The 240703-nt window shown below is 45.1% G+C and overlaps 3 protein-coding genes and 2 long non-coding RNA genes across 10 annotated transcripts; 2 read left to right on the top strand and 3 right to left on the bottom strand.

Moving 5' to 3' along the window:
- Nucleotides 1-88773: 88773 nt before the first annotated feature.
- Nucleotides 88774-191970, bottom strand: ADD2 (adducin 2). 6 transcript variants are annotated; one of them, XM_023618941.2, is made up of 17 exons: nucleotides 191539-191865; nucleotides 190355-190499; nucleotides 138364-138481; nucleotides 132200-132416; nucleotides 130246-130384; nucleotides 123008-123159; nucleotides 122467-122547; nucleotides 118764-118913; nucleotides 117176-117319; nucleotides 115186-115284; nucleotides 110165-110341; nucleotides 105926-106183; nucleotides 104979-105098; nucleotides 104010-104099; nucleotides 101945-102092; nucleotides 100439-100564; nucleotides 88774-93594 (listed from the first exon to the last, which is right to left on the bottom strand). In XM_023618941.2, the coding sequence occupies exons 4-17, from the start codon at nucleotides 132380-132382 to the stop codon at nucleotides 93287-93289; spliced, it is 2175 nt and encodes a 724-aa protein (XP_023474709.1). In that variant the 5' UTR covers nucleotides 132383-132416; nucleotides 138364-138481; nucleotides 190355-190499; nucleotides 191539-191865; the 3' UTR covers nucleotides 88774-93286. The 6 variants fall into 6 exon arrangements, with proteins under 6 accessions (XP_023474709.1, XP_070092368.1, XP_023474708.1 ...); XM_070236267.1 differs by lacking the exon at nucleotides 191539-191865 and adding an exon at nucleotides 191247-191357; XM_023618940.2 differs by lacking the exon at nucleotides 190355-190499 and having other exon boundaries at nucleotides 191539-191970.
- On the top strand, nucleotides 135954-138369 carry LOC138917841 (uncharacterized). The gene is made up of 3 exons (XR_011426391.1): nucleotides 135954-136088; nucleotides 136733-136861; nucleotides 137784-138369. It is a non-coding gene; the product is annotated as an uncharacterized lncRNA (long non-coding RNA).
- On the top strand, nucleotides 173063-204336 carry LOC111768067 (uncharacterized). Its single transcript, XR_002800073.2, has 4 exons — nucleotides 173063-173307; nucleotides 193165-193371; nucleotides 200407-200514; nucleotides 202689-204336. It is a non-coding gene; the product is annotated as an uncharacterized lncRNA (long non-coding RNA).
- FIGLA (folliculogenesis specific bHLH transcription factor) lies at nucleotides 198209-214279 on the bottom strand. The gene is made up of 5 exons (XM_005615074.4): nucleotides 214015-214279; nucleotides 210967-211119; nucleotides 209107-209331; nucleotides 198535-198569; nucleotides 198209-198285 (listed from the first exon to the last, which is right to left on the bottom strand). The coding sequence occupies exons 1-5, from the start codon at nucleotides 214213-214215 to the stop codon at nucleotides 198270-198272; spliced, it is 630 nt and encodes a 209-aa protein (XP_005615131.3). The 5' UTR covers nucleotides 214216-214279; the 3' UTR covers nucleotides 198209-198269.
- Nucleotides 214280-223803: 9524 nt separating this feature from the next.
- CLEC4F (C-type lectin domain family 4 member F) lies at nucleotides 223804-235270 on the bottom strand. Its single transcript, XM_014731102.3, has 6 exons — nucleotides 234995-235270; nucleotides 233969-234085; nucleotides 230441-231547; nucleotides 225841-225992; nucleotides 224842-224960; nucleotides 223804-224216 (listed from the first exon to the last, which is right to left on the bottom strand). Exons 1-6 carry the CDS (start codon nucleotides 235053-235055, stop codon nucleotides 224066-224068), a joined length of 1707 nt encoding a protein of 568 aa, XP_014586588.2. The 5' UTR covers nucleotides 235056-235270; the 3' UTR covers nucleotides 223804-224065.
- Between the last annotated feature and the right edge of the window lie 5433 nt (nucleotides 235271-240703).

Below are 240703 nucleotides of genomic sequence, written 5' to 3'. Positions count from 1 at the left end.
TAATAACCCAAGGACAACTTTCTGAACCTTCCTGATTGTCAATTTTCTTACCTGGAAAATGGAGATGATTGCCACGCTCAGCACATAGAGTCATTAATGAAGATTAAACGAGGCCGTGTGTGTTAAGGGTACAATCAGAGCCTGACACATGGAACCCACTCCATGCATGGTGGCTGTCACTGCTGTGACTTGCAACTATGTCACCTTGTATGGAATAGGCAGTTGCAGCGTTTGCCTAACTCGGGCAGATGGGGGTGAACAGGTGCATGTGTAGGACTGGCAAAGCACAGCTTGTAGGGGCAGAGGTCTTCCGTCCCATGCCGGCTTGTTCTTGAGTAACTACCGTAATATCAGTAACTATCCAGGTGGGTGCACATAGAAACCTTGGGAAGGGCTTTGCACTCCCCACCTGACCCTGCCCTGAGAGTCTGAGGTCCTCTTCTTGCAGTGTGAGACTGAGAATAGCCACCTGTGATAAGAGATGTCCCCAACAAGGGTGTGGTGTGCCTATGAACGGTATGCAAGGGGGAAGGTGAGACCACTAACTTATATCCATGTTTCCATCCTCTGCCCTGTGAGATCTAACCCGTTACTAACATCAGTGGAGGCAAACGTCTGAAGTGACATTTGCTTGTCATATCCCAGATCCTAAGGATTCGTCAGTCAGCTCTTTCAGGGATGCTATTCAGAGTTGAATCTCTGAGGATCTGACACCAAGCGGTGGAATAGGCGTCCAAGGGGCGGCACATTCCCACTTCTTTTTATCCACTGAGTTTTTATTGGCCAGCAGCAGGAACATAGGAAAAAAGTAAGCGAACAGATTTTAAGATAGAAGTAAGATGACACAAAGAAAATTCCTAAAACTTAAGCCCTTCCATCACTCATCACAAACATTTCAGCGTTCCAGTGGAAACAAGCATTTATTCCTAAAACAAGTAGATGAGTTATTTTTAGAGCAGACGGGACTGCTCTGAGAAATAATCAGAAGCCAAAGTCAGTAAGAACTTATTTGGAGGTCCGTGCTTTGAGTGACAAGAGCGGTTCCTCTGGCTGCACGCTGACTTTAGAACTTTCTGTTGCTCCTCTTTCCCTCTTTTAGCCTGCCCTCATTGCCGCCTCACAGAGCCTCTCACCTTGCCTTACGTTCCTGGCCACTTTTCCTCCCTCTTTTCCTTACTCTCTGCCCATCTCTAACTTTCTCTCTCTGTCTACCAGCAATATGAAAAACTAAGCCTTCAAATGATTTTTTTGTTTAATTTTTTTTTTTTGAGGAAGATTAGCCCTGAGCTAACATCCACTGCCAATCCTGCTCTATTTGCTGAGGAAGACTGGCCCTGAGCTGACATCTGTGCCCATCTTCCTCTACTTTATATATGTGGGATGCCTGCCACAGCATGGTGTGCCAAGGGGTTCATAGGTCCACGTCTGGGATTTGAACCGGCAAACCCCAGGCTGCCCAAACGGAGCACGCAAACGTAACTGCTGCACCACCGGGCCAGCCCCTTTTTTACTTAATTTTAGTGAATGAGGTTTTATATTTTGTCCTTAGTTTTAAGAGAGTATGTTGCCATTGTATCTTTTTTAAATAAAAAAATCTAAATTTAGTTGGCCTTTGTTCAGATGTGAGTCACTTAATTTTTTTCCTTTCAGTATGTTATATCATTCTCAACTAGCAACAACAAAAATCCTTTGACTTCTGTCCTGTTCTGAAAGATACTTTATCCTGTCAATTTATTTCTGAATAAAAAACAAAAAATCTCAGATAACTGGACCTCCGGTTTTAAAATATTTTCTTGTGAGCATTCGTATAAACTGGATGGCGCGGGTTTACAAATATAGCAGTGAACAGCTCAGCATAATCCAGTTCCCGCCCATGACCCAGCCTTTACCTAAGTCCTGAAACCACACCCCAGATCTAAGAGCAAAGGCGCCTCCTACGGTGTCTCTTGCCCTGTCCTTGACTTCAGGATCACTAGAGGTCTAGCCTGCCCAGTCTCACAGGCCTCCTGATGCCAGACAGGAATCTGCCAGGCGACCTGCTTCTCCAGTTGAGCGAGACCTTGGAATTCCCCTGGATGGGATCTCCTCCATGGGACAGGTTCTCCGGTGTTGCTGTTGGATCACACTGAATTAGATAAACATTTCCTTTCCATGGTACCACTTACAAAGAGCTTCTGAATAATTATCTGGTTTGATCCTCACATCAACCGTATGTGGTGAAGCTACCAACGTGTATCCCCATTTTACAGATGTATCGACTGAGATGGACAGACAACTAAGTGATTTGTCTAGGGTCACACAGCTAGAAAGCGTCAGAGCAAGAATCTGAACTCTGGCCTTCTGAACTCCCAATCCGGGGCCTGGCCCAGAGTGGACTCGGGAACATGTTCCTCCCATTACACCTGCCAAAAGTCATTGCTTCTCTTTGGTCATTAACACCACCAGGACCCTTTGCAAAGAGGAATTAAAGACCCGGCCTGTTGTGATATTAATTATTCAGATCTCAGAGGTCTTTTGGCCTCTTTGGATTCTCCCTGCCAGCTCAGCCGATGAGACTGCTGTTTTATGTACTACCTGCATGAAAAAGAAAAGAATCTCCCCATCTCTCACAGAAAATAACAGTCGGGAGTCCTTGTCACAATATAATAGAAATGTTAGCAACTAGATTTATGTAAGGATTGAGTGGCCTTTGTGAGTTGCATCAGACTCTGCACTGCTCACAGGCCACGTCACCCTCTCTGCAGTTTGCTGGGTAGAGGATGGGTAAGAGAAATAATAGTTTCTGACGATAACCAAGAAGGTTTTTTTTTTTTTTTTTTTTTTTAACTAACAATGGAATTAGCATGATTGGGAATGAAGACAAAACTTGGAACCAAGTTAGAGAAAATGGAGTGTATGCAGAAGGGGTGTTGAAAATGTAAAATTTGGTTGCATTATTTGTGGGGGCTCAAACTTGGGAAGGTTAAATACTATCATTTTTTCCATCTGTTCTGCATTTTGATTCCGAAAGGAAAGCTGGCTTCGCCCATTTCTTATTTTACAAAACTTGTAAAAAAAAAAAAAAGAGAGCGAGAGGAACAATTTTTTAAAACTGTTTGAAAACATTACAGCCAAAAGAAGCTACAAAGGAGCTAAATAGAGAACCTAGTGACTAAGAGGATGAGGAATGAGGAGCATGCCTTCCTTTTGGGAGGGGCTCCACCTGTGCAGAGCTTCACGCACAGGAATCCGACACCAAACGTGTTCTCGCATGTATGGTGGTGGTGAATGATTTGAAAGAAATCAAAGTCAGAACAAAGACGAGTCTGGAACATGTTTAATGATTTACCTCTGTCGATCATTCTAAACAACCTAAAATTTGGGCGACATCTCCGAATTCCCTGGCTCTTACAGAATTCAGCTGGGAAGTAGAACCAACACCTGTTCCCTTAAGAACGTCTCCAAAAGTCCCAAGAAGGTAAGAAATATCTAAACATGAGATTTAGTTGACGTAGCCCTATTCACCAAGCTATACTCGCAACTAAAATGTCATCCTTCTAATTCTAGTAATAAACTTCCGACTCTTACTATATTCTCAGAAAACACACACACACACACACACACACACAAAACCTTCCATGCCACCAAGTCTGAGACTTTCCTGGTTAACTCCTGACTCCCCTTCACAGATCAGCCTAAACATCACTTCCTCCAGGCAGCCTCTTCTGATTCCTCAGACATGACCAGGGCCACCCAGGGACTGGGACAGTACCATGTAGACTTCTCAAGGCCTCTTGTAGCATTTCCTTTGTCCCCAAATCAGGGTGTTTTGTCTGACCCCAAAGTACAGATATGGAGCTCCTTCCACCCCGCCCTACTCCTCACTAGGTTCTCCTGGGCTGACAAGTATTCTGGGGTAAGTGGAAGGATCCCCAGAAGGATGTGGAGGCCAGGGACCTCCTGGGTGAGAGTGGGAGCCAAGGTGGACATCAGAACCATGAGAGATCAGGGCTGGAGGGGAAGGTTGCTGATTCTGTGAGCCCCACCATGTGACTGCATCTTCTCTGGAGTGGTAAGGCCTCTGGTAGACAACTGCTAAGGTGCCTGTGGGGTCTAGGCACTACAACCTCAGGCCCTTCAGTGGAGGGTCTCATGATCAAGCTTGGATGTAGAAAATGGAGCCTCCAGAAGAACAGCTGCTCCTGCAGGGCAAGGTGGGCCAGAGTAAGGGTCAGCCGAGCGGGAGCCATCCAGCCTGAGGGATGGGGCCTACCCTATTCTCCTGGATGACGTGGGCTCAAGGACAGCAGGGATCACGAGGGTGAACTTCATCAACCTGGGCAAGTGGCTTCTCAAGCAATATTTAATTAGACCTAGGAAAAGTAGAGGGTCTTTTCTTTCATCTAAATTCATAACTATTATACCCACACCACAATTATAGCTACATAAGGACTTCCAAAATTGTTGGTTTTATGTCTGCCTTCCTCCGTTAGAAGTTGTAAACCCAGCACCGTCTAAAATGCAGTTGATTCTCAATATTCATTCAATGAATGAGTGAATTAATCTTGGAAAAACTCCGTAAATTTTCCAGTAATCCCAAACCCTCTTGTCAGAAACTTTTACCAAAACAAAGTCATAAGACTACCACTAGCCAACATGTTCTTGAGAAATTTCTGTCAGCTTTGCAAGTCTGAAATCACAATTTTTGAAAACAGCTTTTCTTTAAAAGGTAAGAATAAAGGCCCTTTACCAGGAGTAGCCCTCAGCCCCTATGGATTAGGTACCTTAATCACGGGCTCACCCTCTGCCTCTGGTGGGTCCTACCAGACCACCCCTTTCTCTTGTATTTTTCCTGCTTTAACTGCCTGATCAAATGTTTTTGAAAGAGTAAACCCAGGAAGGAGATTTGAGAAACAAGCAGCCAAGACTAGAGTTTTCACTTTGCAGAGGACATCGAGTGGAGGTCTGCGTTCTGGGAGGTTTCAGCTGATGGAAAGACAGTGGCCCAACTGTTAAAACGTGACTTGTCAAGAGACCGGGAGAGGAGAGATAGGGTAGGGAATCTCTTTGTGCTGAAATTAATGCCGTGACCTCTGATGTGGACAGAGAAAATCAAGTCCTGAGTAAATAGCTCATTAAAGTGACAAGATAATAGAATTCTCTGAGGTTTGCATGCTGTTTCTTTTGTACTTTTGTTTTGCTGAGGAAGATTAGCTCTGAGCTAAAATCTGTTGCCAATCTTCCTCCCTTTTTTTTTTTTTTTACTGAGGAAGATTAGGCCTGAACTAACATCTGTGCCAATCTTCCTCTATTTTGTATGTGGGTTGCTGCCACAGCATGGCTGCTGAGTGGTGTAGGTCTGCACCCGGGATCCGAACCTGTGAACATGGGCCATCAAAGCGGAGTGTGCCAAACTTAACCACTACACAACTGGGCCAGTCCCAAGTACTCTATTTCTTTATGCCATTCATGACCTACTAAAAACAAACAGTCCTGAGGCCAGCCTGGTGTCACAGTGATTAAGTTTGCATGTTCCACTTCGACAGCACAGGGTTCGCTGGTTTGGATCCCAAGTGCGGACCTATGCAAGCTGCTTGTCAAGCCATGCTGTTGCAGGCTTCCCACATATAAAATAGAGGAAGATGGGCAAGATGTTAGCTCAGGGCCAGTCTTCCTCAGCAAAAAGAGGAGGATTGGTGGCAGATGTTAGCTCAGGGCTAATCTTCTTCTTCTTCAAAAAAAACAGTCCTATTTCACAGACTTCTGGCACCTTGCCTCTCTCCCTAGTGATATATCTAAACACTCACATAAAAATAGGCAGCCATAAAGAAATGACTTCTTGCTTTAAATGTGTATGAGGCAGCCTCTTCCAGCTTTCCTATGATATTCATGAGAACAAAGAAAAAGACAGGAATTCAAAAGAACACTAGAAACTTCAACCCCATCAATGTCTTAACCTGATTCTAGGAGGCATTTTCATTAATGATAAAGTGGGACACATTGGATTGGTACAAATCTATCCAGCTTATGTCTCATGTAGTAGAGGTCAATTGGAAGCCAGTTCATACAGAGATTCAAGGTCTGTACCAAGTAGAAGAGGAGGTGGATCCCCATATGCCAAGAAAGTGTTGCTTTTTGAGGATGCTACACCTATTTGGAGGTAGCACCTCCCAGGAAACAACTGGTCAGGAAGTGTGTATGGTATTTGGGGTTGGGGTGGGAGGAAGGAGAACCAGCAATTTTGTACTGTATCCTGGGAGATGCAATATTTACAAGTTAAGCACTACAGGCAGAGGTGGGGACAGGAAGATCCCTAATAGCAGCACACACTATCAATTGCAGCTTTGCAGGTGACTCCATGGGTCAGAATAGAGAATTAGGTGGGAAAATGTGCTACCTCAGTGGAATGGGGCCATGTTACGTGCACACCTGCCAGAAACAGAATTGTTCTGGACACCATGCACATCAACTCATGCTTCAGGTCTGAAAAGGAAATGCTCATTACAGAGGGAACCGACAGTGTGGCCAAGGGCAACACACGCTCACTGATGACCAGCATCCAGTCTAGAAAGACTTCATCTTATTTGGAGATGATAAAAAAAAATCCTACTGTTCACATCTCAAAACTGGGCATATGTTAAAAATCATACAGAACAAGCAAAAGGGAATATAATTCTGAAGACCCTTTGAAACAATCTATTGTAGAACCAAAGAAAAATTCAGGAAGGTTATAACTTCAATAAAATGTAAGAAGATGTAGTATTTATTAGGGTGATCATTTAATTTATCCTATTTAGAGTGAAAGGGGGCACTATTAATAATTATGCCAGTTATAGGTTAATATCTTTCATAAAAATAGGTTAAAACTTCTAAATAAAATTTCAGCAAATAGAACATAGAAAATATCTTTTAAAAGATGATACATCATGACTAACATGGGATGTATTCCAAGTGCGGTTGAACATTGCAAAACTCAATGCAATTCATGTATTAGCAGAATAGAGAAAAAATAAACTTCAATAGATGAAGAAAAATAATTTGATAAAATTGAACATAGATTTGTGATAAAACTCTCAGCAAACTAGGAATAGAAGGGAACTTCTTTAATCCAGTTAAAGACTATCTCAGAAAATGTATGGTTATATTGTAATTAATGGTGAAATAATAAGTGATTTTCCTCTGAGATTGAGAGCAAGGCAAGGATGTCCACTGTCACCATTTCTATTCAATGTAGTACTTGAAGCCTTGGTAGGAGGGTTGGGTGGAGTATAAAACTTGGAAGAAGAAGTAAAATTTTGATTATTTGTAGAAAACGTGATTGCATATGTATAAAATTCAAAAGAATATACAAACAATTAGAATTAATAAGTGACTTTAGCCAGGGTGCAGAATACAAGGTCAGTATAAAAATCAGTTAATTTCTATGTACTAGCAGTAAACAATTAAAATGAAGTAAAAATACTAGGTACAACAGCATCAAAATCATCAAATACTTTGAAATAAATATAACAGAAGATGTTCAAGATCTCTCCACTGAAAACTAAAAAATATTGAAGACAAAAAAAATTGTGAAGACCAAAATAAATGGAGAAATATACCATGTTCATGGATCAAAACACATAATATTGTTTAGCTGTCAAGTCTCACCACATTGGATTGCAATCTCCATCCAAATCCCACATGCTCTTCTACAATGTGACTGCCACTGACCCATCAATACACGAGGTCTAATTTTCCTTTCTTTGAATCTAGAGGGGCTTGTATGCTGCATGACTTCCTAGGCAGGTCATAAATGGCAATGCAGCTTCAACCTGGATTACTGGAATACTCACTCTTTTAGACTCCAGTTGCCATGTAAGCAGTCCAATTGCACTGAGATGCCATACTGTGAGGAAGCCCAAACTAGCCTATGTGGAGAGATCACCTAGAGAGGCCTAAGGCTACACGAAGAGAAAACTGAATGAATGTCTGGCGAGCTCCCAGCTGCTCTTGTTCCCTGATATTCCAGCTCCAGCCATCATCCAACTACAATTGTATGAGACTCCAGAAGCATAGAGCCAAGTCCTTCTTGCATTCCTGACCCTCAGGAACCAAGGGAGATAATAAAATGATTGTTGTTGTTTTAAGTAACAACAGTATTTTTTTAAAAACCATTTTATTGAGGTATGATTGACATGTAAAAGCTGTACACATTTAATGTATACAACTTGAGTTTGGAAGTAAGTATACACTTGTGAGAACACCATACCATCAAGGCCATAGACATATCCATCACCTCCCAAAGTTCCCTCCCACATCCATTATTATTATTTTGTGTATGTGTGTGCATGTGGTAAGAACACTTAACATAAGATCTACTCTCTTAGCAAGTTTTAACTATGCAATACAGTATTGTTAGTTATAGGCACAATACCATATAGTAAATCTCCAGAACTTATTTATCTTGCATAACTGAAGCTTTGTACCCTTTGACCATCACCTCCCCATTCCCTCCTCTCCCAGCCCCTGGAAACTACCATTCTATTCTCTGCTTCTATGAGTTTGACTATTCCACATATAGGTGAGATCATACAGTATTTGTCTTTCTGTATTTGGCTTATTTCACTTAGCTTACTGTCCTCAAGATCCGTCCATGTTGTCCCAAATGGCAGGAATTTCTTCTTTTTTAAGGCCGAATAATATTTCATTGTATGTATCAGGCTGCTATAAGAAAATGTCAGAGACTGGGTAGCTTATAAACAACAGAGATTTATTTCTCACTTTGTGGAGGCTGGCAAGTCCACAATCAATGTGCTGGCAGATCCAGTGTCTGGTTAGGATCCCCTTCCTGGTTCACAGTTGGTGTATTTTCACTATGTCCCCACATGGAGGAAGGGTAAAGGGAGTTTTCTTAGTCCTGTTTCATAAGGAAATCACATCCCAAAAGGCTCTACCTTCTAATACCATCACGTTGGGGGTTAGAATTTCAACATATAATTTGGGGGGGAATGCAAACATTTGATCTATAGCAGTGTGTGTAAACCACATTTTCTTTCCTATTTATCTGTCAATAGACATTTAGGTTATTGCCATGTTTTGGCCATTATGAATAATGCTGCAATGAACATAGGAATGCAGGTATCTCTTTGAGATCCTGATTTCAATTACTGTGGATAAATACTCAGAGGTGACATTGCTGGATCATATGGTAGTTCTATTTTTAATTTTTTGAGGGATCTCCATACTGTTTTCCATAGTGGCTATACCAATTTACACTTCTACTTTCAGTGTACAAGCGTTCTCTTTTCTCCATATCTTCATCAACACTTATTTTTTTTTTTAAATAAAAGCCATCCTAGCAGGGGTGAGGTGATATCTGATTATGGTCTTGATTTGCATTTCTATGATGATTAGTGATGTTGAGAACCTTTTTATAAACCTGTTGGCCATTTGTACATCTTCTTTGGAGAAATGCCTGTTCAGATCTTTTGCCCCCTCCTTTTTTTTTTTGCTTGAGGAAGATTAGCCCTGAGCTAACTGTGCCAATCTTCCTCTACTTTGTATGTGGGATGCTACCACAGGATGGCTGATGAGTGGAGTAGGTCTGCACCTGAGCTCTGAACCTGTGAACCCAGGCAGCCAAAGTAGAATGTGCAGAATTTTAAGCATTCGGCCGCGGGGCTGGCCCTCTTTTGTCCATTTTAAAAATCTGGTTATATTGGTATTATTATTATTTTTTACTGTTGAGTTTAGGAGTTCATTGTATATTTTGGATATTAACCCCTTATTGTAACCAAGGGACCAGTTCAGGCTGGCCTTATATCAATAACAGAATGTCAAAGTGATCTTATAGGGGCAGCTAGCCAAAACTGCAAGTCATGTAGCTGAAGCATGCATAGAGGAGAAAATTTTGACCTGAAGTAACACAAAAGCTTCCCCACTATGGAACCAAAGGACTGGGACACAACCAGAACTCGAAAGCTGGAAACTTTTCATGAGTAAGGGATCCATTGTCCAGGAAGATCTGGTGGTAAGGCCCCTTTTCATACCTTACCGTAAATGGTCTTTTTTAAAATCCTGCCAATCAAACTCTGTCCTGCCAGCACTTCTGCATACCAGCCTGCCCCCCCTAATCCCTTAAATTTTACCCCAAACCCTGGATAGGAGAAATAGATTTGAGAACCTTGCCTCCTGTCTCCTTGCTGGCTGACCCCAGAATAAAGCTTTTTTCTTTTTTCTAAAGCCAGTGCCATGGTAATGGCTTCTACGCATGTCGAGCAGCAAGCCCTTACTCAGTAACATTATCAGTATATGGTTGCAAGTATTTTCTCCCATTCTGTAGCTTGCCCTTGCCTTTTCATTTTGTTGGTGGTTTCTTTTGCTACATGGAGGCTTTTTAGTTTCATGTGGTCCTACATGTTTATTTTTGCTTTGGTTGCCTGTTCTTTTGGTGTCTTTTACAAAAACCCATTGCCAAGACACATATCAAGGAGCTCTTTCCTGGGGATTCCAGTCCAAGATAGCAACATAGGAGGGTCCTGAACTTACCTCTTCCCATGGACATACCCAATCTATAGCTACACATGGATCAATTACCTCTGAAAGAAATCTAGAAACTAGCCGAGTGACTCCCACACGTTGGGCAAGTGAGAAAATACTCACATCTAAATGAATAGGAAAGGCTGAGACACACTCTCACCATAAACCTCACCCTTGGCACAGTGACATATACTTAGGAGGGAGCTCATAATTCCCAGCTTCTCCCTTTGGATCCAGCATCTAGTACCACAACTTTCAAGACTTCCACCTGAAGGACAGGCCCCTAAAACACCTATCTCTAAAAACCAGTGGGGCTTGCATCCATGAGACCCACAAGACTATAGCAAATAAAGAAACAGATCTTAACGGGCTCATGAGGACTCACTGTGGCTATCTCACCAGGGCACAGCACAGAGGGGGCAGACAGAAATGCCTGTCTCCCAGTCTTTCTCTGAAAGAAGCCTATTTGCATACTTTAAAGGCTGCTGCCTGAGGGTCAGGCTTCTGATTTAGCATACATCTAGGCTGACTGTGAACCTCTCTGAGAACAGGAAAGCCTGTGGATACCATCTCTGCACTCTCCATGAAGCTCACTCCAAATTGCCAATAGCTCTCTGGAAGGAGCTTGTACACACAACTGATGCCCCAGCATTTGTGACTGCCATGCAGGGAAAGCATCCTTGATCACCTGGCTGTGGTGCCACATTTGGACCACATTAGACCAGATGGTCTTAACAGACATTTACAGAACATTCTATATAACAGCAGCAGACTGCACATTCTTCTCAAGTGCACATGGAACATTCTCCAGGATAGATTATATGTTAGGGCACAAAACAAATCTTAATACATTTAAAAAGATTGAAATCTTTTCCGACCACAATGGTATGAAACTAGAAATCAATTACAAGAAGAAAACTGGAAAATTCACAAATGTAAGGAGATTAAACAATGTGCTACTGAAAAACCAATGGGTCAAAGAAGAAATCAAAAGTGAAATCAAAAAGTATTTTGAGACAAATGAAAATGGAAATACAACTTACCAAAACTTATGAGATGCAGCAAAATCAGTTCTAAGAGGGACGTTCATAGTGATAAATACCTACATTAAGAAAAGAGGAAGATCACAAATAAACTACCTAACTTTACGCCTCAAGGAACTAAAAAAAGATCAAACTAAGCCAAAAATTAGTAGAAGGAAGGAAATAGCAGAGCTAAGAGTAGAAATGAATGAAATAGAGACTAAAAAGACTAAATAGAAAAGATCAATGAAACGAAGGGCTGGCTTTTTGAAAAATATAAATGAAATAGACAAACCTTTAGTGAGGCTTACTAAGAAAAAAGAGGACTCAAATAAATAAAATTAGAAATGAAAGAGAAGACATTACAGTCGATACCACAAAAAATACAAAAGATCATACAGACTATTATGAGCAATTATATGCCAACAAGTTGGAAAACCTAGAAGAAATGGATAAATTTCTAGAAACATACAACCTACCAAGACTGAATCATGAAGCAATAGAAAATCTGAACAGACCAATTACTAGTAAGGGGACTGAATCAGTAATCAAAAACCTCCCAACAAAGAAAAATACAGGATCAGATGGTTTCACTGGAAGTCAAACAAATGGTGAATTCTACCAAACATATACAGAAGAATTAATACTAATCCTTCTCAAACTCTTCCAAAAAATTGAAGAGGAGGCAACACTTCCAAAGTCATTTTATGAGGCCAGCATTACCCTGATACTAAAGCCAAACAAGGACCCTACAAGAAAAGAAAAATGACAGGCTAACATCCTCGCTGAACATAGATGCAAAAATCCTTGACAAACTATTAGCAAACTGACTCAACAATACATTAAAAGGATCATATACCATGAACAAGTGACATTTATTCCAAGGATGCAAGGATGGTTCAACATTCATAAATCAATCAACCACATTAACAAAATAGAGAATAAAAATCATATGATCCTCTCAGTAGATTTAGAAAAATTATTTCACAAAATTCAACATCTATTCACGATAAAAACTCTCAACAAAGTGGGTATGAGGGTAACATACCTCAACATAATAAAGGCCATATTGACAAGCCCACAGCTAACATCAGACTCAATGGAGAAAAGCTCAAAGCTTTTCCTCTAAGATCAGGAAAAAGACAAGGATGCCTGCTCCCACCACTTTTATTCAACATAGTATTGGAAGTCCTAGCCAGAGCAATTAGGCAAGAAAAAGAATAAAAGGCATCCAAATTGGAAAGGAAGACATAAAACTGTCTCTATTTGTAGATTACTTGATATTATATGTAGAGAATCCTAAAGACTCCCCGCAAAAAACTAGAACTAATAAACCTATTCAGTAAAGTTGCAGGATACAAAATAAATGTATAAAAATAACCTGTGTTTCTATACACTATAACAACAAACTATCAGAAAGAGAAATTTAAAAAATTTACAATAGCATAAAAAAGAATAAAATGCTTAAGAATAAATTTAATCAAGGAGGTGAAATATCTATACACTGAAAACTATAAAACATTGATGAAACAAATTGAAGAAGACACAAATAAATGGGAAGATATTCTGTGCTCATGGATTGGAAGAATTAATATCATTAAAATGTCCATACTACCCAAAGCAATCTACAGATTCAATGCAATTCTTATAAAAATTCCAAAGGCATTTTTCATGGAAATAGAAAAACAATCCTATAATTTATATGGAACCACCAAAGACCTTGATTAGCAAAGTAATCTTCAGAAAGAAGGACAAACTGGAGGCATCATATGTCCTGATTTCAAACTATATTACAAAGCTATAGGAATCAAAACAGTAGGGTATTGGAATAAAAACAGACACGTAGGTCAATGGAACAGAATAGAGAGCCCAGAAATAAACACATGCATGTATGGTCAATTGGTTTTCAACAAAGGAGCCAAGGATATACAATGGGAAAACAAGAGTCTCTTCAATAAATAGTGTTGGGCAAACTGGACAGCCACATGCAAAGGAATAAAACTGGACCTCTATCTTACACCATACACAGAAAATCGACTCAAAATGAATTGAATACTTGCATGTCAGACCTGAAACTGTAAAACTCCTAGAAGAAAATATAGCAGGTGAGCTTCTTGACATTGATTTTCGCAATGATTTTTTGGATTTGACATCAAAAGCAAAGTCAACAAAAGCAAAAATAAACAAGTGGGACTAAATTAAACTAAAAAACTTCTGGTTAGCAAAGGAAACCATCAACAAAATGAAAAGGCAATCTGGAATGGGAGAAAATATTTGCAAATCATATATCTGATAATGGGTTAATATAAAAATATATAAGGAACTCATACAACTCAATATCAAAAAATCAAATAACCTGATTAAAAATTGGGCAGAGGAGAGACATTTTCCAAAGAAGACATGCAAATAGTCAACAGATACATGAAAAGGTACCCAACATCTCCAATGATATTCTATCTTAAATTTTTTTTACTGAAGTGATCATACATAAAATGTTCAATAAAAGAAAATTTTCACTGTTTCTTCTGTCATTATTAATATCATTTGTTTCATTTCATGATTATTACTAAAAATAATTTCATTATATACAGGAGAGAGGATTTAAAAAAAAAGCCCAGCTTGTTCTAAGTATGAAGTATACTAGATACACAACTACCAATATTTTCAGGACGTTATGCTAGTAACACAGCTTTCTCTGAGGATCAAGCCCGTTACGTTGATTCCTTCTCTCACAGTCTTCATTATCTGCACGGAGCTATAATACTTTAAACCAGCATCAGTTTCACATAATTCAGATCCTTGACTGTTCTTTTTTTTTTAATTTTTAATTTTTATTTTATTTTATTATTTTTTGTTTGAGGAAGATTAGCCCTGAGCTGATATCTGCTGCCAATCCTCCTCTTTTTGATAGGGCAGACTGGCCCTGAACTCACATCGGTACCCATCTTCCTCTCCTTTATACGTGGGACGCCTACCGCAGCATGGCTTGCCAAGCGGTGCATAGGTCCACACCCAGGATCCAAGCCGACGAACCCCAGGCCACAGAAGCAGAACGTGGGAACTTAACCGCTGCACCACTGGTCTGGCCCCTCCTTGACTGTTCTCTTTGAATGTAGAAAATGGCTCTTGTTTCCAGGAAACCCCATAACCAACTTTATTGGGAACAGTCTTAAAGGGTCAAACGCAGCGGATGTTTAAGCCTTAGATGTGTGTGTGTCAATCCTCTGCATTGTGATATGATGTCAAGGTTATTTTCCTAAGTCATAGTTGTCTCCCGCAACAGCGTCTATCATGACACTTTGACTTATGAGTAATAAAGGCAAACTTTCAACCTAGCACAAGTGAACTATTGAATGAATACATACATGTTAAAGACAGCCTACACCCTTGAATACCCACCATATTCTTCCTTAAATGTATGTGCTGCACAAAAATAGGGTGACCAATGGTCCCAATTTGCCTGGGACGGAAGGTTCCAGGGATGCAGGACTTTTAGTGCTAAAACCAAGGCGGTCCAAGCACACCCAGATGAGCTGGTCACCCTAAATGTAGGAGGAGCTCACCCAGATGAGCTGGTCACCCTAAATGTAGGAGGAGCTCCCCTGTCCCATACATATATTTGTAAAGCTTAGAAATGCTTTTGGGTGGTTAGTAATAGAAAACCCTCTCAACAGTCATTTAATCAAAGCAGATATTCATGTTCTCACATAACAAGCAGCAGGAGGTGGGCAGGCCAGGCTGCTGTAGCCGCCCCACAATCCCATTCGTGTTCTAGGACCCTTCTGCATTTCTGGCTCGCTGTGCTTCACATTTTTTCTTTGATTTCATGGTTGCTAAAATGCCTGCTCTACCTCCAGGCATCCTTTTCAGTCCAAGCAGGAAAATGGGGGAGGAGAGTAGGATGGATGAAACCAGTGGACTTCTTCCTATGTCTCACCAGCCAGACTGTGTTCCTTGGGCACCCCTGGCAGCATGAGCAGCTAGAGAATCTGGAATTCATGCTACAGCCCCCAGAGCTGAAGACGGCCAGAGAGAAGGGGCTGGAGATGGGCTCTGAGAGAGCAACCTACATATAAGCTTTGCCACAATATTCAAAGCCATAAACGTGCTCATCTACAGCGTCTGATTCTTTAGCAGACTGCAGAAACCTGAAGAATGAACGTATTTTGAAAAATGTTTAGAATAGGTTTCATAGCACAAACCATGTCTAAATATGACTCTCAGAAGAGATGTATTTAACCGTTGGGTCTTTGTGGCAGCTTGCAGACTTTAGTGTATTATCACACAGAATAAACATTTCTGCAGTGGAAGTAACAGCGGAACATTGGGTTATATTCCTTTCAATTTGTTGGTGATCCACAATTATACGCAGCCATGTTGAGTTTATGCCCTGACGTGGAATGACTGTAGTCACTTCCATATGCACTCAGAAAGCCTTCTCATTGGGGACACCTTGATGTTTATGAGATGAAAGAATAAAAACTTTCAGCCGCTTGTTGACTCCCCTCGCACAATGTCCTGTCCTCTCTGATTATTGGAAAACGTGCTAACAGCACTCAAAGAGAGCCATAACACTCAGTTTGATGTACTACTATCAAAAAATATCAAAGTTCATTCATTCACTCATTCCTTCATTTGTCAACGTCAGGCACTTATTACGTACCAGGCACTGTTCTAGTTGCTCAGTACACAGCAGCGAACAACAACAAAAACAAAGATTCTTACCCTCATGAATATTATGTTCCAGTGGGGAAATAGATGATAAACAAATAAAATACGTAATAGATGCCAGTGATAAGTACAATGGAGGAAAATAAAACCAGGGAGGGGAGAGGGAATGGAGCAGGTGAGTAACTATTTTTAAAATGGTGGTCAGGGAAGAGTTCACTAGGAGATGACATTTGAGCAAAGATCTAAAGGAGGTGAGGGAGTAGGGCATGCAGATATGTGGGGAAGAGTGGTCCCCGCTAAGGGAAAGTGAGGGCAAAGGCCCTGAGGCAAGAGCACGCCCGCCCTCTCTGGGGACCAGCAGGAGAGCAAAGGGAAGCAGCGGGAGGAGTAGAGATGGAATTGGTGGTGGAGGGTGCGCTGGGACTTTGCCTTTTATCTGAGTGAGTTGATGGGAGCCATTGGAGGTTTTAGGCAGAGGAGTGACATGACCCGATTTATACTTGAAAAGGATCACTCTGGTTGTGGTGTTGAAAACAAAATGTAGGGCCTAGCCTGTGGCCAAGTGGTCAATCTTCCTCACCAAAAAAAAAAAAAAGCATACTTAAAAAAAAGAAAACAGAATGTAGGGAGCCTAAGGAGACACAGGGAGATCAGGGAGAGGCTTTTGCAATAATGCAGGTGGAAGAAGACGGATACTTGCAACAGGGTGGTACTGTGGAGTTGATAAGAAGAGGATAACTTTTGGAAAAATAGATATATATTTTTTAAAGATTGGCCCTGAGCTAACATCTGTTGCCAATCTTCCTCTTTTTTTCTTCTTCTCCTCAAAGCCCCCCAGTACATAGTTGTATATCTAGTTGTAGGTCCTTCTAGTTTTGCTATGTGGGACACTGCCTCAGCATGGCTTGATGAGTGGTGCCATGTCCGTGCCCAGGACCTGAACCTGTGAAACCCCGGGTGGCTGAAGTGGAGCGTGAAAGCTTAACTACCTGGCCATGGGGCTGGCCCCTGGAAAAATACTGATGATAGGGATGGCAGGATTAGCTGATGGATGTGTGAGAGAAAGCGAATTTTGGCCTGAGCAACTGGGAGGTTTGAAATGCCATTTACTGACATGGGGAAGACAAGGATAATTATGTGCCAGGCATTGTTCTAGTAGCTCAGGAACTAGAACAGGTTTTTGGGGGAAAGTCAGTTTTGGACAAGCTACATTTAAGAGTAGATATCTAAGCAAAGATGTCAAGTAGACAGCTGAATATACCACTCTAGGCTGGAGGTATGAATTTTGAACCATGAAACAAGAGGATCTGCTTCTTTAGCTGGGATTTTGTCCTACTCATACTGAAAACAAGCAGGAAAAGACAAATGATCACCTCCATAATGAAAGGTTTTAGGATTAGGTGGTTTAGTTTCCATCGCACAGCTGTAAATAACAGATCGCATCCATCTGGGGTTCCACCCATGCTTCAGACCACAATTGTGTTAACCTCAACATCCACAGAAATTGCTCTATTGCTCTGTAGCACATTGACATGTGATCTAGAAACACATGAATAGCCAGTTTTTAACTAACGGGACAGCAGTGAGTTAAGTCCAAGTGATGCGGCTGAAGATAAAAAATATCCTCAAAACCAATGCATTCTGGGAAGTCACCCACAGATGCTATAGGTCTATGTTATAGCACCAGACTCATCAGAAAAACAAACTAAAAAATTTTAATATTATGCATCAACTCTAAAATTATTTCTGTGCCTTTCTCAGACGTTTTCCCTATTAGAAAAACCATGAGGATCAAGGTCAAGGTCACAGACCCTTCAGTAGTCTGTGGTGGTTGTGATGGATATGCCTGTGGGTGTCTCCAGTCTCAGCCCTGCTATCTCTGGCTTCTAAAGCCTGGTTTGGGTATGAAGCGCAATACTAGGGTTCCCTGAACACAACTGTAGCTTGTAATTAAGGGTGACCCAAATGACAATTTGGCAGCCATGATGGTTGTGCTGCCACCTGAAACTTATGAATAATCACTTTCCATATTCCTACCAGCACTCTGCAAACAATGTTTTCACCTTTGTCAACTTTTAATTTGCGTTTCTTTGTGTACTAGTGAAGTTGATCATTTTTAAAATATATTCATTGGCTGTTCTCATTTTTTCTTTATATCCTGTCACTTTCAACCAAAATTCTTGATATGCGTAGTCTATTGGTTTTATTTCTAGTAGATCATGAATTGAATTTGTCTGTTCTGTAAGAGCTTTAGTTTGTTCTGTCCTGTTCTAAGTGGTCTCTGAATAAATCCTGATTACTCTCTTTTGAACATTTTATTTCATTTCTGGTAGTAGCAGTCTTTAGGTGTGTGCTGATGTTTTAGAAAAGCTAATTTGTCAACCTCCTCTCCATGCAGAGCTAACTGGAGTAGAGGAAGAAGTCTTCCTTCTAATCTCCTCCAATATTGCTCCATTTGTGGGGTTTGTGTAACCCAACCAAGATATCGTGGTCATCTCCTTCTCTGTATGGCCTCATGACAAGATATATCTGCACAACACTGTTTAACCTTATCAACTTTTGCATTCTGGGGGAAATAAAAAGCTCTTTTAAGCAAATCAATCACACCCTTGCTGTCACCCTAGTTTAGGTGTTTCCCAAACAGCTGATAGCAAGCTACCACAAACCCTACAAGCTCATTTGGAATTGGCTGTCTTTGTTCAGTTGGGATGGTTGTAACAATAATCTGGCCTCTACCATCACACAGAGTCCACACCGTGCTGCACTGTTGCATATCGGCTCCACAGTCTTGCTGGGGTTGTAGATACTGTCGCCCTGGGGTTTGCTAAAACAGATACGCCAATGTGGGGCAGCCTGACACCATAATTTAGGCGATGCCACAAACGAATTAATAGATAAATGTAGCACTCTTTATAAGCTCTCTGGGATGCTGTTGATCACTTGCTGATAGCATGAAAAGGGGCAATTGAACAACAGTAACTAAATCCATCTTTGATCACCACAGCAGAAAGGATGGAGTATTAGAATCTCTAACTGAGGGTAGTTCTGCGTTGAACTGTCAATCTGACTACCTGGTGCTAAGAGAGAGGAAAAAAAGTGGTTGACACTTTAGATTCAGAAGTCACTTTTCAGTTTGGGAGTTGGTGCTTAGAAATGCCCTGATAGGACATCGATGGGGCCTGGGGAACCCTCCAGTCCGGTGAGTCCCATAATCAAGTCTCTTCCAACAACTCCCATTCTGCTGCTTAAAGCCACTTAATTCGACTGCATAAAGTTGACCTTTATCTGCCATATACGACAAACCCATAGCCAACATCATACTCAATGGGTAAAAACTGAACGCCATCCCCCTGAAAACAGGAACGAGACAAGGATGCCCTCTATCACCACTCTTATTTAACATAGTACTGGAGGTCCTGGCCAGAGCAATCAGGCAAGAAAAAGGAATAAAAGGAGTCCAAATAGGGAGGGAAGAAGTGAAACTCTCGCTGTTTGCAGACGACATGATCTTATATATAGAAAACCCCAAAGAATCCATTGGAAAACTGTTAGAAGTAATCAACAACTACAGCAAAGTTGCAGGGTATAAAATCAATTTGCATAAATCAGTAGCATTTCTATACTCCAGTAATGAACCAATAGAAAAAGAACTCAAGAATACAATACCATTCACAATCGCAACAAAAAGAATAAAATACCTTGGGGTAAATTTAACCAAGGAAGTGAAGGACCTATATAATGAAAATTACAAGGCCTTTCTGAGAGAATTGGATGACGACATACGGAGATGGAAAGACATTCCATGTACATGGATTGGAAGAATAAACATAGTTAAAATGTCCGTTCTACCTAAAGCAATCTACAGATTCAACGCCATCCCAATCAGAATCCCAATGACATTCTTTACAGAATTAGAACAAAGAATCCTAAAATTCATATGGGGCAACAAAAGACCCCGAATTTCTAAAGCAATCCTGAGAAAAAAGAACAAAACGGGAGGCATCACAATCCCTGACTTCAAAACATACTACAAAGCTACAGTAATCAAAACAGCATGGTACTGGTACAAAAGCAGGTGCACAGATCAATGGAACAGAATTGAAAGCCCAGAAATAAAACCACACATCTATGGACAGCTTATCTTTGACAAAGGAGCTGAGGGCATACAATGGAGAAAAGAAAGTCTTTTCAACAAGTGGTGCTGGGAAAACTGGAAAGCCACATGTAAAAGAATGAAAATTGACCATTCTTTTTCACCATTCACCAAAATAAACTCAAAATGGATCAAAGACCTAAAGGTGAGACCTGAAACCATAAGGCTTCTGGAAGAAAACGTAGGCAGTACACTCTTTGACATCAGTATTAAAAGGATCTTTTCAGACACCATGCCTTCTCAGAGAAGGGAAACAATAGAAAGAATAAACAAATGGGACTTCATCAGATTAAAGAGCTTCTTCAAAGCAAATGAAAACAGGATTGAAATAAAAAAACAACCCACTAACTGGGAAAAAATATTTGCAAGTCATATATCTGAACAAGGCTTAATATCCATAATATATAAAGAACTCTCGCAACTCAACAACAAAACATCAAAGAACCCAATCAAAAAATGGGCTGGAGACATGAACAGACATTTCTCCAAAGAAGATATACTGATGGCCAATAGGCACATGAAAAGATGCTCATCATCGCTGATCATCAGGGAAATGCAAATCAAAACTACACTAAGATATCATCTTACACCCGTTAGAATGACAAAAATATCTAAAACTAATAGCAACAAATGTTGGAGAGGTTGCGGAGAAAAAGGAACCCTCATACACTGCTGGTGGGAATGCAAACTGGTGCAGCCACTATGGAAAACAGTATGGAGATTCCTCAAAAAATTAAAAATAGAACTACCATACGATCCAGCCATCCCACTACTGGATATTTATCCAAAGAGCCTGAAGTCAGCAATCCCAAAAGTCCTATGCACCCCAATGTTTATTGCAGCACTGTTTACAATAGCCAAGACGTGGAAGCAACCTAAGTGTCCAGCAACAGACGAATGGATAAAGAAGATGTGGTACATATATACAATGGAATACTACTCAGCTGCAAAACAGAACAAAATCATTCCATTTGCAATAACATGGATGGACCTTGAGAGAATTAAGTTAAGTGAAATAAGCCAGCGAGAGAAAGATAATCTGTGTATGACTCCACTCATATGAGGAATTTAAAATTATGGACTAAGAACAGTTTAGTGGATACCAGGGGAAAGGTGGGGTGGGGGGTGGGCACAGAGGGTGAAGTGGTGCACCTACAACATGACTGACAAACATTAATGTACAACTGAAATTTCACAAGATCGCAACCTATCAATAACTCAATAAAAAAAAAAAGTTGACCTTTATCCTGCTGTGTAGCTTGAAAGCAGTTCTTCGGCTATCCATTTCTGCACTGTGCCAAGAAAAGAAAGTACACATTTCTAAACATATATATATGCTCACTCTAAATATGTTTGTAAAAATATATATTCCCCCACTTAACCGACCTATAGAATAATAAAAACATGTTTTCTCCCAAACTTTAAGCAAATGTTTAAAATCTGCAGGATAGTTTTATTTCCAAACATCACCCAAGTGTAGTAGTCCAACGGGAAGCATAAAACTCATAATTTCCCCTTCCTGTGATCAAAGCTGATTCAGCAATGCTGGGTGTAGAGTTCTCGGTAAAGAGGAGAATCTGAAAACGCCAAATCAGAATACAAACCTAGAGCTTCTTAAAAACTTCCTGAGTTTATGTGCATCTTTAGATATGTTTTTGGAAAGAGTAGCCATAAGCCTGACATTGGAAACCCTGGAATGTCATAGGTGCTTTGATTTGTTTTTTCCTGAGGAAGATTTGCCCTAAGCTAACATCTGTGCCAGTCTTCCTCTATTTTGTATGTGGGATGCTGCCACAGCATGGCTGATGAGTGGTGTAGCTCTATGCCCAGGATCTGAACCCATGAACCCAGGCTGCCGGAGTGGAGCATGCGAACTCAACCACTACTCCATGGAGCCAGCCCTGTGCTTTGATTTTTTTAAGTGGGCTATGGTGTCACGTACAGAACGAGGCAAGTCTATGAATTATAATAAGGTGTTACACAGGGCGCCTAAGGGGCTTTTCTAACAGCTTTCATCAAGCAGAGGGCCACCCTTCCTCTCTCTCTTCCTTTCTCCTTCTCCACCCCTCCACCTCATCATTCACATTTTCCAAATGTTGAACTCTGCAATTAATTGGTTTCCCATCAGTTGACTCCTCTTAGAATGCAGACCCACACTCGATGTGTCTTTTGCAAATTATAGGTGCCAGCCTGACCTGCTCATCTTTCTCAAGCTCCTTTTGTGCTCCATCCTTATCTTCACTTAGTCCTTCTTTGACGCTCTTCCTTTCTTTATGTAGATCTGAGTTTCTGACCTATACTATTTCCCTTCTTTCTAAAGAACTTCCTTTAACATTTATGGCAAGGCAGATCTCCTGGCAACAAATTCTCCCAATTTTTGTTTGTCTGAGGAAGTGTTCACTTCTCCTTCACTTTTGAAAGATAATTTTGCAGAACGCAGAAATTTAGGTTGGTGGCGTTTTCCTCTCAACACTGAATATTTCACTCCACTCTCTTCTTGCTTGCATGGTTTCTGAGAAGTTGGATGTAATTCTTTGTTCCTCTGTAGGGATGGTGTTTTTTTTCTTCTGGCCTCTGTCAGGAGGTTTTTCTTTACCTTTGCTTTTCTATAATTTGAAAATAATACACGTAGGTATAATTTTTTTTGGCATTTATCCTACTTGGTGTTCTCTGAACTTCCTGGATCTGCCATCTGGTGCCTGATGTTAATTTGAGAGAAATTCTCAGTCACTATTCTTTCAAATATTTCCTCTCTTTCTTTCTCTCTTTCTTCTCCCTCTGGCATTCCCATTGTATCTGTTACACCTTTTGTAGTTGTCCCACAGTCCTTGGATATTCTGTTCTGTTTTTTCAGTCTTTGTTCTCTTTGCTTTTCAGTTTCGGAAGCTTCTGTTGAGATATCCTCAAGCGCAGAGATTCTTTTCTCAGCTGTGTCTGGTCTCCTAGTAACTCCACCAAAGGCATCCTTCATTTCTGTTATAGTGTTTTTGATTTGTAGCATTTCTTTCAGTTCTTAGGATTTCCATCCTTCCGCTTACATTCCCTATCTGTTCGTGTTCTTGCATGCTTTCTACTCTATCCATTACAGCCCTTAGCATGTTAATCACAGTTGTTTTAAATTCTTGGTCTGATAATTCCAACATGCCTGCCATGTCTGGTTCTGAGCTTGCTCTGCTTCTTCAAATTGTGTTTTTTGCCTTTTGGTGTGCCTTGTAATTTTTTCTGGATAGGCAGGCATGACATACCGGGTAAAAGGAACTGCTATAAAAAGGCATTTAATAATGTAGTGGTGAGGTATGGGGGGAGAAGAGGAATTCTACATCCTATGATTAGGTCTCAATCTTTTAGTGAGCCTATGCCTCTGGACTATGAACTTTACAAGTATTTAAAAAAATTCTTCCCTCCCTTTAGGTGGGAAAGGATGGCTACAGTGGACTGGAGTTGAGTATTTCCCTCTCCCTAGGTTAGTTAGGCTCTGATAACACCCACCAGATTAGGCTCTGGTTAACTAGTTTCTCCTGAGAATGGGCCTTATTAAGTTCAAAGGGGTTCCTTTTACCCTCCCCCTGCTGGAAGCATGAGGGGATTTTTCTCCAATATTTACTCCTGGAGGTAAATCTCCAAAATTGTGACTGGATCCCCTGGAGCTTTTAACTCTCAGAGTTGTCCACACTGAGCCTCCAGCAATTCATCCAGTATGGTTCGGGTTTTCCTATCCTGGCACCAGTTCCCCTGGTGGTTTCCACTTGTGAGTCTCTGCTCCAGGAAGCTGAGACCCCCTGTATCACCTGCCTGTCTCTCCAATCTTGGGGGCAGTGGTTTGCCCTGCGCCCTCCCTTCTCCTATGGATCTGAGAAGAGTTGCTGATTTTTCAGTCTGTTCAGCTCTTTACTTGTTGTTAGGATGGAGTGGCAATTTCCAGGCTCCTTACAGTGGAACCAAAAAGAGTCCCCATCTTCGTTCTTATAAGTGTTCACGATGAAGCAGCTACAGCAGGACATTGTAGAATTGTCTTTATTTCTACTTTTCTGAGGTTTTTAAAAATCAGAATCTGTGGTTTCACGTTAGGAGTGTGAAGTGGTTTTCTCATCTCTTTGGGAAAGTGGGAAAGCTCCGAGGGGTGTACCTGAGCAGGGGCCGGTGGAGGAAGGGAAGGGGTGCCGAGTCCGAGGGTTTACACTTGGTTTAGACGTCAGCTTCAGGCTGCTGCTATACGTTTTTCTGAGGGTTTTGGATCTACCATTTCCTACTTTTCAAGTCTTTGAGAAGGCTCTTTCTTTTATTTTATTTTTGTAAAAAAAAAAAAAAAATGTCATCCAACAGCCAAGATGAGAGAGAGAGAGACAGGAAGAGACGGTGGTTTGAGGCTGGTGAAACTTTAGATTCTGATGTAAACCCCAGAGGAAGTTCAAACCTTTTCCTGGGCTTTATTTCTGCTTTCGGAGGGTTTCCTCACCACTCACCTCCACAACACCCCCGGAAATAGCAATTTCAGACTTAAGGAGGGTGAAGCATTTTCTGAGAAATAGGTTGGGTAATGGTAGTTTTGGTAAAATCTTTCAACAAATTAGGAGGGTAAGAGACCTTAAACGTCTTGGTTTAGTTTAAACATAATGGCTGCAGGCTTATTTGTGGAATGAGGATTAAAAACTGTAACCAAAAGACACTTGGGGGAGTGGGTTGAAGTGGGTAGTTGATTAAGGGATTAGCTTGATGATATTAACATGAAAGTTGCGGGGGAGGGGGGGCATGACATGACAGAATTAATTACAAGCATATGGCCAGTATAGTATGCTACAGAGGCATTTTCACAGTCCAAGTCTTCTCTTCCTCGTTAGAGAGTTAACATGAAAATAACTCCTCAGGATGGAGTCATTCCTTCCGCGCCTCCTTGGTTCACTGTATGCATTCAGCAACAGGACAGAAGCCTCACTCCCTGAAAGACTGTGGGGGAGAAGCAAGCATTGGCCAAGACACACATCTCTATTTCAGGACCCAGGAAAATTGTTGCATCTTTACAAAATTCTGCCTGCCTCCATTGCATCCCCAAATGCCCTGGACAAGGACTTGGGAAGGCTTTTGTTGGCCTCCAATTACTGCATGAAGGATTTCTGCCTAAGACACCCAGCACTTCTTACAAATCAGTGCGATGTGGGGCTGACATTGTTCTTGCTTCATCATTGCTGACCACGGTGAGGTGAGCAAGACGTAAAATCTTCTATTTTCTAAAAAACTTATTTATCTGCAGTGTTCAAGGGTGGATCATGGGTCCCATCCTCTCCTAGGCTTTGATGATCCCTGGTAAACTGAACTAAATCATACTAAATGCTCATTCAGGAGCATGTTGCCCACCTTATTCAAAAGATGCTTGCAAAATGTGTGGGTGGAGATTGACCTAGCACAGTAGCCCCCCCCAGGCAAAGCCAGGGCGTGTTATCTCCTTGATCTTCAGCCCTGTACAGTTTCTAAACCTGGGTGAGCCTGGATTCTTTAGAACTGGGCCTGAATGAACAGGGAACAATGTTGTAAACAGTTAAAAAAAAAAAGGTATGGAGGCAATGCTAACCTCAAAGATGATCAAGAGACACCCTAGCTGAGGCCCCATAGGAAACAGAAACCTAGGGAAGGAAGGGGAGAGAGGGGGAGAGTGACGCAAATGGGCATGATTTCTTTTTGAGGTGATGAGAGTGTTCTAAAATTAGATTGTGGTAATGGTTGCACAGCTTTGTAAATTTACTAAAAATCATTGAGTTGTACGCTTACAGTATGTGAATTTTACCGCAATAAAGCTGTTAAATGAAAAAAGAAAGAAGAAAGGTAGATCGTGGAGAGGTATTATAGATGCAGAGTTGTTGCTTCTGTTTCTCTTGTGGGATGCTTCCGTTTCTCTTGTGGGATGGACGACTACTGGCGACCCCAGCGGAGCCCAGGGCCACATCAGAACAACTGGAGAAGCTCCATCCTCTCTGACCAAGCCCAGTGAGTGGCCATTCCAGGGATGCAGATTCTGCGTTGATATTACAAGGGGCCTTCTGACTGTCACAAAGGCCCAACAAGAGAAAAGAATGCTTTTTGGGAGGAGTGCACTCCCTGGCCCTGGGTTCAAGCACAGTACTCTGCCAGGGACCTCAGTGCGCTGGGAGATAGATGCCTCCTGAGATGACTTCCAGCTCTGACGTGCAGGGACTATAACTTTGGGGATGGGGAAATCCCCTTTTCCCTCTGAGGCTCAGTTTGTTCATCCAGAAGCCGGGACAGTCTTTGCCACATTCCTAATCCACCCGGAAGGGGATGTTTGTGTGCTGCTCAGAGATTTGCTGATGAGGAGGCCAGAGGAGCACAAGGACTCGCTGAAGACTCAGACATAGGTAACAACAGGAACTCGGCAAACGACAGACTGCAACTGTGCCTCCGTAATAATAGTAATTAATGCAGAAATGATAACTTCATTTTCTATTTCCTATTGCCACTGCTGTTGGGCACCTCACAAGCTCAACACAAAGAACTTTAGCCACTTCTGCGGTGTGACCTTAGAGTAGTGTTTTTATGTTTGGTTTACCATTTATGGGTTTTAAAAAAATTATAAAAGTGCTATGTTGCCTGTAAGAAATTTAGAAAAGGCAGAAAGCAATGAAAGATCATATAAATTAAATGAGAATCCCACAAGCCAGTGATAACCACTATTGACGTGTATCTTGTTAAACACTGGTTTACAAAAATAAAAATGTGGTACATGTTGTTTAGTAAACCAATTTTTAATGTAACAATATATTGTAGTCTTTCCAAGTCACTGAGGATGCTTCTAAAACATTATTTTTAATGGTTGAATAGGATTGTATTATACAAAGTATATTTATGTATTAATATATAAAGTATATTAATACTTAATCCATTCCCTATTGTTGTAGATTAGATTGCTTCAAATTGTTTTTGCTATTGGCAAGGAAGTGTTTTAAGTCAAAGCCTTTTTTTGAGGTCAAAGTGCATATTTTTAATAGATACCCTGGACATGAACCCTGCACATAGAATTTCTGGTTCAAAAATATTTAAACATAATTCAGGTTTTTTATATTTGTTTCCAAATTGTCCTTCAAACAGTTTGTGCCTGTTATACTCAAACCAGCCAGGTATGAGGGTACTCACTTCCCCATGTATTCTTTATTCTCGGTATTATTATCATTACTAAATATTTGTCAAATTGGTAGGTATGTAATGCCATGTCATATTTTTGAATTTGCATTTTCCTGATCATTATTGACCTTTACCTTTTTTTCAGCATCATTTGTTTGTATTTCTTCCTCTGTGAATTGCACACTCCTATTTGTTCATTTTCTGTTGGGCCATTTGTCTTTTTCCTATTGATTTATAGTAGCATTACATATATTATGATATCAGCTCTTTGCTTCCTCTACAAGTTGCAAATATTTCCCGCCCCCCAAGTTGTTGTTTGCCTGTTGATTTTATTTAAGAATTTTTTGATATACACATTTTTTTGTATTGTCAAAATTTAATGATCTAGTTCTTTTATGATTTCTGTCTTTGTTATCATTCTTAGAAAGTACTTCCCCACCCCCAAAAAATGTATGTATAACTATTTCTTTATTTTCCTTAAAGATTTTTATAATTTCGCTTTTTACATTCACATCTTTAATCTATCTAGTGATGATGTCTATTTATTGTGTGAAGTAGGAACTTCATTTTTTTCCAAATGGCATGCCATTTGACCAATTATTGAAAATTTTAATCTTTATTTAACTGATTTGAAGGGTCACTGTTATCAGGTATTAAAATGTTATGTATATTTTGTTCTGGTTCTGGACTTTCTAATTTTTTTCATCAATCTCTAAGTCTTAGCTTTTCTTGCTCCCAGACTATCTCAACTAATGTTATTTATTGTAACACACCCTGTTTAGTTGTACAATGTATTGTCTAGTTAGACAAACTGCTGCTTATTTCATATGAAGTGTATTCTTAGATAATTTATAATTTCTGTTACTATGGCAGTTGGGAATCTTTTTTCCATTAGATATTTTGAACTAGTTATTGCTGATATATAGTGAAACCCTTGATTTTTTAATATATGTTTTAGAACATCACAAATAAGCACTCTCTTATTAGTTCAAGTATTCTTCCATAGAAAGCAGAAAAATAATTTATTCCAAAAGATAGCAGATGAGTCTGAAGATGGAGTTTGGTAAAATTCCACAACATAGAGAAAGATATTCCCTGTGAACATATTGTCTTTCTGATTGTCCCCCTGGAGTCTGGAATAAAGCTTTATCTGGACATTGGGTGGTATATTTAAAAAATATATTCTTCAAAAAGACTTGCTAATATTTTATTTAGGAATTTCCCCCTTGTGTTGATAAAACAAATTTCTCTCTAATTTTTATTGTCATTTTTGCCTTTAGGGCTATGTTAATTTTATTTGATAAATTGAGTTTTATTTTATAAATCAGAAAGCCTTTTACAATTTTGTATTCTCTGGAGAAGTTTTTGTAAATATTTTCCTTAATTATTTTTTTCTTTAAGCCTTGAAATAACTCTCCAGTAAATTGTTTGGATCTGTGCTTTCAGAACATTACATCCCAAGTCACTGGTGAGCATCCCTCATCAATGTGTTCTCCTATCCACCCTTATATTTTGCATCCCCAGGTCTGAAATCTTCAAGGTCCACTCCCAGATGTGCTCCCTGGTTCCTGCCAGTAACTATAACGTTCAGGTCCTGCAATTCCTACTGGACCAAGAACCATATTTCTATCTCCAAGTTGGTCTGAGACACGATCATGGTTGTTGGCCCATAGATAACTATGAGTGACAAGGGTCTATACTGCAAGGCACCTGTCTCAGGTGAAGACTTTGCAGGGCTGTCAGGCAAGAGCAGACTGCTCTCCCTGATAAGAGGAGTCAGGCTTTCTCCTAGTGCAGGCAATTCAGGTGAATTTAGAGGTTCAAAATTATTAGAGTCATACATCTAAATGTTCCCATCCCATGTCACACAGATTCACTCTTTTTGTATCAGGGCCCTGAATTTAACATATGACACCTATTTTGGATACCTGTTGTCTCCTTTTCTATTTTTCTACCTTTACATTTAGATTCTGGGCCTGCTTTTGGACATGGTATGACCTATAGATGCTAGAAATGAGGAGTCTCGCTAAACACTTCTAGAGAAGCAATCCAGCTGACACAGCATGCTTTGTGTGTTGAGAGTTGGCTGTCCTGATTTCATCATTTTCTGTTTTCAAGACTTACAATGCAGGTAACAAAAGCTAGACAACTTCAAAATCCTTATAATTACAATTGCCTCCAATAGTTCAGGCACCACCCCTCTTTCTAACACAACACATCACCTGGCACCTGTGCCTCATCCCAGTCAACCACAGGTGACAGTCTTAGTAATAGTGATGTCAATGCATGTTAGGAGTTATCACCACTCCACTTACCACCAGCTATCAGGACCTGATGGCCATATGGCCTGTGGCAAACCCATCTATAAAGACTCACCCTGAAGGTCCACTTTCTAGGACCGCTCCCAGTGCCAACTATCTTAGCTTGGGTTCCCCTAAAAGCAGAGCCTATAAGTACAAGGAGAAATAGATGAATCCATTATCGTAGTTGGAGACTTCAACACCCCTCTATCAGAAATGACCAGTTCCAGCAGGTAGAAAATCAGTAAGGACATAGTTGAACTCAACAACACTATTAATCAACCAAATATAATTGACCTCTATAGATGACTTCATCCAACAATAGCAGAATACACGTTCTCCTCAGGGTCACAGGGAACATTCACCAAGATAGACCACATTGTGGGCCTTAACACACCTCAACAAATTTAAAAGAATAGAAATCACATAATGTCTGCTTTCAGACCACAATGGAATTAAACTAGAAATAATGACAGAAAGATAACTGGAAATCCCAAAATATGTGGAGATTACACAACATGCTTCTAAATAACACATGGGTCAAAAAAGAAATCTCAAGAAAAAATTTAAAAATATTTTGAACTAAATGAAAATGAAAACACAGCTTATCAAAATTTTTAGGATACAGTGAAAGCAGTGCTTAGAAGGACATTTATATCATTAAATGTGCATATTAGAAAAGAGGAAAGATCCAAAATCCATAATCTAAGTTTCTACTTTAGAAAACTAGAAAAAGCAGAACAAATTAAACCCAAAGCAGGCAGAAGAAAATAAACAGAACTAGAGAAGAAATCAGTGAAATTGAAAGCATGAAATCAATAGAGAAAATCAATAAAACCAAAAACTGTTTTTTTGAAAGATCAGTAAAATCAATAAGCCCCTAGCCTGGCTAACTAAGAAAAATAATTTAAGAGGATAAAAAATACTAATATCATAAATGAAAGAGAGTACATCACTACAGATCCCATGGATTTAAAAGGATAATAAAGGAATACTGTAAACAACTCTATGCCCACATGTTTGATACCTTAAGTGAAACAGACCAATTCCTTGAAAGATACAACCTGTCAAAATTCACACAAGAAGAAATAGACAATCTGAATAGGCCTATATCTACTAAAGAAATTGAATCAGTAATTAATAACCTCCCAAGACAGAAAGGATGAGGCCCAGATGGGTTCAATGGTTAATTCTACCAAGTATTTAAGGAGGAAATTACACCAATTCTCCACAATGTCTTTGAGAGGTTAGAAGCAGAGGGAATACTTCCTAACTCATTCTATGAGGCCACCATTACCTGAATATTAAAACCAGAAAAAGATGTTACAAGAAAAGAAAACTATAGAGCAATATCTCTCATGAACATAGATGTAAAAATCCTCAACAAAATATCAGCAAATTGATTCCAACAATGTATACAAGAAACATACACCATTACCAAGTGGGATTTATTCCAGGTATGCAAGTATGGTTCAACATTCCAAGGTCAACTAATGTAGGGGTGGCCTAGTGGCATAGTGGTTAAGTTTGCATGCTCTGCTTCAGTGGCCCAGGGTTCACAGATTCAGATCCCAGACATGGACACAGCACCACTCATCAAGCCATGCTGTGGTGGTGTCCCACATAAAATGGAGGAAGATTGGAACAGATGTTAACTCAGTGGCAATCTTCCTCAAGGAAAAAGAGGAAAATTGGTGGCAGATGTTAGCTCAGCACCAATCTTCCTCACAGAACAAAAAAAGATCAAGTAATGTAATCCATCACATCAACATACTAAAAAAAAATCATATGATCATATTAATAGATGCAGAAAAAGCATTTGACAAGATCTAACATCCATTCATGATAAAAACTCAGTAAACTAAGAATAGAGGGGAATGTTTTCAACTTGATAAAGCATGTCTACAAAAAAACCTACAGCTAATGTCATAGTTAATGGTGTGAAACTCAAAGCTTTCCTACTAAGATCAGATAGATGACAAGAATGAACCCTCTCATTGATCATTTTCAACATCATCTGGAAGTCCTTGCTAATGCAATAGCAAAAGAAAAGAAAATAGAAGGTATACAGATTGGAAAAGAGGAAATAAAATTGTCTTTGTTTGCAGATGACAAGATCGTCTATGTAGAAGATCCAAAAGAATTGACCAAAAAAACCCTCCTGGAACTAAATAAGCAATTATACCAAGGCTGCAGGATATAAGGTTAATATACCAAAGTCAATCACTTTCCTATATACAAGCAATGAATATGTGGAATTCAAAATTTAAAACACAGTACCACTTACCTTAGCACCCCAAAAATAAAATACTTAGGTATAAATCTAACAAAATATGTACATAATCTATATGAGGAAAAGTCACAGACTGGGAGAAAATATTTGCAAAAGACATATCTGATAAGGGATTGTTATCCAAAATATACAAAGAACTCTTAACACTCAACAATAAGAAAACAAACAGCTCCATTAAAAAATGGGCCAAACACCTTTACAGACACGCTACCAAAGAAGATACACAGATGTCAAATAAGTATGTGAAAAGATGTTCCACATCATATATTATCAGGGAAATGCAAATTAAAACAATGGGACACCACTACACATCTATTAGAATGGCCAAAATCTGGACCACTGACAAGGATGTGGAGCAACAGGAATTCTCATATATTGTTGGTGGGAATGCAAAAAGGTACAGCCACTTTGGATGACAGTTTGACAGTTTCTAACAAAGCTAAACATAATCTTACCATATGATCCAGCAACCACACCACTTGGTATTTAACCAAAGGAGTTGAAAACTTACATCCACACAAAACCCTGCACACAGATGTTTATAACAGCTTTATTCACAATTGTTAAAACTTGGAAGCAATCAAGAAGCTGTTTGGTAGGTGAATGGATAAGCTGTGATACATCCAATGAACTATTATTCAGTGCCAAAAAGAAATGAGCTATCAAACCTTGAAAAGACATAGAGGAAACTTAAGTGCATATTACTAAGCAGAAGAAGCCAAAAGGAAAAGGCTACATACTATATGACATTCTGGAAAAGGTAACACTATGGAGACAGTAAAAAGATCAGCAATTGTCAGAGGTGGAAGGTGGGGGGGAGGGATGAACAGGCAGAAAACAAAAGATTTTTAGGGGAGTGAAAATACTCTCTATGATAGTTTAATGATGGATCTGTGTCATTACACATTTGTCCAACCCATAGACTGTATGACACCAAGTGTGAACCCTAAGGTAGACTATGGGCTTTGGGTGATTCTGATGTGTCAATGTAGATTCATCAGTTGTAATGAATATATCACTGTGGTGAGTGATGCTGATAATACGGGAGGCTGTGCATGTGTGGAGGCAGGGGTATGTGGGAAATCTCTGTACCTTCCTCTCAATTTTGATAGGAACCTAAAACTGCTCTAAAAAAAATAAATTCTTGAAGAACAAAAAGGACAAATATTATGTTGATATAAACCCAAATATATTAGTAATTGCACTAAACATAAATGAATTAAATACTTCAATGTAAAAACAAAGATTTTCAGACTGAAAATAAAGTCTGAGCCAGCTAGAAAAAAAGAAAAGCAGAGCCTGAGACTAAGGCTCACACGTGATTGTTCATTTGGGAGTACAGATCTAGTGGTTGGGATAGGAGTGAGGGAAGGATAGGGAAATGAAACAGGGAAAGAGGGAGAGTCAAAACAAGGATGTGTTACCAGGTTGACTAACTGCTACAGGGTGCTCCATCCCAACGGACAAGCTGAGAAACTAGACGTGCAGCTCAGGGCCTTGTTCCTGGGGAAAGAAATGGGGAAACATTTACCCACTGGCTCCCCCTACCCTTGGTGGAGAGTTGCTCCAAAGCACATTAACTACTTCTTGTCCAGGTGAGCAGGCAGGGCCCCACTGGGATCCCACACTGAGGGAAGAGATGAGGCCCAGAAGATTCCGAATGGTGCCCAAGAGGTGTCCAACAGACCATCCAAACACTGTGCCTGGAAGTTTTCTTCTACAACTTTTAAAATTTCTTTAAAGATTAGTAGTGTAATCAGGTTTTCTACCTCCTGTTGAGTTCATTTTGGTAACTTACATGTTCCTTTGAAAATCGTCTAATTTCATCACGATCCTCAAATAGACTAGCATAGTTTTTTTTCTCCTTTTTTTTTTACTAGACGTCTAGAGTGTTGTCTAATTTATTTTTGGTTTTTGTTTTTGAGAAACAGAAACCAGATTGGACTTTATTAATGATATTTTTCGGTTTTTCAATGAATTAATTTCTGCTTTCATTATACTAGTACCTTTTAAAAGCTTTACATTTATTTTATATGATAAAAAACTTTCCTTCTTAGTCTAAAATAGTCAAACTCATAGAAGCAGAGAGCAGAATGGGGGTCGGGGGAGGAGGAAATAGGGAGGTATTGGTCAAATGGTACAACGTTTCAGTTATGCAAGTTGAATACATTCTGAAGAGCTACAGTACGGCATGGTGACTGTAGTTAACAATACTGTATTGTATACTTGAAATGCACTAAGAGGGTAGAACTTGTGTTCCCACAACACACACACACACAAAGAAAAAGAAAATGGTAACTATATGAGGTGATGGATATGTTATGTAGCTTGATTGTGGTGATCATTTCACAATGCATACATATCTCTGAACATCAAGTTGTATACCTTAAACATAGACAATTCTTATTTGTCAATTATACCTCAAAAAAGCTGAAAAAAAAGAAAGAATATGTAGACAATGAAGCCTATTGGATAGGGTCAGGTGAATAAAGAGATGAAGCCACCCTCTCTAATTACACAATAAACAGACAAACAAAAAACAAACAACAGAAAAACCTTTCCTTCTTGAGATGAATACTTCATTTATTTTCATTATTCTTTTTTAAAAATAATGGTGTTTTGGAATATGATCTTTTTTCTGAGTATAGCTCTGTCACATGCCAGAGGTTTTGAAACTCGGTATTGTTATTATTGTTATTTTCAAAACACTATTTAATTACATGTTTTATTTCCTTTCTTACTCAAGAGTTATTTAGAAAAATATTGCTTAATTTCCTGGCATTTGGATCCCATTATTTAATATTTTTCTTACTAATTCTTTGTTTTGCTGGATTATGGTCAAAGAGAGTTTACACTTAAAAATTTATTGAAATTTTTTTTTATGACCTAAAATATTATCTTCGTTTATAAATGTCTGATGGCTATTTTAAAGCGATATGAATTAGGTATTTGTGGAATATAAATGTTGAACAGCTTATTGATTATATTATCTAATTCCTTTATTTGTGTGTCTACTTGATTCATCAAAGAGAACAAAGAAATGGTAAAGGTTCCCATTAAGCTTACAGCCATATCAATCATATCTTCTTGATTTCTAAGATTTTTATTTTTAATATTTAGATGCTATTTTATGCAGAACATAAACATTCAGGAGCCTTAGATCTTTGTGATTTGCATCTTATATTGAGATAATATCCTATATAATGTTTTTCTCTTGAATTCTTCATTTGATATTAATAATGCCATCCCTACTTTAGTTTTTGCTTTGTTTTGTTTTCATTAATATACTATATCTTTGTCATCATTTTAAAGGAGAGCTTTATGGGTCACTCTATTTTAGGCCTTCCTTTTGTAAACAATATACATTACTCAGATTTCTGTGGAGAAAGTAGAAACCACCCTACATGATTCAAGCGGGAAGGGACTTCACACAGGGAATAGGTGCTTACTGAAGCATTACGGGAGTCTGGAGGAGTGGAGGTTGGGGGCCTCTGCTGGATTATTGATTCCAAGTTACTGCACTGGGGTCAGGAAGCTATTGATGCTGCTTCCAGCACGACCACCTCTCACCGTTCCAAGCTGAAACACAGGTCTAGCCACTGCCATGCTCCTGTCTGCTCAGACTTGTTTCCTGTCAACTGGCACTAGGAAAGTGGCCTCCACCTAACCTACACCTACAAAGTAGTGCAGCTTCCTCAAAGGCATCTTATTGGCCCAACCTAATTTACACCCAGCACCGTCCCTTTGAAGACCTTTGAAAAAAGTGATTTTTAGTTTTATGACCTCTCCGATAGGAGGATGGAATGGAAGTCAGGAGAGCCAGTCCAAGAGTCTACAGTGCAGAAAGGGTGCTGGGTTTATCCTTTAGAGTTCTGAGAGCCCTTCTGTTTTAAATGGGCAGTGTAGCCCCATCATATTTATTATGATAACTGACAATATTGATCTAACTTCTTTATTCTTATGCTAACGTAGGTTTCTACTCTTCTTCTTTTCCTATCTTTTGGTATATTGATCAACTTTCATTTGCTCTTTTTTTGTTTAGTAATTAGTAAGTTTTACATCCCATTTTATTCTACTACTGATTATCTTTAAATTAAATATACATAAAGGAATATATAGATTACACATATATTTAGCTTAAATATATATTTACCTTTTGATACACGTATGTGTATGTACATCTTTTTCAAGATCAAGCAGAAATTAGCATTTATTGACAAGTGTACTAGTCAGGGCCCTTGTTGGCAAATGAGAATAGCCCTCTGCTAACTTTTAGGATTTCAGTGGAAGCATATTTGGTAGATTATAGAATTGGTGAGGGGCCTGGAGGGCGAGGCTGGGGAAGTGGGCAAGAGGCCAGGAACCTCGGCCGAGGTCACACCCAGGACCAGCCTGTTTAGCATCCTGCTGCTGCCATCACAGCCCCAGGACACAGGCCTGCCCGTCTTGACTTCCCATCCTCCGGGTTAAATCCTGGGCAGGGCTTCCTGTTAGCTCAACTTGGGCCACCCACCTGGGCTGTAGGACAGTATGTGGCTTTTTTAACTTCAGTCGAGAAAGACTGGCCTCATCTCCCACTCTTGAACCTAGGAAGGCGTCAGAGGCTGGCATTCCCCAAACTGAAGTGTCTGTGGCACACACCCCTCCTTGTGAAAGATGAGAGGTTTCCCTTCTTTCTTCTCTGTAGTCTGATCAACAAGCACTTACTGACAGTCTTCTATGAATCAGAAGCTGTTATATGCGGGACATATGGGAATCAAAAAGCCGGTTTCTGTCCTCAAGGGATGTACGGACTGATGTGGAAAGCTAAATACTTAAAGGTGTTGTTTTAATATCATGAGACACATGCTAGAAACATGTGTGTTCACAAGGTGGGGTTGAGCAGAGAACAGGGATGCTTAGCCCAGTCTGAGTGGGAGAGGACTAAAGACGGACGTGATTTCAAAAGAGGGGCGTTTTCCAGGTGTCCAGGGGGAAGAAAGACACAAGGACCTGTAAATGTGGAAATTTCCAGTGCACAGAAAATAGGAGCACTTTGCTGTTGAATGAAATACAAGGTGGGGCCAGGGCAGCTGAGGCTGGAGGGGTGACTGGAGCACCTCACACTCAAGGCGGGTGGCCCAGGAGAACATGGAGCCTCCTCCACCAAGGTGGGGCCTGGTGACTCTCTCTCTGAGATTTGCTGAGTCTTTGGACCCACAGAGCTTCTAACCCTGCTGGACTCTGGAGAAAGTGGTGGCAAAGAGACGGCAGAGCTTCTAGAAGGGTGCCTGCCGGACAGCTGCACCCCCGCTGTTTGGCTCAGCAAAAATATGAGGGTTTCCCACAGTTCAGTAGACACCAGAGGAGGTGGCTAGGCTTGAGCCATCTTGTAGGTGAGGGGACCCGAGCGGCATCTTCTGAGAGGCGAACAACCTGAGTCAGAGAACTTGCGTGGAGGAGGCCTTACTGGCCCAAGACAGGACAGCATTTGGGTGTCTGACCCTCAGAGGCCACCAGGGGCCCGTCAGTGTTACCTAGAAGAGTCCCCACAGAGGGACCCCAAGGGGGACCTCTTCCCTGTCTCCTCTCAGAGTTTGGGTTCAGAATGGCAAGAGCGGGAGTGACTGGGGAGGTGGGCCCATCCCCAGCCCATCCCCAACTCCTAGCTTCTGGGGCCACAACTTTAGCCTGCCCTGGAGTGTTCAGCACTGGATTGAGACTGTTTCAAAAACTACAGGTGTAAAAAAAGTTCTGGAGTCTTGATGAGCTGTGGATAGGGGAGCTGCTACCCAGTGGGAAGGGGGAGTGTGACGGAGCACACAGTTGGAGAGCAGTTATTTAAAAAAGTAGAGATGCTTCATGTCCATACTCCAGCGAGCTTCTCAATAAACTAGTTTGGTTGCATTTGCTGGTGGCTAATTGAGGACACGGAGGAGGGAGTTCATTACACAACATGTGACCCTGCGGTACTTCCCAGAGTCTCCTGAGAATCTCTTTCTCCTCCCAGCAGCTGCTCAAGCTCCCCATCCTCTTCCACCACCCCCTAAATCTTGTTCCTTCTTGTGTTTTCTTATGTAAAGCAATCTACCACTGCAGTGGTTCATCACCACCCACCAAACCTGTCTTGTCAGGATCTGACCTCAGCAGGCTGAGTCACACGTGCATCATCGCTGAGGCCCAGGTCCGCATCCCGCTTCCGGCCCCAGCCCCACGGTTAACTCCTCAACCCACGATTAGCTCTGTCAGGTTCCCTGAGGGGAGCTGCTTTCTCCTCCACCTTCTGAATTAGATTCCCCAACGGCAAGAAATCAGGCTTCCTGGGGAAATCTAAGTTTGCTCATGAACTTGACCATTCATTAGTCCTCAGTTATCTGAGGCAGCTCTTCCTGCCTTTCCAAACAGCACTCCGCTGTGCCCTTGAATGAACTGCTACAGAAGTCCTTCGGTCCTGACCACACACCCTGTTCCCAACCCCCCTTTCCCTTGACATGCAGCAGAGAACTCTGAATTCCAGCACGTCTCCGCTCTGCTAGGGCTGGCAGGCCTTCTGCCAGAGAGCTGGTCTCTGTGGCTTTGCATCCACAGGTAATTATTCAGCCTGGGCCTCACATACCCTCTCAACCTCCTCTACTTCCAGCCTCCGGGTCCCCGCCCCCTGCAGAGTTTGGAGGGGTGTCTAACCACACACTGGACCTATGTGGTATAGCAGGTGGTCTGTTTGATTGCTGGCCCCTCCATGACCTTCTACTCTCCAGCGGCCTGATGGGGGTTCTGAACATGTCCGGTCATGCCTGTCCTTGACCTCCTCATCCATGAAAGGTCCTAGTATCTGCAGAACTTGTGCATTTGTATACAATACAGAGCTAATACTAATTCCCAGCCTGCATCTCCTGACAGACTTTCTTAGACTCAGCCTAGCTGACATAAGTGTGGTTCTCCATTTCACACATCTGGGCCCTGAAGTTCCATGCCCCCATGGTTCTTATTCTGATTTCAGAATAGCCCCCATTTCCCTCTTTTTGAAGGAGACTTTCTAAGGATTGCACAGTTCCTGTTGGGCCGACCTCTGTTCCCTTGCACCACGAGCAATTGGATGGTCATCGTGAAAGCTCATTCTTGTCACAGTTCTAAGGAGGTAATTTATCTAAAGGTCCAAAACCCAGACAAACCACTAAATAGGACCTGAATGTTCCAGGCTGCTTTGTACACCGTTGCCATGGTGTCACACCCAAATAAACATAAATCCCACCTTAAAAAAAAAACAGATTGATAAGTAATGCAGATCATAACTGAAGTTTTCTTCTAGACTCCGAAGACAGGGTTACATAGCATGTCATACAAAAATGTCCTGAGATCCTCTAAACAATTTTTCTTATGCCCAAATCTGATTTCTCATCAATTTCTGATGGTAAGTGCTCTAAATCTAAATCTCTCCAGTTTTTCCTCCTTTTCTCTCCCTCTCCATCCCTTTCTATCTTTCTTTCTCTCTGCTGCTTTTTCTCTCTGCTCTGTGTAATTATTTTCCCTTAGCGTTTCATCACATCTACTTCTCTCTTCAACAAAACAAAACCATCTTCCCTGAGGTGCCCTCGAAGGGGCAGAGGGATGAGTTGTTTTTTCTGTACTTGTTTTTTGATTAAACTTTTTCTTTTGAGATAAATGTAGATTTATCTGCAGTTGTAAGAAATAATGCAGAAAGATCCCCTGTTCCTTTACTCAGTTTTTCCAATGGTAACATCTTGCCAAACTATAGAACAGTTTCACAACCGTGATATTGTCATGGATACAGACAGAACATTTGCATCACCAAGGATCCTCCACGTTCCCCTTTCATAGCCACACCTCTCCAGTCTCCTTTTTAGCAGTGGCACCCATTAATCTGTTCTCTATTTCTATAATTGTGTCATTATTTCAAGACTGTTATATAAGTGGAATCGTACAGTATGTAACTTTTTGGGATTGTTTTTTATCAGCACAATTCTCTGGAGATTCATCCGGGTTGGTGCTCTTAGCTGTATTAATAATTCCTTTTTATTGTTGAGTAGTTATCTTCATCCATTCAGGCTGCTATAGCAGAATACCACAGACTGCATAGCTCATAAACAGTAGAAATTCATTTCTCACAGTTCTGGAGACTGGCAGTCCAAGGTCAAGGCGCCAGCACGGTCTTGTTCTTATGAGGGCCCACTTCCTGGTTCATAGCCAGTGCCTTGTCCCTGTGTCCTCCCATGGTGGAAGCGGCTGGGGAGCCCTCTGGAGACTCTTTTGTAAGGAACTAATATCATTCATAAGGGCTCCACTTCTGTGACGGAAAGCACCTCCCAAAGGCGCCACCTGCTAATACCATCACCTTTGGGGGTTAGGATTTCAATATATGAATTTGGGGGACACAAACATTCAGATCCTAGCAGTAGTATTCTGTGGTAAGGATGTGCCACAGTTTGTTTAACCATTCACCCCTTGAAGGATATCTGAGTTGTTTCCAGTTCTTGGCTATTACAAATAAAGCTGCTATAAATATTCATGTACAAGATTTTGTGTGAACATAAGTCATCATTTCTCTGGGACAAATACCCAGGAGTGAAATTGCTGGATCGTATGGTAGTTGCACGTTTAATTTTTAAAGAAACTGCCAAATGTTTTTCCAGAGCAGCTGTACCATTTTCCATTCCCGTCAGCAGTGTGTCCGGTTTCTCTGCATCCCTCCTGCATTTATGGTGTCACTATTTTTTATTTTAGCCATTCTGATAGGTGTGTAGCGATATCTCACAGTGGCTTTAATTTGCATTTCCCTGATGGCTAACAATGTTGAACAACTTTTCATGTGCTTATTTACCATCTGTACATCCTCTTCAACGAAATGTTTCTCCACGTCTTTTATCTAATTTTCTAATTAGCTTGTTTTCTATTTTACTGTTGAGTTTTGAGAGTTCTTGATATATTCTAGCTTCTAGTTCTTTGTCAGATATGTAGTTTGAATATATTTTCCCCGACCTTTGTCTTTTCATCCACTTAACAGGATCTTTCATAGAGCAAACAGTTTTTATTTTGATGAAGTCAAATTTATCAATTTTTCCTTTTATGGATTGTGCTTTTGGGGCCAAGCCTAAGAACTCTTTGCCTGGGTCTAGATCTCAAAGATTTTTCTCCTGTGTGTTTTTTTCCTAAAAGTTTTATAGTTTTACATTTTACATACAAGTCCATGACCCAGTTTTGGGTTAGTTTTTGTGTAAAGATGTGAGACTTAGGTAAAGGGTCATTTTTTTTCTTTGTTGATTATCTCCAATTGTTCCAGCATCATTAGTTGAAAAGGCTATCTTTCCTCCATTAAATTGCTTTTGCACTTTTGTCAAAAATGAGCTGAGCAAGTTCGTGAGGGTCTATTTCTGTGTTCTCTGTTCCATTCTACTGATCTATGTGTCTGTCCCTTCGTCATACCAATACTGTCTTGATTACTGCAGCTAGATAAGTCTTGAAATTGGGTAGGCTGATTCCTCCACTTTATTCTTCTTTTCCGAAATTGTTTGAGCTATTCTAGTTCCTTTGCCTGTCCATATAAATTTTAGAATAATCTTGTCTATCTCTTTAAAAATCCTGCTGAGATTTTGATAGGAATCCTATTAAACCTATATACCAATTTGGGGAGAATTGACATCTTCACTGTGTTGCATTTTCCAATCTATAAATACTTTACGTCTCTCCTATTATTTAGGTGTTCTTTGATTTCTTTCATCAGTGTTGTGTTGTATTCAGCATAGAAGTCCCGTACATGTCATGTTCGATTTACATCTAAGTATTTCTTTTCTTTTTAGTGGTTATAAATGGTATAGTATTTTTAATTTCAACATCCATGTGTTCATTGCTAGTATATAGAAACATAATTTTTATATGTTTATATGAGACATTACTGAATTCATTTATTAGTTCTAGGAGGGTTTTTCTAAATATTCCTTTGGATTTTCCATGTAGGCAATCACGTCATCTGCAAACAGGGACAGTTTTATTTTCTCCCTTTCAATCTGTATGATTTTATTTTATTTATTTGTTTTTGCCCTATTCCACCTGATAGAACTTCAAGAACTTATTAAACCTGAGTAGAGAAGACATTCTTGCCCCGTTCCCAATCTTAGGGGGAAAGCATGCCGTCTTTCCACATTAAGTATAACGTTAGCTGTAGGTTTTTTGTAGATACTCTTTGCCAAGTTGAGAGTGTTCTCCTCTATTTCATTTTTTCTGAGAATTTTTATCAAAAATTGGTGTTGAATTTTGTCAAAATTGTTTCCTGCATCAATTGATACGATCATGTGATTTTTCTTCTTCAGCCTGTTAATGTGGTGGATTATATTGACTGATTTCAAATATTAATCCAGTCCTGCTTACATTCCTGGAATAACCTCCACTTGGTCATGGTGTATAATTCCTTGCATGGATTGCTGAATTCTATTTGTTAATTTAATTTTGTTAAGGATTTTTGTATCTCTATTCATGAGGGCTCTTGGTCTGTACTTTTCTTTTTGTATATTATCTTTGATTTTGATATCAGCGTAATACTAGCTTCATAAAATGAACTGGGAAATGTTTCCTCCTCTTCTGTTTTCTGGAAGACATCGTGCAGAACCGGTGTTAAATCTTATTAAATGTTTGGTAAGAATTCTCCAGTGAAATCATCTGGGCCTAGAGATTTCTTTCTTGGGAGTTTAAAAATTACAGATTCAATTTCCTTAATAGTTATAGGACTGCTCAAATTTATTTTGTATTGGTAAGTTGTGGTAGTTTGTGCTTTTCGAGGAGTAGTCCATTTCATCTAACATGTCGAATTTGTGTGTGTAGAATTGTTTGTAGTATTCCCTTATTTTTTGCTGTCTGCAGGGTCTCTGGTGATATCCCTGTTTCACTCCTGATGTCAGTAATTTATGTCCTCTCTCTTTTTTCTTTGTCAGTCTTGCTAGAAGTTTGTCAATGTTATTGATCTTTTCAAAGAAGCAGCTCTTTGTTTCATTAATTTTTTCAAGTTTCTTTCTTTCCTTCTGCTTGCCGTCAGGGAAGGGTTGGCTTTGAGCCCAAGACCAGACACCTGGTCCTCTGAGTCTGAAGAGATGGAGGCAAAGATGTGTATGTGTAGGGTAGGGGGGTAGGGGTGGGGGGGAGGAGGGAGATATGTGAATAAGTTTGTAGGTGGGAAAGAGGAAAAGGAAGTAGTTTACAGGTACCCACCCCAATTATCTTGATAACGTGGGTGGTAGATCCTTTGCTGGCATAATAGAAGGGGGTTGACTGAATAGGGAGCTTGGAGACAGTGCTGAGGACTTGGAAAGAGAGAAGGTACTGACCATGGGTGAGGTAAACAGTCATCAGTTGGGTCTGAGGAATCAGCTCGGGTTGGACATGTGAAACCAGCAGTGGTAGCCACACTCCTAGGACTAAAGTGGTTTTCCAACTGAAATCACAGGTTAGTCTCAGCTATATTTTGATTCATGACATGCAGGCCAGGACAGATATAAACAATTGGCAAAAGAAAGAAGTGAATAAGACATTTTAGTGATGTTCTTTCAACACAGAAAAAATGTTACTGTGAAATTTGGTCTGTAAGACATCCATTTACAAATAGCACTGGTGTCAGGCTTGTTTAGCTCGTGTTGTGTAATTATCGTGAAACAAAGAAAGAAAAGAATTCCGTGAATTGCCTATATTTCACTGCTTGGGCACAGAATCAACCGAGGTCAGGTAATAATAAGCAGTCCTGCCACCAGCTTAGTTCATCTCATCATGTCTTATGCTCCCAAGACAATGTTCCTCTTTATGCCACGTGGAGGCCCAGACTCTGTGATTGTAGGAATTCCCGCCAACTCAGCACTTGGCTTGGTGACCCAAGCGTTCTTGGGCCACATCATCAGAGATGGCTGGTGCCATGGACGCATCCGCTGCCTTGCTCCCCACACGAGACCCATTGAAAGCCCCATAGCGGGGACTCACTGCAGAACCCCTATTCAGTGTGTGCAGAGCCCCAGGGAGGGCAGGACTGACGTCAGCCTGGGAGCTGAAAGGCCCAGACCCAGAGAAGGCAGGCTGTGTTCCAGGACACGACAGTTTCTATGGAGAGAAGATGTATGACCCGCTTTCTGCCGGAGTATGGCTGAAGCTGGAGGAGCAATGAAGATAAGCCTTCTGAGGAGTTCATGCATTATTCAGGAGATTGCCGAGAAAGGCTGAGATGGCAGAGGGTGAGGAAAACAAATTGTCTCTTTTCAAGCTGAAGGCTCCATTGTGCAAGTAAATTCTATTTAGATGAAGTCTTGAGACTGGTCATCCAAATCAAACCAGGAGTGAGATCAAATCAAATCAGCCCAGGGTGGTCCATCTGTCCCCAGGCAGTGCAAAGAGTCCTCTATTGGTCCTAAATTGGTTTGTGTCATCAATTCCTTCCACAAAGAAGGAACAAGAACAGGCATTTATTGGACACTCGCTGTGCAAACATTCTTGAATGGACCTTCCTTAATCTTTGCAATGCCTGAGAATCTGAGCATCCCCCTTTTACAGAAGAGGAAAGTGGGGAGTCAAGCGGGTTAAGATTACCAGGAGTGGGGCTGGGATTTGGATGTAGGCTGCGTGGCACGGAAGCCTATTAATACTCTTCCCATTATATCCACAGAAATCCATAAAATAATGTGCTTTGTGTTTCTTTCTGCTCAGAGTGCCTATTTAGACATCATAAAAATTTGCAGCTCAAGACAGAACGACCTTAGAGGGCAAGTGTGTATTTGCCCAATGGCTTAGGGGGGTAGGAGGGACATTTTTCACTTTTATAGGTTTTGGACCCAGTGCAGCTCATTGTCTTTGAACTTACGGTGCTCACTGCCTGTAGCACCCATTTGTACGCTTGTTCCGGCCCCGACTCGGGAGAGAGCTGGGAGACTAGGCCTCAGTCACTGCATCCTTTATAGAGCAGGGAAGGGAAGTGTCGGTCTTTTCGGAGTCAAAAGTCAGGTCTGGTCTGACCAAGGCCTTTTTCCAACTTATAAACATGTTGAATAAAAGAAATAATGGCTAAATCCACTGATTTGCACATTTAGTCAGTGATTTTTATGGAAGGGTTCACAATTATGAGACATCCTGGCTGAATCTACGGTGATGGCGCAGCGCTGAGAATTCGGGAGTACTGGAGACGTCTGTGCTGAGTAGAACTGATTGTAATTGAGCTTCACAACCCCCTGGCACGCAGGAATGCCCCTGCTGGCTCTGGAAGTGGACTCCCCTTCCTGCTTCAGTTGAAGGAGGGAGGTCTAAAACCAGTTTCTATTAATAACCATGAGTGGGTGACACGTTGGAAGTTTTTCTCCAGAAGCGTTGCTTATTCTTTCAGAAAGGGAGTCTCTAAAGCAAGTGCACCTCCTTCCCCAGTCCCAGGGGCTGGGTGCTGGTTCCCTTGGCACATGGTCTCCAGGTGTATCTATTTGGGGCACTAGAGTGACCGTCCCTGCGATCTGTTTGTAACCCTGAGCAAAGATTTCATGCTGCTGGCTGAGGCCATGGCCCCCGTACCTCGTCAAGCCTCTACTACATGGGCCTATCCACAGCCTTGATGCTCCTCTGCCAGTTTCCTCCCTGCCATAGTCCAGTCCTCTCTGCCAATGAAAGTTTTCATATGTCTCCCTTCCACACCGCTCTGATTCTTCCCTGATTCTTTCCACCATGGATGATGTCCTTCCCAACACTTTCCAATAATAGGAATAATCTCTTAGAATATTGACCCATTGTAAATCACTGCTCCATATCCCCATGCCTTCAGGAAACTTCTTTCCATCTCCTGCCTTGATAGGTCTCTCTCTCTCTGGGAAAACTGGGGCCTGGCACCCCCAGGTATAGCCTGGGAAGTTGAAAGACTTACCTCCAAGATGGCACCTGGGAAGTGATGTGTTCATGGCTGAGTGAGGCATCTTGGTGGATGGGCCTGAGGACAGTTTCACAGAGGCATGTGCCCCCACTGTGGTGCAGGGAGGTGGGCAAGAGGGCCAGCAGACCCAACGAGGCCTTGTGTTTGGGACAAGGAAGATAAAGTTAGTGTGAATCTGACAATCAGTAGCTTGACTTCAGTAGCAGATGCAACTGGGGACCAAGAAGATGTCAAGACCCATGGACAAGCTGCCCCTCAGCAGAAGCCAATGAGGCTAGAAGATGGCCAAGGACCATTCCAGTACCTCCTTTTCAAAGTCACAATCATGTCATCTTCAAATAGAGATAGTTTTACTTCCTCCTTTCCAATCCAGATGCATTTTATTTATTTTTTCATCTAATTGCCCCTGCCAGAGCTTCTAGTACAAGTGTTGAGTAGAAATAGTGACAGCAGACATCATTGTCTTTTCTTGATCTTAGTGGGAAAGCTTTCAGTTTTTCCCCCTTAAGTATATCGTTAGCTGCGAATTTTTATAGATGCTCTTTATTAGGTTGAGGAAGTTCCCTTTCACCCCTAGTTTATTGAATATTTTTATTGTGAAGGGTGTTGGATTTTGTCAAATGCTTTGTCTGCATCTATTGAGGTGGTCATTTGGGTTTTTTCCCCCTTTAGTCTATTCATCTGGTGTATTACATTGATTGATTTTTGTATGTTGAACCAACCTTTCATTCCTGGAATAAATCCTTTTTATATGCTTCTGAATTTGGTTTGCTAGTGTTTGGTTGAAGATTTTTGCATCTATATTCATAACGAATATTGGTCTGTAGTTTTCTTTTCTTGGAATGTCTTTCTCTGATTTTGATATCAGGATAGTACTGACCTCATAGAATGAGTTAGAAGGTATTCTCTCTTATTCTATTTTTTTGGAAGAGATTGTGACGGATTGGTGTTAATTCTTCTTTAAACATTTGGTAGAATTCCCCAGTGAAGCCCTCTGGCCCTGGGATTTTCTTTGCAGGAAGTTTTTTGACTGCTGGTTCAATCTCTCTTTTGTTATAGATCTATTCAGATTTTCTATTTATTCTTGAGTAATTTTTGGTAGTTTGTGTCTTCGTAGGAATTTGTTCAGTTCATCTAGGTTTTCTAGTTCGTTGACATACAGTTGTTTATAATATTCTCTTATAATCCTTTTTTTTCTGTAAGGTCAGTAATAATGTCCCCTCTTTCTTTCTTGATTTTAGTAGTTCGAATTGTCTCTCTTTTAACTTGGTCAGTCTAGCTAAAGGTTTGTCAATTTTGTTGATCTTTTCAAAGAACCAACTTTTGATTTAATTCATGTTCTGTATTATTCTTCTATTTTCTATTTTGTTTATTTCCATTCTAATTTTTATTATTTCCTTCCTTTTGCTTGCTTTGGATTTGGTTTGACCTTTTCCTAGTGTCTTAAATTACAAGGTTAGGTTTTCAATTCGAGGTCTTTCCTCTTTTTTAGTGTAGGCATTTGCAGCTATAACTATCTTTCTGAGCACAACATCTCAACATCTTTCTGAGCTTTCACAACATCCTATAAGTTTTGGTATATTGTATTTTCATTCATCTCAAAATATTCTAATTTCTCTTATGATTTCTCCCTTGACCCATTGGTCATTATTTAATTTCTACGTATTATGAATTTTCCAAGTTTCCTTCTCTTATTGATTTCTAATTTAGTTCCACTGGGGTCAGAGAACACACCTTGTATGATTCCAGTCCTTTTAAATTTATTGAACCTTGTTTTATGGCCTGACATATGGTCCATCCTAGAGAGTGTTCCATGGTATTTGAGAATAACGTGTATTCTGCTGTTGTTAGGTGGTACATTCTATAGATGTCTGTTAGGTGTACTTAGTTAATAGTATTCTTCAAGTTTTCTATTTGCTTGATGATCTCCTGTCTAGTTGTTCTACCTGTTTCTGGAATGTTTTCCAACACCACTAAGCAATTCTCCAGTTCTTGGTGGCTACTGATTGGATGTCCCACAAATTTAACTCAATCTGTCTGGAGATAGTGTCAGATTCCACAGGTTAAGGGCTCAGTCCCATAAGACTGCTCCCACTTCGATGCCAAGCACAAGTCCACGTTATTACCTGTGCTTCTGATAGGCTATAAATGAGAGGTTCTCACGACCCCTCCTCAAGTTCAATTAATTTGCTAGAGCAGTTCTTCATAGAACTCAAAGAAACATTTACTTACATTTATCAGTTTATTATAAAGGATACAGATAGATGAACAGCCAGATGAAGAAGTACGTAGCGCAAAGTCTGGAAGGGTCTCAAGTACAGGAGCTTCATTCTCCATGGAACTGGGTTGTGACACTCTCCTGGCATGTGGATGCATTCATCAGCTCGGAAACTCATTAAGTCTTCTTCAAGAATTCTTAGAGAATCTTAGTCTTCAGCTCCCACTCCCTTCCCTGAGGTGGTGAGTGGGGTTGAAAGTTCCAACCATATAATCACTTGGTTTTTCTGGTAACCAGCCCCATCCTGAGGCTATATAGGGATCCCACCCTAAGTTACCTCATTAACATAAACTTGGGTGTTCTCAAATGAGGCTTCTTATGAATAAAAAAAGACACTCCTATCACTCAGGAAATTCCAAGGGTTTTACTAGCTTTGTGCCAAGAACTGGGGACAAAGACCAAATGTCACACCATTATTGAAAATGGGGTACTGAATCTCCAAGTATTATTACTGAAATGTCTATTTCTCCCTTAAGTTCTGCCGATTTTTGCTTCGTGTATTTTGAGACTCTGTCATTAGTTTCATATGTGTGTATGTTATTTCTTCTTGATGGATTGTCCCACTTATCACTATAAAATGTCCTTCTTTTTCTCTAGTAACAGTTTTTGTCTTAAACTAGCTATACTAATATACTAATGTCTGATATTAGTATAGCTACTCCAGCTCTCTTTTGTTTGCTGTTTGCATGATATACCTTTTTTCATCCTGTACTTTCAAGCTATTTGTGTCTTTGAATCTAAAATGAGTATCTTTTAGACAGCAAATATTTAGATCTCTGTCTTTTTAACTGAAGAGTTTAATCTATTTGCATTTAATGTAACTACCAATAAGGAAGAGTTTATATCTATCATTTTACCATTTTTTAATGTATCATACGTTGTTTTTGTTGCTCTATTCCTCTGTTACTGACTGCTTTTGTGTCAGATATTTTCTATCATACCATTTAAATTTCCTTGTCATTTTTTTTTACTATGTATTTTTGTGTTATTTTCTTAGTGGCTGCTTGGGAACTACAATTAACATCTTAATTTATAACAATCTAGCTCAGCTTACTACCCATTTAATTTCAATAGCATACAAAATCTTTGCTCTTATATAGCTCTATTTCTCCATCTCCTTTGTACTATTATTGTTACAAATTATATCTTTATACATTTTGTGTCTACCAATATAGATTTAGAAGTGTTGCTTTATGCAACTGTCTTTTAAGTAAGATAAGAAAAAAAGAGTTACAAACAAAAAATACACTTTTACCATCTTTTACACTTACTTACGTAGTTAGTTTTACTGGTGATATTTATTTCTTCATGTTGATTTGAGTTACTATCTAGTGTCCTTCATTTCAACCTGAAGAACTCCCTTTAGTATTTCTTGTAGAGAAGCTATGCTAGTGACAAACTCACAGGTCTTGTTTATCTTGGAATACTTTAATTTCTCCATTTAAAATTTTTTTGAAATTCTAAATTAATCATATTTTAAATTTTTCATTGTGGTAAGAACACAACATGAGATTTACCCTCAAATTTTTTTGTGTTTGGCTTTTGACAGTTCAATTATGATGCGCCTAGACGTGGATCTCTTTGAATTTATTATACTTGGAGTTCATAAAGCTTCTCAAATATGTAGATTAATGTTTTTTATTAAATTTTGTAAGTTTTCAGCCATTATTCCTTCAAATATTTTGTCCTTCCCTTTCTCTCCTCTCATTCTGGGACTCCCATTACACAGATGTTGGTATACTTGATGTTATCCCACAGGTCTCTAAGGCTTGGTTCATTTTTCTTCATTCTTTTTTCTTTCTGTTCCTCAGACTGGATAACCTCAATTGACCTGTCTTCAAGTTTGCTAATTCTTTCTTCTACCTGGTCAAATGTGTTGTTGAATTCCCCCAATGAAATTTTCGTTTTACTTATTGTAGTTTTCAATTCCAATATTTCTATTTTTTCTGTCTACTTATTGATGTTCTCTATTTGGTGAGATACCATTCTCATGGTTTTCTTTAATTCTTTGTACATGGTTTCCTTTAGCTCTTTGAGCATATTTAAATTGCTGATTTAAAGTTTTTGTCTATCAAGTCCACTGATGTCACTCAGATTTGTTTATTTTTAAAATATATTTTGTCCAGACATTTCACAGTAAACACAAAGTATCCTCAAACACATGAAAAGACGTTCAATCTCAATTATGATACAAGAAATGTAGTTTAAAACTGTAATGAAATATCATTTTTAACCTATCATATTGGCAAGGATGAAAATATTTAATCACATACCATCAAGAGTATAAGAGAAACAGATATTTTCACACATCACTGATGGGAGTGGAAATTTCTAGAACCTCCATGGACAGCAATATAGCAATATATATAAAAATTTAAATGCAATAATCCAGTTGGTGGGGGAGGAAGTGGTTGGCCCTGAAGATGAAATAAGATTGGCCATGAACTGATAACAATTGAAGCTGGATGATAAGTCCATGTGGATGAGTACATACTAGAGAACATTATAATATTCTTTTTACTTTTGCATGTATTCAATTTTTATGGCATAGGTGGTAGTATGCCTTTCCATCAGGAGACACATAATGTCTGGTTGTCTCTCTTTTTGTGATGTTATCAGTCATTCATAATTATTAGCCAGACCCATTAATTCATTGGGTTCACACAATGGTGGTATTCTAATTCTATCATGCCTTCTCTTATTAGCTGGAATATTTCTATAAAGAGAAACTTCTTGGTATCAACTGTTTGGTTACTTTGTAAAGGAAAGGAAGGAGAAATGATTGATTCTTTCCTTCTATTTACTAGTTTTGAGAGTAATGAGTTGAGTCCCAGCATACTCCAAAAGTGAACAATGAAGCTTTGTTTTGTTTTGTTTAAGTATCGTTAGTGAACTCATGGATTTAAAGCCTTACCCAACTTTTTGCATCATTCTCAGTGGGAGGGTTGGTCTGAATTACATCACTTTGCCCTTACCCAAAATGGAAATCCTGTTTGTTTTTTAGCTGAAAATACACCTGGGTTTAATAAATCTTGTTTTTCAGAAACTCTCACCCTAATTCTTTGACATGAAAGAGGGCTTAGTGGTGACGTGGGATTGGAAGAAAGACGCAGCTTTGAAAAACTAGAGAGCTCTCATGATGTGAATAGTCCTTTAAATCCCAGGCCTGACAATTTTGCTCCCCACATAATCCCACCTGAGAATCAGCAGAGTTTCAGACACAGCTGGTCCCACGTGGTCTTCCCAGGCAATGTCTCTGATACAGCTACACACCAGCAGCAGGGTGGTGGGGAGAGCCAGACTCTGCAGGTTGGAAGACAGACCCAGATTAGAGACACTGAGTGAGGCCTCTAACCTTGCCAGTCCTCAGTGTCATCTGTAAAAACAGCAGCACCCGCCTCACAGTAATGAGAGAATAATTCCATACTCAGCACAGTGCCTGGAACATCACGACTTTTCCATTATTGTTCACAATTATTGTTATTACTTGCAATAATTCACATCATTATAAATGTCCATTTTTAAAAATTTTTACTCCAAGGAAGTCTGCTTGATTCTATCCTGTCTTGAGTACTTTTGCTTTGTTTCCACCTGCCTAACCTTTCCCAGCTTGGTGAGAGAAAGAGCATGTGCTTCAGAGCCCAGACTCTTGTTCCCAATCATCCAAGTGACCCTGGGCAGGTTTAGAATGTTATTTTATGCTTCTGTAAAAACTGAACACCTTGCACGCTTGTTTTAAAGGTTAAATTAAATAAGGTGAGTTGGTCAAAGGTTTTATAGTCTGTGATATGAGATATGTTAGGTAGTTTCTAAGTGCTTGTTTATCTTCTTGGCTAAGATCCTTTGTTTCCAACTCCAATATCACAAATTCTTTTCCAACTATCAAGACTAATTGCGATTATGAATTCCATTGGCAAGTGTAAATAGAACTGAGCACACAGAAAGGGAAGAGAGAGTCTGCTGGTGAATGGTGGCTGCTCAAGGAAAGGGTAGCTGGGCATGTAGGGCTAAGGTATGTACTGACAGCCTGACTTTCAGGCAAGATTGATAGGAACTTCCCGATCATAAAGTCTGGAGAGGACAGGGGTTCCTGGAGTCCTTGCCAACCTTAGAGAATAGAACATCGAGGGAACAATGAGATTCATATAATGCCAGGCTGGGCTCTGGGAGTCATACTAACCTTAAAGCATAATATATTGTACAGAGAAGCCTATGCATCTTAAAAAGACCGAGAGAAGAGAACAAAACTTATCCCAAAGAAATAAAACGCCACAGTGGATTATCAGGCCTTGTGGCTCCATGGTGAGTGCCCACTTATTTTGCTCCCACATAATGCTACTCTAGAATATCTAATTCTGGTTTGAAGACTCCAGCATTCTCAGGGGTTTCTGTCGGGCTGTCATGGAAGGAGGGGAGGTCCTCCTAGCAGCGGGCATTTTGTGGCATTTAGGAATGGATGACAGGAAAGAGCAGGGGGTGCAGCCGTTATAATAACCAAGAGCACAACACAGGATGATGCACACAAACGTATGCTGGGGAAGACAGATATAATCTATCATAGAGAACAAAGGAATTCCAAAGTGTTTTCTAGATAGGGAACATTAGAAGAAAAAAGGAAAAAGGGACAAACAAATATTGTTAAACTCTTCCTTCTAGAACTACTGGGCAATTTTGGTTTTTCTTTTGTTGCTATGAGCAATTAAAATGGATTTGTGAACTCTGTGCTAAAATCTGCTGGCAGGAAAAACTGCCATTAATTTTAATTTTCCTTCATGGTGAATTTCAATTAGTTACTTGTCAGAACGATAACCTACTAATTAGACAGCTTTCAGATATGAAGAGTATTATCTGATTTTCCTAGGTAATCAGAAATTAATAAGTTAAAAATGTGCTCTTGCAAAATTAGAGCTAATTAAGATTTAAATCTGAGTCAAAAAATCCAGAATTGTTGTTGTCTTTATTAGGATGTCCTGTCCCTAACAAATATACAAAAGACAACAGAAATAGAAGCATTTTCTCTTGGATCGTGTCATTTACCCAGCAAGCAAGTAGTGTGTGAATTGCAAAACACCTAATCTTCTCCCAAAAGACTCACTTGCGAAGTTCTAATAGTAGGCGGAAAAAACCCTAAGGTTATGCCAGAGTAATTTTCTTTAATAGATTTGGAGAAATTAAACTTTAACTATAAATACTATTCAAAATCAAAATACTGATTGAAGTGCTTTAAAATCTAGATATAGAAGAGTGCTTGTTTAATATGGTAAAAATAATAGAAATATAAAACCAACAGCCACTGCAATAATCAACAGAAAATCTTACACGATATTCCTGCTAAAATCAGGCATTTCTCTGTTAAGATTTTTACAAACTTTAGCTGATTTCCAAAGCAGACCAAATTTACCAAAACATTAATTTGCCTGGTAATCAATTACCCACATTTTTGGAAGTCTTAAGTGTTGCCTTGGCTTCTTTGAAGCCGTTTCCTGTTGGGTGGGCAGGGGACAAGGGGCTGCGGTCCACCCCACCCTGCATGCACCAGGGCCATTATGATTCCCCAACACCCTTTTCTATCAATGACAAGTTTATAATGATTCATGCTGTTTGAAATTGTCTAAACAGCCTTTAAGGATTTCTCCCCTGAGTATCAGTTTTTCTCCTTGCTTTCTGTCCTCTGCTTCCTTTGAGGTGGGGTTGGGTGAGGGAGACGCTCAGAATGGACATCCACAACCACCTCTAAACCCTGGAAGATGCTCCCAGGACACTGCCCAGGGCACCCCTGTGGCCACACCCCTAGGGACAGCTAGGGAATGGAATAAGCAGGACTCGTTTGGCAGGAACTCCGCCCAGACCCCTCTCCCCGCTCTCTCTGCCTGGCATGTGGGCGGAGGGGCATCACCACCCTCAGCTCCTGCAAACCATCGGACAGTTGGGGTGACTGGTTGTTTGGTTGATTTTCTGTGACTTAATCTGGAGCTGTCTCCTCCTCTATGAAGCGAGGGAGGGAAAGCTAGTGTATTCCTGCCTGCACCCGATAGAATAGAGGAAGGAGGGAGGGAGGGTGGGGGGGCAAAAAGAACCAGTTTGCCCTGGGGCTGGCTGGTGGTGTAGTGGTTTAAGTTTGCCTGCTCCACTTCCCGGCCCAGGGTTCGCAGGTTCTGATCCCTGGTGTGGACCTAGCACCGCTCATCAAGCCACGCTGTGGCAACATCCCACATAAAATAGAGGAAAGTTGGCACAGATGTTAGCTCATGGCCCATCTTCCTCACACACACAAAAAGATCTGGTTTGTTCCCAGTGCCAGGCGCCACCCTAAGGCTGTGAGCCCATACCTTGGTGATACCTCCAGGACTGACTGTGAGAGAAGACAATGAAAAGAGGCCATGGAGAGAGGGTAGGAGGCTCCTTGCCACATGGTGGCCATAGAAGAAGAAAGCTGAGAAGGGATGGCTGTAGCCAGAAGGGGCCCTGACTCAGCTCTGATCCTGCCGTGTGACATGACAGTGAAAGCCTGCCGGCCAAACCTAAATGAGCAGAGTAGGGTGGTGTTAGCGGAAATTGATAGTACTTGTCTAGAGGATCCTAGGGAAGCCTGAATCCCATCTCTCCAATCACTTCTCCCACTGTGAGGCTCCTGACAGCTGTCCAAACAAGGAGCAAAGCAGGACACTCAAGGGTCATTTGATGGCTGGCTCAGAGCCTAAGGACCTCCAGCGCAGACCTTTCTAGTCAAAGCTTGATTGGAGCATGCAGCTCAGGTGCTGCCTAAGGCTGAGTCTCAGACTTGGGGTCTTGTCCCCTTCTGGTGGGTTCCATGCAAAGGAAGTCAAAGCCGTGAGCAGCATGCTCAGGCCAGTCCTCAGTGAGGGCAGAGCACAGTGCCGCCTAAGATGCATGAGGCGAAAGAGACAGAGCATGGCCACCTGCCCTTCAAGAGACAGCGACCCTGCTCGCTAATACACAAGGCCCAGCCAGTTTCCTTGGTTTTGACCAATCAAATCAGCAACTTCTCGCTTCTGGAGGAATTAGGTGGGGAGTCGGTAGACAGGTTGGCGGAGAAGTGGGCAAGATTGCAGATAACAATGATAATCATTGAACTTGGAGCTGGAAGTTGTGAAACAATGCCGTAAACATGAACCAGACACGAGGCATGGATATTGGAAAGGAGGAGAGAAAAATCATATTCCTATTTGTGGCTAGAATATCCAAGAGAATTAACTGAAAAGCTGTTACATAGTAAAGTAGTTATCCTTTGCCTACATTTCAGTTGTTTCCCTACAATAAATTCCAGAGGCTCTGAATGTTTTTATCACAGAAACAGAATTGCTGACTCAAAGCGTGGGATGCAAGGATTTCCAGAGGGCCTGGGCTCATGATTATGTGAGGCTGCCCCTTTCACAGTCACTGTTATTTAAAACATTTTTGTCAAATATGATAACTGAAAAATATCATTTCTTCGTTTTGCATTTTTTTTTTTTTTTTTGTCTGAACAAGTGAAGTGAACAGGACAGGGATCAAGAGCAAAGGCTTCAGCGTTAGAGCTGGGCCAAGGCCTGGCTGCCACCTGCTGCCCTTCTCATTTTGATCCCAGAAGTAATTCAGTGCCTTCCTCACAGGACTGTGGAGAGCAATGGCGATAATACCTAGAAAGCATTGTGCCGGGCTCTGGGGTTATCAGCTGATGCTGGGCACTGGGACAGTTATGATGAACACCCCTTCTCATCCTCTGGAAAATGCAGCATCTCTTGGGCTATGTCAGGCTTTCGGTTCTGACATCACCTCTGAAAGCTACCATTAGGTGTCCTGTCTCCATTCGCCCGCCCCACCTGTGTATGCAGCCTGACCCTGAGAAGTCCCACCCTGACCAGAGGGGAGTTGGGATGCTCTCTCTCTGAGCGCTGGTTCTGTGGCCCTCCCCTTCGGGCCATGGCTGAGCAGTGGCCCTGGTGGGCTGCCCTGGGCCTGGGCACTGTGGCCACCAGTGCAGTGATGGACACTATGTACATCTGATGAGATCAGCTCACCAGCCGCAGCACTCAGTGCCCTCCCCTTGCAAATGGTCCAAGTGCAGCCAACATTGCTACAACCCACGCTCTGGACTCTGGCAGAACAAGCTTCTCCTCGGGCTCTTACTCTCTTCCCTTCAGATGTGCTTGTGCCCAGAGTCACTCCTCCAGGGGCAAGGTATATGAAGTGGGACAGACTGCGAGAGGAGGTGTTTGTAAGTGAGTCGAATGAGCCAGTCTTCAGTATCTCCCACAATATCCATCTTATTGATGCAGAATTATTTCAGACTGAATAACCCAATACACTCACGTTGGATCATTATGTTCTGATTTGATTGTCTTGTTAGGGACCACTGCACAAGGCTGCATCCTTTGGTATGAGATGGGGTTTCCTCCTAAAGGGAGTGGAATTTCCCACTGTCAATCATCTTGGGAAGAGTTTTACCTTGGGATGGGAAATTGGAATAGGGAGGCAGACCTCAGAGGGAAGAGATTCAAAAATCTGTGCCTCTCTCTGGTCCTTGTGAGAGTTGGTTTGGACTTGAAGGCTAAAGGGTAGGACTATGGTGGAGAGAAGCTGCCCCTGCCACACAGAGGCCGGGCACATGATTCTGGGCGGGGGCCACAGTTGGTGGCAGTTGCCCACTACTCACTATGTTGTCTCCCCTTACATCACCCCCTACAGTCTCTGAATCTTTAGTTCCTGGCTTAGCCACTACTCCCAGGAATTAAAGGGTGGCTATATGCTCACACTGGGAAGAGGTGGTTCAGGTGAGAGTGGGAACGGTCTTGGGGAAATTACCAGTCAGTGAGCAGTGGCCTGTCTAAGAATGCTTGTGGATCAGCTGACTGGAGTGAGGCACAGCACGCAGGAGAGATCTGTGGAACATATAATCACCCCTGCTTGAGCCTCGGAAGTCCTTGAGGGAGGGAGACACCAAACAAACACTGGGCTTCCTGTGTGAAGCATCACGGGGGGAGGACCATTTTCATTTTGAGCATTAACAGAAATGTCATCTCACAGGCTGAGAAGGTCTGGCACATACCAGTTACAATTATAAAAGGGATAATTCGTTAGAAAATAGATTTTAAAAGTGACATAATTCAAATATAGACAAAACATGTTTGCAGCCAAATGTATGAAAAAAGTTCAAAACCTCAAATACGAATTTCTGGTAATGTGGAAGACTAGATATCTTGAAAAATCCTCATGCTACATTTATAATAACACTTAAAAATATTAAGTCCTTAGGAATAAATCCAACAAAAGATATGTAAGATATCAATGGAGAAGATTATTAAGCTTTATAGAAAGACATTAAAGAAGGCCTAAAGAAATTGGGAATTAAAGCATATTCATGGATGAGAAAACCACAAATCATAAAGATGTCACACACCCACCAACTAGGTTCTACTATTAACATTTTATTATACTTGCTTTATGCATGTCTATGCAACTATGCATCTATGTCTATGCATGTCTGCGCATCTACACATCTCTCTAGCCAGCCATTGATCCATCTATTTTTTGGATGCCTTATGAAGTAAGTTGCAGGCATCAGTATACCTTCCCCTAAATACTTCTGCATATCATTAATTAGAGAGGCTTGAAGATCTTTGAACCACTTGGATAGTATAATTTCAGGCCCCAAACTATATGCAGGCTAGCTTTTATTTATAAATTCCTAGAGGAGAGAGACCTTCTTTTTTTATTCTTTTCTCTTTACCTACAGCCAAGGCTGACAGACATGTGTTCTTGCTGTCATCTTTCCTGTGGGATCAAACTTTCCTCTGGTTCTTCTCGTAGCTGATGGGGTAGCCACTGGAAGTCATTTCTTTATTTGGGTCTCCAACAAGACGTTCCGGCCTGGGAACATCCAGTCCTATGTGTGGCCATACAAATAAGTTCCAGGTCATGGGGAATTGTCGTAAACCCCTAGAGCCACCACTGACTTTATTTCTCACCTCTCTGTATTCTCACTCCTGTTTTTTGGAGGCCTCTGGAAACTTTCCTGACTTTCTTGACAACATGTATTTGAAAATATTTTTTAATCCAACGTTTAGTGGTGATCTGTATTGTACATTGTACTATACAGCAGGTTTGACTATCAATTAGTACACACTCTCCATACTGTTTGGTATATCCTAGGACTGCCCCTAGATCTGTCGCTATCTCCATCTCTTGCCTTCAAGAGACTGGCAACCTCAGGATTTCAACATTCTGATTTAACCAAATTCTAGGAGCTTCTGTTCCTTTCCTACTTCTCTTTCTCTTCTCTTCTTCCTCCTTTTTGCCCAACACACATTAGCAGAATGAATGGAACACATTCCAACCCTCTGTACAACACTGATAGAACTCTTGGCTCCAGAAATAGTTATCAGGGCCAATTAAGTGGCACAATGTCACCAAAACTTGTTCCTAATTTGTGCAGGAGGAAAGTGTCTGGCCATTGAACTGGTATCCGATGACCACCACGAATGAGTGCCAGTCAATCATTCATACTGCAAACTTCAGTCCAGCCCTTGTCCGCATCGACACTGACAGTGTGTGCCAACTACCTCATGTTTCTAGTGAGGCTCAGGCATCTAGAGGATGGGAAGACCCCAAAAATCTCTTACCTACCTCTGTGTTCTGCTGATGATTCAGGAAATCCATATAAGGCATTGCCAAAGGCTCCAGAAACCCATGCATATTTACAGACTTGAGTTGCTTCAGCTAAATGGTCTAATCCTGTATTATCGAAAGTCCAGTGACTCAGCTTGCGAAGGGTTAATTGCTTACGGGGGGGGGGGGGGGGGGGGTGGGGGGGGGGGGGGGGGGGGGGGGTGGGGGGGGGGTGGTTCCGCTCTGCTGAGGAAAGGAAGGAAAGCAATGAAAGCAGGAGAGGGAAGCTAATAGCAGGCTCCCGGCGCTCCCTGCAGGTGATCTCTCTTATCCCAGCCAGGCAGCCCTTGCTGAGGATCCAGCTGGGGGTCAGGATCCTCCTGAAACTCCCCCTCGCTTAGTTAACTAAAGGTGGAGGGATCCTCATCCAGAGCAGTTTCCTTGGGGGAGGAGCCAGGTGTGAGCTATACATGGCTAGCCAAGTCCTGGGTTGGTGCTACTCATCCGGCATGAAACCTCTTTGGGGATTATTCTCCTAACTCAGCAGAGTGGAGGGATTAACCTGTCACAGCTGGACAGATCAGCCTGACATCACACCTGGAAGCCAGGTCTTAAAGCCCAGGGCGGGTTGCAGCTTCCAGGTTTGTACCTACAGCATGTGTCCGGGGTAGACAGAACGAAGTGCTGAGCCTGATACTCTGCAGGGCTCACTCCTGACAGCTGGGGTAGCCTCTGGGCGTGGGAGCTCGTTCCACCCCCTTTTCTGTGAAACTGCCCAGTCTGCCTGTGAGCCACTTCCCCCCAGGCTGGGCAGAGAATAAACAGTTTGCCTTGGGCACACCATCATAGAATACATGGGGGGCTCCTTTCTTTGGGCCCCCCTGTGCTCTTTGTTCTCTGAGAAAAGAAGACTCTGGGAAGGGGCCCTTTACTCCTTACAGAGCATGAGCATCTCCCATGTTCGAGCCCCCCAAGTCCTGTGGTCCAGAGCCTGGGTGCCACCATGATAGAAGACAAAGCCCCATTTTTCAGAGAGGACAGTAGATGACTATGGGGAACGTGCTTACAGCGCAGTAGTCACTGTGAAATGTGCAGGCTAAGTCTTTGCATCAAATGCAGTGAACCACTCTCTTGAAGATCACATTTTCTGAAACGGAAATTAGAGGGTGGGGAGCTGACAGGTAATAGTGTATCAGTAGGGACAAGCAGGCAGAGCCCAAGATATCAGCCCGATCCTGGAATATTCTGATGCTGTAGTCGCAGGCAAAGGAAGAGGTGTTCCTGTCTGCTGAAAGCACAGGACTTGCTTGAGGGGTCTGGGGAAATGGGTGCAGAAAGTTGGAACCGTTCGCAGAATTCTAAATCCAGCCCGGGCTTGGTGCTAACCTTCAGTGGGTCATAGATTGGCTTAGGGCACCTGTTTTCCACATCTCGGAAACGGCTTGATGATCCCTACCACTTGGATGCACACCAAAGTATTTAATTAACGTTTGCAAATCACTTTGAGATGCAGTTGTAGGGCCCACAGCCAAAAACAAAGCCAGCTTGTTTAGGTTGGCAGTAAAAAAGCTAAGCGCTCTTTACTAATTAACACCCTATTAGTATAACAGCAATATCCATGTAGAGTTACTCAAGATCATGTTTATTTTCATCGCTCTGCTTAGGTTGGTTTCCAAGCTAAGGAAATCTAAACTTACCTGATGATGTGAAGTAACGAATTACTGAAACCTTCCTTCAAGCCAATCAACCAACAAAGAAATATGCTAAGATGGGTGTGAGCCAGGAAATGCCAGTCAAACAGGTGCCTGTTGGGGAAATATGATAACCAGAAACCCCGTGCAAATGTTTCCCAGACCAAATCTCCTTTGGACTCCACTATGCACTTCCTGGACGGAGCATGGGCACAATGAGGGCGCCCTCTGCTGGCAGCACGAGTATTTTCAGCGATTTGCATGCCAAGTTGAAGGAGTCTACAGGAATAGAATTTGAAAGAATTAGAAAAGTTCAAAGGAAGCTTATTAGGCCCGCCTCCATTTTTATAAATGGCAATAAAGTCCGACATAACCATGATGTGAAAGTAAAATACATAAATATAGGGTTCTGTTATATTGTATACCTGGACAAGTTTAGAAGGGAGCAGAGTTTGCTGTTTGAGGCAGAGAGGGAAAGTTGATGACCAGAGAGGGAGAAGAGAAATGCTGGAGAGACATCTTTGAGTAGATGAGAGACAATGGGAATTGTCTGACGGACAAATAAGGGTGTGGTTCTCTGCTAGGATCATTGGCTGTTCATCCTCTAACAGGAGGGAAGGCAGAGGGTAGACACAGGTAGATGGGTAGGTGTCATAGTGAGAGTTGGTGGAAGGTTGCTTTTGCTTTTACAGTGAAATGGGAAGCAAATTCATCAGCTGAGAGTGAGTTTGCAGGAGGAGAGAGGGAAAACTGAAGCAGTCATCCAGGAGAATGAGAGAATGATTACACCAGAGAGATGGAGTGGGATTGCCCAGCAGCAGGAAAGAGTATGGAGTCATGAATTCAAAGTGTAACCAGTGGAGATGCCACTTCTGCTTGGGATGAAGAAAGCTATAAATATTACCCCATCTTAACCTGCTACGCAATCAGTTTTTCTCAAACCCATCAGAGAACTGAGATCACAAGGCAGCTAACTACCAGAATTCCAAAGAGAGTTAAAGCCTTGTGAGGAGAGATGGAACTCACTCACGGTGTCACCTGGAGTAGAGCATGGGAGAGAGGGCCAGCAGGTGCAAGTGGGGAACGAGAAATAAGCTTAAGTTTTAACCAACTGCTGATGGCCCCGTGTGGGCTAGTGCATCGGTCCAAAACAGTTGGGTGCTCCAGACACAGGGCAGTCTGCGCTCCCTCACTCACAAGCCTTCCCCTGGATGCTCCTGAGGAGGATGACAGGCAGGCAGGAGCCGGGAGAAAGGCTTCCTCCACAGTGCAGGCACACAGAAGGTAACTGATGGCTGTGTGGGGACGGGTCCTCAGATCCGTCTTCTGGACAAGAGAAGAAGAGTGAGAGAACAGGGCGGAAGAAATATTTTAAGAGATAGTGGTCAAGAATCCCATAAAAATAACGAAATTCATCAAACCATAGATCCAAAAAACTCGGAGAACCAAGAGGGATAAACACCAACCAAACCAACCACAACAAAATCCCCTGGACACATCATAGGCTAATTGCAGGAAACCGGTGTTCAAGCGAGAATCTTGAAGGCAGCCGGTGGGTTGGTGAAGATGGGGGGGGGGGGGGGGGGGGTGGGCGTAGAAAGTCACATTACACTCAAAGGAACAAAGGGAAGAAGTTCAGTAGAATCTCATCAGAAACAACACAAGCAGAAGACAGTGAAGCAACACCTTTAAAATACTGAAAGAAAAAGCTATTGATCCAGAATTCTACCCTTAGTGAAAATATCTTTCAAAAATGAGGGCAAAATAAAAACTTTTTCAGAAAAACAACAGCTGAGAGAATTCAATGCCAACAGACCTGGAGAAATGTTAGAGGAAGTTCTTCAGGCAGAAGAAATATAATACCAGACAGAAACTCAGATCCACAAAAAGAAATGAAGAGCTCCAGAAATACTCAAAATAAAGCAAAATTAACTATTTTTAATTGCTCTAGAAGATAATTTTCTAAAGCAAGGGCCAGCCAACATTTTGTTAAAGGGACAGATAGTAAATATTTTAGGCTTGTAGGCCGTGTGGTCTCTGATGCTTCAGTCATGCGTGACTTAACAATGGGGATACGTTCTGAGAAATGCATCGTTAGGCGATTTTGTCATTGTGTGAACATCACAGACTGTACTTACACAAACCTAGATGGTACAGCCTACTATACACCTAGGCTGTATGGGACTAATCTTATGGGACTACTGTCGTATATAGAGTCCGTCATTGACCAAAAAACATCATTATGTGTCGCGTGATTGTACTCAACTCCATAGCTGTAGCAGGAAAGTAGCCATAGAGAGCATGTAAACAAATGGGTGTGGCTGTGTTCCAATAAAACTTTATTTACAAAAATGTGTGACTGACCTAAGAGTCACAGTTTGCTGGCCTCCAGTCTAAAGCAAATACAATAAAAAATGTATTGTGGGGTTTACAAAATATGTAAGAGCAAAGTGTAAGACAAAAATAGCACAAAGGATCAGAGAAAGAAACTGGAAGTATGCTGCTGTAAGGTTCTCACACCATTTGTGACGTGGGGTAATATTATTTAGAGGCTGACTGCAGTAAATAAAGACATGCAGTATAAACTCTAGGGCAATTATTAGCTATTTTTAAAAAGAGGTATAACTAATAAACCAATAGTGGAGATAAAATTAAATCATAAAAAATACTCAATCCCAAAGCAGACAGAAAAAGAAGGAAAAAAGGAATGGAGAACAGATGGGACAAATGGAAAACAACTGGCAAGTTGGTAGAGTTAAACCTAGCCGTGCCAATAACCAGATTAGACGTATGTAGACTAATCACCCCTATTAAATGGCAGATACTGTCAGATTGTGTAAAGAAAGACTCAACCATATGCTGTCTACAAGAAACTCACTTTTCTTTTCTTGAGCAGCACTGCTTCATAACATTATACAGATTCCAGATGTGCATCATTATATTTCAACTTCTGTGTTAACTGCATCATGCTCATCAGTAGGAGTCTGGTTTCCACCCATCACCATACACATGTGCCTTTTACCCCTTGCACCCTCCCCTATTCCCTTCTCCTCCAATAACCACCTATCTATTCTCTATATCTGTGTTTGTTTGAAGAAACCCACTTTTAATATAAACACATAGATGGGATAAAAGTAAAAGGATGGAAAAAGATACACCATGCAAATACCAATCAAAAGAAAGCCGAAGTGGCTATTTTAATACCAAAGACTTCAGAGTAAAGAACATCACTAGGGATAATAAAGAGAGACATTACATAATGACAAAGGGTCAATTCACCATGAAGACATAACAACCCTTAATGTGCACGCACCTGACAACAGAATTTCAAAATAAATGACAAGAAAACTGATAGAATTCAAAGGAGAAATGGACAAATCTACAGTTACAGTTGGAGACTCCAACACTTGCTCTCAGTGATCAACAGAAAAAAATAAACAGAAAATCAATAACAGTCTGGAAGACCTGATCAACACAACCAACCAACTTGACCTAACTGACATCGACAGGACACTCCACCCACAACAGCAAAATACACATTCTTTTTGAGAGACAGAATGTTGTTCATCGAGATATACCATATTCTGGGCTATAAAACTAACTTCAACAGATGTGAAAAAAATCAAAGTTATAAAGTGCAAGCAGTCAGCATGGTTTCATGTTTACACCCAGCCTAAGTCATTTGTGTCGGTTTAGGTGAAGTAGGCAGAGAAGCGGATTTAAGCAGGTTTGGGATTTTTCCAGGTAAGTAGTATGAAGAAAGAGAGAGTAAAGGAGTTTGAAGGAAGGGATTATAGAATTGGATCATGGCATTTATGCTAGATAAGACACAAAATAAGAACACGAGGAGCAGGCAAGCGTGCTAGGATCAGTGGGCTGGAATATCAGATAAGAATGATTGGAGTTTGAGTGTTAGAAGAAGTAAACTGGATATTTAGATTGTGGTCAAAGAGTGGATGCTTGAAACTGATGTTATTGATAACGACAAGGTCAAGTGAGTAATGAGGTATGTTGGAGAACATGATCATTGAAAGAGACAAGGTCAAAGAACTGAGATGCTGGATATTGGAAATAACATCTGTGTGGCTATTAAGACATGAATTATTAAAGGAGTAGTGTTAGAGCGATGGTGAGCCAGGAGCTAAAGTCTTCAAGGAACAGAGGAAAACTACTACCTGGTGGTAGATGATTTCCCGGGTGGGTGCTACAGTCTGATGACATGTTACTAATGGGAAAGAAAGGCCAGTCTAATACCAGCAATGAGGAGCAAGGGGGCCACCTACTGCCCTGCCAGGCTCAATGGTGCAAGATGGCAAGGGAAAACCGCCTTCACTTGAGAAGCAGTGTCCTTTGGAGAGCTCGAGCATCATTCATAAGGTGAATTAGGAAGCATTCTAATTCTTCTCTTACTGTAGAACAGGTAAAGCGGCACGGGGATTTTAAAGTTCAAACTGGCAGACTGAGCTACAATTCTTTTCCGTACTACCTGAGACCCCAGTAAAACGATAGTAAAGGAAAAAACTCATATTATAGAAGAAAGTGGGAAAGAGATCATTAGTAGGGGGGAGGTTTCACAAATTCCTTGTAGGTGAAAAGAGAATGTAACATACTTGATGAATAAACATGATGAAACAAAGCATCTCAGAATATGCAGGAGGAAACAGCAGTAAAGCCAATGGCCTCAGAAACCCCAGAGAGGCTCCAGGAAATGGACACAGTTGGCAGGTATGATGGAGGGCAGCGGTGGGAAGGAGGGTCCCCAAATGAAAGGGTTAATTCAAAGTGGGCCCCTCTCACTTCTCCTTTTCAGCTCTATTGCCAAGAGATAGATTGTAGGAAGCTCAGAATTTTCCTTTAGGCCAAAAACTATAGGCCTCTTCTCTAAAGATATTGAACTTACTTTTAGGGGCCAAATAGGACTCCAAGACTGGGTCTCGGCACTGGTGAGTAAAGCCCTCCACTGGTGCATTTGGGGAGCCCCAGCATAAGTCTGGCTAAGGATATGCTAATCCAAGAGCAGTGGGCCTGCCTCGGAGCCCTGCCAACACTGCAGAGCTTCCTGCCAGCACACCCACTCCTAGGAGAGACCTCAGGAGAAAAATAGCCACACCCCTCCACAAGCAAGGAAACCCATAGCAGCTCTGGAGGAAAATCAACACCATTCCCCACCATTAAGTAGGAACTGACAATCATCAGATAGAAGATAAACACCTGAGCACGAAATGACGAAGATATGCCAACAGAACAAATCACTCCAAAAGAAACAGGTAACTCGGTGAAAAGAAGAAAACGTAAAACCAAACAACCCTCTAATTAATATCCTCAGAGTTTTCGAGATGTTATATGCACATGTATAAAACAAGGGCAGGATGCTATTAAAAAAGAACAATCAGAAAATTGATTAGAAAAAAATTAATAAAATTGTTGGAAGATAAAGTCAAAGAAGTTTCCCAAAGCATAAGGCAAAGAGCTGGAAACCTGAAAGGAAAGATCAAAAGCCTGAAGGTATCAATCCAGAAAGGCAATTACCTCACCAATAGAAGTTTCAGAGAAAAAACAGAGACAGTGGATCAAACAAATAATATAAGAAACTTTCCCAGGGTTTAAAAGAAACATATTTTTCAGATTTTAAAAGTACGCATAGTATTGACAGCCACAAACACCTGTGACAAATTTCTACATACTGAGGATACGGTCTATCTTAAAGCAGAGAGAGGGAGAGGGGAAGGGGGATGGGAAGGAGAAGGGAGAAGGAGAGAGAGGGGTGGGAGGCAGAGAGAGGAAGAGGAAGAGAGGGAGACAGAGAGAGACAGACAGACCGACAAAGAAACATTCTTTAAAAACCAGAAGTCAGACTGACATCAGACTTCTCATCAACAACTGGATTCTAGATAACAGTGGATCCAATTCCTTCAAAGTTCTAAGGGAACATGATTTTGGATATAGAATTCTGAGACTGCTAAACTATCCATCAAATGTCAGGCTGAAATACAATGTTTTCAGAAATGCAAAGCAAAGAAAGCGTGGCTGCCATGAGAATGCACCTTGTGGATCTCTGATTATGGGTAGTATAACTGATGTGGGCCCCACTCTTGTGCCTCAAATCCATTGACACATTTATCAGCCAATGAACGAATGTAGCAGAGATACTAAGGCAGACCTGTTTCTGGGAGACAGGGGACTCTCCAGTGTCTCTGCCAAACCTTTCCTTTGACTAAACGGCAGTCTAGAATACTTCCATCCAACCTCCTCTCCCTTTCTCCGTCACTCAGGGACCAACCTGCACCATGGTCTGACAGTTCTCCAGGCCTTACTCAGCGCCGTCCCTATTTTTCCTCATGCAAATACACTCAATCCCATTTTGGAATCTACTCCTCTGTGGACTCAGACTAATAGAAAGTTTACCTCCTGTGCACAATTATTGAGGAAAAACCAGCAGCAACAAGGGTAAAAAGGAAAAGAAAAAATCAGAATGAGCAAGTCATGAGATATACACGGCAGACGTAACAGAGTTCAGTAAACATGAAGTTGTGCAACAGGCCTAAAAAAAGGAATTAGAGTGGATGACTGGTTTGAAGACGGTTGTTCAAAATTAACTTTCCCCCATCTCTCTCCCTGGAATTTATTCAAAAGCAACAAGGAGAATGAGAAACAAAAATGCAAATTCCATTTTAAGTGAAACTTAGAGACAGCTAAAACACCAGTCCATATGATGAGTGAAAGACCTGTCATAAACAGAATTTGTCTGGGAGGGGGGGTGCTGGCCCCATGGCAGAGTGGTTAAGTTTGCACGCTCTGCTTCGGCAGCCCTGGGTTTCACTGGTTCAGATCCTGGGCGCGGACATGGCATCGCTCATTAGGCCATGTTGAGGCAGTGTCCAACATGCCACAACTAGAAGGACACACAACTAAAATATACAACTATATACTGGGGGGGTTTGGGGAGAAAAAGCAAGAAGAAAAAAAGAAGATTGAGAACAGTTGTTAGCTCATGTGCCAATCTTTAAAAAAAAAAAAAAAGAATTTGAGGGGATGTTTGTACAGAGAAAAGATGCCGCAGAGGGAAGGTGCCACGGCCACAGCTCTTGGAAAAGCCAGCAAAAGCACTCTTCTTAAAGATGAGAGTCCCCTTGACAGGCAGAACCAAAATCTCTTTGTTCTAAATTTGTTTAAGGAGTACTCTAGCTGTCAGGAGAAGCTTCCCCAAATCTAGTTTCGTTCCAATATGCAAAGAAGATAGAACAAGAAGTCACATTGGCAACCATAATTATAGAAAGTGGTCTGTCTCTTTGGCAGCGAGGGAAAAAGCAGCCTTTACATCAAAACAAACAAATAAAAAGTATTGCACAGTTACCTTTCTTTATTAGCTGGAGAGAGAGAAAAGCTACATAAGCAGATGTACACAACTTCCAGTGAGTCTGGGATATGGCCCTGACCCCACCAACACATGAATCTCATTCAGATAGCTAGTCCAGGAAAAATTCACCTCCTTCCATGAGGAGTAATTTAAAACAAAGCAGTATAGAATATATACAAAAATGCTAGAAGAAAAGAGCAAGAAGGAAACAGGAAAACAAATAGATGGAGGATCAGAAAATGTTATCATGGAGCTGATGAAAATTTTGACCCAAATATTTCTCCATGAAGTTTTAAAACATGCAATAAGGCAATCATCTCCAGAAAGTAAGAGGACAAAGAAGAGATACAAGAGCTTGGGGGAAAAAAGGATGAAACAATAAGAGGAGATGAAAAGTGAACTGGCAGAACTCAAGAAAGAAATGACATAAATAGATGAAACCATGATTGAAATGAAGGAAAAGAAGCACTGTGGAAAACAAATAGGAGAGACATAAAAGATTGAAATGAGAAAATCAAGCAATATTAAATAAAATATTAGTGTTAAAAAGGATTAGAGAGAAAACTGGAAATATGAGATGCAGATAAAAGAGATCCAACATGCACACAATTGGAGTCCCTGAAGAAGACAACCAAAATAATGAAGCGTGAATGGTTACTTCGTTAAATATTTGGACACGTGGAAAGGGAGTGATGGCCTATGCTCAGGTCTCTCATTTTTGACAGACACCTTCCAAAATTCTGAGCACACCCCAGAGCCCTCCTTGACTTTGAAGCCATATGGACTTGAATTTGAATCTTGGCTCTTCCAGTTACTACAAGAGACTTCAGCAAGTTACTTAACATCTCTGTGTCCCAGTGTTCTCATCTGTATAATGTGCCCATTAATACTTACTACATAAGAATGCTGTGAGGATTAAATGGGAATTGTGCACAGTGCCTGATACACAACAGGCAGAGTGAACGAAGATATGATTTAACTAGAAAAGAGCTATTGAAGGGAATCCCATCCAGATCCCTCTTTGTCTTTTGGTAGCCGGGTCTTACAGTAAGAGAGGAGAATAGTAACATTCCTTAGGCAAGGCAATGCACAGATGTGTAGCATGATTCTGGTTTGGAATCCCAGCTTCCTATTGGGAGTCTTTACATAACCCTTCTGTGCCTCAGTTTCCCCATTTGATAATAACAGTACTTATCTCTTAGGGTTGGTATGAAGATTAATTGAGTTAATATATGCAAAGTAGTTAGATGACTGCTTGGGCTACAATAAATAATCAATAAATGTTGGCTATCGTTGAGTTCAGAAAATTAGCTTTGAGAGCTTCTGGGTTAAAATGCCTGATTGAATACAATATACATCTAATGTTTCTCCTCACTGAAAAAAAATTAACACAGGGCCGGCCTGGTAGTGCAGTGGTTAAGTTGGCATGCTCCACTTCAGTGGCCCAGGGTTCACCTGTTTGAATCCAGGGTACAGATTTATGTACCACTTGTCAAGCCACGCTGTGGCAGGCATCCCACATATAAAGTAGAGGAAGATAGGCATGGACATTAGCTCAGGGCCAGTCTTCCTCAGCAAAAAGAGGAGGATTGGCAGCGGATGTTAGCTCAGGGCTAATCTTCCTCAAAAAAAAATTAACACAAAACAAAAACATAAATTCACAATGACAGGGAGAATAAGAAGAGACAACAGCTACCAAGTTTTCGAAGCTGGAAATCAGAAGAGTGAGTGGTACCTGAATTAGCAAACCTGGTAAAGCTGACTCTTAAGTCATCCATTGAGAAAGTGAAAAACCCGCTTGATTTATTCCATAGAATCCTCAAAGGGCTCAGAAGTGAGCAGCACTGGGCACCTCCAGAAAAGGGGGTAAAAAGCAGGCTCAAATAAGAAACAGAGGGTGAGAGCTGTTGAGATGGGATTAGCTTCCTTCTTTACTCTGCGCTCCTAGTGACTGTCCTTTTCCTGCCCTGGCACAAGGCTGGAGGTTTCTCTGTAAAGAGGGAAAACAAAGACTTGAGTACTGCACAGAAAACAGGGATATTAACTAGACGCATACAACGGAATGCTGAGACCCCAGACCACCAGCCCCATTCATCTCCCAAAATGTGAGCATCTAGAACATTTCCCTTCAGTTGGGAGAAAAGAGTCTTCCTTGGGCAATCTGATCAGCCTACGAATAAAGGACCTGAGTTGGAGGTTCGCACCCGACACACAGCTCTTCATATCACTCCTAGGCTGCAGTTCTAATTTGTCAAGACCTTTGCACACTCAGAACTTCTAGTCAGCATTTTAGACCCCAATCTCAGCGAGAGCAAGAGCCAAGGCTGGTCAGACATTGAGAAAGCTCTCTAATGTGGAACAAAGAAGCCCAGACAGGGGCCAGCTCCCTGGCCAAGTGGTCAAGTTCACACACCCTGCTTTGGCACCCCGTGTTCACCAGTTTGGATCCTGGGTGCGCACCACTCATCAAGCCATGCTGTGGTGGCATCCCACATAGAAGAGCTAGAATGACCTACAACTAGGATATACAACTATGTACCAGGGCTTTGGGGAGAAAAAAAAAAGAGGAAGATTGGCAACAGATGTTAGCTCAGGGCCAATCTTCCTCACCAAAAAGCATAAAAAAAAAGAGGCCCAAACAAAGAAATAGTTAAAAGCAGTCTAAAGGAAACAGAATGAATGCAGGTTAGAAGAAAACTTTTTTTGAAAAGCTGTCATTAATACTCCTGGAAAACAGGAGAGATTGCATCAATGAAGCAAGAACAATGTGTTATTAAAAATTTTTTGAATAATAATAATTTAAAAAAAGCTCTTGAAAATTAAAATATGATGTCAGAAATGAGAAACTCAGTAAAAGGCTAAATGTGAAATAATTTCCCGGAAAAAGGAGCAAAAAGACAAAGAAATGAAAATTAGGAGATACAATAGAAGACCATCACAGGGTAGTACAGCAGATCCAAAATCTGACCAAAAAACAATTTCAAAAAAGAACAGAGAAGGCTGAGGAGAATAGATAATCAACAATAGTTCAAGAAAATTTCCCAGAACTGAAGAACAGGACTTTCTGGATTCAAAGGGCCCAGTGAGATCCCAGAAAATTGGTTAAAAATAAATCCATGTGACGATGCATCATTGTGAAGTTTCAGAACTCCGAGGACAAACAGAAGATCCTACAAGCTTCCAGAGAGAAAAACGAGATCACATAAAAAGGAATTCAAATGGCTTTGGGCTTCTTAATAGCAACACTGGAAACAAGAAGGCAGTGGAGCAATGCCCCCCGAATTATGAAAAAATGTTTCCAACCTAGAAAAATTATTTCCAACCTAGAATTCCATAATCAGTCAAAAATCAAGGCAGTGTAAGGACAGACGCAGTAAAGACATCTTTGGACTGCAAGGTCTCAAAAACTCTGCCTCCCATGTACCCTTTCTCAGGAAGCTATTGGAAGTAAAGCAAGAGAGAGAAGGACATGAGATAAAGAAAATTAATTTCAACCCAGAAAAGAAATGAAAGGAATCACTAGGAATATGGTGAAGGGAGAGCCCAGAATGATAGCTATAAACCAGGTATAGGACAACTGTCCAGATTGAAGCAGTGTCACTCAAAGGGCAGGCGTGATGAGGATGACCATCACTGTGCCCTCCACCGCTGGACCATCTTTTTAACACGATGAGACTACTGGAGCACATATTCCATTCAAACAAAGTATTGAGTTAAAAAGACGAAGACATCAAAGAAACAGACAATCCAACCCAAAGACAAAGGCAAAAATAATTTGAAGGATGACAGCAAAGAGAAGTCAGTCCCAGGAAGACAGCTATGCAGCAGGTCTAGAGAGCAACCAGCCCAGACAAGAGAAAGCAGGTCTTCATGAGGGATGGAGCAACAAACAGCAACAACAACAACAAAGCGTAACAATGAGATTGCTCGATGTTGTTGGCCTTGCAGAAAAATGTTCCGAGAGACTTTTGGAAGCTGTGGGGTTAATTAGCGATAAGGTACCAAAAAAATTAAGTAAATAAAAAAGCAAGGCAACTGTTTACTATGGGTAAAACAAAAATTAAGAAAGCAAAGATAATCGTAGTGTACTACAATGCTCGGCTGTGAATGATATTTGTCTAGGCATCCTGTGTCAACAGGGAATATTGACCTAAGAACTGTAACCTAACCTCGTGGGGGGGGGGGGGCAGGAAGCGGGGGCATGGAGTTGGGGGCGTAAGAGAACTAGATCCTCATCCCCCATAATAGGAAGTCAGTAGACAGCATCTAAAACCGATCAAGTAAAAGATAACAGCGTACGTTGTTATTTAGAAACGTGGAGATGAGAAAATCCAGGAAAACAGCAGGTGACAGTGGTATCCTCTGGGCAGGGGAACATGTGGAGAGGTAGAATAGCGAATCATATTTTGTTATAAATATTTTGGTTCAATTTGACATTTGAATCTACATGAACTCTTAAAACAAAAATTGATTCCAAAACCTGATTAATTTCTCCTAGTACCTTTGCTGTAAGTCTCGCGGCTGCCTCTGTATGCTGTGGTACCTTTTTCTGGCTGCCCTAGCCCAATGGTAAGGCTTAGAAAATAACAGTTCCAGCTTCCCCACACACTCCAAAAATCACCTCTTATTTTTCTATAGGTGTATGTTTCTTAAATTGTGCTGCTATTTCGAAGAACAATGCCCTATATGAAATGTCTGGGAGAATTAAGAAAGTGATCAAAGGCAAGAAAATTATAGCTATAAGCGTTTGCAGAAAACACTTAAGCACAAGTTAAATATGTTCCTAAACATCAACCATCTTAATTTATCATGGCTAATTTCCTTTTGACCTCTTGGGAAATCTTTAGTTTCCCCCTGCCGTGCATTTCCTGGACGGAAGTGCAGCGCTCAGTTCGTTGATGGTCTCCCAGCTCCTTGGGACCTGCTCTGGGGGACTTTGAGGGGCTCAGGCTCCTCCTGGCTTCAGCCTGTGTCCACTTCTTTCTAGGAGGCTCATTTTCCTGTTGAGAGACAAAGACATACCCTCCCTAAGAGTAGTGTCCTGCTCACCATCCCGAGCCTGGCACAGAATATGCTCAAAGATAATTAGTTGAACGAATGAGTTGCCTTCCTAACCTCAGAACGGTCCTCCTACGGTTGTTAGAGCTGGAGGGATCCTAGTTTATCTAGACCAGCCACTTCATTTTGCAGAATCCCTGATAGGAGTGGACATTTGTTCAGATGGCTTGGTGAGTTAGATACAAAGTAGGTGTGTGTGTGAGGCTCCCAGGGCTGCTCTAACAAAGTACCACAAACGAGATGGCATTAAACAGCAGAAACTTATTCTCTCATAGTTCTGGAGGCCAGAAGTACAAAATTAAGGTGTGGGCATGGCCATGCTCCCTCCAAAGGCTCTAGGGAAAGATCCTTCCTTACCTCTTGCAGCTTCTGGTGGCCCTAGGAGTTCCTTAGCTAGTGACAGCCTAACTCCAGTCTCTGCCTCCGCCTTCACAGGGCTGTCTTCTCTCTGAGTCTGGGTGTCTTTGTGTCCTCACGTGGCATTCTCCCCTTTTATCTTCACATCTTTTTATAAGGACTCCAATTATGTTGGATTAAAAGGCCACCCTACTCCAATGTGACTTTATCTTTACTAACTACCTCTGCAATGACCCTATTTCCAAATAAGATCATATTCTGAGGCAGCAGGGGTTAGGACTTGAACATACCTGGAGGGGGCACACAGTTCAACCCATACAGCATGGAAAACAGATTTTCTAATCCTGGCCTGGCCGGTTTACCACTGGGTCACATGGTGGCCCCTCTGTCCAGGCTGGATAGCCTGGCTCTACCCAGCCCTCACCCCGTAAAGACAGCTCTTCCAACTTGCCGATAAGAATACTTTAATACTACTGCTTAAAGGTGAGTTTGCAGTTTAAAAGAAGCTCTTAAAAATCAAAGATTCTGGGGTCAGCCCCATGGCCGAGTGGTTAAGTTCGCGTGCTCTGCTTTGCTGGCCCAGGGTTTTGCCAGTTCGAATCCTGGGCGCGGACATGGCACCGCTCATCAAGCCATGCTGAGGCAGGTGGCATCTCACATAGCACAACCAGAGGGACCTACAACTAGAATATATAACTGCATACTGGGGGGGTTGGGGGAGAAGAAGAAGGAAAAAATAAAAGATTGGCAACAGAAGTTAGCTCAGGGTCAATCTTTTAAAAAAAAATCAAAGATTGTTTTGCGAGCTAAATAAGTGGGACAAGTGATAAATGAGAGACAGAATTTCAAACTCAGTGAAAGGCAGTGAGGGAGGCATTTGAGGAAGTGTCCTTCCCGGAACCTCTCCGTCACACTCGATGAGTTTCCACCGTGTACTCAGGAGCTCAGACAGGAAGGCTGGCACTCGGGGATGGAAACGCTCACCCACAGCCGAGAGGACAGCTCTTCTCTTCTGCTTCCGACATCTCAGCATCCCCCACATTTTGGGGCTCCTGGCTGTGGCTGGGAGGTTGAAAGAAGCAGGTGGCAACGGCATACTCCCATAACATTCATCTTTGCCCTGTCATCTGGGGCCTGTGTCTCTCTTGCCTGCATCCAATGGCCTGTTTTTCTCCTGTTGCCACTATGACCCAACCAAGCCCACAATGGTGTGGAAACAGGAGGCCACGGTCACAGGTCTCTTTCTTGCTATGGAAAAGCAAGGACTGAGGGTCTCCTGCTTTTAGGATGACACAATCTTTTGGGCTGGAATGTGCTGTCTTTTCTTTTCTAAATTGAGACCACAGGCCTCTGTGGATATGAACAGGCTGTCAGGTCATGCTGGCCCTGTGGTGTTTATTTTAAAAGCCACGAGAATAAATCTGATTCATCTCTTTAATGATTCAGCCTTCCCCGTAATTGTGAGGGAGGAGAAGTTTGTCTTGAGGCCTCCACTTCCCCTCCCGGCTCCCCTTCTCCCCTTAGTTGTCATAAGTCGCTGCAGTCTTTCTAAAAGCAATAGCCCACACCTTTGTGTTAACCCGTGTCACCCCTCCCAGGAGGCTTTGCACATTAGAGAGGAAAGCACTGAGAGGGACTCAGGAGGACAAAGCCTTTTGTATGAAGAAGGTGATTTGGGGGAATGGGAGGGCTTCCACTTAGCCCACCACTAACACTGCTCAGAGCTCGTGAGGACAGTGGGCTTTCATGTCAGGAGCTCCATCTCCTAGATGGAGGAGGGTCTGGAAGGGAGGCCCAGGGGCTGGAAGAGCGATGGCAAGCACAGGGTCCAGGGGGTTGTCCACATGGACCAGACCTAGGGAAGCCACCATGTTCTTCCACCAAAACAAACTTCAAAGGCAGCGATAAGACAAAAATGCTGGGTAATGATATGCCTGAGCTGCCTTTCATCTGAGCATCTGGAGACTCTCGAAAGCATTAATTAAGCCTTCCTATATTTGGATGGAAGAGGAGCCGTGTGGTTGTCACCATGGCAGGACATCTCAGCCCACTGGGAAGGAGCACTGGACTGGAGCTGGCAGATGGGGTTCCAGCCTCAGCCCTGTCAATGTAGTGGTTCTTACACAAATTCCTTGACCCAAGTCTTGGTTTCACTACATTAAACATGGGAGAAATAATAATAATAATAATTAGAAACCTTTGTGAAACACTTACTGATGTCAGAAATTGTGCGAGAGCCACACATACCCTATCTCAGGAGGCCACATGGGGCCTCAGAAAGCCAGTACTACCATGGAGCCCATTTTGCAGATGAGAAATTCAAGGCCTGGCGAGAACGATTGACTTTGCCAGTAAGTGGAGACGTCGGTATGTGAATGCAGCTCAGCTGACTGCCAAGCCAGAGCTGAGACGCTGATAAGAAAATCTAACGAGACAGGATGTGGAAGTGCTTGGGAAAGCGCCGCGTTACACAGAAGTAAGAGGGAGTCTCGGGACCAGAGTTCCGGCCTGCGCGGCTGCCCTGCCTTCCACCCCAGGCCGCGGGCTGTTGTATCTCTGGGTCCAACTTCCGTGCTGCTGGTACTGGTGCAAGATTTAGTCAGAGTTCCAGTGGCTTGATGATGTGGGAGGAACAGCAATGGAATGTCCTAGATTAAACTGCTATTTTGCTCCTCTGAAAACCCCCTCACAGCTTCTGAATCTTTCAGTCTAGGAAAGCCTTAATCAGTTCTTGGAAAGCAATTGTCAACGTGAGAAGAAGATAACTGAAAAATATTACTCCATGTGTTGCTTTCTACCTCTTCCCAGGGCTTAAGAAACAATATTTGATGGTGGAAAATAATTGGGGGTGAGCTGCGAAGCGTCTTTTCTCCTTTTGCTATTGAAAAGGTGGTTGATGTTGTAATTAGTGATGGTGCACTTTAAATTAGTGACATCAGGACTCCACAGCGCCAAGGCCCGGAGTCTCCCCTGAGTGACCATGAGTAACCAGCCAGGAGAAAGCTCTCCAGGGAGTGTCATGTCCCCCTGCCCTGGGGAAGGCAGTGCCTCTGAGCATCTGTTGTTCTAGATTCTTCCTCTCTCCACACAGGTTCTTTGGGCACCGTGCTGGATGCTGCAGTTAAGCTGGGTGGAGGATGGGGAGCCCCCTGCTTCATCTGGCAGCCATAGGAGCCCACACTTACCTACAGTATTGGAGGACAAGGTGAAGAGTAGGCGAGGTGGACATAGGAACCCAGGATGTCTGGGATGCAGCATGGTGCCTGGGAGTCCAGCAGGTGAGGCTGGCGGTGCACTTAGGGCCAGATCCAAAAGATATCCCGGTAAGTCGTGTGAAACAAGTGGTGTGTCCCACGAGGAACGGGCAGTCAGTCCTTGAAGGTTCTGAAACAAGGATGTGAAAGAAGGGACTGGATCCATGTGTGGGAGAGCGCCTCCTGGAGGCTGAGGGGCAGAGCACTGAGCCCGGGAGGGGTGGCCACTTTCCCAAACCTGGGTGACCTACTCACTGGGGACCGAGAGTGTTATTTTTAACCTTTTTGGGCCAACTTTCTGCAAAAGAAATGGCTGCCTGTTGAATATTCCATGTAGTTAGTGAGAATTTAAGCCATGAAGCAAGATTTCCTCAAAAGTAAGTCTTTTTGCTATTGCTGTAATGGTTAATTGCAAACTTGAATAGATGAAGTCAGACCTGCTCTGTGGGATTTTTAAATTCTTCTTTAAAAAGTTGTTGATGCTGTTGTCCCTCACTTAGGAGTTCACTGGGTGATAATAGCAACAACGGTGAACACTTAGAGCATACTCACTACGTGTCCTGCTGTGTTCTAGAACTTTGAGCAGATTGACTTGTCTAATGTCCACAACAACTCAAGGAGGTGGGTACCACTCTCATCTCCGTTTTCCAGGCAGGGACATTAAATAATCACATAGCTGCAAGTGGCCAAGCTGAGACTGAACCCAAGCAGACAGGCTCCAGCGCCCCCTCCCAGCCCCTTACCTGCCGGTCTCATCACCTGACAAGCCCAAGACAGGCCAGCATTCGGCAGCACTGCACACTGAAATACAGGTGTGCTCTCTACCTGGGAGCATATAGGAAGGGTTTTGTGTATACGTGCATTTCTCTAGAGAGTGCATTTTCTGGAGTCTTTACTTTTGGCGCCTTCTTGATCTCCATCACCGAGCAGTAATGTGGCCTTGGGCAAGCTGCTTCACCTCTGTGCCTCAGTTTCCTCATCTATACAACGAGGGAGGGCTGATAAGGGGAGATGCTGGTATGTGAATGCAGGTCTGCTGACCTCTTCCACCTCCCATACGCTACTGCTCTGGGTTAGTTTGAGAAATATCTGAGCCCCTCCTGTGCATGGGCCAGGCATTTTGCTAGGCCCTGGGCTAGAGGGAACGTTCTGAGGAGCTTGTATTGCCCCATGGGGAAACAGCCCAGAGGTCCAGCCTCCCTCACCGAGAGTTGGGCGTGGGGAGGGGAAAGTCTCATGGGACAGCACCCTGGGTGGCGGAGGAGCCAGAGCCTCTCTTGGAACAATGGTGGCTGCAGAGTCCTTGAGAGCTAGAGACCTCTACCCTAGGCTGCTGAGAGCAAAGTCCTGCTCATGCTGCCAGTGGTCCCCCTACTTCAGCCCTTAGGACGAAGGTCCAGCCAGCCCTGTGGATATCACCATGAGCCCCACTAGCCTCATCACTGTGGCTCTGTGCTCCTGTGTCCTAGGGCTTCTCTTTCCATCTACAGCCAGAAAGCTCCTCCTCTCCTCCCCTTCTCTGAGTGCTCCCTGCACCTCATCTGAGGTCCCTGCTTCCCAGGCAGCCATCTCTGGAGTTGACGCTTTGCCCCCTCATGCCCCACGTTCAGCAGGGTCAGGAGCCTGGGTTGGTGTCCTCCTGGTACCCCCTTTCCAACTTCAAACCATTGCCCTTCTCTCTTGTGAAAACACAGAAAACCTGAATTCTTTCCCAGCGGTGCCAGCCATCCTGCCTTCGCTGCTGGAGTCAGTGCCGGACCTCATGTCCCCCTCCATCAAGAGCGCCTGGACCACAGGGTCCACACTGCTCGGTTCTTACTGTCAGGAATTTAATGTCACTTCTTTCTCCAAAATCCAGTGCTGTCATTTTAGGAACTCCTCATCCATTGGCATGAGCCACCCTACCCCAAGGTCATACTTGGGCTTGTCATGACCCCAGGTCCAGCCTCTGTCCTTCAAGTGCCTGCCTCTAGCCATCCAGCTGCTTGGCCGTCAACCTCCACCTGGCCCTCTTCACCATCCCTGGGCCCTCAGCCAGTGACCCCTCCGCTTTCCTCCCTTACCAGACCCTTTGGCCTTCACTCTCCCTGTGTTCCAGCTCTGAGGCCACAGTCATTCATGTCCATGCTTTCTTGACAACAAACAAAACTACCTCGCTGCTTCACCTTTTCAATTCCCAGCCAGGCCACCTCCCACCACAGTTCATCCACCTCCATCTGTTCTGGGCCTGCAGACAGCAGCTGAGAGGTGGCAGCAAGGGCGCCCCAGGACAGATTTATAGGACTACAAATCAATGCCCACCGGTCACACACGAGATGCCACCCCTGCCAGGCAGTGCTACGGGATTTCCCCAGTGAGCACATCTTCCTACTTCCCACTCAATCGTGTCAGACGTTCTCTGCTCTCCACACACCTCCAACCTTCCCTCTGTCTCTTCCTTGACTCCCAACAGATGGCCTTGCCTCCAGCTTCCAAGGGAATGGCAGGTCACCACAAAGGAACTTGCTCACGTTTTTGCAGCGATGCCTCCCGCTCCATCTGTCCTCCCCACCGGGGCTCCATTTGTGGTTGTTCTTAACACATTTATTCTACAGATATGTAACTCAATTAAAAAGATAGCATGCTATAGGCTATCTTCCGGGGCTTCCTTTTTCCACTTACTATACATTGCTAAGATTCATCCACATCGTTGGGTGTACCTGCAGTTCATTTGTTTCAACTGCTCTTAAATGTTCCATGTGTGAAAACACCAGAAGGGACGGATAAAGCGGGATTCAGGATGGTGGTTGCTTCCAGTGGGGGGAGGCCGAGGGCAGGAGAGGGGAGTGGGGGACTCACTTATCGTCAATAGTCTAGTTCTTATATTGGGTCATAGGTCCACAACGGTTTCTTATAACATTAATTTTAATAAAAATATCTCTGACATGCACCTAAGATAAGAATGTGTCATGAACTAAGACATACAATTAATAATATTACCTTATAATTGTTATACAATCTTGTTATAAAATATTTTAATCATAATATTTATGTTATGTGCTATGCATTATATATTAAGTATATGAATACATACATATGTGTATATACTACATACTAATAAATAAAATATGGCATAATATACTAGTATATATACTATTATTATGTATTATATAATAAATAATAACATACTATATTATTTCATATGATATATAACCTTTAATAAAATATATATATTATTATATATAATGATAATCAAATTGAATAGAAACAGCCATGTGCCGTAGCCCTCATACGACTCCAGCTGCCGCCGTTCTTCTTTCTCCCCCTTCATAGTCGATGTTCTTCACAGTGGGGTCCACCATCCCTAGCTTCATTCCGTTATCTTGAACCTTCCTCCTCACTCTATCCCATTCTGGCTTCTGCCCCATAGTCCCTCTGAGGCAGATCTTGTCAAGGTCACCAATGGCCTCTGTGCCACCAAATTCAGTGGGCAGTTTGAGCCTCTGCTTACCTGCCTGGCAGCGGCCTCTGCCGCTGTTGGTGCCTCCGTTTTTCCTGGCATGCTCTCTCCCTGGTCTCCGTGGTGCCGCGCTCTATCGTTTCCTTCCTATGGCTCTGGCCGCTCCTTTTCAGCCTCCTTGACCAGATCATCCTTCTCTGTTGTGGCTTGGAGCTCCTCAAAACCCCACCCAAGGCTCTTTTTTAATCCTCTTCCTCCATCCATTTCCTTGGGCTCATCCGTACCCTAAGCAGGGTCCTTGGTCTTTGGTGGTATCTCCAGCCAGACCTCTCCTTGGAGCTCTAGGGTCACACATCTGACCACTCTACTTGGATGTCAAGGGCCCTTCAAACACAGCATGTCGAAACTAAACTCCCTATCTTCTCTAGCCTATCTCAGTGCTCCCTACTGAGGGAGCCCTGAGGGATTGGCAAATGATCCCGCGGGGTCAATCAGAGCCACCCGCTAGCTCCAGTAAGTGGCCCTGGGATCGGCATGGGGCCTCTGTCAGGACAATCAGAGCCCTTCCCCAGGATTTTTCTAACTGGATCTGACGGAGGATACTCCCTAGCCTCCCGGGGTATGAGAGCTGAAGGGGTATGAGGTGGAGGGTCCTGGAGAAAACCCATCTGCAGCAAAGAAAATGATGTGTCCAGGCAAAGTTGAGAGTCCTGGGGCTTCAAGCACTGGCTCCAGCCCCCGAGACCCCTGCCTCCGCGCCTGCATTGCTTCCTGTGGTTTGTTGAGCACCTCCAGAGGCATCTAGTAAACCACCTTTTTGTTTCAGCTAGTTTCCATTAGGTTCTGGTCACCAGCAACGGAAGAAAGTCCTGACGCTACAGCTCCTCACCCGACCTGTCACAGCGGCTGCCTCTCAGGCTCCTGAACATCCCACTCTGTCCACCCTGGGGCACCATCACCTCTCACCGAGACTCCAGCACCAGCCACCTTCCTGTCACCCCATCACTCTTCCCCTCTCCAGTCTGTCCACACACAGCAGCCAGACCCAGATGAAGAAGAGCATGGCGTAATTCTGCCATATTCTTCAATGACTAGAAGTGCAGAAGGTGAGTCACAGGGGGACAGAGTTTTGTAATTTGGGGCAAACTCACTTTTTGATCATCCTTCTAGCCATACCATGTGGGTCAGGGTGCACCCCTTGCCTTGGGAAAAGAATATAACACAGCCATCAGCCCCGTGGCCGAGTGCTTAAGTTCACGCACTGCTCTTCAGTGGCCCAGGGTTTTGTCAGTTCGGATCCTGGGCATGGACATGGCACCGCTCATCAGGCCATGCTGAGGCGGCGTCCCACACAGCACAACCACAAGGACCAACAACTAGAATACACAACTATGTACTAGGCAGGCTTTGGGGAGAAGAAGGAAAAAAAAAAAGATTGGCAACAGATGTTAGCTCAGGGCCAATCTTGAAAAAAAAATAAAGAATACAACACAGACACAGTGACCTAGCAGAAGGTGCACCCCTTGACCTGCAGAACTAGGGGGAGAGCCAGAGGCCATTTGCATCAACATCCAGGAGCACTTGGAAAGTGAAGAAGCCAAGACCTTGTTACTTCTCCCTGCGTTTTGAAGTGAGGAAAACGCGTTAGTGTGGACTGAAGTGCTTGTGACCTAGGTCTGCTGACTGGAAAGGACAAATGTCCCCTAAGGGGAGTGTGGCTGGTGTCCTAGGCTCAACAAAGGCCCTAGGGGCTGGTGTGGGTTGAGGCTGGATGCCCCACTGGACCCAGCTTCCCCAGCTTGGGATAAAACTTCGGGGAAGAAGGGGCTGCCTCGGGAAGCCCTTGATCTCTGCGGGGGTTGGGCCAGTGGTGGAGCACCACTGTAGTCAAGCATCCATCCAACAATGTGGAGTCCATTTTCGCAGCCACAGTGAGCCTCAGCAAAAGTCACAATGGCAGAAGTAGATTCATGTCTCTCCAGTTGTCTTCCCAGTGTTTGAATGCCAGGCTTCAGGCCCAATCCCCCCGGGGGCTAGGACAATTCTAGAGGAGGCTGGGGGAGGCCTCAAGAGGAGATTGATGGCCTTTCTGTCAGCATGGTCATATGTAGACCGAACACTCAATGGGAAGAAAATAAGAGATGTGATCACATCTGTACCCCAAGCTTGGCTGTGGTTCATGGGTGACATTTACAGACAATACAATAAGGCTACAGGCCCAGAGCTAGAAGCTAAGTCAACGACTGCCGCTGCCAGTAGTGGCACTAACAAGCACTGTGATGCGGAGGCTGGGATGAGAGGCCTACCGTATTCTCCCAGAAGGAGCCTCAGTGTTTGAGAGATGGCTAAAGGATAAGACGAGGGTGCCTCCCTCCATGTCACCAGGAAGTAACCACCCACGAATGCATCCGTGGAAAACAAGCTATAATTCTGAGCCAGATCACCCCTGGGGGATCTGATAAAGTCAGTTTTCTGGCCCCCACAACAGGGAGAGCCAGATGGACGGTGAACTAACCTCAGGCCAGCGCAGTTTCCTGCCGACGTTTGTCGTGCTTCAGCAGCCAGGAGTGAGTGGGGAGAACTGAGATGTTCACTGCAAGTTTAGCGCCGTGAGTGGGTCCACGACCCATGGCATTTCAGAAGCGCTGACAGAAACCCACGGGTGCAGATCCCGGGCAAGGAGGCCAAAGGCAGCTCTGTTTCTCTCAGCCCTCGTTAACCTGGCAAGTCAACCAACCGTCTCAGCCCAGATCTTGTCAAGTGTTTGTTTGCCCTTGTTACAACAAAACACTTCCCACCCAAGCCCACGGGGAGCTTTCGTGTGTTGACGAACAGGAATGAGGGTGTCGTGCAGCCTTCTCAGGACCTTCACAGAGGGAGCCGTTGCTACCCACCCTGCTTAGGACTTCAGGCAGCACACTGCTCTTAGTCCCCAACAAGAGGGACCTCTGGCCTCATCCCGCATTGCACAGGTCAGCTGACACTCTCTCTGGCCACACCCTCCATGGGGGTGGAGTCAGCAGGGCCAAGGGGACACACCCACCTGGTGCTTTACCATGCCTGGCTATCCAGGACCACAGAATGTCCAGCCCAAATAGACCTGAGCCCACTTCTAGTGTCTGCACAGGTTCTTCCCAGAGTCCACATTCCCAAGGACTCACAGTGGCCAAAGGGCAGCTATTTGCTTGGGAGGTATGGACAGAGCCTGGACATGAAGTCTGGGTGTCCACAGGTGTGCACACAAGGCCACTTGTGGCAGGTGAAGGACCCAGCATTGGAAAGAGAGGAGTAACAAGCCTCAGACTAGTGGTTAGAGGTTGGGCATCAGCTCTGCCATCTTCCTCTGTGGAACTCCAATGAGTCTGAAAACTCTAAATTTGAACCTGGCCTTCCACTTCATTATGAATGTATATTTGTAAAGATAGGAGGATGGAACATATTTAGCTTAAACTGTTTAGCTTGATTTAAAACTTTTCAGTGTTTAGGCATCTCGTGTGTGAGCCTCCAATTATACCCTGGCCCTATACCCACAAAGATGCAAAACAGTTATGTCGGTTTGGGGCAACCCTTGTTGCTTGTTGAAATTGTACAAGCAAAGACCCACTCTAGAGAGGAGGGACTCCTGTGGCTTGCTCTGAAGTCAGGATATCTTGAACAGACAAAATGGAAATTGAGATCATCAATTTTAAGTTTATTTGGAATGATGCCAAGGGTGTGTGAGTATGACTGTGTGTGTTATGTGGGGTATGTGGGGGTGTCTGTGCATGTGTTTGCGTGTATGTGCATGCATTAGTTTTAAGAATAGTAGAAGCTGACCTTTACAGGTCTGAAGAAGTGGATATTTTATGGTGTCTCTCACAGTACAATTCAAAATTAAATATCTTAAATCATCAAAAATTAGTCACCCCAGATTCTAATTTTTTTCCCTATTGATTAGTTCTTCATTTTGCACATTAGGAAACCGTAGCTTGAAGATGTTAAGTGACTTACCCAAGGGCACAGAGCTCATGAGCCCAGGGCTGGGATTCAGTCCACGCAGTGTGGCTCCAGAGCTCTGGAACCCTACTCGCTATCGTGCACGGCCTCTCGGCTGGGGGAACAGATCTCAATGAGCTGGGGCCATTGGGCAGACTGCCCAAAAGAAGGGGACTCCAGAAGCCGTCCTGGATATTAGACAAGTGTTAAGGGCTGCTCAGAAATCAGATAGGTTCTTGGGTCTTGGATGAATAAGAAAGCTCACTGCTGGTGACAAAAAGAGATCAAGGTCCATGACAACACTGCTAGGGGCTCCCTGCCAAAAAAATGGACCCAGTACTGCTTGGGACTGATTCTGCAAAGCGGGAGCAGAGAAAGGAAATGTCGCCTCCTACTGGACATATTTGGGACTGGCAGTAGGACATACAGCTGTCTTAGTAGGTGGCAGACAAAGCAGCTTTCCTGTGTCATGGTGGATGATCACTTTCAAGGATCTTAAAAATAATTGTTTTATGTATTTTATCCATGTTTTTGGTTATTTTAGGGAGGGTGGTAAATATGGTCTCTTTTTTTCCATCTTGGCTGCATTCCTATTGATTCATTTTTCACTGTTATCTTTCTCTTTAATGATTTGGAAGTTGTATTGCCTTTTAATGAAAATTATCTATAAACTCTTATAAATTATCACTAAGTTCACAACTTTATATGTAATTGAACCAGTATTCCTCTAACAATTTAAAAACCAAAATAATCTATGAGCTCCCTTTCATCAATAATGATAAAACTAGTTTATTTTACTTCTCTGCTGCCCCAAGGTGTATGTGTATATATATTCCAATAACTGCTTTTTTAACGATTGCTTAAAGTTTATTAACAATGAAAGATTAGACTTAGCTATAAATTTATGTGATTTGATTGCTCACTACCATTTTTTAATCCTATGTCTTTCCCATTCTTGAGTTATTTACTTATATTGATTTCCCAGTCAACTGGAGACATGATTGGCTGATTTTTTTCAAGTGGTGAACTTGGGATCCTTACATGTGCAAACATATCTTTATGTCCTCATTCGTGATCAACAGTATTCAACCTGCCGTCGACCCCCTATGCTTCAATTTTAAAATATGGCATAGGTTTTCATCACTAACAAATGTTTTCTTGATTTAAAGTACTTCCTTTTCATGACCGGCTGGTCTTCTCTGAGTCTTCTCTGATAAATGGAATATTAATAGAAATTTTCTTAACCTTCCTCCTGCTTCTTGCCATAACTCAGCTTCATTGAGGAGCATGTCTTCTAATTTCTCAGATGGGTCCCCTGCTTTTGAACTACTAAATTCTGACCACCTTATTTTTCTCCATGCTTATTCTTGACACAGTAATATCTCCGACCAAATTAAAAATGGTTCCCATCAGAGAGGTGGGCCTCCCTGTTCAGAGACCCAAGGAGGAGAAAAGGAAAGATTTCTATTCCTTCTGGTTATATTTTGCCAGATTAGAGATCTAGCTGTGTGGCAGCAGTGGAATCCACAATAACTTGGCTGAAAGTTTCCTTTTTCATATTTATTAGTCAGTTGGCATTAGCTGGGGTCATGACACCCTTCTCTGACCCTTGCCAGGATCCTGGTGCTGAGGCATCCCCCTCATTACCTAGACTTTGCAAACAGTGTTCTGGCATTGTGAACCCTGGCACTTTGCTCACTGCTCTCGAAGCCAGGGTTGGCCCCTGCCACAATTCCCCAGTGTCCCCAGCCCTTCCTTACTGCTGTCAGCTAGCTGGCTTCCACTGCCCTTCCTTACTGCTGTCAGCTAGCTGGCTCCCACTGCCGGCCCCTCCCCTCCCTCTCCAGGCAGACTCCCTCTCACTTGCAGCGAACTGCAGGTTGGTTGGCCCTAGACTCTTCTCTCCTGCGCTATACACTGCGAAGAAACTCAGTATTCTCACAGGTAGAGGGCACTCTGCTCCCATGTTTGTATCCCCTTATTCTTCGCAGTGGAAATTTAGGAGGATGAGGAGCAAGAGTTCAACTGGTGAGTTTGTGCCACCACCTTCAACTGCAGCAAGCTTTATAAAGTGGTGTCCGCACACTGACTGTGGTCCCTGGCCTGATCAGTGCACATGGCTGGGAGATCACAGAGCTGAGAAGTCACGTTGCTTACAAGCGGTCTCCTTGGTAACTTCAGGAGAGGAGAAACTGATGGCTTTGGGGCAGGGGAGGGCCTGGGCTCCTTGTGGGTAGGTCCACAGGAGCCCATGGGGGCTCAGGGTAGCTGGATGTAGGAGGCAGCACTGGAGGAACCGTTCCACCAGGAAGCAGTGGGTCTAACAGCGATGATCGAAACTGCTTCGTGGAGCTTTGCTTAGGACATTGAGGCAGTGGGAAGTGGTGGAAAGAGCAAGGCTTGGTTACCCAGAAGACCTGGGTGTGCATTTCGGCATCACCACATATTAACCTGCGGCCCATGAGCATCTCCTTGTTTCAGAGCCTGTTTTTCTCATCTGTAAAGTGGGTAATAACAAACAGGACCGCCTTCTGAATTTTATGGAGATAAAGCCAGATGTGATATGTAAGACACTTAGATGCCTGACCTACGTGCACGGATGTTCAACAAATCCCGGGCTCCTTATCTGAGTGAAGGGGACCTGGGAGGGGGCAAAACGGGCTCTTTCCTCTTCTTCCTCTCCCCTAGTGTCTCCAGTCCCCTTCCACACTCTGGGGCGACATCTTAGCTCTCCCCAGCTCTGACTCTGGCCTGACACCCCTTTCCATTCCAGCCTGAAAAATCTGCCCCTGCTGCTTCCCTGAAGGGACCATCCACATGTTCGTTTTTGCAACTCCCCCCACCCCCGATCCCAAACCATCTAAATGCATCTTCCTCCACAGAGATGTTTGCAAGTCCACGTGGGGTTTTTCTTCTTGGAGGACTATAGCCTTTTATTACCTCCCACCCCAATCAGAACTCAATTATTCATATGTTCAGCTTTCCACATGTGAGGAATGGTTTCAAAGACAAGTTTCTTATGTGGTCAGATGTTTCCATACGTGGACTGCCTTTCTGGCGTCTGCTCCCCTGGGAGCTGGGAGACCTGGGTGGCCAACAGAGATGGGTCACACACCGGGAGGCCAAGCACGGTAGATTTACTAGGGTAATATCTGCAGGTGAGATCACAGCACGTACATACAGAAATCCACGGGCAGAGGTACCGCCCGGCACCACAAACACCAAAGCAGCGGGAGGGCCCAGGAAGTGGCTTTGGAAAGTTCTCTCGAAAATCAAAGGGCAGCTTTGGTGCTCAGAGATTCAAACAGAAAACTATACAAAACCAACTCATAAATATATATATATTATATATGTGTATATATATATATAAAATTGCAAAATAAAAGCCCAAGAAACTAATCATCAATCTGCACGTCAGTGGCTCAAAAGTGTTAGCATAGAGAAAGGCAAAACCGTGTGGGGTTGATGCATGATCCAGGGGGCTGGCATGTCAGTAGCAGAAAGAGTATTTACATGGAACCCCTATTTGAAACTTCACGATACTAGGAAAAGCTAAACACAGACAGTGTATGTACAAAGGAAGACGATTGTCAGACACAGACATTTCACTGAGACCATCCACAGCTTTAGAGAACACCACACTTTCTACCTAGATCCCCACACCCCCAGCCCAGCGAGCCCAGGCTCTGGATTATTTCTTCTGCCCACCTCTCCTCTTCCCGGGAGAGGATGAACACTGGACTCAGCAGTTGTAGCATAGATTGCAGGAATTTAAAGGTGGTGCAGACCATGGAGAGCGACAAGCAGACCACAGAGAGCAACAATCACCCACAAAGCAGGCCCAACAGGCGTGAGGTGGAAACGTGGGGGTGGGGGTCCCCGAAATATATTCCCATTTATAAGGGCTTTGTTGTATTTAAATATGGCCCCTCTGTCCTCGGTCCAACTGTCATCCTCTTTCCGATTCTCTTTAAAAGGGAAGATCTGGCCTTTGAGTCTCTAAAAGTTATACAGGATGATTTGCTGGAGGGTAGAAGAGTTTAGGGTTTTTCCACTGTTATTCTCGCACCACCGCCTAAACCCTCACATTTTCTTTACACAACTGAGAGATAAGGGATTTGCCACATCACAGCTGACCTCATCCTGCTGCTTGAGAAACACTGGGCAAGACAAGGAGCCAAGGACCCAACTACACTGGGAAAGCTACAGGTACTTTCCCACACTGAGGCTCTGGATCCAGCTATACCTGAGTCCCTCCCCTGTGTCAGTAACAGAACCATTTCTCCTCCATCTGCAGGCACCAATTTCTCAAAGCAATGACTCAACTTTTGGGGACATCCTGAAGGCAAATGGCACCAAACATCAATTTGGCAAAACCTAATGCCACTTAAGTACAAACCAATGCAAACTAACCATTACTTCCGTATTCTTAAGAAAACCCTCACCTGGAGATTCCTTCTAATTGTTTCTAAAAAGAGAAGCCAGCCTATAAAAACAATGAAAGGAGCTTTCTCCACTAAAGGACACCCCATCTGAAATAGCCACGTTGATTCCTGGGGGAGTGTGGCTTCGCACTGTGAGAGGCTCAAGGGGGCTGGGTGTGCCTTGGTGGCAGGGCTCTATGTGCGCTCTCTTATTTCTGGCAAAAAGTATGCCCCATCCAAGAGGACAGATTAGTTAGGGCGTTTGGAAGTAATCACTCTCCTGTGTATGCTTTTTCATATTGTGGCACAAGTAGAACTATGCACAGAGAAATAACCAATAAGCACATTTCATCAGTCACTTCAGGTATCTGACTTCTCTTATTAAATTATCCTTTTTGGAATAGATGTGCGACAGTGGCGATATGATGTCCTATCAGGTTTTGAATTCTGGGATGCCCTGTCCTTTCCATGGGAGTGGAGGGCATGTATTTCTCCCTTCCCTCATTTCTTCTCAGACTCTGAATTGTATTGTCTTAGAGAGCTTGCCTGGGCTCCGGTGGTGAGAAGATGTAACAAGACCTGTTTCCTCTGTGCTCAGAGTCAACTGCTACTGTGCCCACCGACTCAAGGGTTTCTCCTGATCCAGAGGAGTAACATGAGTAAGCGCTATATGTCCTTTCATTTGTTCAATAGTCAAAAACTGAATACTCTTGGCCTGGGCCTAGAACATAAACTTCACACTTTTGCAAAAGACGGCATACAGGCCAATGGTAAGCTGCGTGTCTATCTAGCCCTATGCACAACTGCATGGAAAAAATGCAAACTTCTTTTTAGCCATTTAGACTTTCAGAAGTGAATTGGGCTCTTGGGCCAATGGTCCTTTCAAATCCACAGCAACTAGCAGAGTGGCTTTATAGCATTTCTCTTCTCTGTCTCGCCACATTCATGAGTGGGTGACACAATACTAGACAGGGAACAGGATTCAAAGCTCAGTGTACATAAATCAGAGGTATAAGGCTTCCCAGTGGGGTTCTTAGTGGACCAGGTTCCTCATCCAGATCCCCCCAAGTCCTTTAAAAATCACTTATCTGTCTGCAGAGGGAGAACCCAATTTTAGCTACAGGAGTGTTGAGGGAAGTTATTATCATCATAAATAACCTGGTTGTCGTAGGACAGTTATCTGGGTCACCTGCTGGGTCACCTGCAGGCTAGGAGGCGCTTATGGAGCCCAGATCTGGACTAGGGGGTTGTCTCTTGGCAGTGCTTTTTGCAAAGTGTGAGGAAAGGTCACATGTGTGGATGGTGCTCCCACACCAGAGCTGGGTGCCAGCCACGGGTGCACAGATTCTTCCCATGGGAACAGCCTCAAAACCTTCCCACTTCCCAGCTCAGCCACCACAGCACAGCACATTGGTTCAAATGTTCTCATCCCTTTTCTGCGGCATATCCAAACACAGTGGCTTTCCTAGACGCAAACCTATTGCCTACCAATTCTGAGCTCTCCATATATATTTTTTTCTCCAGACAGATATTGGCCTAAGTTTTCAGCCAACTTTTATCCAGAGCCAAAGAAAACGCCCCTCCTCTCACTCTAAAAGCCTAGGATTTTGTTTGGACTGCTCTTCTGCTTCAACAGCCTTCAGTGCATGGCCTCCAGGCCTCCAAGCCCGGAGCTAAGCAGGCCACGTCCTACACGAACAAGGAAAGAAACTGGCAGAACGACTCAACAATTCTCTCAGCAATTCTACCCCAAGACTAAACAGAACTGGAACCTACACTAAGCGTTAACTGTTCGAACAGTTCCCTGTCATTGCTGAAAATCTCTCTTAAGATGCCTTATCCAAAGAATTTTGTGGAGATGAATTCCGTGCTGGAAGCTATTTGCTCTAAAGGAAAATGTAGTGGAAGGCAGGCCACCAAGCACGTTTTAGTAGTGACGTTTCAGAAACGTGGAGACCTCCCATGCCTTCTGCCCGCTCCTCTCCAGGCCGTTCTCCACTGTGCCAATGAAGACGTTTTTCTGATCATGACTCTACCCTGATCACAAGCCCTCAGTGGCTCCAAATCCTGAACATGATACAGTCTAGCTCCTCCACACCTTCTACAAGTTTCTTTATGATCCAGCCCTGCCCACCAGTGAAGTAGACCCGCCCTCCCTTACACTTGATGCTCTGGTGGTACTGAATTACTCAGAGGACGTGTCATGGAGTCTCACGCTTCCACACCTTTGCACATGCTCTTCCCTCCTCACAAATGTCCTGCCAACCCTTTTGTTCTCCTGGAAAATTCCTCTTTGTTTTAAATACCTAACTCAACCATCACTCCTTTCAGGAAGGTTTCTCTGGCCTGACAGACAGTAAATCATTGCTTCCCTATGCCGCCTCCGCACACTTGCCCATTTTCTAACTCGTCTACATGCCTCCTATATTAGAATGTCTTGCCCTCCAGCCTGGCCCATGACCCACGCTCATGCGTGTTTTTTGCATGCACGAAGAATGAACAAATGGGTAAATAGGACGCAGATTCGTGGCATAAATTCCAAGGACAATGCTCCAGCAAGGCTCAGGCATTTTTACCTAAACAAGGCCTCACTGTTGTAAAGGGAATACAGGGAATTTGTTGATGCAGAGTCAATCAACATGATCCCTAAACGCGACCACTCAAACACAAAAAGCTGCGTCAGTGGCTGTGTCCACTCCACCCTTCCCTTAACGCTGCTCGCCGCTGATTATTCTAGTCACAAGAACTGTTTTCTTTTAAAGTCAGCACAATGTCTGACGCTTAGTGAGTGCTTTACAAATATTGTGAAGGGATGAATGAATGAATGTGAAATCTATTTTTTAAAAGAAGGCATCAAAGGATTGGCTTTTAAAGGCATTTCCAATATCACAGACTTTTCTGGGGCATCAGTGCCCCTAACCGTTGGGTTGTCTATCAGAAAGCAGAACAGACAGAGGGGGCCTGGGGTAGTGGTCAGGAATCTGCATCATAGACACACAGTATGGGGTTTTCCTTAGTTATATGTCAGTTTCCTTCCTTCTCAAGAAATAGCCCAACTATGGATCATATTTCCCGTCCCAACCAAAAGGCTCTTGCCTCTCTTTTGTCAGAGGTCCACACTGGCCTCGCCACAGTCCATGATAACCAGGAACTTAATGTGCACTGATTGGGGCAGAACACAGGTAGTTTCCTACCTTCATTTCAAGTGCTAACATTACATAGCGGAGGCCAGTCACAGACATGGGTCCTGGACTAAGACGATCACCCTGACAATTAAAGTTTTCTGATCATCCTGGCTGTTACGAGCAAAGGCTCCAGACTTGGACTGACCTGGGTTCAAATCCAGACTCTGGATCTTTCTAGCCAAGTCACCTGGAACAAGTCAATTATCTTTTGGGGGCTCAGTCTGCATACCCAGAAATTGGGAATAATCTTACCCACATCACAGGATTGTTGAGAGGGTCAAAGGATATAGTGCTTGTAAAGCCTTCACAGTGTCTATATATATGTATATATAGTAAGTGCTCAAAAATGGAAAACTACGACTAGGAACTTTCAAAAATACTTTTACAATAATTAGGACAAGAAGGGAAAATATTCTTTGAAGACACTGTGCTTTAAAGTGAATGGATTGTCGGGTTTTTAGGAGCCAACAATGCTCATTAATCAATGCCCCATGGAAGAATCTGCAAAGACAGTGTTGGCATTTAAAACAATAGCTGTGGCTAATATCAGGACCCAGGATGGACAGGAACAGGGCCAGGGACACCCAAGCATTTCTCTGATAGCTGATCCTGAGGATTAATCCTGAAGGGCTCATCTCATTCTCCTCTGCTGGACCCATGGTGACTGAATCAGAACCCAAAGGAGCCAAGGTCAAGGTGCCAAGGGTAAGATGCCAGTTCCAGTCTGTGAGCCAGTGGTTCCAGGTGTGAGAAAGGTCAGGGAACACTTGACTGCTGGACAGGAGTGAGCCAGGGAGAGCCGCATTGCTCCACTCATCATGCAAAGCTAGAAAGGCAGAGCATATTCTGTGCTGTTCTGATCCTCCTTGGACAACCCAAAGCTAACAGAGGATCTAAATTTCCCCAAGTTTCTGCCCTGAGCACGAAACAACTTTTTCTAAGCTAAGTTTGGTTTTGAAGCGTCTGAGATGCACAATTCCAGTGGGTCAAGTTCCTGGCTTCTTACATTAATTAAACTATCCCTAATTCTATGGCTGACTCAGCTTGCCCTTCTGTCTGCCAACTCTTACAAGTCTTCCAGCCATCATTCAGGAGGTTCCATGAAGAAAGCTCAGGGGTAGTGGTTGGGGAAGTGCAAGTTAAGCCATCAGCCCTTGGGAACAAAGATTAACTTCTGTTGGAGGGGATGGGTCAATTTGTCTGGTTACTGTGAGCAGCAGGACAGGGACCTTATGCAAAGGAGAAGAGAGATTTCTAAACGTAGTGACAGCTCCATCAGCAGGAGATTGGGTTCCCGTGAGGAAAAGGACCTTGCTGAGGGGGAGCCTTGACCTGTCTGATTTAGTCTGAGCCTGTGAGAGCCTGCGGCCCACTCTGGCCTCCTTGCCACCGGCTCAGATCAGCAGGCAGCATCCTCACAAAGGCAGCCCACAGCTAGGCAGTGTTGTGTAGTGGAAAGAGCACTGGACCGGGAGCCAGGAGACCTGAATTCTAGTGCAGGCTCTGCCACTAACGAGCTGTGTGGCCTTGGGAAAGTCACCTGATGTCTTTGGGGCAACTGTAAAATGAGGAGTTGGTCGGGCGATCTCTAAGTTCCCCCTCAGAGTGTGATCCAGGGTCCTATTCTATCCCTCCTTGGCCCTGTGCTTCCAGGGACACAGATGGGAGAAAGGAGGGGAGGAGAGAGAGGATGCAGATGGGAGCCCAAGGGTGCTACGAATCAGGACTCCACTTTCTCCTTCTTTTTGCTCTTTTTCAGGAAGGATGGGGTTCGGAATTTCTTTTTCTTCTTTGAGGGAGACTTGGAAGGTGAGCCCTCTGGGGACATGGGGCCACTGGTGACCGATTCGGTTTTGTCCTTAGAGGTATCGACATCCGTGTCGGCAGTGGTGGTCATCTGGCTCAAGCCTTTGCTGAGAATTTCCTCTGCGGTCTGCTCATCCTCCCTCCCGTTCACCACCACCTCTTCTGGCTGCGTTGTTTCAGGTTCTGTGGTGGCTTTGCTTGTGTCTGTCTTCTCAGCACCTTCTAGAAAAAGATCAAAAGACACGACCCATAAGATTTTATTCAGGTGAGAGCTTCCAACTGGGGTTACCAGAGCCATTTCTAGGCAATTCTATAAAGTAAATGTAGAGCGATGGGAGGGGCAGGCTGACACTGTAGGAGGCAGGGGTAGGCAGGGTCCTCATCCAAACTCTACACCCCCTTCCACAAGGCCTGCCCTGGGGAGGAGCCCTTGGCAGGTCAGCAACTCTGGGCTCTTGTCTACAAACGTAAATAGGTAATGATGTCCAAACATGGCAGGGGCCCAGCTAGGGCCCAGTTCAGAGCTTTTCTAGGCCCAGAACAGAGGGACAGATACAGGTGAGGACAGAGGCTGCAGGAAGGGGGAGAGCGGTATCATGTACAACTCAGTGGAGGCATCTAAGAATTGTAACTGGTTCAGTTTCATTAATAAAAATACGGAAATGATGTTTTTTCATACCCATTTCATTTCTTACCCCAATGAGGAAATTTTGGAAATATGGAGACTATCTTCCCCATCAGCAGAGAGGGGGAAGGCAGAGGGAGGATGGAACTCCCAGAGGGACACAGATGCTGTGTTTCCAAGATACGAGGATTCACCAAAAGGAGAAGATGCCTGGTTGGCCCATTCTAGCAGCCACTGGGCCCCTCAGGTCTTTATTCCACCTTCCAGATTGCCACCATGTTCAAGGCCAGAACTGCTCAGACCCCAGAAATCAAACCCTTCTGTGACCCTTTTTCCCCCTTCTCACTCTCACCCCACTGTGCTTCGACTCTAGCTTTGAAATGCTGGAAGGAGGGAAAATGGTACAACCACAGACTTCAGAAAGCACAAAGGAACGTAAAGATCATCCAGCTCACCTCCTCCCCATTTTGCAGACACGAAAACTGAGGAAACAGCAAAAGGGTGGGCAGACCTCAGTCTCCTGACATCCAGTTCAGTGTTCTTTTCACTACGTGAAACCCAGAGGAGTGTGTGCGAGTGTGAGGTGTGCGAGTGTGAGATGGAGGAGCCCCACATGCTCTGCTCCACAGGAATGTGAGTAATGGGGAAAGCAAGACTGATGATACAGAAGGAGTGGGTGAAGAATAAGGTTTAGGAAAAGGCTAGGCTTCTTGACAGGGTCAAGACTGGGGACACGTATGGTTACATGGAGGATGGGACAGAGCGGGGTAAATTTGGGGTCAGCTAGAACGGGCTAGTTTAACTCTCTGGGTAAACTCTGGGTAACGAGGTATTTCGTAACTTCTGAAATTGGCTGGGCAAGTCAAAGTCCTCGCCCAGATGACCACTGAGGGCTGTCTCTCTCTTAGTACCACGGACCTTGGCCTCTGGCTCCCATTCCTGTGGTCTGGCCCACATCCTGTCATCATCCAACTACCAGGTTCTCCAGCGCCCTTGACTCCTACAGCCCTCAGCCCCCTCCCACCGTGCATTCCCATGGCTGTCATCTGGCAGTACTGCAGCAAGCCAGTCTAGACACAACCTTCTCTCTGTCCATTCTCCTCACTTCCCCTGCTATTTGGCTGCATGACCCTCTGGTCCCTGGACCCCTCCCTGTCATCACAGCCTTTTCCCTGTGTGCGTGTGGAAGGCCCTTCTCTCTCCTGTCTGTGTCCCCCAGCTTCACCTCATACAATAAATCAGCTCAAGTGTCACCTCTCCCTTAGTCTTCCCTGGTCCCATCCCTGCTTCTAGGTGGAATCTGTCGCTCCTTCCTTCCCGTCCCCACTAGATAAACTGCCATCAGAGCAACCGTAAAACCACCAGGCTTCTTTTTTATGCCCATCTCCTTCTCAAAACTGAATAAATTAGGGCAAGACTATGTCTCATTATCTACGTAATTAGCTCATAGGAGGTACCCAAAAAATGTCTGTGGACTCCATGAATGGCTGAAGGCATAGCAAACAAAAGAACGTGTGACTGGTGTTAGTCTAAGCCAACGAGCCTACGAGCCAACGAGCCTACGAGCCAACACCACACCTCCAACTTCTTTCTTCTCTGTCCCAGCCTGAGCCTTCAGAGCTGAACTGGACCCAGCCATGTAAACAAATAGCAGTCCCCAGTCCTGGCCTTTATCTTTGTACCTGTTCTCCCATCCTCACTCTCAGTCTCCAGGGCTCCCATGGGTACACCCCATGGTTCTGCCACCTCAGTCCCTCACTGCAGGCCCCTCATCTGGATGGCCCCTCACTAGGATGTGTTTCTTTCTCTAGGCTGACCCTCTAGGAAGATTTTGGTACTTGCTTTCTAGCTCCATGAACACCAGTGTGGATAAGAGGGGCTCCCACCTCTGTCCAGGTGCCATCTCCTGCCCTGGGGGTGACGAGTATCCTTACTCCAACAGCACCCTTCATCCATGTGCTTCACCCACACCCGCCCTGCTGTCAGCCTCACCTACAGCCTCAGCCCTAGGTCCATGTCTTGGTTTAGGAGAGCGGCACTTACAGTTCTTCTCACATCCAGAAGATGGGGCCACATGGGGTGTGCCCACACTATGGACTGAGAGAGCTCCCCTACTAGGAATTGTTTGGGGGAGTAGCAGCAAGTGAAGATACAATAGGTCTTGGAGGAGCCAGGTTCCAAATCGAGGTCACCACTCCCTTAGCTCTAGGGGAGACAGAACACTAGAGGGTTCTATTGGCCCAGAGAAGGGCTGGTGGGGCAGGGCTCCAGAAATAAACAATTATTAGTCTCCTGGAGAATATCAAGGAGCAGTTCTGAGGGCTCCAGATCCCTCCTCTGTGAATAGCCCAGGAGAGTTAAGGTTGGAACCACACAGAGCTCTCAACTGGTCATCAGCTATTTGAAGACCAGGCTGGGAAGGGCCCCAGGAGCTCGGGGCAGATGGGAACTCACCTTCTTAGCATCCTCTAAGAAGAACCACTGGCTTTCTCTCCCAGGTGGGGCACTTGGAGCTCTGGGAGTAAGGAAGAGGTGTGGGGGTGGGTGGAGTGGGGCAAGCCTAGAAAATGGGGGCCTCTGTCCAAGGATGGTGGCCAGGAAGCTGGGAGAGAGGGAATTAGGAGGGTTGGTGATTTGGAGCAACAATGGACTTGGCAGCCAAGGTCCACATCCAGACCTCTGTGGGTTGGGAGACAAAGGGCTGAAAGGTTTGCAGAGGCTGGAGGAGGAAGGAGGTGCTTCTGTAGGGAGGTGCAGAGTTTGTTTGGACACTGTACCTCTCAGACTTGATTTCTCACTACCCCTCAGCCTCCAACCACTTGCCTCTCAGTCCTCCAATGTCCCCCTCCAGAAACGACCACTCCCCCAGCTTCCTGGCCACCATCCCTGGACAGCCTACTCTACTCCTATCCGCTAGTCTGAGTATGTATCTCCCCAAGGTCTGGCTCAAGCCTCCTTTGACATTTGACAATGATCTTGCCTTCCTCTAAACCTAGTGCCAATACATTCATTTCACACTTGCATGTGTCATTTATCTTTTCTTTTTAACAGCCCATACTTGGGTGTGGTCTCCCCAAACATACTGAATCTGGGCTGGTCCTGTGGCTCACAGTAACCAACAGAATGTAGAGGAATCGCCACTGAGCCAGCATGAGGCGGAAGACTTAAGAAGACCTAGCAGCTTCTCCTTTTATAGTTTGGGGAGCCCTGAGCCGCCATGTATAAACTCTGACTTCCCTGATGGAAACACACATGGAGAAGCCCTACGAACACATGGAGAGAGAGAGACAAGACAGAAAGACAAAGAGAGAGAAGACCCAGACATTCCAGTGTCTCAGCTGAGCCCTGCCTTCCAGCTGCCCCTGACAAGGCACCTGACATGTGAATGTGCCATCTTGGAGTTCCAGTTTAGCCAAGCTCCAAGATCACTGCAGCCACAGCTGACATCGGTAGAGCAGAAGAACCATCCACCTGAGCCCAGTCAACCCACAGAAGAGCTAATTTCCATAAAACCAGGTCTTATTATGCACCATGATTTAATCATTATCTATTGCTGTATAACAAACCACCCCAAAACTTAGTGGCTTAAAACAGCGAGCAGAGCATTCTCTCTCACAATCCCGAGAACACAGCACATGATGACAACTAATTTATGTAAGCACATTAGAAGTTCCTTTTATATTCATTAGCTCATTTTATCCTGATAATAATGCTGTGAGTTAGGAAGGGCAAGGATTCATGTTATTCCCCAATTCTGCAGTGTTTTAAGTGACTTATTTGAGATGGCTACATTAGTAAGTGACAAAGCTGATCGTCTGATGTTGAATGCAGGGCTATTTCTTTGCAGGCATAGCCAGTGCTCCTGCAGGGTCACTGGGGGATGGAGTCAGCAAGGGCAGGGACAGTCAGGAGCTAATTAAAGAGAAGGCAATGACAGGGATGGCCAAACGTCAAGGAAGAGGATTTGAAAGACTCTCCTTTAGAGAGGTTGATGGGGTAGGAGCCAGGGAGACAGATGAGGAGTGACAAGGAAGTGACTCAGCACAAGAGGACTTGAGAGCAGGATGACAAACAATGAAAGAAGCCATCTCTGATCCAATGGGTGAGCGAAATCGAAATGTGAAAATGCAGATTCTGCTCAGAGGCTCAGCCCTGAATGCCCAGAGAAGCTGGGTAAGCCATGGGACAACCTGGCCAAGGCCACCCAGCTCCATTTCACACTGGTCACCCCAGGCACCCAAGGCACAACTTGTGCCTCATCACGCGGGATCTGCTCCAAGGAGGCCCATGCTCCCCAGCTCTGTCTGCATTACAGGAAGAGTCTTCAGGGAAGACCTTCACTCTTCTAACAACTCAACCATGGTGTGCCCCTCCACAGGAGCACAGATCTGGACCACAGAGAAGCAGGAATCCTGCTGCAGTGGGAACGATGTCAGGTGGTGGGTAAGCAGTTACCCCAGCCATCATACACCCCTCCTCCTGCCCTCTGTCCCGCTGAGCTGCAGAGGTCACTCCAAGGGGCTCTTGGGAGCTGAAATGGAATTGTCACCCCTTGTCCCACTCTTCTCCTGCCTGCAGCTTCATGTGCTGAGGGATGCTGAAGACCAGTCAGACTGGGTGCTCTCTGCATCCCTATAAGGCAGTTGGTTCCCAAAGCCATTCAGGCTCTGGCCCACAGGGCTAGAAGAGGTCGTGGGCTCCTCAGAGGAGCCCGTGCACTAGGCACAGGGATGTAGTGTGCTCCTGAGGGCCATAAGCACTCCACCACAGGCAATGCCCAGGAGCTGGCCCCACTGCCCATTCACTGTGGGGACTTGTTGCTTCTGGGTGGCATGCCCTGAGTGAGCATGGGTGTGTGTTTGTGCATGAGTGTGTCCTATGCGTATATTCTACAGGGAAGCCTAGTCCATCCAGAGCACATGGGAATTGGTCATGAATTTTATAGCCAGGAAACCTCCCAAAGGCAGGGTTGTGAGTTGCAAAAGAAAAAATTGGGGAGAAATATATTTCCTTTGAAAAAGTCCTCCCTCCCCCATTGCAAGTGTTGGTGTGAGTTAGTAAACAGCCTGTCTATACTTACTACAGAGACAAGTATTCAGAATCGGAGGAAACGCCTTTGATGAAGGCACAAATGGGAAGAGAAAGGAAGACATTGTGGAGACAGGTTGACAATACCACGATGAGACACAATGAACACGTACTGACAGGGGACATCCACTTGGGGCTCTGGCCTCAAGCAGATGGGTTTCCTCTGGCATCACTGGGCCTGCACTCAGGCAGCAATTCACCTATGGAGGGAGCTCAGGGTTTGGGGGAGTCCGGCAGCATCCACATGTGTGGCCATTCTACTCAGGAGGGAGAAGATTCTAACACGCTACTAAGCTGTCGCTCTCCGCATGGCGGTATAGCCCTCCCTAGTGAGGGCTCCGGGGGACCCAGGGCAGGAAGGTTCATGTCCTGGAGAGAATCCAGGAGCTCATTAAAGACACTTTTATGATCTAGGTTGTATGGACTATAACAGTATTTCTATCTACCATATATATAATCATAATCATATTAATCATAAGCCTAATCAGATCTTACATTTAAACCATGCTTTTACTCTTTCAAAGTATGTTTTTATGTACAACTTCCCTTATACATATAAGAACCTTAAAAGGGGAAAATATTAGTAGCCCCATTTGACAGACAAGGAAACTCAGGCACTGAGATGGTCTGATTTTCTAAAACTAGCAGTTGAGTTACTGTTAGTTGGCAGCTCATTTGGTCCTAGACCTCAATTTTCTAAACTAGCATCTTTCTAATGATGTGGTTCTCAACCTGACTACATGGCAGATTCATCTGGAAAGATCTTAAAACTCCAGCCTGCACTTCTCCCCACTCCCACTCCCCACCATTGAACTCAGAACTGCTGAGGGTGGGACCCAGACAGGCATCAGGATTTTTAAAGCTCCCTGGTGATTCCAATGTGCAGTCAAGGTTGAGAATGACATCAGCAGCCTCAACTGGGAGCTTGCTGGAAATGCAGTCTCAGGTCCCACCCCAGATCTACTGCATCAGAATCTTCACTTTCACAAGATCCCTAGGTGATCCCCATGCACATGCAAGTCTGAGCACTGGGCTGGGGCATCTAGAAAGGTCCATCAGCCAACCTAGTCTGAATCATAAGTGTGAAAGCTGTGGGTGAATCATTAACTTAATCATCATTGCTTAGACCAGGCTTAAGCTGTAAGGTGTATTGTGACAGCTTGTGAACGAAGCAAGCTTAAATTTGGTGACACCTATTTCAGAAATAGCAGAGGGAAAGCTTTTCAGGTAGGGGGGCAACACCTGTTGAAAGCAGGGTCCCTGTAGTGTGCACACCTGCCCACCTTCCACGCAGACCTCTTTCTCAGCCTGTGGATGCGCCTCCCTCCCTCCAGGCTGCTCAGCTCAACTCACCGTCTAAAGACTTGGAGGGAGAGACCACAGGGCTCTTCGTCTCTGACTTCGCCGGACTCTGTGCTGGAGAAGCAGGTGCAGACTTGACAGGGGAGCCAGGCTCCTCCGTGGCTGTTTCCTTCTCTCCTGAAAATACAGAAAAACCACCTCAGGATAGAGGCCAAGCAGAAGAGAGATGGAGCTCAGAGAGAGCGGGCATTAAAGAAAACTGCTTTCTTCTACTTGGTCTTCATTTCTCCTGGCTGGAATTAGCTGCCTCCACTAACCTGTTTTTAATTTCTGCTACATCGTAGGGGAGGCAAAAGGGAAGAGTCAGAGTCAGGTTCTGTTTCCTCCATCAAAGCACATCCACGGATGGAATATGTTACCTCTGATGTGGACGGCAAGACTGCAGGAGAATTCCTGCCCGTGATCTGTTTGCATGTAGCTCATTTGTTATTTAATTTCTCTAATTCACATGTTCAGTCGAACAATCCCTAGGGATAAAAAGCACCATATTTTTCCATCTACTTTTTCGATTGGCACATGAGAACGCCAAGCAAGCCAGTAAGGGTTCTCCTAATGCCTGCTGTGTGCCTAGGAGGATGGCTGGCTCTGGGAGGGGAGGGGGTCATGGGAGAAGACCCTGCCGTGAGGGAATGACAGCCTAGCCTGTGGACAAAACCAAGAACTGAATTCTGTGTCTCAGAGCTCAGCTGCTCTTGAAGCAAAAAGAAGGGATAGCTCAATGGAGCAGGTGGGGAGGGACAGAGAGGGCTTCCTAGCTGGAGGGGGGTTTGAGACAGAACCTGAAGTGTGGATAACTTTGGATCAGGCTAGCAGGGAAGGGAAACCATGCTCAAAAGGGACCCAGCATGAACAAGGGCATACAAGCCATTGTGAGGATGAATATTTGGGAGTCAACACAGAGAAGGCCTTGAAAGAAGATTCTAAAATAAAGAAGGAGTAAGAAAGAGACATAAAGGAGTCAGCTGGTGAAGAGTTTTGATTGCCAGGCTATGAAGTTTATACCAGATCCGACAGATGATTAATTATAATATTATTATATTTTAGTTATTATTTTATTATAGCTAACATTTTTCTGGTGTTTGCTGACCTAAGCCATATTTACAGACAATATTCTAAGCAATCTACAAGGATTAACTCCTTTATACCCAGGTGAGAGGGTTAGATGAGGTCATGACGGCACCATGTAACTGTTGGGCACTGAGCAATAAGGGGCATTATTGTGATTAATAGCATGATGCTGATAAGAATATTATTAGTGGTGTGGCAGGAAGGTCAAATTGCGGGTATGACAGAGAAGAGAGAGAGAGAAGCAAGTGAAGACTGAAAACGAAAGCAAGCCGAGGGTAGATGGAAGGCCCTGCCAGGTGGGAAGACATGGGTCCCAGGGCTGCTGACCAGGAGTGAGTGTTGCTGGGTGCTTTGAGCCTCTCTGGGTGCCCCTGAGCCCTCCCCTCCACCCTGGAGATCCTGAAGCACTGGTGCCCCTGGGTTATTTACCGTCCAGTTCTAGTTTCTTCCTCTCCACCTCTTTCCTGTACTCCTCCAGCTCCTGGTCAGTGAGTTGGCTGAAGGGGTTGGGCACCGTCTCCTCTGACTCATCTTTGGTATCCCCGTCACCCTTGGACATCAGTTGGCTCTCTGTAGACTGAAAGTTAACCACAGAGTGTGTGTCGCTCCCTGAACGCCGTGGTTGGGGCCCAGGCCCGAGCTTCCTTTCAGACTCATGTGGCTGCCAGTGGTCTTGCTAGGGACAGCATGGCATGCCCCTCCTTGGAAACAGCTCAAGGCCTCAGGTAGGGGTTGTTCATTCCTCCCCGTGACTACCTCACCCCCAGACCCAGATTCTTTGCAACTGCCTGGATGAATGCAGGGGGTCCACCCTCTGCCCCAGAAATAAAATGAAAGGATGCTCCCAAGCAGAAGGAAGACACACCTTTATTGCAATCCGTCCTGTGGACATTTGCAAGCCATCACTATGCAAATACCGTCAGCGGCCCAAAGTCAGTCAGCCAAAACCCAGCAAGCAAAGCATTGGCTCAACCAGCTCCATGCCAGCCATCCCCACCATGCCCCTCCCCATCCCCCAACAGCAGCACAAGCCACAGCACACAGCAGTAAGTCATATGCAAGACACACAGTGGCTTCATGTTCTCAGTCCAGACTGTTAGTCCTGTTTTGCACACAGTCATAGATTACAAGGGAGCCAAGGTCCTGAACCTCAGTTCTTCAACCCGCCTGTACTGCAGGTCCCTGTGGGGACTCTGGCAAAATCACTGTATTTTACCACCTCTGTGGAGCTCCTGGCTCTGGGGAGCTCACAAGCTGGGCCTTGTGTAAGCCTCAGGAATCCTCTGACCCCCCTGGCTCAAGACAGGGACTAAAATTCAGACTCCACAGTCCTTTGAGAATGCAGCGCTCTGAAGCTGAGGAGGAACCAAAGAAAGTGAACCCCAGGCCCGCACCATGCACTCCAGGCCATCTTTCCCTGGCCCGTCAGGTCTTCTGACGATGGGCCCATGGGCTCCTTCCAAAAGAGGGGCAGCACTGGGTCTACCTTAAGGAATCATGGGGTTCAAAAGAGAGTCCAAGGCCAGGATCCCAAGAAAAAGGACTCCAAATGATATAAATTGGTATAAATGATAAGAGTTTTTAACAATTTTGCTCATTGTATTGAACTCTCACCTCTTCCAGTATCATGGGGTATTTCTACCCTTGACCCTGTGGCACATTTGGTGTTCCTCATCTTGGCTAAGTTGAGGTGGGGTGGAGGTAGGTGTGATGACATAACCTTCACATTTTCCCTGCCAATGTGCACCGACCTTGTGGGCTACAGCCTGATCTGAAATCATTACATCACCTCAATTTGCTCTGAAGACAGGAATGGCTCCTGTATTTCTCCCCTTCTTACTGCTAAGGAAGATGCCATGCCCATTGCTGCTTCGCAATGAGCAGCAATGATTTCCAACATAAGCCAGAATTCTGATCTTCACCCCTTTTGCTAAGCACTAGACAAACTGTTCTATCTAAAGCATGGAAACAGCGACTTCATACTTTCTAACTCTATTCGGGTTTACATGGGCAACTAACCGCCCCTTCCCATCCTGTAGGAGCACTAGTCCTTATATACATGCCTCCTCTCTGAGAGCACACGAGCATCTTCCCAAAGCTATGGCCTGATGATGCCATATCCATGCACAGAGGCCAGAAATGCTCAGGACGGGCAGGCCTGGAGCAGCTGGGAGCTGCCCGCCATACTCCTGTGATCCCCACTTTGCAGGATACTAATAGGGGGCAGAGTGGAGTTTCATGGGGAAAAGCACGCAAGTCGGCATCACTCCCCTGGGCAGGCTGGGCTGCAGCTCCCCGGCCCAGCGCCCAGAGCGGATGATTAGACACTGTGCCCGGTCCTCACAGCATCCGTTTTGCAGCAAAAGCACCAGCACCCAAGATCACAGGGGAAGGTGGGCATGAGGACTCAGGGGTCCTGCTGCCCAGTCCCGGGCACTGAAGACCCAGAAGGCAAACATGTTTCCCCTCCAGACAGGGGCAGCTCCTGCTGTACCGGACTTCGGCTCTTCTCAGCAATAACGCTCGCCAGGAGCTGGGACTGAGGCCCTGCTGACTTCACATCTTGTCGATTTTGTTCTCGAATCTGCGTGGAAAGGGAGTGGAAGAGTGAGCTAGCTGTTCAGTGTCAGAGTATGGAGTGTGGGAGGGGGCATGCCCAGGGCATACTGGTGTCCAGTGTGGTCTGTGACCTGGGTATAAAAAGGTCCTCCATGGTGGGGGAGCTTGTCTCCTCTCCTCCTAACACGGTACATCCACTCTGAGACAGTCTCCATGTCTGTTTCAGAGTAAATGAGCAGTTTATGTAAAACATCAGATTCTCATTAATTCTGAGAAGGTAATTAAAAGAGGTGAAGAGTGAAACGAGGCATAGCAGATCCTTAAGGGAGATTCTCAAATTTTAATATTCCTAAAAAGCCCCTGAGGAATTTGTTTAAAATACAGATTCCTGGGGCCACCCCACACCTATTGAATCTGAATCTCTCGGGGGGAGGGATGGACGGTAACCCCAGGAATCTGCATGTTGAACAAGCACTTCAGAGGGTCCTTGGACCACACACTGAAACGCTGCTCTGTGAGCATCTCTGACCTATTGGAGGTGGTTGGCTACAACCTGAGCTTTTAAAGTAACATTATAAACACAGGGAGTAAACTGTAAAGCAAAAAGAGAGAAATAAATGCAAACAATTTTGAAATCTTGAAAATAGGCCCAAAAAATAGCATAAAATTTGTAAAAACTCTGCTTGTGGTCAAGTCTTGTCTAAGGCAGCACCTCTCTATGTAGGAGGGTTATACAGGACTACAGAAGTACGGCGGGAAGTATAGTAACCGGAATATGGCCAATTAATGGTAGTTTCTTTCCCATAAGACGCATCTGGGATGTTGGTAAGTCAAGTGTATCCTGGAGACCCCACCCCCCGGCCCTTGAGGGAGGAGAGACAGAGAGAATTAACTACCCCCTTACCTTGTTCCGCATGTCCAGCACTTCCTGGGGGTCGGTATAGAGAGGCACAAATTGGTTTGGGTTTTCGATCCGGATGGGCATGCCACTGCTGGATTTCTCCACTTCATCAGCCTTCATCCACTGAACACACACAAGGCCAGGCGGGCAAGGCAAAAGAATAAGGCCCATGTGTCCTCCCCAGTGGTCCACCCCATGAGATCTGAGCTGACCAGCCTACATGGAAGGTCAGCAAGCCTCTCCACATCTGTTCTTTCCTCTGAGGCCTCTTTGATGCCTGTCTCCCAGAACGGAGAAGGGCAACAAGTGACCCAGCTGCCAGAGAAGGCCCCAGGTCGAGAGCCATAAAGAGCACTTCAGAGTAGAGGTCAGAACCTTGGTAACCAGCTTTGACAGACACGCAGCCACTTGAGCTTCAGTATTAGATGGCTCGTTGATGTGAATTTTCAGGGCTTCATTATTTTGTTTTAAGAAGAGCTAGTCTATTTGGCTGCCAGCTACTTTAATGTTAATGAAAAAATAAGAGTCAGGGTTTGTGTGTGAGAGAGAGACGGGTGGAGAGGACAACTTAACAGAAGCGAATATCCCATCCGCCTCCTGGGTTTGCATCAGACGTGCAGTTCCAATGTAGGATGCCCATCCCTTGAACTTCCCAGACGGCCACTCTGGATGTGCGAGCAAGAAGCAGAAATCAATTGCTCCTGCCTTTCATGCTGGTGGGAGTGACCTGGTCCAGCCACCCTCTGGACCCCAAAACTCAGCACAGAGGTGCAAGAAACAGGCGATCAGAAGCTCCATTGGCATAAGCAGCTGATCCCAGACACCCAATAGGAAGCCGTAAGGGGAAACTGCATGAATGCAGGCCCAGGGGAGGTTTGTTCTGTTCCCCTTGTGAAGTGCTTAACCCAAGAATATAGCCGGGCACCCTCCCTCCCCTCTGCCCTCCTTACTGTGGTCTTGGGCCGGGGGGTGCCCATGCTCCTCTGGACCTCGTCAGCCACGTTGACCCGCAGGTAGGTGTTGGGCGTGTTGAGCCAGCGGGTCTTCTCCTTTTGCTGCTTCTGGGCGTGCTGCCGCAGGGCGGGCACCGGGGCACCGTCCTCCTCAAACACGAAGGCGGTCACCGTGGCTGGAATCTCCACCTCACTTTTGTGTTTGGTTTTCTCTTGAACAAAGGGGTAGCGGTACGTGTAGCCTGTTCTGTAACCCTAAAAAGGACAAAAATAGAACTTCTTGTGGGAAAAACCTGCACCTGCATGCACAGCCACACACGCAGGTTGCCCCTTCCATCTGTAGGATTCAGTTTAAACCTAAATCTCCGTAACATAACCTGGGCCTTGCCGCCCTTCTGGCCTATTTCAAAATGTTCCCTGTCTTGGTCCCCCAACCCCCACCTTCCTCCACCCCAACAATCCCTCGGATCAGGGCTAAGACAACCCTAGAACCTTGTGGACCAGACAGAGCTCCTTCCCAAACAGGGTTCCAACTTCCCATCTGGTCCAGTGGTTCTCAACCCTGGCTGCACACTGGAATCACCTGGGAGCTTTAACAATGCTGACGCCTGGGCCCACCTCAGAGTTCAGAGTTGCCCACTTCAGTGGACGGTGGTGCAGCCTGGGCTACAGGAGTTTTCAAAGCTTCCCAGCTGACTTTAACAGTTAGCACCCCCTTCCTCAACGCGGAAGCTTCTTCACTACTTCCCTCTTGGATCCCCGAAATCTGACTCGAGGACATCCCTGTCTCCTTAGCAAGACCATGTCCCACAAAGGCAGAAGTGACTGCTGCTCAGTGGGAATCAACACTCAGGAATCCCGTCGGCTGTCAAAGCAATTCTTGGCGCTGCTCGTCTTCTGCGTTTTTTAAATTAGAGTGGCATTAAGATATTTTTTTGATTATAAAGAAAGTACTGACCCATATAGAAAAATTAAGCAATATAGAATACATAAGGAAAAAAGTGGGTTTTATGCAAAATCTCATCCCCAGAGACAAACACTAAAAACCTTTTCAGTAATCTTCTAAGCATACATATATGTATGTAAATATATATATAACATATAATTATATGTAATATGTAATTATATATTATATAAAACAGTAAATAAATGGAACCATACTACATAAACAGCTTTTTTAAAAAACTGAGATATAATTGATGTATACCTTTATATCAATTTCAGGTGTACAATAAAATGATTTGATATTTGTGTAGATTGCAAAATGATTACCACAATGAATCTAGTTAACATCCATCACCACACATAGCTACAAAATTTTTTTTCTTGCGATAAGCACTTTTAAGATTTCTCTTAGCAGCTTTCAAGTATACAGCACAGTATTATTAACTATAGTCACTATGTTGCACGTTACATCCCCCGACATTTATTTTATAACTGGAAGTTTGTACCTTTTGACCCCCTTCACCCATTTCTCCCACCCCCCACCCCCTTGCCAAACACCAATCTGTTCTCTGTATCTGAGTTTAGGTTTGGGGGATTTTTTTCTTTGTTTTGTGTTTTTAGATTCCACGTGTAAGTGACATCATATGGTATTTGTCTTTCTCTGTCTGATTTATTTCACTTAGTGTAATGCCCTCAAGGTCCACTCACATTGGTGCGAATGGCAAGATTTCCTTCTTTTTGTGGCTAATATGCCATTGTATATAGATACCACATTTTCTTTATCCATTCACTCATCATTCATCAGTGGACACTTAGGTTGCTTTCACATCTTGTAAATAATGCTACATAAGCAGCTTTATAAGTGCTTTATTAAAGTGGTTAGAGATTTTTTTCACAATATTAAACCCATAAACACACAGCAACCTTTAAACTTCTGCATAATATGTCAATGAATGGACATATTTTAGTTTATATAACCTAAACTGATCGACACTTGGTCATTTTCAAAATATTATAAACAATCCTGAAATGAATAGCTTTACACATTTTTCTTTAGGCAATTAAGGGATTTTTCTCCTTGACGTAAATTCCTAGAATGAAAATTACTGGGTCAAATGGTACACATTTTTATAAGTTTTTATATATTTACTATATTCATCTTCCCAATATGTTGAGCCAACTTACACTCCTGCCAATTATGCTTCAGTTTCCAATTCTCATCTCCCTTCCCCCACACTGAATATTGTTAAGGTTTTAAAAAAATCTTCGGCAATCAGATGAGTTAAAAGTATAATCCTTTAATTTTAATTAATATTTTTGATGCTCTTGTGTTGGGGAAGACATTGCTCTATTTTGGATCACCAGTAAAACTGGATATTTTTAATTACATTTAATGGCCACTTGAATCTCTTCCTTTGTAACTTGTTTGTGTTCTTGGTTCATTTTCTATCGTGACGTTTCTCTTTGGCACATTGATTTGTAATATCTCTTTTTACACGAAGGATATTAATCTTTTGACTGTCATAGATGCTGCACACACTTCCCCCATCGTTTGTCTTTTAGCTTTGTTTGTGGTGGGGGGGGGGGGGATGGTTTATAAAAATGCTCATTTAGAATTTAAATGTAATCATATCTGTCAATATTTGTCATCATGATTTCACACTTTCCTGCCATGCTTGACAAGGTCTTTGCAACACAAGAGCATCAAAAATATTAATCTATGTGTTTTAATGCCTGCATGAGTTTACTTTTTACGTTTAAATTTTTGATAGATTAGGAATCTTGTTGAAAGGAGTGAGGTAGCAACCCACCTTACTTTTATTTCCCAAATGGCTATCGTTTATCTTTTCCCACTGCTTTATAAGCTGCCTGCTTGTCCTGGGTTAAAGTCTCATATATTTGGGATCTATTTCCGAGTCTTCTGAGCTGTCACATTGACTTGCCTGTCCACTCTGCACTAATGCTCCTCCCTTCAGTCACTAGGGCTTTATCACGCTTCCCCAAGCCATGGGATAAGTATCCTTAATTAATTCTCTTGTTACAGGATTTTCCCAGCCATTCTGCATTTCACCTGGAAGAATATTTTGCTAAGTCCTTAGGCCTTCCCCCACTTTTGAGAGAATCACATTGAATTTATCGACTAATTTTGGGAAAGTGACCTCTTTACAGTTTTCATGCAGCATTTTTCTTATCAACTCAAAGTAAGATTGGTTTGATTGTGTCATAATTGTTATGGTTTGCTGTCCTTTCATTCTGCTCTGAAACAGTTTAAACAGCCTAAGAATTGCTGGTTTCTTAAAGATTTGAAAGAATTCCCACAAGAAACCATCAGGTCCTGGTGCTTTATTTACACATAGATTACTCAGCACACAAACATTAATGGAAGTTGTATTTCCATTGTGGATAGCACCTCTCATCATTATAAAGTGACCCTCATGGTCAGCCTAGTAATAAAGTGGAGATGATCTTGAAGAACTGGAGGCAAGGAGAAAACGACTGATTATTTCAGAGAACTAGACACAGTAAAGAGGGTCCAAGGTTGTAGCAGTAAGGCGGGGGAAGATGAATCAGATACAGAAATGTTACAGATAGGTTTCATCTTTCACTTCTCTGAGCAATCTAAGTTAGAGTCTCTTCCCAATTAGCTCCTTATTGCACATGTTTTCCTCTTTTTCTTGAATTGTCTCCTATTTATGTCTCACATCAACCAAATTGTTAACCCCTAGAAAAAGGAAGAATGTCTTAAAATTCTTTTGTTTCCTTTAAAGGACCAGCCCATTCCTAGACACATACCAGTTAACTCCTTACATGATTGATTCATTGGATCATTATAGTAGGATATTCCTTATTCCTTATTCCTGCTCCCCAGGAATAAGGAAATTAGTGGTATTATGTGTTTTCTGCATTAAAGTCATGAGATTAGAAAGAAAGGCAGAACTAACTACTAAAGAGGAGTGAACTGAGCCACAATATAAGAAAGGCTCTGTGGTTCTGATTTTTACTGGACTACACTTCTTCTGCCAACATCTTCTTACCCCTTCTCCAAAGAGCACCCTGCACGAGTGATGACATCCGCAGCCCTTCAAAGGCGGTGACAAAGGCTACTGCCTAAGAAAACTCAACTGCTATTAGAATGACCACAAATTCTAAGTCAAGTTGCCAATCAACGAGGCTTTAACAACTTAACTGTGATGTGGGCAGTTCTCATGCCCACTTAACGCCTCGTACTGACTGGCGCTGGGGGCTAAGCCTCAATGGTTTGGTCTGGAAGGGCAATGGCAGGAGACTCACCAGGTTGTCCAGCATCCTCATGAGGGCCTCAAACTCATGCTCCCCGAGCCGGCTCTTCTGCATGGGTCCGAAGGTGCTCCCCGCCCATTGCACAGAGCCCACCTCATGGGGTCGGTGCTTCTCCTGCTCCAGGAGGATGAGATTCTCCACTCCCCCGGCGCTGGACAGAGCAGACACCTGCAGCAAAGAGTAGAAAGGCCTCAGCTTGTGTGTGTGGGTGTGTACACTCACATACCTGTGCACTGACCTATGCTCGTGTGTGTAATAGCGAGTGGGGATCAAAGAAGATTAGAAACAGAGATGTCTGGAAAACTGAGCCGTATTTGGCTTTTTCTCCCAGAGGAAAAGCCACACCAAACTTGTTGGGCATCCAGGGAAAGAGACAGTAGTAGTTTCTTTCTTTTTGTTTTCTTTTAAAGATTGGCACCTGAACTACCAACTGTTGCCAATTTTCCTTTTTTCTTCTTCTCCTCCCCAAAGCCCCCCAGTACACAGTTGTATATCCTAGCTGTGAGTGCCTCTGGTTGTGCTATGTGGGACGCCGCCTGAGCGTGGCCTGATGAGCAGTGCCATGTCTGCGTCCAGGATCCGAACTGGAGAAACCCTGTGTGTGTGTACACACACGTACCTGTGCACTGATCTATGCTCGTGTGTGTAACAGAGAGTGGGGATCAGAGAAGATTAGAAACAGAAATGTCTGGGAAACTGAGCCGTATTTGTGAATCGCCGAAGCGGAGAGCGTGAACTTAGCCACTCAGCCACAGGGCCGGCTCCAGTAGTTTCTTTCTTAATGTCAGTTCTTAGAGACCATACAGAAGGAGGAAAAAGCAAGTGTTAAATCCTAAGAATAAAACAGTATAGAGGACTGGAAGGTTACCTGGGATACAGACCAACTTCGAACCGTGAATATTTCTGGGGAGGGTGGGAGGATGAGATAGCAAAGGGCTCCAGAGGGGCCTTCAATGTTTGCCTGTAATATTTTATTTCTTTAAGAGGAAAAGATCTGAAGCAAAAAGACTGTTAATATTTGTTAAATCTGAGTGTGGGTGGCAGGTGTATATTATATTATTCTCTGAATTTTTCTGTGTTTGAAATATCTTCCATTTAAAAAAAAAGTCACTTGAAAGAAGTAGCCTGGCTTCCAGACCAATGAAATATGAGTGTGGCAGCTCTAAAGGAAGAAGGCATCGTCCACGACAGGGTCAGTGAGTCGAGGAATGCAGAGAGGAGACAGATGACATCTGAGGGCGCACAGTGGGCACTATGTAGGGGTTGGGCAGCTGTCACCAATGACTTAGAGTGCTTGTCCCACTGTCAAGGCTCCACGGGGAGGGGACGATACAGGTTGCAGACAACAAACTTTGAGTATTACAGCAAGAGGTGTGTGTACACAGCAGGCAATTTTAGAATGATCCTGAAAAACATTCCTTAATCTAACTGATCTCCCTATTTTCTAACTGCATGGTCATCTAATGTGCATTCTATTTACTCCCCATATCTGCCACTCAGATGCAGTTGGTTATCATTTGGCTTCCTGGGCAAGTCCAGCTACAGAGAGGGATGGTGGTTTCCATGCATTCTAGGTCGTGAGCCAGGGGTTTTGTGCTACACATCAATATGCCAGCATTCTGATTAATATCTGATATCCCTGTAAGCCTGCTTGTTGTGGGGAATTGCTCCAATTATATAAACTTTCAGTGTTCCAGTTTTTGTGACAGTTTTTTTTTTTTTACTGAAAATGAAAGGATGCACTTTAGCTTGCTGACAAACACAAGTCTATGAGCCCCTGAGGGTCCAGGACACATCCTAGGGTGTGTTAAATTCACCGTGCAACAAATGGCCCCTGTGAGACTTCCTGGAGGGCAGCCAAGCCACCTTCCCACGGTGACCACCATCACCCGTGAGGAGAAGGAAGCAAAAACACTCATTTTCCATGCCCTCTTCATCTGAAACATGTATCCAATCGACGGCTCCATTTTTATCTTAAAAGGATGACTCCATGCCCTGGCAAAGACAGGGACCTTAGAGGTCATTTATCCATCTTCCCACCAGAAGTAAGAGTCCTTGTCTAACATCCCTAGAAGGTGGTCAGCCCCGTGCTTGGGGAGGCAGCCTTTGTACTGCTGTCCAGGTGTTAGGAGGGTTACAGCGAGCTGATGTAGATTACCCTGAGTTGAAATCTACCTTTTTATTACGTCCGTTCTCTGGTCCCAGTTCTGCTCTCTGCTGCCATGTTTCCTAATTCTGAAGCCCCTCACACCCAGCACCGAGGCTGACAGTGTGGGAACATATTTGCAAAGGTAGCGAATCCCAGATGGCAGATCAATTGCCGAGCTCATCCTGGACCTTCAACTGGCCCCGGGACCCTGAATCCCTGATTCAAAGTGCCAGCTCCCTGAGGAAAGGTCCTAGCCTGTCAGCTGACCTTTCCCAATGACCCTTATTGCCCTGAGAGGCAGTGCAATGTAGTGTTAACGACATGGACTCGGACACCAGACTGCCTGGGTTTGAATCCTGGCTCTGCCACTTACTCACTGTGTGACTTTGGGCAGCTATTTACCCTCTCTGTGCCTCAGTTTTCTCATCTATAAAATGAAAATAGTAGTATCTACCTCATGAGGATTATTTAAGGAAATATTTGTAGAGCACTTAGAATGGCACCTGGTGCATAGGGAGTGCCATGTACATGTTGACAACAAATTAATTCTGAGGTTTTACCATGGAAGGCTGAGAAGCAATATCCCCAAGGGACTGGTCTTTCATGGCGAAGGAGAGAACTGCCCTCACCCTTGCCAGAGCTGCCCCCTCCCACTTCCTTCGTCCCCCACCGGTTTCCAGGGCGATGGGTACCAGATGGAGAAGAGCTGCCTGAGCTTCTTCCTCTCTGCTAAGCAGAGCAGGGAGCTGCCTTGTCAGCTGGGGATGACCCAGTTTCCTGGAACCCCAAACTGATGGGGAGCAAAGAGAACACTGTCCCCAGGAGAAGAGAATAGGCTCTTAGCCTTGAAACACTGGAAAGACCACAGCCATGTTTGCTCGTTTGCCAAGGTCATCGAGGGAGAAAACTAGGCCTGTGATGGAAACAAACTTCGGTGCTGGCCATTCGACCAGAAATGACCCAGCCAGGGCTGCAGTCCCAACAGCTTCTTCAGACTGCAGGAACCTGGGGTCTTCCACGCCTTAAACCTCCCACACCTCTGCTCTAATCCTGCCTATTTTTCTTCCACAGCTTCCAGCTTCATTTCTCCCTCTAGAACCCTCCCTGCTCCACCAGCTGAAAAAATGCCACTGGAGCTTTCCTGCGGGTTATCTGCCTCCACTGCCTGATGCAATTTAACAGGGTCACATCAGAAGAGCCCTCACCGAAGAGAAAGTGACAGCAAGCAGGGCCAAGAGAAGCAGCTGGAGGGCCATCAGGGCCAGTGGCTGGCAGCTCTGCCCTTTCGTCTCCCCAGTGGCTAGACAACCATCCCGCCTTTGGTTAAATTGCACAGCGGCCATCTCTGAGGGTCTGGAGCTTGGGAGAGCTGTACTTCACCGTGTGGGGCAGACATGGGCATCTCTCTCCATTCATTCCTAGGGCTGTGCTGTCTTTGCAAAGAGATAAGAGCTATTTTTTCACGGAGGCCTCTTCTTCAGAAGCAAGATGGGGAACTCTTAAGAACTCAGGCGTCGGGAAGGGAAAGTGGGCATATGAGCAGCTCTGCCAGGATCTAACATCAGTCAGGGGTCAGTGCTCAGGGCCAGCACCACTGGTTGGGGGCAAGGAGGCCACCACATCAGAAAGGCACCGCTTTGGTCCTCTTCTACCTTCTCCGCGTTCTCCTCTTCTGACCGCTGCTGATTTTTTTTGGTGGGGGGAGTCTCACACCACTTCCTCTAACACCTCTTCATCACTGTCTTAGCAACTGTCCTCTCAACATATTCCTTAAAAACCGTTGAGAAAGGTCCCACTTGTAGAGCCTCCACTAGCGATGCTTCTGGAATCATCCTATTCTTCGCCCAAGAGGAAGGCAGGCCTTCGTGCTGGGGGTGCTGCTCTGCCCAGACCAGCCAGGAGAGGGCAGACGGGACCCAAAGGGGTCCCTCTAAGAGCTGACTCATCCTGGAGCCGCTAGCCTCCCCTTCTGTCAATTGAGTCCTAAAAATATCATCAGCAACACCTCTCCTTGTCTGAAAGGCCCTGCCCTCGCAAGTACTCTGCAGGCCCCACGTCTGCAGTTGAGGAAACGGAGGCTCGCAGAGAGCAAGTCCCAGAGCCGAGGGCACACAGCCCAGAGCTGGGGACCCCTACTCACCTCTGACCGCCTGCGACGCTGAAAGGAGCAAAAGAAGCATGTGCCTGGCATATCCAACACCACCTTGTTATCTGGTAAAGCTATAGGTTTTGTGTTTTCCTATAGTTTCCCCACCAGCTCCTCTAGGGGTCCCATGACCACTGACACTTCCCCCCCACCACCCTATCCCTTAGTTAGGAGAACATCATGGTGGGCACCCTGGACATCACCTTGGGGTTTCCCTGGTGTTCAAGCCTGCCATGCTGACACCCCACCTTGGCCTGCTTTTCACTCCTCTTTCTGGACTTGACCATGTTCACAGTCTTTGCAAACCACCCCCTCCAAAGAGAAAGAGACAAGAAGACCTACCTGTGTGGTGTCTCCTGGACATAGCCAGATGTAACAGGCATACCTCAGGCAATACATGAGCACGGTAAGAACTTTCATATGCCCTATTATGGGTTCTCCTGCTGTCCAATTGATGAACCCAGGCAGCTCCCCGTCCTGGGCACTGACCCCCAAGAGTTAGGTGTTGGTTGTTAGACAAAGGTGATATATTTTTTAAAGCCACAAAACGGATTCTAAGTGTGAAACTTTAGAATGATAAGGTGGCGCCAAAGCAGAGAAATAGGACAAGGCTTTTAGACGGCTAGGCTCACAGGACTCCCTAAATCACAGCCAATGGAGCCATGGCCTTTGCCCACAGGCCCCTGTCAGAGCCACTCCCCAGAGGACCTTGCTTACCTGTATCTCACATGCGGCCTGCAGGTGGAAGATCTTATAAAACGCCTCCTCCACGGTGTCCCCTAGAGCAACCACTCCATGGTTTCTTAGCACCAGGATCTGCAGAGGAGCAAATGTCCAATTAAACTGTCAGCCTTTTAAAATTGAACTAAGAGGGAGAGATTTTTCATTTTATTCAGATCAATTTCCATATCCAATCCCGGAGTCCTCCCCCCAAACTCCTTGCTCATTTCCCTACACAAACACCCCAAGGCTACCCTACATGTGTCTTTAACCCTAAGGAAGAGAAGATGCTTTTTAAAATCAGACTCAATAGCTTGGTGAGTTTCTTTGGGCAATGCCTGGATTTTCAGGCCTTGGAGAGCTTAGAAATCTGGAAAACCAGTGTTTGTGTTAAAGTGAATGAAATTACTTGATGTCCAATATGAGAGTCCAGCCTCACAAGCAACCTCTTGCCCTGTGACTTAGTCACCTTGGGAGTCAAAACCAAAGAGGGGGGCTCTCTGAGGGATGGCTCTGCAGAAGCAAGGGAGTCACGTCACCTCTCTGGACCCCAGGTTTCTTCTGCACGAACTCCGTGAGGCCCTGGCAGTTCAGAGATCCTACAGTTCTATGAAAGAGGCTGTCGTGACCTTCTAATCAAACTCACTGGTTTTACAGAGGAGAAAATAGAAGCCTAAAGGAATTGAAAGTCTCCCAGCTAATTAGGGGCAGAATCAGAACTGGAACCCAGCTGTTCTCCCTGTTGGTGCTATGTTTCTGACTCAGCCAGGTGCACGTAGAAAGGAGGGAAAGAAACAGAAATGAATTTATACCAAGAGCCTAACTCTCCAAGACCCAGGTGCCAGAAACTCCTCTTGGTTGGTTTTATCCTCAAGAACTCTCTGAAACCAGAAGATGCCCACCTGGGAGCTGGGACACAGATCCATGTGTCAGATGTGTCCTTGCATACCTGGGCTGAGGCCTGGTGGCCTAATCATCACATCTTCTCTTGCTGAAAACAGCTGGAGTTTTTTCCTCTCAAGTGCCAGAGAAGTGGAAAGAGACCCTGGCCCACAAATGATTTTGCAGATAACAAATGCCTCATCTCTCAAACGCTCGTAGCATTTCATAGATGTGAGCATCGCATCCCTCTCCAGGCACTGCTAACGAGGCTTTAGAGAATGTCAGGAGACAGTGGCAGGGACTGCTCCTCTGTGTCAGAGATGGGGAGACACAGACTCTCAGATGGGAAATGACTCAGGCGGTGACTGCCTTTCGAGGACAGGAGCAAGCATCCATCAACCCAGGCTTGGCTCGGAAACTTCCCACACTAAGCTCACCACCCGTGATTACATGCTGTTATAAAACAGACTTTAGGCTTCAACCAAATGATGATGAGATTGCATTCTTTTTCTTTCAGGTTAGCAAAAAAAAGTGATAACACTCAAGCTTGGAGAGATCGCAGGGAAACAGCATTCTCATATACTAGATGTTGTTGGGGAGGAAAGGGCAACTTGGCAATATGAAGTAAGAGTTTTAAAATGTGCACCCCTAGATATTTATCCTAAGGAAATCATCTCGAGCATACACAAAGATTTACATGAAAGGATTTTCATCACAGTGTTGTTTACATCAAGAGAAAATGTCGGGGGGGGGGGGAGGACCTTCCAATGTCTAACTATAGTGGAATGTTCAGGTAAATGGTGGCACAGCCATTCATACAACGAGGCATAACTTAAAATAGCAACGTAGAAAATAGTTAATAACATACAAAGGTCTTTACTGTATATTGCTAAGGGAAAAAAGGAGAATATATTTTATGATCCTAGTTTTGTAAATATATGTGAATATATTTGGAGTGTGCACCAAAACCTCAGGGTAGTGTGGCAGAGAGAATTTTACTTCATTTATTTATGTGCAACCTCTAAACATTGTCCAGTGAACCTGTGTCACTCATGATGTTGGCAGTCCCACCCCGAAGCATCTTCCCAGAACAGCTGAGCCAAACCTTGCAGGTGGGTCCAAGGCACTTCTGCAGGTTGATCCGATCCGCTTCCTGCTCCATTTCGCCATTGAAGTCATAATAGGCCATGTCCCCCACCAGCAGGGCGTTGTGGGAGACAGGCAGGAGGCCCCACTTCATGGCTGACACCTTTAGTGAGATGACAGAATGGTTAGCACCTGCAGCTGCTGCAGCCCCTGTGTCACATTTGCCCTTTCCTCCGAGTGGCACAGTTAAGTTCTGCTCTGGGGACTGGTGTGGGGAGGGAACAGCACATGAGAAAGGCTCTCCCCTTTGACTCTCTCCGCCTGGTTGGGGTCTTGCTTCCTTTCTGCTCTTCCACTGTCTTTCCATCACAGTTTTCACAGCAGCCATGTCAGTATATCACCTTTGAAAGCTGCTGCAAAGAATGTCCTCGAGAGAGCGAGTGCTGCTGCCCGCTCCCCACTTCGCTCTCGTCCTAGGACTCTGGGAAGAGGCAGGGCTGGTGCAATGGGCACCAGGCTGGAGTGCAGCAGAGCCCAGGGTCTCCTGGGGTGGGCTGGTGGAGACCCTTAGCCTTGAGGTCAGTGCAGAAACAGCCACAACTCCTCACTAACAGGGAGCCCATTGAGAAGCCCCATTTTACCAGGAACGGGGCACTACAAGTGCCAGGGAACGGGGTTAAAACCTGTTGTAAGCACCATACCCCGTGCCCTGCCTTTTATTAAAAGCAAGGAGTGTGGAGAGGTTGAGGAGAGCTTCTTGCCCTCCTTCACTCATTTTGCCCCACACCTAAGTCCGGGCTCTGCGGAGATGGACACTCGACATGAATACATCATTCGGTCTTGGTCCAAATTCTGGAAGGTCTGAGCGCTGGTAACCGGCGTGCTTCACTGAGAGCCACAGGCCAGTGACAAGTCTGCTTTGCCCCAGTGGGTGTGTGGCCTGGGGGTCAGTAAGATGGGGTGAAGGTTGAGAAAACACCCAGAACTGGCTGTCTGCTGTCTTTCCAAGTGATGTTGCAGCGTCTCAGGGGCACACGGAAAAATTACCAGAGACGCTTGGGGGACAACCTGCTCCTGGAGAGTCTTCCTCCTACTCTCTCCCAGTTTTCCTTGCTCTTGTCACCACCTCTCAGCTCACCCTGGGCTACGAAAAGTGAGCAAGTCCAGGTTCCCACCATCTTATCTTCTATCAAGATCTCTCCTTACCAGAGCCTGGCTGTGGGGAGCGGGTGCCAGCCCTGGGCCCAACAGGACTGACCTGAGTAGAAACTCAGGAGGCACCGTCACCTGACTAAGCGGTGGCAGTCATGTATGTGGCAGGGCGGAGGACGCAGCGGGGTAGACATTACGCATCTTTACCTTATCTCTCCAAACCAAGACTTCCGTAGCTAGAAAAATGGAGAGGATGAGAGTGCCCACGTTAGGCATTCTTTCTCCTTACCTCGGCCTGAGTTCCAGGAAATTTTTCCAGAACTATTGTAAATGATGAGATTGCTACCAGCTTTGGGGGCTTATGTCTTTCCTCGGGGAGAATCTCGGAGAAACGGTACCATGGGCCTGCTGCCGGCCTCAGGGAGTGAAACGCTGGCTGAGGAGCTGGCACTCACCGCTGCTGTGGCTGGCGTGTGCAGATGGATAATGCAGCGCACGTCAGGTCTGGCTGCGTAGATGGCCGAGTGCAGACAGAAGCCCGTGGTGTCCACCGGGAAGCAGCTGCTGCCCTTCTCCACCACCTCTCCTAGGATGTTCACCTTGATCTGGTCCAGGGAAGAAGAAGAGACTTATGGCCGCAAGGCAGGCAGAGGCCCTCACTCCTCTCCCCGCGGGTGGACCAGTGCACGCCTACCCACCCACGTTCACTCACTCCACCACACCATGAGCTATGTCTGTGCTTGGCGGTGGGGGGAAAAGACCTGGTTCCTGCCCTCAGTCAGCGCCCAGTCTAACGGGGGACACAGGCCATTATAATTCAGCATGAAAAATGCTAGAGCAGTTTCTCAAACTTTACTCTGCCTAAGAATCACCTGGAGAGCCTGTCAAAAGGCAGATTCTGACTCAGCAGGTCAGGGGTGGGGCCTAGGAGTCTGCACTTCTAACAAGTTCCCAAGTGATACCTATGCTGCTGGTCCACAGAACACACTCTGAGTAGCAAGGTGCTAGAAGAGAGTCATTCACAGAATTCTCTAGAATGGGATAGGAAGAGTCTTCAATCCCATAAAACAGGGATCAGAGAAGCCCTCCTAGGGGAAGTAACGCCTAAACAGGGCCTTTTTCTTTTGTTTTTACTCTTTATTTTGAAAATTCTCTTTCATCATATACAAAGGTAAAGAGAATAGTATAATGAACACATGTACCAATCATCCAGAGGCTAGGTCCTAAAGGACAAGTGGAAAGTAGTCACTGCTCCTATAATCTGCTTTTGACTTCAGGTGGCTAGTAGGTGTCATGGCTAAAAATCACCCACTCGTGGGTGAGCGTGTGCACGCTTGTGTGTATGCACATAGTTGCTGGCGGCTGTGGCTGGCCTGGCATACAGTTAGGCCGTGGTGTCCCCTGCTCAACATAAGCAATCTCACAGAACGTCATCACCAGAGAAGGTCACTTTTGACTGTGACACAGCAAGACAAATAAACCACTCCTTAATCATGTCTAAGCACAGACAAAGCAACACTGTGCAAGCCCCAAAATGCCCAGCACCCCCTCTCCTGGCTAACAGGAGACACGGGTGCTGCTTCACCAACGGCAGCTTCAGCCCCTTGCTCCATTCCCTGCCTGCCTCATAGAACTTCCTTCTGACAGCGCACCATCCAAGGTGACACCTCCATCCTAGGACCCTCCTCCAATCCCAAAACAAGCCCCTCCTAACACCCTCTTACTGAATAGCCCTCTGGTCTCCCGGGGCCAGCTCCCTGCAGCTGGCAGTTAGCCAACTTATTGACTACACATGTTCCTGGGCATGAACAAGCTGGATTTTAGTTCCTAAAAATCAGAATAGCTTTGGCCCTTCAAACTGCAGCACCACAACATCCTGAATGCAGCACAAGGGGCAGCTCCACAGACCACCCCCCTCCCCCACCCCGGAAAGCCCAGGCAGACAAGATGATACCAAAGGACGGAGACAAACTGCTGTGGGGAAGGGACATGCTACTGATATCATTTGCTTAGGCAGAAGCTTCAGTAAGATGTTCGACAAATCCCCTCTTACAAAAGTCTATTTTAAGTGAATTTTACAGAATGAACACGACTTCACGGTGGCTGATCCCTAGAAGTGGCTGCAACTCCCCTGCCTCGGGTCTTAAACCTGAGAATGTCCAACGCTGACCCCTGGTTTCCCTTCAGCCAGCTCCCCCACCTCCTCAGATGTGTGGCCTACTCAGACTTCTGTCTCTGGGATGGTCTCTCGGATCTCAAAGATTCCTTATCTCGGCCTCGGATGTGTGGTCTGTTGTCACTCAATCGATCACAGCCTAGCAGGGCAGCCACTATCCCATCCAGTGCCTTTATACATGTGAGGAGACAGCTACCCGCTCTTGAGGACAGCCCCAGGGGCACGGGGCTTGGTGTGTGGACACTGCCATTGTGCAAATGCAAAACACAAGCCCCGGGACAGGACATGTTTAGTGAGCAGAGCACAGGTCTGATTTTACCCTCTCCTCTCTCCGTCACCAGCCGGGCTCCCTCTGCAGTGTACAAGCTGCACAACCAAACACAACAACCCTAACTCTACACCCACCCCACGAACATCCCATGACTCCCAAACCTGTAGCTCTAGGCTAGATCTCTTCCAAACCTAGGATAACCAAATGCCAACTGACTTCTCTCTAGAACGTCCCACCAGCTCCTCAAACTCAGTCCCACACTCCCAGACCAACGGATCACCAGGCCCACTAAGCCTGCTGCCCAGAACTTCCTTCCCGGCTTACTGTCTTAGCCCCAACCAGCCGGCCCAAAGTCAGTCTGCCCCACACTGCTGTCAGAGTACAGTTTCTACGACGGAAACCTCATTGCATCACTCATCTGCCTTGCAATGCTTGAGGCTCTGCGTGTCCAGCAGAATGAAGCCAAAGGGCTCTAACAAGGCCTTCAGTGCCATTTATCATCTGGTCCCTGTCCCCCTCCCAGCCTCTCATCCAGAGACTGAATACAGGAGCCAGACTCAGCCACTCACCTGTCCTCCCCAGTGCACCGGGATCTGGCCTGCAGCTGGGCTTGGCATGCGCCGTGTTCCTGCTGAGGACACAGTCGCCTCTGCCCAGCCTCTCCCTGCTGCCCTGGTCTAAGTCTGCTTATCCTGTGCGCTCCTGAGGACTCACTCCTTCACACCGTTTCCACCTAGAAGCTCCTCCTTTGCCCCCTCCACTTCCTTCAATACCCTGACTGCCCCTTCTCTAGGCTCCTCAAGCTTCCTTTGTCTCTATCAGAACACTCTTCACTCTGAGCTCAATCACTGATTACCTCGCCTCTCTCCCTCACCCGACCATGAATGCCTTAAAGACAGAGCCTATGCCGTCCCTGTGTCTGTGGTCCCAGTCTGGCTTGGCCATGACCTCCTTGGGTGGCCCCGTGTGAGTCATTTACCCTCCCTGGGACCAGTGTTCTCTCCTGCCTGTAAAGTGGCCTTGGCAGTCCTCAAAGTCCTGCCACACCCAGATACTCTGTGACTCTGTCAGCCTGCTCTTTTAACTGAGTCCCTGGACTCAACATATGAGCATGTCTCAAGGCTGGCAGAGGCCCCGAGGTGGTGTCCTCCTCTCCCAGGCACATGGCACAGCAGCCGCAGCCCACTCACCTAAACTGCTCCTAAGACAGTCCCCTCTACTGCTTTCCTCCTCCCACACAGAAATCTTTCCTGATCAAAACCAGCTTCTGAAAGTTTCTTCCTACCACAGCTAAAAGGAGGAGGAGAACTGAAAGTGGTCCCAGACCCCTGGATAACACGGGCACTAGACGAGTCTTGCGTTGCTTGAGATGAAGCATTGGCTTTCATTCTAATGTATTCCCCAATCGGGAAGGCCTCCCACTCCCAGCCTTTGTGGTCCAATCCCAGGCTCAGGACTCCAGGCCCCTCCCTCTCCGCTCCCTCCTACTGCGCTTGCTGCCTGCATATTGCGTTTGGTCTCTTGGCCACATCATGCTCTGGGCACTCAGTTTGTTTTTGTGTCATTGTGTCTTCTCTGCCCCACCAGATCACAATCTCCACAAGGTACAGGACGGCAGTGACTAATCTGGAGATGACCTATCACTGTAGGAGCAGAGGAAGTGCTGTCATTTCAATAAGGAATGGGCAATGAGATGCTGGACTATACTCACCAGACTGGATGCTGTGACTTCACTGCAAGAAACTCCCTTAGGGCTAATCAGGAAGTGGTCCTGCTCCTTGCTGACTCTCAGCTGGAGGAAAGACACGTTCTCAGTGGCAAGGAGGGAGAGGGGTCATTTCCAAGGAGACTCTGCTTGAGTCCCCTCTTCCTCTGAATCCACTACACCCAAATCTTCCTCCTAAAAACACTTATCTCCACCCCACTGCCCAACCCATGAGAGATGAAGACGACTCGGCCTTTGTTTGGAGCTGGGAAATGGAGCTACAAGATGAATCTCCCAGTGGTCAAGGGTAGCCCTGGAAGTAGGATCCAAGAGTACCCAGCTCTTCATCCAGAGAAATGTCCACTGAGCAGGTTATCTATTTCAGGTGACCATGGTGGTTGGAAACCTTGGAAGGGCTCATTCCCTGCATTTTGGCCAAAGGCCACCAGCAGTACCATGGCCATGCCAAGGGCCAGGAGTTCCCCCTTTGAATTTTGTGGGGTCCACAAACACAGTACTCCACCCCACTCCAAGATGCTGTCCTCACCGTGACGTAGGTGTCGCTCAGCTGGGCCCAGCCATAGAGGTCCAGGAGTCGGTAGACGCTGCTGATCTTGCACCGCATGAGCCGCTCCCCCTTGGCCAGGTTCAAGGAGTCGGCTGTGTGGAGGTCATTGATGGGCGTCATCATGGAGAAGTCTGCGGGGGACAGGGCAGGGACAAGGCAGCTGTCAGGGTCAGGGGCTGCCATCTGCCAGCTTCCTTGTCCTAGTCCTCTCCAAATTCTCATTGGCACTGCAACTGCACAAGAGACTTCTGCCAGCCGGGAATTCAACATTCTTTGACCCTTACCCAGGGGAAGAAAACCCATAGAACACATAGCTGTGCCCAAAAAGTCCTGTGCATATTCGGGTAAGAACAGCATACTTTTGGCCAAAAATTGTGGCAAGACTCAAGGCCACCGAATGCAAGTTCTCAGAACGCCAAGTTTACCATAAATCCTAAAGACGGACATTGAGTAAAATCAAGAATAATTTGCTGAGTGGAAATATGGGTACACTTCATCAGCTGGTTTTAATGAAGAAGTTTCTGATCATTAGGCCTGCTATCATCATTTGGTTTAACTATGCCTTGTAACACAACTTATTCTCTGATTGGGAAACAGGGCAAATAGAAAGCCAATAAGCCAGGAAGTACATTCCTCAATTTTTTCTGCCAAGTCACAAACTTCCAGAAGTCACCGTGGCTGTGGTTGGCTGAAGGGCTCGAGGCCTCAGGGGGGCCTCATCTGTTCCCCTCTGGATATGCAGTCCCTTGGTTATCTATGATTCTTTCTGGGAATTTTAGGGGGGATATCCCCCCAAAAGAGATTTGGAAATGTGCCTAGAGAGCTTGACAGTCTTGTCCTCAGGGCACCCAAAGGGTCCAGGAATTGTCCCATTAACCATGATGACTGCTGCCTGCACGCTTCAGGAAGGCAGAAGAGGGTGTCTGAGCCCCAGAGCTCTGATTAGTTAGTGTCTAGGAACCAATAAAAGAATCAATAGGAAGGGTTTCAGCTTAAAACGATGTCTGGCTGGGAGGCTCCTGATGCTGCCTCTCCCAGCATCCCCCTAAAAACTTTAATGGATTAAAATGTCTTTGGAAGCTTCCACCATCTCTATAAATCTCATTGCTACACAATGTGAGGTATGTCCTGTATCAGCTTTGCCATTAGTCGAAAAGATGAGATTGTCTGAGAATGTGAGGGTGTATGGGTGCTGTTGGGCCCACAAAAAGCAAGCAGAGCAAGCCTCAAACACCCCACATCATGAATACATGCTGAAAGGGTCTGTGCCCCCCAGAGGTGGTACACCTCCAGGGCACGCGTCCAGTAAATGTGGTTGACAGGGACAGAGTGGTTCAAAGGCCTGGCTGAACTGGCAAGAGCAACGAGGAAATTCCAAAGGCAAGGATTTCTAATGCAAATTGACCAGTCTGGGATCCTTCCTCCTCTCCAGGCCATGCCCAGACAAGAAATTACCTCTTTACTTCACCCCTGGAAGCAAGAAGGGAGGCAAATCAAAGCAGAAGGCCCCTGGGCAAAGTGGGGGAGGGGAGGGGCTGCTGCTGAGAGGGTCTTCAGACCCAGAGTTCTTTGAATCCTTCTCTTACAAATAACTTTGGAGTCCTATTGATGGCCAGAATAGGTTTGAAGACACTCACTCCGTCATGTCTGCTGTGTCCTGTATCAAAGAGTCCCCCCTCCCACCCTGTGGAGCTTCGCTGAGAGGATTACCCACCCACAGGCCAGAGGTGGGAGAAGAGACTGGAGGGCACCACAGGAATCCCAATCCCCTTCTCTCAGGGTCTTAACAGAAAGAATGCTTACTCCGGACCAGCCTCACAAAAGTTAGGACGGCTGAGCACCAGGTTTATGACTCAGATCTAACTGAGCCGTTTATTCAAAGTACTTAAGAAAATGCAGAAAAAGATGAAAACTCACCAAACCTCCTGAAAGCTAAGACTGAAGGACACATTATTGAGGAAAAAAAATTGAAGGTAAATGGAATTGGACAAAGAACCACCTATCTGGGTTTGAACTTACGACACTTGCGTTTCCCCTCTCCACACTCCCTGACTCAGACACCCTGGACGCGCACGGATTGGATTTTCAGGCATCCAACTGTCTTCCTAACAAAGGCTGATTGGTGAGGCAGTGGGAATGCTGGTCAGCCCTGTTTCTCTCTCAAAAGGAAGAGTATAAGGCCGGAGACACGAAAATGATGAGAAAGACTATGATAGGTGTGGGAGACAAAGACCAGAGAGCCAGCATATAGACATCAGTGTTGCTATAACAGGACAATTTCTGAACTGAAAAAAAGACCTGTGTATATAAACTGTAAAGACCTACTACATTCCAGGGGGGAAAACTCCATAAAAAGAAAAAACCTACAACAATGTGCTTCCTGACAGCATTTCTGAAACACGAGGATAAGGGGGGAAATCTACAAGCATCTAAAAAAAATTTGGTTATCTACAAAGGAACAAAAAATAGGCTGTCTCAGATTTCTCTGTTACAGCAACAGATGTCAAAAGACAATGCTATAGGAGAATTACAAAAGACAAACTCTAAAATAAAGTGACACAAACAGGTAAAAATAAAAGGATCATCAAAAGTATGGCAGGCCAACGTAAAAAGAAAAACAAACAGAGGCCATAATGTTATCAAAGTAGAAGTCAGGAAAAAATCACATTCTTCTGGACAAAAAGGGCCATTTTGTAGGTCATTTTATGTGGATTAAAGGTATAACCCATAAGGAAGCTATAGTTATAAAGAAGACTCATGCTTGGAATAACATTTCATCAAGACGCACAAAGCAAAAGCAATTAGAAATACAGAGAGAAGGAAAAGAAGTCAAATACAGTGGGAGACAACACAACTCTCATTTTTTACAAAATCAAAAACAATAAATGAAGATATAGATTAAATACTATGCCCTAGAGATAGAGTCTATACCCAGATATCACTTAAAAATATTATTAAGCCACAAAGAAAATCTCAATAAACCCCCAACACAGACATTAAATAGGCCACATTTGCTAAACATTATGCAATAAAACTAGATATTATCAACAAATCTTTGAGAGAATATAAACTCAACCGCTTGGAAATGAGAAAGCACATTCTCAAACAGCTCTTAGAATAAAAATAAATCAAAACAGCAACTACAAACTATCTAGAAATTAACAATAAAAGAAATATTACAGGGGCCGGCCCCGTGACCAACTGGTTAAGTTTGCACCCTCTGCTTTGGCAGCCCAGGATTTCACCGGTTCAGATCCTGGCCATGGACCTAGCACCACTCATCAAGCCATGCTGAGGCGGCATCCCACATAGCAGAACCAGAAGGACCTACAATTAGCATATACAACTATGTACTGAGGGGCTTCCGGGAGAAGAAGAAGAAAGAAATTGGCAACAGCTGTTAGCTCAGGGCCAATCTTTAAGGGGAAAAAAAACGAAGTATTGTGTCAAAATTCATGGGGTAAAACCAAATTTATACTCAGAGAAAGAAATCCATAGCCTTAAATGACTTTACTATTGAATTAAATATGAAAATAAACCAAATCCATTTTATTCTATTCTAGGAAAAATATAAAGGACAAAATAAACCAAAGAAAAGTTATGGAAAATAATGCATATAAAAACAAAATCAATGAATTGGGAAACAAGAAAATTAGTGGAACCAATGTGTAAATCCAAGAATTGGCTTATGTGAGAAGATCTGTGAATAAACCAACCCCTGGATTGGCCAATGAAGAGAAAGTGGGAATACACAGCACCAGGAATGAGAATGGGATGTCACCTCACCCACAGCAGAAACTTGATAAAAGCAATATTGTAAATCACTCTAATAATTTTCAAAAGCTCCATGAAATGGATTTTTTATATAAAATATATGACCAAAATATACTAAGAAACAGCAAAATAATTTTTTAAAGAACCCTAGATGAAACTGAGAAAAAAAATATAGTTATCAAGAACGTTCTAGATTGGATGACTTTACAAGTGAATAATAAATCTTCAAGGAACAGAGACTTTCTATCTTATTTAAACTCCATCAGGGCAAAGAAAGGGTGGGAAGCACCCTGATTCATCTTATGAAATTGAAGCCTCAGTACCAAGGGCTTCCCCAATAGTGAACTGCTGACCAACCTCATGTGCAAATATGGATGCAAAACTCCTTAATAAAAGTCTGGCAAATCAAATCCATACGAGTATTTTTAAGAGAATGCATCAAAACTAGGAATGATTTATTTCAGGAATGAAAAAAAGAGTTCAATATTCAGAAATCTATTAATATAATTCATCATATCAATAGTTCAAGGAAAGAAAATCAGTAAGTGCCCAAAGTACATTTTATAAAATTCAACATCCATTTCTGAGGAAAACCCATACTGAAGTAGAATAAAAAGATATGTCCTCAACATGATAAAGAATAACTATCTCTTGTGGTAAAAAAATTCCATTAGGGGCTGGCCCAGTGGCACAGTGGTTAGGTTTGCACACTGCACTTAGATGGCCCAGGGTTTGCTGGTTCAGATCCCATGCGTGGACCTATGTACCACTTATCAAGCCATGCTGTGGTGGGCATCCCACATATAAAATAGAGGAAGATGGACACGGATGTTAGCTCAGGACCAATCTTCCTCAGCAAAACAAAAGAAAGAAAGAAAAGAGGAGGATTGGCAGCGGATGTTAGCTCAGAGTTAATCTTCCTCAAAAAAAAATTTTTCCATTAAAGTCAGAAACAAGACAAGGATAATTACTCTCTTATCTATTATTAAACATTGTACTAAGAGTTCTAACAGATGCAATGAGAAAACTGGAAAAATAAACCAAAGGGTAAATATTGGAATAAAGGATGCTAAATGACCATTATTTGCAGGTTATGTGATTTTCATATATAAAACTCCAAAACAATTAACTGAGAGGATATTAGAAGTTAAGAGTTCAATACGGGGCTAGTTTAAATAAATATATATATCCACCAATTTTCAGCAGCTACAATCAGAAAGTTGAATGAAGAATCATTTAAAATAACAGGTTATATAAAATTTCAAGGATAAACCTAAGAAATTGGTAGGGACTATATGAAAATACTCACTTTTCTGATGGACATTAAAGAAGACTTAAATAGAAGACACACATCAATTCTAAAAAGATTTAAAATTCATTCATGCAAAACTTTTTTAAGCACCTACTATGTGCCAGACACTTTTCTAAGTCCAGGACACTATTCTAGGATATAGCAGGGAACAAAACATACAAATACCCTTTCTAGGTGGACCTAACATTCTAATATAAAATTGTAAATTTGTAAATTCTGCACCACATTAATCTATTCATTTAATGTCATTCCAATCAGAATCCTAAAAGGAATTTTTGGAGGTAGATGGGGAGACTTGACAAAATACTTCTGAACTTATTTTAAAGAACAACACAAATAGTGAGAAACAGTACAGATAGTTGAGAAAAATTGGCAGATGAATAACTAAGCGTATTTTATCCGATGATAAAACACGGGATGGTGTTTCTAAGCATGCAATCAAAAGCAGAACACACAAGGAAAAATAACAATGGATTCAATTACACGGAAATTAAAGAATTCTACAACACGAAAACATCCTGGACAAAATTAAAAGGCAAAGGCGACACTGGAAAAAAACTGCAATATATTTGACAGATAGTAGGGAAATAGCCTTACTTTATAAACATTTGAAAATCTGTAAGAAAAGAACACACAAGTAGGAGAATTGGCAAAGGATGTGACAGGCAATTTACTACAAAAAAAAAAAAATCATGCCAATATGTGTGTGAAAATATATCCAACCTCATTAGTAATCACATAAATGCCTGTGAAAACACAAATAAAGTACTACTTAGCACCTATCAAATCAGGAGGATGAAAGGAATGGTAATACACACTACAGATCAGGGTGGAGGAAACAGGCACTCCATTGCATCGCTGGTGGAAATGTAATCTGGTTCCATCTTTGTCCAGGGGAATTTGGCATATGCATTAAAGTCTTTAAAACATGCATCTACTTCAGTCCAGCGAGTCTACTTCTCGTAATTTATCTTAAGAAAACAGTCATGGACACAATCACAGATTGATTTACAAGGACAGTTACTGCATCGTCATTCCCAAGAACAAAAAGTTGGAAACAACCTAAAAGTCCAAAAATGGGAAATTGATTAAAGAAACTTTGGCGTATTCAGCCATGCCATAGAATAGCCATACATCCCCCCAAAATTATATTATAGAACCCTATTTTATTATGTGAAAAATTAATCAAGATATGTTAAGGCTATTAAATTCGTACGTATCATGTGATTCCACTTTTGTGTGCACAATCTGTTTGGTAAGAGAAAAAGGCTGAAAGGATACACTGCAAAATATTGATAATAGTCATTTCTTGGTTGTAAGAATACAGTATAGTGATTTTTATTTCCTAATTTCCAACTATAATCCTGTGTTTACCTTGTTGAGGGGAATTATTTTTCGATGTTTGTTTCCTAAAGGCTGTGGGCAAAGCCTCGGGGCCCAGGAGCATGGGTTCCTGCCTCGCCCTGGCTGCTCTTGGCCCTCATCTATGAAGCCAGGATGGCCGGTCTGGTGGGGCAGGGAGACACTGGCTTCAAAGGCCTCCTCCCATCCCCCCACTCCATCTCCAAGGGAGTGGCTCTGGGGATTGAGGAAAGAGCAGCCTGAGTCAGGGCCAGATGCTACTGGGACGCCAGGATTTTTCTTAGGTTCTGTACTCATAGCTAGAGTAACAGCGAGCAGAATCCTCACCCTCTACTCCTGGGCTTTCAAGCAGAGGCCAGGTGAGGGACCTCGAGCTGCAAAACTCTTCCCTCTACGCCAATCCACTGATGAGGGGTGGGAGTGGGGAGGTCATTTATAGGCTGCCCCGCCTCTCAGAGCAGTGACACTGTGTTACCCTGCCCCTTCCCCCAGCAGAACCAGAAACAGGTTCTCCCTTAAGTCAGCAGCATCACCACCCCTCCTATTTCTGGGCATCAGAGAGAATTCTCCCCTGGGTCTTTAAATTGCAGCCGCACAGAAGCAGAGCCAGGTACCTCTGGCTGCTGCTCAACTCCCCCAGGTCTGCTAATGCAACTGCACCACTCACTCCGTAGCCTGGCAACCAAGCTGCTTCTCACTGCTCCCTCCATTCTTCCCCACCCCTCTTCCCCCACCTCTGCTCCTGGCAGCTCCCCAGCTCCCCACATACTCATGGAAGATGTTGGGAAGACTGCGTGGGAGGTGCTGGCCATGAAGTCCGCGATCTGCCGCAGGGCCCAGATGTTGGAGGAATTGTTCCCTTTCTTCATCTGCTCCTGGATGAGGCCTTCCAGCTCCTCCCTGAAAGACTGAAGCAGGCCCGAGGCGCTGGTCCCCCCAGTGCATCTCATGCAAGAGACCCAGGGCCCCTTAACCTCAGCAGCCGACTGATGAGCTCTTCCAAGTGTCCACCCCTAGCCCCTGGGTCAGCTAGACCAGGGCCACACTTGGGATCCTTGGGTCCCAGAGGGCACTGGTCATTCCACTGGGACCCCAGGAGCCACATCAAACTGCTGCGTGGGGAGAAACAAGGAAATACTGGGAATGGATCCTGTTCCCTTTGCCCTAAAGGCAGTAATCCAGATTCCAGGTCCTTCCTGTGTCTAAGTGATGGCCAAGACCCCTCCTCCCCATCAGACATGGCAGGGCTTCACTTTCGCAATTAGGAGTCACTGTAAACAGCAGAACTGAATGCAAGAGTGTGCCACCCTCCCTGTCCATTAGCCACGCCTATGGCTCTTCTGGGCCTCAGTTTCCTCATATACAGAAAGATCTGATGACCTCTCTGGTCATTTCCACTTCTGACATCCTACTACTCTAAGCTTGGTTTTTCAGACCATCAGGCCATAAATCAGGCACGCCTACCCACCAGGTGGCAGCAAGGAACACTCAGGAGGAAACAGGAGCCACTTAGGTGTTGGCAAATCTATAAAAGGACAGAAGTATGATCTCTTCTTGTCCCCATCTCCTGCCTGAGAATAGAGTCCCACCCATTCAGGCCCTGAAACTTGGGTTAGCACTAACACTGCCACTTCTCTTACCACTCCTGCCATCCCTCCTAGTCACACTCGGGGTCTTCCATCATCTCGATGCTTTTAGCACCTGCCATATTCCTCCAGGCTCCCCAACACCAAGACCTCAGGCCCATCCCCTCAGTGCTCCTCTAGGAGGCTTGGGCATTCACTGTGTGCTCTCAGCCAGGCTCACACACAACCCATGTACATGCCCTGGCTCCCTAAAGCCATAGCAGCTGAGGCAAAGCCCATCCTGACAAGCACCTGGAGACGCCAGCTCCCTCCTGGGCTTCCCAACCCTTAGAATCATGCACTGTTTCCCAGGACCCCCCAGCTCTACTGCCCTCAGACTCCCTCTTGCCTCCTTCCACACTGTTCTTCCTCTCCCCGCACCCCCTGGCCCTAGCAAGGGCCTGTATCACTCTCCTGCTTCACTGGTCCATAGGCCACACTCTGTCCTTCTCAGCGTACCGGGGCCTCAAGGATAAGCTCTGCGTCCACACCAGGCAGGCCCCAACTGACCTCAAGTCTGGAGCCTTGGTGGGGTGATTCTGTCTTCCCCTCCTGACCCTGACCCCTGTCCCAGTGACCCCTGCACCCTCCACTCTCCCACCTCCCGGGGCGTCCAGGCTTTCACCCCTACCTCATACATATCAAAGCCTTATTTGCCCTGACGGTAAGTTCTTGCCCTGTTCAGAAAGGGGAGCTTCAAACCTCCCACGTGGCGCCCCCTGCTGGCCTCCGTTTTACAGCAAGTTATTCCTTGTTGCAACTTTTGGTGAAGAGGGAAGACTGGAAACTGAGGCTCGGAAGGAGCACAGGAAACTGGAGGTGAGGCTCCTGTCTCTCAGGCCCACCTCCTCCCACCACCGAGCCCGACTGCCTCACATAAACCAGGTTTTGCCATCCACCGGTGACCAGGGAGAGAATCAAACACCCACGTTGCCAGACGCATCTTGCTCAGCCGGCTTAAAATAGCTACGACCCTGAGCAAACGGCAGAGGACTTATTTATCTTTCAGATTCACCCCGATGAATCAGCGCCGCCCCCTCCCCTCCCCTCCGCGCCTCCTTCTGCCTCTCCCGCCCGCCAGGATCAGACCCCACTCACGGGGCTCTGCAGGATCATGGTGACGCGCTTCTTCTGCTCCATCAGGTTGAAGTCCTGCCGCAGGTCCGCTGCGCGGTTGCGAAGGCGCATGTACTCAGGGTCGTCCTCAGAGAAGCGATCGAAGTACTGCTGCCCCTGCGGGGGCGGCGGGGAGGCAGCCTCGGGGACAGTCTCTTCACTCATTTTCCTGGTGGGTTTGCAATCCACGCCTGGAATCCTACAGAGAAAGGAGGAGGGGGAGCGAACAGGTTGGTGATCCCCGTCGGGGTACACGTTTCCTAAAGCAGAGAGGCTGGATTCGGCTGGATTCACAGAGGGATGCGGCTCTTCCCAGGAGGGTGTAAGCGGAACCGCAGGATGGAGGGCAGGGCGCCGGCACCTGCCGATCTATAGGGGGCGCTAGTGCATCATGCGACTAAGTGAAAATATGGCACGGGCTCAGGGGTCCACCACCCTTCCCTGACTTAACCGGCCAGCCCTAAACTGCCACACTCCAGTGGAATTGGACAGTTCCTCCCGTGCAAGCATGACCTGCAGACCTTTGCGAGCATTTCTGACATATCTACATAGTGTAAAACTATCAGGAATTAGTATTTCATCTTAAATGTAAACCCCCTAATAAGCCTCCTAAAAAATGTGGGGGCCCGCCCGGGGGCCTAGTGGTTAAGTTCGACCCCTTCCCATTCGGAGGCCCAGGGTTGGATGGTTGGGATCCTAGGCCCGGACCTACAGCACTCATCAAGCCATGCTGTGGTGGTGTCCCAAATACAAAATAGAGGAAGATGGGCACAGATGTTAGCTATGGGCCACTCTTCCTCAAGCAAAAAGAGGAAGATTGGCAACAGATGTTAGCTCAGAGCCACCCTTCCTCACCAAAAAAAAAAAAGAAGAAGAAGAAGACTGGTAGGAAATTCATAAAAGAAAACTGAAAAGACAACAGGAACTACTAAAATGCGGGAAACATTTTACACAGTGCTTTTCCACACAACTCGGACTTTGCTCTGGCCTCTGGAAAAGAATTGTTGGTGAATATGTTTCTGTAAAACGTGTCTCAATGCAGAATTAGATTCTTACTCCAATCTTAAAAGAGGTATGAAATTTTTACTAAGGGAAAATTAGTTTCTCCCAAACCCCACTAAAATGAATACTCAGAGGTAGTAAAAGCATAAACACTGTTTGAAGGGCACCACATTGCCAGGATGCCCAGAGTCCCACATATCTAGACCTGGTCCCTGGAGTGAGGACTGGGGCAGCCTTTGGAGAGCTGAGCTGGGGAAAAGCCCTAGTTTTTCTATTCAAGCATACTTTTTTAATGCCTGAATGATGAAAGAAGGAAGGTCTTCTATTGGTATATTGGAGCCCTTCTGAAGTGGGCTGCAGTTCCAGCCTCTGCCAACCAGCTGTGGGACTTGGGCCACACCAGTCTCCCTTTGTGTGTCAGCACTGCTAGGCCGTCACATCTGGGTAATGCCCCTTCGACATCCAGGCAGCCTTACGAGCTTTAGACTGCTCCCTCTTGGCTGATCCCCTTCCCAGCAAAAGAAGCCAAGTGCCTCGATTGAACAATAATTAGCTTTTGGACAGAGTAGTGAGATACCAACAAGAGAGGGTTCCATGGGGTCAGGACACCTGGCTCTCATCCTTGACCTGCCCCTCCACCTGCACCAGGAGGTGGGGTGCTCTCTTGTTCTCTCAGAGCACTCCTGGCCTCCTGGGTCCTGATCTGCTCTTCCCCTCGGCCGATCCTGTCAGCCCAAGCCTTCCCCTTCGTTCCAGCCAACAGCCCATTACGAGAGGGGCTTTGCTGACAGCCAGGAAAGCATATTCTCCTTGTCGGTGAGCTGCTCTTCCACCTTCTCTCAGGACTCTGCCCTCCACCTTACAGTTCCTCTGAGTGGGGTGGGCGGGGAGCATGCACTAGGTAAGAGAAGTGGGAGTCCGCCCATCAGCCCAGAACACTCAGGTGATTTTTCTTTCTTTTTGCATTCTTCTCCTTTGGGGCAGGGCAAACAGCAAGTTCCAGGGAAGGCACATGGACAGGGTCCCTCAAGGGGTGGCTGACGGCCTGAACCCTTGGCCTAGAGCCAGGTTTTCAACCTTGGGTGCACGTTGGAATTATGTGGGGAGCTTTAAAAAACAAGGAAATCAGAGATTTTGATGTTGTTAGTCTGGGGTGTGACCTGGACATCAGGATTTTTAAAAGCTCCCCGGATAGTTCTAATGGACAGCTAGGGCTGAAATACCACTGAGTAGATGTCAATGGTTGTAACATGGGATGGAAGGCGTCCAATCCAGGTGTCGGCCATTTCTAGCAAGCCTGCCAAAAATGGCACAAAGCCTCATGTTCTATCATTAGTGCCAGGTGCCACTGCCCATGGCTGTCCAGGACCCCTCCTCCCACTCCAACCACCACCTGCCCCCTTACACTTGACCTGGGACAGCAAGAGTGCTCCAAATGCCATCACAACCAGCTTTGGCAAGGTTTCCAAACCATGACCTTTGATCTTTATTCTCTCACTAATTAGTCATCTCCATATGAATGCCCTCAGCAGAGCTCCCCAACCAGCAGCAGGCCTGTCAGCCGTGTAGATGAGATATTTGGCTGCAAGGGATGGGATATGGAGGAGGGAGCCTTCTGGGAGTGGCAGCCAAAAAAAAATTCTCTAAAGAAAGATTTTGAAACAGATTTGGCAGGTTGCTGGAATTGTTGAGTTTGTACTTAGTGACATTTAAGCCAGATTCTCTTTTTTTTTTTTTTAGGAAGATTAGCCCTGAGCTAACATCTGCTGCCAATCCTCCCCTTTTTGCTGAGGAAGACTGGCCCTGAGCTAACATCCGTGCCCATCTTCCCCCACTTTATACGTGGGACGCCTGCCATGGCATGGCTTGCCAAGCGGTGCCATGTCCGCACCTGGGATCCGAACCGGCGAACCCTGTGCCACCGAAGCGGCATGTGCGCACTTCACCGCTGCGCCACTAGACTGGCCCCTTAAGCCAGATTCTTCATCTAAATGGAGAAAGAGTGATTGTGTCCATCAGGGATGTCTCTGGTGGAATTAGCTCTGGACTAGAAGTCAGAGCCTGTGATGTTGCCCCAATTCATCATTCTCTAGCTGCATGGACTTGGGCAAGTAATTTCCCTCCTTGGGTCTCACTTTGTCCATCTCTAAATGAGGGAGTGAACATATGACCTCTAGGGCCCCTTCCAGCTCTGACACTATAAGGAGGGAGACAGATTCATGTAGAAAAGGCAGAAGGATTGAGGATCTAGGTTTCCTGGAGCAAGAGGCCTTCTTCTTGCATCCCCTCTCCCTCAGGAGTCTCTCTTAAGCCAAATGCCAAAAGCGAACCATCTGCAAAGAACACACAAGACCTACTGACAGTTGCCTTGTGGGTTAAGAATCTTTCACCTCGATCACGCTCCCAGACAGCCTCGGAACTGGAGCTGGGCAGAAACAAGGGTAGCAAGTCAAACACAATGGGGATGTACTGGAGCCATGCAGACACGTGGTCGCCGTCCAGATTCTCTGGGGCAGAACGTGCTACAGACCAAAATTCTTCCAGGGGCACTGCCGCACTCTGCTCCGCCCCTTTTAATTCTCTTTGGCACTTTCACAGCCCCATATCTTTGATGTTATCTTTAAAACAGCAGCAAGCAATGCCCCCAGTGATTGCACACTGGATGTGAGCATGGGGAGGAGCTCCCTGCGTTCATTATGACTCCGGTCCAACCAGTGACAAAACCACCTGAGCTCTCAGCTTCCCTGGGACTAGGATCATGTGAGCCGGTGCAGCCTGGTCCTGAGCCTTCCTGGCCTAAATCCTTTCCTTTCAGGCAGGAAAAGCTTGCCTCTCTCCCCCTCAGAGGGGCTGCATTTCCCAGGAACAGGTATGTGAAGGCTCTGACCTAGCTCTCCCCTCCCTGAAGCAGGGGAAAGAAGTTCTGGGCCTGATGGACAGGAGGCCGGACCACCACACCCCCAGGCCTGCCTGCACTTCTTAGAGCCCAGCCCAGAGGGCTGCTCCCAAGGTGCTCCAGTGGGGTGGGTAGGAAATGGAAGCCCTGACTCCCTCACCATGACAACAGCGGCCTGAGCAAACCCTATGGCTCTGTGAACCAGAGGCATCTGTTTGTGGTCCTTCCTTCCCTTCCCAAAATGTTACACAGGTGATCAAAGTTGTGCAGTGTGGCTTCGTGGTTAAAAGCATGGACTCTGGAACACAATGATGAGTTCAGAATCTCAGCCGTGCCACTTATTAGCTGTGAGATATTGGGCAAGTTACCTAACCTCTCTCTGCCTCAGTTTCCCCATATATAAAACTAGGGCTTGGGTGGTTGTGAGGATTAGATGAGTCAATGTATGTGATGTATGTAAAACAGCCTGGGTGCCTAGCAGGTGCTGTTACGAATTTGCTCTTATTGTGCGTCATTAGGGGCTAGAATCACCGTGGCATTAGGAACTAGAGTAATGAGAGGCTTACGATTCAGTCATAAACAGGTGCTCGCTAAATAACTGTAATTATATGTTTTAGTCCAAAAACCTAATTCAATCTTGAGCAACGTTAACAAAAGGAAGAACATCCAGAAAAAGACTGACGAGAATACCTACTTCTCTGACCAGAAAGTGAGAACATGTCAACCTGGAGATCACAGAAAAGAGGGTAAGCAGGATGCTGAAGATCAGAGAGGCCAGCATTCATGGGCCAGGTGTGATACCATAAAGAATGTATCTGGCCTTTGTCCCCGGTTCCTGGCACAGAACTTTGAAACCCTTGGGATTCTTAAAATGTCCAAAAGACATTAGGAGTGTCTTTTGTTATTCATAATAAGCCCCTTTCACCAAACCTGAGTTTACGCTAATAAGGTACTTATGATGGCTCTCAGATATTTCAAATGAGGGACTGGCCACCAAGAAAGACCAAGCACATGATCAGAGGGTTGGAACTTCAGCCCCACCCCCAACCCTGGAGGACGGGAGGGGGAAGGGCTGGAGATTGAGTTCAGTCAAATGGCAGATGATTTAAACAATTATGCCTAGAAATAAAGCCAGGCTCCCCAACAAGGACGCCTGTTAAAAATCTCTGGATACCGAGTCTTGGGGCAGCTTCCTGGTTGGTGAGCACACTGCTGTGCTGGGATGGTGCCAGGGCCTGGTCCACAAGGAGGGGTGTAGAAGCTGTGCGCCAATCCCCCCACCCTCTCCCATACCCCCCGCCCTATGCATTGCTTCCATTTGTCTCTTCCTGATTGGATCCTTTACAATAAAACTGTAATCACAGTTACAGTGCCTTCAGGGTGTTCCGTGAGTTGTTCTAGTGAATTACAGAAACTAAAGGGCGTGGGAACCCCCAAATTTATAGCCAAGTGAGTCAGAAGTGTGGGTGACCTGGGGACCCCACTTGTAGTCGGCATCTGAAGTCAGGGAAGTTTGGTTGGCGACCTTGCCCCTTGACTTGTGGTAGTTAACTTGTGTGCCCTTTAACTCGGGGCAGTGTCAGAATTGAGGACACCCAGTCGGTGTCAGAGAATTGGTGATGCAACAGCACCAGGCAACTTCTATTCATGATTTCTTTTCATTCCCAGGACCGGTCCATGAGACAGACATTACTGTCCCAGTTTTACAGACGAAGAAACTGAATCACAGAGAGGTTGACGAACTTGCCCAAGATCACACAGATAACAGTGGGGTAGTGCTTCAAGCAGGACTGTCCCCAGCTCCAGATCCTGCCCTCCTCCACTCCACTTGTCCCCAGATATCTGTGGGGCAGCCACATGGAAGAGGGATGGGGCTGATTCCTTAGAGCCTCAAGGGCCAGAACTAGGTAGGCAGACTTTAGCTGAGGGTGTGAAAGAGAACTTTCTACCAGCCAGAGCTGCCCAGTAATGGGAAGACGGGACAGGCTGCCTTGTCAGGTGGTGAGCTCTCCTTGGAGTCAGGGGACTACAGGAGGCTGTGAGGGGCTTCTGCCGCTGCTGGAGAGTTGGACTCTAAGGAGAGCTGGAGCCTGAAGGTCCTTTAGATTCCATGTTGGCTCTGGAATCAGGAGGATTAGGGGAGTTCACGGTGATGACCCAAGTGTGTGGAAGCTCATCCTGATGAGATGGACCCAACCAAAAAGGGTGCCTCACCCCCCATCACCACCCAAAACTATCGACTGATTACCGGGAGGCTGGACCAGCCTCTTCCCAGGCTGCCTCTTCTCAGCACTCGGCCTGTGCACCCCGCTCTGCTCTCAGGGACGCCGACCACATCCACAGGATTTCACACATCCAGGTGGAAACTGGAAAACACAAACAACAAATATCAGAGTCTTGTCTGTACCATGGTGACTCCTCACCCTGTTTTTGCAGCACCATTGGGTGCTGATTTATTTTAAGGACTGCTGGGAAATTCTTCAAAATGAACTTGAAATAAATTTTTATTTTAAAAGCAAATTATGTCTATAAAAAGGTAAAGAAAGCTCTCTTATCTTTACAATTAGGATCAAAATTCCTTCCAAAGAGAGGAATTGGAAAGTCCCTTTGCTGAGTGTTGGCTGTGAGGCCTCCAAGGAGGGAGGCTGCTCTGCCACGTGGAGGGAGTGGAATGTGGGACTCCTACAGGAGCCCAGAGGGGTCATAGGCTGCTGGGCCGGAAGGAATATGACCTCTTCCTGACCTCCCCCCCAAAGAATAATCACTAACAGCCACTAAACTCACAGATGCTGGTCTAAGTGATTTTTGGATGCAGCCCAAAAGGCAGAAGAAGCCTGAAGAATGTCACAGCCCAGGAAAGCAGGAGGGGTTTGGAGTTGCACAGGCCATGAATTAGAGGATTCAAGACAATTTCTCCCAGAGTTCAAGGGGAAGAAAGGCCCCCAGCTAAAACTGGGTAACAGGTCATAAAGTACTACTGAAGGAGAAATGTAAAGTTGTTGATATCTTACAAACAAGGTTGAGTTACTACTCCAAAAATCCTAAGAATCAAAGTCTTCAAAATGTTAATCATCACAATATTACAAAAAAAGAGAAAAAGACAAGCGACAGTTTCCCATTTTCACGTGGGTGCTTTGTTGTTCACACACAGGATGCTTGTCTCATCCAGGGCTGGCAGCATCCCCGACCCCACCCCACCCCCACCACAGCTCTGGGTCCAGGCCCTACCGGCCCTGCTTCACTGGCCAGCTCAGCTCCATCCCTGACCCAATGTGTCCACATCCCACAGGGGAGCATCTGGGAAGCCTTGTGTCACCAGTGCGGGGCAAGGAGAATCCGTCTTGGTAGGTATGGTGTGCCTGAGGGAGTCTAGGAAGCTGCATGCCCCCTGAGGCACAGCTTCCCTCTCAGGGAGGCCTAGCCAGAGCACCCAGGGCTCAGCATTTCAGTGCCGAGCTGGCCCCTGAGCCAGGCCCTGATGCTCGCACCTCTAGTTAGGGAGCTGGCAGTTGCTTCCAAAAGCTATTCTCTGTGTTCTGCATGTCCAGCTGCCAGCTGGGGCCCTCCTTCCACTGGTCTTATTTTTTAACTAGAACAGAAGCCACTTGATGCTGCTTCTGGCCAATGCCTACCAACACGGGCTCCCTTCTGTTCCAATGCCTCCCTTCCAGGGTGGGCTGGTGCCAGGGTGGGGTTTGCTGACACACCTCTGGATGCTATTCTTTTGATAGGTGGTCACTGAACCACAAGGACCAATTCTGCAGCCAGGTAAGTTGTCTTACCTGAAGTACCAGCTTCCTCCCCTTCCCCAGCAGCCCCTGCCACGAAGGTGTGAGGTTGTCCCATGGCCACAACCTACCAAGATTTGGATTTTCAGAGTCTGAGCTATTTCTTCTGTCCACTGAGAGAATTAATCCTTTGCCTCTAGAAGTGACATGTACCATTCATCTAAGAAGACAGACATCTGTCCCCCAGACAGGTATACACTGAACAAGATAATTCCCATCCCAATCTCCATCGGTGTTGAAATTCCACTATTAGAGCTGCATTCCTTGGGTTATGGTGTTATCCCCTGATTCAAATGAAAATAGCCCTGAGAGGTATTGTAGGCAAACGCGTTATTTGTAAAACATTCTCTTATGGTAGCAAAACTGTCAAATCTCTGACTGCAGAGTCAGGTTGAGCAGGGCCAGAGCAAGCACCAGATCAGCAAGACTTAATGAGAAAGAGGCTTGATGCAAGGGCCACTCAGGAGGGTCCTGCCCCCTGGGTGGGCCTTGGGGGACCCTGGCCTGACAACCCTCTGAGCCTGCGCCTGCTGCAGTATCAAGACCAGCATCACCACCCATTCAGCCTTCGGTTTCCCCAGCACCTGCTTCAAGAACCTAGCTCACCCCAGGTCCTGGCCACCCACGCCCCTCAGGCAGAGCTGAGAGGCAAGAAGCACCCCAGATAGTGAGAACAGCAGCATCAACCCCCAGGGCCCCCAGCACCTCTCGGGAGGCATGGCACCTTGGGGCCACCTGCTCCTTGTCTCACTGTATAGTCAAGCTGGGCTGTGAGGCGGGAAGAGTTAGGACATGGATTCCAGCCCTAGTTGGATGCCCACTAGACTGTGAACCTGGACAAGTGACAGGCGTTCAGAGGCCTTTACCCACCTTGATGTCCCACAGCCACCTTAAAATCCACCTGTTCCAACAGACCATCGCTTCAGCCAACCCTGCACCAGAGCTTCCCTCCCTTGGCAGCTGCTCCTGCCTGCCCCCCACCCAGCCAGCCACCCCACCAAGGGGCCTGGAAGGCAGCTTCACTCCCTCTTCTCACCCTGTGCACCCACTGTGTCACCAAGTTCTCTGGTTTTATGTCCTAAATATCTCCCCCCCCAGAGCATCGCAGCCTGAATCATGCCGCCAACCCTCCAGCCCTTTCGAGGTCTCTATGCAGTTCTTGCTCTCCCATACCCACCTTCCGGTCAGTAGCCAGACTTGCTGTTCTAAAAATGCAAATCTGGCCCATGCCCATCACCGCCCTGCTAAAAACCCAATCCTGGCTCCTGTCACCTGGGGCACTGTTCCCTCACGTTTTTTCTAATTCCTGCTCCTCTAGTCAAAATTTAGTGAGCTTTAGATTGTACTACAAAAGTGACAGATATTCCTTTTATAGTTATCAAATATAAAATTTTAAATCTGAATTTGCTTTTTCAAACTGAATGCATGCTCCATGTTGGGAATTCAAACCCGCCCATCCCCACCTGAGGGACCATGCTTGTCTCTCTCCACCTGCCTCCTTCCTCTTGAGGATCATCACCCTATAGAATGAGGTCCCAGCTCTTAGCTGGCATGCAAAGCCTCATGGGCCTCTCAGTCCCCGCCCTCGCCCTCCCTACTTAATCATTGCTACTCCGGGGGCTGTTCCAGGACCTGGAAGTCACCAGGCTGGTTCCCTCCACACGCCTTTGTCAATGCGGGTCTCTGCCTGGAGCCTTCTCCCTTTAGCTCAGGTTGTCCTCTCCTCCTGGAAGCCTTCCCCCCACACCGCTGTCCCTTTGGCTCTCGCATCACCTTCACTTACCTTTCATTCACCTACAATCTGACAACAACAATCTGTTACCACGAGCTCTAGCAGGCAGGGCCTGTGTCCGGCATTTCTCTATTCCCTGTGTTGCCATAGGGCCTGGTGCCGGGTAGATGCTGAAGAAATGTTAGTTGGGCTAAAACCCAGGAAGTTAGGCCTGTTCCACAAAGCAGCACCGTCCAGGCCAAGGGGTCCCAGATGTGAGTAAGGCCCTAGGGGAGCTCAGGGTGCAGTGTGGGGAGACAGAACCCTGAGCAGCCCGTTTCAGGGTCAGATGCCAAGCATTCATGGAGGCTGCACGGCAGGTTTCCTAGTGCCTAAATCGGCTCCTCTAAAACAAAATGTGCTTTTGTTATATAACCCAAATGCCTGGGCACCCCCCCCCCCCCGGCAGCCATTCTTCTTGCCTATTTTGAAGCAGAATTCCAGCAATTGATTGCAACTCTCAAACTAACAAATCCAACTCCACCTGTAACATTGATTATGGGGAGACAGAGGAGAAGATAATATACACCACACACCACAAGCCACAGCCCCCTTGGCCCCTTGTTCAGCCCTGTCCCTTTATGTGTTTCTCTCACCTCTTCCCTCCAGCAGCCGCTCCCCCACCCCCACCCAGAGCCCTCCACTCTTTGCTCAGGGGAGCCCTAGAGCTTGCTCTCGGCGGCGTCTCCAGTTTGCCTCCTCACACTCTTGACCCCTGCTCAGCAAAGACTCTGCTTGGGATTCACCCTCCCAGGAGAGCAGCTGGGGACTGCAAATCATGAAAGACGCTCCTTGTCACAGGTCATTTTCTTCCCTGTCCAGGTACATGTAATCACTGGAGTATGAAATCGCATTTCTATGGGTTGTTCCTTGTAGCTATAAAAGGAGCAGAAGGCCTAGAAGGGGAGTAACAGGTGCCCAAGTTGTCTGACTTTTTGTTAAAATCTATTTAAGCTCCGTGTGCACTGAGGCGAGGCGGGGGCCTGTCTCCTTCCACTTCAGTGGGAGGTCTCCAGGCAGGAACAGACAGTGTGAGCACCCCGAGCCCAAAGTGGAAAGACGCTGCAAGTTGTCATTTCCCAGCTACTCCCCCTACTGCCATGGGCACAGCCACCCCCATGGTTGTGCCAGTCTCTGAATGCCCCAGACCCCCAGCCCCACAGCACAGCATTTGCTCCAAGCTTCTGACTTGAAGTCAGAACTCAAACTCACCCATCGCAGAATAAGACCTCCCAAAGGGAGGGAGGAGATGTCGTAGTGGCCTTGCTGCTGTTACTTTGCAGAGTAAATGGAGACCGTTGAATAAGGGACTAGACCACACCCTGCCTGGTTTGTTCAGATAGAGAAAGGTCATGCCTCTGCATGGTGGGATTATGGGTGAAGCTTATCATCATCTTTTTCACACGCTTCTGAATTTCCCAAGTTCTACATTAGGTAGTCACTGCTGTGCCCATTTAGGACGAAAATAGTTTAAAAGAAGAAAGGGAGAGGAAGGAAGGAGAGGGATGGTAAAGTCTCCCTCTGTCTTTCTCTGGAAACCCCCTTGGCTGGAAGAATCCTTTAACCCCCAACTGCAGCAGGCCTGAGAAGTGCTGGTGTCTGAGCTTCTCTGAGGCATACCGTCCTAGCGAAGGCCAGTGAACTTTAACACTCTTGTAGCAAGGGGCCCCAAACCTAACCGTTGGTAGGCATTTTTTTCCATTCTTCTATTATCCAGGAATTGCACTGCTGTGGAATGAAGGGACCCAGCATTCTTTCTCACCACTGAGAATCAGTTCCATCTCCTCTCACTGGACAAGCACACATTGGTTGAGTATCTATTGGTGCCCAGAGTGAGAAAGAACTGGAATTGGGCATGAGAGGGAAGATTCCCAAAAGAAATACGATTTAGTCCCTGTCTGCTAGAGGCCTACGGTCATGATAAGGTGAAAAATACAAATACAAATAAAACTATATAGTTATATAGGCATATATAGACATATATATATATTTCCAACAAGCATTGAACACATTCATTTCAGACCACATCTGACATTTACTTTCAGTTTCCCGTGTATACAGTCATGCATCACTTCACGACAGGGGTACATTCTGAGAAGTGTTTTGTTAGGCAAGTTCATCATCGTGTGAACATCAAAGAATGTACTTACACAATCCAAGATGGTATAGCATACCACCCACCTAGGCTATGTAGTATAATCTTATGGGACCACCGTCGTATATGAGGTCCACCCTGGATGAAAACATTATTATGTGGTGAATGACGGCAAATGTTAATCAACTAAGTTCAACACACTACAAGAAACTGAAAATGAATGAATGTGTTCAATGTTTTTGGAACAGGAGACCAGAAACCTTGGGTCCACATTTATGTCCTGAGTTAGATCTTAGTTAGACCTGAGTTAGACCTTGAAGGAAGACATTACTCAATCAACAAAATTTGGGCTGTTGAATCCAAATAGCTACTGGTGCTGTACTGGGCCTTTCTTGTTGGTGCTGCAGTGAAGGGCCCCTCATCCTGGTTTTCAGGTGAGGAAATTGAGGTTCTAGGAAACGGGGTCACTTGATCAGTGCCACAGAGCTGTTGAAGAGCAGGGCATGGGTTTGAACCCATCTGGGTCCAGAGCCTGTCCTCTCTTTTCACTTCACCATGCTTTCCTCCCCTCCTCCAAATGAAGGTGAGCAGGTGTAAGCGGCCTGGTGGGAAGGTGGAGAAGGAGGTCGGCAAATGGCCAAAGCCCAAGGCCAAGGCTCCATATTCCTGGAAGAAGCCCCAAGGATTCAGCCGGCAACTTAAAGGACAATTCAAGTTCCTGTTTCTGGCATGGGGACACCAAAGGATGTAATTCACAATCCCTGCTCTCAAAAGGCCCACAATGGAGCGGGAGCAGGAGGTGGCTCAGAGAGAGATCATTATAATACTCGGGGGGGACAGTGCTCTGATAGAGTTCATGAACCACGGGGTTCCAGGCAAGTCCCAACCTCGAGGCTCCAGCGCTGAGCTTTAACTTGCTTGTCATATACCTCTGCCACCACCCACAAAACCATGTGGACTTCATGCCTCCAACGAAGGGGAAAGAAAGGGGGATTCAGGAAGGCCTGGTGATGCAGAGACAAAGCTAACCTAGCAGGATGACTGGGCTCAGGCTTCAAATACTCAGTCCCTTCAGTGAAAAGGTCAGCCAAACTTGCATACTATGTGGATAAAAGCTCATCAAAAAGCCTGTCTAATTGAACTGACACGGGCCCTGATTCACTGTTCCACACCTCAGGCTGTCCTTGAATTCAGTCACAGATACTTTTAAGGGGTCATCTTGTCTACCTTTTGCCTTCAGGCAAGACTGTACCTAAAACCAATGAAGCCATGTTTTGAAAAGTTTCACCTTGGTCAAGTTCAAACATAAAACAGTTGATTCTGCTTTTTGGCCTAATCTGAGAGCATCTGTCCTTCAATAGGAAAGCGAATGGAACCCACTGAATCATGTGGCAGGACTACCCTCTCCCCACTCCCCACCTCCAGCCGGGAAGTCCAGGAAACAGCTACTGATGATGTGTCCTTCTCTGCCTAATAGAATAAAGTATATCCTAGGCCACAGAGGTGGAAATAAATGCTCTTTTAGCACATTAAGGTCAAAGTTATTTTGCTGGATTTTTTTAAATTGGTTTTGTTGGTTTTTTTTTTTTTCTCACTAATTGGGCATCAGATAAAATTATAAGAACAGCTTGCATCTAGGACTGGAGAGGGATCTGACACCATCTCTCCCCTCTCCAGACTGAGGAAGCTGTAAAAATTCACAAGTCCAATGAGACTTGGGACTTTCTGAGTTGCAAGGGAAGGAGGAGGGTGAGTAGGTTCAGGAAGAGGGAATGGTGGGAACTGCAGGAAATATGTTAAAGTGTGAGAAGGCGTAACTGCTCACATGAGGAACTCTGCTGGCCTCTGGAACATGCATGTGGAGACATCCCAAGAGCCTGAGAAGTGAGGTGCAGGCTGTCATAGGGTGTCAGGAATAAGATGGAAAAAATAGGAGGCACGTTTGAATTTCCACTCCTCCATGATCCTCCCAATGATCCTGTATGGTTTGGATTTTATTATGAAGATATTAAGAACGATTTCACCTTCTCTATGTACCCGTTTGTGTGTTTGCATATCCATGTGTCAGAGACAATGTCATGTGCTCACCAAACCCACTTCCTCTTCTTCCTGGGCACCCAGTTTCCCAGCGCCCCTCCATCTGGATAGGGCCATATGGAATGTAAGTCAATGGAATATAAGCAGAAGTGATGTCTGTCACCTGAAGCCGAGGCAATTAAGAGCAGGATGCCTTCCCCCGACTCTTTCTCCTTCCTCGCCTCCCTGCTGGATGCAGAAGATCCAGTGGAAACTCTGGGACCCTTGGGGATGATGCAGGCCCCAAATGAAAGGAGTCCGGCTGCCACTGAAGGCAGCCCAGTGAGCATCCGATTGGAGATTCTGAGGTTGTTACAGCAGGTACCCTACCCTGAAAACATATTCACACCTTTTCTTTAGCTTGGGGCAGTTTTATTAACTCTGTGCTTATTGCTTCCATTTCACTTATTCTACTGTCTCCTTCAGGATCACCAATTATCCATAGGTTTAATCTCTGTTCTCTAAATTTTTTCATTTTTCCCCTCATTAGTTTTATCATTGACACTTTCCTTGCATTCTGACACTTTGTCATTGTTCTTTCCAACTTCACTGATTTTAACTCAGCAAAATTAATGTGGATTTTAATTCTAATATTGAACACTTTATTTTTTGCATACTTTCCTTACCTTATCTTCATTTTCACTTCAGACCTTTTCTCCTTGGTCTATTCTCTCCTACAACCACCTTCTTCTTTTTTTAGAAGCCATCTCTTTCTGAACTATATTAAGGATACCTGATTGTTTTCTGACATTTTTCTTCTGGCTCCTATAGCAGATTATTATAAGAGGTAAGTCCTTCTTTTAAGATTTCCAGATCATTTATCTTTCTCTGAAGTGTCTTTTCTCAAGGCACTTCTGTTTTCCTTTGTTCTCAAATAAGGTGAAATCAAGTCCCCTAAGATACAACCTACAGAAAAAATAGCTTCTAACAAAAGGTGATCAGGAAACCACATGTTTTCTGGAAATCAAATGTGGTGCACACACAATGAATGGTGACTTTTAATACCTCCAGGCAATTTCTGCACTAAACTGACCATAGCAATTACCTTAATAGTCAGTCCACTTAAGATCAGAGAGATAAAAGGACAATTATCAAGGAAACCAGCTCCATCCCACATCCCAGGTTATAAAATTGGTACTCCGTTTATAGAAAACTTAATAAAGTTCAATCAAACTCATTTCTAGGTGGCAGGGTGATTGATCTATTAACACCAGACTCGAAGAAGTGAATACTCAGGTGAATCCACAAATCTTAAAATCTGACCCTCCACCTCATAACTTCATGAGATTCCATAAAACTATCCATAAAATTTAGGAAGGATGGAACAAAACATAAACATTATGGTAACAATTTGAGGGCTATCAGATACTGGAGACTCAGTTAGCTTTGCTTCCAAGACATCTCCTGCTTGAACAAATGACATGGGAGGCTAGTCATACAGGCGAGCACAAGGAAGACCTTTGATGGCAGAGAGATACAAGCCCAGGAATTGATTTGATAGTGAGGGGTAAAAATAAAGTCAACATTGGCATTACTGTATTTCTTCAAATCTAAGACATCATTGACAGACACATCATTATTTTAAATATTACTAATAAAGGAAAACCACTGCAAATTATAATTGTAAGTCATCATTAATTGGAGGACACATCCCAATTTCAGAGATATTGACATGAAGGGAAAAATGTGTTCCTTAGAAATGATGAAGTATAGGAACCCAACTTAGAAATTAGTGTCACCAACTTTGGGACTACCCTTCACATGGGGGGGCAGCAGGTCATCCACTGGGTCAGGAAGCCAAGGGAAGAGACAGGAGAAATGGGCATGGAGCTTTAGGAGAGCCCTGTGACACACTGACTCGGGGTTTATTGGCAGACAAGGTTTGTTGGCTTCAGTCCTGCTTTTGCCAGGTACCGTGTCCTGAGATCTACGACAGCAAGGCAGATGGATGTGCCAGGCTCCCACACAGGTTTCACTCAGTGCACATCTGTGTTCTGCTCAGGAGGCATCTTCCTCCTCTGTGAAAAGGAGATAATGTCAGAAGACAAGACCAGACTGGGATGAGAAGGCCAAAGCTTAAAAGACAACAAGATGAAATGAAAATGGAGATGGATCCACTACCTGGATTTCTGATTTGCTGAACCGATGAAAACTGCCATGGCTGGAAGTGTTCTCCAGAGGGACTAGCATACGGTAGGTGCTCAACCAGTGCTGGTTCCCATCCCCTATATCCTCCCTCCAAGAACGTTCCTAGATCTGCCATTCGGATCTGCTCTGCATTTCCCCAATGTTTGAAGCAGAGAGAGAGAGGCAAGCAGAGAGAAAATTAAGAACTACTTCAGGGGTTGGAGGGTGGTAAACAAGTCAGTAGGAGTCCAAAGCTATCTCACTCCATTAAGAGTCCAGGGAGCTGGCTCCACCATACAGCATCATGGCTAAGAATCCAGGCTCTGAAGAACATTAAGGGCCCAGGATCAATTCCCAGCTCTGCATCTTTCTGTCTGTGTGACCTCGGGCAAGTTACTTAATTTCTCTGAACCTCAGTTTCTTCATCTGTACAATGGAGAGAGGAACAGTACCTCCTCAGAGGATTATTTGAGATAATATATGCAGGCACAGGCTTTGCACAAAGCCTAATAACTACTATGGGCTCTAAGAGCTCAATAAATGTTTGGTGCTACTATTAAATCATTCTTCATGTGGTCTATTGACATTGTAACAACTGAATTTTTAAAATCATAGTCTGGATTCCATCTTGCCAGCAAGCATACAGCTGGGCTGACTGCACCATAAAATATTCTCAAGGGAATGTCAATGAAGCTGTGAAGTTGAGCTTAATAAAATTAGGCAGGTTATGTTGGCTGCTGAATTTCTGTCCGACAGACACAGGTAGATTTTTGACTGATACACAGTGTTAAACGGTGGGCTCCACTTGTCCATCTGAGCAGGTAATCTAGAGCTTCCAGTGCTGGTAACAATGCGGCTTGCATCACTGATGAGAATGCCTGGACTGGGTTGCAGGTTTTTCCAGCTAATTCCCTGACTGCCTTGACCCAGCCATTTATTATAGGCACATCTGACATGCTCGCGCCTTAGGAAGGGCTTCTGGCCCTTCTTAGCAGTCAAGCTCGAAACTCAAGAGAAAGGGGTGAGATTGTCAGTCTGGGAAAAATACAGGAGGCAAAGGATTGCAAACCAGGGCAGAAAATCATGAAGGATATAAAGAGGGTGAGTGCAGGGGGAGATCCCACTTGTCACCACTCAAAACAAGGGCATTTAAAGCAAATTAAATGAGGTTTCACATAGTGGTGAGTAAACAAATGGACTGTGTTAGCCAAGGCATGATATGGAATGAAAGTGGATGAAGCCATGCTAAATATCCATCTAAAGACCTTCGATAATAAACACTCACAAGACGTTCAGCCATGCCAAGCCGTCTCATGGAAAAGTGTACCTATACAGCGTTAAATGAAAAAGGATTTGGGGTGGAATAAATAATAGCTAGGGGCCTCCCCACCTCCCAACCTCCATGCGCTGTGGGGTGGGGGCGGGACAGCTGCCTGCGCTCCATCTCGCCCTTCTTTGTGCCCAGCATCCCTGGGAAGTGTGACAAAGGGCCTGGATGCCATCTCTCTCCTCCACCTTTTCAACCCACCATAATTTCAGAAGCATTATTACATATGGTGAAGAGCACAGGTTCTGGTGAAGACTACCTGTATGTATCCCAGGTTCAGCTCTCCTGGCTGTGAGACCATAGGCGAGTTACTGAACTACCCCACACCTCAATTATGGTAGCAACCCGAAAGGGTTGTTGCAATCAAACGGATTCATCCATGTAAAATACACAGGACAGTGTCTGTCATAGAAGAGGCATTCAATAATGCTGTATTATTTGGCAGTTTTCAACAGTATGGGTAGATCAAAATCCCAAGCTGCTGGAGCAGCTGAGGAGGGTGAACATTGGCAAGCAGCTCAGAAGCAAGCTGCCTGGGAATGTTCCAAAGGGCTCTATAGTGGCTTGAACAGTTGCCCCTCAAAAAATATGTCCATGTCCTAACTCCCAGAACCTGAGTGTGACCTTAGTTGGAAAATGGATCTTGACCAATGTAATTAAGTTAAGAATCTCAAGATAACTCATCCTAGATTATCCAGCTGGGCCCTAAATCCCATCACAAGTGTCCTTATAAGACACAGACACAGAAGAGATGGCCATGTGAAGACAGATGCAGAGACTAGAGTGGTGCAGCCACAAGTCAAGGAACCCCAGGAGCCAACAGAAGCTGGAAGAGGTAGGCGAGGACTCTCCCTTAGAGCCTTGGAGGGAGCGCAGCCCTGGTGACGCCTTGATTTTGCCTTCTGGACTCCAGAACTATCTCGAGGTTTCTCCAACCTTAATGTGCATACAAATCACCTGAGGATCTGGCTAACCTGCAGGTTCTAATTCAGCAGGTCTGGGGTGAGGCCTGATATTCTGCTTTTCTCAAAAGCTCCCTGGTGCTGCCAATGCTGCTGGTCACAGACCACACCTTGAGTAGCAAGGGTTTAAGAGCATATTGTCATCAGCAGCACTATGACAACAAAGGAGATCCCTGGAACAAAGGGACAGAAGTTATAGATCCAATCAGCCACTACACTGGACCGCTGTGACAGTGGAGGAGCCCAGCTTTCAGCTGTGGGATAAAGAGTAGATGCGAGTCATTGACCTCTGGTGGTACATCTTCCTGAGCTCTGTCGATGCTTCTGAACTGAACAGCAGCTCCCTGGGGCAAGGCTAATGGGTTCTGACTGCTCCAGTTAATCCAGTTTATCACTCTCTAACAGGGTCAACCAAGCAGTGGTCTCATCCTTTTGGATGAAAGAAAGAAAAAATATTTTCTCATCCCTGGCTTATGAAGGGCCCAAAACAATTCCTGGGAGAATGGAAACTTTGAGACAGAATCCCAATTTCTTAATTTCAGTTAACTTGATGGAGACATTTATACCAGTACTTTTGCTCACATGTTTTTATAGAGTGAAGAACATTTGGTCCAAAAAGGAAACCAGAATGAGCCTTTAGTGAAGCCTGGGCTCTTACTTGACTGGGGGTATTGAGAAGCTCAGGTTAGTTGACAAGAGAAGAGAGGCCACGGGCATATATGCCTCAGGATGAGGGTGGGAGTGAGGTAGCTTTACCCACTAAAAGAGCCTAGGTTTAAAAACCAAAATAAGCTGATCCACTAAGTCCAATGTAGGAATGGGCAGAAGAAGATACAGATGTCCCTTGGCCTGAATTCTCACTACATTCATTTTCCCACCGATCTTTTTCTCCAGAGCCCCTCCTCCAATGCATTCTGCACACATGGTTATATCTCTAAAATGCTTCATAAAAGCCATCCATGACTGCTTGTTTTCTGTAGTCAAGATGGTCACAGGCTTTATATCATGTACCAACTCCAGTGGATTGGTGGCTCTGCCTTAGGAGAACTTGAGTCCTCCCCTGCATTCAGTCAGAAAGGATGTGAGGACGAATTTCCAGTGTCTGCCATGGGCTCAGGGAAGGAGGAGTGGCCATTTCTTTCTGGACAATAGGATAAAGTCATCTTAGCTTTCAAGCTCAAGCTAGCACCAAGGCGTCATCTCCTACTCTTCCTCTATATGAAACACCCACCCCAGACAAGCAGAAAGAACCACCCTGTCCATCCCATGCCAGCTGCCAGCTCCACACATGTCCCTGCCTCTGTGGCTTGGTTCAGACCAGACCTCCCGTCTTCTCCTGGTCAAGTTCTTTTCATTCTCTAACGCCTAATTCTCTCCCTCTTCTCGGCTCCAGTACCTCATTTATCACCAAACTGGCATCTTTTCCTGCTATTACTCACCTCTGTATATGAGTCAGGACAAAAGTGATTAATGTCTGAGTGTTCCTAGCTTTTCCCCTCTCACAGGCCTCTCTCCTCCCAGAACTCCAAGGAGAGCCTGCCTCACCTTATTGGTTCTTCTGGGCTTCACAATGCAGGATTGACAGGGAAGGGAGACAGGGAGGGACCAAGAAGATGGGACCTTCAAGGAAGTTGGTGGTTTTTTAAGGCCTTATGTTGAGAGAAGAGCACCAATGTGAGGTGAGGGCAGCAGGTGGCAGAGAAAAGAGGATTTGTAGGAAGCATTGCTATGGTCTACATACTCCTCATTTCAGTCAAGAAATGCAAGACTTCAAGTTATTACGAAGGACTTCAGGTTACTTAAGTCCGTCCTTCAGGCCACAGCTGTGACCTCAGCCTGGACTCGTGGGATGTGGCCATGTAAGTGTCCCTTTTACTCCTCGAGTGCTCTCCTCCTGGCATGGCTTGAGGGGCCATTTCCTGCACCTGTCTGCCAGGGCCTGGAGCAGATCCCAGTGTGGTAGAGTTGGGAAGTCCCTGAAAGCACACCCAGCCCCCTCACTTTACAGATAAAGAGCCTGAAGCCCAGAGAAGGGGGTCTGTGGGCACCTCAAATTCCACTGCGGCTGAAATGCCTGCATGAGCAGTTTGTCCTGAGCTGATGGCAGAGTGTGACTAGCACCACTTCCCCTTCTTCCGGAGGAGAATACATTAGGTTGGCGGATATCCAACCAATCCAGTTTGACAGGTATTGACTGAAGACACTCTATGAAAAAGTGCTTTGTGTGACAATACCTTAAACATTCCAGAAAAGCCTGCTATGGACACTGCCCTGTTGTGAACTATTTTATGATGGGAAGCATCCTTTTGCACAGACAGTAACCATCCCTGGTCATGGATGAGGCCCTTCGACCTCTGCCTTGGGTTCAGCTCTCCACCCACAGGTGTGACCCCTCCCCCATCTCCTGTTTCTCACCCTCTCCCCCGTCTTGTGCCTTCCCCTCCTCCCCTCACCCATAAACACCTTATCTGAAGACTTGTTTCCTCTTCCCCCTATAGAGGCAAGTCCAGTGCAGAAAAAAGTAGGTGCACCTTGGGAATGTTTATTTCTGATGGTGGGAGTAGGGGAGTCTCATTAAAGACCACTCTGATCTTATTGGCCTGGTTTCCCCACTGGCAAACCCACAAGGCCATTGAAGTTCTAGCCCTCATTGAATGTGAGTTATAGGGGACTTCAAAGGCAGCCTGTCCAGGGCTGCCTAAGCATTCCTCAGCTTTCCTTGCTGACCCCTGCAGGCTCCATGTCAGTTGGCTTCCTGCTGGTTTGGGCACAATAGGAGGCACTGACCCAAGATGGGGAGAGACGCCAGGGCATTTCCTCCCTCACTCTCTGCCTCAAGTGGCATCTCCTCCTCCATGGCCCCAGCTCCCGCCTGAGAAGCCCACCATATTCCAGCTTCCGCAGAGTGACTCTGGCCCCTGGGCTGGGACAACTCCACTTTCTCACCTTCTACTTCTAGACTCAAGACTTATGACTGGGGCTAATCTTTGGGCTACCTCCCCAAGCCCTGTGTAAATGTCCTGCATTAAATTCCCTCTATTGAGATACTTGAAGAAGTTCATATTTCCCTTGTTAGCCCCTAACTGATACACAGCCCAATCTTCCCCTCCGCCTTCATTAAACTTATGAGGAAACGGAGGCCGAGAGAGTGTGATTTGTCCAAAGAAGGACACAGTGACACTTAGTTGTCAGGGACTGGACTGGGTTTCCTGCCTCTGTCCTCCTCATCTCTGCAGAACATGGCAGGGAATGCTCGCTTTTCACTTTTAAGGCAAAAGAGTTGAGAGTCATTGGGATCGACAAGTTTGAGACACGTGACTTCTCTAGAACAGCCCCAGTCATAGAAACCACAGCCCTTTCCTGTTCCAAACACACCCTCTGGATGTGAGGAACAATTTAAACCTTTACTATGGGGATGAAGGCACATCAGAGTGGCCCAGGCTGTGACCATAGCCAGGTCACCACCTGCTTCCGTGCCTCAGTTTCCACATCTAAGGAAACAAAAGTGACCCACAATTACCATTTCCAGAAGCGTTTAAATATTTCTCTTAATATATGCAGCAAAATTCAACTCCTCAAATTTTTGGACCAGATGGTTTCTCAACTCTGCAAAGTAGGTTTAATTTAACAGTTATTTAAATATGCCATATATTTTAAATACACAGTGCTTCTGCTAATTAACACTTCATAATTTCTCGAGAATCCCACGGGCAATTGTTACCATTTGTAACTGGTGAAAGATAGTATCAAGAAAATGAATTCTATTTCATTCCCAAATTGAAGCCCTGGGATAGTATACGTGAAATATCTCGTCTCTTGCACCCCGTGCAGATGGAGTGGTGGGAGAAGATGAGTGTGACTCCCCTGAGCCCCCTGGGGTTGCATAATGGGGACATGTGAGCATAGCACCTTCTTGGGCACCTTGAACATTAATGTTCTTCAAAAGGGCTGATGGGCCAAGATTAGCTACACAGATGTGTCTAAGTTAAACAGTGACCTAACAAGAAGACATGGACATACGTGCACACACATATGTGTACACACGGCCCTTGTAAGAAAACAGCAGTCAGTAGAGCAAAATGACCCCCACATGTGTGAGCCTGCAGCAAGGCAAACTAAGCCACAGGTGCAGAATGGGGGCTAGGGGCGCCCTGCCTCCAAATCTCACCGGGCTGCCTAAACATCCTCAGCCCGCTCCTCTGTGCCTGAAGTTCGATCATTGAGAGGTTTATTTGGCTAAATAGGTCTCCTGTTTTTAAAGGCCAGCACTCCTGGGAGAGTTGATCAGATATTTGCTAATCTTCCCTACATCGGTGTGACCTAATGAGACAGCTTTCCTCCTGGAGTTTCAGACATCAGGAGCTCATAGGTCAGGGAACCCGAAGAGAACATGGAACCCTTAGGGAGACGCACCGGGAGGATGCAGGCTGAAGGTTTGCTTGGCCAAGCTTCTGCCTAGGACCCCCTGCCTGGCCGGGCTCCCACCATGCACACCCTCTACAGCCTCAAGATGCTGCCTCTTTGAGGAGAGAGGAAGAGACATGAGCAAAAGGCTGACGCTGAGGCAGGGGACAGAAATAACAGGAAAGACTGAGTGCCATTGGGGAAAAGCTCATTGTGTAGAACCTTCTTTCTCAAAATTGTAAAAATAACAAAGAAATAGACCAGAAGTTCTAAGAGGGAAGGGCCTTGTCTGATTTTGCTCATCACTGTGTCCCTGGCACCTAGAATACTGCCTGAAAGAGAGGAGGTGCTTGCTGGGAATTGGCTAAATGAAGAAGATGGTACAGACCAAAGTGCAATGAGATGACCCTCAAGGCCCTTCTAAGAGCATCATTTCTGAGGGCCCACTGACCATTCGTGGCTGCACAACCTCTTGCTGGAGGTATGGACGGGCTCTGGGGAAAAGGACGATCCCTCTGCCGACCCCTACAGAGATGTATACTGAACTCTGCTGGCTTTCTGCCGTTCCCCTGGGTCACCACCTTCATTAGGCAGCATCTGCCAAATGGCCAGCCCACATGTCACATCTTCCCTGCTGACGCCCGCAGCAGGAGGGAGATGCTGCACCAACCAACCTTAAGTTTCCCTTACCCAAACCTGTTGCTCAACAGGCAGCAGGCTCTGCACCAGAAGACACTGAAGGAAATTCTTTGGGGGTATTTTGCATCCTTCATTTTGGGGCACCACAGGCAAAGTGAAACTGCCGATCTTCTATTAGACCCAATGCCCCAAGGTGATGTTCATGGCCGTAGTTTCAACTTTCCCCTCCCCTCTCATTGGGTTCAGAGGAGTAAGTGGCACAGGCAGCAGGTGAGAACCTAGCCATGATTCTGTAGTAAGGTAGGACAAAGTTAGCGTTTTGTAACCAAACCATGAAGCAGTACAAAAATATATAGTATGAGGCCTATGGATCTTTACAGTTTGCAAAACCATTTTGTAACCAATCCAAAACAGCAGTGGATGTAGCCAGTGACACTCCTCCCTAAAGCCCATCTAAAAATCCAGATCCACGCAGAAGCACCTTGCTCGATGCTAGGTGCACAGTAAGTCCTCAATACATTTCTGTCCGAATGAGAAACATTAGAATGCAATGTGTGTCTGGACCAATCGAGATCATGTATGTATGAAACAGAAAGCTTTCCCAATCCCTGGATACACTTGAACCGTACGCCATACCATCGAGAACCCAGGGCACTAAGCAGGCATTCATTCCTGGGGCTGTGTCGTGGGGAAAGAGCACTGGACAGACTCCAGAGACCAGAGGAATGGTCCTGGATCTCCAACTAACTCGCTCTGTGATCTAGAGCAAGTCACTGAGCCCCTATGGGCTTCTGTTTCACCATCCATGAAAAAAAGTGCAGGACGAGGCAGCCTCTGAGGTCCCTTCCAGTTCTCAGGTGCTCCTTCACTGAGAGTCTGTGCTTTGCACAGCTCCAATGGTGTCTCAGCTTGGTCCCTGGGGGTGAAGGGCTGAGGGGAGAAACAGCCCCTGGGCTCACCTGCTCCCAGCCATGGTCAGATGGCCCACAGGAATGTGGGTGGTGGGGACGGAGAGGAGGATCCTGCGCCATCTAGAGTCAGAGTGGCAAGGGCACCAGGGGCAGGGAGGCAGCCTCTAAACAAAGAACTCAGCCCAGGAAGCCTCCTCTAAGCGGAGCCCGGGACCCCGCTGTTTGTCTGGAGGAGTCGGTGTCTTTCCTTTAGGAAGATGAAGGAAACAAAGGAACTTATGGAAGGCTTTAGAATGCCACAGCCTGTCCCCTGGTTACTGGGGGAGAGGGACATGCAGGCGCTAAATTCGAGCCACAGTGCTGCAAACTTCACAAGAGGAAGGAGTCGCTGAAACATCCCATGGAAAAGGAACCAGGTTCTGGCTCCGTCTGTTCATCCGTCTGTCTGGATCCGCCTTCCCCTGCTAATTAATTCCCATCTCATCACAGTCACTCTTGGCACCTAAGTCCCGCTCACAATTTCCCATCTATATTGCCTCACATTCAAGAATTCCCTGCACTGACATAGACACACAAAAATAAGACATGATTGAATAAATTAGCTGCTTTCATAAGCTCAGGGTCTAAGGGCCATCTTTATTAGATCTGCCATAGGCTATACAATTGTGCAGAATCTTTTCCATGAGTTTTTCTGGCAGCAGATGTGGTGGGAGACCCGAAATCACTGCTGGCACGTCTTCTCCCCTGTGATCCCTCGGCTGCTTTTTAAGGAGTCTTTAATAATGCATGGGAAGGGAGGGGCGGTGCATGAATTAAACACCACGCAGCTACCAAGACGTGCTGCCTTGAAATCAGGCCTGGTGGGCAAAGCAAATGGACCAGCTTTCAGCCTGAGTGAAACTTCCGGTTTGCATCAAGAATGAGGGTTTGGATCCCAAAGCTTTTTCTCAGGATGCCATCTGACAAGTGCAGGTTTGAGCCAACATCAGCTTGTCAAGCGCCAATTTTCAATTCCTCCCAGCAGCCTGGCCACACAAATCATTGCTAGCTGAAGAAGGAAGAAATGCTTTTCCTTTAGCCTTCAAGAGCGCTAGGGGTGAGTACATATTTGACTGACATCTTAAAACATGTTATCAAAAGTTGTTGCAGGTATGGTAGGATGCATCAAGGATCAGAGGCAACGCAGTGGAAAGGAAGGGAAGGCTCTATATCTGGATTCCCAACGTGCAGATTACATAACTGATGTCAATGTGCCACCTGGGAAGTTTTTAATATTGTTAATAACACAGAATTGGCAAGTGCTCAGAAGTGGGTTGCTGCCCTGATAAAGAAAGGATCGCCTTTCTTGTCCCCAAGTCCCAGCGCTTTCCACAGACACACAAAGCCCATCCCCAGGAGCAGAGGAGCAGACTGCATCTCTGTTGTCAAGGAAACCAGTCTGTTCTTAGCTCTAGAATTAGAAAACCTGGGCCTTGTCTCAGCGGTGCCTTCTGCCCACTTCTCCTGACAGGGCTGCCATCTCCTCCCCACTGGGGACACTGAAGACCCTTTCACAAAATCGCTAGCATTGGTCAGTGGAGTGGGGGCTCCATCGACAGCCCAAATCAACCAGCGGGTGGGTGCACAGGCCACACCAACAAATCCATAGAAAAAAATGAGTTTATCCACACAGAAAGGGAGAGGACAATTGACAAGGGCCTGGGACAAGTGCCAAATGAGTGACCCGTGTTACCAGGAATGGCTTAGGGAAGTAAGGTTGACCACCAAGCCGGCCCAACACTTTTCCCTCCAAAACATCCACCCCCACAGTCCTCCACACGGGAGACTCAGCCCGCTGGCATCCGATGGTTCAAACCTGGTGCTCTACCTGAGGCAGGGAGGGGGGCCCAGGGAAGCCTTCTGGGGTAAAGGGCCTGGGTTCAATGCTCCTGGGTGGGTGGGGGCATTTGGAGAGTTCAGGGTAGGACACGGGTCTCGGAGGAGGGGAGAGGAGAGCCTTGTTATTGCTACCACCATGAAGGGGTAGTCCAAGATGGAAAGGAAAAAGGGAAGGAGAGAGTGGACCAGCTGCTGGCAGGAGAGGGGAGAGGACAACCGGCATCTTCAGGGATCTTCTCTGTGAAAACCAAGCACGGGGAATAAATTTGAGAGGCCCTGAGGTGACACCTGCTGAGGACAATCTTGCCCCCAAAACACCCCATGTGCTTGATCCTCTGAATAACCTGAGCCAACGTTGTGTCAGCACCTCTTTCAGAGTGAGCACCCTCTGCCTGGCCTTGTGCCTACTTGGATACACGTTTCATCTGTCCTTTAAACCAAGACTCTGAGGGATCCATTTCTGCCTCCTCCCTCCGTCCTCCACAGCCCTGAGAGAACAGCTAGCACATCCTAGGACTGTCGAGGGTCTGCCAAGCTTTCACAAATGAAGGAATGCTTATTCTAGACCCTGTGAAATCACCTACAGAAAGTGTTCAGAATTTTGAAGTGATTACGAGAAAGAATTTGAAGATTTCTGTCTCTAGACTTCAAAGAGTATTAGCTGGATTTTTACTTCTAGTGGTGCTTTACCTGACTGTCCCAATTATTGTGATTGCTTTATTGTTATTAATAATAATAACAGGGGCCAGCCCGGTGGCATAGTGGTTAGGTTTGCTTGCTGCATTTCAGCAGCTCAGGTTCACGGGTTCAGATCACAGGCACAGATCACGGGCATATACCCACACACTGCTCATCAGCCATGCTGTGGCAGCATCCCTCATACAAAATAGAGCAAGACTGGCCACAGATACAAAATAGAGAAAGATTGGCCACAGATGTTAACTCTGTGAGGGCAAATCTTCCTCAGGAAAAAATAATAATAATAATAATAATGATGATGGTGATGATTCTTGTCAGCACAGGGAAGCTACAGTGAGACACTTGAACAGAGACATGGGGGAATTAAGAGTGACCTCTGAATTAAACCCTAAGAGTATCCACCATGCTTTGGGACAGAGATCTACATAATGATTAACTGAAAGAGAAAATGACTTCTTGGCCAGTAGGACTAGACTTTAATCTGACAGTGTAATGGCACGACGAAAGGCCATCACACATGTGAGTCAGTCCTGGAGGGATGTCACAGTGCTGGGGACACGGTTCATGCAACATGAAGTTTAAAATATCCCAAGTCCTTTGCTTGAATTTCTCAAACACTGTGAAGAACAGAGAGTCTCCAGCAGTGCTTTTTAGATCCCCCTTTTCCTCTCTGATTCGTTGCGCTCACCTACACAGCTGCCACATGCCTTTTCCTCAGGCTCCACCCTCCCCACCCCTGGAAACTCCTCCTCTGCCCCAGCCAGCTCCACCTTGTTCCTACTTCCCTATTCCCCGTTTCCTCTCACTCTGTGCTTGACAGCCTCAGCTTTATTATGCAAATTTATAACCTCATTCAATTTGTCCTTCCTTGACCCCACCTGCCCACCTCTCCTCCCAAGCCTGTCTCTGGTCCCCCACTTTCCATCCCAGAAGCCAGAAGAGCAGGCGTGATTGGCAGCCACCCTCTTCCCCGCTTCAGGAGCATACAACATGGCAAGGAGGAAGCTGTGTACACAAAACCAGAGTCTTCTTCAACCGCCAGGGGAGCAGAAAGGCTGAGGACAGTCAGATAGATGGTAAGGACTTTTGTCCCAACACCTAAAGAAAGACCATGTCAGGAGGAAGGAGAGTTGGACAGAAACGGAGGCATAAACAAGACTGTCTCAGGGGCAGCAGGTGGATTAGAGCTGGATTAAAGGGTGGGCCAGTCGGACAGACGCCTGGAGCCCTAATCATCAAGCAGCATTACAATGCCATCAGCACAAGTTAACTCAAGCTTATGTAGAAATACAGTGCGAGTTAGCCAGATTTTCATAGAAACAGCACCAGTTAACTCAAGTTTCTGTACACCACTCCTCACATTATGGTGACATTTAAACTGGTTCTGTTCCCATTGAGTAGACAGAAAACTTATGACAGCTCCCTGAGTGTGCTGACCTACAATTTTTAAGTATTTTTGCAAAATACCCCTCCAGGTTTCATGGTATAAGCATGACAGTCCCCTGGCATCTGTCACCATATTCAGATGAAATTTCCAAAACAAATAAGACATGATAGAGCGCTATGTACAGATAAGTTATTTAGCTGATTATATAGCTTCTAGAATCTTTCATATGCCTTTCAAGAAGCTGCCTAGTTCAGAAAATCATGTTAATGCTTTCTTTATTTTGGACATGAAGAGAATCCATTTCTCTCTATTCTCGCTTTTTAAAAAAAGAAAGAAAGACTGAATGGATACTTAAATAATATCAGCTTGGAGGAAGGCAGAATCATTAGTCCACCCAGAATGCTCATGAAAGCACAATTCCTGAGAGAGGGAGACCCACCCTGATATAAAAGGGATACTTCAGGCTTGACACTGTTTTGAAACATTTAATTCATCCAGATTTCCCTGTTCTGATTCTATCTCCCTAAGAATTCTTCTGATTGTGATTCAGCTTCTCACATCCATGTGAGGCCCAAAGAGAGCAAATTCTGGCGAAAATCCACAAATTAACTCTAATCTTCACTACTACTCTTTCGAGTGGGAATTATTCTCCCCATTTTACAGAAAAGAAAACGAAGGCCCAGAGGGCTTAAATTGCTCAGGAAAACACAACTAACAAGTGGCAGGGTTGAATGCTGGAACTGGGTTCATCTGATTCCCAAGTCCAGTGTACTGTAAGGCCTCCAATTGTTTCTATAGTTTGTTTATTTTTTTTAATTAAACAATACTTGAGAGACTTATTTATAAATGAAAACAAAAATCCAATAAGGGATGACCAGAGTTTTTTAAATGATTACAAATATTATAAGAAATTCCAGTTTAGGATGGTGTCTGGTTAGTGATCCATAACTCACCCTCCCCCAACTTTTCACTGTAAACCAATATCAACTTATACACAAAATCAGATCGTAACTCATAAGCACTCCAGAAATGAAGACTGACAATTAGACTAGATAGAGTCAGAACGATGGATGAACACATACTCATCACAAGACCAGTGAAAGGACAGGCACAAACAGTGACTGATACAGGCACTTGTCTTTGTCGCTTGGAGGAGAGAAAGCTCCACAGCCAGAAGGTGAGGCCTTATTCCTTCCCCATTGTCTCCTTCCTGCCTCAGAGTCTGTACCCTCCAGAAAATTTAGCAACCTTCTCACTATGATGTGGAAGCTGCACCTTGAGTGGTCAGAGCTATTTTACACACATATCACCCCTGTGAGCATCTCTCACACACATCTGTACCAGGATTGCAATGTCAGTCATGCAACGTGGCCAGGGACCGACATGGATTACAACGCTGTGTTGCAGGCAGAGATCTGAAGAAACAAATAAGAAGTGGCTGTGACAGGATGGGTGTGAGAGTCAGAAAAAAATCCACCTGTGGCCACTTACAAAAAGATATATATATAATGAGGTCATACAATCTGATTAAAAATAACTAGCTGGACAAATATGTACCAGGAAAAAGTAAATGTAAACAAACTATGGGTTGTAATATTTATATCAAAGACAATAAAATTCAAGATAAAAACCTCTAGATGACACAAAGTCTTTTTTTAAATTTTTTTGCTGAGAAAGATTGTCCCTGAGCTAACACCTGTGTCAATCTTCCCCTATTTTATATGTGGGACACCGCCACAGCATGGCTTGATGGGCAGTGTATAGGTCTGCACCCTGGATCTGAACCTGGGATCCCTGGGCTGCCAACTTAACAACTATGTCACTGGGCCAGCCCCTACAAAGATTCTTTTTATTTTTGAAAAGTGTAATTCCCATAATGAAAATATATTGAACTGTTATGCATCAAATAGCATAGTATTGTACGGAATATATAAAGCAAAAACTATTGAGAATTGATGAGAAAATAACAGGATCCCAATAATAACAGATGAAATTAATATGCTTCTCAGTCCATGACAAATTAAAGAGGCTAAAATAAGGATGGAGGAAATAAAAAACCTGAATAGGTTGATTAATTAGCCTTAAAGGTATCCCTCGCTGTCCACATTTGCACATTACAAACTCGGAAAACTAATAGATTTTGACAAGATGTACACTAACGTTATACATTAACATTACAGAAAGCAATTTCACTGCATGTGTCTAGAGCAGGACAAAATGCCAGATAAAACAAACACTCCAGCAAAGCATTTCTTCATTCTAGGAGAAGCACTATTTATCCTGAGAGAGAGAGTGGGGGTTTTGTTTTGGTTTGGTTTTTGATGGGCTCCTTAAAATGCGAAAAGTGAGTTCCTGTCTCCCTTGCTGTGAAATAATAAGAAATATATATCCCAGTCTCCACCTCTAGATCCTAACACAGAACTCCTAAAAGACTTGTAATTTCCTAAGTGATAAGGGCGATAGAAGCATCTTACACAGAGCTCTTAAATGCCTTGGAATTTCCTTGGTTATAGGAACATCTTTTGTTCTAATGAGGTGACTGTTGGTGGGCTCCTAGATGGCTCCTCGGTGGGGGCTGGTCACCAGGAAGACCAAACCACGATTAGAAGCTTGGAATTTTCAGCTCCACCTCCCCATTCTCTGCAGGAGGTGGAGGAGATGCTGGAAATTGAGTTAATAATCAATCATGCCTATGCAAGGAAGCCGCCATAAAAATCCCTAAAGTATCAGGTTTGGAGAGCTTGCAGGTTGGTGAATGCATCCATGTGCTGGGAGGATGGTACCCCCCAACTCCACTGGGACAGAAGCTCCTGCGCTTGAGACCCTTCTGGACCTCACTCTATGTACCTCTTCACCTGGTTGGTCATCTGTATCCTGTATCATGTCTGTTATTCTATAATAAACCACTGGATGTAAGTAAATGCTTCCTTGAGTTTTGTGAGCTGTTCTAGCAAATTATTGAACCCAAGGAGCGGGTTGTGGGAGCCACCGATTCATAGCCAGTCAGTCAGAAGTATGCAGAGGGTTAGACTTGCAGTTGGTATCTGAAGTGGGGGCAGTCTTGTGGGACTGAGCCCTAACTTGTAGGATCTGACACTAAGTTCAGGTAGACAGCGTCAGAATTGAATTGAATTATAGGACATCCAGCTGGTGTTGGAGAATTGGTCAATGTGGGAAAAAACCCACACATTTGGTGTCAGAAGTGTTTTCCGTTTACTCGCCAACCCTCCCTAGCCTTGATGTGGAAGAAGATGGTGAAACAAAGGGCTAAGTTGCCCTGCAGAGGAAGTAACAAGAAAATCAGAAGTGGTGCACCAACAGCGAGTGGGGAAGGATGGGAGGTGCAACGACAGGCAGGGGCCCTGGGACAAGAACACAGCGAAGAACAGAGGCCTATAGAAAGAAACAGCCAGGGAGAAATTCTCCGTAATGGAGAATGGCCAATAAATTTCGAGAATCATTGATGTCTGACTTTGAATTTAAAAGTTGTTTCCGGCCCTACATATAAATAGCTTCTGTATGCCTAATCCTTTGATTAAAAGTCTGACATGTAGAAGAGCCTTGTGTTAGTGGTGCTTTGGGAGAAGAAAGGAGAAAGGACAGTGTTTAGTGAGGGCAAATGTATTAACAAAGAGGGCAGCTCCTCTGGGAGGCAAGCTCTCAAGTATGATGGACGCTATTGTTCACCAGTATCTGCCTCCTCTCTACTTTCGAGTATAGGAAAGAATGATAATTTCCCACTCTCTTCCAGTTTGGCATTGCCATGTGTCTTTTTGTGGTCAATGAAATATGAACAGGAGTTCATCTGGAAAGAAGCAGTTTAGAACCCTTCCCCCTGCTGCAGCCACCAGCAATTTTCAGATGGTGGCAACTCCATCAGCCTAAGTCTCTGAGTAAGGAAGACATGGGACAGGTCCCCCCCAAAACTCAACAGACATGCAGCAGAAGCAAGAGAGAATCTCTGCTGTGCTCAGCCACTGAGATCATGAGGCAGCTTGATACCGCAGTGTAGTTGGCCTGCGTGACTAATAGCATGAGGAAGGTCAGGGTCAGAAGCACCAATAACACAGAGTATGATGGACCAAGAAATGCATGCCCTTCCACCCGAAAAATCTTGGGGAATCTGTGGAAGGCGTGAGCCTTCCCACGGTTTGTAGAACAGGGGCTTGAGTGACACTTTGATTCGTATTGAAAGAAAAGGTAAGTTGCATATTAAAAACAGAATGGAGGTCTTAGAGATATTTGAATTACACATTAACGGAACGTTTATAAAAATTTATTGCAAGTTAGGACACAAAGGAACTTTCAGTAAATCCTTAAAATTGACAAAGACATATTCTATGACCACAAAACATTAAAACCAAGTAATAAATTTTAAAAACAAAAACCTGCCACCTAGAAATCTTAAAACTCTCCCCTAAATATTGTTTGTTCAGAAAGGAAATCTAACTTGTAATTGCATGTTATTTAGAAAATGACAAGGAAGGCACAACATATTGATAATTAGGGGCTGCAGCCAGAGCCACATTTAGAAACAGACTTATAGCCTTTACTACTTTTATTAACAGGAATGAAGATAAAATATCTAAGCATTCAACTTGAAAAGTTAGAAAAACAGAATAAATCTAAGGAAAGAGAAAAGAAATTAATTAAAATAACACAAATTTGGGCCAGCCCCGTGGCCGAGTGGTTAAGTTCGCGTGCTCTGCTTCAGCGGCCCAGGGTTTCGCCGGTTTGTATCCTGGGCACAGACATGGCACTGCTTATCAGCCCATGTTGAGGTGGTGTCCCACATGCCACAACTAGAAGGACCCACAACTAAAATATACAACTATATCCTGGGGGGATCTGGGGAGAAAAAAGCAGAAAAAAAAAAAAAGGTTGGCAACAGTTGTTAGCTCAAGTGCCAATCTTTAAAAATAATAATAATAATAATAAAATTAGTAGAAGAAAATTGATTAATTAATCCCAGAGCTGGTTATAAATAAATAGACACATTTACGCAAAGCAGTAAAGGAGAGAAGCAGCAAATAAATAAAATTGGAAATGAGATTGGGAATATATCAGCATATATACGGAAAACAAAAATCTATGAGGGCTGGAGGAAGCAAGAAATAGGGCAGGAAGAGGCCACCTGCAAGCAAAGCCAGCCCAGCCCATGGCGCTGGGGAAGGATGTGAGACGTTTGGGAAATGGCTGCTTGTTTGCCTTGGATATCAGCAATTATTCTAGCAACTTCTAGGGAGAGTCATATTTTCAACAATCCCCATGCTTAATGAGCCCAAGCATAATTCTCCACACAGAGAACAATGCAACCCTGGCTTTACAGTTGTTGGGGAGGACAGGAACAGCTCCATTTCCATGACCGGTTCATCTCGCATCACACTGCCTTGGATCAGGAGGGTCGCCTTACACTAGGATTGGCCTACAAAGTGCCATTAGTTCTTGGAGAGGTGAGAGGGAGCCACAGGCCACGGGGAGAACAACATGCCCCCAAGATGCGGTACAACAGTTAAGTGCTAAACCTTCGTGGGTGGTGACGATCTAGGCCCTACTTTTCCTTTCAGGGCTAAGTCAAGCTCCTCCTCCGACTTGAGCCCTTACTTAAAATCTAGCTGGTAAGAGTGAGCCCTAATGCAAACTATGGACTTTAGGTGATAATGATGTGTCAATGTAGGTTTGTCAATTGTACCACTCTGGTAGGGGATATTGATAATGGGGTAGGCTATGCATGTGTGGGGGCAGGGGGTATATGGGAAAACTCTGTACTTTCTGCTCAATTTTGCTGTGAACCAAAAAATGCTCTAAAAAAATAAATTCTATTAAAACAGTCTAACTGGTAACCATCATTCGCAGGTCTAACTTGGCAATCACTATTTATTGCTCTCCTCTGGCATTTCCTGGATCTCTCTCTCTTTTCTCTCCTTTCTCTCTCCCCCTTCCTCTCTCACTTCAGACCAGTCCTAACCACCCTGGAGTCAGGAAGCCAGGATCACAATCCCATTCCCTCCACCACACACCCCATCCAGCTGTGGACTCACAGGCAAATCAATTAATCAATTTTGACATCTCTCTAATCAGCAATAAAATGAGGATGTTGGTCTCGATTAGAAGTTTTCACACTGTGTTCTGAGAACCCTGGAGGTTCTAAAGAAACGCATCAGGCATTCTACAAGCATTTGATTCCATCTGTTCTAACAATCTGAAAGACTATAAAAAGCCATGTCCTTAATATTTCTAATTTAAATATGTCTGAGACTACCAGTACCTTGTGCTATTTCTTCTTTTCTATGACTTCTTTTCCTTCTGCAGATTTGAGAACTGCCTAAGACACTGTCCTTGGATAGGAAAGTTCTATTTCTGAGCTGGTAATTTTTTGGAGAGTAAAGCCTGTTCATTCTGCTCACGTGAAAATGTACCATCAAGTACATCACCGGAGAATACTAGCACTGGGCCCCATGAAACACCACAGGCAGCTCAGCGACATCTGGGGCCAGCTCTTGACATGGCAAAACTAAGTTCTCAGAGTCTTATCTAACTTTCAATATTTCTACATATTGTTTCTTTTAGGTGAAGTGAAATAATTACCCTTAAAAAGAGAAATGGACTGCTGGTGGAAGAGAGGCAATTTTAAAAGAAAATATGATGATGCCTGTGGCCAAAGTCATCAAGTTCAAGGTGAAACATCAAGTCAGACTCAGCTGGTACCTACTGATCCTTCAACTCTTGCTGGCTACAGGACAACAGTGAGTGAAACAAGAGGAAGGCCACAAAAACTCAGACAAGAAAATACAGTCGCTATTATCTGTCCATGGGCTCACCTTTTAGGTCAATACAATCCACTCAAGTCCTTGATATGCTTTGTAGAGAGAAATCTGACAAAACAGCTCTAGGGTCCCCACCATAGAACATGTACCTAGTGAACCTAAAAATGAGGTTCTTGGCCACATTCACTGTAAAACAAACATCTTAATGTTACTTTTTTAAAAGTTATATAATATTTGAGTTTGACAATGCATATTTAACATTGCCCAAGAGGGAAAAACACATGCTCCCTGGAAAAAAGTTATTAAATCTTACACTATGGACCTTGTTATACATGTGTGAAATGAAACGCCTGCTTCAAAAATACCAGTACTGCTGTCAGATAGCACAGTCCCCCCAAAATGTCAAGACTGTATTTCATGAATTCGTTAAGTAGGTCAAAATTGTTACTGCAAAGTCACATCTTATGATGGGTTAGGTTCCAAAGTCCATCAGTAAGGCCAAAATTGGCTATACTCAAAATTATCCTTGAACATCTCCATGGCCATGAAGAAGACAGTGTGGTTTTGTATGTATTGCCCTACATCATAACGTGCAGTGCAGGTATAGAGTATGTGCATTATAATGTGTGACTCATAAAAGGATATGTGCAAAATATAATCTGGTCGAATTTTTGCTCTCTTTCTCTAGGAGTTGGGTCACCGTGAGATAAACGTGAGCATAAGGCACCTCCACTCTACAGGAAATGTTCAGCGTTTCACTCTCACAGAGGCAGCATCTTACGCTTCTCTTTCTGCTGCCTCTTTACATTACAATCACCCAGGGAATTTGTAAGGGAGAACACCTGCTTCAAAACACTTAACAGTGATAGAAGGAAAAAAATATTTTTTCTTCTCAATAAGTGGGTAAATCTCAAATAAGTTTGTAAAATTCTCAAAGATTTGTCAGGCTTATTCTTAAATTAACCCAGTTTTAAAAACCCAGAAGTAGAGGCTTCCCAGAAGCTGAGGCTGGACCTTATTTAAAGTCACCCCTGTGCATGGCGAAGAAAAGCACAAGCTGTTAAGAAGGTGGCAATGCTCTTCAAACCAAGGTTTTAATTTGTCAAGCAAATTAAGATGTTTTAAATACTTCCTTCTCAGAATTACTTATAATACTTTGGGTAGGGAAATCCAGCACATTCATTTTTCATTGGTAAGTTTATTGGCTTCTCCAAGGCAAGGTGTTGGTATAAATATTTCAAACGAAGCAAGAAATTATTCTGAGTTTATTCTTCTGTTAAGAAACTTAGCTAAATACCTCTGAAACATAACAAGAGTACCCTACCTTGTATATCTTGTTGATATTTTTAATAAACCCAAGAGCTTCATTTGGCAATGCAGGGTCCACAATATCACCTGCTTACACATCATTCAGCACTGAAAATGAAAGCATTTGGGCTTAGCTTTCCAAACAAAATGCATTTGACTATTTTAAAATCCTGAGTAAATATCTAACAGAAGTCAAAGCTAAAGAAAATTTTAATAGCATTGTTCAACACTTCTTAGTGTTAAAATCACATCAAGAAGAATTTTCTACAAAACACTGAAGATTTAAATTGGCTGAGGTGCTCATTCAATCAACACTATGTAAATTGAACACTTGCAGAAGGAAATGAACACTGTTGTTACATGTTGCCAGTGATTCAACTGAGGAAAAAAGCATTCAGCAAACACTATGTAGAAGGGCGAAGGCAGAGCAAAACCACACAACAGCCCAGCAAGCATGGAAGTTGCAGTTTGGTGCAGGAAACAGGCATTGATCAGTAATCAGAAACTATTGTCCCAGCAGCCACGATAGCTGCTATGAAGGAGACACAACTGGGCCAGGAATACCTGTAGTTGGAGAATCTGGCCTCCTAGTAAAGCAAGTCAGAGACAGCTTCCCTGAGGAAGTGACATTTGAGCTGACATTGTAGGGAAGAATAGAGTCAGCAATGAAGCAGGAAGGAAAAAGTATTCCAGGTCGGGGTACTGGCAGGTACAAAGGCCCTGTGGTGGACCAGAACATGAGGAATCAAAGGAAGGCTAGTGTAGCCAGGGCAGAGCCAAGGAGGCTAGAGAATCCGGGGCAGGGGGGAGGGTGACATGTGGGAGCCCAACAGTGCTGGGTCATACTCATCCATTCAGCCATTTACTCACTCACTCATTCATCAATCAAATATTTACTGAGAGCCTTCTATGTGTCAGATAGTGTTCCAGGCACCAGAGGAGATATAGCCATGAACAGGACAGGTAAGGATCCTGTTTTCATGGGGTTTACATCCTAGATGGATAATTAATAACATAATTTTTAAAACCCAGAGTGATGAGAGCTATGAAGAGAATTAAAATAGAGCAATCACCACACTGTACATCTAAAAATGGGTAAGATGGTATGTTATGTATATTTTATCACAATAAAAAAATAGAAAAACAGACTCTCAAGAAAAAACAAACAAAAAAAGAATGATGTATTCACCATTTGGCAACCAACCTGGTAATAATTATTTCTCAAACAAGAAACATCACTGGATGCTAAAACTATTGGGCAAAACTGGGATGGGAAACAGAATGTTTACACAGTCTCAGAATGTATCTTCCACAAGATACTAGTGATTACAAGAGACTGATACTAACTTCACAGTAGAGAAGGCTGACAGTCACCACCTTAGCCAGTCAAGTCCATGTGCGCCACCTGACAGGACGCGGGGAGAAGAACATGGCATCAGCTCTCTGGTATTCCTGCTGAGAATGCATGAGCTGACCCTATCATGAGAGCACATCAGGCAAATCCAAACTGAAGAACGCACAGCAAAATAACTAGCCTGGACCCTTAAAAAATGTCAAGGTTACAAAAGATAAAGGAGAACTGAGGAACAGTTCCTCCAGACTGAAGGGATCCAAAGAGACATGATCCTGGATGAAATACTGGGCCAGAAAAAAATTGTTTTATTTTGCTATGGAGAATACTAGTGGAATAACTGGCAAAATATGAATAAAGTTGATTAGATAATAGGATTGTACCAGTGTTAACTGCCTGGTTTTTGGGTTTTTTTTTTTTTTTTGAGGAAGATTAGTCCTGAGCTAACATCTGCTGCCAATCCTCCTCTTTTTGCTGAGGAAGGCTGTCCCTGAGCTAACATCCGTGCCCATCTTCCTCTACTTTATACGTGGTATGCCTACCACAGCATGGCGTTTGCCAAGTGGTGCCATGTCCGCACCCAGGATCCGAATCAGTGAACTCCGGGCCACTGAAGCGGAACATGAGCCCTTAACCGCTGCACCACTGGCCCAGCCCCAACTGCCTGGTTTTGATAACTGTATTTGGTTATATAAAAGAATGAGTGTTTTTAGGAAATACACACTGAGGTATTTAGGGGTAAATGGGCAGCGTTACGTCTATACTTTATTCTCAAACAGTTCAGAAAAAAATTATATATGTGTATGCAAATATAGATGTATATGTATGTATGTATATTATGTATGTAAATACATATATCTCTCTCAATATACATAGAGAGAGAGAGAGAATGCCCTCTGAAGAGGTGATACTTAGGTTGAGCTCTAAATGACAAGAAGGAACTAGCCAAGGGAGACTCCGTGAAACGGCAGTTCAGGCAGAGGGAACAGCTAGTTCCAAGGCCCTGAGGCTGGAAAGCACTTGGTGAGTTTAAGGAGCAGAAAGAAGTCCAGTGTGGCTGAAGCGGAGTGGGCAAGAGAGCAAGTGCTGTGAGACCGGAGCAGAGAGAGGTTTAGCCTTTTTTCTAACAATAACGGAAGTACTAATGGGTTTTAAACAAGAGGATAGCAAGGCCCAATTTGCATATTGAAAGCTCACATTGGCACCGGTGTGAACAAGAGAGCAGGGGATGGGGCACAAGTGGATGTGGAGAAACCAGTCAGAAGCTACTGCAGATGTCCAGATGGGGGCGTTAGGACTTAGATTCAGGGCATGGGGGAGACGGAGATAAGTGCATGGGTTTAGGCATGTTTAGGAGATGAAAAATCAAACAGGACTTGGTAGTGACCTGGATGTGCCCTCTGGTTCTCTTCTTTCAGGCTTTGGATTCGTTAACGGAACGGAACCTAAGATTCCAGGTGAACTATTAAAGTGCCCCTACCCTACCCTTCCTATAGGTTTAGGGATTGTTTTGTTTTCTTTTGTTTTGTTTATTTCCACACCCATTTTCCAGACAGTGCCACAAAATACAGAACCAGAGACGGAGCAAGTTTACGCCGTGGGGAGGAGGCCTTACGAGTATGGAAATAGTACTTAGATGTAAAGGGGGCTGTTCTCCTCCTGAACACAGGCCACATCTCTGAGGTTAGCACAGCATTTCTAACATCCCAGCACAAGACAGACAAATGCCATGTGCTGGGGGCCAGATCCCCATCCCCAGGCAGACTGTCGCCTCAGAAGACATCCCCCCAGGGAGAGCAGCTATCTGTGCTGACTGGAGGATTGCCTGCCCCTCCCTCTTGAGAAAGCACAGCAGATGCTTTTTATATAATGTCTAATTACTCCAAGGAATGTCATCATTTTTATGATTAATCAGTTGCATACACTCAGGGACATACGTGAGGTGCACATCCAAAGATAATAGAAGACCCTGCAGAGAGGAGATAAATTGAGTCCAGCCCCTGTGGCCAATTGTTAGAGAGACAGATTAACTGTCCATATTACATAAATATCTCACCATGTAGATTATGGCCGAAACAAGGACTATTTTAACCTAAATTCACTGTGAAACAAATCTATTTTTAAATCCTACAGGTTATGTAAATAGTAGGGGAAAGTTGTAAATAATAAATATCTCCTTGACAGAACTCAAATAATAATGAGTTAGGGAGCCTGCAACTGTGATTATTACTCAGAAAACAGTACCCAATAAATAAAAAATAGCTTTTGGGCTTAAAAGGATTCTTCCAAGAAGGAATCAGATCAAGCAGGAGTATTCTGTGCTTTGTACGGCCCGGCTCAGATGTCAACCTCTTTGTGAAGTTTTCTCTGATCTCTCGGGCAGAAGTAATAGGCCTCTCCTCCACGCCTTACGGCCCTCAGCAGTGGGTAGCGGAATTATTTATCATGGTGAGTCTGTGTGATGATTCTCTTCAATTTCAGTACCTAGCATACTACGCAGCTTCCTTCTCATTCTGGAGCCTTAAAGGGGATGCCAATATGAAAAGCACTCATAGTAATTGAGCTGGCAGCTGCTAACACTTCTGGAACAGGCATGGGGCCAGGCACTAACCCCATGCAATCATTCCTTTAATCCTCATAATAACCCTAATGAAGTAGGTACCGTCAAGATGAGGAAACCAAGCAAAAGCAATGTGTCCAAGGTCACACTGCTAGTAAGTGGAAACAATTGGGATTCTAATTCAGCCAGTCTGACTCTGCCACCTCCCAGACTGGGGCAAAAAGGTAAATCACTGGCTTGGGTGTCAAAATACCTGGGGTCAATTCTTTACCTGGTAGTTTACAAACTGTGCTCTCCCATCATGCCGCATGCTCTCCCATCACGCCACAAGCTCTCCCATCATGCTACAAGCTCTCCCATCATGCCACGTGCTCCCCCATCATGCCACAAGCTGTCCCATCATGCCACATGCTCCCCCATCAAGCCACAAGCTCTCCCATCATGCCACAAGCTCTCCCACCATGCCATATGCTCCGCCATCATGCCACATGCTCTCCCATCATGCCACATCCTCTCCCATCATGCCACATGCTTTCCCATCATGCCACAGCACAGTCACTAGTGCAAGAGAAACTCATTCTGTCTTCTGCTACATTACCCTCTTCCTTATACCTTCTACATACATTTTGCGTTCCAGGGACAGTATCTTTTTATGGGTCAGTTGCTTGGAACCACTTACAATTTTCAGGCTGACCTTTCTGAAACATTACACAGTGATAAACAAATCATTTCCTTTGGACTCAGGGGGGGTTACAATTTGAAATTCAATTTTTTTGGACACTAGGTCAACTACCAAAATGGTACAAGAGCATTTGCTCCTTTCAGTTGCTCCCTTTGAATATGAGGCCATTGTGACCTGTGCTGTCTTAGAAATCTATTATGATGTAAAATTTTAATGGTTTTTTAAAAATCTTGACACGTTTTGCTGATGGGTGTTTTGACATCCCAGATTGGTTACCTCCACCCAGAATGAGGGAAAGAGCTTGTATTCAGAGCAGAGAATGGAGAATGACATCCTCTCCATGACTGTTTTCCCCCAAGACCTCCAGGCCCTCACTTGCGAAGAACATTCCTCTTCTCAGGTTTGAGGACCCGATTGCCTTATCATGGGGGTCCTTTCCGCCTCCTCCCCTGCTCCAGAGGTAAGATTAGAAATGTCACATATTCAAGCAGAGATAAAAAAGGAAACCTTTTCTGGAATCTGCCGTCTGTCTCTGTCTCTTTCTCTTTGACATTGCAGCTTCTGTTATGTTATGCTGCACTAACCAGCCTCTTCTCCCTTGGCCTGTGTGCTCTCCCTGACCACACAAAGTAAAAGAGGGAGAACCAAAAGGACAAGGAGACCTTTCTGGCCCCTTCTCCTACAAGAGGCTCCTCATTACAGGTCCTCCCTGGGAATGGAGGCATGCGCTTTGGCTCCCCTGGTGATTAGAATGTGTGACCACAGCGGGGATCATTGAAGACCTCTGCCATAATGAGGTTTCTTAAGCCACAAGGCAGCATCCGTTGCCTCTGAGAAGGTAGAAGCCTTTGCCTTTTCTCTGCTTTGAATGTTGGCCAGAAGAAACGGCGATGCTTCCACAATGCATTCCAAGTGTATTACTTTACATATGGCAGCTGTCTATCTAAGGGATTTGGAATTGTAAAGAGGGAAGTTCCAAATTCCACTAGAACACATTAAAGAAAACGAAATTAGGAGTGCAAACACACAGAAGCCGTTAAATCGTTTAGAAGGCACTCAGTGTATCCTGGTGCCATATAAGTATGGGCACCCTTGAACTTCGAGAGTTGTACTGCGCTAAAATGTTTGGCAGGATTAAATTTGGAGGCTGATGCTAAAAACCTGGAATTCTATGGGAAGCACTCTCTTGTGAAGGACAATGGGGACAAATTTTAACAAGGGCGATCTCGCGGTCACTAATGCCATGGGAAATTATGTGCGTGGCAGTCACTGCCAGCTGCCTAGGCAATATTCATCCCTCCTTCCTTCCTAACAGAACTTCAGTTCTGTGCAGGGTACGATGCATCCAACAAAAAAACTGCATTTCTCAGTCTTCCCTGAGACTAGGAGCAATCATTTCATAGCATCCTAGTCAACAATGCGTAAGCATAAATCTGCTGGGAATTTCTGGGAAAGTCTAATTTCCTGATAGAAATGCTATCCCTTCTCCATCACCACTTCCTCCTCCTTCTTCCTATCTAGAAGGGAGCTGGGAGATTGGAAATGGAGTAGCTGGTTTGCAAACTGTCAGGAGAAAGAACACCACCTGCTAAGCATGGCAGAGCAGAGACAGAAGGAGCCTGGCACATTGGTGCCGTCACGAGCCACTGTGCCAGCCCAAGACTGCAACCTCTGAACTTTCTAGATGAGGGAAATAAACCCCTTGTTGGACCAAGCTACTGTGGTTGGGTTTCTGCTTCATGAAGCTGGAGGCAATGCTTAAGCAATGTAGAGTGTTACACAGACACAGGCCCTGGTTAAAGGACCACTCCCAACCTTTGATATCCTAGGAGCCAGTGATGCTTCAAGAGGAGGGTAGAGTACAGTATCTCCCAAATTCTTTTGACCATTGAAACTTTTATTTCATGTTACGTTTCTTGGGAATAGTGTCCACTGGATACACTTGGGAAGCAGTGCTCCACGTGCACTTCTCTCTCTTTCTCTCCTGGACCAAGGAAACAACATGCCTTTCTAGGACATACAAGTATAAATTCCTAGCAAAAGTTAAAACATAAAACCATTGTAACTTTGCATAGTGGATTGAATAGTGTCTCTCAAAAATTCATGTCCACCTGGAACCTGTGACTATGGCCTTATTTAGAAATAGAGTCTTTGCAGATATAATCAAGTTAAGATGAAGTCACAGTGGATTAGGGTGGGCCCTGAATCCAGTTGTGGGGGTCCTTATAAGGAGAGGGAGATTTGGACATACAGAAACACAGAGGACACACAGACACAGAGGAGGGGGCCGTGTGACAATGGAGGCAGAGATTGGAGTGATGCAGCTGCAAACAAGGAATGCCAAGAATTGCCAGAAACTGCCCAAGGTAGGAAGAGGCAAGGAAGGATTTTTCTCTAGAACCTTCAGAGGGAGCAGGGCCCTGCTGACACCTAGATTTCAGATGTCCGGCCTCCAGAACTATGAGAGAATAAATTTCTGTTGTTTTAAGCCATCAGTTTGTAGCACATTTTAAGGCAGCCCTAAAGAAACTAATATACTTTGTAATATTGTAACAAAGTTTAAATTGTTGTAATTTTTTTCCTGGGTCCAGGGATGAGAACTAAAGATCAACACGGAGGCCTGGCCATCTAGAGAGCCTACCTCAGCCCCACCCATCTCTTCCACCATCTTTTAGATTCTTGTAAGGAACTCATATTCCTCCTGTCTCTTTTCCTTGAAACTAAATGGCATCTTGAAAACTCTGACATTAAAAAAGGGAGAAGTTGACATTTAGAAACAAATGGCCTGAAGAGCAGCTTTCCAGGACCCCCGGATTTGCCAGGAATTACGAGCCTCGCTTTCAGTGCCTTGTTTTCTCTCTGCTTCATTTGTCTGCGCTCCATAACTCAGGGGTCGGACTGGAAGATCTCCACGGTGCCTTCCGCTTTGACATGCTGGAATTCCAGTGGGACTGTTCCACATATGCAACATCTGCCACATGTTACTCAGAAATGTAAAGCCAAGAAGACCCTTGCTAATGCTTAGCACTTCTCTGAGTTCATTTATGTATAAGAATTCACTTATATATAAGAATCCTACTTCTAGGATATTCCTTTGACCTGAACTAGAGAAAAGAATGCAGTGTTATGTTGGTTTAATGTTTGCCTTGGCATACTGAAAGTTCTAAAGGAGAGGACTGATTCTTAGGAGAAGGCTGTGATAGAAATCACTAGGACAATAATGATGTGTGTTTCTCTTTGCCACCCTTAAGAGAAACTCATGCTTATAAAACTAAGTGAATTATTCTTATTACTAAAGATGTCTTTATTTTATAAATAAGGTTACTAAAGATTTCCTTTAAAATAAACAGCATAGCAAAGCAGTCGCTTAACCCAACACAAGTTCCTCGCCTGTCTTCATATGAACTAGCTTCCATCTACTTGACCATGGAGCCTGCTTCTTCCTGAACCCCAGCCACTTCTCATCACGGTTTGTGAGTGTAATGACCAACACACAGCGCAAAACCCTTGAAATTGATGAATGTAAAGGAAGCTTAGGAAAGGAATACATCTTGAAGCATGAATGTCACTTTCTCAATATATCCTACAAGTTACAAAATATGCAGTGATGTAATGAGAAATAAAAGGATCTCTGCTTTTTGCAAGGACACACAAGACATAATGTCTTCATAAAGTGCATCACAATATTGTAATTGTCAGACATAAATAGCTTTAATGTTTTAAATGCATAAAGCCCTTGTCAAAGCTGGTTTGAGGAAGGCAATGAGACTACAAATTCCGTAACACACATACCCTTTGGATATTTGCCTGTGGACATTTGCAAGTAATTTGTGCTTTGCAAGGACACAGAAACCTTAAAACAAGATACTGTCTCCCTAATTCTCTAAGTATATTAACAGCACTACTGACTATTATATTTACAGCCAAGGAGAAAATTAACCAAAAGAATGAACTGGATTTTTTAAAAACATAAACTGCAAGTCTCTGTAGTGCTACCTAGCTGTAAGTTATAAGTTATAAAGATCGTTCATTTACTCAATTCACAAAGATTTATTTACTGCCTATTATGTGTCCACTTTTCTTACTCAAAAAATTGGGATTAATAATACCATCTGCCTTACAGGATTGTCATGATAATAAGACTTTAAATACATATAAATAAAAATGCATATCATTATCTTAGCTCAGGCCGCTATAGCAAAATACCATAGACTGGGTGGCTTATAAACAACAGAAATTTAGGTCCTAAAGTTCTGGAGGCTGGAAATCCAAGATCAAGGCACCAGCAGATTCAGCGTCTGGTGAGAGCCTGCTTTCTGGCTCATAGAAGGCCCTCGTCTCACTGTGTCCTCATATGGCGGAAGACGAAAGAGAGCTCTCTGAGGTCTTTTTCGTAAAGGTACCAGTCTCATTCTTGAGGGCTCCACTCTCACGACCTAATTACCTCCCAAAGGCCCCACCTCCAAATACCATCACAATGGGGCCTAAGTTTCAAGATATGAATTTGGGGGGAATTCAAACATTCAATCTATAGCCATCATTAACACAGCCTGACAGGAAGTACTCAGTAAACGTCAGCTACTACTATTATTATGGAGCCAAGTGGAAAGATTTGGGATATGTTTTAGAGGACTGATCCAATAAAATTTGCTGATGGATTGGATGGGAAACTGAAGGAAAGAGAGAAACCAAGGACACTTCCAAGATTTTTGGCATGAGCAACCAGGAGGATGATGTAATGCAGAGAAAAGTGGGTTAGAGGAAAGAAATCAAGAACTCTAATAGGGTCATGTCAGGTTTGGTCTGAGATGCCTGTCAGACATCCAGGTGGAAATGTCAAGGAGGCATTTGGGTAGATGAGTCTGCATCCTCACCACTCAACACTACTCAAAAAATCAAGACCAGCAGCATCAGCATCACCTGGGAGCTTGTTGGAAACGCAGAATCTTAGGCTCCACCCCAGACCAATGGAGTCAGAATCTGCATTTTAACAAGAACCCCACGTGATCGGCATGCGCGTTAAAGTTTGAGAAGCACTAAGCTATAGCTCCTGGGAGATATAAACTTTGGATCCTCAGCATACAAATGGAATCTAAAGCTAAGGCCTGGAAGAGCTCCCTTAAGGAGACTACGTAAGAAAGACTGGGTGGCCCAGGGCAGGCCATGGGGTGCTCATCACTATTCTTGCGCTTTAGGGCCTAGCAAGGTGGGTAGGGGTGGGGAGGGAAGGAGATTTCCACAAAGGAAGTGCGAACTCGTCATTTTGGAGAGTGGAAAAGCAAACGCCTCAGGATTGCCAGTAGTGCAGGGTGCTTTCCTGAGATTTTTGGCCATGCATTTAAGAAACCCCGTTTTCCCATAACGTGCTTCATTCCTCCAAAAATGTCCTGTTCTGATGCATGACCCATAAATTATGAGAAAGTGCATCTTCCCCATCAATTCTCATTATTCTCGTAAGCAGTTTATTATGTTAAAGGTCACCATCAGCAGAGCAAGGCTAGACAAGGGAGTCATGGCAGAGCCACAGCAAGAGGGTGATATGAAAGGACAGAAGGCTTCATCCTCTCTCTTAGATTTATGGCTGGGGGATGACGCAGGAATTAATGACATGAAAACACAAGATGCCTCAGGAGAGGAAGTTCTTTCTTCTCTACTCACAATTCCCAAGAAGTGCTAGGAGATCCCTCAGGGGACTAGTACTTTGGTAAACAACACCAGATACTGTTAATTGCCTTTAATTGAGTTTTGAACAAGCCCAAAGTCAATAATGCCTCGTTGGTTACCTTTCTTCCTGCTTGGAAACCAATCTCATTGAACAATCACATAATTCTTTGCAGCATTCGCTAATGCAGCTACATAAGCCCTATTTCTGTGATCTCAAAATCAAAAATCTAAAGCCTGGCTCTCCCCTGAGCACACTGTTCTCTCACAGCACACATCCCACATCCTCAGGGCCTGGGCGCAGTGTAGATAGCCACCTTGTGCCCTACAGCCACATCCATCTCTTTCCACTGCCTCAAAAACCCCATTGCCATGGGATTTCACTCCCTCCAACTAGACTTCTTGTCACCCTCCCTTCAGCTATCCTCTACCACTCTCCGGGTCACTCCCCTCCTTCACTGATGACTTCAGCTCCTGGCTGCCCATCTTCCTCTCCATCATTACCCTTATTCACTGCTGATGACTTCGACAGCAACATCCACATCCACGCAGTGATCTGCCCAACACCCAACCTCACGTTTCCTTGGCTTCTAATGCCAATCATCTCTCCTTCCACCTCAGCCTCAGCCACTCACTGCTGTGGTCGTATAGATATTGCTGTAACCAATAAGATCACCACTTCCAACTTCTGGATTTCACATCCTCCTCCTTGACCCAGCCCTTCCAGCTCACCTGCTCTGATATCCCCCCTCGAACAATTCAACATCTCCAAGACCTCTTACTCACTTTTTCACTCTCTACCCCCAAACTCCATCTTCACATCCCTCTTCAATATGGCTAAATTAACTGGTGGTCCACCAGGGTAACAAACACTTCTAACTCCTCTGTCCCTCTGTCCTCCGTCCTTCTCACCTCGAAGACGCCCACCTTTGGTTAAACACTACGTGAACTTGCTCCTGGCGTGCATCTGAACAAGTGACCCCTGCACACAACTGTGAGGACTGGACTAATTTCAAAACTCCCTCCACACCTTTCAAATGATTTCTTAACATTGCCAGGCAACCTGCCCTTCCTCGGTGTAGACTCTTCAAGGGGATCGTTTTCCACCTTATCGTCTCTCCCCAAATCTCGCACCTTCTTCACTCCCTCTCAGCCAATGATATTGTCTCAAATAGCATAACGAAACGCATGCAATCAGCCACCACTGCCTTATCCTCCAACCCAGGCCCACTTAACCCACCTGAGTGGGCTCAATGTCACCTCCCCAGAGAGGCCTTCCCTGACCACTCTGGCTTAAAGAGGCTTCTCCAATCACCCTCTCTTGTACCTGAATTTATCTTCTGCATAACAAGTATCATTGCCTGGCACTATTCATTTGTTTGTTCACATGTTTAGCATCTTTCTCTCCGTACTAGAGTGTGACCACCTGGTTCACATCAGCCTCTTAGCACCTGGAACAGTGGCTGCACACAAAGGGTGTTCAGTAAACACTTGTCAACTGACTGACTGATATTCATAGTCAAACCATACAAACTTACTGACCACTGTGATAAATCACTCATTGTTGCTAGTATACCTCAATCACATTAAATACACGTATTGTGTATTATGTAATTGTGGTAAATTACAGTAATTTATTGTGGTAAAATACATGTAACATAAAATTTACCATCTTAACCGTTTTTGAGTGTATAGTTCAGTGGCATTAAATACATTCATAATGTTGTGCAACCATCACCACCATCCATCTCCATAATTCTTTTCATCTTATAAAACTAAAACTCTATACCCATTAAACAATAAGCATCCATTCCCCCCACCCCAGGCCCTGGCAACCACCATTCTGCTTTCTGTCTCTATGATTTTGACTCCTCTAAGTACCTCACATAAGTGAAATCATACAGTATTTGTCTTTCCATGACTAGCTTATTTCATTTAGTGTATGTCCTCAAGGTCCATTCAGGTTGTAGTATACGTCAGAATTTCCTTCCTTTTTAAGGCTGAATATTATTCCATTGTATGTATATACCACATTTTCCTTATCCCTTCATCCATTGATAGCCACTTGAGTTGCTTCCCTGTTTTAGCTATCCTGAATAATGCTGCTAGGAACACGGGTGTACAAATATCTCTTTGAGCCCCTATGTCAAACAAATTCAAATACACATTTTCTTGAACATCTTTTATGTAACCCTCCCTTCCTCTCCCCCCAGAAATTAACAATAGGGGTTATGTTGGCCAAACTTACCTCTTTTAAAGAGATATTTACTGAACTAAACTTGGAGTAAGCAAATAAAAAATGGAATCAATATTACAGCTGTCTTCCTCCTTCCCTCCCTCCCTCCCTCCCTCCCTCTCCAAGGGAACAGCCCCTCATAATACCAACCACGAAATCCTCCAGAGAAGAGCTCCAGAAGCAGTCTGTGCGGGAGGAAAGGATCAGATACCCCAGCTCCTGACTTCACCCCCCTGCCATCACCTTCGTCTTAGGCAACTCTCCCCACATCCCCCCAGCCCGCTCCCCCTCAGGCTTCTGCTCCTCCTTTGAGACAAAGGAAACATCCTTCCCCCATTTGCCTTAGAATGTTAGGGTCCGACTGACCTGTAAGGGACAAGAAACAACCAAAGAAGAGATACCGTGGCTTCCAAGCACAGGAAAAGATGCTCGGAGTCATTGCATTAGGGAAATGCAAATTAAAACCACAATGAGATACTACCCCATACCTATCATATGGCTACAATAAAAACAAACAAACAAACTAGCAATATCAAGTACAGAGCAACTAGAACTCTCATACATTGCCGGTGGGAATCCAAAATGGTCCTGTCATTCTGGAAACAGTTTGGCAGTTTCTCATAAATTCAGCATACAGTTACCACACCACACTGCAGTCCCACTCCTCCGTATTCACCCAAGAGAACTGAAATCTCGCATCCACAAAAACCTGTACGCCAATATATATAGTGGCTTTATTCATAATCATCAAAAACTGGAAAAACCCAAATGGCCATTAATGGGTGAATAGCTAAACAAACTGGTACAAGCCATCCAAAGGAATATTACCAGAATCAAAAGAAATGAACTACTAATATTTGTAACAACATGGATGAATCTCAAAACATTATGCAAAGTGAAAGTCAGATACAGGGCCAGCCCCAGCAGCCTGGTGGTCAAGTTGAGCACGCTCTGCTTTGGCAGCCCGGGTTCAGTTCCCAGGCATGGACCTACATCACTCGTCTATCAGTGGCCATGCTGTGATGGCAGCTCACATACAAAAAATAGAGGCAGATTGGCAACAGATGTTAGCTCAGGGTGAATCTTCCTCAGCAAAAAAAAAAAAAAAAAAAAAAAAAGTCAGACACAAAAGGCCAAACTGTATGAACCCATTTATATGACATTCTGGTAAAGGCAAAACCAAAAACAGAAGGGTGGTTGCCAGGGGCTGTGGGCGGATGGAGGAGATCCACTAGAAAGGGGCATGCAGGAACTCTTTTCTATCTTGATTGCGGTGGTGATTACGTGACTGCGTAGATTTTTCAAAATTCATGGAACTATACATTTAAGAAAGGTGAATTTTACTGTGTGTATATTATCTCAATAAACTTGACTTAAAAGTTAAAAAAACACTTTTACATAAATTAAAAAGTGACCTTCTAGATCCATACCAGAGTCTCCATGCAGAGGACCCAGGCTCCAGCTGTGGCCACCACATAGTTTTTATACAAGAAAAATAAAGTTAAAGTTAACTAAGCCTGTTTTTTTTTTTAACGTTCTTTTGTTTTATACTGGGGGAGCACAATAATAAATAATACCAACAACATAAGCAGCATCCGAATAAATCATTTTTAAAGAACTGGTTTCAGATCCGACAGTAGCAGCATTCTAGCCTTGAAAGAACCCGTATATGATGCAGTCCCTTGCATGGTACTCCTGGGCTCATTTCAAGCTGCCATCTGGGAGCTGGGCAGTCATCCATCTCAGCCCCTCCTTGAACAGGGCACAAAGGACCTCACTCTAAATCCACAACCACCTGGGCCCTCCAATTGGCAGAATCAAAATGACTGACATCCTGAAAGGGAGAGCCCACCCTTGCTGTCTGGTCCAAGAGCCTCAGCTGCACCACCTTACAAGAGCAGCAGCGAAAACATCGCTAAACCGCATAATGATGTACCATGGGAATCACAGAGCGGGAATGGAGCACTTCTTTCTCAAAATCTAAGTTTGAAAGAATCTTTCAGCAGATTAAAGGTAATGGAGAACCTCAAATAGGAGAGACACCAAGATAGTCACAGATCAGCATGTGGACTTGCTCTGCAAATAGAAGCCCCGCTTTCTTGGCCCTGCTCCTCATTTCCCAGCAGACTTTTTCTTTCTAGGGCTGCATCCACCTGGCTGGCCATAAAATCCTGATGAACCCAATTCACAGCAATAAAAACAAGGCTCCTTTGCATAATTAAAGCTATAGATCTGCTTTATAACATTGTCAACTTAATTAAGTACTGTATTGCTTCCTGGGTGTCCCAGTTGCAGAATCTGTGGATACTTGTCCTGTTATTATAAATCAACTTAACAGATTTGTCCTTTAACAATATACTCTAGCTATTTTCATTTGGGGTTTGAAGTTGACTTAATGTTTAACATCATGGTTAAGATGAAAGGCTCAGATTTTAATAAAACAGCAAACAGTACAAAACAGTAGACATTTTTTAATTAGGGAAAAATTTGAAAATATACAAAATTAGAGAGCATACCCTGATGACCCTCAAAGCAAAAGATGCCTCAGCCTAGATTTCAGTCAGAGAATGCTGGAGCCAAGGAGGCAGAAGATGGGTCTGGCAGAGCCCTAGAGATGTCCCAGGCTCTGGGATGGCAGGTGTTACGGAGGGCAGGAAATAAAGAGACTGAACACGGGCACAAATTGCAGGTCTCTATATGAAGCAGTGGACCCTGCCCGCTCCCCCTCCTGTCCCCACGTACAATGGTCCACAGCCAGACACTCAGCTGTAATTACCTCTGTATCTGAAAATACTACGCATACACTGCTGTTTCTGAATTTATCAACTTGGACCCCTCGATGGGTCGTCAGAGAAACCACACATCTTGCAGGGGCAAACTAGAGCAGCTCTGATGGTACTAGTGCCCCCAGACAACAGAGTCCATTTGCACCTCACCCTGGGAGCATTTTCCACTTAGTGACCCAAGGGGTGAGACTTTGGAGCCCCTGAGAAGGATATGAAATCCTAGCATGTTACTTATTGTGTGGTGAACAACATCAACCCCGTCAGATAATGAACACTGTAAGAGTTTTCAGCTTTTAGAATTACCTTGTAGACAAATCACAGAAACCAACCATGGCTATGGAACAGGATGAATATTTCATCAACATTGATAATGCAAAAGTAATTGCACAGCTAGAGGGAAGGAGGAAGCAGGCAAGGAGAGGTGGTGGTAATAGCCTTATCTTACAGAGCAGAGAGTCACGTGACCCAATCAACAGTCCATGGACTAAGAAATCTGGTTTTAATAAATGCATTGTCTAGAGTGGCAGGGATGACCAGGAGAAAGGTGGTGAGAAGATGCAAGCATGGTGTAAATAAGCTACATCCTTGATTATCACGGCAGAAAGTCACTTGACAATGACTGAAGTTGATTAAATTCAGAAATAGCAGTGTATGCATATTATTTTGAGATACAGCGGTTACCACAGCAGAACGGAAAACACAGCTAAAAGTGGTTTGCCTGTGGATAAGGGATGGGGGTGGGCAGGGATTGTTGCTTTTTCTTAGAAGATCTTCAGTCCCATGTGATTTATTAACTATGCACATGCATTGCCTTAAAAACAATAAAAATTGGGGGGCAGAAGAAAGAAAAATACTGGTGTATTTTATGAAATAAAAGAAAAGAAGTCTCATGCACAATATGGTAGGAACAAGCTTGGAATGGGTTAAGCTGGATAGTGCATAACTATGGTAACAGATGTAGCTAATTTAGGACACAAATGAGGGTGTTGGAAGGATCTAAGAGAAATGTGGTGCTAAGAGGGAAGGAGAATAAATTCTAAATAAGGGAATGCTAAGATGATCAGTATGGATGCTCTGCCATCTGACACGAATAAAGGAGGAAAAAACTGAACCCACCCTCACTTTTCCAGTGTCTTTTCACCACAGATTTACACCAAAGTAAAAGCCAAGAGATTCTTATATGGGCTCCATGCAGAGTAAAGAAAGCGAGCATGATGAAATTCATACTCAATAAAATAAGATGGGCGGAAGATCACGTCGGTTGTGAAATGAATTCTGTCTTCATAAAGTCTCCATGCATTTCAAAGTGTGATAACTCTATTTGTTCTTCGAGAAAAACAATTTATAAATGACATTCAAATACACATGTATTGGCTTTCTCATCAATAAAATGATTTGCAATTGAGCATATGCGGTTAACTACCCCTTTCAAAATTCCACAGAAAATTACCAAAGGAATGTAAAAATAGGAACAAATCTGCATCACTTCTGGTTACCAGGAAGGCTGCCATCCACGCAGCAGAATATGTGAGGAATCGACGTCTTTGCAACATCCATTTTTCCCATCCAGGAACATGACATTTGATTTCTAGAATAAATAGTAGTTCATATTTTCTGTGAAAATGATCCATTTCATCAAGATTTTAGGATATGTTAGGATACAATAATGCGTAGTGTTCTTATGATTTCAAATCTCTTCTTCTCCCCTTTGTTTCATACATCATTTCTAGTATTGTGAAATTTTTTTCTTTTTTATCTTCATTAGGCTTGCTAGAAGTTTGTCTATTTGGTTGGCTTCCGCAAAGGTCCAGCTTGCCAGACAAAAAATGGTGGAAGGGCATCTAAAGTGGAGGACAGAGCCTGTGAAAGGTGTGGAAGCTGTGGGGGATGTGTGGCAGGGGGCACGTCCAGGAAGATGGTGGTTCAGCCCACCTAGGGGGTAGAGAGTGAAGGGAGAAGATGTCAACCAGCAGAGATAGGTAGGGCTTTGGGCTTTATCCTGAGGGTAGAGGAGTGACAAGATTTGATTTTTGCTTTGGGAAGATCTCTGTGGAGGGATGGAGGAAGGCTGGGCTCGATGCAGGGAAGAGAAGTGGGAGGCTGTGGAATAATCAAGAGTTCTAGCTAGGAGCAGTGTGGTTGTAGAAACAGAAACCTAAGCAAACTAGCCCAGGCAGGATGGAGGGCAACCTCATCAACATAGGGACCAAAGTCTACCTGGGCCTCATGGAAGCTACTAGAACTGGAATCACTGTGGCCATCTCAAGGAAGCCAAGTGGCTTCTTCTCTAAATTGGTGATGGGAGTAGGGGGATAGCCCATGGTTTCCTTCATGTCTGTTTTTGGTTGGTTCGTTGCTTTTTTCTCCTTTTTTTGGTCTCTTCACCCTGACCCCCTCCCCTGTTGGGCCTAATATGGCCACTAGCCCTAAGATTCCAAGTCCTCACAGGTCCATGCCTGGTCCAATCAACCATCTACATGTGTGTGGGGCTGGGGTGGAGGGTGCCAAATGGCCCTTAGAGCTACCGCTCATAAAAACCAGAGGGATTTGCTACTTGGCTTGGCAAGTTCTTTCCAGCCACCTGAAGGCTGGGTCCAGGGAAGACCATTCCGGATATCATATGGAGCACTGAAATTTGTTTTCAGGCAATCACATCCTAAACTCCCTGACCATCAGGTCCTGCCTGGGCTGTTGGTGGGGTGAGGTCCTCTGTCAGATCAAATACGTTAGGAATATTTACTGCTGGGACAAGTTGCATTTGTTTATCATGTACTTACGTATGTTTATTTTTAGCCATAACCGTTGGAGTGATCAGAACTGACCTGATTTGAAGCTGGCTGTGTTAAAGTCCCAGTTTACTGGGGGCTCCCTCAGCACATGGGGGCCTGGTCACTCAAAGTAGAAGGTCCTGACAGAGCTCCTAGAGCCCTTTGTCATATACCCCACCCTTCCCCGACCACACCACAGCCATGGGGGCCTGGTGCAATGAGCCCAAAGATTATTCTAGGATTCAGCTGGGAGAACATCCCTGACTTTTACCAGGGGGGCCCCTTGTTGAATCAGGGGCTGGCTGATGTTGGTTGGCACCACTGTACCATATCTTCTAGAAAATCCTTATAGAATCTGGGCCCATTGTTTGTCCTCTCCCTGTCCTCTAAAACTAAAACGGAGCTGTCTTCCTTTGCCTGGCACTGCCCTGGTTTTAGTACCAAAAGTCCCATCCCAGGAAACCCATCAGTCCTGGGCAACCAGGGCCCTAAGTAACACAGCATCAAATATAACTGTGTGCATGTATGACATGTACTATGTGTGTGTATACATATAAATGCATATGTCTCTGATATGTATATATCAAAAGGAAAGCTATCAAAAATATGATTACAGTGGGAGACTAACATATTTCCTGTAATCTTTGACAGATCACTTAGGTACAAAGAAAATTTAAAATTAGGTTTGGACAATATAATCCATAAACTTGCTTTAATCCATACAATTGAACATTGTCCTCCAGAGAGAATAGACCTTCTTTTCACCTCATTCAACAACATTGGCAAACCTTCTACACGCAGCTCATCTGGGAAGACAGGCCAGGATGAACCTTTGCTGGAAGCTTTCCATTCCGCAGGTGTTCTTTGTGTCTGGGGCATTTTGCTGTTGTTCTTGAGGACAGAGGCGGTTTTTGGTATTACTGCCTTAAAATTCTTTCAGGCTAAAACTATAGCAGTCCAGGTATATGGAGTCAGATACTGGCTGCAATCTGTCTTCTAGAGATTCAAAAATTCCAAGCCAAGACTCTTGGGTGTGTCCTTGTACACAGTCCAAAATGGCTAAACTATATAGAAATCCCTTTGGAAGGAAAAAAATTTCTCATGGACCCGGCATTGACCTAAGTCACTTTTATTAAAATCTAACTTAAATATGTACTCTCATAAAGATTGGTTCTAAACACCTATACTTTATAGCTATCATATAACTTAGATGTCAAAACGAATGTGCAAATAAATACAACTATCAAGCTTTATAATGTCAAATTAATAAAATTAATTCACTGCAACAGATATTGCTTGGCTGAAACTGAAACATCATTTTGGGTTTAGCAATAGAAAGACGTAGCTTCAGGTCCAGTTAGTCTGTGGCATCATTATCGGAATTTCGACTTCAACAATACTAAGGCAGACAATGCATCAAGCTTGTTGTGCAAAACAATGTTAATAACCTCAGAAACGCACTTGCTCCTTGAGGATAATAAGTTACCATAATCTAAAATTCAGCTATCAAACCATCTTGGAAAGCGTACATAAATGAGGGGCCATTTTATACTAATAAAAATAGTAATAATCACTAACATTTGTTGAACCTTACTATATGCTCCAAGTCTTTCCCATGTAATACCTCTAATCCTCACAGTATCATTGTGAACTCAGTACCACATGTTTATTCACATATTATCATAAGAAGAAACTAAAGAACAGAGAGGTTGAGTAACTTGTCCAAAGTCTCACAGCTAATAAGTAGAAAAATTACTACTTTCGGCAGTCTGGCCCCACTTAACCATTACAGCAAACTACCTGTCTCATTGTTTTGGACATAAGGTATTTATTGGGGGGTTGCAAAACCAGTCTTAAATGGAGATCTAATCCAATTATTGCTGAAACCAGCAGCAGTAACTTTTTCATTGCATTTTTACTACAACACCTGCTGCTACTAAATTGCTGTAACTTAGTCTGTAGAAGGTGAATTGACATGAGAGTTTCATTCGCTGCCAATATAGCAGTGGCCACCCCAGGAGCTGTTCTTTCGAGTTTGGCAAGCTGTGCCCTGTGTGGACTGCCCTTTCTCTCCACACACCTCTGTTAAACTCCCCTCCCTACCCATCATGCTATGAGGGGAGCCACCAGGGCTGCCCCTGCTCACATGGCAGGATACAGAGGCAAACACAGGCCCCAGCGCTGGTTTTTGGGTTGCCATCAAGATGATCCAGAACACATTTTTATTACTCATTATTAACGATTATCATTGAAATAAAACCAATAATCTTAGAGAAGACACAGATGCCTCAAAATACATATATCCCGAGAAGCCCAGGGGTCTGAGAGACCCACAGTGTGACATCATGAGCTCACGCTGAGGGACAGCATACGAAACAGCCGAATGAAATCCACCCTTGTGATTGACAAGGACACGATTGAGGACATCCTTCCAAACACTGCGTCATATTTGAAGAAAGTTCCTTTCTGTTCTTAGATCAAGAATGGTTGTACTTCTCTTAAGAAGTCTTATTACGTGTTTTCACATTCCGGACATGTGACCGTTCCTGCTTCATGCTTTTCCTGCACAGCTCTTATCACCATTTGTAATTAGACATTCATTTGAGAGCTTTCTTGATGAATACCAGTTTCCTGCATTTGTCCGTAAGTGCCGTGAGGGCAGAGACCACATCTGTCTGCTTCACCCCCTTGTTCCCACCGCCTCTCACAGAGCCTGGCGCGTAGTGGGTCCTCATTGAACGGTTGTTGAGTGACCGAGTGAGTGAATGAGTCAACGAATAAATAAAACATATGAGCCATGGGTTGGTCAATTCTCCTTTTTGCATGAGCTGCTAGAAAGTTTAGACCTGGATTGTTTCCCCCTCATAGCAGGTGTAGAGGGTCTTATGCTCGTATTTGTGTATTAGCCTCATTCTTTTTTTTGAGGAAGATTAGCCCTGAGCTAACATCTGCTGCCAATCCTCCTTTTTTTGCTGAGGAAGACTGGCCCTGAGCCAACATCCGTGCCCATCTTCCTCCACTTTATATGTGGGACACCTACCACAGCATGGCTTGCCAAGTAATTGCCATGTCTGCACCTGGGATCCGAACCGGGGAACCCCGGGCCGCTGAAGCGGGATGTCTGCACTTAACCACTGTGCCACCGGGCCAGCCCCATAGCCTCATTCTTAATACCATTTTAGTCTCTACCCTTAGTTTCCTTTTTTCTTTCTCCTTTACTTCTAAGTTAGTCTACCTTGCTATATTTTATGAATCCCCGTAAACTGTCTTAGTTCCCTTGTGGAACAAGGTAGGTGATACATACATTTATTAAAGTCTTTTTTATATATATTTAAAATCTTGACACTAAACTCTCTGCCAACAAACACATTTGATCACCTGTAAACCCTTAAGAATAACTGAGATTTGCTAATTCTAGCACCAGACCAATATTTAAAGCAAATCCCACCCTAGCCTAGAAACCACCCCCGGTGTGTTGTTTTAGGCAGTGTGGTGTGTTTTGTATGTGACAAGTACATTTCTAACAGGGCTATGCAATCGGGCGGACAAGAGAGAACATAGGGCTTACTACAAAAATGTTATGGATTGTGGATCAAAGAAACATTTATCTTTAGTGGTTCTCTAAAATGTATTGACATCAAAGTAATAATGAAAAGTTTGCTTTTACTGTGCCCTATTGGGGATGGGGGGATGGGGAGCAGAGGTGAGTAAGGGGGTCTGGGTGACATCCTGGTTCCTAGGCATTGAGAAATCTGATCACTTTCTAGAATGAAGGCAGAACATTATAAAGTAAAAATAGTAAATGGCCGAAACCCCTTTTTAAAATCTCTAACAGATACTATTCATATGCTACTGGGAGGAGTGACTTGCAAGTATGAAACTTCACAGTTATCTTCTCTGGTCTTACTCATTTACAGAACTTTCACTATTTTTCCCTTAAAATGAAACATCATTTTCAAATCCCATTATTGAGGACCCCCCTCACTGCGCCAATTAAACATCTCATGTACCCCACCTAGCCCCACGCACTAAATGTGGAAGAAGTGCAGTCCCCACCTCGGATCATCTGCTCCTGCCAGGATGCCAGACCAACGCCTCCTTTGGGGTTAGTCAGAAAGCACAAAACGTCCATTTAGGAAACTGAGATTTGATTTCTATTATCCATAAGGCTCGTTTGAGTCAGTTGAATCTTAGACGGCAACTGCAAGAGGGGTCAAGAGGGGGTGTAAAGAAACAGATGGAAAATAATCATGTGTCAGATAAATGACAATTTTTAAAAGAATTTGATAGCATGTGGGCTGGGACATTTTTTCCCTTCCCTTTCTCTCATTCGTTTTGGGTTTTTTTTTTTTTTTTTGGCAAGGGGGTGGAGATTAGAGAAGAAAAGTAAGGGGAGAAAAGGCAAGACAATAGGCTAGCCCCGAGCGCCTGATCAGCATCCTAAAGCAGTCTGCCCCTCCCACCCTGCCCCCCAACACCAGGTAGGCTGTGGTGGCGATTTCAAAACAAGCAGACGCTGGCCGCCGCCTCCCGGCCAGAGGGTGGCCTCCTCCCGAGCGAAGGAGGGGAGGGGAGACGGAGGAGAGAGAGGAGGGAAGATGGAAGCTAAGAGATGAACTGAGTGGCCAGACCTCCTCGGGGACAGTGGCCTTTTTTCCCTCCAAATTGGTGGAGCTGCATAAAGATCCAAACCCACCGGGGCGCGCTCACGTGCCAGCTCCCCTGCTCCAAATGCGGGCGGCAGCCGACGCCTCACCTGCTCGCCCCGCAGCTGCGGCGGAGCGCGGCGCCCCCGGCCATGGCGAGGCCGCGAGGAACGCGCCCAGCCCCGCCGAGCGCGCCCGCACGGCTCCCCGGAGGGCGGCGGCCGAGCGCGAAGGGAAGGGAGGCGCGGCCCCGCGAGGCGAGCCTTACCACCCGCCCGCCCGGACCGAGAAGAAAGCCCCACCTGTCAGGCGTTGCGCTCCGGGCGAGTGGGTCCCACTGTCCCCGAGCAGAGGCCAGCGCTCGGCTGCCCCGCTTTCCTAAGAACCTCCAAGGGTTTCTCCATCAACAGAAACCTTTAGGCATAAACCCTCAGCCGCGGGGGAGGGCTGCATCGCAGACGCACTCACTAACAGATGCTCACCCATCTGGACCAAACAGCTCCCGCACGGTGGAAGGATGCTGTAGGGGTCTCAAATTCCGTTAAAATAAAAACCAAGGCAAGCCCACAGTGCCCATTCCCCAAACGGGCTTACCTCCTGCACGGCATCTTATCCATCTCTGGTCTTCCACTGTGGGCTGTTGGGTTTTTTTGTTTTGTGGTGGTGTTTTTTTCTTTTTTTGGATCTGCTTAATAAATGCACCCAGCTAATCTGCAGAGCAATGTTTCCTACCCATCCTAACAGCACCGCACTTGTCAGCGCTGCCTGGAATTCCACCAGCAATGCAGCTTCTCCGCGTCGGTGGTAATCCCAGACAACAGAGGCTGCGACTCCTTGACAAAAGGCTTTCCGTTCCCGCTCGTGCCTTACAGCCCTGCCGTCAGAATTAAATCCATTTCCCGCAAGAGGCGGGGAGGAAATGAGAGCTCTCTCGGCGGTGCGCGCTGACAAAAGGACGCTTGGCGGTGCCCACAGCGCCCCCTCGAGCGGGCCGCTGCCGGCCGCCGGGGGCCGCGCTGCTGCAGTGCCCCGCCCGCGCTGCCCGCCGCCCGCGCTGCCGCAGTCCCGCCGCCCAGGCCCTCGGCCCACGGCCACGCCACCACCACCGACTGCCCCCGAGAGCCAAAAGCCAATATGAGGATTCTGGTACTAGGAAGAAAATCTGAAACGTGAGCTCCATTAGGGGATGCACCCTCCCTGGGATTAAAAAAAAAAAAAAAGTCCTACACTTGGAATATTTTTTGTCTGGAAGGGACATGTTGCCTTTAAAAGATTCGCTCTATCAGTATTTTAATAGCAATCGTTTGACCATTTGAATTCCAGCCAAAATTTTCCCTATCCTAATTCTGACTCCATTTTCAATAGGGCAAAATTTTTGTTGTTGCCACACCCTCTGGGGCCCTGCGCCCAGCTCCCTCCAATTCTCACTACTTCCTGCTCTCACCGTCTCCCCTCCCCAGGCTCCCACCCCAGCGGGAACAGGTGTTTAGTGAACGGGGAACTGAATGGAGAAGCAGAATGCTCAGTTACAGTCTCAGACCTGCCATTAACTATCTGTGTGACTTTGATGAAGTCACTTAACCTTTCTGGGCCTTATCTTAACTCTGTAAAATTGTGGTTCACCTAAAGAAAATCCCACTTCTACTTTCTGACAGTGTTTCTCAATACACGGCCCTCAGAGAGTAGGGATATCAAGTGGTAGCTTGAGACTTTCCAGCCCCATAATCCCCACCAGCTCCTCAAAGCTCCTTTAAATCAACATTCACTCTGTTTCTTAAAATGTTGATTGCAGGACAAGTACAGCTTCCATAGAAGCCCCTGGTCACTACCCCCAACCAGATCATGGCCCCTCTGCTCCTTCTAGGTTCTAGGGCACCACCGGCCTTAGACGCCCCAATAGAAATCACCAGACCCACCACAGTGCTGCTGCAGAAATCAGACTCTCTGGAAGTGGCCTAGGATCCGTATTTTTAACACACATGCCCAGGGATTCCTTTGCACACTAACATTTAAGAAATGCCACTTGATGCAGGCTACTCCTGTGTGGAAAAAAAGAAAATGCCCACCACCGCAACCGCAGAACAGCTGGCGGGCATTCAATCTCAGACACCAGAGGAAAGTTTGTCCTTCTGCCCTAGCTCCTCCAACCCCTCCATCCCCCAGTCTCGACACCCTCCTTCCCCACTCAGAGCTTCTCATTCCTTCCCATTTCATCTTCAGAATCCCTGAGTCCTCAAGCCTCTCCCCATTCTCCTGTCAAATCTGCTGGAACCACAAGCATCTCAGCCACCAGGACCAGAAGTCCGTCTGGCCAGAACGAGGAAGTGCTGTGTTGGTTGAGACACTCCAGGTGGCCATGCTCTGTTGGTGCCCAGTGTCAACATCTAGGAAGTCAGGAACGCCTTCTCCAGAGCCCTGAAATCACAGGTATGGTGGGCCCTTTTCTGAACTAGAACCCCAAAAGGGAATCAAGAATTTTTGTTTAGTCCAGAAATAGCACGTTTCATAAATCCCGGGACTTGGTCATCTCTAGGATCACTCAAAAATTTCTCTTCCCGGTGTATTATTTAGTTTTCTCAAACTAATAATAGAAAATTCTTATTGGCTCCTGCCACTGTTCTGAGGGCTTTACATGTATTTTTATTCATTTAATCCTCACAAGAACTCTATGAAGGTGATACTATTACTATCCCATTTTACAGATGCAGTGACTGAGGCACAGAGAGGTTATGACACTTGCCCAAGGTCCCTCAGCTAGTGGGTGGCCAAGCCAGGATTCAAACTCAAGCGTTATGGCTCCAGAGCTTGTGAGCCCTAACCACTAGCCTGTACATGGCCTCTCAGAGGGGGCAAAAAATTGACTTTAAAAAGAACTAGTACAAGACTGATAGAGTTGATAAGACTGATATATTCTCTTTTTCCCAAAAAACCGATTCTGCTCTTCTAGCCATCACAGACTCTAAAAAAAAAAAATGTCCCTCCAGCTTCTCCCAGATGTCATCTAAATATAACATCTGACTATGAGGCACGCCGGGAAGAGTGGCGCCATCCTGTGGCTTTAGGAATTGTTCAATGTCAGAAAGGAAACAAGACCTCATTATATTAATTTCCATATTATAGCTTATATGGAATATAGTTGAAGTTCCTGAAGTTCTCACTTACTCAATTCCAAATTCACTTTGAAATCCAACAAAAGGAACTATAACTAGGTAGCTCCACAGGCTGTCATGAGACGATCACTGGAATTCAGAGTTCCCACTGCAGAAAGCCCAAGACGCCTGACCCTTAAGTAGGGACAGGAAAGCATAGGAGACTCCACATTGTACCCAGAAAGATCACCTTTGGCTAGCCCTCAATGGCCAGAGGGTTTAAAATTAGATTTTCTGACTTATCTGCAGTAAAATTATTTCTAATCTCCAAGTCTCTTGACAAAAATGTTTTTGGCCAGCAATAACTTGTAAAGAGATCAGATGGCAGTGTAACAGACATCCACAGTGTCCCCACCTCCTGTTACTCATGCCCTTGTGTAGCCACCTTCCCTTAGGTGCTGGCAGGACCCATGACTTGCTCCTAACCAATAGAATACAGCAAAGGGGATGGGATGTCACTTCTGGAATTACGATACATAAGATTCTTCATCTAGCTAGCTGATTCTCTTGATTGCCTTCTTGGCTTGCATGCTTTGACTAAGCAAACAGCCATGTTGGGAAGATCTATGTGGCAAAGAACTGAGGGCTACATTTGGCCAACAGGCAGGTAGAAACTGAACCCATCAGTCCAAAAGTCCTAGAGGAAAAGAATTCTGCTAAGAACCACGTAAGCCTGGAAGCAGATCCTTCCCCAGCCAGGCCGTCGGCTGAGACCTCAGCCCAGAATGACACCTTGATTTCTGCCTTGAGAGAGACATTGAAGCAGAGGACCCAGCTAAGCCATGCCCAGGTGTAACTCTTGACCCACAGAAACTGTGAGATAATAAACATGTTATTTTAGGTTGTTACGGTTGTGGTAATTTGATACACAGCAATAGATAACTAATACGGTGCCTTAGCACTCTCCAGGTCCAGGCAATCTTATCAACCACTTTCCCCAGGGCATGCCAGAGGAGCTGGAGGAATCGGCACCCTAGGAGATCAGCTCTCAACCAACGACTATCAGGAGTTAGTGGATAAACAGCCTGGCTCCCTCATGCCAGGCGTGTTGGGGGGACACCTCTGAGGCATGTTGCACATAGTCTCCCAGAATGCCTCAGCAGGACTGAGCCCTGGCTGCCCGCAGCAGTAACCTGTCAGCCATGCATCTTGTAGAGGCTGGCTTTTCTTCCCTATATTACTTTCCTGCTCCCCATTGGTGTTTCCTGGGCTCGCCTTCCAAATAAACTACAAATCATGGCGTACTTTTAAGGGAATCAAGTTTAAGACAGGAGGGGGGAAAGACAGCACTTTCAAAGCAAGACCAATGATAAATTCTAAGACTAGATCTCCTGAAGACATCACTCTCTCAACAAGTAAAAGTTCAGCCAAACCCATGGCTGAAGCCTGCTGTGGAAAGAGAGTCCAGGGCCTGGGGCTCTAGCCTTGGTCCCCGTGACTGTGTGGCCTCAGGAAAGACTCTGACCCTGAGGTCTCACTTCCCAGCTGTAAAGTGAGGGTAACAGTGCTTACTCTCTGATATGGGTTGAATTATGTGCCCCCTAAATTTCCATGTTGAAGTCCTAACCCCCCAGTACCTCAGAATGTGACTGTATTTGAACATAGGGTCTTCAAGAGATACTTAATGAAGTACATGAGATAATTAAGAGGAAAAAATTAGGTCATGTGGGTGGGCCCTAATCCAATAGGGCCTTATAAGAGGAGGAACTGTGGACACAGACGAGCACAGAAGGAAGACCAGGTGAAGACACAGGAAGGAGAGAGCCTCAGAAGAAACCAACCCCGCTGACACCTTCATCTCTTGATCTCAGATAAGTTTCTGCTCTTCAAGCCACCAGTCTGCAGTACTCTGTCATGGGAGCCCCAGAAAACTAATGCCGTCTGCTACCACCCAGCGTTGTCATGCAGACAAAAGGGGAGACCAGGTAGAAGTGCTTACAGTCTTATTATTACTGATCAAAATGAGATAACCTGCGCCTTTAATCCCAGCCACATGAGAGGAACCACGCAGGGCAGCAAGGCACCACACACAGTCGTTGGAGAGGCCCAAGACTCCAGGGGAAAGGCAATCCTTGTTATAAACTGGCAGAGCTTGGCTCAGTTGTGTTCTAGTGTTTCACAGAAGGTAAAACTTGCAAGTGGCGAAATTGAATATTTAGCAGAGGAGAATTCTAAGCCAACTGTTGAAGGTGCAACTTGGGTCCTCCTTACCACTTACAGTAAAATGCAAAAGGAGAGAGATCAATTAAAGACGACTTGTTAAACAAAAAGGAACCAGAACTTGGAGATTTGGAAAATTCTCAGCCTATCGATATTGCAAACAGTGAGACAGCTTGTTCTGAAGAGAGCAGTAAGCGTGTAGCTGAACAACCATTTGATAAAGAGATCGTGGGTGCAACCCATGGACTTAATCAGCATCTCAGCAGAGGCCAGGAATAGAGACGAGATTATACCAGCAAAGACACTGCCAGATTGAACTAAAGGGGACAGAGAACGCAGGACAGAATGAAGGCAGGCTGTTGGACTTCTTGGATTCTACGAGACCATAGAGCTATTCAGTTGCAACGTGCACTATTCTTCAAGGAAAAAGAAGAATGACCCCAAAAGTGATTCAGAGATCATCGGGACTGCCACTCAGACCACAGGCCCAGGCGGCAAGTCTGTTTCCTCCTAGTTTCAGAGGGTAGGGCCACTGCAGAGTGTTGTATGGGGTGACACTGCCACCCCAGTGGGCCTAGAAGTGGGACGCTGAGCCAAAGAGGATTATTCTGGAGCCTTAAGATATAATGAAATTGCCTTGCTAGGTTTGGGACTTGCTTCGAACCCATCGTCCTTTTCTTCTTTCCAGTTTCTCCCTTTTGGAATGGAAATGTCTATCCTAGGCCTGTTCACCACTGTATTTTGGAAGCACATAACTTGCCTGTTTTCACAGGTTCACAGCTGGAGAGGAATTTCGCCTCAGGCTGAATCATATCTCCAGTCTCACCCGTACACGACTGAGATATTTAGATGAGACTGCGGACTGCAGACGTTAGGGTTGAGGCTGGAATGAGTTAAGACTGTGGGGGATGTTGGAATGAAGTGAATGTATTTTGCATGCGGTGATAAGGGCATGAATTTTGGGGGGCCAGAGGCGGAATGCTATGGACTGATTTGCGTCCCCCCCCCCCCATTCATATATTGAAGCCCTAACTCCCAAAGTGACTGTGTTTGGAGATAGGGCTTCTAGAAGGTCCTTAAGGTTAAATGAGGTCATTAGGGTAGGACCTTAATCCAATAGAATTGGAGTCCTTATAAGAGGAATGGAGACCAGAGTTTGCTCTCTCACTGGCTCATGCATGCTCTAGCACTCTCTCCCCGCAATGTGAGGCCACAGAGAGAAGGCAGCTGTCTGCAAGCCAGGAGAAGCAACCTCACCAGAAACCAAACCCTTCAGACCTTGATCTTGGACTTCCCAGCCTCCAGAACTGCAAGAAATAAATATCTGTCATCTAAGCTACCCAGTCTATAGTTTACGTTATGGCAACCCGAGCAGACTATACACTTTCTGTGCCTCAGTTTCCCCATCTGTAAATCAAGAATAATCATGCCTATCTCATAGGACTGTTATGAGAACAAAACATCCGTAAAGTATGGGGAAAAGACCCAGCATGTATTAAGTGCTATGTCTTTGTGAGCAATTGTTGTAAAGATGAAGACTGCCTCTGTGCTCAAGGTCAAACTTGCACAAAGGTGCCACGTGGCCTTAGCTGGGTATTTAGATAGCCTTGAAAACTCTCACTCCCACTGACCAATGCTTACGACTCCATATACTCTTTGGGGCTAAGTTTGTATTCCTATTAAAGGTTAATTTCCCCAGGAAGGGTAACAGGCACTTATTCATCAAGTGATGAAAATAGATGGAATGAAAGACATTAGGTATAGGTCCTGAGACGATGAGGATGGAAACTTCATGAGGTTAAGAAATCAGACTGAAGGCTGAAGGCCCTGAAGCCTATTTCTTCAAAGCATGAAATTAAGGAGGAAGCAAATTTATGAGAGACAGGACCATTTGAAAGGTAATTGTTAAAAAAAAAATTGAGATAATACCAAGTTTTTTAAAAAAGAGACTCCAAAACTTTCAAGACTGCATTTATTTGTCTCAAGAAGGTAGCCCTGGGCTGGTCTTTTCACTTTTCACACTTGAGGGAGCCTGAAACACAGAAAAGAGTCCATTGTAAATGGCTAAAGAATAAGAACAGACCGATCACAAAAGAAATATGTAAAAAAAATTCATTTCATTAGTAATCAAAGATGTGTAAATAAGACACCATTTTTTACTATTAAAATTCTATCATTTTAATAGATCTCATTTTGTCAAGGATATGATGAAATTGGCGCTCTTACACAGCTAATGGTATTATAAATTGGGACTATGCACCAAATCATAGATTGTACCTACTTGTGTCTCAGGAGTCTCTCTTCTGGGGATTTATCCTAGAAAAATAAAATTCAGAAAGAGCTAAACATATCAGGTTATTTGCCATGTTTATGAGAAAAACTGACAACATCTTAAATGTCCCACAATTAGAACACTGTCCCATTTAATGGCCCATTAAAACTTGTTATAAAGACCGTATAGTAACCTCTAAACATGCCAATGGTAGAATAAGAAAAAACAGAACACACAATGTTTTGTACTGTATAATTTGCAAATTCAATGGTATAGGAGAAAATTTTGGAAGCATTTTAGTACATTTCCGTCAGTGGTTTTACTAAGATGGTAAGATCATTTGAGTCTTCTCAATTTTCTGAAATCTCAACTTGAAGAAAAAACAAATCCATGACTGAAAAATAAAGTCACTCAAATCATGATCAGGCAGTTCAGATATTGGAAACTAGACATATATCACCATGGATAATAAAATACTACAATCAAATACTTTAATTTAGCTTAAAAAAACACATTTACCTATTTCCTAGTTCGCTCTTCTTTACATTTCAAGGGTGAGTTTTGTTAGAATGAAAGGCGGTTAGAGGGTTTAACACTATTACCCACATCCCTCAACTCCACCCCCTCACTGACTCCCTGGATATTGGGCAAGTTACTTAACTTCTGTTCCTCAGTTTCATGTGATAAGAAATTGTCACATATTGAGGTATATGGGGGGTAGCTATTCTGGTTTGAACCTGATTTGGCCTGAACTAAAGAAGTCGGACTTACGCCTATCAAACATACATTGCACATCTGCTTTAACCATTAAAGTGAAGAATGCATTAAACATTATTGCAAAGTAAAAGAATGCACTCTTTAAAGACAAGGATGCATGCTTCGCCTCCACAACGCTGGGACCAGTACTCCTGAGATAAGTTCCCTTCCCACCATCAGGGTCATGTTGACCTGCTAATCTGCAACTGAATATCTCTCTGAAACTTTGATGAATATGCATCCTGGGTGTGTTTGATGTGTGTTCTTTGTTCTAAAAAAGGGATAAAACGGTACTGAGGGGCTGGCCCAGTGGCTCAGCCGTTAAGTGCGCACGTTCCACTTGGTCACCCCGGGGTTCACCGGTTTGGATCCTGGGTGCAGACATGGCACTGCTTGGCAAGCCATGCTGTGCTAGGCATCCCACATATAAAGTGGAGGAGGATGGGCACGGATGTTAGCAAAGGGCCAGTCTTCCTCTGCAAAAAGAGGAGGATTCACAGCAGATGTTAGCTCAGGGCTAATTGTCCTCAAAAAAAAAAAAAAAAAAAACTGTACTGAAAATCAAGCTTCTCTGGAACACTGTCTTCCTTTGTGGAGGCTATCTTCCCAGGTTATAGTCCTCAGCCTGGCTCAATTAAAATTCACCTTCTCTCGCCTATATATAGAATGGTTATTGGTTATTTGCCTCGACACCTGACATGTAAAATGGATATCGTTGTTTGTACATCACAGGGTGGTTGTGAAAATTAAATAGGTTACTATGTATAAATTGCCAGGAATAGCATAAAATAAGTATCACTATTTTTTCTGATCTTGATCAAGTCTTTCCACTATACGTCGGATCAAGCTTTCTTTTTTTGAGTTCAAATTTAGCTTTAGAAGTTTTATTTATACTTTTTTAACTTTTTATATGTCTAGAACATTTTAAAGCTAAGAAACAAATTCAGATATTGCTGTGTTTACCTGAAGGGTTAAAGAATGATTTAATGCTATCAGTCTATAGTCTCAGGTATTATACATCGCTGTCTTTGCTTTTAAGAGTTAACTGGAAAATTCCAGGAATGTAACATTTAAGTATCAGAATATGAAAACTTGAATTTGATCAACGTTGTCTTATTCTCACAGTTATGAAAAAAGTGCCTGTTGGTCTCATCTGAGTCAAGGAGTTGAAGGTCCAAGAGAGGGTGGTCTGAGGAATAGAAACCCAGCTTGCTGCTCAACTCCTTCAGTAAGGTGGGTACACTCCTGTTGTTGGTTGTGTAGCTGGATAATTTGACACATTATCCAATTTACTTTTCCCTCCACCTACTGAGCCAAGGCTTGGTAGTGGGGATAGGGTTAGATAGATACGGGCCAGAATTCCTTGTTTACTCAGCTTTAGAGCTCAGTTCCCAGCTTAGCAACAGTCTGGAAAAGCAAGGCTCTCATTTGAAAGAAGCTGACTCTGTTGAAAGGGAGAGTAATGAACATGTAGGTTCCGATGGACCAGAGCTTAGATGGCTGCTCATCAGGTAGTCACAGAGCAGGGAGGAGGCAAGAAATGATGAGAAGAAGACCTCCTACAACCCAAACCAGAGAGGAATGTTAAAACAGCAGGAGGTAGTTATTCAGAAAGGACGGAACTAGTGTGTAGAAGCTGCCTGATCCCTGAGAAGGGCCCCTGTACCAGGCCATCCTGGGCCTCGACCTAGGGATGGGGAAGAGTTACATATGATAATAAGACTCAGGAAAGGTAAAGTGGACTCTGAGGAAAGCAAGGACTTGTATCCATTTCTTAGGATGTAGCCTGACAGGAATTTAGCGGCCACATAGCTAAGGGACAGCATCAGGTATATGAGCCTGAGAGCAGCCTCTGAGCCTGCCTGGGAGTGGGAAAGCCAGGGAGACCAGAAGAGCTCTGGGTTCTGAACAGAGAAGGCCCAGCAAGCCTGGCCTAAAGAAAAGAGAAGGCACAATGGGGCCATGGGGGTCAGGAGCAGATGTCAGCTCAACATTGCTCACGATCAGGGCCAGAGGACTACCTGGGGTCAAAGGTGGGGAAACATACATGAGTGCTCCCATTCCAGCCCCCGTAGTGCATCCACTCCCCACTGCACCTAGAGGAGAAGGCGGGTGGGGAGATCCTCTTGGGTGAGGAGATCGTGTAAGAGGCAAAGAGCCCCCATAGGGATGCTGAACATTGAACTGATTCAGTATTTACTAGATAGACCTTAATGAGGCAAGATAAAGAATTCTCCCACCATCTGAGTCATAAGGGTATTACTGGGTTCTCAGAACAACTGGAATACAGTGTACAAAGTTACATTTCTTCCCATCTAAACTGTGCTCATAATTGTCAATCCTGCATCAGTGTGTGAAAGTCCAGCCAGGACCCATAGATCAGAACCCAGCATTGTGGCCACAGCCTCACTGTCTCGAGGAAGAGCCATACAGATGACCTTCCAGCAAATGAAGGTCCCTTATAATGAGTAGGGCTTTGGCCACCAAGCCCTATGTGGTCTGTCTCTTCCCTTGGGGACCTGGTCCAAATCACAAGATGCAGGGGGACTCTGCTCCTGGATTCCTTTCACCTCAGAATACCCCAATGAGGCAGGTGCCCCTGGCCCATCTTCCACACCAGAGTTCCTAGAAGGACACATTCCTGGAGGGAAAAGTCTTCCAAAAAGGAGGAGAGTGCTCCAAAGAGGACCGGAAGAGCTCCTAAAAATAATCAAGTTGCATTTAAAATCCCTTTACCCTCCCCCACTAGAAGAGCTACCTTTAACACTGTGTCTTTGGAGTCCATTTCATCCCTGATCTGTTGTGGATAACCCAGGGATTAGAATAAGGGGAGAGCGTGGAGGGTGGGAGGACACACTGACCTCCCTCAGGGACAAGCTAATGTGGTCCGAGCACTTGGTGGTTTTCTCTAACCCAAAGAGCTGACTGTCTCAAGGGAGGCTAGCAGCACCTCAGAGAAGTCCTGCCTCCACCTTCAGAGACCCTTCCATCCAATTCTTGACATTCTTCTCGGTATAGCTGTGGGACCGATGAGATGGACCTTTTGTAAAACTCATAAATATTCTCTCAAGAAGTCCACTAGAATAGATGAGGTCTTACTTCAATTAATTTGGCCACCAGGTCCATTACATGTCAGAGAAGTGGAAAAGAAATTACTGGCTTTCTCAAATCATCCTTAGCTCAGTGACAGGGTTAGGAGCCCATACCAGGTAGGGATCTTGTCAAACACACCAAACTTCACAGGCACACACACTCACTCACACACAATAAACTCAATTCCATGATTGATTCAATCTTTTGTCCCCATAGAAAAATTAGAATTCCAACAAAAGAAATCTCCCTCTCTTATTTTCACAAAGAAATAGAAATTTGTCTTCCTTCTGACATTTTCTTCTTATCTTCATCAGATTGGGCCTTAAGACTCTTCCTCTGGTGCTGTTGAATCTCTTCCTGAGTAGCTGCAGCCTGGGGAATCCACCATCAGAGGTGGCATCACTCCAAAGTTAGATGGATCCTGTTCTGCATGCCCCAGATCTCACCTTTCCAAAGTTCCAGAGAGAACAACCAGCATCCATATCATCACAGCATAAACCCCCAAAGCGCCAGAGTTTAGAAGACACGATAACATCCCAGAGCCAAATGCAACCACCAGAGGAGCCTTTCCTCTGAGCCCCAGTGCCCTTGGTCTGGGGCTGCAAAGTTAGATGCCTAAACTGGTGATGCAATAAGGGGTGGTGGGGACTGACAAACCAGAGAGCACCCATCCCATCAAAAAGGAAGTTCAATTTTTTAAAATACTCCATGGACTAAACTCATCAGAATATGCCCCCTAGGCCACCAGTGAACATTGGGCAGACAAATGTGCTTCCCTGGGAAAAGCTTAGACCCACACCACACTATTGTGGTAGAATTTTTGCTATCACATAAAGCCACTATCTGGGGAAATGTGAGATGGAAGACAGAAGATAGATGCTCCAGGGCTTTCCCAGGGTGCTAATAAATTCATCCCAACTAGCCAGAGCATCTCATTTCAGAGCTTAACACGCTATTAGAAGAAATGTCCCCCGTGATCAATTTCACACACAGATTACCACAACCTGCAGAGGGGGTACTGGAAATCCACCATCCACATAGGCTTCCTTCTCTCAGAAACTCCCCAAAATTAGAACCCAGGCCAAAATTCAGAAGCACACGATGACGGCACATCCAGGCCCCATAACAGACACTTACATTCATCTGTGTAGCTCTTTCCAGAGCCCCTCTGACCCCAGGACAATTGGCATCTCACTCCAACACTAAGGGTGGCCTTCGTCCTGGGACACCGCCTCTACGGGATCACAGGCAACACTGAACAAATTAGAGCCCTGCACGATGTGACATGCCCAAGCTATAGCCACAGGTGACAAATAGAAGGAATAAACAAGCGTGGGCTAGTGAACATCTTGCCACCCAGCCATGCCCAGTCCCAAAACAGCAAATCTCACACCTTGAAAGTCCAATTTGAAAGGAGCCTTGCCTGGACCTTGACGTTAATCCCTATTGCTATCAAGGCCAGATGCTGTGGCTTTACGTGGCTCACGGCCCTCTCCATCCACACACAAACTTGCTGATTCAGTCCCCAAGTGAACCTGCTCTGGCTGGAGAGGTTAATCTCCATCCCTGCCATCAGCAGATTCTTATGAACTTCATTTGGGATTTTGCCTCTCAGGAATGTTGTTGATCTGGCACAGCCTGTTCTGACCCCATCCCCAAACCCCCCAAAATGCCCATCTCTGCCAGCACCAGGATGCCACTCCTCAGATCCACTCCAAGCGTGGGAAGAAGGGGGCCACTCCTGCAAACAGAAGCAAGAGGCAGCCTGCCTCCCAAATCCTAAACCCCTCCGTACATATGCATTTCCATCCAATGAACCACACCAGCTGTCACCAGGTCTCCAGTTAGGGTACCTGGCCAGGATCCGGAAACCCTCTGTAGTCAACCCCTCAGGTAAACTGGGCTGGAGCCTTATGAGGATCATCTGGCAAATAAAGGCCAGCCTCAGCTTTGTTTCCTTGGCCCTTTATCTTGATCCATACTGGTTACTAATTGTAAAATGGATGCTTTTTTAAAGTTAGTAAAAGTGATGTCCAAAATGCTCAAGCCACATGCAAATAAGGATCTCAGAGTTATATCTAGTAACAAAGAGAAAACTAGCCAGAAAGATAGTCACTTCAAAGAAAAAAAGATTTCTCTCTCCCTTTCCTGAACAATTCAGTCCTAAGGCTGTTAGTTGGGTCACAGTGAGGTAGGAGGAGCCATGGTGGCCTGGAGTGAACTATGGGAGCCTGAGCAGGGTGAGGTCAGCATCCACACAAGGAGGTGGCCCGGCACAGGATGTCAGAGACCAAGTGGATGTGAGGAGTGGCCACCCAGAGGGGTGGCCCAGTACAGAGCAGTAAAGCCTAATCAGAGTGAGAAGGGCTGTGGAAGGGCGGCCTGGCATGAGTTGTAAGAGCCCAAACTGGGTAAGGAGGGTGTCCAGGCAGAGGGCCGGCGCAGCACAGGGAGGAGAAGCCCAAGCCAAGCGAGGCAGGAACCCACGTGTGCAGGCAACCTGACACAGTGAGCCAGAGGCTGAGCAGAGTGAGGGGGCATCCCCGCCTGGGGGAGGGAATGGCCCGAGTGGAATGTGAGAGAGGGAGAGGTTCTTGCGGGGGGAGGGGTGGCTTGTTGTGAGTGTTGTTATGGGCTGCGTTGTGTTCCCCCTCGAATTCATATGTTGAAGCACTGGCTCTCTGCACCTCCAATTGTGACTATATTTGGAGACAGAGCCTTAAAAGGGGTGATTGAGTTAAAATGAGGCTGTTAGCGTGGGCACCAATCCAGTGTGACTGGTGTCCTATAAGAGGAGGAGATCTGGACACACACGCGGACGCCAGGGGCACACACACAGGAAGGGCCACCTGCAAGCCGAGGAGAGAGGCCTCAGAAGAAACTGAGCTTGCCAACACCTCGATCTGAGACTTCCAGCCTCCAGAACTGTGAGAAATAAATTTCTGCTGTTTAAACCACTCAGCCTGTGTATTTCCTTATGGCAGCCCTCGCAAATGAATACAGGTGCTAAAGCCCAAAAGGGGTGAGGAGAAGAGCCACATAGGGAGGAGATGGCACAGAGGTGGGAGGCAAGTTACACACGGGTTGTCCTTGATGAAAGGCTCATTCCAGGGCTGGAGGTGGGAGTGTACAAGATGCGCCAGCTCGGAACATCTCCTGCTGGAATGGAAGAGATCAAAGAATGATGGTGACTTGTCGAATGGAAAGGTTTGACTCGAAAGGGCTGTCACTGGCCACAATGAGGACAATTTGAATAACAAATCATGAAATACTATATGATATTATATGATGATATAATAATCCACTGAATTAAATATAAAACCATGTGTCTATAATATAAAAATGAAATGAATATGGAAACAACCAAAATGTTCTACAATAAGTGAACGGTTAAACTGTGGCACTTCCATACCATGGACTAATACTCAGCAATAAAAAAGAAGAACAGGGGCTGGCCTGGTGTTATAGTGGTTAAGTTCATGCACTCTGCTTCGAGATGGCCCAGGGTTCGCAGGTTTGGATCCTGGGCACAGACCTAGCACCACTCATCAAGCCACACTGTGGCGGCATCCCACATAAAATAAAGGAAGATTGGCACAGATGTTAGTTCAGACACAATCTTCCTCAAGTGAAAAAAAAAAAGGAAGAACAGATTACTGACTATTGATACAACTGGGATGATTTCAAGGGCATCATGCTAAGCAAAAAAAGCCAGTCTCTAAAGATTACGTACTGCATGATTCCATATAGCATATAACATTCTCAAAATGATAAATTAGAGAGATAGTGATCAGATTAATGGTTGCCAGGGGTTAGGGAGAGTGGAGGAGTGGGGGCAGTGAGTGAGTACGACTCTAAAAGGGTAGCATGTGGGAGCACTTTATGGTGATGGAACAGTTCTGTATCCTGATTGCAGTGGTGGTTCCACAAATCTACACATTTGATGAAATTACATGGACCTACACACACATAGCACCAATATCAATTTTCTGGTTTTGATACTGTACTATAGCTCCATAAGATGCAGCCATGTGGGGAAGCCAAGTTACGGGTACATAGAACTTCTCTGTACTATCTTTGCAACTCCCTGTGAATCTATAATTATTTCCAAATAAAAAGTTTTATGGAATTTTTGATAAGTAACGGGATATCTAGATATCCTCCCCACACAGCACCTCCCCACAAAATACACATTACAAAAGAAAAAGGCTAACTTTAAAGTGGAGAGATCTGGCAGTCACCACATTAAGCAAGTGATCAAAGTGAATATCCCTAATAATGGGACAGATCAAAATCTCCCCCATCTAACAGGGTGCAATGAGTAGAAAACGCATCACTTCCATGATATTCCTGCCAAAGATGCATATGTGAATCTAGTCAGGAGGAAATAGATATGCTTGAATCAAGACACAGTCTACAAAACAATTGGCCTGTAATCTTCAAATGTGTCAAGGTCATAAAAATCATGGAAAGACCAAGGAATTGTTCCAAACGGAAGGCTAAAGTGACATGACATCTAAATGCACCTCATGATTCTCAGCTGGTCCTTTTGCTGGAAAGGACATTGAGGCTGTTGATGAAACTTGAATGGAGCCCGAGGATTACGTGACAGTACTGCCACAATGTTAGTTTCCTGATTTTGATGGCTGCACTGTGGAGAATGTCCCCATTGGTAGGGAATGCACACTAAAGTAATTACTTTAGTAAAGGAATGGGTGATGGGCATCAGGTTGGCGACTTACTCTCGGATGGGTCAAGAAAAAAGTTCTTTGTACTGTACTTGCAACATTTCTATAAATCGATTGTTTCAGAATAAATGTTTTTATTTTAAAAATGAATAATTTGAATGTCAAAGAATGAGAAACCCTTGACAAAAACATGAAATCCTAAAATGCTTCTGCAAAAAATGGCTCTCTATATTCAGGCCTTGGAAGTCACACTTGACAGAAGTTACATGCATATATAAAAATCTCAAATACATGATTAATTTTTTGTTCAGTCTAAGAATTAGCACACTCTTCGGACTAATAACTTAAACTTGGTTAGCTAATAGACTAAAATTTAAGTGTCTTGTTTTCTCTTTAAAAGAAACTTCCGGTCAGAACTTTTCTATTTCCTACAAGAAAACGTTAATAGCCACTTTAAATCAATTTACTATAAATGACCTGTCCCTGGGATCAATTATCCTTGGAAAACAAGGACCTCCCGTACATCCTTGCTGCTGGCCACCAGGTCCAACAGGCCTGACAGGAGGGAATAGCCAGGTAGCTCACCATGAGAATGACACGGTGATGCCTACCTGATAAGGATCGGTGAGGACTAAATGCAAGTAAGATTCTTGCCTTAATATCTAGAAGATATTGAAACTTACAGTTGTAGAAGAATTACTATTGTTAACTTAGATAACTAGCTTCAAGGTTCAGTTGAGGTCATATCTTCACTCTTGTTCTGTCATTCCCTGTCAGCTCATGTAGTACCAACAGGAATTGTGTCTCCTATGGGTTAACCAGCAAGGGAAGATTTATCTCTCAAGTGGCCAGAATTTGAAAATCTAGACTGAACATGTGCACAAGTGGAATCCTTAGAAAGCAGTAATCAAATCAGAAATGGGAGCCAAGGCCAGCCAGTCAGCAGGAAGCCTGTAAGATCTCAAACCAGAGTGGAGCATTGGAGAGAGCAAAGTGAGAAAACCCAGAACCCTTGTTACAAACAGAGCTAGGATGCTTACGGCTCACTGTTGATTGCTCACCAATCAATACTGATGGCTCACAGTGAGTCAAGCAGACTTAATAATGTATGTCCAAGCGAACATTGACACGCCAGGTACCACACTACACACTTAGCTGACATGGTCATCTGAACTTCACAGTTACCTTACGTACAAGGCAGGTACAATTATCATTCTTACTCTACAGATGGGGAAACTGAGGATTGGCAAGATTCAGCAGCTCACCGGTCACACAGCTAGTGAGGGTAAAACCAAGGTTTCAACCTCTGCATTTTGTCTCCAGAGCCTGCACTCAACTGCTGTTCTAAACATTCTCCCACCACCAACCATCATTTGTGACTTCACAGCCCACACAGTCCCTTACGTCACTTGCTTGTTACAATACGCTTGGTTCCAGATTTCCAGAAGCCTTTCTCATTTCAGCAGTAACTGTGTTGTAGGATGGAGCAAGGGGTCTCATTTGTGTAACACGGAGACACAGCAGGGCAAGAAGCACATCTTCCACACTTGGAGAAGCAGGCTGCTGTGTCCAGCGGCTTTGTTGATTTAGCAAAGGACTAAGAGCTGTCACAATAAACTCCTTTGTAATCACGTAGAAAATGCTGCCTTCCAACAAGGCCAATTAAAAAAAAAAGTGTGTATGTGAGCGAGTGTGTTTGTATTTGGTATCACCATGCAGCTTTATGTATGGCAAACTACTTCTTTCTTTCTCTGGAGACCTCAGAACCCAGAAAACCTTTCGATGTACTAATTAGGGTCATAAAAACATAAGCTTCGGTCTGTGTTGGGTGATTCTGGAGGAGCTGCCTTCCCCTTGAGCTGCTTCCCAGTTCATTTTAGTAACAGATCTGCCAAACTGGCAGACTCCACCTCGCCACCTAGGCGCTTTTGCAAAATGACCTTGTTTCCATCATGTTTTAGCACAGAAAACACCACACACCTCAAGGGATGCACTTTGAGTTTTTTTTAACATCTACATGGTGATTTAAGAAGAAGCACTTTACCAGACTCCTGGTTGGGGAGGTAACTCCAGTCGTAGACACCACACGCTGGCAGCAAGCGTATGCCGACTCACCACGGCCACCGTCTGCCCAGGGCCCTTCCTCCTCATTCTTCAAGCCCACAGCACAGCCGGCATGTTGGGTGATGTTTCTCGATAGCTCTCTAGCCAAGGATATCTGTGGTTCAGAAGTATTGTTGCTATAGTTCTGATGATCTGGGTCTTGTTTCTAGAAATCATATTCAGTTGTCAAACAGAAGGACAGTCAGATTTTGAAGTTTTAAATCAACGTATTTCAAAGTTTTAACCGATGAAGTTTCACTTAAGCGATCAGGGCTTAAGTGATTATGGAGAGAAAAATCATTGCTCAATAGACTGTATTTTGTTCTTCTATAACCTTAAAGTGTTGTGCAATGGGCAACCGCAACAGGAAGATTATAGCATGGAACAGATCCTATGTTTTATAATGAATGTAGCACAGAACAAAGCACTTCTATTACACAATTAATATCCCAGGAAAAACTAAGACAGCCACCAGCACATGTGCAAACACCATGCCCATGCCACAACCCACCCGTCCAGTCTAGTCAACAGGACAATCCACTCCCATCATGGTGGAATGAAGCCTCCCAGGAGGCACCTAAGTTGAACTAGTGGACAAGGCAAAAAACTAAAAATACTGGCTATTTCTGCCCCAAGTTTCTAGAATGAGTTTCTCTTCTCTCTACTATCTGTCCTTCTCTTCTGCCCCTTAAACGCGATCACACCGCAACTTAGAAAAGACCTTCGCTGGCTCTAACGGCTTTTCTACTTCCCTTTATTTTGACCCTTCTTTCCAGCTTCAGATTTCCAGGTTGAATGCACTTGCAGTCTGCCACCTCCCTCGGCTCGGACTCCAGACCTTTACCAACAACACGCCCTCCGCCCCCTCTGAGTTGACTTCCAGGCCACTCCTATTCCACATCTCAGATGCTGGGCCTGGGTGCCTTTCCTGGACTCTCTGTAGCTTCTCACATTACTTCCCACCCTCGGATTCTCAAGATTGTCCCCTCCCTGACTTTAGGACCCCATCTTGCTTCTCCACCTTCCTGCCACCTTCCCTCTGTTGGCTCCTCCTTCCTGTCAATGGAGTCACTTAGTGCTCATTTCTAAGGCCTTTGTCTCTTCCTATCTTACCTCTTCTGATAACTAATCCATTTTCAGGCCTTGAAGATTTGCCTCTCCGTGGAACAAGCCCATAATATTAGCCCACACCTGCCACTACCTAATGGATACTTCTGAGCTGAGGACCCTGATAGCGGTGGTGACACTATGGTGCCTTACGGTTTGCAAAGCAGGTTCATTTATGTTCTTCTGAATGGTCTCAAAACCCCTCGAGACTGGTATCACCAGACCATTGCTGAGCTCTCCAGCAGTGCTGTCCCTCAGGAAGGGCCGCTCCCAGGGGAGGCCCCTTGGGGAAAGAAATGCATCTTCCTTTCTGTGTCCTGTCTGCTGTCTGTCCTGCTAAAGGGAAACCACCACCACAGAGTGGGTTTATGGAAGCCTCCTCTCGTGCCCCAGCCGCCACAGTCCTATTAAAGATTCGGCAGTTAGGAGCTGAGTGCCCTGGACAGTGACAGATGCTAAATATATAGATGGTCAGGAACTAGCCTCCAAAGCTCACACAGACCTGGATTCAAACCCCAGTGCTGACATTTCCTAACTGCATGGCCTTTCCCTGTATTTTGGTTTCCTCCTCTGTAAAACAAGGATCATAAACAGCTCAGAGGAGTGTTATAAACTAACTGGTATGTATACATAACATTGCCTGGCACATAGAAAGGGCTCAATAAACGGTGGATATAACTTCTTAACTCTTTACCTCACAGTCTTTGGCTCCTTCCAAAACATCATTGAGAACTTGGATGTATTCAATTGCACCTTTAAGAATATCAACTTTGCTAGGCTTCCTACTTTGGGGAAGAAATGGCACCAGTGCCTTCAATTTGGCAAAACCACGGTTGAGATTTTTTATCTGGAAAACAAAAAGGGACATTGACACACAGAGAAGCTAATTGGTACAGATATCCCCCCAAACCACAGGAGGGGGTCGTGAGGGTTCATTTCCACAGCTGTCTTGTGCAAATCTAAGCAGGCACATGCCAAAGAGTCACGGCTCCCCTGACGATACAGTGTATTCCTTGGCAGAGAAAGGGGAGTGGCGTAAACTCAGCTCTGTGGGCGGATGGGCTGGAGGCGTGTCCATGTCCACATGACCTCCTCCTCTTCCTCTAAGGGCAGACCCACTGCAGTGCAAGGCAGAGGCAGCGGGGGTAGGGGCTAAAAGCTCTGAGTCAATACACCAGGATTTAAAAACCAGCTCTACCATTTAGCTTTACAAGAGTGTGTAGGATACTTCATATTGCCAAGCTGTGGTTTGTTTACCTGCAAAGTGGAAAATACCCACCTTGTAGCTTTTTGGGGGTGATTAAGTGACATAGTTACACATAAAACACTTCTTCCTGACCTGGCACATAGAAAGTCCTCAATAAGTGGTACTGATGATAATAAATAAAACGTACTAAGACCTATCTAGTCAAGCACCGTGCCATCAACTCTTCAACCTCTTTCCCAGCTGAGTTGATGATACGAAGTGTTAGAGTCCAGAGAGTCTGCATGTTGGTGAGACTTGAAGCGTAGAATGGGCCGCCTCATTTATTTATTTTTATTTTTTGAATCTCTAGGGTCTGAAGGCCTGGAACTCTGATGATCACCCCCTTGCTGAACACAGGCCCTGGAAGAACTGGCCCCCACACCACCACAAAGCCAATATACTCACTTATATCGAGAGCCCGCTCCCACCCACATCCAAGTGGACGACTGACATAGCCCATTCACAGCAGAATACAATGACCAATAAACATGAAAATATGCAGCTTTACTCATCAAAGAACTACAAATTAAAACAGAAATTAGATTTTTTTTTTTTGAGGAAGATTAGCCCTGGGCTAACTGCTGCCAATCCTCCTCTTTTTGCTGAGGAAGGCTGGCCCTGAGCCAACACCCGTGCCCATCCTCCTCCACTTTACATGTGGGACGCCTACCACAGCATGGCTTGCCAAGTGGTGCCATGCCCACACCCGGAATCCAAACTGGCAAACCCTGGGCCGCTGAAGCAGAACTTGAACGTTTAACCACTGCGCCACTGGGCCGGCCCCTAGATACCATTTTTTATGTACCAAGCTGGTAACATTTTGTTTTGGTAACCATACCCAGCACTGGGGATGGAAAAAAGGAACAGTCCTATATCTTGTAAAAGGGGATAAAAAATAGTAAACTTTTCCAGAAAGCAATTGGCAATTTGTATCAAAAGTCATGAAATTGTACATATCCCAGTAATTCCACTTCTAGCATTTTATTCTAAAGTAATTATCAGATATGCACATAGATTTATGTACCAGTAAAAAGCTGCAAAAAAAGCATACATGCCCAACAATACGAGACTGGATAAATTATGGTCCATTTATACGTCAGACTATGCAATCAAAAGTTGTTCTTTGAAAGAATGCTTAGGAACATGAGGAAATGCTTTTGATAATGTTAAGTGAAAATATACAAAGATATGCACTAGATAATCACAGTTTTGTAAAATTATATATATGCACACACATTACTGGAAAAAACATTGTGAGGATATATACGTACATGATAGTTCATGCTAGTTATATATGTGTTATGGGAGTTTCCATCCTCTATTTAGTCATTTCTATATTTTCCAAGTGTATTAATTTTATCATTATAAAGAATAAAAGTCATTAGTTTCAAAATAGTGGATAACACCAGGGCCAGTTCCCCATAGAAAGCAATTCCTTTCTGGCGGGAAGGCCCACTTAAAATGCAAAATACTGGATCAGAATCTTGTTTGAGGGCCACGTCATCACATCAGACCACAGGGTTATTTTCAGCTGGGTCTTTCTGAAAATAGTGCCTGGTAAAACCATGCTGCTCCACTCTTGCAATTTTCCCGACTTCCCCTAAGTCTTCTATTCTTACTTGGTCCTTTCACCAGAGCTACACCTCTAACAGGCCCGCAGCGGGTGGGAGCAGCCCCCAGCAGAACTTCCTCAGGTCCCAGGCCTCGCCGTGCGCCCTCTCCGTCCTCCACCGCCCACCCTTCCCTCTCTAGGATCTCCTCTGCTGCAAACAACCCCACAGACCGCAAAGGGCAGAAAGGCGACCGGACCTGACAAGTCTGGGGCCCCAGTTTAGTCAGAAATACTAAAAGCTACCAGTAGATGCCGCTCGGCCCATGGTCGGAGGACCATTCCGGTCGGTGGTTTACCGCCCGCGCCTGACTTTGTAACACTTTCTCTTGACGGGGGATTGAGTGGGAGTCTGGGGGCAGCCTGGGGCACTGTGTTTCTTTGTTTAAAGTAAGGAAAAGAGTAACCTCCATTAGGTCCCCTCACCCCATCTGTGCTTCGAGGCAGAAAGCAGGGCAAAGAGCTGAGGGGGCCGTGCACCCAAGCGCACAAGGTTGTGAGACCAAAGCGCGCCTCCTGCGCTCTAAGCCTTGAAAAAGCACCTGCCCAAGGGAGACGTTTTCCAACTTGTCAGGGGCCTCCTCGGCCCCCCAGACCCGGTTCCCGCACAAGTCCGGGGGCTTAGCAGGTGGGGCGGCCACCCCAGCAGCCGCGAACGAGCAGCTGGACGAGGGCGAAGAGTGACAAGGCCACGGTCATTCTCCCAAGCTAGGACACGAGCCGGCCCGCGGGAGGTCGAAGTCTCCTGGGGCCCCACGAGTGGGCGGTGAGTGGGTGCCCCTGGTCCTGAGCAGGTGTTCGGGGGTGGGCAGCGGGGATCGGGGAGAGGAGAGGAAGTCGGCCCAGTCCCGGGTGGCCCGGGGACCCGCGCGGGGCGTGGAGCTCACCCGCTCGCGCTCCTTGGCGTTGGCCACGCGCCGCCGCTCCAGCACCAACTGGAGGTCCTCGGTCGACGAGTAGCCGCCCGAGGGCAGCCGCTTGAGCCGGCAGATGGCGGCCAGCTGGGGCAGCGGCCCAAACTGCTCCCGCAGCACGTCCTCCAGCACCTCGGCCTGCGGGACGCCCAGGAGGCCGGGCAAGGCGTCCATGGCGGCGCGCGGAGGCCGGCGGGCGGCCGGGCCCTTCGTCGGGGGCACCTGGGGCGGTGCGAGGCCGCCGGGGGCCTGGACCACCTGCGCCCATCCTCCTGCCCGGCTTGTTACAAACCGGGTCCGGCTCTTGCAGGTCCGGCTAGGAATCTGCGGTTAACAAGCTCCACAGGTGATTGTCGTGCACGCTGCATTGTAGCGTTGGCTCTCAAATTTGGCTACACACTGGAATCACCTGGGGAGTTTTTAAAAAAAAAAATCCACATGCCTGGGTACAAATCCCCTAAATTCTGATTTAATGAGCCTGCAATGAGGCCTGAGCTTTTGGGTATATGTATACCCATGCATGCAAATATACATATGCACATACACATTTACCAGAAAAATTTGATGAATACACAAAACCTTTTAAAAAATTCATTTCAAAATAAATAAAAGTTGCAAAACAAGTTGCAAGAATAGTAACAAAGAGGTCCTGTATCTCCTTCTCCTAGATTCTCAAGTTGTTTTCACATTTGCTCCATCACCCTCTTTCTCTCCACGAATATTTCCACTTTCCTTATTCTTTTTCTGAACTATTTGAACTGGTTTTTTTCTAAAGCGTTTCCTCAGTCTTGTCCTGCCTTCATGACCTTGACAATTTCGAAGGGTCGAATCCTTTCATTTCTGAAAGATGTCCAACCTGGATCTGTGGAATCTTTCCTCATGTCCAGACCCAGGTCATGCCCTCTGGGCAGGGACCCCATAGAAAAGATGCTGGGCCTTTCAACTGCATCACATCAGTAGATAAATGATGTTGACCTATCCCACCAGTGATCACGTCACCTTGATCACCTGGTCAAGGTGGTGTCCAGGTTCCTTCACCATAAACTGACTAATTTTTCCTTTTAATTGATAAACATTTTGTAAGCAGATATTCCTTAGCATGCATTGCTGCTTTCTGCCTGAATTAACCACCTCCCTGAATATGGCCAAAAGGTTGACAGCCTACTGTGGGGAAGAACTTTCCCTTCTCCCCATTTACTTATTCCTTTTGTATTTATGTCAGCATGAGCTCATGAATGTCTGTTTTATTCAATAAGATGTAATTCATTCATATCATTATTTCTTTTAATGCTCAAATTTCCCAGATTTGGCCTGTGGGAACCCCTTCAAGCTGGCTTCTCTGCCCTTTGGACGTGACCCCATCATTCTTTGAGCACTCTCTTACTTGTGCCTAAAGTCATAACGTGTTCCAGGCTTATCTTGAATTTTCCTAGCCCCAGCCCTGGAATCAGTCAATTCTCCTTTTAGTGGAAGGTGGGATTTAGAAACCAAAATTGGATGCTTTATTGTTCATTCCTTTTGAGATGTCATTGCTTCTAAGCCCTTTGCAGACAGGAAATATAGTAGGGATGTACACAAGCATACATACACATACAGCTGTATCTATCTATCTGTGTATAGAGATGGATAGATATATTTAAAAAGCATGAGTTCACACTAATACCTCCAATTCCAAACTAACACCTCAGGTTTCTCTCTAGTTTCCCCCTTTCCTTATTTATAACTCCTTTCTCCAACAGCCAGAAACCTGACTCTGGTTATCCTCAGTATATTGACTTATTTGCACAATTCTCATATATAACCAATTTCCTAGCCACCTCCTCAAACCCATCCCCTCCTCAGCTTCCACCACAGCACTGCTTCCAAGGGAAGGGCAAGGGGAAGAGAAAAGAACACACCAAATGCTTAACTGGGGTTCCCCTGAGCAGGGGGCCTGGGAGTGGGGAGATATGATCCATGCATCCCATCTTTTATATTGCTTGCATTTTTTCGCAATAAGCATAGGTCACTTCTAGAATTAAAAAAAATATTTTTTTAAGAAGGAAAATAATTTTGTTTGCTCCAAGTTCGTTTGGTATTTTCTGCTGGGAGGCAGATAGAAAGCAACAAGAGCCAAATATATGGGAACGAAGCTTAAAATGGAGATAGTTTACCCATTTACTTAACTTTCCTTGAGAACTTTATTTTTCCAAGGACATTATTGACGTTATTCTATTTTATTGCCAAACCCTTGAGAGGATAAGCTGGTGTGCATTGGAACCCAGTGTGAGAACTCCAGACTTTATTCCTTCATACTCCCCTCCGTCAACTCCAACTATAACTTCCTGGCCTCTTGTCAGTTAAATTCCTACACTGAGCCATCTGTTCTGAGGGAGGGCAATCATGTGAGCTAATTTGAGCTAAGACGTTACACCTAATAGTGACTTAGTGCCAATACCTTGCCATCACCCAATGATGCAATGGCCTAATGAACAAAACGGTTTATTTCTCTCTCTCCTCTAACAGTGTGAAAGATGTAGGTCAGTGGTGCATCTCTGCTCCTTATGGTCACTCAGGGTCTTAGCTTCCTTCCAAATCATTGCTCCTCCATCGTTGCTCCTGGGTATCGTTTCTGAAAATGGAGCTGTCCCATTAGATGCTTCTGACATCGCTGGTGCCCGGCAGGGATTGAGCCTCAGGTTCAGAGCAGGATCAGAAACTTTTCTAGGGATTTAATTCAAGGATGTAGGCGCTTACACATTCATTGGGAGGGCTGGAGGAGCCGGAGGAGCTCTGAGTTTGAGAATACACCACCAAAGCTGCAGACTGGGAAGCAGGAAGCCACTGCTCCTGCAGCTGCCAGTCACCCACTCAAAGCTAGAGAAGGGGCTCTGGACCACTGCTGCAGGGAAACGTCAAGTCCCAACCCCCTGGCTTGCCTGCAGGAAGTAGGCAAAAGGACAGGGAGGCGAGCTGTGCCTCACATCCATGCTCACAATCTTACACAACTGTTCCTAATGAAATCATCTTAATTGGCATTCGGAATCCTGGGTACAAGGGGTTCTGAAAAATGGGGCTCTGCCCTTCCTGCTTCTGCAATGCAGAAAGACACCCTGGAAAAAGGGAGCGAGCATGGGCATTGAGGGAGAAAATCCATAGGATCTTCCATCCCGAGCAAGACACAGAGAAATTGCCCCTCGCTCCATCTCGTGCCCACTAGTTTCACCTCATCAATCTTTGCCCATTTGTTACCCTGGGATCAGCTTAGAGGATCACCTCCTCCTATGTCTGCCTGGGCCCTCGGCAGCCCCTCATCACACCGACCAGATCCTGGCTCAGACACAGCTCCCTTAATCTCCTTAACTCAGTCGAGACATGAAAGAGCTGCTAAAAAACAGCTTTAATGAGAGTAGGCAAAGAATGAAATTTTAGAAAGGGATCAAAAACTATAAAGAGACAAGTCTACATTGCCCAGAATTCCTATCCAAATCAATTTGGCAATTTCAGATTATTATTCATATTCACATAAATTCATATTATTTTTATTACATAGTATGTATTATTTTATCTCACCACATTCCTGAGAATTACACTTTACTCCCATTGTACAGATGAGAAAATCAATGTCAGACAAGTTGAGTGACTAGCCAAGGTCACGTTGCTGGTCAATGGCGGAGCTGAGTCTAGAACTCAGGTTTGCTGCCTCCACTGCAGTTCTTTTTCCTCAAGATCTGAGTGGCCTCCATCCCAAGGTCCGTGGGCCCACTCCCAGGCTTCTGGCTGACTGGTCCCCTGACACACAGGCCCTGGTCCTCTCTTGAGGCCCTGCTCACCATAGCCCATACTTTCGCTTTCTTTCAGGCTCCTCCTCCTCCACCCCCATGGGCATGAGCTGGGGTTAATATCTTGGCCACACCAGAGCAGAGTTAACAGTGGGTCAGAAGTGCTTCTCCTCCAAAAATAAAGAAGAGGAATAGACCCACAGGCTTTGTTCCTAGAAAACTGGTGAGAGGTCGTTTCCTCACAGGGGCCTCAGCTCAAGTCCTTCTGGTTCGTGCGGCTGTGCTTCAGCGGCAGCCAGCAGCTTCGAGCTCTGACAAGACGCAGAAAGATGCCTGGCAGCCTCGCGAAGAGGCTGATGCAGACCTAGAGCCCTGTGGGCTGAAGGGGCCTCATAGAGGAGCTGAGACTTAAGCAGCCTCCAAGAGTTAGTCATGGCTCAGAGAGGAAGAGCTTCTGTGACACATTTGGGCAAGTCATTCAAACTCTCTAGGCCTCATCTTGCCACCTGTAAAGCCAACATTGTGATAGAAGCTTCCTTGGAATTGTAGCGAGGAGTCAATCAGGCCATTGGCATAACAATAACATCTAACACTTGTACAGTGGGATCCGTGGGCCATGTGCTACTCTAAGCTTGTCATATGCATTAACTTTCTTAATCCACACAACAGCCTCAAGAGAGATGTACTCAGAAGAGGGAATTGAGACACAAAAGTCAAGTAACCAGCTTTCCCAGCTAGAAAGGAGCAAAGCTGAAATTGGACCCAGATAGTCTGGCCACAGAGCCTGAGTCTATAAGCACCAATCTCTCCCACTTCATGTAACTCCCACCATATTGTAAGTGTTGGCTACCGTAGCAATGATGGTTTACGAACCAGACAGAATGTCCAGAAACTTGCTATTGTACAGACAAATCCTAAGTGACTCAGGCAGAGGGATGTTTTGAGCAATAGTGCAGAAGCTGTGATCAGAGTTGGTTGAGGGGACATGTCATGAAAGGGCCGTTGGGGTCCCCTTGAAGAGGACCTGAAATCCTGGTCCTGGGACCTGTACATCTAGGAGGCAGTGGGAAAGGCTTGTCAGAGCCTAGAACGGTAAAATTGCAGCAAAACCTGGGCTTTGGGGAGGTTCAAGAGGAAGCGGGGTGCAGGCTGCTTTGAGGAGGGCAGGGGAAAAAGAGGGACAGCTGTGCTTGGACTCCCTGCTGCATGGGTCCTTGTCCTGCAGGAGGAAGCTTTCTTGAGGCCCAGTGGCAGGCCCCTCTTCTATCCTAACTCACCTGTCCCAAGGGCAACCCTGGCCTCCTCACTCCTCTGTGGCTCTCACTGGGGTCCAGGGCTTTCATCGGTGGTAGGGGTCCTGGGGTTGATTAGCTTTGAGCTGCAGGAACTGCTAACCGCAGATAGAGGTAGAGCCACTTATAACTCGCCCTTATAAGTGAGAGCAATGCAAAGGGAGAGGGTCTTTCCAGCAGGCATGACGTAGGCATACACGGGTGATTGGGCCAAGGCCCAGGCACAAATCTGGGTATATGGGAGCAAGTGTTGTAAGAATTCTGGAGCATGGACAGCTGGGATGTTTGTTGGTAGAGGATACTCAGAGTTGCCGACTATTGGCACGTGTACATTTTCCTCTAAACTAGTGACTTTCATCATCCTCAAAATGCTGTGACCTCTTCCTCCAGAGTGTGTTCACTCCCCTGACTAAGAAATTCTCCCCTGTCCCTAGAAAACCAGGCCTGGGAGGTCATTTCATGACAACCAAAAAGTCTATGCCTTCTTCTCCCTGTGCTAGAATCTGGCTCTCCCCCAAACCACAATCGGGTCCTCAGACCCAGAAAGACTGGAAACCACGGCTCTGGGAGAAAAGACTGCGGGCACTAGGGTGCCAACAGCACTCCCCATGTGGTGGCAATTGGCTATCACAGCCTGCTATTGCCACCAGCGCAGTCCACGGTCACAAGAGTACAGGGGTCCCACAGCAGAGGCAGGATGGGGCAGGCACTCCGCAGTGACAAGCTGACCACTTCCCCCCAGGACAATGAGGACTTCACTCTGTCTCCCCCGATGGCTCCACTCAGTCTGAGGAGAACTTAATTCCTCATCGTTTTGGCTCTCTCTTGGGGAAATTGCAGCTTTCAGAACCTCCTCTGGCAGAGAGAAAAGACAGCCCGGGCATGAGAATTGACCCTGGAGTGTGAGCAGGAGAGTCCTTCCTCTCTCCCTGTCCTTGTCCTGTTAGCTTTAGATCACAGGCCGTGGTTGGCTGGATGATCATGAAGAGCTGCTTGCTACTCCTGAATGTCACCACCCCAGGTTTTGAGCTCGACAGGACTCCTTCCTGTGGCTGTGAGAAGTGGCTGCGTGTCCTCGAATGCTGGCTTCGCGAGGGCTGGGATTTTTATCTGTTTGGTTCACCTTGAAGAGCGCTTGACACATAGTAGAGGCCCAATAAATATTCCTTGATTGAGTGAATATTGATAAAAAGTAAAATTCTTCAAGTAGGTTTAATGGTTATGAATCCTTAGACATCAATGTATCACTGAAATACATAAATCAAAAGCTATTAGAAACACAAGAGTGCGATGAGATGATAAACATAGATAAATGTTAAGTATGGGAGAATTTAAAGAATCCTCTTAGAGAAACTGATGGGTTGAGTAGATAAAATATAAATGAGGAAATAGGAATATCTGAATAATGAAAGTTACAAGCCAAATCTCATAATATGTGTATGGAACATTTATTAAAAGTGAGCATTGATAGGCCCCACAGAAAATCTCAGTAAATTCCAAAAAAGCAGGACATATTATCTAATACTCGCTCCTACTTTTTTTGTATAAGCTAGGAAAACTCTAAAACAAAGAATAGAGATTCATACAAAGAAAACAATAAACACATCTCTATGTATATTGCTATAGATGCAAAATGTCAAGGAATAAACTATCAGGAAATGAAATCCAGCAACATATTAAAAGAATACCATGACGATATAGGTTTCTATTCAAGAAATGCAAAGATAATTGATCATCAGGAAATTATTAATGTAATTTATTGTGCTAACAGATAAAAGGATAAAGATTTTTATTAATATTTTGGTAGATGCTGAAAACCCATTTGATAAAATTCAGTATCCATTCCTAATTTAGAAAATAACCTCCAGTGAATTAGAATTGAAGGAAATTTCCTTCACTTTATAAAAGGTCATTATCGGCAAACCGATAACAAGTGATATACTGTAAAACTAGAAATAGTCACGTTGATGTCAGGAACAAGTCAAGCATGCCAGCCATCACTGCTACTAGTCAACATTTTCTAAAGTCCTTACCAATACGATAACAAAAGAAAAAGGAATGTTATAAATTCCAGAAAAGAACTATTAGTTATTATTACTTGCAAATAATTTTGTTTACCAGAAAACCCAATGCAATTAACTAAAAAATATATATATAAGAACTAATTGGAGTTCTTATGCATATATTCAATAAAGTGGTTAATACATGATAAATATGCAAAGTTGATAGCTTTCCTTAATGTCATAATATCTTATTGGAGAATATAATGAATTTCCAGTTAAAAGAGAGAGATACAATGCACGCATTTGTGTCTGTTTCCTCCGAAAATCTACTATAATGACAGTAAAGGAATGAAAACAAGAAAAACCCATAATGACAAAGAGAATGGGTGGAGAAGCAACAGCAGACAAGAAGTTTTGACAAAATTTGGAAGCTGGCAGTGGGTGGATGAGTGGTAACTGACTTAGCAGGACTGAGAAATGGAACTCTAACTGGCAGTAGAGGAGGAATGACAAAGATCAGGACAACCTGGGTGAGCTCGCAACTCAGAAGTACCCGTTACCTCTCCGGGCAGGGGTGTAGGGCAGACTGAAAACAGGGGAACTGGTTGAAAGTTTTTTGAAGACCATTTAGAACTCACCCATCCCCTCTTCCACCTCCTGTAACCAGGCAACACCCCATAGCTGTCCACACTGCCAAAGGGCGGTTTATAACCAGAGAGGTCTGCACAGCCAAAGTGAAAGCAGAGGGCCTCAGGGGCCATCTCTATACCAAACAGTGAGACACTCGCCCCCCTTCCCCTCAAGGGCCTGGAGGCTGCTGGAAGCTGAGCTTTTATTTCCTAGGCAAAAGTTTGGAGAATTCCTGAGAAGTCCTCCTCAGCCATTGGATTAACTGAGATTAAAAATACAAGGATACTTAGAGGCCGGCCCAGTGGCACAGTGGTTAAGTGCGCACGTTCCGCTTCTGCGGCCCCAGGGTTTGCCAGTTCCGATCCTGGGTGTGGACATGGCACCACTTGGCACGCTGTGCTGTGGCAGACATCCCACATATAAAGTAGAGGAAGATGAGCACGGATGTTAGCTTAGGGCCAGTCTTCCTCAGCAAAAAGAGGAGGATTGACAGCAGTTAGCTCAGGGCTAATCTTCCTCAAAAAAAAAAAAATAGGGATACTTCAATGAAAAATCCAGCTAGTAACATTATGCCCTTCAGTAAAATCCACCAATCAACAAGCCTGTGCAAAAACACTGATCTCAAAGTTTTTGAAAAACTTAAAGGGGGACTTGCCCTACTGGATAACAAAATATATTACAAAACTATAATTAAAACAATGTGGTTCCTGTAAAGGAAAAGAGAGCTCATTGGAATGCAATCAAGAGTCCAGAAATAACTTGTGAATTTAGTATTTGAGAAAGTTGGCTTTTCAAATGAGTGAAAAAGAGTAGGTTATGATTTAATGATATTTGAGAAAAAGTAAATGCCTATCTCATGATATTCTCGAAAATAAATCCCAGATGGCCTAGTAATGCAAATTTAAAAAACAAAACTATAAAATTACTAGAAGAAACATAGCAAAATGTTATTTCAACCCGGAGATAGAGGAGGAGTTTCCAAGATTGATAAAAAAGAAAAGCCATAAAAGAAAAGGCCAAAGGAAAGCCAAAAGGAAAATATGAATACAGATTAAAGTCAAAGATATAAGATTTTCATTTCTGGTCATAATGGAGTAACTGGCTGGACCAGCTCTTCTGTTATAAGCAAAACTCTTGAAACAATTGTTATCAGACATTGGACAACAGTCAGAGCAAAACTGTGACCCAAGTTCCTGCATAAGGAAGCAGACTTGAGGAGCCCACGGATTTCTTCCTGGTGGCTCTTTCCAGACCACAGGAGGGAGAAGGGTCCCACACAAGGCATGACGGTCTCACTAAGCTAGAGAGAGAAAGAAGGGCATTTGTGGAGACGGAGTGTGATAGAATTTGAGGAGGAGTATGTAGGAGAGGGAGTTATGCAGAGAAAGAGCTCCAGAGATCTGCATAGGGCTCCCTGTGCATGCGTGCAATGGACGCTACAAGGTGGGGCAAAGAATTGCTCTAGAAATTCTCATTCTAAATTGAGCTGGCAGAAAGCTGAGTACTTTGAAGGGTGACTGGGGCCACAAGAAGAGGCCGAAGCCAGAGAGGTGGCTCTGAGAATTAACAGTCTGACGATAAGGTGAGGCCAGCCACAGCGAAAAATAAGTTCTGGGGAGTGGTTTAAAGGCTTGGAAAAATCCAGCTTTGGCCCCATCTGCAACAAAGGAAATGCGTGGAACACCTGGGATGGCTATGACGTCCTGGGAGTCTGTACCTCCTATGTACGATGTCCCTGTAGTTTGTGTTAAACCTCTGCTGTTTGGTTTTTTTCCTGAGAATGATTCACTCTGAGCTAACATCTGCTGCCAGAGACGGCCGCTGAGAGACGAGGGGTGTAGGTCTGTGCCCAGCAACCGAACCTGGGTCACCAAAGCTGAGCGCACCGAACTTAACCACTAGGCCACTGGAGCTGGCCCAAACCTCGGCTGTTTTTCAGTGAACTAACTAAACATTCCTAGCTGTAAAGTCTTTAAGCAAAGACATGTTTATTTCAGGACAGAAAAGACAGTAAAGGAAGGAGGACTAATCCAGGGGGAAGCGAGTGTGCTGGCTGTCACAGACACAAGTACAAGCTTTCGTTCATCCAACGAGTATTTATTGAGGACCTGCTGTCTGACAGGCCTGTGCTGGTTGCCGATGGGGATAGAGAGGCACAGCAAGGCTCTTGCCTTGAAGAGCCATTAATCCTACTGGGTCACGTGAGGTAAACGTGTTTGAAGGGTTAAGTAAAAGGACAGAGCAGGAAACACAAAAGGCCAATGATGGGCTCAGAAGGCATCATGGTAGAGAGGGTCCAGAGCTGGCAGTGGTGGTGACCTCTCAGCTCTGGCCTGCCTCAGGCCACACCCTGGGCGATGGTCTTCTCACAGATCCAGGGATAGAGGGCATCACAGATCATGTCATTCCACTTCTGCTGAGTGTGGACACAGTCTTCAACTTGCCCGTTACTGTGCCGCCAGTTGTCTGGCTGATTCGTATCCCAAAACCTGGAAACAAAGGGCTTTATTCTGAAGATGAAGGAGGTGTCCCTCCTGCCTACTGTGGCTTAAGGAGCTGAAGCGACAGGGGCCCCTAATCCCCTGGTGGCCCCAGGATGGGGACAGAGCTGGGGCCAGGGCTGCCCTGAGGGTGGGTCTGCCGAGGTTACTGAGGATCGAGGGACAGGAAGGGTGCTGGGGCTGCAATCCTCCATACCAGAATTCTCGTCCAGATACCTTCTGATGGGGACAGGGCCCCTCGGGACCAGGCCTACATAGGGTATAGGATAGGCAAGAAAAACCCAAAAAACAGGAAGACCCACTCACAGGCTGCCTGCCAGCCCCAGGACCTGTCCTGTTCTGACGCCTCCCTGTGGAGGGGTCCAGGCAAGGATCACAACTTCGTCCATGTGTACACACACATCACACGCATCGTACATATCATACACACATCACACCACACACACATCATATACACACATCACACATACACTCACACACGTGCACTATACATACGTCACACACACGTCATACACATACAACACTAACTCTTAGTGGACAGGGATACACACACAGGACAGAGACATATACGAGTCTCTAGCCAGGCCTGCCTGAGAGAGCGCCTGGGACTCACTCTTTGCTCCGGGCATCATTGAATCGTGTCCCATCCACCCAGCGCCAGGAGCCCTCTGTGCCCCTGTCAGTGAGGCCAATCCAGTAGTAAGAATCACTTGTGGTCTGTGTCAGAAATTTCTGTGGACAAAAGGCAGCATTGTGTGACCCTGTGTGAGGAGCTGGTTCTCCCGGCCGTGTGGAAGAGGAGTCCAGGTCGTCTCCTCTACAGGACCTGGGCCCCTCCCTGTGCCTTCCATGGTGTGTCCAGGATCTAGGGCAGCAGCCAGGTCCCCTCAAGGGAAGTCCAGCTTCTCTCCTGTTGACTCGATGATAAGTGTGGCTTTACTGGGACAAAGACAGACCTGGTCACAGTTTACTAAGATGTATTTTACAAAATACCATGTTCTTTGACAGACATACAAGAACAGCCTCAGGAGAACCACAAGGGATGGGCAGGTCTGTAAGCTGAACTGGACCAAACCTATTGTGGTCCTTTGTCAATAACTAATAAATTCTGAGAAGGACCTTTGGCAGATGGGCTACCAAGGGACTATATTGCCGTTGGCGGTCCCCAAACCCCTATGAGTGTGTCTGTCCTTCCCAAGAAGCCTGGATCTCCTGCTCATGGTCCCTCCACAACCATTGGATGAGCTGACATTAGAATCAAGATTGACAACTAGACAGGAAGCTGAGGGGAAAATATGGGGATAGGGAGGAAAGTATGCTCCCAACACTTTAAGGGTGTCACCTGGTGCCACCTCCCTTTGCCCTTGCTCACTGCTGACATCTGTGGGCCTCTGGGTGTCTCCCTCATTCACTGAGGACCTTGGGATTCGCTGTCAGTGCTTCTACCCCCAGTGGAAGATGCTCATTGGAACTCAATAAATATTTGCTCCCTAACTGACAGAGGAGACATGAAGGTCTCTGCCACGCCCTCTCTGAGAGGGAGAAGATCAAAGGACCAAAGTCCCTTATCCCACAACAACCCCATCAGCACCACCCAGTCCTCAGCTCTGACCTGCTCCTCCTTCGATGTCACTGAGGCCAGGTGGGCTCCCTGGGACACACAGAAATTCTCAGCCTCCTGCCAAGACTTCTTGACGTCAGAAAAGTAATACAAGCTCCCACTGTAGATCTTCCAGCCTTGCAGAATCTTCTGGAGAAGTTGATCTGGAGCAAAGGTAGGGGAGGAAAGAGAACCAGGGGCTGGCTGTGGATGTCTGAGAACTGGCTTTCCTGACTTCTCCAGGGACTGACCACTGAGGGTCACAAGCCCGTGCAATGCTTGGCGCCCAGTGCTCCAGGGGCAAGGCCTGAGAGGTTGCACCCTCAGCCCACTACCTAATATGCCAGGAAGCAGCAGCTCAGGATACCCGGCTCCATCACTCCAGGGATCCTTGGACAGTTTTGCTGCCCAGACAACACTCTTTCCAGACTCCTGCTCTGGCTCCCCTACTCTCTTTCCCAACTCATTGCTGTCACCTGCCAGTCCTCTGTGCCTCAATTCCTGCCATTTCCCTGGGAGATTTTACAGCCATCCCATAGCATCACTCGTTTCCTTGACTTCATCTCCATCCACTTCAGCTGCCCACACCCAGGGCCATATCTGGGACCTGGTCAACCTGACCTCACAATTTCTAACTCTAATAGCTCATCCTGTGCACACAAGCCCTGATTCCCTCAGCTCTTTCATCCCCTCCACCATGATTCTCTGCTCTGTAACATCATCTATACCACAGCTGTTTGAAATGGTGCCAAAACAGACTCACTGAAGACGTGATTTATGCCCTCAAGGAACTTACAGTCTAGCAAATGAGACAGATGTAAAAAAAAGGTGTTGAAGATGCATTGATTGAAAACCATCTGCATGTTAAATGAGGCATGAAAGAGGGTATGGTTTATTTCACCTGGGCTGGAGCTGGGGCTCAAGAGGGACATCCTAGGTAAGATGTCATTTGAGCCGAGTCTTAAAAGACTAAGGAACAGTTTGCCTGGTGGTCAGTGCCAAAGAGAGCATTCTAGGCAGGGGAAACCGTAGATGCAAAAGCATGAAGGCGTGAAACAGTGTGGTCCCGCCCGATCTGTTAAAGTACTTGGTATGGTCGGCACATAGAGGTGGGAGAGGAACCTGGACAGTGTCGCCAGCACCAAATGGTACATCCCCTGTGAAGGTGTTTGGGGTTTTTTTTTCCCCCGTGAGGAATGGGAAGCGCTGAAGCGTTTAAGAAGGAAGGTAATATGCTCCGATTTGCACTGTAAAAATGTTAACCCAGTGACAGTGTGGAGACTGAACAAGAAGAAGGCAATCCTAATTGGGACGGAGACACCAATTAGAACACAATTTCTAATCTCTCAGTAATGGATGGTGAGTGTATAAACCAGGGGTTTTCAAAGTGTGGTCCCAGAGCTGCATCAGAATCAGCATCACCTGAGAACTTGGTAGAAATGCAAATTCTCCGACCCCACCCCAGACCAGCTGAATCCGAAATCGCTTTTTTAACAATCTGTGATTTAACAAACACTCCAGTTGATTCTGATGCGCTCCAAGGTCTGAGAACCAGTAGTCTAAACTGAGAATTGGCAAACCACAGCCTGCCAGCAGCCTCTTTGTAAATAAAGTTTTATTGGAAGACAAGCACGTCCTTTAGTTTACATACGGTCTTTGGCTGCCTTATGGCTACAATAGCAGAGATGTTGCAACAAAGACTCTTCAGCCAGAAGCCCAAAATATCTACTATTTGGCCCTTTAAGAAAAAGTTTAATGGTTCTCAGCCTTGACTGCCCATCAGAATCACCTAGGGAGCTTTTTAAAAAATTCTGATGCCCAAGCTGCATCAAAAAAGAAAAAAAAAAAAGAAAAAGTCAGAGTTGTGGAGGTGGGTCCCAGGTATCAGTATTTTTAAAGCTTCTTGGCTGATTCCGACGCACCTCGAAGGTGGAGAAACACTGGTCTGGACTAAAGCAGGAGCAAGACAGAGCAGGGAGTCGGGAGAGCAGCAGGGGGGCAGAGGAGACGCATTAAGATGGGAAGAGTTCCCGGCTTCCGACAACAGGTGGGGTGCAGAGCAGAGCAGCAGAGTGGGTCCTCAGTCCTGCCTGCCAAGCCCCTTATTTGTCAGCCCCATCTCTTTCAGCAGCTGCTCCAGCCCCGCCCCACCTCCCTGCATCCTCTGTCATCCATAACCTCCTACTCTACCTAGAGACACTCCTAAATATCAGCTTCCTCAGTTTGGTGATCTCACATCTCATAATCTGATGAACATCTGCTTCCACACCTCCTCCCTTCCCAGCCCCAGAGGTTCAAGTACTGTCCCAACCCTTCAAGGCCAATCAGTGGGCTTCGCATTTGCTTCTCTCCTCTCTCTCTGTCTCCCCCCACCCTGGGCTTTCTGCCCCCACCGTCTCTCTTTCTCCTTCAACCTCCTCCCTCTCTGGTTCATTGTTCTCACTCTCAGATCAAGCCTATCCTAATCTAGAAAAACCCTCTCAAGGAAGTTCGCCAGAATGTTAGCAGTGGGTTCATATGGAAATATGGAAACATTCATGGAAATACAAGTGATTATTTTCTTATCTTTCTCTTTTTCAAGATTTCCACATTGTCTATAAGGAATATGTAGGTTTTGTAATGGAAATATCAATGATACACATTTTTTAATCGTCCTTTTACCTTGCCATCCCCCTCTCCTCAGCCTCATCTCTCCTTCTCTTCTCAGCCAAGGTCGCTGAATGACTTGAGCACCTGATCTCTCATTCATATCCCTCTGACTGTGATCTGGCCTCCAGGCCGCATACAGCTCTCCACTGAAACTTCATTCCACTAACTTTCCAGTTGCCCAGAGTGAGTGGGTGCTTAGTTTATCTTACCTGGCCTCTCGTAAGCATTTGCCAGAACTAGCCACTCCCTTGAAATTGTCTTCTTCCTTGGTTTCCCCAGCTCCTGGTTCCAGACATATCTCCTAGTCCTCCTCCTGCCTCTCAGACTGCCTCCTCCAGTCTCCTGCATAAACACCTCTTTCCCTTCTTGCCACTCGATGGTTGACTTCCTGTTTCCACCCTCAACCTTCTTCTTGCAAAGCACTTTATCTCATGCAAGCCACCGCACTCCCATTGCCACAACCAGAACCAACACACCCAGGGCTCCCACATCTATGCCTGCAGCCAGGGCCTCTCCCCTGCACTCCAGAGGCCTGCAGATGACGTCCACTTGAATACCCCCAAAGCACCTCAGACTCAGCATGTCCCAATGTCGCTGCTCTTCTTCTTTGCTCCCTGTCTCAGTTGGATGACCCGCCTAGTCAGTGCCCTTGAAGCCCTTCAACAGATCCTCATTTCCTAAAGGATGAAACCCAAGCTTAGAGACCTTCCACATCTAGATTGCGTCTCTCCAGTTCTGCCTACCTTTCTAGCCTAGAGTTTTTCAAACGGCAATCATCAACCCATTAGCGGGTTGTGTTGAGGGTTTTTTCTTTTAAAAAAAATAGATTGTAAAATATCAGAGTGCATTCATGCAGGGATAAGTTTTACTTTTTGAAACTTTGTGTGTGTGACACACACAATTATCCTGGGTCACAATGTAAAATGAATTTCATGCTGTGGTTATATTCCGAACAGTTTGAAAACTATCGCCCTGGCCCCTGCCTGCTGTCCTCTCAGCTTGCACCTCATCAGCTGCCCTCTCGGCCGCAGTCTGTCGGACAGAACTGCCTGAAGTTTCCTGAACCTCATGGTTTCACGTCTCCAAGCATGTGAACCTGCTCCTCTCTTAGCCTATTTGCTTGGCAAACACCTGCTGGTCCTTCAGCACTCAGTTCAGGGGCCATCTTCTCAACAGAGCATCTTTTGATCCTTTCTCCCCCAAGAGATTTCTTTCCTCCTCAGGAGATCCTTTTCTGCACCAGAGGACATTGGCCCCCGGAAGATCCTTTCTCTTCCTCATTTTTGCTCCTCCCCACCCGCAGTTCCTAGACCTGCTCTTAATATACAACCTCTCAACAGCTCTCCCATGTCTTCCACGCATGGCTGCTCTTCTAGCCTCTAAGCCTCAAGGGTAGGCATCGCATCTTATTCATCTTTATGCCCCTGACACATAACAGGGCCTCAAAAAAATTTTGTCAGATGAATGCATGAATGCTGGGTACTTCGTTCAATGCTATATATGTGTTAACTCATTTGATCCTCACTGTGAAGCAAATATTATCGTCCCCACGCTGTAGGTGAGAAAACTGGAGCTCAGAGAAGGTGAGTAACTCGATCAAAAGCACACCACTTGTGAGAGCAGGAAGTCAGATTAAGGCTGTCTGGCCCCATGAGCACACACTGTCCTTGTTACACACCTTCACAATACATAGTTTGTTTCCCAAGTGTTTGCTTTGTCACTCTGGCCAGATGACAAGCAACTTGAGAGCAAGGACTATGCTGCCTAAAGCTGCCTCCACTACTGCCTAGGCACATGGAGCCCATTTGACTGGATTCGGCCCCTCTCCAGCACCCACGCTCCTTCCCAGGGGGATGCATGTTGAAGTAAAAAAAGAGGCTAAAGGGACAGGAGACTCTACCCGCCAAGAGACTGCACCCTCCCCAGCCCATCCCCTCCCCCCGCCCCCGGCCCTCCCACTTACGTTGTGGCTCCAGCGAAGCAAAGGCTGCTTTGAGGGTGTTCAGGTGACTCTGCACCTCCTGGATTTTGTTAGTCAGCGTTCTGGCACCTGGTAAATTGTCTTTTAGCCTCTGGATCTCAGCATTGGCTTTCTGCAGACTGTTCTCTAACGTCTGGGTCTTCGAATATAAGGCCACAGCATTCTTCATTCCTTGTTTTAGGGTCTGTATCTCTCTGCTGGCATTTTTCAAGCCACCATTTAACACCTGAATCTGGGAATTTAAGGCATTGGCCTTCTCCAGCTCTGTTTTGAATACTTGGATCTGAGCATCTGTCTGCTCCAGGCAACGATTTGCCTCTCGGGTCTGGACAGTGACAGTCTCCAAACCTCCTTTTAACAAGTGAATCTCATCACCAGCCTTCTCCAGATGACCTCTTAATAACTGGATCTCAGCACTGGTGTTGTCTAAACTGCCTTGTATAAAGGTCTGCGTCTGAGAGTTTAAAGTGTTTGTGTTTTGCAGACTTCCCTTTAGCTGCTGGATATCAGCATTGGCTCCTTCCAAACTACTTCTTAAAACCTGATTCTGGGCCCTTAAATCATTGACACTCTCCAGACTGCCTCTCAAAATAAGGATCTGAGCATTAGCATTCTTTAAGCTACTATTTGCCAAGCGGGCCTGGGTGTTTGCCATTTCCAGCCCTGCCTTCAACACCTGAATTTCAGTGTTGGCGTTTTCTAAGTCTCTGTTTAACATGTAGAGATCAGCAGTGGTGCTTTCCAAACTGCTTTTCAAGAAACTCTGGGTCTGGGAGTTTAAAGCATTTGCCTTTTCCATAGCTCCTTTTAGCTTCTGGATCTCAGCATTGGCCCCCTCCAAGGAACTCCTGAACATCTGGGTCTGCAAACTCAAGGAACTGGCCTCCTTTAGAACATCTTTTACCATCTGGATGTCAGCATTTGCATTTTCCAGATGACCGCCGAGCATCTGGATCTGAGAACTGACATTGTCCACTCTGCACATCAGCATCTGGACCTCCACACTGCAAGTGCTGGAATTCTCCACGTGGCCTTTAAACATCTGGAAAGTCTCTTGCAACTCTGCCACCCTGCCATAGTGGTGGGGATCTGGAGGGAGGAAATAGAGAAGGCAGCCAAAGAGGCCCGTTACATAGGGAAGCATTCATGATATGGGCCAACCAGAGTGTTCTTGAAACTTACAAAGGAAATGTCTACAGCACAGCCCTGAGTGCTCTTCAAGCAGCCTGCTGCTCGCTGCAACCACCCAGACCCTGGGGATGGGCCACCTGAGAACGCGGCCCAAAAACAAAATAAATAAAGGCCTACTTAGCCATTCCACATGAGCTGAGCGGCAGAAGGATTGGAATACTTACCTACTAAAGACTAGCTACCACCACAAGTCATGCTGGTAAGGCTTGGATTATCTTGCCATCGTAACTGAACTTGAAAGGACCCGATTATATCGTTTAGAGCTGTTGAAGTTTAATTTCACCATTAAATGAGTCATTATGAAAAGGAAAATCGGGATGAATAAAGCCCACATTTAGTCCTGTGCTGTATTTGTACAACACCGAGCATGAAGCCTCTTGATTCACCATGGTTACTTCCCAAAAACCGTGTAGACCACAAACAGAAACTTTCTGAAAACAAATTCCATAGGGAAAAAAAAACAGAAACAAAACAAAACAGGTGGAGATGGAGGAAACATCCTGTTCAATCCACAGGCCTATCGTGGAGGCCCTCCAGGCGATGCTGGACCCTGAAGCTGAAATGGTCTTTTAAAGGGCTGGCACCCCCAATCTTACACGGGACATACATACAATGTTACAAGGGTCCCTACAGAACAGTTTGAGGATATGGAAGACCTGAGTGAAAGGGGGTCATTCAAGGAAACTCTGTAGACCTTTAATCTGCATTATTAAAACCTTACCTGGAGCGGCCTCTGGTCCTGTTAGCACCCTTTGCCCCCGTCATGAGTTAGGACCTAATCTCAGACATTCATGGTCTCAAGCTCCTGATTCCAGCCTTTCCTCAGGAATAGGGAAAAGAACCCAAATAGACAGAGACCCTTTCTGGAGGATTCCTACCCTATGCCTCCTGCTCTGCATTGGTAGGTTTGTCAGGCCTCAGCCACTATGCTGAGGTAAGGCCAGGTGGAGCCCAGTGGCCTTTGAAGGTGTGGGAAGTCCACTCAAATATTCCACCTTTTAAAGATAGACAGATCAATGGAATACAATAAAGAATCCGGAAATAGACCCACACATATGTGGACAATTGATTTTCAGCAAAGATACAAAGGCAATTCATGGAGAAAGGATAATCCTTTTAACAAATGATGCTACAACCATTGGATATCCATATGCAAAATAAAAAATGAATTTCAATCCATACCTTTCACCATTATACAAAAATTAACTCAAAATGAACCATCGACCTAAATGTAAAACCAAAAACTATAAAATTTCCAGAAGGAAGCAGGAGAACATCTTTGTGGTCTTGGCATAGGCAAATGTTTCTCAGATATGAGACCAAAAGTATGATCCATAAAATTAAAAAAAAATTGATAAATTAGACTTTATCAAAATTTGCATCTTGTTAAAGAATGAAGAGGCAAGCCACAGACTGAGAGAAAATATTTGCAAATCACAAGACTGATAAAGGACAAAAAAGAGTATATACTGTAAGATCCCTTTTGTAGCAAACTCTAGAAAAAGCCAAGTAATCAGTAATGACAGCAGGTAGAACAGTGGTTGCCTAGGGATGACGGGAGGAGGGGAGAGGGAGGGAGGGCAGCGGTAAGATTTGGCGGGGGGAGGAGGAACATCATTCATTATCTTGATTGTGATGATGGTTTCACAGGAACACACATAGGTCAAAACTTACCAGATTCTGTGCTTTAAATATGTGTACTTTATGATGTGTCAATTATACCTCAATAAAACTGTCTTTTTAAAAAAAGAAAAAAGATTACGCCTTTCTGTGAGGAGAGTGGAACCCATTCAGGGGCCTAGAGGTGCCTGGGGAAAAGCTCATGCTAAGGTCTGGGCATCCGAATGCCCCAGCTTCCTGCCACCGCCATCCCCCAGTGTGACTACTCACTGTTAGCTTCCACAGGGAATTGCCCCATGGTGCTGTCTCCTGGAACTGTAGCTTGAAACTCTTGGAAGGAGGCATATGCCTCTGGTGCAGGTCTTGGGTTCTGTAGCACTGAGATGCCCAGTTCCTGGGTCAACACAATCCCTCAGCACTGAGCCTGAGGGAACAGGCTCCCCCACGCCCAGTCACAGTTCCAGAAGGAGGCAGGTGGCACCAAGGGCCCCTCAGAGTTTCCCTTGCGGGCCTCAGCTCTTGAGAGGCTCCTACTTGGACAGTGGCCTCGGTCAGGTCACAGGAAAGCTGTGGTTTGGGCCTGGGCCCAGAGGTGAACTGACCCTTCTGGGAGCAGAGGGTGTGCATCTAGTCCCTTTGGGGCCTTTGTGCAAGAAGAAGGAGAGAGAGGCTGGGGGTTCGGGTCACCTAGGAACTTACCCACAACAAGGAGAACCACGAGAGAGAAGACAATGGTCACAGCTATACATGCCAGGGTGGCCTGAATAAGTCTTGTCATCCTGGGCCTTGTGGGAGCCACTTCCATGGAGTCCACCCCTGCAAGGGAGAAGCCAGTGTCCAGGAGAAGACTGTGCTGTGGGGGCCGGACCGGATCAGCCGCTCAGGCTCAGTCTCCTGGCCTGTCTCATGCGGATGAGAACACCTGCCATGCTTATCATTGGGAAGGGGAATGAAGCAATTTGAAACAGTCACCAGAGCTCATCAGGGATGTGGTAGCAACACAAAGGCTAAGATCACAGCCCAGAACCGGAAGGAGGTGCCCAGAGCACAGAACCTGGCACAGAGCAGGAGGGCAACAAAAGGGTGGTTTGACTGAAAGAAGAAAGGAAGGAGCGAGGAAGGGAGGGAGGGAAGGAAGGAGAGAGCAGAAACCCTGACCTCAGAGTCCCAGGGCCAGTCTTGCTCATGAATCCTGACCAAAGCATGCCTCACAGCCCTTTCAGACTGCTGCTGCCAGCACAAACTGATATGGGTCAGTCCTGGAGGTCGCCTCTGCTGGGGTCAGAAAGCCCCCATGCGCGTCCTAAGAAGGGCTGGTCCTGGGAGTGCGGGGGCTGTGGCTAGGGATAAAGACTGTACAGGAAAATCCACTCAAAGGTGGAGAAACCCCCGCCTGGAGCCCTGGAGGCCTCATGGGGCCAGCCCAGCGTGTGGAGATGGGATTCAAAACCAGTTCCCTCTGGGTTCAAAGTTCACCCTCTTTCTCTTGCCAGGTGGTCATCCCCAAGGAAAGGGGTCTGAAGAGATTTCAGGTGGGGACCGGCTGTGTGCCCCAGGCTCCTCGTCCTTGCCTGACCCACCTTCTGCCCCTGCTTGTTTGTTCTACAGGCTGAGACAGTGATGAGCTCTGGCCTGCTGAGGAGGGGCTAGGAAAAATGGCAGAGGGCTGAGAGACAAGCAGGCCAGTCCCTGAATAAGGATGGGCTGAGGCCCCAGTTTCCTCACCTCCAGGCTGCAGGGAGACACTCTGGTTGTCTGTGTGGAAGTAGACCTTGTCACCATTCATCTCTTCTTCCTTCAACCTCAAATGCTGTTCCCTGCCACCTAAAGAGTCGTGCTGTGGGCCAGCAGTGGTGGCAAGCAAAGTTTAGATACCCCAGACTTATATGCTCCCCAGTAGGTCCTGACCACCCTGGAAGCTCAGCCTCCATCCGCTGCTGACTCTGCAGAAGCACCCCAGCAGGGCCCCTCCCCTCGGGGCTCCCAGGCGCCAGTCTGTCCTGGCCCATCTTCTCCTTCTTCCCATCAGCACCTGCCCCTCACCCTCCCTCCGCCATCCATTGGCCTTTTACCTCTTGTGTGTTGAAAGTGGACGTGAGAGGAAGGATACTGGAGGAATGTGAAGGCATCCACTTCTGGAGCAGTCAACAGCTCTGCCTGAAACCCGAGGAGCCCCTTCCCCTCCGTGTGGGAGAGGAGCTGCTAACGGTACATCCCCAGAGGCCCGGGAGAGGCCCAGAGTGGCAGCAGAAAAGAAAGGGCCTGCCTTGGTTTCTATTTCCCCACACACAGGAATGGCTCAGGCCAGGCCCACTCAGGAGCTGATTTCTCCTAGGGCCTGAGAAGTTGAGGGAGCCTCAAAAGCAGAACTGTGTGGATCCCTTGCCCAGCTAGAAGGGCAGAGGCTGGGCAGGAGAAAGGTATAGTCCTCCAGGCATCGTGGGGATACCGAACCTGCAGTGAGTTCGCTCACCCGTTGCATAGCAAGCCAATCTCTGACACTGGGTGTGGTGGAAGAAAGTAGGAATTTTATTTTCACACAGCACTGAGCAAGGAGAGAGGGCAGCTAACGCTGAAATCCCAAACTCCCCAAAAAGCTAAAAGGAAGGGTTTTTGTTTGGGGTTTTATGTAGGGGAGAGGGAGCATATGGCCTTGCTGGTCGGAGCTTTCCCACCAGCCTGTCTTTGGCCTTCAGACTACTTGCAGAGAGGAGGGAACCCATGACCTTGCTGGTCAGCAGCTTCCCCACCAGCCTGTATCTCTTTGCAGGGAGGAGATAATCCAGGTGCTTGTCCTTGACGGTGTCTGTCTCCATGGAGGATAGTGGATTCTGGAGCCAGGAAGCCAGAGAGTAAGCAGGGAATGAGTGTTTTGGTTTTAACCCCATATATGCTGGGTTTAACGTGGGGAAACTGAAATCAGGGTCGATATCAGTGGCCTCAGAGGCGTGATCAGCAGCACCTCTCCTCTCATCCCACTTCCCTGTCCCCACGCCCCTCCCCACCCCAGGCTCCCAGCTCTTACTTCTCCACAGGAACAGCATCTGCCAACAGGAAAGAAACACCAGGAGGTTGCTGCATCCTTGCCAAGAGAGTTCCATGTTCTGTGGCTAGAAAAAAATCAAATGGACATTTTATACATTAATACCAGAGCCACTCGTCAGCTGGGACCTCTCACACAGTGGTTCTTCCCGCCCCTACTGAAGGATACAGTGCCATGCTGCTAGAGATGCAGACCCCTCACTTCAGACACCCCAGAAGTTTTTCAGTCATCCATATCAACCCCTAACAACACAAGGTGGTAAGCTGTCTGCCAGGAAGTGGCTAGATCCAACAGCTTTGATGGAAAGGAGAGACCCACGGCCTGTAAGCAGGGGCCCAGAGCAGCTGAGAGCCGGCAGTCCCCCTTCTTCAAGCATCACCCCTGGGATTTATCTTGAGAACCACCCTTCTCTCACGCTCAGTCCGACTGGGAAGGGCGAGGCTGAACCCATACTCAATTCCCAGCCCCAAGAATGAGCTGTGGCTCAATCAACATACCCCATCTCCCTGACCTCCATTATTGCTTCAGAGAGAAGAGCGTGTGACCCAATGCTGGTTTTTTGTTGGAGCTTTTGGAAAAGGGAGTTCTTTCCTCTGAAGTAGTAGAGCCATGAGGTTGTGGGCTTGGAGCTACCCAGACCGCCACTGCGGGGAGTCTGCCTGGCACTAACGCCAAACCAGAGACAGGGCTGGAGAGAGGCAGATTCATGACATGAGCTCCTGCACCCAGCAGCACAAGGTGTCCCAACTTCACATCCCACAGCAAACCCAACAACAGCAACAACAATCCCTCACATCACAGGTCTCAGTGCAGCCCACCATCCCACCTGGCTTTCACTCATTTAGTTTTCTCACTGCTCTCCCCGTCTCTCGTCTTGCCCCCTCTCAAGGGCTGTCACCATATAGCAGGCATAATGGTCTTTCCAAAAAACAATTAGGTGTATACACATACATGAACTAACCTTCTTAGCCAAAAAGAACCAATGACACCCCAATAGCAGTGACGACACACAGCACCCAGATCTTGGTTTCTAGTACCATTCTCCAAAAAAAAGAATCCAGGGCTCTTTGGAGAAATGGCTGATTCTAGGATGGAGGCAGGAAATAAACAAAATGAGCTTGGAGTATCTTGTATCATCAGAAAGTAAGGAGATGCTTGAAAGAAATAATGCAGGTATCTCACAATGACACAAGAGTCAACCGAAAGAGCTCCCAGTGGCCAAAGCTGGAAAAATTTGAGCAAGAAAATACGTAAAATAGTATTGGATTATAACCCAAAATATAAAATCCACAAATCCATATTCATATAAATAAATGTTTAAATAAATAAATAGATAAATCTCCCATGCACAAAAACTCCAAATAATTTATGTAGATACTTCATTCTCAAGGAAGTAGAGCTTAACTCCCTACTCCTTAAGTGTGGGCTGCACACAGTGACTGCTGTGGTCTGAATGTTTGTGCCCCTCAAAATTCCTATGTTGAAATCCTAACCCCTAATGTGATGGTATTAGGAGGTGGGGCCTTTGGGAAGGGATTAGGTCATGAGGGTGGCGTCCTCTGAATGAGATTAGTGCCCTTGAAAGAAGCCCCAGAAAACTTGCTTGCCTCTTCTGCCATGTGAGGACACAACTAGAGGTCTGTGACCTGGAAGAGAGCCCTCACTCCACCATGCTGGCACCCTGATCTTGGACTTCCAGCCTCCAGACTGTGAGAAATAAATTTCTGTTGTTTATAGCTACTCAAGCCGTCGCATTTTGTTATAGTGGCCCAAACGGACTAAGATGGACTTCCTCCCAAAGAGTACAATATGGAAAGGTAGAGGTAGAGTCACTTTACAGTGAACAAAATGGACAAACATTACCTCAGTCTGGACATCAAGGTCAACATCAACAGGGATGAGTCATGTTGACTGTATGTACCCATGATGAGCATGGATTTTACCTCTGAAGTTTTCCTCCAAAAATGCATTACCCCAGTCTGATGAAAAACATTAGACAAGCCCATTTTAAAGGCTACTCTACAAAATACCTGACCAGTACTCCTCAAAACTGTCAAGGTCATCAAAAACAAGGAAAGTCTGAGAAACTGTCACGGCCAAGAGGAGCCTAAGGAAACGTGATGACTAAAAGTAATGTGGAATCCTAAATGGAACCCCAGAACAGAGAAAGGACACAAGGGAAAAGCTAAGGAAATGTGAATAAAGAATAGACTTTAGACTTAGTTATCATGTGTTGATATTGGTCCATTTATTGTGACAGATGTACCACATTAATGTAAGATGTCAATAAGACAGGAAATGGGTAGGAGTATACAGGAGCTCTTGTTACTACCTTCACAATTTTTTTTGTAAAGCTAAAACTATTCTAAAATAAAAATTTGTTTTTAAAAAAAGATGTTGTTATTTTACAGCATCTCAGAAGACCAGAAAGTCTGGCTTTGGAGTCTACACTGACAGGAAGAATGCTCTGACAACAGTGAGATACCTCTAGAACCAGCAACACTAAACCCTGTCTAAGCCCCAAACCAGGACCAAATCAAAGGTTTCTCCTGGGTGCATCTGATCAGTGGGGTCTGGATCACACACTTGCACCTTTCTGCAAGGAAGACCGCACAAACTGCTTCTGCTGCTGACTGGAGAAGTGGGGGAGGGAGGCAGAAACCGTAAGTTATCTACAGCAAGAGGCTACTCAGTGTGAAAGAAGGACCACAAAAGCATGACAAATGTTGAGAAAAACAGAGAAAGAAAGAAATTGAGAAGAGAGGAAGAAACAGAACGAAGGAAGATGGATGATAGATAGATGAAGATGATAGATGACAGATAGACAGGTAGATCGATCGATCGATAGATGATAGATAGAAGATAGATGGATGATGATGATACATAGATGATAGATAGATGATAGAAGATAGATAGATAGATAGATAGATAGATAGATGAAGCATGAAAACACAGAAGTAAAATATTACAGTAAGTACCTGTTCACAAGAGCTGGGATCAGTCAATCCATAAGAATGAGTCCAATATTTTTTGTCCCTCTTCTTTTATATTCAAATACAAAAGTACAGATTTTTCAATAGTACTTTATTGCAACATTGAGAGACAGCATGTCAAGAATTGTTAGCCTGCTGAATCAGAAAAAATTACTGTAATAAAATAAATACACAAGTTAGGTGAGACTAAGTTCTTACTGGTCTTTGGCTCCCAACTTTCCATCTGACAATGGAAAAACTCCTGGAATTTTATTAGAAATATTACAGTGTCCATGACCTGAGGAGCCAAGTACTGCTGATGCCCTCCCCTCACTTGAGATAGGGACTGAAGCACTGTCAAGGCCGGGACTTCTTGGGTGAGGCCCCGTTGTCAGCAGAAGGCAGGTACCCATATAGTGACCTCACTGGAGAGGTGAGCCCTGCATGAGGGGGTAAGTGAGCCAGGGTCACAAGACAAGGCAAAGCAACAGCCGTCCCAGCTTCATGAAGGCAGGAGGCCATGGCAATGCTCTGCTGGCTAGTTACAGGATGGGTCACAGACTCCAGATAAAAACACATCCTCACTGACTCGGGCTCTGTCACTTTGGAATAACAGCAACAGGTGGGGGCAGGAGGCAAGTCTTGCCATGGGATCCACACGCACAGAACCCAGGAGGATCAGGAGGGCCTGACTGGATCTTGAGTGGCACCAGGAACCTCAGCAGCCAGAGCCCTTGGGCATTCACTCTGCTGCCCTCCTCTCCGCATCTCAGCTACTCTTCCCTCTGCGCCACTCTTCCTTCTCTGCCAGATACACTCCTCACGTGCTTTCCTTCTCTGCCTCCTGGCTTCTGCTTATTCCTGGTTTCTGCAGATGCCCCATGATGGCCCCTCCAGCCTTTCTCTAACTCAGGGCCTTCCAGCACGACTTCCCTCTGTTAACCGCATCATCCCCTGGGTATTTTCAGGTTCACATTCTTTCCCCAGAGAAGTGGTCAGATTGTCCCGCCCATCCCTTCACACCAGAACCAACCAGAGATCTCTGACCAGCCTTGTTCTGATCACCTTCTATTCACCCCACTGGTGAGAGTCTTCATCAACTCAGGCTGCTATAACAAAAATACCATAGACTAAGAGGCTTATACAAGAGAAATTTCTTTTTCACTGCTCTGGAGGCTAGGAAGTCCAAGACCAGGGTGCCAGTAGATTCGGTTCCTTGTAAGGACTCTCTTCCTGGTTTGCAGACGACCATCTTCTCATTGTACCCTCACCTGGAGAACAGCAGAGAGAAAGAAGCAAGTTCTTGTGTCTCTTCTTAAGGGCACGAATCCCATCATGAGGGCTCCACTCTCATGACCTAATTATCTCCTAAAGTCACCACCTCCTACACAATCCCATTGGGGATTAGGGTTTCAACAT

Source organism: Equus caballus, chromosome 15 (assembly GCF_041296265.1).
Source record: "Equus caballus isolate H_3958 breed thoroughbred chromosome 15, TB-T2T, whole genome shotgun sequence".
NCBI classification, from domain to species: Eukaryota; Metazoa; Chordata; class Mammalia; order Perissodactyla; family Equidae; genus Equus; species Equus caballus.
This window is presented reverse-complemented; position numbering and strand designations above follow the sequence as displayed.

What these genes read in the sequence shown, in the direction of transcription:
- ADD2 (XM_023618940.2), bottom strand. Translation starts at nt 132,382, where the DNA reads ATGAGTGAAGAGACTGTCCCCGAGGCTGCCTCCCCGCCGCCCCCGCAG. An exon ending in CTTCCCAACATCTTCCATGA is followed by an intron (nt 123,160 to 130,245) that starts GTATGTGGGGAG and finishes TGTCCCCCGCAG; the next exon opens with ACTTCTCCATGATGACGCCC. An exon ending in AGGCCGCATGTGAGATACAG is followed by an intron (nt 110,342 to 115,185) that starts GTAAGCAAGGTC and finishes TCTTTGCTGCAG; the next exon opens with GTGTCTGCTCTGTCCAGCGC.
- FIGLA (XM_005615074.4), bottom strand. Translation starts at nt 214,215, where the DNA reads ATGGACGCCTTGCCCGGCCTCCTGGGCGTCCCGCAGGCCGAGGTGCTG. An exon ending in ACGCCAAGGAGCGCGAGCGG is followed by an intron (nt 211,120 to 214,014) that starts GTGAGCTCCACG and finishes TTTGTTTTCCAG; the next exon opens with ATAAAAAATCTCAACCGTGG. An exon ending in CCTCCCCAACCAGGAGTCTG is followed by an intron (nt 198,570 to 209,106) that starts GTAAAGTGCTTC and finishes TTATTTTTCTAG; the next exon opens with GATAAATCCCCAGAAGAGAG.
- CLEC4F (XM_014731102.3), bottom strand. Translation starts at nt 235,055, where the DNA reads ATGAATGGTGACAAGGTCTACTTCCACACAGACAACCAGAGTGTCTCC. An exon ending in TGTCTCCCTGCAGCCTGGAG is followed by an intron (nt 234,086 to 234,994) that starts GTGAGGAAACTG and finishes TCTCCCTTGCAG; the next exon opens with GGGTGGACTCCATGGAAGTG. An exon ending in TGCTTCGCTGGAGCCACAAC is followed by an intron (nt 225,993 to 230,440) that starts GTAAGTGGGAGG and finishes CCTTTGCTCCAG; the next exon opens with ATCAACTTCTCCAGAAGATT.